Raw genomic sequence first — 261,983 nt, 5'->3', positions numbered from 1 at the left:
CCCATCCAAGAAGGCTCAAGGTCATTGGCCACAGATACATTTACAAAATCACGTTATATCTACCGTAGCTTTCATTTGACTGACCATGTCAACATCATACTCGCGTGTCTAGCTTGCTAAGATTTTGAAAGTATAATGTTGACATGGTCAGTCATTAAAGCTATGGTAGATATAACATGATTTTATGTCATTTTATCTGTGGCCAATGACCTTGAGCCTTCTTGGATGGGCACTTCTAATGTAAATCTATGGCAGAACCCAAGGGGCTTGAACTTTCTAGCTCTCCCTGTAGATTTTGCAGTGATGTGTTCTCATGGGTGACAGAACACTGAGCCAATCACGGTGCAACTACAGAACATTACCAACCCCTACGCTGTGTATTTTCTGCTGTCTGACCCTCCACCACAGAAAGCATGGAGCTAAGTTGAAACACCTGCATTTTGGAGCGGCCTTACTCAAGAAAGCAAAAAAGAGACCATGTTTGTATGCAGCTTTATTAACTAAATGTTTATTTTTTACATTGTTTGCAAACTGATGTTTGCAAACTGATGTGTGACAAGTATTAATGCCTAAATAACATGCAAAAACAGGCAACACATTTCTTTTGCTAAGTCCTGAATGACGGGTCGCCACTGGCTACCATAGAAAAAAGCCCCCCAAAATGTAATCCAATGGACATCTTGCCATTCACCATGTAGTGCCAAAGGTGACCAAATACGCACACATCTTTGGGCACCGCCAACGACCCTAATCTCATTTGATATATATATATATTTTTTTCTTCGAATTTTAGAATATTTCAACAAACGAGAAGAATACCAATATCAGCAGAAACATGGCCTACAGACCTGCAGCATAGCGAACAGAGGATGATGAGGACCTTTGGTGTTTTCATTTTTAATTGATGTTCAACAATACCTTTCTTAAAATCAATCACAAAACTAAATGGAATGCTGATGAGTGAAATTGGACTAGCACCATCTTGTGGACGAGTAGCTCAAGAGTAGGCCTACATTGCCAAGAGGACAGCGTGGAGCGTTGAACATTGTGGAGTGCCAATGCACATAGGCTCGTGGTGCATTTCAGCATCATGGAGAGCGCCTCTCATTGCAAAATAGGATCTTTCATTGCATTCACAATCAATCATGAGTCAGCTAGAATGATTCACATTGAATAAACTGTTGTAATCTTTGAAGTTCACTGATTGATTCTAAGAAAATTGGCATTACAATCAAAACGTTTGAACTTTGAACATAAAGTTCCCATAAACTTAAATTACATGGATCACGAAAGGGCAAATCAAACTCAACATTGAAGAATTATTCACGGTTGATGCCATCTGATTTAATTTGCTGTGCACTATGCACCCAAAACCAAGTGCAACGCACCTGTCGACCGTCACTGGCCAAAGATGAGTATCTGGATAACATGAAAACAAATGAAAATATACTGTGTCCGTAAAATGCATTTAGGTTCAGAACTTTTGTGAAACAGCAAAGTTGAAAAATATGCCAAATAGAAATCACAACTGGATGGTCTTCAGAGATAGATGGGAGGGGTTGAGGGTAGCTGAAGGATGGGACTAAAAATAAACAAAAGATAACTATTGTAAATTCTAAACGGGGTGGTTCGAGCACTGAATGCTGATTCGTTGACAGCCGTGGTATATCAGACCGTATACCACGGGTATGACAAAACATTTATTTTTACAGCTCAAAATTACAGTAAGGCACCTCGGGGGTTTGTGATATATGGCCAATATACGGCTAAGAGCTGTGCCTAGGCACTCCGCGTTTTGTCGTGGTTAAGAACAGCCCTTAGATGTGGTATATTGGCCATATACCACTCCTCCTCGGGCCTTATTGCTTAAATATACTGCGTCCGTAAAATGTATATAGTATGTCAGCTGGACATGTATCACCTGGAAGTTGAAGCCTAAGTGTTGTTGTCCATTAGTTTACTCCAATTAGTGGAGGTAGGGTTAGGGGAAAATAATAAAGGAATATCTGAAGAAGCAAAATAAACACTTCAGCACTCCCTACCGGCATGTTCTGATATCAAGGTGTGGGACTAGTGGCATATTAGAGACATGTCTGAAAACATGCATAGTAAACATTGGCTATTGTAACAGACCGATGCAGTACAATAACAGCTTTCAGAGCGTGTAACGAGCATGAGTAAGTTTAAATAGAAAAACATTGTGTAAAAACAGGGCCATATTTCAACATAAACTTAAGCTTACCTACAGTATTTCATTGCAGCACGACCAGACGGCGAGGTTTACCAGTCATGTAGCCTAGCTTGTGTGCTTTCCCATCAAGCCAGGGTCATGATCATGTGGACTCACTGTTCAAGGTTGCGTTTGATTTGCCCTTTCATGATCCATGTCATTGAAGTTAATGAGAAGACTGGTGAAATTCACAACTCAACGCCTTCTCTGGTCAGAAGAAATGTTACACAAAGCTATTAAAGGTATTGATTTCATGATGAATTGAACAACTGGTTCAGAAATAAAAAGAAATGCCAAATACTTAAAGTTTTCCAGTAATGGCTAGATTTAAGAATTTATACAATTAATTTACAGAGTACACTGACAAGTTCAACAAAACCACCAGTTTGTTCACTTTTCATTTGTTCAAAAATATGAACTATATAATAAAATGCATTGTAATATTCAACAAAAAGTTATATACAGTTATTAAATGTTGAAATGGAAAACCATTCTGATGTTGAAAGATGAGCACTGTAGAATTTACATTTTTAGCACAATGTAAAGAGATAATGTGAACATGGCACCCACACCCCAGTGAAAATGGACACCTGAGAAGAACTAAGAAAATGGCTTTTGAGCAGAGTCGGCATCTACTTGCATGGTTATAAAAATATACACTGTTTTGAATTCCAAACTCAATTCTGCTCAGACATTTTCACCTCTATACACACACACACACAGACACAGAGACACACACACAGACACACACACAGGTGCTTTGAGTAAAATGAGCAGTGCATGTAGTTATACATTTGAAGTAATCTTTACTGATATGGGTCCTTCATAGTTCAACACCACTAGACCTAGGCACTGGTTCCAGTACTTGCCCTCCAAACCAGTGAGGACAAACAGGGCCTCAAGTCCCTGACATGTTTTTAACACTATAGGAGGAGTACATCTCTCTAACTCTCCACCGTCTCCTTCGCCTCCTGCTCCTCAGTCTCTGGTGCCACACCCTCCTGCACATGAACTTCCACCCGTCTCCCCAACGCTGTGACCTCTGCCGCCGTGCTCTGCAGTGCGTTGTTACCCATAGGCACTGCCACCATGGTAGTGGTGCCCTGGGCCGTGCCCCCAGCCAGGCTCTGTAGCTGGGTGCTCAACGCGGCAGGCAGCGTGATCAGCTGGTAGCCTGGGCTGACCATCTTGACGAAGGCTGAGGTGGCGGATGCGCCCTCCTGAACGGCGGCGGCCGTGGAGAGTACCGTCAAATTGGAGGCATCTGGCCCCAGCTCGCCCGTGGGGGAGGTCAGCACCGTGTAGGTCTGCTGGCTGGCACCGGCTCCCCCCACCGAGAGCACTTTGCACCCAGCAGGCAGGCCTGCCAGCTGGGTGAGGGGCAGAGTGATCTGGGTGGGGGCACTGGACATAACGGCAGGGCCCGAGACAGCGCGGGTGAGGCGTGGGCGTTTGGGCGTGGACGGCACGGCCACGGGAGTTAGGGTCATGAGGACGTTGTTGAGGTGTTGGGATTTGCTCTTTAACTCCTTGGCACGTTTCCTGTGCTCGTCACACTGCTGCTCCAGAGCTACGGAAAAAGACGGGCCAAACTTCATACACAACGCAAAACAGTAACATTTCACATTATTTGCAAAAGGAGCTGCTTCTAAGCCAGCTGCAATGAAAATAGTGACACCTAGGAAATCCTCATAACACAAAGGGCTCAAAGACAAACTAACGAAGAATGTTATTGTGAGAATTTAACTCACCGACAAGACTGCGTGAATACTGCTCCCTATGTCGGTCCATCTGGCTCTTGTGACTGGCTAGCACCTTCTTAACCAAGTCGAGCATGCCGAAGTTCTGCACTATATTGTTCAGCAGCACAGCATCTGAGAAGACAGTCCAACACAGAGAGTAGGAGCATGAAAAGACAGGATTGAAGTGAGAATGGCATTAGGACAGCAGAGAAACAGATCCCACATGACTATATTCAACGAATGGGGGAAACATTTCTGAACAAAGTCCTTGTTTAAGTTTAAATTTTGTTTTAGGACATAACATACAAGCAGAACCATCTTTGTTTTTTTTGTCTTATTATAAGACCCTCCCAGGGGTTAAAACAAAAATCCCATGACTGAAACTTAAGGTCGATCGCAGATCAATTATCTGTGGGGCCAAGTTAACCCATCCTTTCATGTAAAAAAAAAAGTAATGACCATCAAATCATGCTTTAAGGGACTTGTTAGGGCTAGGGTCCTTTTTTCAGAATTTCTGCCTGACTGAAGTGCCCAAAGTAAATGGCCTGTTACTCATTGTCGTTGGCGGTGCCCAAAGATGTGTGGCTGGCTTCCGGGTTAAGTGAGCACTGTGTCAAGAAGCAGTACGGCTTGGCAGGGCTGTGTTTCGGATGACGCATGGCTCTCGACAAAATTTGAGAAAATTGGAGAAAATATTCCACCATAATTTGCAAATAAATTCATTAAAAATCCTACAATGTGATTTTCTGGATTTTTTTTTCTCATTTTGTCTGTCATAGTTGAAGTGATGAAAATTACAGGCCTCTCTCATCTTTTTAAGTGGGAGAACATGCACAATTGGTGGCTGACTAAATACTTTTTTGCCCCACTGTAGTAGTCATTTAGCCACTGCTAGCGGTCCTCAGCGTTAACTCGGATCAGCCAGCCAGCCTCAACCCAGTCAATTCCTGCCAGTCTGCACAGCGCGATATCAGCCCAGAGCATATCGGACTGCTTTTTCTCTACAACATTTCCGGATTCCTACCACCAGCTCTGAACCTTTACACCGGATCATCGCAGCTAGCTAGCTGCTATCCGAGTGGCTACTCCTGGCTAACGTCTCTGTCCCGAAGCAAGCACCAGTTAGCCTGGAGCTAGCCTGGAGCTAGGCCCATTTCCCGGCTAGCCAAAGAGGTCCACCAGCCAATTCTTGGGCTACAATACTTATTTTGCCAATTGGCCTGGACCCTTTACTGCCGACACAGAGCCCCGCTGATCGTAACCGTCTGAGGTAACCGTCAACAGGCTCTTCCATTGCGATGTCGCCGGATGCCCATCTGCTAACCCCGGCCCGCTAGCTGTCTGAATCGCCGTGTCTCCAGCTCGCCGAGCGTAACAGCAACTACGGAATTGGCTCCATGACTCATCTTGTGCTACTCATTGGACCCTATGATCACTCGGCTACACATGCCTCTCCCTAATGTCAATATGCCTTGTCTATTGCTGTTTTGGTTAGTGATTGTCTTATTTCACTGTAGAGCCCCAAGCACTTCCCAATATGCCTTAGATAGCCCTTTTGTTCCACCCACCACACATGCGGTGACCTCACCTGGCTTAACTGGTGCCGCCAGAGATGCAACCTCTCTCATCATCACTCAATGCCTATGTTTACCTCCACTGTACTCACATCCTACCATACCCTTGTCTGTACATTATGTCTTGAATCTATTCTACCGTGCCCAGAAATCTGCTCCTCCAGAAGTTATTGTCGGTCATAAGAGACGGTAGCAGCAACATTATGTACACAATAAGTACAAAATAGGTTATACAAAACAGAACATTTAAAAAAAAAAATAGCACAATTGTTTGGGAGAATGTAAAACGTCAGCCATGTTCTTCGGCGCCATCTTATATTATCCACACACACACATACAGAGAGAGATCATTTAATTGAGAGAAGCCCCACTGACCGTTGACCTGCAGGGGAGGCTCAGTGATGCGCTCCTGCATTCCCTTTAGCACCTTTTGAATCTCCTTCTGGAAGTCCTCCACCACTTCCTCCAGCAACCCAGCCTCCTTCAGACCCCTCCAGAAGGTCACAGAATCCTCTGGAACAAAGCAAGCACACACACACCAGAAAGTCGCTTCTAAACAACGTACTAAATACTCTGAAAGAGATATTCAGAGTTAAATAAAACACGGTTTATGCCGGATTGCCAGAGTTGTGACCTTCTAGTAAATCAGTGGTTTTCAAACCTCTCCCTGGGGACTCCCAGAAGTTTCACAATTTTGTTGTAGCCCTGAACGAGCTCACCTGATGTATCTATTCAAGGACTTGATGATACACTACATGACCAAAAGTATGTGGACACCTGCTGGTCGAACATCTTATTCCATAATCATGGGCATTAATATGGAGTTGGTCCCCCCATTTGCTGTTATAAAAGCCTCCGCTCTTCCACTAGATGTTGGAACATTGCTGCGGGGGACTTCCTTCCATTCAGTCACAAGAGCATTAGTGAGGTCGGGCACTGATGTTGGGCAATTATGCCTGGCTCGCAGTCGGCGTTCTAATTCATCCCAAAGGTGTTCGATGTGGTTGAGGTCAGGGCTCTCAAGTTCTTCCAAACCGATCTCAACAAACCATTTCTGTATGGACCTCATTTTGTGCACAGGGACATTGTGTTGCTGAAAAAGGAAAGGGCCTTACCCACACTGTTGCCACAAAATTGGAAGCAAAGAATAATCTATATCACTGTATGTTGTAGCGTTAAGATTTCCCTTCACTGTAACTAAGGGGCCTAGCCTGAACCATGAAAAACAGCACCAGACCATTATTCCTCCTTCACCAAATGTTACAGTTAGCACTATAAATTGGGGAAGGTAGTGTTCTCCAGGGATCCGCCAAACCCATTTTCGTCCGTCGGACTGCCAGGGAACGCGTTTCCACTGCTCCAGAGTCTAATGTCGGCGCGCTTTATACCACTGTGAGGCTGCTCGGCCATGGAAACCCATTTCATGAAGCTCCCGATGAACAGTTCTTGTGACAGGAAGTTTGGAACTCGGTAGTGAGTGTTGCAACCGAGGACAGCACTCTGCGGCCCCGTTCTGTGAGCCTGTGTGGCCTACCATTTCGCGGCTGAGCTGTTGTTGCTCCTGGACGTTTCCACTTCACAATAACAAAACGTACAATTGACCGGGCAGCTCTAGCAGGGCAGGAATTTGACGAACTGACTCGTTGGAAAGGTGGCATCCTATGACGGTGCCACGTTGAAAGTCACAGTTCTTCAGTAAGGCCATTCTACTGCCAATGTTTGTCTATGGAGATTGCATGGCTGTGTGCTCAATTTTATATACCCGTCAGCAACAACTGTAGCTGAACTAGCCAAATCCACTAATTTGAAGGGGTATCCACATACTTCTGTGTGTGTGTGTGTGTGTGTGTGTGTGTATGTATATATATATATATATATATATATATATATATATATATATATATATATATATATATGGGTGTGTGTGTGTAGGTTGACAAGTTGAATTACGTGGGCTAGCTGTGGAATAGTTCAAATACATGGAACGTCTGCGGGTGCCCAAAGAGCGATTTGAAAACCTCTACAGTAAAAAGAGATTGATTAAGAGAGTAAGTGTACATCATGATCACACTTATAACTGTCAGATCTAAGTGCTCTAAGTGCACTGTCATGTGATTGGAAAAGCAGTTACGGCCATTACGCGACTGAGTGTCTTAAGTATTGAACGTTGAACGTCTAAAGTAATCTAGCCTAATTTCTAAGCAAAGTGGCCAGGTAAAACTCACCTCCTATGGCCGTGACCCATTCCGTGGTGTCGTCTGATGATCCCTCTGTTGGAAACGTGGCCGGTGATCCGTTCACTAGAATGACATCATGGTAAGCGTTGAACACCTCAAATGTTACACAATTCTTTCCAAAGACTAGGATGTGAGTGGATCCCGGTGTGCGTCGGTGTGTTTACCGTCAGATAAGGAAGGAGTGACAGGAACATATTCGGTGGACTGCTGGCTGCTGAGTGACACTCTGGTCCCCACCAGGTCAATCTTAGTACTGCGGCAGGTGTTGGAGCACACCTTGGAGTGCTGGTAGAAATCCAACTCGCCTGAGTCCATGATTTTCCTATGGGAAATTATATCATACACCATTAATCAGCTGCCAGACAGCATCAGAGAAAGTCTTATCTCCCAACAAAGTGCAGCGTCGCGTTCATTAGGGGATGCAATGGAAAACTATTTAAAACATTTTGCAACCGAAAGCAAAAATAAGCATTTCTTATTCAGTCCAGGTAGACCCTTCCCTGTTTCAGCCCATTTGAAACATGTTTCTTTCATTTAGTGGCTATTGAACATGACCCAGGCCTTACTAAACTAGTGCCATGGAAGCACCCTTCATTTATTTTATGTTACAGTGCCATCGTGTGGCACATTTCAGAACTGCAAAATTATTGATAATCCATTTTGCAGACTGGCAGTGTAGAACTCTACTCAATTCTTTGCATGGAGAACCATACGGTTGACATTGTAAATTCTTTGTGCCAACCCAAGTGTGCATCCCTTCGAAGCCACTGACCTGATCATAGTGCCGTTCACACGAATGGCTCTCTTCCAGTCCTTCAATGTAGATTTCCCAGCCAGATAGACAAATTCCTTGGGACTGATGAGATGCTCATTGAACTGGAACAGAGATTGACCCTGATGATGTCGGTCTTATTCATGAGTGCACATCGTAGCAAAAGGGTGTGTAAAAGAAAACAAGCGTTTCTTATTGGACAAGTTCAGCCTGTTTTTTTTCTTTGTTTAGGGCCAAATGAACATGACCCGGTACCTCCATGGTTCCTTTCTTTGTGCGCATATCATGGGGATAATAAACCTCAAAATGATGATTTGATAGGACTGTGAAAGACTGAGTTGAACTTGGCTAAAATGGCTAAAAAGTGGGTTAAAAATCAGACATACTTGGACACATTTGACGTTGATGCCAGGGCAAACAAACTTCTTCCAGACCAGGGTGCCCTTCACGTCCCCACAAGTGATTGGGTACACCAAATCAGCTTCCACATCCATCTCCTCTGACAGCTTCACTGCTCAGACAGAGAGGCAGATTACAAGCCAGCATTTAATTAATTTGATCATTTAAGACATGCACACAGCCACTTTACAAAAACTAAGTGATGGTTTAGGGAAGTAGAATGGCGCCAGAGGGGATGGCTGATGTTTTACAACTGTGCTATTTTGTTAGTTTTTTTGCAACTTATTTTGTACATCATTTTGCTGCTACCATCTCTTATGACCGAAAATAACTTCTGAATATCAGAACAGTGATTACTCCCCTCGAACTGGAAGAAACTTTTTCAATTAACGAGTCCGACATGAAGGATATACTGCTTTCTCGGGAACAGGCCCAAATCCCCATCATTTGCATGAAAAAATGACGGAGAAAAAGGGGGCGGAGGTCAGGCTGCCTTCTGAGAATTCGTAGGCGAGCGAGTAAACCCTCACTGCCATCCGTTCTATTGGCCAACATGCAATCATTGGAAAATAAAATCAATGACCTACGATCAAGATTATCCTAAAAATGGGACATTATCTCTTGTGTTTCACAGAGTCGTGGCTGAACGATGACACTGACAATATAGAGCTGGCAGGATTTTCCATGCACCGGCAAGACAGAGAAGCTACGTTTGGTAAGACGAGGGGTGGGGGTGTGTGTCTTTTTGTCAATCACAGCTGTGTACGATGTCTAATATTAAAGAAGTCTCTAGGTATTGCTCACCTGAGGTAGAGTAACTTATGATAAGCTGTAGACCACACTATCCATATTATTCGTGGTTGTCTATTTACCACAGGAAAAAAGCGATGCTGGCACTAAGACAGCACTCAACCAACTGTATAAGGCCATAAGCAAACAAGAAAATGCACATCCAGAAGCGGCGCTCCTAGTGGCCGGGGACTTTAATGCAGGCAAACTTAAATCCATTTTACCTCATTTCCACCAGCATGTCACATTTGCAACCAGAGGATCACCTTTACTCCACACACAGAGATGCATACAAAGCTCTCCCCCGCCCTCCATTTGGCAAATCTGACCATAATTATATTCTCCTGATTCTTGCCTACAAGCAAAAACTAAAACAGGAAGTACCAGTGACTCGCTCAATAAGGAAGTGGTCAGATGACGTGGGTGCTAGGCTACAGGACTGTTTTGCTAGCACAGACTGGAATATGTTCCAGGATTCATCCAATGGCATTGAGGAGTATACCACCTCAGTCACCGGCTTCATCAAAGGGTAAATCAACGACTTCGTCCCCACAGTGACTGTACGTACATATCCCAACCAGAAGCCATGGATTACAGGCAACATCCGCATCGAGGTAAACGCTAGAGCTGCCGCTTTCAAGGAGCGGGAGACTAATCCGGACACTTATAAGAAATCCCGCTATGCCCTCAGATGAACCATCAAACAAGCAAAGCGGCAATACAGTATTAAGATTGAGACCTACTACAACAGCTCTGGCGCTCGTCGGATGCGGCAGGGCTTCAAAACTATTATGGACTACAAAGGGAAACCCAGACGCTTCCCTGACCGATTCTTCAATACCTACAGACCACCATAGTTCCTTTGCCCAAGAAAGCGAAGGCAACCTGCCTAAATGTTTACCGCACCGTAGCACTCACGTCGGTAGCCGGTGCTTTGAAAGGCTGGTCATGCCTCACATCAACAGCATCCTCCCGGACACCGTAGACCCACTCCAACTCGCATACCACCCCAACAGATGTCCCAATCTCAATCACACTCCACACTGCCCTTTCTCACCTGGACAAAAGGAACACCTATGTGAGAATGCTGGGGCGGCAGGTACCCTAGAGGTTAGAGCGTTGGACTAGTAACCGAAAGGTTGCAAGATCGAATCCCCGAGCTGACAAGGTAAACATCTGTCATTGAGACCACCTATAGGGAGGAGGTCAGAGACCAGGCAGTGAGTTAGAGGAATTTGTACAGCATAACTAGCTGTGCCCTTTGGTACAGGGGATATTATTTATTATGAATACCGCTAAACAGTCTGTCACAAACATCACAGAGTTATGTTTAGATTCATCATCAAGCGCATGGCAGTGACAATGTCCTGATCAGCATATAACTTTACCTTAGGCTCCTTCAGGCCATTATTAGGCAAACATTATTCCTTATAGTCCAAGGCCCTTACATGTTCTGTTTAGAGGCGAATTGGCTCTGGCAGCCAAAAACTACATGAATTGATTCGGTACGGTTCTAGAACAAAGCCATACGCTTTCATATCACATCAAAATGATTTCAAATGCGAAATATACCCTTACTGTACACTGTTTTAACACAGTTGCAGCCAACAGTGGTTCAGTGACAACACATTTGTGGTGTCAGTCTTCGGTTTACACACAGGTGTTCGGAGACACAGATAGCTAATTAGCACAGGTAGTCGACTGTCTTTCATTTGTTTTCCCGTAAACAAGCGCTGCAACATGGAACTATGGCAGTGTGGGAACCCGATAAAAAAGGTGTAGTAATAAAACCTTTTATTTATTGTTGCTGATATGAAGGATACGTTCCTTCGGTTTCCAAAACCGTACCGCAAGTGATGAGTGTTAATGTTTAGAGCAAGTGTCTGGGATCTTAAACCTCCCCGGCCAAGAGATCGTCAATAGGCGCTAAAGGTAGTTTGCGTGAATGGGTTAACTTTACCTAGGACTGCCTCCTTTGTCACAGTGATGGTGGCGTCGGTTTCTGACTCCACGCTTCCATCTGGAAGTTCCTCCCTGAATGGCATAGAGAAACTCCAATAAGTCAATAAGCCATAGAGAAAGCTCAGTGAGTGTTAAATCAAAGACAATATGCAGCACCCCAGATGAGAGGGGACAGATACTATCAAGCGTACCACTACCAAAGACTAGACTATGCCCTCGTAGGGTATAGGCTACCAAGACTCGACTATGCCCGTCTTTGGTAGTGGTATGCTTGATTACAAACCTACTACCACCACTAGGGTTGACCTTTTGAATATATGTAACCTGATGAGGAAAAACTCAAATAGTCTTATGTAACATAAGGTATAGGCCAGTGGCGGCTGCTAATGGGAGGACGGCTCATAATGGCTGGAACAGAGCGAACGGAGTATCAAACACATTAAAAAAAATATTTGATACAATTCCACTCATTCCGTTCCAGACATTACCATGAGCCCGTCCTCCCCAATTAAGGTGCCACCAACATCCTGTGGTATAGGGCTAAGGGGTATCACTGACTCAAAGTGACTGAGGTTTGTGTGTATGGTAAACACACAATTAACTCACTCTGTTTTAGGCTTTAATACTTCCCTGATTGGTCTGGAGAAGCTGTCACGGGACTTTAATCTCAGCGTGTGTGTACCACCACTCACCCTGCCTGGGTCAGCTCTGTAGCCACCAGCACAGTCTTCACCACCTCTGCAGCCGAGCCCTCCCCTGCTCCATCCGGCGTTGTCACGACTACCACCTCCTCCACATTAACATTGACCTCAGATGATGCCATGGGGGGGGGGGGGGGGGGGGGTCAGCAGGTCTCACTGAGTGATACAGACACAGTTCTGTGCCAATGATGAAATTTGACATTCCAAAGCACATCTCCCTTCAATGTCTTCTAGGCTGGTTTAGCTTGCATGATATATGGGGTGGGCTATTATTGGTAATTGACAGAAGTGTACTAGGTCACTTAACTATGGCTACCACCAACTGGCCTTTCAGGGGTGATTGATCATACTTTTGATTGGGCCGCCATTTGGCAATGTACGCTAGTTAGTAGGGACGTAATGAGTCACCAATATGCATCGGTCCCTGGTTCAAATGTTTGCTTGGGCCGCCATTTGGCAATGTACGCTACTTAGTAGGGACGTAACGATTCACCAATACGCATCGGTCCCTGGTTCAAATGTTTGCTTGGGCCGCCATTTGGCAATGTACGCTAGTTAGTAGGGACGTAACGAGTCACCAATACGCATCGGTCCCTGGTTCAAATGTTTAAGATATGAGTGCATCTGTCTGCAGTCTCCGAACAGATCTAAAATGTAGCATGCGTCAGTCAGAAAAATCACCAGTTCACAAAATAATGATCATATTAGGCATACTTTTAACCATCCAAAAATACCTAATCTTTTGTGCCATCTGATGCGTTCTCTCCTTCAGCGTCGAACTGAGCATGTAACTGTGCTGACAGTCGTTGATCAATAAGTCATCTTGCATTCCAAACAATCCCAGGCAATATCAGTAGCCTAGTCAAACTGTGCACTGTACGCTCCGCTGACCAACAAGAGGCTTCATTAGTTGAGTGACAACCAATGCAATTTGTTAGGCTATTATCAAATGCACTGTTAGTGTTTTACCAGAATAAAGTGTCCTAAGCAACCTTCTGATTGGGGCTTAGTTTAGTTTAGCTTTAAACCATAAAGATGGGCAACTTTGATGGGGTTGGGGGCACAAAAAAATCTGAACTCAATATGAGGGGCTGCAGTTGCTCACAAGTCTGATATCTGAGTGAGACCGACTAACAATTTTTTTTTATTTTTTATTTTTATTTTTTAAATGGGGCCCCCCCCCGGCCAGTATTCGGCCATGATAACAAGCTTATATAGCTGGCAACTAAACTAACTTAGCAATAAATACATTGTTGCTGACATGGGCTAATTGACTGATTGTCAGTGAATGACATAAGAGAGAAACTGCTAATGCACCACCCAATTTCGAATTTGCGTATTTTAATTTTCTAACTCGTAAGTTAAGACTCCGACTGAGTTCCTAAATAAATACATGTTTGTGGAAATTTATCCGAGGGCCTTCAAAATTGGGGGACCATTTGCCCGTCCCTGCTTTAAACAATCAGTGTATATGTTATTTTTTCTATATACAGGGTAAAGTTGATAATTTCATAGCGAGGACAGCAATCACTTTTGCTAGCATGGTGAAAGCAAGAGGAGAAAAGTTCACTCTGTAAAAACTTCCAAACGGTCTAAAGCAGGGGTGTCAAACTCATTCCATGGAGGGCCTAGTGTCTGCTGGTTTTATGTTCTTCCTTTCAACTAGACAACCAGGGGAGGGCAGTTTCTTACTTAACAGTGGCCTTAACTCATCAATCAAGTACAAGCGAGTGACAACCCGCAGGCACTCGGGCCCTCCGTGGAACGAGTTTGACACATGGTCTAAACCATTTGATTTTGAGACTGGATGAAATCGAAAGTTGTGCTACACACACACAAAAATGCAACATGCAACAATTTCAAAGATTTGACTGAGTTACAGTTCATATAAGGAAATCAGTTAATGGAAATAAATTCATTAGGCCCTAATCTACGGTTTTCACATGACTGGGAATACAGATACCTTAAAAAAAACATTTACATTTTTTTTTAAATATAAAGAAAAATGGGCCTCAGGAACTCGTCACGGTATATTTATGTGCATTCAAAATTACCATCAATAAAATACAATTGTGTTGATTGTCCGTAGCTTATGACTTCCCATACCATAACCCAACCGCCACAATGGAGCACTCTGTTTACAACGTTGACATCAGCAAACTGCTCGCTCACACGACGCCATACACGTGATCTGCGGTTGTGAGGCCAGTTGGACATACTGCCAAATTCTCTAAAACGACATTGGAGGCAGCTTATAGCAGAGAAATGAACAGTCAATTCTGGCAACAGCTCTGGACCTTCCTGCAGGAAGCATGCCAATTGCACACTTGCACAAAACTTGAGACATCTGCAGCACTGCTGTTTAAATCAGCTCTCAGGTGAAGAAATGCTGAAAATTATTCAAACAATCAGAATGGAGAAAGACCCATTGAAATCACCTAGAATGTATGTCTTGCCACCCTAGAGTCACACACTACTCAAAGCATAGTTAGAACTTGTATTATTCAAAAACATAAAATAACGTCAAATGGTGTAATTTATTTTAAGCCCTAGCCCACGACCCGATTTTGATATCGGAACATGCTCACGTCCCCAACCATTATTTAAGATCCAATATTGACTTTATTTGGGGCTATGGCAGTCAATTGAAAAACATTCTAACAGTATGTCTCTTAACTCACCATCACATACTTTTAAATGTGGGATTATGACAGTCAATTGCAAATTAGTCTGACATAATGCATAATATCTCACCACCACTAATGAGACGGCTGTGCTTGATGCATGTCGCGTCGGAGATTCTCAAAGTTAGGGGGCCTGGTTGACAGTGCGCAGCCCATCGCTGCTGTCACATCCAACCTGGATTGATATTTGGTTTTAACGCAGACGAGAGCACCGAGTGCTTTCAACACAACTGGGAACTCTGAAAAAAGTCGAGGTCAAATCATGACGTCTGATCTTCAGGTTGGAAAGTCAGAGCTCTAGAAAGAGGCCCGAGTTCCCGGGTTGGAATTACGAGTTGGATGACCATTCAAAACTTGTTTCCCACCCCAGTCGGAGCTCGATTTTCCCAGTTGAACGTGGCATTAATGATCAGAGGGAGACGGCAGGGTATTCCCTTTGTGGCAGGAACCAAAACTCCTCTGTAGTGACCCATGAATGCATTCGGTCACATGACAGCTCAATCAGCTGTTTGATTTCACTTACTGGTATGTCAACTGAGCCAGGATCACAGTCAAACAGAAATAAGTATTTATTCTGAATCCACATATTCAGTCACTCACCTGTAGAATGTTTTTGTATTTAACCTGCATGCCTGTTCAGTTTCCCAAATATGTACAGTACCAGCCAAAAGTTGACACACCTACTCATTTCAAGGGTTTCTTTAGTTTTTACTATTTTCTACATTGTACATTCTATTTGACCAAGAAGGAGAGTAATGAGTACTGCATCAGATGATCTGACCTACACAATCACCAGATCTCAACCCAATTGAGATGGTTTGAGCTGGAGTTGGACCACAGAGTGAAGGAAAAACAGCCAAGTGTTCAGCATGTGGGAACTCCTTCAAGACTGTTGGAAAAGCATTCCACTATCATTGTAGAAAAACAAACGATAGTGGGACTAAGCGCAAACCAGATGGGATGGCATATTGCTGCAGAATGCTGTGGTAGCCATGCTGGTTGTGCCTTGAATTTGAAATAAATCAATGACAGTGTCACCAGCAAAGTACCCCCACACCATCTCCTCCATGCTTCACGGTGACAACCACACATGCGGAGATCATCAGTTCACCTGCTCTGCATCTCTCAAAGAGACAGCTTTTGGAAGAAAAAAATACATCTCAAATTTGGACTCAGACCAAAAGGACACATTTCCACCGGTCTAATGTCCATTGCGTGTGTTTCTTGGCCCAAGCAAGTATCTTCTTCTTATTGGTGTCCTTTAGTAGTGGTTTCTTGCAGCAATTCGACCATGAAGGCCTGATTCACGCAGTCTCCTCTGAACAGTTGATGTTGAGATGTCTGTTACTTGAACTCTGAAAAATTTATTTGGAATGCAATCTAAGGTGCAGTTAATGGCCAATTTCTGAGGCTGGTAACAGTTATCATAGCGCTTGATGGTTTTTGTGACTGCTCTTGTAGAAACTTTCAAAGTTCTTGGAATTTTCCGGATTGACTGACCTTCATGTCTTAAAGTAATGATGGACTGTTGTTTCTCTTTGCTTATGTGAGCTGTTATTGCCCTAATATGGACTTTGTCTTTTACCAAATAGGTCAATCTTCTGTATACCACCCCTACCTTGTCACAACACAACTGATTGGCTCAAAACGCATTAAGGAAAGAAATTCCACAAATTAACAAGGCACACCTGTTCATTGAAATGCATTCCAGGTGACTACCTCATGAAGCTGGTTGAGAGAATGCCAAGAGTGTGCAAAGCAGTCAAGGCAAAGGGTGGCTACTTTGAAGAATCTCAAATATAAAAATACATTTTAATTTGTTTAACACTTTTTTGGTTACTACATGATTCCATGTGTTATTTCATAGTTGATGTGTTCACTATTATTCTACAATGTAGAAAATAGTAAAAATAAAGAAAAACCCTTGAATAAGTAGGTGTCCAAACTTGACTGGTATATTTATATATAGAAATATCACATTTACATAAGTATTCAGACCATTTACTCAGTACGTTGTTGAAGTACCTTTGGCAGTGATTACTGCCTTGAGTCTTCTTGGGTATGATGCAACACGCTTGGCACACCCGTATTTGGGGAGTTTCTCCCATTCCTCTCAAGCTCTGTCGCTGCACAGCTATTTTCAGGTCTCTCCATGTTCGAGCGGGTTCAAGTCCGGGCTCTGGCTGGGCCACTCAAGGACATTCAGGGACTTGTCCTAAAGCCACTCCTGCGTTGCCTTGGCTGTGTGCTTAAGGTTGTTGTCCTGTTGCAAGGTGAACCCTTGCCCCAGTCTGAGGTCCGGAGCACGTTTTCATCAAGGATCTCTGGGTACATTGCTACGTTCATCTTTCCCTTGATCCTGACTAGTCTCATGGTCCCTGCCACTGAAAAACATCCCCACAGCATGCTGCTGCCATCACCATGCTTCACTGAAGTAACGGTGGCAGGTTTCCTCCAGACTTGACATTCAGGCCAAAGAGTTCAATCTTGGTTTCATCAGACCAGAGAATCTTGTTTCTCATGGTCTGAGAGTCTTTAGGAGCCTTTTTGCAAACTCCAAGTGGGCTGTCATGTGCCTTTTACTGAAGAGTGGCTTCAGTCTGGCCACTCTACCATAAAGGCCTGATTGGTGGTGTGCTTCAAAGATGGTTGTCCTTCTGGAAGGTTCTCCCATCGCCACATAGGAACTCTGGAGCTCTGTCAGAGTGACCATCGGGTTCTTGGTCACCTCCCTGACCAAGGCCCTTCTCCCCCGATTTCTCAGTTTGGCCAGGCAGCCAGCTCTAGGAATAGTCTTGGTGGTTCCAAACTTCTGATGGAGGCCACTGTGTTCTTGAGGACCTTCAATGTTGCAGACATTTTTTGGTACCCTTCCCCAGATCTGTGCCTCGACACAATCCTGTCTCGGAGCTCTACGGGCAACTCCTTCAACCTCAAGGCTTGGTTTTTGCTCTGACATGCACTGTCAACTGTGGGACCTTATATAGACAGGTGTGACTTTCCAAATCATGTCCAATCAATTGAATTTACCACAGGTGGACTCCAAACAGGTTGTAGAAACATCTCAAGGACCATCAATGGAAACCGGATGCACGTGAGCTCAGGGTGTGAATACTTCTGTAAATAAGGTATTCGTTTTTTATCTTTAATACATTTGCAAAAATGTCCTAAATAACTTTTATTATGGGGTAGTGTGTGTAGATTGATAAAGCCATTTTATTTAAATCTGTTTTAGAATAACATTCTGACCAGACCGCACGCCAGACGTCTGCCATCATGCGCATGTTGATTTTGTCCCCCCCACACCAGACGCGATCAGGACAAGCAGTTTGAAATATCAAAACAAACTATGAACCAACTATTAACATTTTGGGACAGGTCAAAAAGCATTAAACATTTATGGCAATTTAGATAGCTAGCTTGCTGTTGCTAGCTAAGTTGTCCTGGGATATAAACATTGGGTTGTTATTTTACCTGAAATGCACAAGGTCCTCTACTCCGACATTTAATCCACAGATAAAAGGGTAAAAGTTTTTTCTAGTAATCTCTCCTCCTTCTTCTGACTTTATATGGCAGTTGGCAACCAACTTTAAGGTGCATTACCACCACCAACTGGAGTGTGGACCTCAGTTCATCTTTCATTCACCCACGTGGGTATATGCTCCTAAAAACCAATGAGAAGATGGTATATGCTCCTAAAAACCCACGTGTCAATGAGGAGATTGGAGAGGCAGGACTTGCCAAGTTCTATTTTAGCACCTGGCTATGCAGACGCTCGCACACAGTGTGGGTGCAATTATTGCATGACATGTTTGTGTACATTTATTTTACTACGCTCGCACACTCGACGTGTGCAGTCTGGTCAGCATGTACGGCTGTAACGTAAAAAAATGTGGGAAAAGGGAAGGGGTGTAAATACTATCGGAATGCACTGTAGACACACACACACAAAAGTATGTGGACACCGCTTCAAATTAGCGGATTTGGCTATTTCAGCCACACCCATTGCTGACAGGTGTACAAAAATATATATTTTTTTAAACACCCAGCCATGCAATCTCCATAGACAAGCATTGGCAGTAGAATGGCCCGTACTGAAGAGCTCAGTGACTATCAACGTGACACTGTCATAGGATGCCACTTAACACTACAGCATACAATGACATTCTAGACGATTCTGTGGTTCCAACTTTTTGGGGAAGGCCCTTTCCTGTTTCAGCAAGACAATGCCCTCGTGGACATAGCAAGGTCCATAGAGAAATGGTTGGTCGAGATCAGTGTGGAAGAACTTGACTGGCTTGCACAGAGCCCTGACCTCAACCACAATGCATCACCGGGGTAAACTACCTGCCCTCCATGACACCTACAGCACCCAACGTCACAGGAAGGCCAAAAAGATAATCAAGGATAACAACCACCCGAGCCACTGCCTGTTCACACCGCTACCATCCAGAAGGCAAGGTGCATCAAAGCTGGGACCGAGAGACTGAAAAACTGCTTCTATCTCAAAGCCATCATACTGCTAAACAGCAATCACTAACTCAGAGAGGCTGCTGCCTACATTGAGACCCAATCATTTGCCACTTTAATAAACGGGTCACTAGTCACTTGAAACAATGACACCTTAAATAATGTTTACATATCTTACATTACTCATATCATATGTATATACTGTATTTTATACAGCGATCACTCATCCATATATGTACATATTCTCATCCACCCCTTTATATTGTGTGTATAAGGTAGTTGTTGGGGAATTGTTAGATTACTTGTTAGATATTACTGCACTGTCGGAACTAGAAGCACAAGCATTTCGCTACACTCGCATTACCATCTGCTAACAATGTGTATGTGACCAATTACATTTGATGAAACACCTTTGGGATGAATTGGAACGTCGACTACGAGCCAGGCCTAATCAACCAACATCATTAGACTCCACTCTACTGTGAAGGCTTTCCACTAGATGTTGGAATATTGCTGAGGGGACTTGCTTCCATTCAGCCAACAAGAGCATTAGTGAGGTCGCAACTGATGTTGGGCGATTTAGGGCGTTCAAATTCATCCCAAATGTGGTCGATGGGGTTGAGGCATGATCTACACTACATATACACAAAAGTAACTAGAATCGTCTTGAAAGGGAAATATGCACATGCCTACTAAGTAGTTAGGGTTGAATATTATGTAGAGGGCCTGACTAACAAACTAAGACATTTGGAATCAACGCTATTGAACTAGATGTTACGTATAACGTTAGCTCTTCTCATTGCAGTTTTTGTGCTGTAGCTACAACATTATTCATGGTATAAGAAGCTAGTTGGGTGGCTAAGTTTAGCATGTCAAGCCAGGCCCAAACAAGGCAGAGATACTTGTTGTGCTATGACGCACTAGTTGGATAGTTCACTAAGTTAGCGGAACCATACACTGACATTTCATTTTAAACTGAGCTTCACTGTTAACGCACAGCGAGCCAACGCCAGCCATCTACGCCGTGGGGATGAAATAACGTAGCACGTTACGACGGCCCGACCGAAGCGTCCAGTGTTTACGTTATGCTGCGTCATGAAGAGCAGTTGCTTGCTAACAACAGGGGCACATATATGCCTGCTTTATAGTACTGTAAAACTTTCTCGTCTTACCTTTTTCAGAAATAGCTGCTGTTGTAGTGGTCAAGAATAACGCTAACGTTTCTCAAAGTTCACGAGCGTAGGTTATGCGCGGTCACTGGATGGTTACGTCACAAATAGAGCAAGATGTTTCACCGGATGTATAAAGCTGAAGCATCCGGTTGACGGTTCCACTCACCACCAAATATGGTAAGGAGAGGAAGCCCAGTGGCCGGCAGTGGGAGAAGATGGAGCGAGATTGAACTGGGCTGACATTCTGCTGATTTTCTCATCGAAGAAAAGTCCAATCTGAATAAATGTTTCTGTTCCCAAATCTAAAAGATGTTACGAACAGAGTGCAATATGTTCTGTATACGTGACCCTTTGCCAAAGTAAAAAAATTGCATTGTTTAAAAGAGGTGGAAGAGCGAATTGAGTTATTGCACACGTGCACTTCACGGTAGTGAAAAAAAAAGTTTTTTATTTTTTCAAGTCAAACAGTTTGCGATAGTTTGACTATGATTGGTGTTAAAACAATTATAATTAAATTATTAAATGAAATCATACTCTACCTTAACCACAATGTATTTAAATATGCATTGGTTTGTTATGAAAAATAATGCTATTAAGCATTTGCATTTAAAGTATAACTTTTTAATGTATAGAAACAAAGTGCATATAAATCTAACCATTCAAAATGAATACAATCTGAACAGCATAATTGATTATTGCACCATATCAAAGAAAAATAAATAACAATTTGCAAAACTGCAGCATCGCACAAATTGAAATAAATGTAAAAAAGAAGGATGCTATTACACTTTTTTATTTATTTTATTTCACCTTTATTTAACCAGGTAGGCTAGTTGAGAACAAGTTCTCATTTATAACTGCGACCTGGCCAAGATAGAGCAAAGCAGTGCGACACAAACAACACAGTTACACATGGGCTAAACAAATGTACAGTCAATAACACAATAGAAAAGGTTATATACAGTGTGTGCAAATGTAGTAAGATTAGGGAGGCAAGGCAATAAATAGGCCATAGTGGCGAAATAATTACAATTTAGCAATTAAACACTGGAGCGATAGATGTGCAGAAGATGAATGTGCAAGTAGAGATACTGGGGTGCAAAGGAGAAAAAAAATAAGTAACAATATGGGGATGAGGTAGTTGGATGGGCCCTTTACAGATGGGCTATGTATAGGTGCAATGATCGGTAAGTTGCTATGACAGCTGATGCTTAAAGTTAGTCAGGGAGATATCCATCTTCAGTGATTTTTGCAATTCGTTCCAGTGATTTTTGCAATTCGTACCAGTCATCATCAATACACAATACACATCAATACACAATATTCCTCGTTTGGAAAGAAACAAGCCTGAAACCTTGAACAAAGACTGTTGACATCTAGTGAAAGCAATAGGAATTGCAATCTGGGAGCTGGAATTGCATATTCCCAATAGCTTTCCACTGTAAGAGCATGGGATCTCAAAAAAATACAATTTCTGGTTGGTTTGTCTTTGGATTGTCTCCTACCATGTCAATTGTGTTATAGTCTCATACATTATTTTAACATTTCTACAAACTTCAAAGTGGTTTCTATCCAATGGTACCAATTCTATGAATATCCTGGCTTTTGGGCCTGAGTAACAGGCAGTTTACTTTTGGCACGTCAGTCAGAAAGGAAGTGGAGAAAATAGACCCTAGCCTGAAGAAGTTTTTTAAATGGAAGACATTTGGAACCACCAAGACTCTTCCTAGAGCAGGCCGCCCGGCCAAACTGAGAAATCGGGGGAGAAGGGCCTTGGTCAGGGAGGTGACCAACAACCCGATGGTCACTTTGATTGAGCACCAAAGTTTCTCTGTGGAGATGGAAGAACCTTCCAGAAGGACAACCATCTCTGCAGCACTCCACCAATCCAGCCTTTATGGTGAAGTAGCCAGACGGAAGCCATTCCTCAGTAAAATGCACATGACAGCCCGCTTGGAGTTTGCCAAAAGGCACCTAATGGACTCTCAGACCATGAGAAACAAGATTCTCTGGTCTGATGAAACCAAGATTGAACTCTACGGCCTGAATGCCAAGCGTCATGTCTGGGATGTTTTTCAGTGGCAGGGACTGGGAGACTAATCAGGATCGAGGGAAAGATGAACGGAGCAAAGTACAGAGAGATCCTTGATGAAAGCCTGCTCCAGAGCATTCAGGACCTCAGACTGGGGGCGAAGGTTCATCTTCCAACAGGACAACGACCCTTAGCACAGAGCCAAGACAAGGCAGGAGTGGCTTCCGGACAAGTCTCTGAATGTCCTTGAGTGGTCCAGCCAGAACCCGGACTTGAACCCGATCGAACATCCCTGGAGAGACCTGGAAATAGCTGTTTAGCAACGCTTCCCATACAACCTCACAGAGCTTGATAGGATATGCAGAGAAGAATGGGAGAAACTCCCCAAATACAGGTGTGCCAAGCTTGTAGCATCATACCCCTTAAGGCTATAATCGCTACCAAAGGTGCATCAACAAAGTAATGAGTAAAGGGTCTGAATACTTATGTAAATGTGATATTTCCATTTTTGCAAACATTTATAAAAAACTGTTTTTGTCATTATGGGGTATTCTGTGTAGATTGATGAGGGGGGGAATCTTTTTAATCCTTTTTAGAATAAGGCTGTAACGTAACAAAATGTGGATAAACTCTTGAACGGTAGTGTATGTCCCAGAGACATCCAACTGTCCCATAAATCTGGTTTTAATGCTCATTCTAGAATGCCCTTCTAGCCAATTAGAAAGAGTCTTCAACAATGCTGAGGTATAAATCCATCATATAATGCTGCTATATAGCAAGGTGCGGATTATGTCTATGGTGTATGGTGCTGTCTATGGTGCTGATTCTGTATGATGGAGAAAAAGGGTTTTGATTCTATGGTGTGGTACTGGTACTGTTCATGGTGCAGAATCTGCCTTGTGTACTTCCTTCTGGCCCTGAATTTGGATCTGTCTGATACTGATCCGTTGTGCTTCTGACTCCTGATTTGGTCTCTTTAACTAATTCCCTCTGTCAGTAAAGCTGTCCATGGCCCTGATTCGAAAAGTTCCATGAAGGGAAATTCAAGGGAAGCAATATAGTCTATTCTACTACCTGAGCCCCCCAAATACACACACAACGCACGCAGGCAGACACACACACTGCTTTTTTTGGTGAATTTTTGGTGAGGAAAAAGGTATTCCCATTCAAAATCCTATTTTTCCTAACCCCTAACACTAAACCTAACGCTAACCCTCAACCTTAACTCCAGACCCCAAACCCTAAACCTAACTCCTAAACCTAACCCTAAAATGAACCCTAACCCTTAACCCTAGCTTTAACCTCAAACCATAAACCTAACCCTTTAACCTAAAATAGCCTTTTAACAAATTCAGGGCATGACAAAAGTCCTTTTCAAAAAATGTCTTATTTTCCTACCTCGTCAGGACATTCTGTTGACTTGTACACACGCACACGCACAACACAACAAATCAAGTCTATGATCCAACGCAACCCCTATAAACGATTGGCTTCACTGTTAGCTAAGAGGAGAACAGTGGCACAGTTTCAGGAAAAGGAAAAACAATTACTTTAATCCTATCTATTTTACTGTATCCCCCAATCCCAAAAATGTGCAAAAAGCCCCCCTACTACAGTTCTGCAATATTATCTCCTCCAATAGCACTGCCTGGATAACTGGGTGCCGCTAGGAAATTACAGTAGGTTGAGGCCCTCCATATTTCATGTTAATGCTTCCAGATTAAATAGTAATATGATTTATCCTTTGGCTCACCAGCAGCCCCCTCTCAACCCTCTCTCTCCCTCCCTCAAGCTGTTATTATCAAATCAAATCAAATTGTATTGGTCACATACACATGGTTAGCAGATGTTAATGCGAGTGTAGCGAAATGCTTGTGCTTCTAGTTCCGACCGTGCAGTAATATCTAACAAGTAATAGAACAATTTCACAACAACTACCTTATACACACAAGTGTAAAGGAATGAATAAGAATATGTTGTGGTGGTTAATTTCTGTATTACCAAATGAGGAGAGAGACAAACTTCGCACACCACTCAGAGTTATACTTAAACTACATCTTTAATAATAAGAACTTTGCAATAGCATTTGACTTTCAACAATTCACTATTTCTAATGAACCGTTGAGAGTGTCAACATAATGGCTACTGAGATCTTTTATAGCAAAGATCCACCCCCCTAGTCGACATGACAAACCACAGATATTAGGAACTGTTCACAAAGAAAGACTTTTACTTAAGAGAGGAGTATCCCATAGCCAGATGGCATTCGTTATAAATTATCGTTCAGTTTGGTCCTTAAGACGAGGTTCTAATCTCGTTCCTGGTACTTCATAGTACAAGAACACCAACTCATCCAATGGCATATATCAATTGTCAACTCTAGATACTCCCATCTCAAGTAAACCCCCCCTTGACCCCACTCCTGGACAAGCTCACTGAGGGGAGTGAGCCTCTAGGTCATACACTATCCCAGGATAAGTGTAAGATTAGAGAGGACATACAATGTTTCCAGACACTGCCATACACCTCCCCCCAATGGGAAAAGGAGGGAGTGACTGGCGCACAGACATTGTGGAGACAAGTAATTGGTTCCCCATTAATCACGCCATCCCTTCACATGGTTTAAGAATAGGTAAAGACACATTCACATATGAAGACAATGTTCCATTCTGTCCTCTTCCCTTTCTGATATTCTGCATAGCACCAGGGACATGTGAAAGACAAGCCTGACCTCTCCCCTCTCTGGGCCCCAAGTGACTGAGCCCTAGCTGAGGGAAAAGTGCAACTGCCAACACTATAGTCCAAAGGGATATTTTCTAATGACAAGTATATCACATAAGCATATTATGCAAATAAACATCTTAATTATCTATGTTACCCAACTAATTCTGATTCATCTGCCACAATGTACATATAAATATATGGATGAGCGATGGCCATGCGGCATAGGCAAGATGCAGTAGATGGTATAGAGTACAATATATACATATGAGATGAGTAAGGTATGTAAACATTATATAAAGTGGCATTGTTTAAAGTGACTAGTGATACATTTATTACATCCAATTGTTGATTATTAAAGTGGCTAGAGATTTGAGTCAGTATGTAGGCAGCAGCCACTCAATGTTAGTGAACAGTCTGATGGCCTTGAGATAGAAGCTGTTTTTCAGTCTCTCGGTCCCAGCTTTGATGCACCTGCACTGACCTCGCCTTCTGGATGATAGCGGGGTGAACAGGCAGTTGCTCGGGTGGTTGTTGTCCTTGATGATCTTTTTGGCCTTCCTGTGACATCGGGTGGTGTAGGTGTCCTGGAGGGCAGTTAGTTTTCCCCCGGTGATGCGTTGTGCAGACCTCACTACCCTTTGGAGAGCCTTACGGTTGTGGGCAGAGCAGTTGCCGTACCAGGAGGTGATACAGCCCGACAGGATGCTCTCGATTGTGCATCTGTAAAGGTTTGTGAGTGTTTTCTGTGACAAGCCAAATTTCTTCAGCCTCATGAGGTTGAAGAGGCGCTGTTGCGCCTTCTTCAACACGCTGTCTGTGTGGGTGGACCATTTCAGTTTGCCCGTGATGTGTACGCCGAGGAATTTAAAACGTTCCACCTTCTCCACTACTGTCCCTTCGTTGTGGATAGGGGGGTGCTCCCTCTGCTGTTTCCTGAAGTCCACGATCATCTCCTTTGTTTTGTTGACGTTTAGTGTGAGGTTATTTTCCTGACACCACACTCCGAGGGCCCTCACCTCCTCCATGTAGGCCGTCTCGTCATTGTTGGTAATCAAGCCTACCACTGTAGTGTTGTCTGCAAACTTGACGATTGAGTTGGAGGCGTGCATGGCCACACAGTCATGGGTAAACAGGGAGTACAGAAGGGGGCTGAGAACGCACCCTTGTGGGGCCCCAGTGTTGAGGATCAGCGGGGTGGAGATGTTGTTTCCTACCCTCACCACCTGGGGGCGGCCCATCAGAAAGTCCAGTGTCTCGAGCTTAATGACGAGTTTGGAGGGTACTATGGTGATAAATGCTGAGCTGTAATCAATGAACAGCATTCTTACATAGGTATTCCTCTTGTCCAGATGGGTTAGGGCAGTGCGCAGTGTGATTGCGTCGTCTGTGGACCTATTGGGGCGGTAAGCAAATTTGAGTGGGTCTAGGGTGTCAGGTAGGGTGGAGGTGAAATGATCCTTGACTAGTCTCTCAAAGCACTTCATGATGACAGAAGTGAGTGCTATGGGGCGATAGTCGTTTATCTCAGTTACCTTAGCTTTCTTGGGAACAGGAACAATGGTGGCCCTCTTGAAGCGTGTGGGAACAGCAGACTGGGATAGGAATTGATTGAAAATGTCCGTAAACACACCAGCCAGCTGGTCTGCGCATGCTCTGAGGACGCGGCTATGGGTGCCGTCTGGGTCGGCTGCCTTGCGAGGGTTAACACGTTTAAATGTTTTACTCACGTTGGCTGCAGTGAAGGAGAGCCCGCAGGTTTTGGTAGCGGGCCGTGTCAGTGGCACTGTATTGTCCTCAAAGTGAGCAAAGAAGTTGTTTAGCTTGTCTGGGAGCAAGACGTTGGTGTCCGCGACGGGGCTGGTTTTCTTTTTGTAATCCGTGATTGACTGTAGACCCTGCCACATACGTCTCGTGTCTGAGCCGTTGAATTGCGACTCTACTTTGTCTCTAATAGCTACACTGTTTGTATTCGGTCATGTTTCCGGTCGCCTTGCCATGATTAAAAGCAGTGGTTTGCGCTTTCAGTTTTGCGCGAATGCTGCCATCAATCCACGGTTTCTGGTTGGGGAAGGCTTTAATAGTCACCGTGGGTACAACATCACCGATGCACTTGCTAATAAACTCACTCACCGAATCAGCGTATACATCAATGTTGTTGTCTGAGACTTTCCGGAACATTTCCTAGTCCACGTGATCGAAGCAATCTTGAAGCGTGGAATCAAATTGGTCGGACCAGCATTGAACAGACCTGAGCACGGGCGTTTCCTATTTTAGTTTCTGTCTATAGGCTGGGAGCAACAAAATGGAGTCGTGGTCAGATTTGCAGAAAGGAGGGTGAGGGAGGGCTTTGTATGCATCACATAGCAATGATCCAAAATTTTGACAGCCCGGGTCGGACATTCGATATGCTGATTAAATTTAGTGAGCCTTGTTTTCAGATTAGCCTTGTTAAAATTCCCAGCTACAATACATGCCGCCTCAGGATATGTGGTTTCCAATTTACATAGAGTCCAATGAAGTTCTTTCAGGGCCGTCGAGGTGTCTGCTTGGGGGGGATATACATGGCTGTGATTATAATCAAAGAGAATTCTCTTGGTAGATAATGCGGTCGGCATTTGATTGTAAGGAATTCTAGGTCAGGTGAACAAAAGGACTTGAGTTCCTGTATGTTGTTATGATCACACCACGACTCGTTAATCATAAGGCATACACCCCCGCCCTTGTTCTTACCAGAGAAATGTTTGTATCTGAAGGCGCGATGCATGAAGAAACCGGGTGGCTGTACCGACTCTGATAATGTATCCCGAGTGAGCCATGTTTCTGTGGAACAGAGAATGTTACAATCTCTGATTTCTCTCTGGAAGGCAACCCATGCTCGAATGTTGTCTACCCTGTTGTCAAGAGACTGGACATTGGCAAGTAGTATACTCGGGAACGGTGAGCGATGTGCCCGTCTACAGAGCCTGACCAGAAGACCGCAGCGTCTGCCTGTTCTGCGGCGCAGTTGTTTTGGGTCGCCTACTGGGATCCGATCCATTGTCCTGGGTGGTGGTCCAAACAGAGGATTCGCTTCGGGAAAGTCGTATTCCTGGTCGTAATGTTGGTAAGTTGACGTTGCTCTTATATCCAATAGTTCTTCCCGGCTGTATATGTAATAAGACTTAAGATTTCCTGGGGTAACAGTGTAAGAAATAATACCTAAGAAAACAAAATACAGTATAGTTTCCTAAGAACGCGAAGCGAGGCGACCATCTTTGTTGGCGCCACATCTTTTGCATTACCCTGGCAGCCTCTGCAGATCTGTTTATCACTCCACCCTAATCTCTTTCTCTCTCTTATTTGTGTGAGTGCTTGCCTTTATTGTCTCGATCTATTCAGTGCTACAGTGCTACAGTGTATTTCGTATTTCTTCTCCCCACCCCATCCACTCTCTAGAATCCACAGCTGAAACAATAACAAAAAGCCTGTTAAAAGCTGAAGAATGGGCCTGGAGAAATGTAACCGCTCTTAAATTCATAGACAGAGTCATGGATGTAAGGACGGATCATCCATGACCAAATTATAGTTTTAACCATGTTTTGAGGCTATACAGTGTTTGTTTACATTTACGTTGTTTACCAATATTGTTGTAAAAAAAGCTTATATTTTGGGTTCTGATGGGGTCCGACAGTTGAACTAAGCTCATGGGGCATTTTTAAGTTATATTGTTCAAGAATCGATGGGTATATATCTATAATTTATAAGTAAAAAAAATGGATGTAGCAACTAAGGATTCTAGCTTTTAGAAACAGGTAGGATACAAAACATTTTGGGGAGGGGTCCAATACACGCACACACCATCATGATATAGGCCACCTCTACCAGGAATTGGGGTGACAATTACTTTTTTTTTTTTACACATCACACTGGTGTCCAGGAGTCTTTCTTTGTGGCTGTTTATATTACTGTAGCTCACATTCTCTCTTTCTCTCTCCCTTTCTTCCAGTCTGTCAAACAGCTGTCTAGACTGCGTTGGCGGCAGCCCTGGTGGCTTCTCCCCCTCAGTGTTTTTCTCTCTCACTGTTTCTTTCTCTTTCTACCCACTGTCTAGCAGTGGTGGGAAAAGTACTCAATTGTCAAACTTGAGTAAAAGTAAAGATACCTTAAAAACTTATTTGGGCTAGGGGGCAGTATTCAGAGGTTTGGATGAATGAGGTGCCCAAAGTAAACTGCTTGTTACTCAGGCCCAGAAGCTAGGATATGCATATCATTGGTAGTATTGGATAGAAAACACTCTAAAGTTTCCAAAACTGTTAAAAGAATGTCTGTGAGTATAACATAACTGATATGGCAGGCGAAAACCCGAGGACAATCCATCCAGAATTTTTTTTTTTCAGCTCACCCTTGATTACTATGGCTGTCAAATCAAATCAAATCAAATTTTATTGTCACATACACATGGTTAGCAGATGTTAATGCGAGTGTAGCGAAATGCTTGTGCTTCTAGTTCCGACAATGCAGTAATAACCAACAAGTAATCTAACCTAACAATTACACAACTACTACCTTATACACACAAGTGTAAAGGGATAAAGAATATGTACATAAAGATATATGAATGAGTGATGGTACAGAACGGCATAGGCAAGATGCAGTAGATGGTATAGAGTACAGTATATACATATGAGATGAGTAATGTAGGGTATGTAAACATAAAGTGGCATAGTTTAAAGTGGCTAGTGATACATGTATTACATAAAGATGGCAAGACGGCGGTGATACAGCCCGACAGGATGCTCTCGATTGTGCATCTGTAGAAGTTTGTGAGTGCTTTTGGTGACAAGCCAAATTTCTTCAGCCTCCTGAGGTTGAAGAGGCGCTGCTGCGCCTTCTTCACAACGCTGTCTGTGTGGGTGGACCAATTCAGTTTGTCCGTGATGTGTACACCAAGGAACTTAAAACTTTCCACCTTCTCCACTACTGACCCGTCGATGTGGATAGGGGGGTGCTCCCTCTGCTGTTTCCTGAAGTCCACAATCATCTCCTTTGTTTTGTTGACATTGAGTGTGAGGTTATTTTCCTGACACCACACTCCGAGGGCCCTCACCTCCTCCCTGTAGGCCGTCTCGTCGTTGTTGGTAATCAAGCCTACCACTGTAGTGTCATCCGCAAACTTGATGATTGAGTTGGAGGCGTGCATGGCCACGCAGTCGTGGGTGAACAGGGAGTACAGGAGAGGGATCAGAACGCACCCTTGTGGGGCCCCAGTGTTGAGGATCAGCGGGGTGGAGATGTTGTTACCTACCCTCACCACCTGGGGGCGGCCCGTCAGGAAGTCCAGGACCCAGTTGCACAGGGCGGGGTCGAGACCCAGGGTCTCGAGCTTGATGACGAGTTTGGAGGGTACTATGGTGTTAAATGCTGAGCTGTAGTCGATGAACAGCATTCTCACATAGGTATTCCTCTTGTCCAGATGGGTTAGGGCAGTGTGCAGTGTGGTTGCGATTGCGTCGTCTGTGGACCTATTGGGTCGGTAAGCAAATTGGAGTGGGTCTAGGGTGTCCGGTAGGGTGGAGGTGATATGGTCCTTGACTAGTCTCTCAAAGCACTTCATGATGACGGAAGTGAGTGCTACGGGGCGGTAGTCGTTTAGCTCAGTTACCTTAGCTTTCTTGGGAACAGGAGCAATGGTGGCCCTCTTGAAGCATGTAGGAACAGCAGACTGGGATAAGGATTGATTGAATATGTCCGTAAACACACCAGCCAGCTGGTCTGCGCATGCTCTGAGGACGCGGCTGGGAATGCCGTCTGGGCCTGCAGCCTTGCGAGGGTTAACACGTTTAAATGTTTTACTCACCTCGGCTGCAGTGAAGGAGAGCCCGCAGGTTTTGGTAGCGGGCCGTGTCAGTGGCACTGTATTGTCCTCAAAGCGAGCAAAAAAGTTATTTAGCCTGTCTGGGAGCAAGACATCCTGGTCTGCGACGGGGCTGGTTTTCTTTTTGTAATCCGTGATTGACTGTAGACCCTGCCACATACCTCTTGTGTCTGAGCTGTTGAATTGCGACTCTATTTTGTCTCTGTACTGGGACATAGCTTGTTTGATTGCCTTGCGGAGAGAATAGCTACACTGTTTGTATTCGGTCATGTTTCCGGTCACCTTGCCCTGGTTAAAAGCAGTGGTTCACGCTTTCAGTTTCACGCGAATGCTGCCGTCAATCCACGGTTTCTGGTTTGGGAATGTTTTAATCGTTGCTGTGGGTACGACATCGTCAATGCACTTTCTAATGAACTCGCTCACCGAATCAGCATATTCGTCAATGTTGTTGTTGGACGCAATGCGGAACATATTCCAATCCGCGTGATCGAAGCAGTCTTGAAGCGTGGAATCAGATTGGTCGGACCAGCGTTGAACAGACCTGAGCGAGGGAGCTTGTTGTTTTAGTTTCTGTTTGTAGGCTGGGAGCAACAAAATGGAGTCGTGGTCAGCTTTTCCGAAAGGAGGGCGGGGGAGGGCCTTATATGCGTCGCGTAAGTTAGTATAACAATGATCCAAGGTTTTACCAGCCCTGGTAGCACAATCGATATACTGATAGAATTTAGGGAGTTTTGTTTTCAGATTAGCCTTGTTAAAGTCCCCAGCTACGATGAATGCAGCCTCAGGATGTGTGGTTTCCAGTTTACAAAGAGTCAGATAAAGTTCGTTCAGGGCCATCGATGTGTCTGCTTGGGGGGGAATATATACGGCTGTGATTATAATCGAAGAGAATTCCCTTGGTAGATAATGCGGTCGACATTTGATTGTGAGGAGTTCTAGATCAGGTGAACAGAATGACTTGAGTTCCTGTATGTTGTTATGATCACACCACGTCTCGTTAATCATAAGGCATACACCCCCGCCCCTCTTCTTACCAGAAAGATGTATGTTTCTGTCGGCGCGATGCGTGAAGAAACCAGCTGGCTGCACCGACTCCGTTAGCGTCTCTTGAGTTAGCCATGTTTCCGTGAAGCAGAGAACATTACAATCGCTGATGTCTCTCTGGAATGTCACCCGTGCTCGGATTTCATCAAGCTTATTGTCAAGAGACTGGACATTGGCGAGTAGTATGCTAGGGAGTGGAGCGCGATGTGCCCGTCTCCGAAGCCTGACCAGGAGACCACTACGTTTGCCCCTTTTACGGCGTCGCATAGGGTCGCCGGCTGGGATCAGATCCATTGTATTGGGTGGAAGGCAAAACCCTGGATCCGTTTCGGGAAAGTCATATTCCTGGTTGGAACGATGGTGAGTTGACGTTGCTCTTATATTCAGTAGTTCCTCCCGACTGTATGTAATGAAACCTAAGATTACCTGGGGTACCAATGTAAGGAATAACAAATAAAAAAAACAAAATACTGCATATTTTCCAAGGAACGCGAAGCGAGGCGGCCATCTTGGTCGGCGCCGGAAGTATGTAAAATGGGAATATGGGAATATAAAAGGAATACCTCCCAGATTGCAGTTCCTAGGGCTTACACTAGATGTCAACAGTCTTTAGAAAGAGTTTCAGGCTTGTTAATTGAAATTACCTAGAAGTTTTAGTTTTAGTAAGTGGCTCCCATTTTGGCTGTAGTGTTTGTTGCGCGTTCCGGTGAGGGTGCATACTTTGTTATTTATCTCCGGTAATGGTCTCCGGTATTCTCCGTCTTACATTTGGTTGGTTATTTACATATTAGGGTACCTGAGGATTGATTAGTAACGTTGTTTGATATGTTTGGAAGAAGTTTATTGGTAATTTACGGGATTAATTTGTATGCATTTTGAACGAAGGAAACCGCTGGATTACTGAGTCAAGCGCGCCAACGAAACAGACTTTTTTGGGATATAAAGAAGGACTTTATCAAACAAAAGGGCCATATGTTATGTAGCTGGGACCCTTGTGAGTGCAACCAGATGAAGATCTTCAAAGGTAAGTGATTTATTTATCGCTATTTCTGACTTTCGTGACGCCTCTGCTTGGTTGGAAATGTATGTAATGCTTTTGTGTGCGGGGCGCTGTCCTCAGATAATCGCATGGTGTGCTTTCGCCGTAAAGCCTTTTTGAAATCTAACAAAGCGGCTGGATTAACAAGAAGTTAAGCTTTTAAATGATGTATGACACTTGTATTTTCATGAATGTTTAATATTCCGATTTTTGTCATTTGAATTTCACGCTTTGCAATTTCACCGAATGTTGTCGAGGTGAGACACTAGCGTCCCAATGATCTGTAAGAAGTTAATAGCAAATGACTCAAGTAAAAGTGAAAGTCAGTAAAAGTTGGCAAAAATATAAATAGTAAAGTACAGATACCCCAAAAACTACTTAAGTAGTACTTTAAAGTAGTACTTTAAAGTATTTTTTACTTAAAGTACTTTACACCACTGATGTCTAGGGTGGAGGCCCTATGGGCGTCACACTCTCTTTCTCCTCTCTTTCTCACTCTGTCTACCAGCTGAGCTCTAGTGAAGAGGGTGGATGCCCTAGTGGTTTATGTCGGGTGTCTGTCTGCAGTCAGTGGACCTACAGTGGCAAGAAAAAGTATGTGAACCCTTTGGCATTATCTGGATTTCTGCATATATTGGTCATGAAATTTGATCTGATCTTCATCTAAGTCACAACAACAGACAAACATAGTGTGCTTAAACTAATAAAACACAAATTATTGTATTTTTCTTGTCTATATTGAATACATAATTTAAACATTCACAGTGTAGTTTGGAAAAAGTATGTTAACCCCTAGGCTAATGACTTCTCCAAAAGCTAATTGGAGTCAGGAGTCAGCTAACCTGGAGTACAATCATTGAGACGAGATTGGAGATGTTGGTTAGAGCTTCCCTGCCCTTTAAAAAAACACTCACAAAATTTGAGTTTGCTATTCACATGCCTCGAACAAAAGAGATCTCAGAAGACCCAAGATTAATAATTGTTGACTTGCATAAAGCTGGAACGGGTTACAAAAGTATCTCTAAAAGCCTTGATGTTCATCAGTCCATGGTAAGACAAATAGTCTATAAATGGAGAAAGTTCAGGACTGTTGCTACTCTCCCTAGGAGTGGCCGTCCTGCAAAGATGACTGCAAAAGCACAGTGCAGAATGCTCAATGAGGTTAAGAAGAATCCTAGAGTGTCAGCTAAAGACTTACAGAAATCTCTAGAACATGCTAACATCTCTGTTGACAAGTCTACAATACGTAACACACTAAACAAGAATGGTGTTCATGGGAGGACACCACGGAAGAAGCCCCAAAAAACATTGCTGCACGTCTGAAGTTTGCAAAAGTGCACCTGGATGTTCCACAGCGCTACTGGCAAAATATTCTTTGGACAAATTAAAGTTGAGTTGTTTGGAAGAAACACACAACACTATGTGTGGAGAAAAAAGGCACAGCACACCACCATCAAAACCTCATCCCAACTGTAAAGTATGTTGGAGGGAGCATCATTGTTTGGGGCTGCTTTGCTGCCTCATGGCCTGGACAGCTGGCTATCAACAACAGAAAAATGAATTCCCAAGTTTATCAAGACATTTTGCAGGAGAATGTTAGGCTGTCTGTCCGCCAATTGAAGCTCAACAGAAGTTGGGTGATGCAATAGGACAACGACCCAAAACACAGAAGTAAATCAACAACAGAATGGCTTCAACAGAAGAAAATACGTCTTCTGGAGTGGCCCAGTCAGAGTCCTGACCTCAACCTGATTGAGATGCTGTGGCATGACCTCAAGAGAGCAGTTCACACCAGACATCCCAAGAATATTGCTGAACTGAAACAGTTTTGTAAAGAGGAATGGTCCAAAATTCCTCCTGACCGTTGTGCAGGTCTGATACACAATTACAGAAAATGTTTGGTTGAGGTTATTGCTGCCAAAGGAGGGCCAACCTGTTATTAAATCTAAGGGTTCACATACTTTTTCCGCCCTGCACTGTGAATGTTTACACGGTGTGTTCAATAAAGACATGAAAACGTATAATTGTTTGTGTGTTATTAGTTTAACCTCTAGTTTAACCTCTTAAGCAGACTGTGTTTGTCTATTGTTGTGACCTAGATGAAGATTTATGCAGATATCGAGGTATTTCCGAAAAGGGTTCACATACTTTTTCTTGCCACTACAACATTTCATAAACAAGCTATAATGCTTGTTATACATGCACAACTTCTCTCCACATAAATGTTTTATTTGGAATAATGTTGATATTAGATATAGAAATAGAACCTTGTCTTTCATAAATGATTTGCCAATAACATCTTTGTGGTTAATCAACTTATAAATGATAATAGGTAGTCTTTATACTTACAGTTATTTATTACCCAAATTATAACTTTGTTATGTTTTATAAAGAATATATAATTTTAATGAAAGCTGTTCCCAATGGAAACCTTACTTTACTGAAGGATCGATTAAGCTTTTCATTACATGTACTAAGTTACAGTGATAGTGTAGAAATTAATGGCATCAATACATTAGATAAGAAATGTAACAACAATTTAGCCAGTTAAATTAACAGGAAGTTTACCTCTGCTTCAATTCTTCAATGGGCATCTTCATTTGATGTGAAATGACTAATCCACATAAATATTTGATAACTAATAAAGAGAAGTCTCTTCAATTGTGAGACTCTGCTGTAGAGCTCATCACTCCCCCTAATTGGGAGGGGGCCAGAGACAATTACTCGATGCCGACACGTTTTTCTAGCTAATTTACACACTGACGCTATGTTGCGCTTGGTGACCTCTGACTGTCTCATCCTAACATTGTTGGTTCCGATATGGATAACAAAATATCCCTATACCCTGTACACTCAACAGTTTTAGCCTTAGCCAGCACCATCTTCAGGTGAGCCTTTACGTCGGTAGCCCTAACCCCTGGTAAACAGTGTATGATCGCTGGATGATTTGGATGTCTTTACTATTATTCTACAATGTAGAAAATAGTCCAAATAATGAAAAACCCTTGAATGAGTAGGTGTGTCCAAACTTTTGACTGGTACTGTGTATAACCTATAAAATACTGCATGCTGTACTCTTTACCATTTCTGTAATGATGATAATGATGTTCTAAAATGCAATAAATCTATCCTAATTAAAATCCACAGTGTCTTGAGAAGAACTGTTACTAGAATGTAGCTTTTGTGAATAGAAAAATTAGACTATATTGCATTTATTTTGTGATTGTTTGCATGGTGAAATATTTTGGACAGATATGAAAATATATATTAGTGATTAGATGGGGAAACCTATAAAGCATTACCAAATGTGATATTATTTTTTATTTTACATACACTCACAGTGACTGCCAATACATTGTGAACTAAATGAAGTTCATGGGTAAAACACCCCTTTTCAAAATGTTTCTAATTCATTTCACAATATTATATAACATCCCTAAAATATATAAATACCAAATTATAAAATAATGTATACTGTATTTGTAAAAATGTAACTTGTCTATAGCATAATATACATGTTTTGTGTCTCTCTAGATTCATTTATTTAGGAAATTGTTGGTTATGTGTGATATCTGTATATTGTTTTTTACAATGTTCATATAATGCAATAAAAAAAATTAAAAACACGTGCATGCACACACGTAGATCAATGGAATGGAGCTTGTAGCTGCCGTAAACCCGTAAATGCATTATCACACTCCACTCCTCATCTGATTGGTCGAGTAGGAGGGCTTAGACTTTGTGGCTGTGGTAACTAGTGATGACCCAATTTTTGACAGACTGGACAAACAAAAGTTAACCAAATCATTGATGGATCACTAATATGTTCTGTGGAGAGAAAAAAGTGATTCCAATATTTGCATAATAGTTGGGATTGGAGGATAACTGTGAGGGTGATCGAATCAAGATCAAATTCTCTGTTCTCAAGCTCATTGATAGAACGCTAATATTTGAAGACGGCAGAAAGGCCAGTCTCTTTGGCACATTACAAGGACTACAGGAAGTGGATTAGCTAAAGAGACTGGGGGGGTATTCCAGAAAGATTGTTTAACAAATTCAGGATTCCCTGAACATATCCGGCTTCTCTTAACCAGATAAGGGAGTTCACAATTTCTTGGTTCCAGAACGGCTACTTTTCGTTTAAGTAATTAGGCTAAACGAAGCTCAGACTGGTTGATCAAACAACTGGCAAGCCCAATATTTCACATACAGTCTACTTGCGGTCTGTCTCGCCGACATTTGCAACTTTGCTTCAATATTCAAATTCGACCTCCAGCTGTCGCATAGTAATGGACGTGTCGGGATGAGACAGACAGGCAGGCAGTTTTTCTCAGCCAGTCGAAATTATGAATCAGCATTATTTATATTGATACTGTGAGGATCTGTGTTTATTGCGCTATAACCCAATACTATAACACATGTGATTGAATATTAGCAACTGTTGGTCTGGGTTCCTGTGTGTGTGCTGGAAGTAACATTTTGCCCCAGATAAGTGTGCTGAGAAGCTGTGGTTAACCTTGAGCGAGAACAGTATGCTTTCTATGCAGGTGCAAATAGCTCAAACAATGTTACAGAACTGTCTGACCTCAGTCTCTAGGGTGTGGGAGCGTAATCTACACAGCAACAGCGCCGGACACCAAGGAGCGCCAAGAGGCTGGGACCAGCCTGAGCGCCGGCGATAGGCTGAGCAAGTTTAAACCACGCTCAGCCTCTACTGTGATAGGCCAACAGACGGGTTGGAACTACGTCTATCACAGTATAAGAACAGCTGTTTACTTACATCCTGCTAGTTTTCTGTTCTACCCTGCGAGGTGTTACAGTGAACCCGTATATACGAAAATTGCATTTACCATTTATCGCTTGAGTTTAATAAAAATACTTAAAGTATATTCGGTGACTCTGAATCACATTTTGTCCTGATACCAGATTGAATTGATGCAATCCTTAATATGGTGACCCTGACGTGATCTGGTTGAAGGAATTCGCTGGAGATTGTCCGGCCGATTGACCATTGCTGTCGTCAGACGGGTGTGTCTCACAACTCCAGACCGGTCAACTAAAAAGGTAAGCAGAAACCTATTGTGAAAAACTAAAGTTCTGCACATTGGCATTATCCAAATGTAGTTTTGTGAAACACCTGTTTGATGTAAGTTACCAAATTCATATGACTACTATAATTGACAATGAACATTGGATTTGATATTGAATGATGTGGTAAATGCAATTTTGAACTTGATCGATCACTCTTATGATATAACTATGAATGTAATGCACTAAATGGATCGGTTGGTGTAACGCGTATCCCAGTTTGTATGAGGGTGGGTCGGCGAACCTGCCAGTGTGAGTGTGGGTAGGATCGCAGTGTAACAGTGAATGTGATGTACCTTTAGTTTGTATGTGGTAAAGTTGGCGAACTTACTGGTGTGAATGAAGATTTGAAAGACTCCAATCGTGTGAATGAGGTACATCTGATATTAGTCGGCGTACTGAATATAATTTTGAATGATCTACGGATAAAATAACAGGCCAATAGATTTAAGGGACCTGTGTTACATTGGATGGTTACCGAGTGAAGGTAGGGCATTGGATATCAGGTTGGTGTAACGCTGATACCAGGTTTGTCTGATAGGATTAAAGATCCGGGTTATATGGTTAAGAGTTGGGAAAGGACTATAGAGATATAATATTACATAAAAAATAAAAAAACGAAGCCCAAAAGTATAATATTATTGACTCCGATTTATACTACAATTGATAAAATTTCCCGGTGAAATGGCTAATCAGGAGGTTGATAAAGTACTGAAAACATTAAAATCAGCGTTGGAAATAAACGGAGGAAAAGACGGAAAGGAGTGGAGGAAGAGAGGAGAAAAAATGTATAGAGAGTGGATAGGGGAAGGCAGTATTAACGCGCCCAACGGTCTCCCAGTCGACGGGGAACCCGGTAGAATATTTGAGTAAATCTAATGCCCAAAATGGAGAAAGATGTACGAATTTGAGAGAAGTATAGATGTAGAAAGAGAGCGGACAGACAGGAATCGAATAAGTATTGCTACTCTAGGGAAAGTCAGGAAAGATTTAACCGAACTAGGACAGGATTTAGCAAACTTGTTGAGAGTGGAATACGGAGGGAGAGTTACGAAGGGGTAAACTTAAAGATGCCATGGAGAAGGCAAAACTAAAGAAGCGCATAGGGTTGGCTATGCTGGAGAAACTTTTTGCCTACAACGCGGGAGACTCGGGTTAGTATCTCAGCCTTGGCACCGAGAGACTAAAATTCATTCTGATTGTAATTCAAACACTGATATGTTTTGCCGGGAGAGATACTGTTAGTTAGTGTTTGTTTCGGATATAAACAGAACGTTTTAATAGCTTGTTTAGGTTAAATTGAAAGACTAATCCATTCTAAATGATAGTGAGGCGATTTCGATGTGATACGTTGTGTTGCCTAAATGATCTGCTGGTATAATGTATAGAGACTGGAGTCATATTTAAATTACTAAATCATAGAAGACAGTTAATAACGGAAAGATACGATAAAGTTGTGCCCATCGGAATGTTATTATTCTTATGGATTGACTGACATGCGATATAAATTTAGCGAGGTACATGGTGTTTTAAAAGCTTGCGATAGACTTACTTCTTTGGGCTGCAAGCCCGACGTCGGTACACTTATGACAAAAGCCAGGCCAAGTGCAGGGCGCGAAATTCAAAATATATTTTTTTGAAATATTTAACTTTCACACATGAACAAGTCCAATACAGCAAATGAAAGATACACATCTTGTGAATCCAGCCAACATGTCCAATTTTTAAAATGTTTTACAGCGAAAACACCACGTATATTTATGTTAGCTCACCACCAAATACAAAAAAGCACAGACATTTTTCACAGCACAGGTAGCTTGCACAAAACCAACCTAACTAACCAAGAACCAACCAAACTAACCAAGAAACAACTTCATCAGATGACAGTCTTATAACATGTTATACAATAAATCTATGTTTTGTTCGAAAAATTTGCATATTTCAGGTATAAATCATAGTTTTACATTGCACCTGCAATCACAAATAGCACCGAAGCAGCTAGAACAATTACAGAGACCAAATTGAAATACCTAAATACTCATCATAAAACATTTATGAAAAATACATGTTGTACAGCAAATGAAAGACAAACATCTTGTGAATCCAGCCAATATTTCCGATTCTTTAAGTGTTTTACAGCGAAAACACAATATAGCATTATATTAGCTTACTACAATAGCCAACCACACAGCTACATTGATTCAAGGCACGTTTGCGATAGCGAATAAACCAGCAAAATATATTAATTTTTTCACTAACCTTCTCAAACTTCATCAGATGACAGTCCTATAACATCATATTACACAATACATATATGGTTTGTTCGAAAATGTGCATATTTAGCGGCACAAATCGTGGTTATACAATGTGAATACGTAGGCAAAATGCAATAAAAATGTCCGGAGAAATCTTGGAGAGGCACCTAATCTAATCAAATAACTATTCATAAACTTTACTAAAAAATGCATGTTGGACAGCAAATTAAAGATAGCTTAGTTCTTAATGCAATCGCCGTGTTAGAATTCTAAAAATAACTTCAGTACAACATCCAGCTTACGTTATAGCGAGACAGCGCCCAAAATCAAAGCGGAAAACACAACGACACATTTTCGACAGAAATAGGAAATACCATCATAAATGGGTCCTACTTTTGTTGAGCTTCCATCAGAATCTTGTACAAGTGGTCCTTTGTCCAGAACAATCGTTGTTTGGATTTAGAATGTCCTTTTTCCCTCTCGAATGAGCAAGCAAAACTTGCCAAGTGGCGCGAAGCTCTCCATCGTCAACAAACTCAGAGAACGGAACACGCCAAAACTCCCGAAACAATTTCAATAATCTGATTAAACTATATTGAAAAAACATACTTTACGATGATATTGTCACATTTATCAAATAAAATCAAAGCCGGAGATATTAGGCGTCTATAACAAAAGCTTTTCAGAAGCCAATGCGGAAGTCCTTTCCGCGTCTTCCTGAGCAAAGGAAATTGGGGTCCTGTCATTCCAAGCTCTCTCTTTTGACCATAGAAAGAGCTAGAGACCCCATTTCACCTCTCACAGCCTATTGACATCTAGTGGAAGGCGTATGAAGTGCATGTATACTAATAGATTTCAAGAAAACGATTAGGGAGGCCCTGGAACAGAGCCTCGATTTCAGATTTTTTACTTTCTGACAGGAAGTTTGCTGCAAAATGAGTTCTGTTTTACTCACAGATATAATTCAAACGGTTTTAGAAACTTGAGTGTTTTCTATCCAATAGTAATAATAATATGCATATTGTACGAGCAAGAATTGAGTACGAGGCCGTTTGAAATGGGCACCTTTTATCCAAGCTACTCAATACTGCCCCTGCAGCCATAAGAAGTTAAAGGTTTGGTTGTTGCTAACTAACGTTGTGATATCATTGAGTTCTAACGTAAAACTGTTTCATAAAGTAGAATACACCATGAATGGGTTTTAGATATAACCATTAAGGAAATTTAAAACTAATATCGTCAGGGTAGTCTAAAAAGATGCTAAAACTAGCAACAAAAATTGCTAGGTGGCCATCACGGATTGTTGGCGCTCACTGGGCTATATTTGGCTATAAGAGAGGAAGGTCAGAATAGTTGAATCGTAAAAGTTTATGATAGCTCTTTATTGATTTTTAGTTCGAATGTCTAGGTAACACCAGTGAAATTTAACAGAAAGTTAAGGTGTATTAACATGCCGGTGGAGCTGATTTAATGTTAAAGGGACAGTTATAATTACTAGGTTTTGTTTGTAGTAAACGTTGGGTTTGAGGGGATTTCCATGTTTCCCAGAGACAAGATATCTTAAAGGGGTACACACACATATGGAATATTAGAAGTTTTGTTTTCTGCGTTTTCATAAATACGTACATTTTTTTGATAAAGGGTTCTTTATTTTGTCTAATATAGTAAGGAACACTTCTTTAAGGTGGTGGTATGGCTTATGACTTCTGAGGTGACTTTCCGTTGTGGTTTGATCAGCCACATTGGAAAGCCATTTGAATGGAGAATCTAAGGTCATTGGCGTCTGAGTTTAAGGTAATTTGATACAACAAGGCGGTAAAATTAATATTATGGATATTGGTGTAGGATGTATTTTCTTAGATGAAAGGTCACTTGAGGGCGCCATTGGTCAACTTATGGAGGTTTGAAGTGCCCACTTCTCTGTTCATTGTACTATGCTTGGCTGTGGAATGGGTATAATGGCTTCAGGGGGGTGATGGAGACCATGCCCGAGTTGGGTGCACCCTCTATGCGGCCCCCCACCCCCCCACCCGGGATTGTCCACAAGAGGGCGCCATTGGACATTTTAAGCTGATTTTAAGCATATGGGCCTGGGAACACAATGAAAATGATTTAGGATACGTTTAAAAAATAAATAAAAGGTAGACTCATGTTAAGTATTTAGAACATATTTTAAGCCAACAGGGCAGGAAAAAGATGAACATAGAAAAATAGTGATTTTATAAGGCTAACCCATGTTATTGTTAGATAAAATACAGTGGACTCCTGAAGGAGATATTTCATTAGTACAGAAAGCATATGATATGGTTAGCATTCGTTTTGGCCTCATTTGATCATAGTGTGAATAGTATAAAGTGGACGGGGATATATGACATCTGTGGTGATTCAGGATTATTGATAGGATCAAGATAACCTTATTTAACCTCTGTAAGGACTTTAGAAATTGCCACCATAGACATGTTTTTTTGTTTTTTTTGTTTTGTAATTCCATGGGTTCAGATAACAGTGAGACACTTAGTTAATGTTTGGGACCAAGCTACAGACAGATAGGGGAAAGGGCAGACAGAGGGGCCCTCCCCACACTGCTGAGACCTTGAAGGTTGGGAGCAGAGAGATAGGAGTGACACAGACTGGGTCACGGTTACTGAGGGGAGACAAAGAGGGAATGAAAACTTAGTTGGTTTCAGGAACTAAGGGGCAGCACTCATAACTTTTAAAGTAGATAAGATACTTGACAGAGAATTGTTAGATTTGCGCCAGTATTGATACAAGGGCGGAGCCATGTATCAAAAGGGGGATGGAATAGGGCACTTTGTGGTGTGGCCTATTAGTTAAATATCCCTAGAGTTGGTTTACTAGGATAATAATGGAGGACATTCTAGCTAATCAGATAGAACAAATAGAATTAGGGACCTGAACAAGTAGGCAAAGAAGAAGATATAATCAGATGGAATAAATGAGACATTGTTTGTTAACCAAACCTGTATGTCCAAGATTTTATGCATTACAGGTGAATTACAGGAGAAGGTGATTCATGCAATCCAGTCCATGAGGAGAATAGGTGGAATGCAGCCCCGTTGGGAGGGGCCATACCAAGTATTCCTGGTGACAGCCTTTGCGGTGAGAATAGCTGAAAGAGCTACCTGGGAGCATATCACACATTGTAGGAGGGTAAGACACACTGACACTGTCAAACAATCACAGGGGTAGGAGCAGAACCAGAACCAACAGGGTACTGGGGGCCAACTCTCTACTGAAGATTCCCTTATACCCGACCTTTCCCCGCTGTGAGCGTTCATAGAAGTGAAAGTGTGGCTTGGCCTCTGGCTGATGATGTGTTCTCTGGGAGAGGGTGGGGCTTTACAGGACTGCTGGTCGTCCTGAGCTGTCTGATTGGGATACGATGGGGATGGTTACCATCACAGTGCTGCCAAAACCACCACCAGTTCCAACAGGCCAAGGCCAGGTTCAGCCGAACTCCTCCACCACTTCAAGACCGGGTTCCACATCATCACCTAAGCTCTCCACTCCGGTACAGGTAATAAATGTAAAGGATATCTCAGATAGCGACCAATTGGGGACTGAAACTGGCTATGAGGGTAGGGATAATATGTGGTTAGCCTATATGAGGTATACAGCCAAAACACTTAACAGAAAAGATTGTGTGATCTGTGGACATGCTAGACCTGTTCTGGCTACTCACCCATTTGCCCTAAGCAGTGGGGAAGGTTGGATGTGCATATTGGAGGGTTTTTACCATAACAAGCCAAATTCGACCCTGTGTAAAGCTCTGAGTCTTGTGTTCCCAGACGTCCCTCCCCAGAAGGCCCCGTGGGGAGTTAAGGCATATGGGGGAGATTACAGCTGTATCACTGGTACAGGTAGGGGTATAAATTATGGGAGGCTCCCTATTGCTGACTGCATCACTAATGTCACTATTAATGCCACCTGGCCCGTTGAAGGGCTGAACCAAACTAGAGGTGTTGCTGATGTCTGTCTGATAACACCATTGACTATTATTGAGGTTACAGCTAACCAACTCCTGGGATCTGCACATGACACAGAGGCTTGGGACCAACCCAGGAGACGGCAGAAACGTGACGCTCCTTGGTCCGAGGTTACAGATAACATTCACACCAACCTGTTGGGGGTCCCAATAGGGGTCCCCCACGAATTCCAGGCATTAAACAGGAATGATGGCCTGTGGCATTTGTTGCCCATTATTGGCCCAGCTATTGTGGATGCTAAGCAAACTGCCTGGATCAATTATATCTACTATAATCAACAACGATTTGTTAACTACAACCACACCGCACTTACGGGGATGGCTGAACAATTGGATGCCACCTCTCGAACCGCTAGACAAAATAGGCTAGCACTAGACATGATTCTGGCCAACCAGGGAGGTGTTTGTAAAATGTTTGGGGAACAATGTTGTACATTTATCCCTAACAATACCAGTCCGGATGGGAGCATTTCAAAAGCTCTGAGCGGGTTGGAAAAGTTATCTGTGGAGATGAAGGGTTTTGCAGGTGTGGAGGAGTGGGGACTGTTCTCCTGGCTGGGTGGCTGGTTTGGTAAGTACACTGCATTGATGGTTACTGGATTTCTGACCCTAATAGTTGTATTTCTTATGTTAATGTGCTGTGCTGCATGTATTATCCCGTTTGAGGAAATCTTTTACAGATGTTGCGCACGCTGCAGTTATGATGCCATTGCCTGCTCCCGGGGGGGATGCTGAGACTGCCTTGGCAGAGGATGATCCATGGTTTGCTATAAAGAAATAAAAAATAATAAAATTGCTTATTTTTAGTTTAATTCATTGGTTTTTGTTTCACAATATATCCTTGTAATCTTTTACCCTGTATGTTGTCCTACCTTATGTCAAGGTTTAAATTTCCTGGGTGGGTGGTAGCCAACCTAGTACCTGTTAGGTGTAGCAGGGTGGACTAGATGGTTTTTATTCTTTATACAATAAAGGTGTATTTCTTTTAATCTTTGTATTCTGAGTGTGACACCCTTTGGGTGTCAAAAGGAGGAGTCGAAATGCAACTTAGCGTATATCATTTGTTGATTTTTTCTTTGTTGATTTTTAAAAATAAATAAAATGTAATAAATAAATTAATAATAAACGTTTTACTATTTTCATGAAATACTATTAACATATTACTATACTGTGACCGCTGAAGTAAAGGATAATGAGTGACACCCTAGGGGTGTCAAAAGGGGGACTCCTAAAAATCCCTATGTTATTTAATATGTTACTAGGGTAATGAGAACGTGTTCTGAATGGTCATTAAAGGTTTAAAGTTCCTGGGTTTATCAACAACCTGGTATGTATGTATCAATCATTGAACTTGATGGTTTCTGTTTTAATTTACACCCCTTAGGGGTGTAAAAAGGGGGAATTGTGAGGAACTGTGTGTATTGCGCTATAACCCAATACTATAACACATGTGATTGAATATTAGCAACTGTTGGTCTGGGTTCCTGTGTGTGTGCTGGAAGTAACATTTTGCCCCAGATAAGTGTGCTGAGAAGCTGTGGTTAACCTTGAGCGAGAACAGTAGGCTTTCTATGCAGGTGCAAATAGCTCAAACAATGTTACAGAACTGTCTGACCTCAGTCTCTAGGGTGTGGGAGCGTAATCTACACAGCAACAGCGCCGGACACCAAGGAGCGCCAAGAGGCTGGGACCAGCCTGAGCGCCGGCGATAGGCTGTGCAAGTTTAAACCACGCTCAGCCTCCACTGTGATAGGCCAACAGACGGGTTGGAACTACGTCTATCACAGTATAAGAACAGCTGTTTACTTACATCCTGCCAGTTTTCTGTTCTACCCTGCGAGGTGTTACAGTGAACCCGTATATGAAAATTGCATTTACCATTTATCGCTTGAGTTTAATAAAAATACTTAAAGTATATTCGGTGACTCTGAATCACATTTTGTCCTGATACCAGATTGAATTGACGCAATCCTTAATAATACAAATGCAGCTACTTTGTTGTTATTCTGGCTGCACTGTAAGTTAGCTGTAGTTGGCTAGCTGACAAGCGAGGGATAAGAATGTTGCCAGCCAAAATGGCAATAGAACATTTAGAACTAACGACTGGGTCGTGTCCATAGATACAGAACAAAAAGACAACAACCAGCCGGCTTGGGTAGCAACCCCAGATTTGTGTCGGGACTAAATCTTGTGGACGGATGAAATAGTATGAAGAAATTATTCAAAATAAAGTTTTTAAATTACAATATGTAAATCATTATTTCAATATGTTGGCCACCTGTTGTATAAAAGGGATAATTCCCTCGAAGCCAGTGTATGTCGGATATATTGGTACGGTTTGCCGGCCCGAGACGAAGTCCTAACACCCGTGCCAATATATTCTCAAAACACCGGCTTCTTGGGCGTTATCACTTTAGTAATGCACGGCGAACAATGCATGCTCCGATGTCAATTGGATTTTCTGTAAAGTGGCAGGCCATAGTGACGGACAAGAATCTGATTGGCGGAGAAGTACTATCTTTATTCACCAAGATAGACTAAGATCAAGTTAACCTACTAGGTAGCAGGTTTGCTTCAGAACATTCGTTGCTATGGTTTCAGATCAGGCTATACATCGAGCTCTCTTTCTTGAACAGGAAATTCAAAATTTGCTCAATTTCTGGTTTGACAGATCTTGCTAACTCAATAATCCCGCTTTCTGGAATACCCCTCTGGTTCCCAGGCTAATAATAATGCACTCAGGGGGGCGCTAGAGAGCCTGCTATAGAGTAGACGTGCTTTGCTAGAGCTCCGCTCTATTTTTAAACAAATTCATATTTATCTTAACCTCTCACAACCTAGAACTTCAAACATTGTCTGGCAATATGACAAATGGAAAAGCCACCAAAAAGGGGGCGCTAAACAAGATAATTTTAATGAGATAGACAACGAACCAATTTCAACATCGCCGACCCACGAGGAGTTAGGTGAAGATGCTAGCTCCCAAGAGTTCCCCACAGATCCTACTCAACGTGACATACTGGCTGCCATAAACTCACTAAGCAAGAAGGTGGACACAAGGTTGGCTGATATCTCAGAGTATTGGGACTTTGACTGAAACTGTGAAGGCAACTAAGGGAAGGGTGCATGAGGTTGAGCAGACGACAGTCGATCACGAGGCCAGGCTACAGGACATAGAGAAACAGTGCGCAACGTTCAAAAATGACAACAAAACCCTGAAAGCCCGACTGGAAATGCTCGAGTTGCATTCAAGACGCCAGAACATCCGAATATTTGGGATCCAAGAGGACACTGAGAAAGGGAAACCCACTGAATTTGTCTCGGAGCTGATACTGGCATTGCTGGGGAGTGAACACTTCAAAACCGCCATCCTGATTGACCGCGCACACAGATCACAGGTAACAAAGCCGGCCAAGGGCGCGCCACCAAGGCCATTCATTGTACGGCTGCACTATCCCCAGACCAGGGATCTTATCCTCAAGCTGGCTAGTCAAAAGTTCCCCCTTAATTACAACAGACCCAGGGTGTCTTTCTACCCAGATCTTACTTTGGAGGTGAGGAACCAACAGAAAGAGTATGATGAGTTACGCAACAAATGCAGGGCGGCCAACATCCGATATGGATTCCTCTTCCCAGCCCGGTTTAAGGTGACAGTCGAGGGATCAACATGTACGTTTGACAACCCAAAAGAGGCCTATCTGTTCTTGTCAAGCAAGTTCCCTGGCTGAGGATACAGAACGGCTGTGTCAACCGGCTAAATGGCCAAATACAGGCCAGGAATGTGTTTGAATTTCCTGCCTACGTCTTTTCGATCAGAAATTGGGACTTATATGATGGGTGAGATGTTGTGGCTTATATAGCATTGTTTAGCCTATCATGTTTTAGCGCCACTCACCCCCTAACGTGAGAGTTAGGTGTTATTTAATATTAGTTTATATGCGGAGCATCTATAGACGACGAGTTAGTTCAAGCTGTATGTCTAGACACCCTAAGGTTTGTGTGTTAGTCAAGGAGTGCTTCGTTTGGGGATGTCACTCAGTAAAGGGACGAGCGGGGGGATGGGGTCTGTGTTTTATGTTCACATTTATTAATACAGGTGCCATGACAAGCTCCCGCACGGCGGGATGTTTTTCTTTAGGGCTTTGTATGACAGCAGCAATTTGCTCTAAAATAAGAAATGCCACATAGTGACCGAGCACAGAGTAGACCTGGTGGAATAAAGATAGTCAGCTGGAACTGTAATGGCTTAGGGCATATCGTGAAACGAGCTAAGGTTTTTTCTCATCTTAAATCACTGGGGGCTGACATAGTGCTTCTTCAAGAAACTCATATTAAACGCTCCGCTCAGGCCAAGCTACGAGTCGACTGGATCGGTCAGATATACCAGTCTAACTTTGATGCAAAAGCGAGAGGAGTAGCAATCCTGATAAGGAAAAACATTCCTTTTGTTTACTCATCCTCGATTTCAGATCCTAATGGTCGATATATTATTGTTGCTGGTACACTGAATTCGAAACCAATAATCTTGGTCTCAGGAATCAGCTCTCATGAATATAAACAATATTGGAAATTGGAGACTGTACCTACCTTTGAAATGTGGTTACGGGATTTAGGGAATGTAATACATATGGAAAAGATACGATACAACACCTCCAATAGAAGTCCAGTGTTTTACAAAATATGGCAGCCGATACTGGATAAATGGTCTAGTCCCGCTTCATAACTGGGCTGACGATCTGCTGCTACTCTGTGCTGTACTCCACTCAATATTATTTTTGGCTTAACTACACTGCTTGTAATGACTATATGCTGTCTTCTTATACATGTACCACCTAATAGGATTTTGTTTTATTTTGTGTATGTGTGAGTTAAGTTTTGTTTTGTCCTCTAAATTGGCCATCCCATTCAACAGTACAATGAATGTCAATGTTTGTATTGCTGTCTTTTTTAATTTATTTTTTATTGGAAAATAATAAACAATATTATAAAAAAAATCAAATAATAATGCACTCAATCACAGATTCATTTGGCACATCATTGAGCACATGTTGTTATTACACATATTAAAATATATTGAGGCAAAAAGTACAGACAACCTACAAATACAACTTCATTGACTGAAGATTACATTTATTTCAATATGATTTACAGTAAATATATTGGCCATAAAACTATATGTAGCCTATATACTATGTAGCCTACTGTATTCATTTCTTAATTCAGTTTTCATTGCATCATTTTAGCCTTTGCTTGTTCAAATGCAAAGACATTGGCAACTTTGTATTTGTAAGTCAACTTCGTTCCCAAGTTATCAACAGTCACAGAGAGACAGATAAACAGCTTGATTATATGCTTAGCTGAGATTTTCTGTGTACAAAGTGGGCAAAAAAGCTTCTAACGACTCACTTCGCTGTTCTATGAGTGGTCTGAGGCAGTCGGTAAATAACGAGCGTTTTCAAGTGCAACTTTAACTATGGTTCTGGGAAACAGCTCAAAGATTTAACGATGCTCCTACAAAGGTTCTAGCGATGAACTTACTGTGTAGCCGTATGATGCCTTTGGGAAACCGGGCCCAGGTCTTCGCCTGCATACAATGAATGGATGGGCTTGACATGCACATATGCACACACACTCAGAGGGGACATTGAAGGAGTCATTCGCTTGAAATGTTGAATATAGGTTCCTGAATTGGGCAGGTTAATAACAATAGCAATAATGGAATAGTATACAGCTCTGTCACCTACTACCCTAACAGAACATGTCAAAACTCATGTAACAAAAATTACTTTTGGTCATCTTAGTACAGCAAATCTTCATACCCAAAGAAAATCCTCCTATATGAACAGAAAGGGATGTGGTCAGGGTAACATAGAAAATCTGGATCTTTGCTAGGGTGGTGTTCAGTTTCAATATCAATGGAGGGAAATGTCAGAAAAAAGCCATTTGTGGTTCATCATGAAGAATCACATCCCTAAGGCCTGATCATTATATTGATGTTTGTTCATCTGAAATGTTATCTGGCCTGATGACATATGCTCACGATCCTGAACAATTATCATGATCAGCAATAGGCATTCAAAGATAACTATGAAGTTCACAAATGTATTTTTCAACCTGATGAATCACCACTAAATCTTGATTTCTGGTTACCGGTGTTTGGGTGATGAGTGGAATTGATTCTCAATACGTTTCTGGGGCAGGATTTTAATGACCCCTATTTAAAGTCTCAGCTGTTCGATATTGATTTTGATGATGGAACAAAAGTAATTTATCAATGAAAAGAGAACTTTGTTATATCCAACGGCTCTTTTTTATTAACAGAAAATGAAACATGGACAAGAGTTTTACAATTAAAATCTTGGACGGGTGGCGCAGCGGTCTAAGGCACTGCATTGCAGTACTTGAATCGTCACTACAGACCTGGGGTCGATCCCAGGCTGTGTCGCAGCCGGCCGCGACCGGAAGACCATTGAGGCGGCGCACAATTGGCCCAGCATTGTCTCGGAGCTGTCATTATGGGGTATGGTATGTAGATTGCTGAGGATTTTATTTATTTATTTAATCCAGTTTAGAATAAGGCTGTAACGTAGCAAAATGAGGTAAAAGTCAAGGGATCTGAATACTTTCCGAAGGCACTGTATATACATCTCTATCGGTCTGCCTGCCTACAAAAGTGGGACTGCATCCCTTTTCTAGTTAGGTGGTGTTCACAGGGGATAGAAAAAGCATCGGTCTGTACTTCCTCAAAAGGGTGAAGTCACCTTATATTCCGAACCACGATTTCAACCTTTTAATAATGTATTTGAAAGAGCAAGGGAGATTGTAAAAAATGTCTATTTGGATCAGTAGATTCTATCACCGCTCGGGCACAGCCGCTTCAGACAATGGGCTTGTTCGACATTGCAATCAACATATAAACGCAATATGTAAAGTGTTGGTCCCATGTTTCATGAGCTGAAATTAAAGATCCCAGGAATTTTCCATATGCACAAAAAGCTTATTTCTCTCAAATGTTGTGCCCAAATGTTTACATCCCCATTTCTCCTTTGCCAAGACAACCCATCCACCTGACAGGTGTGGCATTTCAAGAAGCTGATTAAACAGCATGATCATTACACAGGTGCACCTTGTGCTGGGGACAATAAAAGGCCACTAAAATGTGCAGTTGTGTCACACAACATAATGCCACTGATGTCTCAAGTTCTAGAGTGTGCAATTGGCATGCTGACTGCAAGAATGTCCAACAGAGCTGTTGCCAGAGATTTTAATGTTAATTTCTCTACCATAGGCCCCCTCCAACGTCATTTTAGAGACTTTGGCAGTACTTTCAACTGGCCTCACAACCTTATGTATGGCGTCATGTGGGCGAGTGTTTTGCTGATGTCTACGTTGTCAGAGTGCCCCATGGTGGCGGTGGGGTTATGGTATGGGCAGGTATAAGCTACGGACAACAAACACAATTGCGCCATGTCAAATCAAATCAAATTTTATTAGTCACATACACATGGTTAGCAGATGTTAATGCGAGTGTAGCGAAATGCTTGTGCTTCTAGTTCCGACAATGCAGTAATAACCAACAAGTAATCTAACCTAACAATTCCACAACTACTACCTTATACACACACACAAGTGTAAAGGGATAAAGAATATGTACATAAAGATATATGAATGAGTGGTGGTACAGAACGGCATAGGCAAGATGCAGTAGATGGTATAGAGTACGGTATATACATATGAGATGAGTACTGTAGGGTATGTAAACATAAAGTGGCATAGTTTAAAGTGGCTAGTGGTACATGTATTACATAAAGATGGCAAGATGCAGTAGATGATATAGAGTACAGTATATACATATGAGATGGGTAATGTAGGGTATGTAAACATTATATTAAGTGGCATTGTTTAAAGTGGCTAGTGGTACATTTTTACATAATTTCCATCAATTCCCATTTTTAAAGTGGCTGGAGTTGAGTCAGTATGTTGGCAGCGGCCGCTAAATGTTAGTGGTGGCTGTTTAACAGTCTGATGGCCTTGAGATAGAAGCTGTTTTTCAGTCTCTCGGTCCCTGCTTTGATGCACCTGTACTGACCTCGCCTTCTGGATGATAGCGGGGTGAACAGGCAGTGGCTTGGGTGGTTGTTGTCCTTGATGATCTTTATGGCCTTCCTGTGACATCGGGTGGTGTAGGTGTCCTGGAGGGCAGGTAGTTTGCCCCCGGTGATGCGTTCTGCAGACCTCACTACCCTCTGGAGAGCCTTACGGTTGTGGGCGGAGCAGTTGCCGTACCAGGCGGTGATACAGCCCGACAGGATGCTCTCGATTGTGCATCTGTAGAAGTTTGTGAGTGCTTTTGGTGACAAGCCGAATTTCTTCAGCCTCCTGAGGTTGAAGAGGCGCTGCTGCGCCTTCTTCACGACGCTGTCTGTGTGGGTGGACCAATTCAGTTTGTCCGTGATGTGTACACCGAGGAACTTAAAACTTTCCACCTTCTCCACTACTGACCCGTCGATGTGGATAGGGGGGTGCTCCCTCTGCTGTTTCCTGAAGTCCACAATCATCTCCTTTGTTTTGTTGACGTTGAGTGTAAGGTTATTTTCCTGACACCACACTCCGAGGGCCCTCACCTCCTCCCTGTAGGCCGTCTCGTCGTTGTTGGTAATCAAGCCTACCACTGTAGTGTCATCCGCAAACTTGATGATTGAGTTGGAGGCGTGCATGGCCACGCAGTCGTGGGTGAACAGGGAGTACAGGAGAGGGCTCAGAACGCACCCTTGTGGGGCCCCAGTGTTGAGGATCAGCGGGGTGGAGATGTTGTTACCTACCCTCACCACCTGGGGGCGGCCCGTCAGGAAGTCCAGGACCCAGTTGCACAGGGCGGGGTCGAGACCCAGGGTCTCGAGCTTGATGACGAGTTTGGAGGGTACTATGGTGTTAAATGCTGAGCTGTAATCGATGAACAGCATTCTCACATGGGTATTCCTCTTGTCCAGATGGGTTAGGGCAGTGTGCAGTGTGGTTGCGATTGCGTCATCTGTGGACCTATTGGGTCGGTAAGCAAATTGGAGTGGGTCTAGGGTGTCCGGTAGGGTGGAGGTGATATGGTCCTTGACTAGTCTCTCAAAGCACTTCATGATGACGGAAGTGAGTGCTACGGGGCGGTAGTCGTTTAGCTCAGTTACCTTAGCTTTCTTGGGAACAGGAACAATGGTGGCCCTCTTGAAGCATGTGGGAACAGCAGACTGGGATAAGGATTGATTGAATATGTCCGTAAACACACCAGCCAGCTGGTCTGCGCATGCTCTGAGGACGCGGCTGGGAATGCCGTCTGGGCCTGCAGCCTTGCGAGGGTTAACACGTTTAAATGTTTTACTCACCTCGGCTGCAGTGAAGGAGAGCCCGCAGGTTTTGGTAGGGGGCCGTGTCAGTGGCACTGTATTGTCCTCAAAGCGGGCAAAAAAGTTGTTTAGCCTGTCTGGGAGCAAGACATCCTGGTCCGCGACGGGGCTGGTTTTCTTTTTGTAATCCGTGATTGACTGTAGACCCTGCCACATACCTCTTGTGTCTGAGCTGTTGAATTGCGACTCAATTTTGTCTCTGTACTGGGACTTAGCCTGTTTGATTGCCTTGCGGAGAGAATAGCTACACTGTTTGTATTCGGTCATGCTTCCGGTCACCTTGCCCTGGTTAAAAGCAGTGGTTCGCGCTTTCAGTTTCACGCGAATGCTGCCGTCAATCCACGGTTTCTGGTTTGGGAATGTTTTAATCGTTGCTGTGGGTACGACATCGTCAATGCACTTCCTAATGAACTCGCTCACCGAATCAGCATATTCGTCAATATTGTTGTTGGACGCAATGCGGAACATATTCCAATCCGCGTGATCGAAGCAGTCTTGAAGCGTGGAATCAGATTGGTCGGACCAGCGTTGAACAGACCTGAGCGCGGGAGCTTGTTGTTTTAGTTTCTGTTTGTAGGCTGGAATCAACAAAATGGAGTCGTGGTCAGCTTTTCCGAAATGGGGGCGGGGGAGGGCCTTATATGCGTCGCGGAAATTAGTATAACAATGATCTAGGGTTTTTCCAGCCCTGGTAGCACAATCGATATGCTGATAGAATTTAGGGAGTTTTGTTTTTAGATTAGCCTTGTTAAAATCCCCAGCTACGATGAATGCAGCCTCAGGGTGTGTGGTTTCCAGTTTACAAAGAGTCAGATAAAGTTCGTTCAGGGCCATCGATGTGTCTGCTTGGGGGGGAATATATACGGCTGTGATTATGATTGAAGAGAATTCCCTTGGTAGATAATGCGGTCGACATTTGATTGTGAGGAGTTCTAGATCAGGTGAACAGAATGACTTGAGTTCCTGTGTGTTGTTATGATGATCACACCACGTCTCGTTAATCATAAGGCATACCCCCCCGCCCCTCTTCTTACCAGAAAGATGTTTGTTTCTGTCGGCGCGATGCATGAAGAAACCAGCTGGCTGCACCGACTCCGTTAGCGTCTCTTGAGTTAGCCATGTTTCCGTGAAGCAGAGCACGTTGCAATCCCTGATGTCTCTCTGGAATGCTACCCGTGCTCGGATTTCATCAACCTTATTGTCAAGAGACTGGACATTGGCGAGTAGTATGCTAGGGAGTGGAGCGCGATGTGCCCGTCTCCGAAGCCTGGCCAGGAGACCGCCTCGTTTGCCCCTTTTACGGCGTCGCACAGGGTCGCCGGCTGGGATCAGATCCATTGTATTGGGTGGAAGGCAAAACACTGGATCCGTTTCGGGAAAGTCATATTCCTGGTAGGAACGATGATGAGTTGACGTTAATCGTATATTCAGTAGTTCCTCCCGACTGTATGTAATGAAACCTAAGATTACCTGGGGTACCGATGTAAGAAATAACACATAAAAAAACAAAATACTGCATATTTTCCAAGGAACGCGAAGCGAGGCGGCCATCTCGTTTCGGCGCCGGATGTGTATGCATTGCATTTAACTTCCGGCGCCGACAGAGATGGCCGCCTCGCTTCAGTTTGAATGAGATACCGTGACGAGGCCCATTGTCGAGCCATTCATCCTCTGCCATAACCTAATATTTCAGCATGATAATGCATGGTCCCAGGTCGTAATGATCTGTAAACAATTCCTGGAAGCTGAAAATATATGGCCTTCATACTCAAACATGTCACCCATTGACCATATTTGGGATGCTCTAGATTGTCGTGTACGATAGCGTGTTCCAGTTCCCGCCAATATGCAGCAACTTCACACAGCCATTGGAGTGGGAGAACATTCCACAGGCCACAATCAACAGCCTGATCAACTGTATGCAAAGGAGATGCGTCGCGCTGTCAAATGGTGGACACACCAGATACTGGCTGATTTTCTGATCCACACCCCTACTTTGTTTTTTTTAAGGTATCTGTATTCCCAGTCTTGTGAATTCAATAGAGTAGGGCCCAAAGAATTGATTTCAATTGCCTGGAAAGTAATACTCCAAATTCCTTATTTAATAAAGAGACAATGGCAGTAGCTAGAAGCTGAGTATGACAGAGGATGCGGGGGTGAAGGGATGGGCTTCACTTTAAAACACTCGAAAGGTCTGTGAACTCAAGATTTCAATCCCCAAGTCAGTCAAAAATCTGAGGTGGGCGAGAGATCAAAGCTGGCACCCGCATCTGTTCAAAATAATTCAAATTTCTTCTGACAAAACCTGTCAAAGGTTCCATAAGAATAACAAATATGAAAACACAAGCATTTCTTGGGATACATTTTTTTTTTTAATATCACGCTTAGGTTGTGCATGAGGTTTATATTTACAAAGAATGGAAAATGTACAGTGAGTTCTGAAAACATTGGCAAAATAATAAAAACATTTATTTAATGAAAGCTGTCCACTCCAAACTATATAACATAAGAAAATGGTTAATTACATTGGCGGAACTTTTTATTTAAACTTAAATTTAACTAGACGAGTCAGTTAAGAACAAATTCTTATTTACAATGACGGCCTAGGAACAGTGGGTTAACTGCCTTGTTCAGGGGCAGAACGAGAGATTTTTACCTTGCAGCTTGGGGATCCGATCCAGCAACCTTTCGATTACTGGCCCAACACTCTAACCACTAGGCTACCTGCCGCCCCAACATGAAAAACAACCTAAGAGAATTATGGACCTGAAACCAAAATCTGTCATATCCACCTATATGTAGCCGTCTCATCCATGATAAACAGTTAATCCAAGTGTGTCATGGCTCATCCTTTAAAAAACAAGAGGGTCATCAGCAACTGACCCACACTTAAAATCTCCACCACTGCAATCCATGTCGACATTTCATAAACAAAAACGGACCAATATTAACAGAAATAACTCATGCATGGAGCCAGTTGACTACTCCAAAAAAAGGCAAAGTCCAACAACCAGAGGCCTTAAAATAATCCAAAGTCTTTTGAGTCAAATGGATGAAATAAGCTCAAGGAGGCACCTCTCTCAGTTGACAAAAATTGTTTGTGGGTTCTAATCACTGGAGGACCGTGTGGTCAAAACTCTGTCATTTTCTTGTGAGTGTCAGCCTTCCTGTTCTCCCTCTGGGCTGAGAGCTCCTGGGCCTTCTGCTGGACCAGCAGGCTGCGGGCTGCAGACAGCTTCTCTTCCAGGTGAGTCACCATGGAAGAATCCCTGTGGGGACACAGAGGGGAACAGTGATTTAATAAGAACTACTTAGACATGGGGAGGAGTTGCTTTACAGACGTACACTATAGAAGTGCATCTACAGAAGCAAAGTTGCTACAGAGGAAGAAAACTAGAGAGTTCTGAGAGAGGGAGAGGCTGCATTGGGAGAATAGGGACCTACTATATTTGTGATTTGCTGCAAATCCTAAACCCATCTCTAGTCAGCAAAGATCAAACTATCATTGACATGTTGAGACAACATTGTTTAACAACTACAGTACTGCCATTCACATCTGATGGCCGGTGAAGTGCTCCTGTATGGCTGTTGGGCATCCATCTTATGATATGAGAGGTGAATTCCCAGGGTCCCTCCTTTCCTTACCTCCCAGTCCGTCGGCTCAAGGACTCTGTGAGTCTCTGGATCTCCCTCTCCGTCTGGGTCACTCTCTCTGCCGCCTGGAACAGCTTCACGTTCAGGTTTCTCTTGGTGCTCTTCCCCCCCTTGTAAGCCTCCACTCCGGCCCCTTGAGACGATGGAGTATGTGAGGGAGGGGGGCCACAAGTGCCTCCTGCCTCAGGGTTGGTGTCCCCGTTGCCCAGCTTGCGGTTCAGGAAGTCAAAGACGTTGTGGCACCCACCAGTGTTACGTGCACGAGCCTTTCTTGTTCTCTTATTGCGGCTCACCTGCTGCCCATCTTTGCCTTTGGCCACTTTGCTCTGCGTCTTCCTCGCAGTGAGCTCAGCACACTGGTCCAGAGATTTACCTTTGGGCATGACCACCGCCAGCACTGGCTCCACCCGACCCTCTGACGTTTTACCCAGACCTGTTGGGCACAGACGCATCTACTATGAGCTTGCTGGGAACGGCAAATTGTGGCTTGTATCTCGAAAAGCAATTAAACTGAAAGCCTAAAACAATGGCTATTTGTGTGATGCGTTAAAGTGGATTTTAGGGTGTCAACTTCAAATGACCACAGTAAAATTGCTTTAAACTTAGAGTACGAGTTGTAAGGGACATTGCTTTTACTAATCCACACATTTCACAAATCTAAGGGCAGACGTAAGAGGGGGAGGCCCAAAACAACATTGCAGAGAACAATCAAGACTGAGCTCCATCAACACCAGCAGAGCTGGAGCATAGTGAAGATGATCCGAGACTGACAGAAGTGGAGACTGTTGCTGCACCTATGTGCCAGAGTGTTTCACTAATCCTTGAATGTGAACTAACCTTTTAAATTGACAATTTCATTCACCAGAAAATATGTGCCACAAGGCAATATGCATTTGACTTTAGAGTAGGCCAACATTTTTCATTACATTGTGTTTTACAGTATTACTGCAAAGTATTACTTATCTGCATTGTCTCCATGTTTGTTGACTGATAATGACTTGTGTTTACCTTTCCCATATTCATATCCCATTTTGAGCATGAGCTTGGAGCCTATGCCTCTTGTGTGTGCCTCCCAGCCACCAAAGGCAGAAGAACTTCTCGACGACGCCCAATCCTCCTCTTGGGTTAAAACTGAAGGGTCAATGAGAAGACAAACTAAATAGTTTAGCTACATACAGGGCATCTGTACAAAGAAACATTCAGCCAAGTTACTGTGTAAGTAGGTTTCATGTTATCCACTAATGTTTGGGGTTAGAGCGAAAGGAAAAACATTGATTCAATTGGGAAGTAAATTACAAATCAATAACATCCTCTTTTCCTACATTAGGGTCGATTGCATTGCCAGCATGCCCCAAAATATTTTTGCCATCTCAGATTGTTTTCTCGAAACGTCATTGGAGTGAAGGATGTTTAACATGCTTTTGACATTTGTATCAAACCATTTTTTTTGAAAATCATGATGAAAGTGGCTATTTTAGGCCATTTCTTTGATCCGTGAACCGTACATGATACAAACACCACCTTGGAATACAATGAGGGGGGCGTGCACAGCTCTCAAAAGGGCCTAAAATTGACACTTTCATCATGACCCCCCCCCCCCCCCCCAAAAAAAAAATTACACAAATGTAAAAATCATTTTAAACATCCTTCCAACAAAGTTCTTATGTGAGAATTGCCAAAACAATCTGTTATAACCCAAATTATTTATGGCCATGCTGGGGTAGAATGACCCATAACAATGTCTTTAAGGTAGCTGCATACCATTACCTGGAAATCCTCAAGACAAAGCCTACAAACCTGACTCCGTTACACCAGACTCCGTTACACCAGCACTCACATACAATCATCATATACGCTGATGCTACTCTGTTTATCATATATCCTGATGCCTAGTCACCTTACCCCTATACACTTAACCTATTCAGTTAAAGTCGGAAGTTTACATACACTTAGGTTGGAGTCATTAAAACTTGTTTTTCAACCACTCCACAAATGTCTTGTTAACAAACTATAGTTTTGGCAAATCGGTTAGGACATCTACTTTGTGCATGACAAGTCATTTGTGGGCAGAACTGAAAAAGCGTGTGCGAGCAAGGAGGCCTACAAACCTGACTCAGTTACACCAGCTCTGTCAGGAGGAATGGGCCAAAATTAACCAAAATTATTGTGGGAAGCTTGTGGAAGGCTACCCGAAACGTTTGACCCAAGTTAAACAATTTAAAGGCAATGCTACCAAATACTAATTGAGTGTATGTAAACTTCTGACCCACTGGAAATGTGATAAAGCTAAAATAAAAATCACTCCACTATTATTCTGACATTTCACATTCTTAAAATAAAGTGGTGATCCTAACTGACCTAAGACAGGGAATTTTTACTAGGATTAAATGTCAAGAATTGCTTCCGACTTCAACTGTACGTACGGTCACCGCACTTATTGATAAAACAGGTGACTGATGTGGTATACTCCTCAATGCCATTGGATGAATCCCGGAACATATTCCAGTCTGTGCTAGCAAACCAGTACTGTAACTGAGCATCAGACCACTTCTGCATTGAGCGAGTTAATGGTACTTCCTGCTGGAGTTTTTGGTTGTAAGCAGGAGGATAGAATTATGATCAGATTTGCCAAACGGGTGGCGAGGGAAAGCTTTGTACGCGTCTCTGTGAGTGGAGTAAAGGGGGTATATATATATATTTTTTAGAACCCCCTTGTTTGCAAGTGACATGCTGGAAGAAATTAGGTAATTTCTAGAGAGGAAATTAGGTAGGATAAAGTTTTCAGGCATTAAAGTCCCCGGCCACTAGGAGCGCCGCTTCTGGGTGAGCATTCTCGTTTGCTTATGACCTTATAGGGCTCATTGAGTGAGGTCTTAGTGCCTGCATCAGTTTGTGGTGGCAAATAGACAGACACGAAAAATAGATGAAAATTCTCTTGGTGAATAGTGCGGTCTACAGCTTATCATGAGGTACTCTACCTCAGGCGAGCAAAACCGCGAGACTTCTTTAATATTAGAGCACACTAGCTGTTGTTGACAAATAGACACAGACCACCACCCCTCGTCTTACCAGAGGTTGCTGTTCCGTCTTTCCGATGCACGGAAAACCCAGCCAACTGTATATTATCCATTTCCTCATTTCAGCCACGACTCATTGAAACATAAGAGATTTGTTTTTAATGTCCCGTCAGTAGGACAGTCTCAAACGGAGCTCATCCAGTTTACTCTCCAGTGACTGAACATTCATCAGTAACACAGATGGTAAAGGCAGTTTATCCACTCACTGACAAATTCTCACCAAGCACCCAGATCAGCACCCCCCGTATCGGCACCTCTTCATGCAAATGACTGGGATTTGGGTCTGGTCCGGGAGTAGTGTTAAATCTTTTGCCTCCGATTCGTTAAAGTAAAAATATTTGACCAGTCCGAGGTGAGTAATCGCTCTTCTGATGTTCAGAACCTCTTTCCGGTCATAAGAGACCGTGGCAGAAACATTATGTATAAAAAAAACGAAACAATAAAAGTTACAAAGTGGTTAGAAGCCCATAAAACGGCAGCCACACCCTCCGGCTCCATTTGTAACCACGCCAGACATCCACATCTGGCTTCTTCGCTGGGGAAGTGTGTTCTTCACGGATGAATCCCGTTTTCAACTGTACCGGCCAGATGGCAGACTGCATGTATGGCGTCGTGTGGGGGAGCGGTTTGCTGATGTCAACGTTGTGAACAGAGTGCCCCATGGTGGCGGTTGGGTTATGGTATGGGCAGAGATAAGCTACGGACAATGAACGCAATTGCATTTTATCGATAGCAATTTGAATGATCAAAGATACCGTGACGAGATCCTGGGGCCCATTGTCGTGCCATTCATCTGCCGCCATCACCTCATGTTTCAGAATAATGCATGACCCGAGGTCGCAAGGATCTGTACACAATTCCTGGAGGCTGAAAATGCCCCAGTTCATCCATGGCCTGCATAATCACCAGACATATCACCCATTGAGCATGTTTGGGACGCTCTGGATTAACGTGTACGACAGTGCGTTCCAGTTCCATATCCAGCAACTTCACACAGACATTGAAGAGGAGTGGGACAACATTCCACAATCAACAGCCAGATCAACTCTATGCGAAGGAGATGTGTCGCGCTGCATGAGGCGAATGGTGGTCACACCAGATACTGATTGGTTTGCTGATCCACGCCCCTACATTTTTATTTATGTATCTGTGACCAACAAATGCATATCTGTATTCCCAGTCATGTGAAATCCATAGATTAGGGTCTAATTCATGTATTTAAACTGACTGATTTCCTTGTATGAACTTTTACTCAGTAAAAACTTTGAAATTGTTGCAAGTTGCGTATATATTTTTGTTCAGTGTATATGGTCTACACATTGTTGAAAGAGGTACCTACCTATGGGGAACGCTGCTTCGCCCTCTCCGTTGTCATCATCCTCCGAGTCAGAGCAGGAGGGCAGGTCATCTTCTCTCAACGGTGGGATGACCCCGTCAGCCTCCACCATGACGTTCTTCAGCAAGGCCGAGTCGAACTTCACCGTGTAGAAGTCATCGTCGATGTCTACTCAGACAGACGAGAGCATTTCAATCACCTTGGTTAGTGGAACACAGTAATCTGAGCTGATCAGACGTTAATCTTGTCTACTACCCAACATTGACATGACACCCAACATGATGTAACTAATTCGGAACTCAATAGGCTACATCTCTAGTAGTGGGTAAATTGGGTGAAATTGAATGGGTTTGAGAAAGGCAATGCTTGTTATGCTGTACGTCAGCCATACTCAAAAGGCGGGCCACAGTCCGGATCTGGACCCAGAACAGGGTCAAAATAGATCGCTGGGCATGACTTACAAAATAAGAAACAGTGCCTTCAGAAAGTACTCATATTCCTTGACTAATTCTAAGTTGTTGTATTACAACCTGAATTCAAAAAGGATCACCTATCTACACACACACACACACACACACACACACACAACCCCATAATGACAAAGTGAGTGTAAAAAAAAGAAAAAAGAAATGTTAGCAAATTCATTCAAAATGAAATAAAGAAATCTCATTTACCTAAGTATTCACACCCGAGTCAAAATGTTTTAGAAGCACCTTTGTCTGCCATTACAGCTTTTGGCATGTCTGTATCAGCTTTGAACAACTTGATTTGGGGATCTCCCATTCTTCTTTGCTGATTTTCTTAAGCTCTTAAATTGGACGGGGAGAGGCGGTAAACAGCATTCAAGTCTTTCCACACATTTTCAATGGGATTCAAGTCTGGGCTTTATCTGGGCCACTCAAGGACTTTCACATTCTTGTTCTGAAGCCATTACAGCATTGCTTTGGCTGTATGCTTGGGATCATTGTCCTGTTGGAATGTACATTTTCACCCCAGTCTAAGGTCGTTTGCACTCTGGATTAGGTTCTCATCAAGGATTTGCTTGTACTTGGATCCATTCATTGTTCCCTCTATCCTCACCAGTCTCGCAGTCCCTGCCACAAACTTATAGCATGATGCTACCGCGCCCATGCTTCACGGTAGGGATGGTGTTAGATGGGTGATGAGCTGTGCTTGGTTTTCTCCAGACATAGCGCTTTGCATTCAGGCCAAAGAATTACATTTTTGTCTCATCTATCCACAGAATCTTTTGCCTTGTGCTCTGTCTTTCACGTGCCTTTTTGCAAACTCCAGCCCTGCGTCTTTTTCTCAGGAGTTGCTTCCGTATGGCCACTTATCGAATCAAATGTATTTAGAAAGCCCTTTTTACCTGAGCAGGTCTCAAAGTGCTGTACAGAACCCAGCCTAAAACCCAAAAGAGCAAGCAACACAGCTGTAGAAGCACAGTGGCTAGGAAAAACTCCATAGAAAAGGCTGGAACCTAGGAAGAAACCTAGAGAGGAACCAGGCTCTGAGGGGTGGCCAGTCCTCTTTTGGCTGTGCTGGGGGAAGATAAGAGTACAGGACATTAAGGCCAGATCGTTCTTCAAGATGTTCAAACGTTTATTATTTTGACCCTGCTTGTCATTTATAATCACAGAGGCTGTAGAGGGTGCAACAGAGGTCAGCACCTCAGGAGGCCGACCAGGGTCTTGACCTGACTGCAGTTCAACGTCGTAACCAACTTCAGTGGACAAATGCTCACCTTCGATGGCCACTGGCACATTGGAGAAGTGTGCTCTTCATGGATGAATCCCGGTTTCAACTGTACGGGGCAGATAGCGTGTATGGCTTCGTGTGGGCGAGTGGTTTGCTGATGTCAACGTTGTGAACAGAGTTCCCCATGGTGGCGGTGGGGTTATGGTATGGGCAGGCATATGCTACGGACAATGAACCTAATTGCATTTTATCGATAGCAATTTCAATGCACAGAGATATAGTGATGAGATCCTGAGGCCCATTGTTGTGCCATTCATCCACCGCCATCACCATTATCATGTTAAAGCATGATAATGCATGGCCCCAGGTTGTAAGGATCTGTACACAATTCCTGAAAGAAGAAAATGGCCCAGTTCTTCCATGGTCACCCATTGAGCATGTTTGGGATTCTCTGGATCGACGTGTACGTCAGTGCGTTCCAGTTCCCGCCAATATCCAGCAACGTCACACAACCATGGAAGAGGAGTGGGACAACATTCCACAATCAACAGCCTGATCAACTCTATGAGAAGGAGATGTGTCACGCTGCACGAGGCAAATGGTGGTCACACTGTTTTCTGATCTCCGCCCCTACTTTTTTAAAGGTATCTTTGACCAACAGATGCATATCTGTATTCCCAGTCATGTGAAATCCATAGATTAGGGCCTAATTAATTTATGTAAATTGACTGATTTCCTTATATGAACTGTAACTCAGTAAAATTGTTGAAATTGTTGCATATTGCGTTAAAAAAAATGTGTTCAATGTAAATGTTGTAGTTATCATGGCCTGGAGCCTTGACCCCCCAGGGCGCCCCCATTGATTTTGTTTAGTCACTCTGTTATCATACCTTGTCGTGCTGCTGCTCCAGTTTCTGCTGTTCTGCCAGCTATGGAACCCTGACCTGTTCATCAAATGCTACCTTGTCCCAGACCTGTGGTTGTCCACTCCCCCGCTCTCTCTGCTATGAGAAGTTTTTCCTAGCCATCGTGTGACTACGTCTGCATTGCTTGCTCTTTGGGGTTTTAGGCTGGGTTCTGTATAAGGTACTTTGTGACATGTGGATGTAAAAAGGGCTTTATAATACATTTGATTGATTGATATGAACACACATAAGACATGGCAAAATGTGTAGAATTGCGGGAAATTATCTTTAAAAATTTGCAACACTCTCTCTCGGCCAACAAGAGGGGTGCGAACAGTTTGGGGTTGCAAGGTGGGTATTTGTTCCTACGCCGATAAATGACAATATCCATCCAGACATTTGTCACATAGAAAGTGTGTAACTGGACCTCCTCAAATAGTAGTTGAGTACCCCTGCTGTAGGTGATGTACAGTCAGTGACGCACCTGTTATTTTGCCCGAGTACCAGATGCCATCGTCTTGCCTGGCCAAGCAGGAGGAGCCCTCTTGAAGGTTAGTGAGGTCAGACTCCAGGAACTCTCTGAGCTCTGACACATACACCACCTCGCCATGGGAGAACCTACAGCACCAGGACAGGGGTCAGACGAGTGTCCTTACTGAGACGGCGTATCATAGCCAGGAATATAACATTGGTGAGAGTAGTCGAAAAGGGTTTCAATTGAACTGAAAATAAGGTACAAAAGATTGCATGAAAGCTCAACACTTCAAACATTTTATGGCAAGTAAAATCAAGTGTAAAACCAAGTGGGGGTTGAGGAAAAATAAGGGTGTAACGTTATAATTTGAATGACAAAAATGAAGATGTTAATACTTCATCAGTTACAAAGGAAATGTGTGTTCTGCTTTCCTTCCGACCCTGTAAAAAGACATCCGCGTAAGATCATAGATAGGTTTTCTGTTAAAACTATAAGAAAAATGTATACAATTTAATGTGAAGACCTAAACTGCCAGCAACAGTTTAGGTCTCACGGTGCATCCCTTTCAGATGGTTAAGCATTGCACCTGTATTGCCGTACCTCAATTCTACCGCTAAAAGTTAGCATTTCCTTCTCACTCTACTTCTTAATGTATTGCCATTCAGGACTTCGCTGCTGTCGCTTGCCTTTCTTGTTAATGATGACGACGTAGCGGTGGAGTGTAGACTCCAAAATAATTTCTGAGTGTCAAGATTCCTTAGATTGAGTATTTTTGGAACGGAGGAAACTGATTAGTTGCTGTACTTCCAAGAAGAAACACTCATATCTTTCATAGCGAGGGACGGTAGGAGGGGAGGGGCACAGTGTAGGCAGGTCGGCTACCAGGCAGACAGAACAGTGCACTACGCCCATCTATCTCAATTTCTGGGCTTGCAATGTCTTGCAACTTCAGTAAAACAGGGCTCGCCTGGGCCTTGTCAGTGAATAGAGTAGGATATTCTACACGCAGTAGAGCAAAAACTGAACACACTCGCATCATTAGTGAAGAGAAAGAGCACGGGTGTAATCATTAGTCCAAACAGTTGCAAAACGTAACGTTCCGGTTTGCAACTAAAACTAGAGTTTTAAGAAACATTTTGCAAAAGAATCGGCGTAATGAACAAGGCCCAGGCGAGCCAGCGCAAGGGAAAGAGAGGGGGCAGGCTGAAAAAAAATGTGATGCACATGTCGTGCACATCTCGCAAATTCACCGAAGTAGCATGAAGTTAGACTCTCCCCTCTGGTTTTATTTAAATTACATAACATTTCCCAGGCCTATCGTCTAGTTCGGCTATAACATGGAAAATAACATGTTTTGTGATAACTGCAATTCGATTTGAATTTGGTTTCAGATTTTTCTTAACGTTAAGGATCACAATTTAATTTAAATGTTCACCCCTTAATAAAACTCTATACCTGCAGTTGTCTGCGAAGCGACACTTGTCCTCCAGGAAGAAGGGGCAGGGCTTCATGGACTTCTGTGTGGGATGGACATACAGCACCCTCACCTGGGTCTCATTCCTGTCACAACTCTCTGTCCCCACAATCATTGCATTGTGGTACTCCAATGTCCCCCAAGAGGTGCGGTAGGGTGCTCGCACTTTGGTGCCACTTAGCGCATCTCCCTCTCCCTCCACCTCGCCATCATCCTCCTCCTCTCTCTCATCTTCCCTCTCTCTCATGTCTGAGCTACTTCCGGAAACCTCCCCCACTTCCGAGTAGAAGGCAGCAAACTCATTGTCCAAGCCACCGTTAGCTGGTGTGCCTGTGGCTAGCAACTGGAGCCCGTCGTCCTCTTCGAGAGTGGCTAGGAGCCGACTCTTCTTGACCGACACTAGGCTACCTTCTGTGAGTTCTATCAGCTGAGAGAGGTCTTCTTTCAGTTTTAGCAGGTCAGCCTGCTGCGACGGGTCCAGGCCGGCCAACAGGGCACTTTCCACCTGCTGCAGCTGGGCGCTGTAGGCCGTGATGGCTGCCTCCAGGGTTCCTTCGTCCATACTGGCCTGGGTGGGCAGCAACCACTGGTCAACATCTAGTTATTAAGGAGTCTGTGGCACAAGAAAAGCTCATGAATAGATGTGTGTCTGGGTCATGTGTCCATCATTAACATGTTGCATAACTAGGTCTGGATGTGCATCCATCAGCTAACTTACTTGCTAGGCTATGGCTAGAAAAGTTAGCTATCATGCTTAGCTATAAAAACACCATGACATGAGCTCAACTGTGATAATGACAACGATTAGCTGAAGAACACTGAACTCCGTTCTCTTATATCGAAAGCAGATATAGCTAGAAGAGTTGAACGTTCCTCAGTTAGCGTATCTGTCTACCTAGCTAACTAAATTAGCTAGTTAGCTAAATGAATCAAGAGGGGTACCTAGCTAAGGTTACCTAGCCATATAACATTCAAAGTAAATGGCAAATCGTCAATTAGGAAGATATCACAAATATTGCTGCTAGTTAGCAACACATTTAGCAAATGCAATGATAATCTAGCTAGCTAACAGTTTATGCTATCTAGCTGTTGAGTACCAGTAGCCAGCAGGCTAGCAATTCAATTAGAAACGTTATACTTACTTCGTGACATTCAACACCTTTTCTACAAAAAATGTCTATTGGGGTGAGAACTTTAAAGTCATGTTGCAAGAGAACACATAACAACAATAGGGGAAATACAAGCAGGCTACCGAAGGTGTTGGTCCGAATGAAACGTAACCCGGAAGTAATTAATTTCCCACTGCGTCTTCACGAAATAGAAGTATTTTGAAAGTATCATTATAGAATCATTAAACAGTGACGAATTGGCAGAAAATATCAATTTATATAGGTTGAGAATACGTTTTCTTCCATTTAGCAGATTTTTTTTCAAGATACATATATTAAACAATCTTGACCGTTTCAAAAAGTGCTGTAACATAATGGATAAGTGTAACTAATGTGTGTGTGTGATCAATCATGAGGACCCTATTTCCTGTAGCGCAGTAAATCAATAAATGGACAAAAGAAAGTAGTGTATCTCAGACTTAGTGATACTTTGGGTGCGTTAGTAAATTCACTCTGGCTATCTACACCGATTTCAGAGCGCTCTTGTCTGAGTGTGTCGTAAACGTCGCAAAAAAAGCGTAATTAAATTGTTGCCAGCAGCACAGTTACAGTCACCAACTCTCTGGATAACATGAAAAACCCAACCAGCTCTGCTCGGCGAGCAAAATTAGTGAGGTGTTCTATCATTTGTGTCTGGAAGTAGCTAGCAAGTTAGCTTGAGTGCTTGACTGCCACCGTGAGGTCAGAACGCTCGGATCAACCCTACTACTGGGCCAGAGTGCCCAGAGCGAAACGCTCTGAATTTACGAAGGACAATCTGACAACGCCCTGAATTTACAAACGCCTAGAGTAGACGCTTGCACTCCAGATTGAATTTCCAAACGCACCACAAGCTAGCCAACATTAGCCGGTTAGCTTCTTCTTCGATGAGGTTTACCGGCGGTTGGCTGCCACCTACTAGACTGGAGTACAACTCCCTTATACTTTGCTTGAAAAAAAAGAATGGGACACCACCACTTAACACAACCTGTAACTCTTCTAATATCAAGTCTCACACACCCAAATAGCTCGCTGCAGTAGCCACCACAACCTCAATTTTTGCGACTTACATTCCATCCCTGCAGTACAGTCGATAACCATTGCTATAAATGCAAAAAATCCAATCTTACTGAAACATATATCACTTGTTGGCATACCCCTCTGTGCTGGTACAGATCTACTACTCACACACCACTCCTCTCAGGATCCATCCCCCTTGACCCACCTTCCCCTACTTTCTTCACTGCCTCAGCATATGACAACTTCTGCACTACTCTAACCCTGGAAACCTCAACCTGCCTCTCTCGCACGGGACATTTCTGATCCCCAGCCCCATGGGCAACCCTACAATTAACACATACCACTACTTTCCCCAATACTACACATTCCTTTGTCTCATGCCCTTCTGCACACTTCTCAAACCTTCTTCCTACACACTGCTGCTACATGCCCATAAGCTTGACACCTGTAACAACGTAATGTATTCGGCACAAAAGCTTGTCATGGATAACTTATATATCCTAACATCACTTTGTTGGTCAAAGACTCAACATCAAAAGTCAAAAGAACCGACAATGACTCTTCTATTTCACCACTCATGCCACCCTGTCTGCGTCGCATCGAACAACGAGAATCACAAACACCGTGAATCTTTTTCTTCTGTTGGAGCACCTTCTCCCTCTGACCAGCAGAAACATAAACAATTATCACAAGACCACTTCTGGTTACCCTCACTGATTCCACAGCACCCAACTCTGTTTTCACCCACCCTGAAACCACAGATAGATCAGCCAAAAGGCAAGGGTCCACTTTTTCCAAAAACTTCACTCCTACTGTCACAGACTCATCTTTATCCTGACCCTCGATGCAAGTCTCGGGCTCCGAGAACTTTACCACACCTACCACATCCAATACTTCACCCTTATTCACTTCCATTTCTCCTCGTCTTCAGCTCACTCTGCTTACACTTTCTACCATTCTTCGTTAACAAACGTTAACAAACCCTTTTTTCTGCCATTTTTAACCGACTCAAGCTTACCCCCTTCCTCCCTCTCTCTCTTAGACCTCCTCTGTCTCTCTTTTTCACTCCATTCCTCCTCCATATTCCAATTATGTATCTCCTTATGATAAAAACACACTTCTCCTGACATATACCCTTCTCAAGGGATGCCATTTAACCGGCTGTCACAATCTCCGTAGAATCAAATCAAATTGTATTTGTCACATGCGCCGAATACAAAAGGTATAGACCTTACAGTGAAATGCTTACTTACAAGCCCTTAACCAACAATGCAGTTTTAAGAAAAATAAGTGTGAAGTAAAAAATAGATAAGTACAAAATAAAACATTTAAAATTAAAGTAACAAATAATTAATGAGCAGCAATAAAATATCAATAGCGAGGATGTATACAGAAGATGTATACAGGGGTACAGGTACAGAGTCAATGTGCGGGGGCACTGATTAGTTGAGGTAATTGAGGTAATATGTACATGTAGAGTTAAAGTGACTATGCATAGATAATAAACAGAGAGAAGCAGCAGCGTAAAATAGGCAGGGGGGGCAATGCAAATAGTCTGGGTAGCCATTCGATTAGCTGTTCAGGAGTCTTATGGCTTGGGGGTAGAACTTGTTAAAAAGTACAGGGGGTACCGGTACCGAATCAGTGCGCGGGGGTACAGGTTAGAGGTAATTTGTATATGTAGGTAGGGGTGAAGTGACTATGCATAGATAATAAACAGCAAGTAGCAGCATTGTACAAAACAAATGGAGGGGGGGGTCAATGTAATAGACCGGTGGCTATTTGATTAATTGTCAGCAGTCTTATGGCTTGGGAGTAAAAGCTGTTAAGGAGCCTTTTGGTCCTAGACTTGGCGCTCCAGTACCACTTGCCCTGTGCGGTAGCAGAGATAACAGTCTATGACCTGGGTGACTGGAGTCTCTGACAATTTTATGGGCTTTCCTCTGACACCGCCTATTATATAGGTCCTGGATTGCAGGAAGTTTGGCCCCAGTGATGTACTGGGCCGTATGCACTACCCTCTGTAGCGCCTTACGGTCAGATGCCGAGCAGTTGCCATACCACGCGGTGAAGCAACCGGTCACGATGCTCTCAATGGTGCAGCTGTAGAACTTTTGAGGATCTGGGGACCCATGCCAAATCTTTTCAGTCTCCTGAGGGGGAAAAGGTTTGTTGTGCCCTCTTCACGACTGTCTTGGTGTGTTTGGACAATGATAGATCATTGGTGATGTGGACACCAAGGAACTTGAAACTCTCGACCCGCTCCACTACAGCCCCGTTGATGTTAATGGGGGCCTGTTCGGCCCACCTTTTCCTGTAGTCCACAATCAGCTCCTTTGTCTTGCTCACATTGAGGGAGAGGTTGTTGTCCTGGCACCACACTGCCAGTTCTCTGACCTCCTCCATATAGGCTGTCTCATCGTTGTGTCGTCAGCCAACTTAATGATGGTGTTGGAGTCGTGTTTGGCCACGCAGTCGTGGTTGAACAGATTGTACAGTATGGGACTAAGTACACATCCCTGAGAGGCCCCAGTGTTGAGGATCAGCGTGGCAGGTGTAATTTTGCCTACCCTTACCACCTGGGGGCGGCCTGTCAGGAAGTCCAGGGTGCAGTTGCAGAGGGAGGTGTTTAGTCCCAGGGTCCTTAGCTTAGTGATGAGCTTCGTGGGCACTATGGTGTTGAACTCTGAGCTGTAGTCAATGAATAGCATTCTCACATAGGTGTTCCTTTTGTCCAGGTGGAAAAGGGCAGTGTGGAGTGCGATTAAGATTGCGTCATCTGTGGATCTGTTGGGGCGGTATGCAAATTGGAGTGGGTCTAGGATATCTGGGAGGATGATTTTGATGTGAGCCATGACCAGCCTTTCAAAGCACTTCATGGCTACCGACGTGAGTGCTACGGGGCGGTAATCATTTAGGCAAGTTACCTTCGCTTCCTTGGGCACAGGGACTATGGTGGTCTGCTTGAAACATGTACAGTAGGTATTACAGACTCAGTCAGGGAGAGGTTGAAAATGTCAGTGAAGACACTTGCCAGTTGGTCTGCGCATGCTTTGAGTACACGTCCTGGTAATCCATCTGGCCCCTCGGCTTTGTGAATGTCGACCTGTTAAAGGTCTTGCTCACATCGGCTACCGAGAGCGTTATCACACAGTCAACCAGAACAGCTGGTGCTTTCTTGCATGATTCACTGTTGCTTGCCTCGAAGCGAGCAAAAAAAGGCATTTAGCTCATCATGGTAGGCTTGCGTCACTGGGCAGCTCGTGTCTGGGTTTCTCTTTGTAGTCCGTAAAAGTTTTCAAGCCCTGCCACATCCGATGAGCGTCAGAGCCGGTGTAGTAGGATTCAATCTTAATCCTGTATTGAAGCTTTGCTTGTTTGATGGTTCGTCTGACGGCGTAGCGGGATTTCTTGTGAACGTCCGGATTAATGTCCCGCTCCTTGAAAGCGGCAGCTCTAGCCTTTAGCTCGATGCGGATGTTGCCTGTAATCCATGGTTTCTGGTTGGAATATGTACGTACTGTCACTGTGGGGACGATATTGTCGATGCACTTATTGATGAAGCCAATGACTGAGGTGGTATACTCCTCAATGCAATTTGATGAATCCCGGAACATATTCCAGTCTGTGCTAGCAAAACAGTCCTGTAGCGTAGCGTCCGTGTCATCTGACCACGTCCGTATTGAGCGAGTCACTAATACCTCCTGCTTTCGTTTTTGCTTGTGAGCAGGAATCAGGAGGATAGAATTATTGTCAGATTTGCCAAATGGAGGGCGGGGTAGAGCTTTGTATGCATCTCTGTGTGTGGAGTAAAGGTGGTCGAGAGTTTTTTTCCCTCTGGTTGCACATGTGACATGCTGGTAAAAATTTGGTATAACTGATTTAAGATTGCCTGCATTAAAGTCCCCTGCCACTAGGAGCGCCGCTTCTGGGTGAGCATTTTCTTGTTTGCATATGGCCTTATAGAGTTGCTTGAGTGTGGTCTTAGTGCCAGCATTGGCCTGTGGTGGTATATAGACGGCTACGAATAATACAGATGAGAACTCTCTTGGTAGATAGTATGGTCTACAGCTTATCATAAGGTACTCTACCTCAGGTGAGCAATACCATGAGACTTCTTTTAATATTATGCATTGCGCAACAACTGTTATTGACAAAAAGACACACCCTCACCCCTCGTCTTACCAGACGGTATTTCTCTGTTTTGCCGATGCATTGAAAATCCCTCCAGCTATATAGTATCCGTGTCGTCGTTCAGCCACGACTCGGTGAAACATAAGATATTACAGTTCTTAATGTACCGTTGGTAGGGTAATCGTAATCGTAGGTCATCAATTTTATTTTCCAATGATTGCATGTTAGGAAGTAGAATTTATGGCAGTGGGAGTTTACTCATTCGCCTACGGATTTTCAAAAGGCAGACCGATCTGCGTCCTCTTTTCCTCCGTCTTTTCTTCACGCAATGACAGGAATCTGGGCCTGTTCCCGGGAGAGCAGTATATCTTTCTTGTCGAACTCGTTACAGGAACAAGCTTCTTCCAGTTCGTGATGAGTAATCCCAGGTCTGATTTGGAGAACTTATTTTCGGTCATAAGAGACGGTAGCAGCAACATTATGTACAAAATAAGTTAAAAAACAAGTTACAAACAACGCAAAACAAAATTAAAAATAGCATAGTTGGTTACGGGCATGTGAAACGTCAGCCATGCTTTTCGGCGCCATCTTAACATCTTAAATTAAAGAGGTGATGAAGAATAGGCTAATTGCCAATGAGCATATCCCCAGATTCATTTATGAAAATAATGAAGATCTGTGCTCTTAGAATTTTTTAAAGACCAAATGGTATGGTCTGCTCTGTGTTTTCATTTATTCCATGTAAAAAATATTGCGATACTAGTTTCGTCCCGGGCCTAGTTTTCAATAGTAACTGGGGGTTTCCAGATTTTGTCAAAAATAATGTTCTTCCTACTTAGTAAAACAAATGTATATTTTACTACTGATGAACAAGGGGCAAACTAAAGAGAAGGCAACAAATATTAGATTTGAGAATAATTTATTGTTGGTTATTGACAAGTATGTATATTGTTATATACATGACCTTCAGTGAGTGGGTGAATCACTCTTGCATGTCTAGACACCCTCTTGAGAGAAAATGTTGCATATCAAGAGATTGTTCATGTCGTGAGGACTCTCGGGTGTATTTGAATAAAATCTGTGCTTCTGAAATAGTCCATTGAAAGAGCGTAGCTGTTTGTGTCACTGTGTGGGTTAAGACTTTTGTGTATTGTGAGGATAATGTGCATTATCAAGATTATCTTGTTTAATGATAGGCCTACCTGGTTTCATAACCACACATGCGTGCATGTGGCTGCTGTGGCTGCTGTCAGTGACGTAACAAAGTAAGTAAATTAATAGGTTTTGTGTGGGCAGACAAAGCATGGAGCCTGGTGATGTGTATGTAATTAGCAGGGTCGACTTCAAGTGATCCAAATTCCATTCCGTCTCATCCCTAGCCACAGTGTTGATCCTATCAATCCAACCCTGAATTACCTTTCAGTATCACTTTCAAAATAACTGTCATTACCTTCCAGTTTCTCCATAAACATTTTCTCCATTCCATTTCCATCCAAGCCCAAACTACAGTACACCTGTCAATACATAACTGAGTAAACTTACAGTATCACTTTCAAAATAACATCCAGTACCTTCAAGTTTCTCCATAAACGTAATAGACTAGAAAGTGAAAAAGAACGCACCGTAATATGCCAAGAAACATGCTGGATTTCTGGGAAAGAATACACACCATTAACCAGAATAGCAAGAATCTGCAACATCCTAGAGTAACACTTTCCATAATAAACCACTTATAAGGTACTTCTAAACCGTTTGCTAACCATTTATTAATCACTTCTCCCACATTTGTAAGCTAGTTATTCACAGATGTGTATATATTTCCTTAAACATCCTGTGTTCTGTGCTTGTTCTTTTGCCAGGTACAGCAGGAATGTCTACCAATTGCATGCTCATCTTTTTTGGTTGTTGAAATTACACTGGTCACTCAAAACCTTTATAAAGTATTCATAAAGTATAAATAGCACTCACTTTAGATTAGGGACTGCAAAAAGACTGGTTTATTCATGTGCTGAACACACAATTTATAAATGCCTTATGAATGGTTTATTACGGACGTTTAAATATTTTACTTCCTAGATGTGAATGAATAAACACATTTTTAGACAAAGAAGAAAATCACTGAGTAAATGCCTTATAGATGAGCATTGGCTTACAATAATACCTTATAGCCTAACTACATATTTCAAATTAGTGCATTTCAACTGTTCTTCTCTACACACTTTAGATACATGTTTAAATATTAGGCTACATGTAATTCAATTGAAGAAAACAGAGAGAGTGTGTAAGAACAGACGCTGGGAGACAAGAAACACGTACTGGGAGTGAAGATTTAATGGATAAACGGACATATAACAAAACAAGAACAGCGTCTGGACAGGGGAAACAAAACTACATTAATGCAGACACGGGGAATAAACTGAGGTTTTGTCATGCATGAAGCAAACAAATGCTTGTTGAGCTATCTAAGGTTACACACAATACACACTACCCACATGATGGAGGCAATACCGTATGACAGCGTTACATCAAATCAAATCAAACTTTATTTGTCACATGCGCCGAATACAACAAGGGTAAACCTTAACATGAAATGCTTACTTACAAGCTGTTAACCAACAGTGCAGTTCAAGAAGAGTTAAGAAAATATTTGTGACTATGCATAGATAATAAACAGCGAGTAGCAGCAGTGTACAAAACAAATGGAGGGGGGGGGGGTCAATGTAATAGTCCGGTGGCCATTTGATTAATTGTCAGCAGTCTTATGGCTTCGGGGTAAAAGCTGTTCAGGAGTCTTTTGATCTTAGACTTGGCGCTCCGGTACCACTTGCCCTGTGCGGTAGCAGAGATAACAGTCTATGACTTGGGTGACTGGAGTCTCTGACAATTTTATGGGCTTTCCTCTGATACCGCCTATTATATAGGTCCTGGATTGCAGGAAGCTTGGCCCCAGTGATGTACTGGGCCGTATACATAATACCTTATAATAGCCTAACTACATATGTCAAATTAGTGCATTTCAACTGTTCCCCCCCCCCCGCCCACTTTAGATAAGAGTTTAAATATTAGGCTACAAGTAATTCAATTGAAGAAAACAGCGAAAGATGAGGAGAGAGAAAGACTGCCAGTCTTCAGTGCATTGGCTATATGTAATGTAATCTGACATTAGAAGCGAATTAACATTGATAAAACAATGAAAATGCACAGACAGTCCCCTAATTCACCTTTATTGTTATACTTAAAGACTTAGTAAAATAATTGTACAAATGTCAAGTAGATGGATATTGCCTAACCTATGTAACAACTTGATAGGCTATATTGCAAGTAGCCTGGTGTCTAAATATTCCTCCGAATCCCCCTTACCTAATGAACCTACTATAGTAGGGATGAGTGCTGTGTCTTCCCTAATGAACCTACTATAGTAGGGATGAGTGCTGTGTCTTCCCTAATGAACCTACTATAGTAGGGATGAGTGCTGTGTTTTCCCTAATGAACCTACTATAGTAGGGATGAGTGCTGTGTCTTCCCTAAGGAACCTACTATAGTAGGGATGAGTGCTGTGTCTTCCCTAATTAACCTACTATAGTAGGGATGAGTGCTGTGTCTTCCCTAATTAACCTACAAATTAACTTTTAACAAGGCACACCTGTTATTTGAAATGCATTCTAGATGACTACCTCATAAAGCTGTTTGTGAGAATGCCAAGAGTGTGCAAAGCTGTCATCAAGGCAAAGGGTGGCTACTTTGAAGAATATCAAACATAAAATATATTTTGATTTGTTTAACACTTGTTTGGTTACTACATGATTCCACATGTGTTATTTCATCGTTTTGATGTCTTCACTATTATTCAACAATGTAGAAAATAGTTTAAAAAAATAAAGAAAAACCCTTGAATGAGTAGGTGTGTCCAAACTTTTGACTGGTACTGTACGTGTTCGTGAGAGTCGCTGCTTTCGATGGTGGGATCATATCCGTTTGGACGCTACAGACATTTTTGTGAGAAGACCGATTTTCAGGCTGTCCACCGCTGTAGCTCGGGCGTCACTAGTTAACACAGCCACAAAGTCATAATTATGGCTAAACCCTGCCCATTTCTACAATTTATTTTGTTATTATAAACCTAACCCTAACATTAACCCCAACCATACTGCTAACCTTATGCCTAACCGTAACCTTAAATTAAGACCCAAAAGTGAAATGTTTTTGCCAATTTTGTCTTTGTGGCTGTGTTATCAAATTTAAACAGACATATTTTGATGGGGATGTATTTATCAAGCTAATTAAATATATAGACTCTAGGGGTTAAAAAACACCATACTTGCCCAGAGGAACCAGGGTGACCACCTTTTGCAGGGTGAGTCAGTTTCAACATAGTTATATGTAAATACCAATAGTTCCTAGACAAGTCAGTGCATGCCACTGGGATAGGAAAGGACTAACTCTGGACTTTGACAGCCACATAAGTGGATTGAAATGTTTGAGAATTTGAGTTGTAGGCTGCAGTTGATTTGTCCTACTGCTGATTCTGAGCATTAGCAGTGTCTACCAGATGCCATTTAACAGCAGATTTCATGGATATGTGGTTTGAAATGTCTAAGAACTTTGTGTTGGAGGTGCCAGTGCATTTGACCTACTGCTTATAGGCTAGTGTTGATGTTTAGTAGCAGTGGCTAATGTAATGCATGGAGACCATTTTTTATTTAACTAGGCAAGTCAGTTAAGAACAAATTCTTATTTACATTGACAGCCTAGGACCAGTGGGTTAACTGACTTGTTCAGGGGCAGAACGACAGATTTTTACCTTGTCAGGTCAGGGATTCGATCTAGCAACCTTTCGGTTACTGGCCCAACACTCTAACCACTAGGCTACCTGCCGCACAACATGCTGATAAAACTACTGTTGTTTGTTAAATGTTTATTTCAATGCCAGGTGACCAGGTCATAGATGGAGAGTACATGGGGCCTCCTTTATAAAATGCTGTTTTTATATCAAATAAAGTTTAATTGTTCATCTAAAAATCACACAATTTCATGCAAAATCTATGTAAATTCCATTTTTTTTTTTACATCAAGTTCAAGATTCATAAATCACATTGTTGCTGTGGATTTCATTGTAGGCACAATTTATGGTCAAATCTCTGCTTACGATGGTTTTACAAATGAGGCCCTCCAGGTCTGTATGTTTTTATGAGGTGATGATGGGTCTTCGTCGGAGTAGGTAGCTTAGGACTGGAGGATTATTTTAGAAAGTACCAGTGACATGCAATGCCATTTGAAGTGCAGCATGACCTTTGATGGAACGCCAACACCGACACCTACAGAGTTCACCAACACCTACAGAGCTCAACGCACTTGACACACGTGTATGATGTTTTGAGTGTTTATTTATTTTAAAGGACAGTTTCACAATAGGTCGTTTTTAATCTTTAACACATTTCTGAAAAAGACAGACCTCACATCAACGGGAACTGAAAAAAATATACCTGTAAAAAAAAAAATATATATATATATATACAGTATACACACATATAGGCTTAAATAAAAAATACATTTTACAATATATTAGTCCTATAAAGTCGTATGAGGAAACCATGTGACGACTTTACGTCTTAAATGGAGCAGCCCGTCTGTATCCAGGATATCATGCATTCGAATAGCAAAATGTTTGTTGTTGCTAGGTTTGTTCTTAATAGTTGTGAGAAGGTCTAGGACAGTTGAATTTTTTGAGAAGTTTTTCCCCGCACTCCTCCTGAGCACAGTCATCAATCTTTTGTGCTTTCTTGGTGGTAAGATCTGCAGTCCCAGGAATTCCATCAACTCTCTATCACAGATAGCTTCATCTGAGTGGTTGAGAGAGAGTGATAGAGATAGTGTGAGTGAAGGAGTGAGAGAGAGAGAGAAAAGAGAGCAACCAAGACCATATAAATTGACTGTATTCCAATAAGTGAGTCCACCATTTGTGATAAACAAAAAGGCTTTTCAGAGTCAGTTTTAGTAAGTAAGAAGGTGACAACAACATACAACTATCAAACTAGTCATTCAATACATGCTTTTTAATGTGTATACAAAAGACTAAACAACTGCATGGACAAAATCTTCAAATGTTCCAACATTTATTGTGGATTATACTGTTCAAATTAACATCAATCTCTCACCTTCATGTGTTATCGAACCACTCTTACAGGCGGAGCAGTAAACATCATGCCTGTCGTCGCCAGGTATAGTGGTGCGATCTGGAGCACACACAGTGAACTTCTGACACGTTTTCCTGCTGGAGGAATCTGCAGAGAAGGAGCCCCCTCGGCAAGGTTCACATGTCACATCAGTGTATGCTGTTCCTGGAAAATAAGATTGTTGATCGTATAGCCTACATGGTGTATTTAATCCGCAAACCATAATAAAGGAAAACCCTGGTGGTGTGCAGAGCCAACTGGAAACATAGCAGTGGAAAATGCATCTTTATTATGAAAGCCTAACATTATATTATCACTTACCATTAGAGAGCACCCCTTCGCCGGGGAGACACCTGCTGTGCCTTGAACATGACCCATGTCTCATGTAAAACCCGTCCTTGCACTCGCACTTTCGGTTGTGAAATTGGGTGCACTCCACGCTTACAAACTGATCCCCCGTGCAAAAAATATTGCAGTATTGACACCGCTCGATGTAGTTCCAGATTTCTGTGTAGTGGGACTTTGGGCAAGGTCCGCATTCTGTCTTGCTGTCCTTCGTGCAACGCTTCCGCAAGTGTGTTCCGGGAGGACATTGGTCGCATGTAAAGGAAACTCCTGTCACGTCATCTCTCCAGATGTAGGTCGGTGTAAGTGCGCCTGGCTCTGGCTCGTTGCCGCCACAGAGCGTGAATACCAGGAGCGGCAGAAAACAATTGATCCGCTATTGGAAGAAAGAACAGTGTTATAATGTAGAATCAATCATAACTTTTATGTAGGCTAGGTTACGTCTCATAGTATGGCTGTCCAACACAATCAAATTAATATTTCATATGAGGCTATTCAGCTTAAAGAGTTATTGGCTACGGTATAATATACATTCCCATAGGCACTGAAGAGGCCGGTATATTTGAGTAGAGTAATAACTCACCAGATACATTTCCCTCTCTAGTCAGCTAGCAACTGGTTTGTTCACGGTCTTTCGAGTGTATACATAGGGATGATGACTCATTTCTCATGCTCAGTTCTCAAAAACATCCTGACGCCTGTTTGATAGTCTGGAACATATCACATGGTGTTGTCAGTGAGAGAAACGAAATCATGTGGCTTGATCAACTCAAGAGACCACATAGGTCATGTTTGCGTAACAATAACTTTCATCTTTCTTCCTCATGCACATGCACCCTATTCCCCACAAATATAAAACTGGTGTTGGCATGGCTTAGATGGAGTTTGAAGGGAAGTGAACAAGTGCATACTTTGGGAGAATGGAAAGATTGTTGGAACTTGTATTTTTATAGTTCAGTACTATGTAATATAAGCAACAAAAAAAAAGATTGGTGCGCCATAGCCAAATAAGAGTTACAGTTGGCCTATATGAAAATAAACGTTTTGCCACAAGGGCCTGTCATCATTCACTTTGAACTGGACTGTGTGTTTACAGGCAGTAGCAACAGCGCAACATTAGATCGTTAGAACGCATTCACCAAAAGCCAAAGAAGACACCTGAATGGATTTCTACAAATGTGTAAACACCACAGGAGTCATCTTATATCTGGGAACTTCACAGTCCTATTGATTAAACAACCATGAAAAGGTAGGCTCTCTCTCCCGCAGTTGCCTATGCACATCAACAAGATTAACAACTAGCGATTTACATTTCTTGCTAGTTAATCAAATAACACCTGCATCTCTAGCTGTAGCCACCGAAAAACGCTATGAGGGGGAAAAGTCACTCACCTACTCCTCCAATGACATGACATCCTCCTAGTAGGTAACGTAAACTCACCCCATTCCGTACAAATGTGCGTAACCGCGGCATTCAAACGAGGCTGCAATGAAAACGAATGGGACTGTAGTGACTGTGTTGGCATCAAAATCCGGGGTGTGAACTACGTTTTGATTCAGCGTTGATTGACATGGTAATGGGCTAACAGTATTGGAGAAAAGATGAAAAAACGAACCCCTCTGATGCTGTTCGTTACATCGTGACGTGTCACTACGTAACGTACAGCGCGCATTTGCAACTCATTTTGTGCCGTACAGCCTCTTTCCACCAGGGGTAGCCCTTCTCTCGCAGATTAAAATCATGCTTAACCATATACACTTGTAAGAAAATTTCATTATTTTTGTCTAAATTAATATAATTATTGCTAATATTAAACTAATGTTTCATGACTAGGGTGCAAATTGCATTTTTTACTGTGAGCCATCATGACACTAAAAAGCCGGAACAGCTGCAGTTCACTTGTGAGGCTAACGTTAGCGCAGCCCTAAACCCCTCTTCAAATTCAACACAAACCTTCAAACAGGTACGTGATGAGACATTACATAAACTCTTTACGTTTTATTTACATTTTAAAGTTGATTAGTTGGACAAATCGGGTGAAAAAAACTGTTTTCTTCACACAACATATTTCCCCCTTTCAAGATCACTTCGTAGCCTTCACTCCCCACCCGCCATTTTTAAAAAGACCCGACGGAGCTCATTGCCTTGTTGAATTATGCAGAGATGGGCATCATGAAGGTCTCGTCATTAATTTAGTTGGAAAGGGGAGAAATTGTGCTTTACATTGGTATTGATATTACAGTTGATCTGGAAGTATTACGTTTTTTGGGTGCAAAAATAAGGTCAATTGTACAGATCAAGGCGATGTACAAAAGTGAGTGAGTTTACATTAGCTAGCTAGCTAACGCTAGGCTCTGTGTTTTTAGCTTGCTAAATAAATAATTAATGTAGCATTGCTGTCAGGTGCACTCAAAATGTATTGTAGTTGAGTAGCCAGCCTAGGCTACTACTCAGTGGGTTGGCCTTGTGGTTAGAGCGTTGGGCCAGTAGCCGAAAGGTTTCAAGATCAAATCGCTGACCTGACAAGGTAAAAAAATCTGTCATTCTGCCCCTGAACACTGTTCATAGGCCATCATTGTAAAATAAGAATTTGTTCTTAATTTAACCTCTACCGACCCACCCTCCCGGATCCGGGATCCTCCTCATCAGAAACTCTGACTAGCATAGCCTAGCATAGCGCCACAAGTAAATAATAGCATATAAATATCATGAAATCACAAGTCCAATACAGCAAATGAAAGATAAACATCTTGTGAATCCAGCCAACATGTCCGATTTTTAAAATGTTTTACAGCGAAAACACAACATATATTTATGTTAGCTCACCACCATATCCAAAAAAACACAGACAGATTTTTTCACAGCAAAGATAGCTTTCACAAAACCCACAAATAGAGATAAAAATAATCACTAACCTTTGAACAACTTCATCAGATGACAGTCTTATAACATCATGTTATACAATACATTTATGTTTTGTTCGAAAATGTGCATATTTATAGCTACCAATCCTGGTTTTACATTGTGAACATGGCGCCAAAATGCTCCAAATTGTCCGGAGAACTTTTAGAGAGTCACGTAATCTAACAGAAAAATAATATAACATATATAACATAACATATAATTAAAGATACACTGGTTCTTAATGCAACCGCTGTGTTAGATTTAAAAAAATAACTTTCGTAAAAAGCACAGCATACAATAATCTGAGACAGCGCTCAGCCATTCTCCGCCATGTTGGAGTCAACATATTCAACAAAAATACGAAATAACATCATAAATATTCTCTTACCTTTGATGAACTTTCATCAGAATGCAGTGCCAGGAATCCTTGTTCCACAATAAATCGTTGTTTTGTTTTAGAATGTCCATTTCTTCTGTCGAATTAGCAACTTTGGCTAGCATGGTGTAGCTCACGTGTCCATGAAAGTTTGACGCATGGAACGAAAAATTCAAAAAGTGATAATAAAAGTCGAATAAACTGGTCAAACTCAGTTGAGAATCCATCTTTGGGATGTTTTTCTCATATGTATCCAATAACGTCCCAGACGGAGCATTTCTTCGTGTCTACCTAAGGCATTGCAGACAACGATATGGTGCACCCAGGTGCGCAGCAAAATACTGCCAATATGGCTGACCTGTCACTCCAAAAGCTCTCATTCGGTCCCACATCAGGCTAGACACCTCATTCAACGTTCTACTGCCTGTTGACATCTAGTGGAAGGCGTATGAAGTGCATACATATCCATAAATACAAGGCAATTGAATAGGCGAAGCCTTTCACAGAGACCCATTTCAGAATTTTCACTTCCTGTTTGGAAGTTTGCCTGCCAAATGAGTTCTGTTTTACTCACAGATATAATTCAAACAGTTTTAGAAACTTCAGAGTGTTTTCTATCCAATAGTAATAATAATATGCATATCATATGATCTAGAACAGAGTACGAAGCCGTTTCATTTGGGCACAATTTTTTCCCAAAGTGAAAATGACGCCCCCTATTAAGAACTAGGCCATCATTGTAAAATAAGAATTTGTTCTTAACTGACATGCCTAGTTAAATACATTTTTTTTTTTTTTTGCTGTAATAGGCCTACATGTTTCTTCTTTGCATGGTGTTTTGTTGCAGGTTTAGTTTTTTGGTTATTTAATTGTCAAGTTTTAAAAACCGATGCCAGACATTTTAGTAGCCTAGCTAGGTCTGTGGCATGTCTGTACACTTTCCCTTAGCTGTGTGCTGTGACCGGACACACGAAAGCAGCACAATTGAAAGCGCAATTGAAATTGAATTCACCTATGCAAGCGCATCAGGCTGTAATTGAATAAAGTAGATGACTCAACTGTTGATACATTTATACTCACTTGTGTGTCCTATTGTCCTTTAGTAGTAATTTATACCCGCGTGTGAAACCTTTAACTTTTGACAACCAAGATGAGTTTCTGTAGGCTACAGCAATGTTGAAACCGAAAATAGACTACATGTTTAAAGTTAGGTCAGGTAGAAGATTCGATCAGTGCCATTAGTGAATTTACGAACTGCCAGAGTGAATTTACAAACACACCCTGATAGAAATATTCTTTGTACTTCCAAGAAATGTATTGGTGATTTATGGGTGTGTTCTTAAATTCACTCTGGAGTGCCAGAGTGTTCTCAGAGTGCACTCTGGGCTTTCGTAAATCCAGAGTGTTGTCAGACTGTCTGTTGCACACTGGACACTCAGACCATGGAGTTGGGTTGAACCAAGCATTCTGACCTCACAACTGCAGTCAAGCACCCAAGCTAACTGGCTAACGTTGTCTCGCTTACTAGCTACTTCCAGACACAAATGAGAAAACACCTCACTCTGATCATTTTACTCACCCTAGCAGAGATTGTTAGGCTGTGGGCCCCACCTCACCACTTTGGGACCTGGCATCACAGGTCCACCACTTTGGGACCTGTGGTGCCACCTCTGAGTAATGATGACCTAAAATTACCAACATACAGCACTGACCTGTGATCACACAGGAAGATGGCCCCATAGTTCTCTCGGAGGCGAATGACTCTGCTGATAGTTTGGTTCACTGCCCTGGATGCCTGCTGTCTGTACCAGTTCTGACAAGTACTACACAGACACACACAAAGATGGAAAGGCAGGCAGAAAAACACACTCACTTATGCCATAGGCATTATGCGTTTGTGGGTAATTGTCTATGTTGAACGTTAGTAGCTTGTGTGTGCACTTTCGTTTGTAGCTTCACGGTCGTTTGTTGTTTTTGTATAGTTTGTATAAGTGTTTCGTTTCGTGTTCATCTTCGTCATTAAAAAAGAAGATGTATTCATATCACGCTGCGCCTTGGTCCATTCATTCACCAGAAGACGATCGTGACAACCTATCAATACATAACTGAGAAAACTTACAGTATCACTTTCAAAATAACATCCAGTACCTTTCAGTTTCTCCATAAACGTAATAGACTACAATGTGAAAAAGAACGCATAAAAATATAACAAGAAACATGCTGGATTTCTGGGAAAGAATACACACCATTAACCAGAATAGCAAGAATCTGCAACATCCTAGAGTAACACTTTCCATAATAAACCACTTATAAGGTACTTCTAAACCGTTTGCTAACCATTTATTAATCACTTCTCCCACATTTGTAAGCTAGTTATTCACACGTGTATATATTTCCTTAAACATCCTGTGTTCTGTGCTTGTTCTTTTGCCAGGTACAGCAGGAATGTCTACCAATGGCATGCTCATCTTTTTGTTGTTGAAATTACACTGGTCACTCAAAACCTTTATAAACTATTCATAAAGTATAAATAGCACTCACTTTAGATTAGGGACTGCAAAAAGACTGGTTTATTCATGTGCTGAACACACAATTTATAAATGCCTTATGAATGGTTTATTACGGACGTTTAAATGTTTTAATTCCTAGATGTGAATGAATAAACACATTTTTAGACAAAGAAGAAAATCACTGAGTAAATGCCTTATAGATGAGCATTGGCTTACAATAATACCTTATAGCCTAACTACATATTTCAAATTAGTGCATTTCAACTGTTCTTCTCTACACACTTTAGATACATGTTTAAATATTAGGCTACATGTAATTCAATTGAAGAAAACAGAGAGAGTGTGTAAGAACAGACGCTGGGAGACAAGAAACACGTACTGGGAGTGAAGATTTAATGGATAAACGGACATATAACAAAACAAGAACAGCGTCTGGACAGGGGAAACAAAACTACATTAATGCAGACACGGGGAATAAACTGAGGTTTTGTCATGCATGAAGCAAACAAATGCTTGTTGAGCTATCTAAGGTTACACACAATACACACTACCCACATGATGGAGGCAATACCGTATGACAGCGTTACATCAAATCAAATCAAACTTTATTTGTCACATGCGCCGAATACAACAAGGGTAAACCTTACCATGAAATGCTTACTTACAAGCCCTTAACCAACAGTGCAGTTCAAGAAGAGTTAAGAAAATATTTATCAAATAAACTAAAGTAATAACGAGGCTATACACAGGGGGTACCGGTACCGAATCAGTGTGAGGGGGTACAGGTTAGAGGTAATTTGTATATGTAGGTAGGGGTGAAGTGACTATGCATAGATAATAAACAGCGAGTAGCAGCAGTGTACAAAACAAATGGAGGGGGGGGGGGTCAATGTAATAGTCCGGTGGCCATTTGATTAATTGTCAGCAGTCTTATGGCTTCGGGGTAAAAGCTGTTCAGGAGTCTTTTGATCTTAGACTTGGCGCTCCGGTACCACTTGCCCTGTGCGGTAGCAGAGATAACAGTCTATGACTTGGGTGACTGGAGTCTCTGACAATTTTATGGGCTTTCCTCTGACACCGCCTATTATATAGGTCCTGGATTGCAGGAAGCTTGGCCCCAGTGATGTACTGGGCCGTATACATAATACCTTATAATAGCCTAACTACATATGTCAAATTAGTGCATTTCAACTGTTCCCCCCCCCCCGCCCACTTTAGATAAGAGTTTAAATATTAGGCTACATGTAATTCAATTGAAGAAAACAGCGAAAGATGAGGAGAGAGAAAGACTGCCAGTCTTCAGTGCATTGGCTATATGTAATGTAATCTGACATTAGAAGCGAATTAACATTGATAAAACAATGAAAATGCACAGACAGTCCCCTAATTCACCTTTATTGTTATACTTAAAGACTTAGTAAAATAATTGTACAAATGTCAAGTAGATGGATATTGCCTAACCTATGTAACAACTTGATAGGCTATATTGCAAGTAGCCTGGTGTCTAAATATTCCTCCGAATCCCCCTTACCTAATGAACCTACTATAGTAGGGATGAGTGCTGTGTCTTCCCTAATGAACCTACTATAGTAGGGATGAGTGCTGTGTCTTCCCTAATGAACCTACTATAGTAGGGATGAGTGCTGTGTCTTCCCTAATGAACCTACTATAGTAGGGATGAGTGCTGTGTCTTCCCTAAGGAACCTACTATAGTAGGGATGAGTGCTGTGTCTTCCCTAATTAACCTACTATAGTAGGGATGAGTGCTGTGTCTTCCCTAATTAACCTACAAATTAACTTTTAACAAGGCACACCTGTTATTTGAAATGCATTCTAGATGACTACCTCATAAAGCTGTTTGTGAGAATGCCAAGAGTGTGCAAAGCTGTCATCAAGGCAAAGGGTGGCTACTTTGAAGAATATCAAACATAAAATATATTTTGATTTGTTTAACACTTGTTTGGTTACTACATGATTCCACATGTGTTATTTCATCGTTTTGATGTCTTCACTATTATTCAACAATGTAGAAAATAGTTTTAAAAAATAAAGAAAAACCCTTGAATGAGTAGGTGTGTCCAAACTTTTGACTGGTACTGTACGTGTTCGTGAGAGTCGCTGCTTTCGATGGTGGGATCATATCCGTTTGGACGCTACAGACATTTTTGTGAGAAGACCGATTTTCAGGCTGTCCACCGCTGTAGCTCGGGCGTCACTAGTTAACACAGCCACAAAGTCATAATTATGGCTAAACCCTGCCCATTTCTACAATTTATTTTGTTATTATAAACCTAACCCTAACATTAACCCCAACCATACTGCTAACCTTATGCCTAACCGTAACCTTAAATTAAGACCCAAAAGTGAAATGTTTTTGCCAATTTTGTCTTTGTGGCTGTGTTATCAAATTTAAACAGACATATTTTGATGGGGATGTATTTATCAAGCTAATTAAATATATAGACTCTAGGGGTTAAAAAACACCATACTTGCCCAGAGGAACCAGGGTGACCACCTTTTGCAGGGTGAGTCAGTTTCAACATAGTTATATGTAAATACCAATAGTTCCTAGACAAGTCAGTGCATGCCACTGGGATAGGAAAGGACTAACTCTGGACTTTGACAGCCACATAAGTGGATTGAAATGTTTGAGAATTTGAGTTGTAGGCTGCAGTTGATTTGTCCTACTGCTGATTCTGAGCATTAGCAGTGTCTACCAGATGCCATTTAACAGCAGATTTCATGGATATGTGGATTGAAATGTCTAAGAACTTTGTGTTGGAGGTGCCAGTGCATTTGACCTACTGCTTATAGGCTAGTGTTGATGTTTAGTAGCAGTGGCTAATGTAATGCATGGAGACCATTTTTTATTTAACTAGGCAAGTCAGTTAAGAACAAATTCTTATTTACATTGACAGCCTAGGACCAGTGGGTTAACTGACTTGTTCAGGGGCAGAACGACAGATTTTTACCTTGTCAGGTCAGGGATTCGATCTAGCAACCTTTCGGTTACTGGCCCAACACTCTAACCACTAGGCTACCTGCCGCACAACATGCTGATAAAACTACTGTTGTTTGTTAAATGTTTATTTCAATGCCAGGTGACCAGGTCATAGATGGAGAGTACATGGGGCCTCCTTTATAAAATGCTGTTTTTATATCAAATAAAGTTTAATTGTTCATCTAAAAATCACACAATTTCATGCAAAATCTATGTAAATTCCATTTTTTTTTTTACATCAAGTTCAAGATTCATAAATCACATTGTTGCTGTGGATTTCATTGTAGGCACAATTTATGGTCAAATCTCTGCTTACGATGGTTTTACAAATGAGGCCCTCCAGGTCTGTATGTTTTTATGAGGTGATGATGGGTCTTCGTCGGAGTAGGTAGCTTAGGACTGGAGGATTATTTTAGAAAGTACCAGTGACATGCAATGCCATTTGAAGTGCAGCATGACCTTTGATGGAACGCCAACACCGACACCTACAGAGTTCACCAACACCTACAGAGCTCAACGCACTTGACACACGTGTATGATGTTTTGAGTGTTTATTTATTTTAAAGGACAGTTTCACAATAGGTCGTTTTTAATCTTTAACACATTTCTGAAAAAGACAGACCTCACATCAACGGGAACTGAAAAAAATATACCTGTAAAAAAATATATATATATATATATATACAGTATACACACATATAGGCTTAAATAAAAAATACATTTTACAATATATTAGTCCTATAAAGTCGTATGAGGAAACCATGTGACGACTTTACGTCTTAAATGGAGCAGCCCGTCTGTATCCAGGATATCATGCATTTGAATAGCAAAATGTTTGTTGTTGCTAGGTTTGTTCTTAATAGTTGTGAGAAGGTCTAGAACAGTTGAATTTTTTGAGAAGTCTTTCCCCGCACTCCTCCTGAGCACAGTCATCAGTCTTTTGTGCTTTCTTGGTGGTAAGATCTGCAGTCCCAGGAATTCCATCAACTCTCTATCACAGATAGCTTCATCTGAGTGGTTGAGAGAGAGTGATAGAGAGAGTGAGAGTGTGAGTGAAGGAGTGAGAGAGAGAGAGAGAGAGAGAGAGAGAGAGAGAGAGAGAGAGAGAAAAGAGAGCAACGAAGACCATATAAATTGACTGTATTCCAATAAGTGAGACCACCATTTGTGATAAACAAAAAGGCTTTTCAGAGTCAGTTTTAGTAAGTAAGAAGGTGACAACAACATACAATTATCAAACTAGTCATTCAATACATGCTTTTTAATGTGTATACAAAAGACTAAACAACTGCATGGACAAAATCTTCAAATGTTCCAACATTTATTGTGGATTATACTGTTCAAATTAACATCAATCTCTCACCTTCATGTGTTATCGAACCACTCTTACAGGCGGAGCAGTAAACATCATGCCTGTCGTCGCCAGGTATAGTGGTGCGATCTGGAGCACACACAGTGAACTTCTGACACGTTTTCCTGCTGGAGGAATCTGCAGAGAAGGAGCCCCCTCGGCAAGGTTCACATGTCACATCAGTGTATGCTGTTCCTGGAAAATAAGAATGTTGATCGTATAGCCTACATGGTGTATTTCATCCGCAAACCATAATAAAGGAAAACCCTGGTGGTGTGCAGAGCCAACTGGAAACATAGCAGTGGAAAATGCATCTTTATTATGAAAGCCTAACATTATATTATCACTTACCATTAGAGAGCACCCCTTCGCCGGGGAGACACCTGCTGTGCCTTGAACATGACCCATGTCTCATGTAAAACCCGTCCTTGCACTCGCACTTTCGGTTGTGAAATTGGGTGCACTCCACGCTTACAAACTGATCCCCCGTGCAAAAAATATTGCAGTATTGACACCGCTCGATGTAGTTCCAGATTTCTGTGTAGTGGGACTTTGGGCAAGGTCCGCATTCTGTCTTGCTGTCCTTCGTGCAACGCTTCCGCAAGTGTGTTCCGGGAGGACATTGGTCGCATGTAAAGGAAACTCCTGTCACGTCATCTCTCCAGATGTAGGTCGGTGTAAGTGCGCCTGGCTCTGGCTCGTTGCCGCCACAGAGCGTGAATACCAGGAGCGGCAGAAAACAATCGATCCGCTATTGGAAGAAAGAACAGTGTTATAATGTAGAATCAATCATAACTTTTATGTAGGCTAGGTTACGTCTCATAGTATGGCTGTCCAACACAATCAAATTAATATTTCATATGAGGCTATTCAGCTTAAAGAGTTATTGGCTACGGTATAATATACATTCCCATAGGCACTGAAGAGGCCGGTATATTTGAGTAGAGTAATAACTCACCAGATACATTTCCCTCTCTAGTCAGCTAGCAACTGGTTTGTTCACGGTCTTTCGAGTGTATACATAGGGATGATGACTCATTTCTCATGCTCAGTTCTCAAAAACATCCTGACGCCTGTTTGATAGTCTGGAACATATCACATGGTGTTGTCAGTGAGAGAAACGAAATCATGTGGCTTGATCAACTCAAGAGACCACATAGGTCATGTTTGCGTAACAATAACTTTCATCTTTCTTCCTCATCCACATGCACCCTATTCCCCACAAATATAAAACTGGTGTTGGCATGGCTTAGATGGAGTTTGAAGGGAAGTGAACAAGTGCATACTTTGGGAGAATGGAAAGATTGTTGGAACTTGTATTTTTATAGTTCAGTACTATGTAATATAAGCAACAAAAAAAAAGATTGGTGCGCCATAGCCAAATAAGAGTTACAGTTGGCCTATATGAAAATAAACGTTTTGCCACAAGGGCCTGCCATCATTCACTTTGAACTGGACTGTGTGTTTACAGGAAGTAGCAACAGCGCGACATTAGATCGTTAGAACGCATTCACCAAAAGCCAAAAAAGACACCTGAATGGATTTCTACAAATGTGTAAACACCACAGGAGTCCTCTTATATCTGGGAACTTCACAGTCCTATTGATTAAACGACCATGAAAAGGTAGGCTCTCTCTCCCGCAGTTGCCTATGCACATCAACAAGATTAACAACTAGCGATTTACATTTCTTGCTAGTTAATCAAATAACACCTGCATCTCTAGCTGTAGCCACCGAAAAACGCTATGAGGGGGAAAAGTCACTCACCTACTCCTCCAATGACATGACATCCTCCTAGTAGGTAACGTAAACTCACCCCATTTCGTACAAATGTGTGTAACCGCGGCATTCAAACGAGGCTGCAATGAAAACGAATGGGACTGTAGTGACTGTGTCGGCATCAAAATCCGGGGTGTGAACTACGTTTTGATTCAGCGTTGATTGACATGGTAATGGGCTAACAGTATTGGAGAAAAGATGACAAAACGAACCCCTCTGATGCTGTTCGTTACATCGTGACGTGTCACTACGTAACGTACAGCGCGCATTTGCAACTCATTTTGTGCCGTACAGCCTCTTTCCACCAGGGGTAGCCCTTCTCTCGCAGATTAAAATCATGCTTAACCATATACACTTGTAAGAAAATTTCATTATTTTTGTCTAAATTAATATAATTATTGCTAATATTAAACTAATGTTTCATGACTAGGGTGCAAATTGCATTTTTTACTGTGAGCCATCATGACACTAAAAAGCCGGAACAGCTGCAGTTCACTTGTGAGGCTAACGTTAGCGCAGCCCTAAACCCCTCTTCAAATTCAACACAAACCTTCAAACAGGTACGTGATGAGACATTACATAAACTCTTTACGTTTTATTTACATTTTAAAGTTGATTAGTTGGACAAATCGGGTGAAAAAAACTGTTTTCTTCACACAACATATTTCCCCCTTTCAAGATCACTTCGTAGCCTTCACTCCCCACCCGCCATTTTTAAAAAGACCCGACGGAGCTCATTGCCTTGTTGAATTATGCAGAGATGGGCATCATGAAGGTCTCGTCATTAATTTAGTTGGAAAGGGGAGAAATTGTGCTTTACATTGGTATTGATATTACAGTTGATCTGGAAGTATTACGTTTTTTGGGTGCAAAAATAAGGTCAATTGTACAGATCAAGGCGATGTACAAAAGTGAGTGAGTTTACATTAGCTAGCTAGCTAACGCTAGGCTCTGTGTTTTTAGCTTGCTAAATAAATAATTAATGTAGCATTGCTGTCAGGTGCACTCAAAATGTATTGTAGTTGAGTAGCCAGCCTAGGCTACTACTCAGTGGGTTGGCCTTGTGGTTAGAGCGTTGGGCCAGTAGCCGAAAGGTTTCAAGATCAAATCGCTGACCTGACAAGGTAAAAAAATCTGTCATTCTGCCCCTGAACACTGTTCATAGGCCATCATTGTAAAATAAGAATTTGTTCTTCAAACCTCTACCGACCCACCCTCCTGGATCCGGGATCCTCCTCATCAGAAACGCTGACTAGCATAGCCTAGCATAGCGCCACAAGTAAATAATAGCATATAAATATCATGAAATCACAAGTCCAATACAGCAAATGAAAGATAAACATCTTGTGAATCCAGCCAACATGTCCGATTTTTAAAATGTTTTACAGCGAAAACACAACATATATTTATGTTAGCTCACCACCATATCCAAAAAAACAGACAGATTTTTTCACAGCAAAGATAGCTTTCACAAAACCCACAAATAGAGATAAAAATAATCACTAACCTTTGAACAACTTCATCAGATGACAGTCTTATAACATCATGTTATACAATACATTTATGTTTTGTTCGAAAATGTGCATATTTATAGCTACCAATCCTGGTTTTACATTGTGAACATGGCGCCAAAATGCTCCAAATTGTCCGGAGAACTTTTAGAGAGTCACGTAATCTAACAGAAAAATAATATAACATATATAACATAACATATAATTAAAGATACACTGGTTCTTAATGCAACCGCTGTGTTAGATTTAAAAAAAATAACTTTAGTAAAAAGCACAGCATACAATAATCTGAGACAGCGCTCAGCCATTCTCCGCCATGTTGGAGTCAACATATTCAACAAAAATACGAAATAACATCATAAATATTCTCTTACCTTTGATGAACTTTCATCAGAATGCAGTGCCAGGAATCCTTGTTCCACAATAAATCGTTGTTTTGTTTTAGAATGTCCATTTCTTCTGTCGAATTAGCAACTTTGGCTAGCATGGTGTAGCTCACGTGTCCATGAAAGTTTGACGCATGGAACGAAAAATTCAAAAAGTGATCTGGATAAGAGCGTCTGCTAAATGACTTAAATGTAAATGTAAATAAAAGTCGAATAAACTGGTCAAACTCAGTTGAGAATCCATCTTTAGGATGTTTTTCTCGTATGTATCCAATAACGTCCCAGACAGAGCATTTCTTCGTGTCTACCTAAGGCATTGCAGACAACGATATGGTGCACCCAGGTGCGCAGCAAAATACTGCCAATATGGCTGACCTGTCACTCCAAAAGCTCTCATTCGGTCCCACATCAGGCTAGACACCTCATTCAACGTTCTACTGCCTGTTGACATCTAGTGGAAGGCGTATGAAGTGCATACATATCCATAAATACAAGGCAATTGAATAGGCGAAGCCTTTCACAGAGACCCATTTCAGAATTTTCACTTCCTGTTTGGAAGTTTGCCTGCCAAATGAGTTCTGTTTTACTCACAGATATAATTCAAACAGTTTTAGAAACTTCAGAGTGTTTTCTATCCAATAGTAATAATACTATGCATATCATATGATCTAGAACAGAGTACGAGGCCGTTTCATTTGGGCACAATTTTTTCCCAAAGTGAAAATGACGCCCCCTATTAAGAACTAGGCCATCATTGTAAAATAAGAATTTGTTCTTAACTGACATGCCTAGTTAAATACATTTTTTATTTTTTTTGCTGTAATAGGCCTACATGTTTCTTCTTTGCATGGTGTTTTGTTGCAGGTTTAGTTTTTTGGTTATTTAATTGTCAAGTTTTAAAAACCGATGCCAGACATTTTAGTAGCCTAGCTAGGTCTGTGGCATGTCTGTACACTTTCCCTTAGCTGTGTGCTGTGACCGGACACACGAAAGCAGCACAATTGAAAGCGCAATTGAAATTGAATTCACCTATGCAAGCGCATCAGGCTGTAATTGAATAAAGTAGATGACTCAACTGTTGATACATTTATACTCACTTGTGTGTCCTATTGTCCTTTAGTAGTAATTTATACCCGCGTGTGAAACCTTTAACTTTTGACAACCAAGATGAGTTTCTGTAGGCTACAGCAATGTTGAAACCGAAAATAGCCTACATGTTTAAAGTTAGGTCAGGTAGAAGATTCGATCAGTGCCATTAGTGAATTTACGAACTGCCAGAGTGAATTTTCAAACACACCCTGATAGAAATATTCTTTGTACTTCCAAGAAATGTATTGGTGATTTATGGGTGTGTTCTTAAATTCACTCTGGAGTGCCAGAGTGTTCTCAGAGTGCACTCTGGGCTTTCGTAAATCCAGAGTGTTGTCAGACTGTCTGTTGCACACTGGACACTCAGACCATGGAGTTGGGTTGAACCAAGCATTCTGACCTCACAACTGCAGTCAAGCACCCAAGCTAACTGGCTAACGTTGTCTAGCTTACTCGCTACTTCCAGACACAAATGAGAAAACACCGCACTCTGACCATTTTACTCACCCTAGCAGAGATTGTTAGGCTGTGGGCCCCACCTCACCACTTTGGGACCTGGCATCACAGGTCCACCACTTTGGGACCTGTGGTGCCACCTCTGAGTAATGATGACCTAAAATTACCAACATACAGCACTGACCTGTGATCACACAGGAAGATGGCCCCATAGTTCTCTCGGAGGCGAATGACTCTGCTGATAGTTTGGTTCACCGCCCTGGATGCCTGCTGTCTGTACCAGTTCTGACAAGTACTACACAGACACACACAAATATGGAAAGGCAGGCAGAAAAACACACTTATTAAAAAGGCCCGGTAAAGTCACAAATGTGATTTTCCTGTGTTTAATATACAGTGCATTCAGAACCTATTCTGACCTCTTGATTTTTTCCTCATTTTGTTACGTTACAGCATTATGCTAAAATCGATTAAATATTTTTTTCCCCTCATCAATCTACACACAATACCCTATAATAACAAAGCGAAAACAGGTTTTTAGACATTTTTGCAAATGTATTACAATAAAAAAACTGAAAACTAATTTACAAAGGTATTCAGACCCTATGCTATGAGACTCAAAATTGAGCTCAGGTGCATTCTGTTTCCATTGATCATCCTTGATGTTTCTACAACTTGATTGGTGTACATCTGTGGTAAATTCAATTGATTGGACATCATTTGGAAAGGCACACACCTGTCTACATAAGGTCCCACAGTTGACAGTGCATGTCAGAGCAAAAACCAAGCCATGAGGTCAAAGGAATTGTCCGTAGAGCTCCGAGACAGGATTGTGTTGAGGCACAGATCTGGGGAAGGGTACCAAAACATTTCTGTAGCATTGAAGTTCACCAAGAACACAGTGGCCTCCATCATTCTTAAACGGAAGAAGTTTTGAACCACCAAGATCTTACTAGAGCTGGACGGCCAAACTGAGCAATCGGGGGAGAAGGGCCTTAGTCAGGGAGGTGACTCAGAGAGCTCTAGGGTTCCTTTGTGGAGACGGGAGAACCTTCCAGAACGACAACCATCTCTGCAGCACTCCACCAATCAGGCCTTTATGGTAAAGTGGCGAGAAGGAAGCCACTTCTCAGTAAAAGGCACATGACAGCCCGCTTGGAGTTTGCAAAAGGCACCTAAAGGACTCTCAGACCATGAGAAACAAGATTCTCTGGTCTGATGAAACCAAGATTGAACTCTTTGGCCTGAATGCCAAGGATAACATCTGGAGGAAACCTGGTATCATCCCTACGGTGAAGCATGGTGGTGGCAGCATCATGCGGTGGGCATATTTTTCAGTGACAGGGACTGGGAGAATAGTCAGGATCAAGGGAAAGAGCTTACTACACAACATACACTTAGTATTACTTTCTTAGTTACAGTATACATATCTCCCTGGCATATTACATAATTTATGCAGCAGCATACAATACATTTTTGGATTCACCTTGTTGTGCTCACTTGAATTCCTGGCGCAGCAGTCCTTTTTTGTCATTAAACCTTGTCATCAAAGTCTGGCATTCTCTGGATTTATAGTGCTTTCAAGACAACTGGGAACTCTGAAAAAAACAAGGTCGAATCATGATGATATAAGTGATCTTCAGGTCGGAGCTCTAGAAAGAGGCCCGAGTTCCCAACTTGGAACTCCGAGTTGGATGACCGTTCAAAACTAATTTTCCCATTCTGAGCTCGTTTTTTCAGAGTTCCCAATTGTCTTGAACTCACTGTAGTCTGAAATTTCCCAGTTCCAAGTTTCCAGTTGTTTTGAGCGTGGCAGAAGTCATTCTGGATTGACAGCATGGCTGTCCAATGTTGAAAGTTCATCCTTTTAAGCTTGGAAAAGAGATCCTTAAACCCAGACTTGGACCACACACTCACTCCACTGAATAGCAGGTTAGTGATTGCTTTGCAATGCTTGCAGTTAGCCACTGATTCCTTCCAAACCACCCAATGTTGAATTTCAGACTTGTTTTTGTTCAATGGCCGATGAGCGCCGATACGTTTTATCTATAATTTATCTTCATTATTTCTTGTCATATGAGGATTGAAAAGGATTTGCCAGTAGATTGTCGACTGAATTCATGATGTTGACGGCTAGCTTGCTAGCTAAGATTTTGATAGTAAGATGTTGACATGATCAGTCCAATCAAAGCTACTGTAGATATGTGATTTGACGTCATTTTATCTTTGGCCAATGATCTTGAGCCTTTTTAGATAGGCACTTCTAATGCAACTCTATGGCAGCACCCAAGGGGCTTGAATTTTCAAACTCTACCCATAGATTTTGTGATGACGTAGTGTCCCCATGAGTGACAGAACACTTAGCCAATCACAGGGCAACTAGAGAACATTACCAACCCCTACACTTCGTATTTTCCACTGGCTGCCCCACCACAGAAAGCACTGTGGCTGAAACACCTGCATTTTGGAGCTGCCCTACTTAAAACCTCTAACGAGCCTCTACCCCGGGTCCGGGATCACCCCCCACCCCCCCACACACTGATTAGCATAGCTAGCATAGCTTCACAAGTAGATAGTAGCATCTAAATATCATTAAATCACAAGTCCAAGACACCAGATGAAAGATACAGATCTTGTGAATAAAGCCACCATTTCAGATTTTTTAAATGTTTTACAGGGAAGACAAAATATGTAAATCTATTAGCTAAACACGTTAGCAAAATACACCACTTTTCTAACTCCATCAGTTTCTTACTACTTCAGGTGCTATCACCAATTCGGCTAAACTAAGATATTGATAGCCACTAACCAAGAAAAAACCTCTTCAGATGACAGTCTGATAACATATTCATGGTATAGGATAGTTTTTGTTAGAAAAAAGTGCATATTTCAGGTAGAAATCACAGTTCTACATTGCAGCTGCAATCTGAAATAGCGTTGGAAGCAGCCGGAATAATTACAGAGACCGACGTCAATTACCAAAAGAATCATCCTAAAACACTTCAGAAAAATAGACAGCCTACAGCAATCGAAAGACACAGATCTTGTGAATCCAGAGAATATTTCAGATTTTCTAAGTGTTTTACAGCGAAAACACAATATAGCATTATATGAGCGTACCACAATAGCCAGAATCACAACCGCATTTACCAGCTGTAAATGTTAGCGATCGTAACAACCCAACAAAAGATATATAATTTGACTAACCTTGATATACTTCATCAGATGACAGACCTGTAACATCATATTACACAATGCATATAGCTTTTGTTCGAAAATGTGCATATTTAGCAGCACAAATCGTGGTTATACTATGTAATCACTACAAACATTGCATGTATTCTGGCCGGCGCCATTTTGGATTAGCGCCTATTCTTATAAAAATACTATTCATAAACTTGACTAAAAAATATAAGTTGGACAACAATCGAAAGATAAATTAGTTCTTAATGCAATCGCTATGTTAGATTTTTAAAATTAACGTTACTAGACATATAGTGTGCGTTGCAGCCAGACCAGTGCCTGCAAAAGTGGCGCGCAAACACTATGACATTTTTCCACATAAATACGTAATAACATCATAAATAGTTCCTACTTTTGGACGAGCTTCCATCAGTATCTTGGGCAATGTGTCTTTTCTTCAAAAGAATAGTTGCTTTGTTGTAAAACGTCCTCTTCACCTTTGGAACTAGCTGCTACCATTAGCTATGTCGCACACACATGTCCAAATCCTCAAACTAGATACAAAGGAAATTCAGAAAAATAGCACTATACTCGCATAAACTGATATAAATTGGTTTCAAATAACATCGTTATGATGTTTCTAACACCTATATTTAATTAAATTACAGACGGATACATCTCTGGTCGATAACTGAGCGTTCCAAAATTTCATCCTGATTTCTTGCCAGGCGCCATGACGAACGAGACAAAGAAAGGTACTCTCGTTCCATCCGGCTTTATAACCTCGGACAGCTACGCAGACAGACCATTCCACTTCTCATTGGTTACTGACATCCAGGGGAAGGCGGGTGCAGTTCAATTCCAGCCATAGGATATACACAGGCTTTAAAACTGAACCCAGATCAGAGGATAATTCTCAGACCTTCGCAAGTCATGTCAGGATTTTTGCTGTAGAGGGAGTTCTGGGTCACCCACAGACATAATTAAAACGGTTTTAGAAACTAGACAGTGTTTTCTATCCAATATTAGTAAGGATATGCATATTGTACGATCAAGAATTGAGCAATAGGCCGTTTAATTTGGAGACCAAAAAATGCTAATGCGGAACAGCACCCCCTATAGTTGCAAGAAGCAAAAAAGAGACCAAGTTTGTATGCGGCTTTATTAACATATTTTTTTTTACATTGTTTGCAAAGTGATATGCAACACATATTAATGCCAAAATAACATGCAAAACAGGCAAAAATTTATGACGGGTCGCCACTGAACCTGACAGAGCAGAATGGGAGAAACTCCCCAAATACAGGTGTGTCAATTGTCTAGCGTCATACCCATGAAGACTCGAGGCTGTAATTGCTGCCAAAGGTGCTTCAACAAAGTACTGAGTAAAGGATCTGAATACTTATGTAAATGTGATATTTACGTATTTTTTTATTTTATGTTCTAAATGTTCTAAAAACCTGTTTTTGCTTTGTCATTATGGGGTATTGTGTGTAGATTGATGAGTCAAAAAATATTTTATTCATTTTAGAATAAGGCTGTAATGTAAGAAAATGTGGAAAAGTGGTCTGAATACTTTCTGAATGCTCTGTATCTGGCCAAAAGTATGTGGACGCCCCTTCAAATTAGTGGGTTTGGCTATTTCAACCACACCCATTTGCTGACAGGTGTATAAAATCGAGCACACAGCCATGCAATCTCCATGGACAAACATTGGCAGTAGAATGACCCGTACTAAAGAGCTCAGTGACTTTCAATGTGGCACCATTCCAACAAGTCAGTTCGTCAAATTTCTGCCCTTCTAGTGGAAACGCCTAGGAGAACAACGGCTCAGCCGCAAACTGGTAGGCCACACGAGCTCACAGAACGGGACTGCCGTGTTGTCCTCACTACCGACTTCCAAACTGCCTCTGGAAGCAACGTCAGCACAATAACTGTTCGTTGGGAGCTTCATGAAATGGGTTTCAATAACCAAGCAGCAGCACACAAGTCTAAGATTACCATGCCCAATGCCAAGCGTCGCATGGAGTGGCGTAAAGCTCGCCGCCATTGGACTCTGGAGCAGTGGAAACTCGTTCTCTGGAGTGATGAATCACGCTTCACCATCTGGCAGTCCGACGGATGAATATGGGATTGGCGGATTCCAGGAGAATAATACCTGCCCGAATGTATAGTGCCAACTGTAAAGTTTGGTGGAGGAGGAATAATGGTCTGGGGCTGTTTTTCATGGTTCAGTCCCTTTAGTTCCAGTGAAGGGAAATCTTAACGTAACAGCATACAATGACACTCTAGACGGTTCTGTGCTTCTGTAACAGTACTCTGCTTGCGTTGTGTACAATCAATCCTCGACACGAACTCCAACGTGTAGCACCAGTCATGGGGATTTATTCTGATAGGAACAGCACAAAATTGCACGTCATGCAATGCACGGCTCACCATCCAACTCTGCACTCACGCACTGTACAAAATATATGAACCCCCCCCCCCACCAGACACAGTAAGTTGCTAGCTAGTACTGGCGGGAATTCTTTACAACAAAATGCACAACCAATATTCTCCAAAAAACACTGCATCTTATGTGTGATGTTCGAATAACATTTACAAACAGATTGATATAAATTGTACATTTAAATCATCACTTGGGAGTATAAAAATCACTTTTGACGTACAGTGCTTTGCAACCAACAACTTACTGCTGCTTTGGTGCTTGTTCACTGGGACGATTCTAACTGAAACATCCCCCCTCGTAAGCAAGCTACGCAAACCAGCCAATAAGATGCCATGTTGAGTAGGTGTAAATGTAAATGTAAATGTAGGTGAAGGCAAGACAAAACTAAAACCAAAAACCCATTGGCTTAACAATAAAGTGGCAAGGGGAATCACCAATATAACCCTGTTACACTTCCAACTTTGTGGCAACAGTTTGGTGAAGGCCCTTTCCTGTTTCAGCATGACAATGCACCCATTTACAAAGCGAGGCCCATACATAAATGGTTTGTCGAGATCGGTGTGGAAGAACTTGACTGGCCTGCACAGAGCTCTGACCTCAACCCCATCGAACACCTTTGGGATGACTTGGAATGCCGACAAGCCTAATCGACCTAATCACCCAACATCAGCAATGCTCTTGTGGCTGAATGGAAGCAATGTTCCAACATCTAGTGGAAAGCCTTCCCTGAAGAGTGGAGGCTGTTATAGCAGCAAAGGGGGGACCAACTCCATATTCATGCCCGTGATTTTGGAATGTATGTTCAAAGAGCAGGTGTCCACATATTGTTGGCCGTGTAGATTTAAAAATGGTCTGAAAATAACATTGGCAGGGAAATTCAAGCATAGCCCATATGCAGTGATAATGTATTGGGCCTCTAGCCTACTGCACAAATCTCATTGCTACAAAACTCTTTTTAAAAAGGTGAGTGAGCATAAATCTAAATCATTAGCTTTTTATTTTATTTTACTGGACCGACAGTGCCTGCATCTAATGATCAGTCTCAGCGGAGGGAGGGAGAGAGCAGCTCCCTCCCTCAACCGAAGCTGACTAAAATGGGGACATCATCTTCCAGCTGATGGCGAAACTCGAGTTGCATCGCATTATTTCTGCCTCATGCACAAATTCATGTTGTTACTCCTATGACCAGAGAAAGTGAAATATTCCTCGATATAAAAAAGCCACAAGCCGCTTATAAAAAAGCAATGGACGCCTATCGATACATTTTGCTTCTCATTCATTCATTTATGGCGTATAAGTGTTGAATAAAAAGTGTTGACAGTGCTGAATCAAACTTAAACATGAACTCTCTCATAAAAACAGCAGCTCTTTGCTGTATTCGTTGAGTCTTTCTCTACTCATGGTTTTAAAAGTTCTGAAATCTCACAGTATCAACTCAAGGAAGTTGCACATTGTCATCTGAGCAATCCGATTGGCCAGCGGTAGGCCTATAGGTGCACTTGATATGCTCTCTGAGCCTGGCGGGTAGGCATAGGTTATACTTTCAGACACATGAAATGCAGGGTTTGCGTTGTCAAGTTTTTTCCAGAAATTTTGGCGATCTACTAGGAATGCTTTAGTCGTTTGGCGATCGACAGGTTGGTGACCACTGGGCTAAGGTGTTGGGTTGACAGTCACTGAATACGGGTTTGAGTCCCAGTCGGAGCTACCCCCCAAATTTACTACATTGGTGTCAGAAGTTGAATGGCGCCCATAAGGCCATCAGAGGGGCATGTACACCTCAGGGATTTGGTATAGAGAAGCGTGGGGACACGCTTTCCCGAAGGAAGGGGTTAGTATAGCGACCTTAACCCAACACCTAGCGACCTCATCAAGCCATTAGAATCTCTTGGCGTAATAACTAAGGTGTTGGGTTGACAGTCACCGGACCCAGGTTTGAGTCCCAGTCGGAGCTACCCCCTGAATTTGCTACAATATAATTCATTTTAAAATGCTTAAACAATGATTTTATAGGGATGCTGTATACAAAAAGTAGATTACCTGATGAAATGATTAGGCTTGGAGGCACTTCAGGACAAAAATTCAGTATATTCTTTGTTTCCATCAAAACTCGTGATAACAGAAACAAGGACCCAATGGGAAAAACGGTTCAAAACTGGTTGAAATGACATCATAATTATGTCATATCAACCCGATTTCTGTTTCTAATGACCTATTTTCCCTGCTGGGTAATGTTGGCTCTCTCAGGTACGAGCAATGTCTGGATAAAGTCAGAGGCATGTGTGTTCGTGTGTCATAAAACATTAAAAAAATGTATATATTAATTTTTTTCTCAATGAGGGCTGGTGACATAATGCTTTGCCAAATCAGGAAATGGGGTTGCATGCCATGTTTCCAGGACCTGACGATGTTAGGTCATGGAGGGAAAAAGTAACCTTTTGGTGGACGTGATTTACAGTATGTTTTGAAGTACGGTGTATGAGAAACCAGTATATAAAGCCATCAGAGCAGATGAAGTACTTTAGGAAGGGCTGATATGGGATAGACAGATTGACCATGACCTTTCCTCGACAGACCGCAAAGAAGCTGCCCCCTTTAGATTGAGTCGTTGACATTGTCATAAAAACCTTTGATTATCTAGACGAAAGGGAAATGGTTGTGGGTCTAGTTAGGGTTGTCACCGCTTCGCTAAACAAAAGATAGTGCAGGAGAAATATTTCCATGGTGACTGTCATTAACTGCTACACAGTCACGCAACTGCAGGGTACATGCAACGTTTAGCGTGTGACTGTCTTGCTGCACTGCCCTCTGAGAATGTCCACTTTCCCCTGGGCTCCAAAAACATGGGCTTCATGTTCCCAATGCGGTCACGTGCCGTTTGCCTGTGGGCAAAGCAGGTAGAGCATGGTACTATATTAGGCAAGACCAGAGGTCTCTCATCACTGGTTCAGCATTACTGTAATGAAGCAGGAACCCCTACACCAATATCGTTATATAATGATTTATCACACCGCTTGCCTTCTGCCTTCTAGGCAGCATACACTGCCTCTGATCTACTCCCATGGCTGCTCTGCATTACTGGGACGTCATTGTCCAGACCTTCGTAATATAAGACCTTGCCATACAATAACCTATCCATGCAGTATGGGCTGAAGAAAACTAGACGTTTAGAGTTGGCTTCAGTATATTCTGTATGGATACAAGGCTACCACTTTATCAGGCCTGGGGTCAATTCAACGCAAACTCATTCGCTGCAGGAAATTGAGTGAGATTCAAATCCTAACCTGAAAATAATTATAATAGAAAATAATGGGCAATTGTCAACTTATGGTTGGAATTTCTAATACATTACTGAATTGAGGGTGTTCAAATGGTGACAACCTCTTCCTGTGGAATCCCTGAACTACACTCACCCTCCAGAACTCCAGGGTCTTTGTCCATCACGAGGTAAAAGAGGAAGAACACCGGCAAACCATGAGGGACCACACAGCCCAGACGCACAGCAGAAAGAAAAGGTGAAAGAATGAGAATTAGGGTAATTTAGAAGAATATGTTGTGTAGTCCACATTGAAATGAAACAGACTGGCCGATCTGAGGAGCATCAGCAGCCATTCAGTCTCTTGAATTACAGTTAAGAGCCAGAGAATTCAGGGGCTAGTACATGGGTTGTTTTGAATTGCGGTGGCATTTGGGCATGGCATTTTGGATTTAAAAAAAGCATTTTTGAAAAAATGATTCTAGGCTTTGTTGGGTACATCTTCCCATACTAAATCAACTAATATGACAGCTTAATGACTTGGAATAGTTGTTTAACCATTATAAAAAACATTGTGCCAACAGTAGGAGTAGTAACACCAATTCAACATTTTAGGTCATTGAGGATTTTCTGAAATGAAGGCGTCAGATGCTCAAATCTAAGGTCATTAAACCCTTTGAAAATGATTTACTAAAGTGATATGATTAATAATTTCTCACAATGTAATTTCCCTTCTGAGAGTAACACCAATGACACATTGAATTTAAACACACCAAATTATCAATGGAATCCTCAAATTTATGACATACTAAAAGGGTGGGATTAGCTAATAATTGTCTTTAATTTAGACCCCTACCCCGATAACAATTTGCCACTGGAAGGAATGCTCGAGGTCCTTGCATATCTTTGCAATGACTGATTTTCAAGGTGTTAACACCAATGACATAAAACTTAGGGACACACATGGTAGTAGAAATAACAATTTGGTGTTTTAATAGCATTCTTTGTTTTTATTAATTTATTTTTATTTCACCTTTATTTAACCAGGTAGGCTAGTTGAGAACGCCGCCTTGTCCGGGCGGCGGTCGGCATCGCCGGTCTTCTAGCCATCGCCGATCCACCTTTCATTTTCCATTTGTTTTGTCTTGTCTTCCCACACACCTGGTTTCAATTCCATAATTACATGTTGTGTATTTAACCCCCTGTTTCCCCCGTGTCCGTGTCCGTAATTGTTTATTGTAAGTGCTTGTGCACGTTATGTCTGGTGTGCTACGGGGTTTTGTCCCATTGTATATATTGTTCTTGTTCACGGTGATATTATTATTAAACTGCGCCGTTGTAACACGGTCTTTGCTCTCCTGCGCCTGACTTCTCTGCCGCCAGTACGCACTCATTACAACAAGTTCTCAATTGCAACTGCGACCTGGCCAAGATAAAGCAAAGCAGTTCGACACATAAAACAACACAGAGTTACACATGGAATAAACAAACATACAATCAATAATACAGTAGAAAAAGTATATATACAGCATGTGCAAATTAGGTAGGATAAGGGAGGTAAGGCAATAAATAGGCCATGGTGGCAAAGTATTTACAATATAGCAATTAAACATTGGAATGGTAGAATTTTCAGAAGATGAATGTGCAAGTAGAGATACTGGGGTGCAAAGGAGCAAGATAAATAAATAAATACAGTATGAGGATGAGGTAGTTGGATGGGCTATTTACAGATGGGCTATGTACAGGTGCAGTGATCTGTGAGCCGCTCTGACAGCTGGTGCTTAAAACTAGTGAGGGAGATAAGAGTCTCCAGCTTTAGTGGTTTTGCAGTTTGTTCCAGTCATTGGCAGCAGAGAACTGGAAGGAGAGGCGGCCAAAGGAAGAATTGGCTTTGGGGGTGACCAGTGAGATATACCTGCTGGAGCGTGTGCTACGGGTGGGTGCTGCTATGGTGACCAGTGAGCTGAGATAAGGCGGGGCTTTACCTAGCAGAGACTTGTAGATGACCTGGAGCCAGTGGGTTTGGCGACGAGTATGAAGCGAGGGCCAGCCACCGAGAGCGTACAGGTCGCAGTGGTGGGTAGTATATGAGGCTTTGGTGACAAAACGGATGACACTGTGATAGACTGCATCCAATTTGTTGAGTAGAGTGTTGGAGGCTATTTTGTAAATGACATCGCCGAAGTCGAGGATCGGTAGGATGGTCAGTTTTACGAGGGTATGTTTGGCAGCATGAGTGAAGGATGCTTTGTTGCAAAATAGGAAGCCGATTCTAGATTTAATTTTGGATTGGAGATGTTTAATGTGAATCTGGAAGGAGAGTTTACAGTTTAACCAGACACCTAGGTATTTGTAGTTGTCCACATATTCTAAGTCAGAACCGTCCAGAGTAGTGATGCTGGACGGGCGAGCAGGTGCGGGCAGCGATCGGTTGAAGAGCATGCATTTAGTTTTACTTGTATTTAAGAGCAGTTGGAGGCCACGGAAGGAGAGTTGTATGACATTGAAGCTCGTCTGGAGGTTAGTTAACACAGAGTCCAAAGAAGGGCCAGAAGTATACAGAATGATGTTGTCTGCATAGAGGTGGATCAGAGAATCACCAGCAGCAACAGCGACATCATTGATGTATACAGAGAAGAGAGTCGGCCCGAGATTTGAACCCTGTGGCACCCCCATAGAGACTGCCAGAGGTCCGGACAGCAATCCCTCCGATTTGACACACTGAACTCTATCAGAGAAGTAGTTGGTAAACCAGGCGAGGCAGTCATTTGAGAAACCAAGGCTGTTGAGTCTGCCAATAAGAATGTTGTGATTGACAGAGTCGAAAGCCTTAGCCAGGTCGATGAATACGGGTACACAGTAATGTCTCTTGTCGATGGCGGTTATGATATCGTTTAGGACCTTGAGCGTGGCTGAGGTGCACCCATGACCAGCTCTGAAACCAGATTGCATACCAGAGAAGATACGGTGGGATTCGAAATGGTCAGTAATCTGTTTGTTATCTTGGCTTTCGAAGTCACCTTAGAAAGGCAGGGTAGGATAGATATATGTCTGTAGCAGTTTGAGTCTTGAGTGTCTCAAGACTCAAGAATCAAACCGCGGCAGCTTTCCAATCTATGGGAATCTCAGACAATACGAAAGAGAGGTTGAACAGGCTAGAAATAGGGGTTGCAACAATTTCGGCAGATCATTTTAGAAAGAGGGTCCAGCTTGTCTAGCCCGGCTGATTTGTAGGGGACCAGATTTTGCAGCTTTTTCAGAACATCAGCTCTCTGGATTTGGTGAAGTAGAAATGGGGGAGGCTTGGGCGAGTTGCTGTGGGGGGTGGAGGGCTGTTGATCGGGGTAGAGGTAGCCAGGTGGAAAGCATGGCCAGCTGTAGAAAAATGCTTAATGAAATTCTCAATTATAGTGGATATATCGGTGGTGACAGTGTTTCATAGCCTCAGTGCAGTGGGCAGCTGGTGCTCTTATTCTCCATGGACTTTACAGTGTCCCAGAACTTTTTTGAGTTTGTGCTACAGGATGCAAATCTCTGCTTGAAAAAGCTAGCCTTAGCTTTCCTAACTGCCTGTATATATTTGTTCCTAACTTCCCTGAAAAGTTGCATATCACGGGGGCTGTTCGATGCTAATGCAGAACGCCAAAGGATGTTTTTATTGATATATACAATATATTAAATACTTTTGTTCACTTTTGAGCATTCAAAATAATATATAGATTTCTCTAAATCCCCAAAACATGTCACCACAACTCTACACATCGCTACTGGGACAATCCAATTTGCTTACCCTAAGTACTTTAAAACAATGCATAAAGATTAGTGATGCACCGATATGACATTTTTGGCACATACCGATATCCGATATTTTCCTTGGCAAAAGACCCCCGATACCGATACACAATATTTAACATTTTTGCGGCCTTTTAAGCATTCTAGTACAGTTACAGTGGGGCAAAAAAGTATTTAGTCAGCCACCAATTGTGCAAGTTCTCCCACTTAAAAAGATGAGAGAGGCCTGTAATTTTCATCATAGGTACACTTCAACTATGACAGACAAAATGAGAAAAGAAAATCCAGAAAATCACATTGTAGGATTTTTAATGAATTTATTTGCAAATTATGGTGGAAAATAAGTATTTGGTCACCTACAAACAAGCAAGATTTCTGGCTCTCACAGACCTGTAACTTCTTCTTTAAGAGGCTCCTCTGTCCTCCACTCGTTACCTGTATTAATGGCACCGGTTTGAACTTGTTATCAGTATAAAAGACACCTGTCCACAACCTCAAACAGTCACACTCCAAACTCCACTATGGCCAAGACCAAAGAGCTGTCAAAGGACACCAGAAACAAAATTGTAGACCTGCACCAGCCTGGGAAGACTGCATCTGCAATAGGTAAGCAGCTTGGTTTGAAGAAATCAACTGTGGGAGCAATTATTAGGAAATGGAAGACATACAAGACCATTGATAATCTCCCTCGATCTGGGGCTCCACGCAAGATCTCACCCCGTGGGGTCAAAATGATCACAAGAACGGTGAGCAAAAATCCCAGAACCACACGGGGGGACCTAGTGAATGACCTGCAGAGAGCTGGGACCAAAGTAACAAAGCCTACCATCAGCAAGGGCATTGAAGATGAAACGTGGCTGGGTCTTTCAGCATGACAATGATCCCAAACACACCGCCCGGGCAACGAAGGAGTGGCTTCGTAAGAAGCATTTCAAGGTCCTGGAGTGGCCTAGCCAGTCTCCAGATCTCAACCCCATAGAAAATCTTTGGAGGGAGTTGAAAGTCCGTGTTGCCCAGCAACAGCACCAAAACATCACTGCTCTAGAGGAGATCTGCATGGAGGAATGGGCCAAAATACCAGCAACAGTGGGTGAAAACCTTGTGAAGACTTACAGAAAACGTTTGACCTCTGTCATTGCCAACAAAGGGTATATAACAAAGTATTGAGATAAACTTTTGTTATTGACCAAATACTTATTTTCCACCATAATTTGCAAATAAATTCATAAAAAATCCTACAATGTGATTTTCTGGAATTTATTTTCCCATTTCGTCTGTCATAGTTGAAGTGTACCTATGATGAAAATTACAGGCCTCTCTCATCTTTTTAAGTGGGAGAACTTGCACAATTGGTGGCTGACTAAATACTTTTTTGCCCCACTGTAACTGAGCAATGTTCTTATGTAGCTCTGTCCCCACAGAAATAGAGGAAAATATTTACTAACCTTTTTACACCAGCACCTCAGGTGATAAACAAAGATGATGGTTTATTTCACGTTGTAGTTTTTTTCACTTAATAAAAAGATCAAGACTCACACAGGTGTGTGTGTGTTTTAGACAGACACCTCTCAGTCAGAGACGATGACACACTCACATTTGCATTTTGGAGGTGAAGGAGGACAGGGGGGGAGAGGTTCCAGCTGGTGAGGATAAGGCTGCACACACCCTGCCTCACCAGTTCCTGCATGCTGAATCCAGGTGAGAAGCACCAGTAACTCTGACCACTTCCTGGAATACATCACCAGAGAACTACACCACACAACCAATGGTTACCCAAAATCATAAACCACCATGGCCTTCCATTCAACTGAGGAACGAGAAGATATAAACAAAACCACAGCATGACACTACATTGTGATTATTATTATCTTGAGATCCAAAGAAGACGCACCACTAACTCAGAACAATTCCCGGGGGAAACCTTCGCAAGAAAAGACCACACACAATGGTTACCAGCACCACCGTAACAAAATAAGAATTTTTATTCAACCCATTCATTTCATTCAGCATGTATTATTTTAACCTTGCTGCACACTACGGGTCCGAACATGAGCGCATGAGCGCATGATACGCTCTGTCTAGCTCAGTTGCCTGCACACAACATCATATTTTGGTTGTAGTTTGGCCAAGCAGCCCTGCCTTTAGCTAGGTCTCATCGGGCAGGTTGATTCAGGTTGACTTCTGTAAGAAGCTCTATCTCCGTGCTTAAAGCTATATAATGTAGTCCTGGGCCCATATCCACAAAGCATCTCAGAAAAGAAGTGCTGATCTAGGATCAGGTCCCCCGTGTCCATTATGTTATCACAATGTTATTATGATATAAAATGCTAAACTGATCCTAGCCCTGCTAATCTGACACGCTTTGTGAATACAGGCGCTCGTCTTGCAAGTTGAGATTGAGATGGACAGCATACAGTACACACATGAAACATAATGTTTCCATGAAATATTATATTACATTACAGACATCATGACTGGATTATAAAATACAATGGAGACATCAAGAGAATATTTTACATGGATGCAGCTCTAATTCAGAGCTGTTTAGTGCTATATAATGTCCTGGGGAGTATTAACCCATTTGTCTTGATTGTATATATATATTTTTTAAACAGTGTCCTCAAGAGGAAAACTGACACTGACTGTTACCTTCTTTTTTGGAGGCATTTTGTTATTATTGCTGGTGTCTTTATGGATATGGACCTGTGAGAAAGAATATATGTGCCAACCGTATTAAAACCATGCTTCAAATATACAATTTCTCCAGATATGTGGTAGTGGCTGCCGTGCCTACTGCACACCTTAAATTGAGTGGTGCTGGATTACATGTTAGGCTGCATATCTGCACCTTTGCCGCCCTCTTGTGGATTAAGAATGAACACCAGCTAGTGAGAGAAAAGATTAAAACGAGATAAATAAGAAAATGTATGACATATTATTGCATGTATTGCAGATTGGACATACATTTTATTTGTATTTTTTTTTAAAGACATTGTTCCTGATATAATGCTGAGCATTTTACTTTACTTCAATAATGGTCTCCCTCCTCTTATCCTTCTCTTTCACCCCCCTCTTCTTTGTTTCTTAACCTGATCTGACAGATTTTTTGCAAATAAATTTTTAAGGAAGAAAAAAAAGGATTTAAAAGTGCACAAACCGGAATTATGTCCGCAATTTCTGTAATCCAGTTGTGTTCATGAATATGCCTGGTAGTATTATCACCATCATTAACTATGTTCAGAGTCTCACAGTCTGCAGTCAGCAGTCGAATTGACAATGTAAGGTACTAGAAAAGGCAGACATTTAAAAAAAATGGGAGGCGTAACTTGACTCTTAAGATAGCAATGAATCAGAACTTGAAACAAGTGGGCGTAACTCAATAATTTTTCAGAATTAGTCATCCTCTTCCTTCAACAAAATGTTATTAGAGATTTTAACTTGAATATCACATCAGATGGCCGAAAAAAGGGAGAGCCATACGAACAGGTGGTGGTAGCAGAGAGACTCACTTCCAACCAGGTATCCAGTGATCTGCTCCAGGGCTTCAAAGATGGAGGTCTTGATGTGGAACACCTCTGCAAAACCAGCGATGTATGAAGAGTTTAAGAGTTGTGCAGTTCAATCTCTGAGAGATTACACAGTGAAACCATTGGTCACATTCATTGGTGAAATCTCATGCTTCTTATGCTAGTGTGTGAGGGTCACATGACAAATATTAAAATAAAAAAACTAAACTTATGTTTTAACCTGAAATGAAAGAGTCGTTAAAATATACTTTCACTTTCAAATATAGAAAAAAACGGTTTCAATTTGAACAATGTAGTCTGTGTTTCCTCATAACAAAACTAATCATAGGCCTTCCCAACAATGGAACTGAGAGGAAAACTACTTCAAAGATGTGCTAATGAATACTAGAGGACCAGAAAATGGAGGGGGAAATCATGATATTTTTTGTCCTTGTCCGAGTTTTCAAATTGTGTGGCAGAGACAAGAGGATGCCACTGGAAGCGAACAACATGTGCCTGAAATGAAAATAGAGATATAAGACATAAATCAACAAGGCTGGCCAGGTTTTGTCTCAGACCTAGGACATGGATCGAAGCTGGGGCTTGGAGGACTATCAAACCTTGTGTTGGTGGGTGGGGGTGGCAGTGTAGACACGTAATGAATGCGTATGCAGATCTCAATCAGTTTGGCTTAGTCATGCTCGTGCTTCGCTGACATTTGTGAAGATTAGGAGTTTCTGTTTGTGTGACAATAATTTAATGGCTGCTATTTAGTGTCACAAAAACAGACTACTCTACTGTCGCTGATGCCTTAATACAAGAGCCTGAAATTGATAGCTCACTCTCTCCTCTATCCACAGTCACAAACAATAGTCGTAAAGGAAAGCCAACCGTGTGAAGAGGGCTAGGCCTCACTGCAATCCCCCGAGAGAAACAACTGTCGACTAATAATAATGATAAAACATTTTTAATACATATTCAAATAAGTGCTTAGGAGAAGCCAATTAGGGTCACTTTTTGTAAGCAAACATGGTGGATAAAAATATACTATTGAAAAATATGCCTCTCTTACATGTAGAATAAGGAATCACGTCAGCTCTACTCGTGGCATTTCTATCTGCAACCTTCCACAGCGTTGATAGAGCTGCGTGACATTTGTGACATTTGTTCTTGGCATTGCGGTTTTGGGGTCACAGTTCGGTTTTTGTACAGCGGAAAAATAGAATTCCAACACTTACTGTCATTAATTTTTGTTTATTTACATTTACATTTAAGTCATTTAGCAGACGCTCTTATCCAGAGCGACTTACAAATTAAAAAGCACCCTATTTGTGGTCCAAGTCCAGTTTCTGTGACATCATTCATTGTCTGTTGTGACAGGGTTTGTTATGTTGGGCCTTAGGTAGAGGTCTAAAAAGTTGGACCAGTTCCGAAATGGACTTGGGGCTTTCCCACCCGGACAAATATGAGAAGGCAACCAATTGAACAGTCAGAAGAATAGTTTGAAATCCACCAGTTAAGATTATAATTTTTATTACAACAGGCTGTGGTTGTTTTAACTGAATAGCCTACAATGTTTTTTCAGCTCAGACTTTTTTCAGATCAGATTTACTCACGAGGCAATGGCATTGACTATAGGCCAAGTATTTTTATATTTCTTTAAATATATTTTTTTATGTATTCATTCAGCTTCACAGTGCGGACCGAAACGGAGTCCGCGTACTGAATTGTGTAATTTACAGCCCTAAAAAAAGATACATTTTTCTTAACCGTTCCTTTCCATAGTCCTTCGACTACGGCCTGACCAATGACATACTACTTCCTTCCTTTTCCCTGACCCCCCTATTATGTAAAAAAGGCAGGGTTACACCTGTGTTCTGATAGCTAAGCTAGGTTGCCACGCACTGGTACTCTTTAGGGTTCTATAATGAACAACAGTAGGATGTGGTTCTACAAGGAATAGAAAAGGAACATATTATAGGACACAATAATATGTGATTATTAATATAAGATGCATACAATATTAAGGCTTAAATCAGATGAGCTTACTTACGTATGCAATGTAAACTTAATGAAATAGCACTTCACATAGATGTGAATACAATAGTGACTTAAAATGATATGCTGTATGTAAGAGGCTCATATTACATCTAAAAGATAATGCCTTATAGGAGAACAGACAGTTAGTGATTATCCACAGAAGTATTTGTGCGTGCATCTAAAACTAAGTAAGAATATGTCATGTTTATTATACTGTATGTATGCTCTAGGGGGATAAAGTAATTACATAAAGTTGTAATTTGTCATTGTTTATGCATCGGCATTGCTAGCAACTACGTTAGCTACTTAGCCAGGCTAACTATTTTCTATGCGTCGTGCGCACAGTGCATTGCAGTTATGTTTATGCTTGAGATATAAGAAGATTTAGGTCGATGTATTATTTTGGTCATCCTATGCAGAGTTGTTTGCATTGCTGGTAACTGCAGCAGCTTATTAGAGATATAGCAGGTTTAAGTTTGTTTAAAGGCTGCAGCTGTATTCTGCTGTGGTAATTCATGTTCTCTGTCTCCACTGAAATGGCTGGACTTACAATGAGGAGGCTAAAGATAATGTCTCTGATTGGATAGAAAGTTAGGGGTGATTGACTAATGAGCTGTCGGACATTCTAACCAAAAGGGACAAACTAGTTGCTGCATAGGGAAATACTAAATCTGACGGTCTGGTTCATTCACATTCATCAAACCAAAATACAGATTGGGTCTATTAAATAAGCAAATCAAATCTAATGTTATTGGTCACATACATTAGCACATGTAAATGTGAATGTAGCGAAATGCTTGTGCTTCAAGTTACTGCAGTGCAGTAATATCTAACAAGTAATCCAACAATTCCCCAACAACTACCTTATACACACAATATAAAGGGGTGAATGAGAATATATACATATATGGATGAGCGATGGCTGTATAAAATACAGTATATACATATGATATGAGTAATGTAAGATATGCAAACATTATATAAAGTGGCATTATATAAAGTGTCATTGTTTCAAGTGACTAGTGATCCATTTATTAAAGTGGCCAGTGATTGAGTCTCAATGTAGGCAGCAGCCTCACTGAGTTAGTGATTGCTGTTTAGCAGTCTGATGGCCTTGAGATAGAAGCTGTTTTTCAGTCTCTCTGCCCCAGCTTTGATGCACCTGTACTGACCTCGCCTTCTGGATGGTAGCAGTGTGAGCAGGCAGTGGCTCGGGTGGTTGTTGTCCTTGATGATCTTTTTGGCCTTCCTGTGACATCGGGTGCTGTAGGTGTCCTAGAGGGCAGTTTGCCCCCGGTGATGCGTTGTGCAGACCGCACCATCCTCTGGAAAGCCTTGCGGTTGAGGGCGGTGCAGTTGCTCTACCAGGCTGTGATACAGCCCGACAGGATGCTCTCGATTGTGCATCTGTAAAAGTTTGTCAGGGTTTTGGGTGACAAGCCAAATTTCTTCAGCCTCCTGAGGTTGAAGAGGCGCTGTTGCGCCTTCTTCACCACACTGTCTGTGTGGGTGGACCATTTCAGTTTGTCTGTGATGTGTACGCCGAGGAACTTAAAACTTTCCACCTTCTCCACTGCTGTCCCTTCAATGTGGATAGGGGGGTGCTCCCTCTGCTGTTTCCTGAAGTCCACGATCATTCTATGTTTTCTATTTCTGTGTGTTTGGCTGGGTGTGGTTCTCAATCAGAGGCAGCTGTCTATCGTTGTCTCTGATTGAGAACCATACTTAGGTAGCCTTTTCCCACCTGTGTTTTGTGGGTAGTTGTTTTCTGTTTTTGTGTCTGCACCAGACAGAACTGTTTCGGTTTCGTTCGTTCTCTTTGTTGTTTTGTTACTCAGTGTTCAGTTTTATTATTAAATCATAAACACTTACCACGCTGCGCTTTGGTCCACTTCTTCACGCAACGATGACCGTTACAATAACTGTATGCAAGTGCACAGCCCCCAATGAATTGCTGTTCGAAAAATCTAACTTCTCCATCCAAGAATCATTCCAATATCCCTATTTGCTATCACTCAAGTCTTGTTCCTCATTCCCCTCACACTATGACGAGGGAGAGCGTATCCTAAGGCTTTTATTATATGTTGCACAGTAATACAATATGTATAACATGAGTCCAGTTTTCCTTAATCAAGACAATGGACACTTAAACCTAATCACCTGTGTGTTTCTCCCCTATAATGGTCTCGGTTGGGAGATGAGAGTAAGGGATACATACTACAGCAATAAAGCTCCCTCAATCATTTACTAAGTTAAGGCTTGGAGGGCCCCTATATGGAAGGCCTCTAGAGATGGGACAGCAGCACTTACTAGACTTCCCTCCGATATTAAAAGGCTGCGATCCTGTAAAATCAATGTACAAAGCAACCCAACACAGCAGCAGTATTTCCAAGAGATAGAGGGCTGGGTATTTACCTGGTATCAAGACAAATGTGTGGGGACATCATACTTACGCCTTAGAATTCAACACAATGTTTTGTGAAGAGCATTTTATTTTACTAGCTTGTTAAAGTTCAATTAACAATACTACTTTTAAAAAGAAATATTCCACAAAAAAATGCAAATAAAGTATGTACAATGATGAGAAATTAGAACAAGTAAATGTTACCAGTGACATATTTTTCCCTCTACACCAACATACAGTACAGGATTCATTAGCTAATGACTGACATTGGAGCAACACAAGTTAGACACACTTATTACATGAATCTGACCAAGAGGCAGGATAGCTGTATACATTTCTATCAAGGGGCGAACTGGTAGGAGTGCAACATTTGATCAATTGATCACTAAGGGAGGTCTTCTAACTTCGAAAGATGCAATTTAATATTTCCTGTTAAATTACAGCTATGCCAACATCAGAGGCTGTAAAGAGAATTTAAATCTGGGGTGTGTCTTTTGCAACAGAAAACTGAAGTAAGCTTTTCCTAATTTCCCAAAAGTTCAGGTAGCCCCTTCATGTTTCATGCTGTTCTGTTCCATTTGGTGCCTCATGAACACGACCCTGCAGAATTGGGACCTGACAAGAACTTCTAAATAAATAGTCAATAACAACAACGTCAGTGTGGATATGCATGAACCAAAAATCTGTCCATTATAAAAAAAAAAAATACAATATGAATACAATTAATTGTGTTTTTTAGATACTATATATATATTACATTTAACCTTTATTTAACTAGGCAAGTCAGTTAAAGAACAAATTCTTATTTACAATGACGGCCTAGGAACAGTGAGTTAACTGCCTTGTTCAGGGGCAGAACGACAAATTTTTCCCTTGTCAGCTCGGGGATTCGATCTAGCAACATTTTGGTTACTGGCCCAACGCGTTAACCACTAGGCTACCTGCCGCCACATGTAGACTATAAAAATATTATAATTAAGCAATAAGGCCCACGGAGTTGTGGTATATGGCCAATATACCACTGCTAAGGGCTTTTCATAATCACATCGTATCACGGAGTGCCTGGATACAGCCCTTAGCTGTGGTATATTGGCCATATATCACAAACCCCTGAGGTGCCTTATTGCTATTATAAACTGGTTATCAGTTTAGAGCAGTAAAAATAAATGTTTTATCACACCTGTGGTTTACCGTCTGATATAACAATCAGCATTCAGGGCTCAAACCACCCAGTTTATAATTTAATTATAGCATTAACTCTGCTGCCAAAGGCATAGACCATATCCTATTGTCTCTGACAAAGACATTGGTTCCAGTAAGTATGTAAAAGAATAATAACATAACATAAAATCTTAATGAAAATAATGCTAACTTCAATGATCCCTTTGTTGTCCTCATCCTCGGGCGGTTTACTGTACGTTGTGCTGACACTGCAGAGTGATTGGATGAATCATTATGCCATTTAAATATTGAAACATTCAGATTTCAAAGCAGCTAGATAGCTAGAGCTAAATTAAATACAAAATTGCAACAAGGTCTCCGCAAAACATTGGTTTGGTGAGTTGGCTGTGTCAACAGGAGGCAGTCTCCCACTATTAACGATTATATATTAATAGTTTCAAAGGCTTCAAATATTCCAACCTTTTGACTAGGCGTGCGGATTGGCACACACAAACAGGTCTGAGATTAGATACGGTTACCTTGTTTCCCACACTCGGATTAAAAATTGTCTCCCTCCAGAGGAAATGACAGACAAAATCAAAACATGAGAAAAATAGAATAAGGAGGTTGCATGTAACGCTTATCAAGCCAATGTTCTAATACGATCTTTCAAGTTGAATAATAATGTTCGTCTCAATTTCGAAATAATCGGATCCATTCATAAAATTGACAAAAAGAAACTGAGTTTTACATTTTTTATTTACCTTGAGTCATTTGAAAAATGTAAGTCAATGGCTTAGACTTTTAGAGGTTAATGACATTATCCATGGTGCTTTACTAACAGTATTTACCCCTTATGGCAACTATCCTTCTAATGAGGCTAATTACTTTGGGATCCTGGAGACCAGGCGCTATGAGTGTGTATGTTTCCCATGTCGAGCTGCCCTCCAAATTCGCTACAACACTGCTATTTCGCAGCCCACTATAAACACAGACTAAACCTATAGCGGCTCACTAGATTGACTACCCATAACCTGTAGGCTAACAGTAGATAAGTGGGCAAGTGAAAGTAAATTAGACTATAGTGTAACGGAATTATAGGCCTAAACAATGGCTGCGGGATGAGTAAAGCAAGGATTTTACGCAAACGTCTCTGGGAGGAGAGGCAACTCAAGGACCACTCCTGCAAAGCAGCATATAGACGCTGTTTGAATATTTTTGGAAATAAGTCATTGGATCAATGATGATAGGCTGCAGAAATAGTTACTGATCTGACATGACTTGGTTGGTAGCCTAGAGTAAAATCTCCTTTCACACATCTATCGATGTCGTCTTCAAGGATGGGAGGAATGAAGGATAATGAGTGCAAGTCCATGTGAGAAAAGTGTCACAACGGTGGTCAAATGGGGCACAGAGGGCCTGCAGAATTACAGTCGCAGACCAAACGATCACGCAGGCTCCTAAAACGACTCAAGGGGGAGAGAGACATTCGAAAAGGGAAAATGTCATACAGGAAGAGGAAGAGTGTAGCGAGGATGTGTTTACTATTCACAACATGGACACTACCTTTACTAAGGTACCACCGCTTAGACAGTATTTAACTGTACATGGATGTAAAGTGAAGTATGAGATAGATACTGGCTGTAGTGTAACGTCACAGTCAGAGTATGCTAGGGAAGAAAGCAAAGGTTCCAGAGATAGGTACATGTTTTATCAGTCTGAAAACATATACCAGGACAGAAAGTGGACATTGTAGGATCAGCTAAGGTGAAAGTTGAATACAAAGGAATAGTCAAAGAGATACCAGTTGTAGTTGTAGCTGGGTCAGGAACAAACCTGCTGGGGCGAGGGTGGATCACCATGTTGGATGTGGACTGGTATACTGGGAATAAGATGCGTGACAGCAAATATGCTCTACAGGAAGTGTTAAAGAAACATGAGGAAGTGTTCAAGGATGAGTTGGGCACCGTTGAAAGGATTCACAGCAAAGATACATGTATCAAGTGATGCCACACCCCGTTTCTTCAAACCAAGGTAAGTACCGTCTGCAATGAAAACTAAGATAGAGGCTGAGTTAGATCATTTCCAGGACAACAAAATCATGGAACCAGTGAAGTTCTCAGACTGGGCAGCACCGTCAGTCCCAGTGTTAAAACCAGACGGTACAGTGAGATTGTGTGGTAACTATAAACAGAATGTCATCACTAGAATAGTACCCCGTTCCTAAAATGGAGGACATGTTCATGTCCTTAGCTGGAGGAGAACAATTCAGCCAACTAGACATGAGCCATGCTTATCAGCAGATTGTGCTAGATGAAGATTCAAAGAAATGTCACAGTGAACACGCACAAGGGACGATTCACCTAAGCCAGGTTCCCCTTCGGCGTCAGCTCCAGTCCCACTATCTTCCAGCACACTATGGAGGAGATTCCACAGGGGATTACCCAGTGTATCTCGATGATATTCTCCTGACAGGAAGAAATGATCAGGACCACATCCGAACACTGGACAGAGTGTTACAGCGACTGGAGGAGGCTGGGCTACGCTTGAAACGGAGTAAGTGCAGCTTCATGGAGAAGGAAGTGACATTCCTAGGACACATGGTGGACGCTACTGGACGGCATCCAGTGCCAGAGAAAGTAAAGGCGGTGCAGGACGCACCAATGCCTACCACAGTCACAGAACTGAAATCATATCTGGGCCTGTTAAACTATTATAATAGGTTTCCTACCGAATCTGTCGACACTATTGGCTCCTGTGCACAAGCTGCTGAGGAAGGACGAGCCATGGTGTTGGGGATCAGAACAACAAAAGGCTTTCAAACTGTCAAGAAATGTTGCAGTCGAGCAGATTGTTAGTGCATTATGAGGAAGGAAAATAACTGATACTTTCCTGTGATGCCTCGCCCTATTGTGGTATTATCATCGTATGCCAGGTGGGGGGGGGGGGGCAATAGGGTTTGTATCACGCACTCTCTTCTCTCCTACAGAGAATACCTTTTCACAACTTGATAAGGAGGGATTAGCTATCATATTCGGGTGCAGAAGTTTCATAAGTATCTATATGGGAGAGAAAATGTCATGGTAAGTTTTCTATATGGCATTGCTTTGGGGATATCTGGTGTATGTGTGTATCTATGTTTGACTTCGCCTCCAAGGACCACATTAATTTAACACTTCATTGTATCGTGTAGGCAAAGCTAATCTCCCCCACACTCAACTTTCATTTTTCAAATGAATAAAGGCACATTTGAAAATGTGAACAAAATATATACAAATCTAAATGTTAGTGTAAAAAAAAATGTAAATAGAAGAATTGAAAATAGATCTATTATTCAATTTCAACATTTATCAGATCATTAGACTGATAAGCATTACAATGACCAAGGAGAGTTCTTTAAAAAACATAGCATGCCATTGCTCCATTTAATACTGCATGATGTGTAGGCTGGAATGCTTTCAATTCTTGAATACCTGATATTATTGAGGAATACAAATGCTCCTTCCCAGTACGATAAATAACTAATGCCTTCATATTGCAGTAATAGCCTACAGTAATTGCACTTTTAAAAAAAGAGAGAAATGCCATGGCGGCTGACTCATATCCTCAATCTGTCAATCTCAAAAGGGGAGCTCCCATGTCAATGGAAAATGGCTTCTATACCACCAATCTACAAGTCAGTGGATAAATCGGATGTGGCCAACGACCATCCAGTGTCAATTCTATGTGCCATCTCCAAAGTGTTGGAAAGACTGGTGCACACACAAGTTGCTAACTATTTCTCACTCAACACCCTATTTACAGCCTATCAAAGAGGTTTTAGGAAGATACACAGCACATCTACAGCAGCGCAAAGGGTTGTGGAGGACATGCCATCGGCTTATAACAGCCAGGCGGTCACAGTAGCAATCTTCTTGGATTTGAAGAAAGCTTTTGACACTGGTCACCAACACAAGGTCCTGAGGAAGCTTGAGAAACTAGGCTTTGACAGCACTGCAATCAAGTGGTTCACATCATACTTACAGGGGAGAAGTCAGTACACCAAACTGCAAGCCACGCAATCAGCCCAGGTACTTGTGGTAAATGGAGTACCACAAGGGAGTGAGCTTGGACCCCTGCTGTTCTGCATTTACATAAATTACCCTCGCCCATCAGTGCTGGAGAAATGCCGTATACATATACAGTGCATTCGGAAAGTATTCAGACCCCTTGACTTTTTTCCACATTTTGTTACATTACAGCCTTATTCTAAAATGGATTAAATAGTTTTTTCCCCTCATCAATCTACACACAATACCCCATAATGACAAAGCAAAAACAGGTTTTTAGGAATTTTTGCAAATGTTTAAAAAAAACTTGAGACCCTTTACCCAGTTTATTGTTCTGAGTCTTCTTGGGTATGACACTACAAGCTTGGCACACCTATATTTGGGGAGGTACTCGCATTCTTCCATGCAGATCCTCTCAAGCTCTGTCAGGTTGGATGGGGAGTGTTGCAGCGCAGCTATTTTCAGGTCCCTCCAGAGATGTTTGATAGGGTTCAGGCTCTGGCTGGGCCACTCAAGGACATTCAAGGACATTCTGAAGCCACTCCTGTGTTGTATTGGCTGTGTGCTTAGTGCCGTTGTCCTGTTGGAAGGTGAAACTTCAACCCAGTCTGAGGTCCTGAGCACTCTGGAGCAGGTTTCCATCAAGGATCTCTCTGTACTTTGCTCTTTCATCTTTCCCTCGATCCTGACTAGTCTCCCAGTCCCTGCCGCTGAAAAACATCTCCACAGCATGATGCTGCCACCACCATGCTTCACTGTATGGATAGTGCCAGGTTTCCTCCAGATGTAAAGCTTGGCATTAAGGCCAAATAGTTCAATCTTCGTTTTATCAGACCAGAGAATCTGTGGCTTCCGTCTGGCCACCCTGCCATAAAGGCCTGATTGGTGGAGTCCTGCAGATATGGTTGTCCTACTAGAAGGTTCTCCCATCTCCATAGAGGAACTCTGGAGCTCTGTCAGAGTGACCATCGGGTTCTTGGTCACCTTCCTGACCAAGGCCCTTCTCCCCCTATTGCTCAGTTTGGCCGGGGGCTGCCAGCTCTAGGAAGAGTTGTGGTGGTTCCAAATGTATTCCTTTTAAGAATGATGGAGGCCACTGTGTTCCTGGGGAACTTCACTGCTGCAGACTATTTTTATTACCTTTCCCAGATCAAATCTAATTGGTCACATACACATTTTCAGCAGATAATGCGAGTGTAGCGAAATGCTTGTGCTTCTAGTCTGACAGTACAGTAATATCGAACAAATTCCCAATGACTACCTTATATACACAATGTAAGGGGATGGAATAAGAATATGTACATATACATATATAGATGCGCGATGCCCGTGCGGCATAGGGAAGATGGAATAGATGGTATAAAATACAGTATATACATATGAGATGAGTAACATAGGATATGTAAACATTATTAAAGTGCCATTATTTAAAAGTGACTAGAGTGATACCATTATTAAATCCATTTGTTATAGTGGACAGTGATTTGAGTCTGTATGTTGGCAGCAGCCTCTCTATGTTAATGATGGCTGTTAAACAGTCTGATGGCTTTGAGATAGAAGCTGTTTTTCAGTCTATCGGTCCCAGCTTTGATGCACCTGTACTGACCTCGTCTTCTGGATGATAGCGGGGTGAACAGGCAGTGGCTCGGGTGGTTGTTGTCCTTGATGATCTTTATGGCCTTCCTGTGACATCGGGTGCTGTAGGTGTCCTGGAGAGCAGGTAGTTTGCCCCCGGTGATGCATTGTGCAGACCACACTACCCTCTGGAGAGCCTTGCGGTTGAGGGCGGTGCAGATGCTGTACCAGGCGGTGATACAGCCCGACAAGATGCTCTCAATTGTGCATCTGTAAAAGTTTGTGAGGGTTTTAGGTGACAAGCCAAATTTCTTCAGCCTCCTGAGGTTGAAGAGGCGCTGTTGCACCACACTGTCTGTGTGGGTGGACCATTTCAGGTTTGTCCGTGATGTGTATGCCGAGGAACTTAAAAGAAACTTTCCACCTTCTCCACTACTGTCCCGTCGATGTGAATAGGTGGATGCTCCCTCTGCTGTTTCCTGAAGTCAACAATCATCTCCTTTTGTTTTGTTGATGTTGAGTGAGGTTATTCTCCTGACACCACACTCCGAGGGCCCTCACCTCCTCCCTGTAGGCTGTCTCATCATTGTTGGTAATCAAGCCTACCACTGTAGTGTCGTCTGTAAACTTGATGATTGAGTTGGAGGCGTGCATGGCCACGCAGTCATGGGTAAACAGGGAGTACAGGAGAGGGCTGAGAACGCACCCTTGTGGGGCCCCAGTGTTGAGGATCAGCGGGGCTGAGATGTTGTTTCCTACCTTCACTACCTGGGGGCGGCCCGTCAGAAAGTCCAGGACCCAGTCGCATAGGGCGGGGTCGAGACCCAGGGTCTCAAGCGTAATGACGAGTTTGGAGGGTACTATGGTGTTAAATGCTGAGCTGTAGTCAATGAACAGCATTCTTACATAGGTATTCCTCTTGTCCAGAAGGGATAGGGCCGTGTGCAGTGTGATGGCAATTACATCGTCTGTGGACCTATTGGGGCGGTAAGCAAATTGGAGTGGATCTAGGGTATCAGGTAGGGTGGAGGTGTTATGATCCTTGACTAGTCTCTCAAAGCACTTCATGATGACAGAAGTGAGTGCTATGGGGCGATAGTCATTTAGTTCAGTTACCTTAGCTTTCTTGGGAACAGGAACAATGGTGGCCATCTTGAAGCATGTGGGGACAGCAGACTGGGATAGGGATTGATTGAATATGTCTGCAAACACACCAGCCAGCTGGTCTGCGCATTACTGCATAGTTTCCTAAGGACGTGAAGCGAGGCGACCATATCTGTCGGCACCATCTTGCTCTTTCTCAGATCTGTGCCGACCCAACCCTGTCTCGGAGCTCTACGGACAATTCCTTCGACCTCATGGCTTGGTTTTTGCTCTGACATGCACCGTCAACTGTGGGACCTTCTATAGACAGGTGTGTTCCTTTCCAAAGCATGTCCAACTAATTGAACTTACCACAGGTGGACTCTAATCAAGTTGTAGAAAACATCTCAAGGATGGTCAATGGAAACAGGATGCACCTGAGCTCAATTTCAATAGCAAAGGGTCTGAATACTTATGTAAATAGTATTTATTTTTATTTTTTTATATACATTTTCAAACATGTCTAAAAAAACAGTTTTGCTTTGTCATTATTGGGTATGTAGATTGATGAGGAAAAAAACATTGCATCCATTTTATAATAAGGCTAACGTAGCAAAATGTGGTCAAGGGGTCTGAATACTTTCAGAATGTACTGTATATGCAGATTACACAGTCCTGTACTACTCAGCTAATACCACAAGGGAGAGTGAGGAGTCAGTGTCAAACGACATCAAGAGGGCAGCAGCTTGGTTTGCTGACGACAAGCTCTCCCTATACCCTCAGGAAACCAAGGCAATGCTGTTTGGCAACCCACAAAAACTGAGATACACAGGCAAAAGTATCACAATAACAGATGGACAAAACACGTATGAACAAGTAAACTCCATGAAGTACCTGGGGATGAAGTTGGACCCACACCTACACTGGACTGAACACGCCAGCCTGGTCACAGGGAAACTACTGTCTGGGCTAAAAAGAGCAAGGGACTTTGTCTCCAAGGACATCATCCTGACACTTTACCACACCATAACAACTCACCTGGACTACTGTGCCACCATATGGCTTCCCACCCTACATCAGGACAATAAGACAGGTCTTAACCGGCTACAGCGTATCATCAACATGACCGGGCATTCACGGAGGGAACACATAAAAACAGAGGTTCTTCTGTAAAAAGCTGGAATCGAACCACTGACGGTCATGATCCATTACAACACCCCAGTGATTGTTTTCAACGACACACAGCACAGACTGCCTGAATATATGTCAGACCTGTTCAGGTGGGAGTCTCCACCCATCATCCGGGGGCACACCAGAGCAGCAGTCAAAGCCTATAACCAATGGGACCCGTACCTACTGGCACAACCATTAGCGAAAAATATAGCCATACAAGGCAGTCTGCAGGTCTTTGGACCATTGGAGCAAGCTTGACTTATCCACACGACAGCTAGCTAGCATGTCCGCCTTCAAAAGAGCAGTACACATAGCTGTAATGTGAGCCTTGTTTTGTATGTATGCTACCGCGTATGATGTGTGTGCTTCTGTGCATGCTGTGATTTTAGATATGCTTTTGTATGTATGCCAATGGGTATGCTGTATATGTTTTTATTGATTCTATGGAACCGAGGACTCACTGGAAAACAGTGACAATTGTTACTGAGTGGACTATCTTGGCTAAATAAATGAGCGGAATAAAAACACAGCGATGCTTAGTCTCTTATAGATCTCCGTCTTCGGGTGGCAGACACAACTTGAAGAGCCTGTGGGAAGTAAAAATTGTTGAACGTTATTTTAAGATCTGATATTTGTGTAGCCTAGTTCCAGATCTGTTTGTGCCATCTTGCAGAATCCTACAGCATGAAAAGATTTGAAACCAAGCTAGTACTGTGTAACTAAAGCCTTGTTCACACTGCAGGGCTTAATGCTCAAATTAATTTTGTTTTTCAAATCCGTTTTGGAATACTGACTGTCCAAACAGCAAGTTACAAGTGACCAGCAGTCCTGACATGGCTACGCTAGTTGTCATAGTAATGACAGGTGTGTGTGTAATGGTATAGGTTGATTTGTGGTGGTGCTATTGCTTCCTATCACTCAGAAGTAATGTAGCAAGCTAAGGTGACAACAATGCCTGCCATGGTCGTTTCCCAGTTACTTTGAATGTTCAAAATCATAGTGTAAGAACACTTTCAAGGCCTCAAAGGATAAGATGATCCAACTTTCAAAACAAGTCATTTTTGCCTAATAACAGCAGTTTACTTCGCTAGCTAGGTAACTGTTTAGCTTTCTAAAACGTTCACTAATTTGTTTGTGAACAATTAACAACCTGGTTAGCTACCATATGTACTTGTCAAACTGTCAACAGAGTAGCAAGCTAGCTAAGATATGCAAAATAACAGTCTAAAAACCACTCGAGAGCAAACAAATCAGATTTGACCATTCACACCACCTACGACGGTGGTTTGAAATGTGGCTTGAAATATCCGATTCCATGTGCTTTTTGACTGTTCAGACTGCAGAAAAATTAACAGATTCGAATCGGACATGCAAAGAAATTGGATTCGAGTCACTTCAAACTGGCAATGTGAACAAGGCTAAAGATTGAACTCAGTCCTATTGTCTATACCTTGGGGCTGCGGGCGGCATCTGGTCCATCACTTTGAGGTTTTTAGCCGAGATCTCTACCCTGGTGCCCTATCAGAGAAGAGAGAGGGTTACACAATATTACATATTACATATTTAGACTGAGGACAAGTGCCCACAGGGTTGCAGCTACCGCTGCTCAGACAGTGTACCCAAAGTTATATTTCTACCTAATGTCTTTAGGTTGAGAGCGACCCACACCTATCGGGGGAAGACTACATTCAACCTTCATTTACCCATCCCACTGCATCGTTGTCCTGATGTACTGTACAGTATGTAGTGAATGTCTTAGAATTCAGCTCGAGGCCCACGTTCAAAGTCCAGTAGATTATTGTTTGTCAGTAAAGTACTTTTTAGTAACGCTATGTTATACAGTAGGTGGAAGTTGCTTCCTTTCATATTCAGTTTCCATTTTTGAGCCACTGGTCGTTAAAGATTAGCAAGGGGAGAGAGAGATGTGGGTTGTATTCATTAGGCACCGTTGCTACATGTTTTGCTACGGTGTACCCTAAATGAATATGACCCAGAACTTAAACCTGTTGCTAGGCGTGTAAAAAGGGTGTAGTTAGAGCACCTGTTTGCGCATGATGTCCATGGTCTGCATGATGCAGCGGGGCATGAGGCCGTGGTTCCGTGCCAGGATCATGGCCTGATCAAGGGTCACACTCAGGGTGCACCTGCTCAACACAAAGGTCAGAATTCAGCAGGTAAAAGGTGTTTTGACTGTGTTACGATTACCTCATGGAAAGGAGTTGAAAATACACTGTTTTAAAAGGGGCAAGGCATACTGTACGCAGTGCATGTCTAAGCACTACACCTGACATAGCAATACATAGACGTGCATGAGTGTTTGCTCCAGCTGACGCTAACTGGCAGTACTATTACGTCACTTTCAAGGTCATACGACGGACCTCTGCATGCCAGTAGCACACATGGTGATATGGCAGGCGCCCAGGCGGTTGCACAGCTCGGAGGACACACACAGGACGCCGACGCCAGAGGGGTGGCCTGCGGCATTGGGATGCACGTTGACATATGACTGCATCAGACGACACAGGTCGTCCAGAGTGTTGAGGGGTCTGAGGAGCTGGGTAGGAGAGGGGGGACAGAAGACAGGGGATTTAGGGGTTAAGACTATAAAAATAAGTACTCCAACTTTCCTTTCCGGGCAAAAGTACTGCCCCTGAGCTTGTTTGTAAACAAAGAGTAGGTCTGATTTCTGTTTACCTGGTCTATCTTCTTAGCTGTGGTGTTGGAGTCGGTGGGAAGATTTGACTTCTCCAGGTAAAAAGCCCTGTAAGAATAGAATAATTAATAATAATAACAATTGTCATTATATTTGTCCTATATCACACATGTTCAAGTGTTTGTTAATATGCATGTATGAATTAGAAATGTGTGTTTTGCATATCTCACTCTCCCTGAGACACCCTCGGAGAGTGTGGTCACGGCCAGGGTCTACCATTATCGATGGCGACCCTGGAGCAATTTGGGTTAAGAGCTTTGCTCAAGTTATCATTCAATATGACTGCTATTGAACAATTCATGAATACATTGATATTCTCTCTATTTCCTCTCTATTTCCTGTAAAAATGTCACATCAACAAACGTCATCCACCTTCTAAAGCTAATACAGCAGTCAAACTAATCAGCAAAAGAAAACCCCTTTATGCAAGTGGGAAGTACAACACAGTAAGTAGTACAACACAGTGGGTAGTACAACACAGTGGGTAGTACAATACAGTGGGTAGTACAATACAGTGGGTAGTACAGTACAGTGGGTAATACAACACAGTGGGTAGTACAATACAGTGGGTAGTACAACACAGTGGGTAGTATACCACAGTGGGTAGTATACCACAGTGTGTAGTACAGTACAGTGGGTAGTACAACACAGTGGGTAGTACAACACAGTGGGTAGTACAACACAGTGGGTAGTACAACACAGTAAGTAGTACAACACAGTGGGTAGTACAACACAGTGGGTAGTACAACACAGTGGGTAGTACAACACAGTGGGTAGTACAACACAGTAAGTAGTACAACACAGTGGGTAGTACAGTACAGTGGGAAGTACAACACAGTGGGTAGTACAACACAGTGGGTAGTACAACACAGTGGGTAGTATACCACAGTGGGTAGTACAACACAGTGGGTAGTACAACACAGTGGGTAGTACAGTACAGTGGGTAGTACAACACAGTGGGTAGTACAACACAGTAAGTAGTACAACACAGTGGGTAGTATACCACAGTAAGTAGTACAACACAGTGGGTAATACAATACAGTGGGTAGTACAACACAGTCGGTAGTACAACACAGTGGGTAGTACAACACAGTGGGTAGTACAACACAGTGGGTAGTACAACACAGTGGGTAGTACAACACAGTGGGTAGTACAACACAGTGGGTAGTACAACACAGTAAGTAGTACAACACAGTGGGTAGTATACCACAGTGGGTAGTACAACACAGTAAGTAGTACAACACAGTGGGTAGTACAACACAGTGGGTAGTACAACACAGTGGGTAGTACAACACAGTGGGTAGTACAACACAGTGGGTAGTACAACACAGTGGGTAGTACAGTACAGTGGGTAATACAACACAGTGGGTAGTACAATACAGTGGGTAGTACAGTACAGTGGGTAATACAACACAGTGGGTAGTACAATACAGTGGGTAGTACAACACAGTGGGTAGTACAGTACAGTGGGTAGTACAACACAGTGGGTAGTACAACACAGTGGGTAGTACAGTACAGTGGGTAATACAACACAGTGGGTAGTACAACACAGTGGGTAGTACAGTACAGTGGGTAGTACAATACAGTGGGTAGTACAGTACAGTGGGTAGTACAACACAGTGGGTAGTACAACACAGTGGGTAGTACAGTACAGTGGGTAATACAACACAGTGGGTAGTACAGTACAGTGGGTAGTACAACAGTGGGTAGTACAGTACAGTGGGTAGTACAACACAGTGGGTAGTACAACACAGTGGGTAGTACAACACAGTGGGTAGTACAGTACAGTGTGTAGTACAGTACAGTGGGTAGTACAATACAGTGGGTAGTACAACACAGTGGGTAGTACAGTACAGTGGGTAGTACAACACAGTGGGTAGTACAGTACAGCGGGTAGTACAACACAGCGGGTAGTACAACACAGCGGGTAGTACAACACAGTGGGTAGTACAACACAGTGGGTAATACAACACAGTGGGTAGTACAACACAGTGGGTAGTACAACACAGTGGGTAGTACAGTACAGTGGGTAGTACAACACAGTGGGTAGTACAGTACAGTGGGTAGTACAGTACAGTGGGTAGTACAGTACAGTGGGTAGTACAATACAGTGGGTAGTACAATACAGTGGGTAGTACAGTACAGTGGGTAGTACAGTACAGTGGGTAGTACAACACAGTGGGTAGTACAGTACAGCGGGTAGTACAACACAGTGGGTAGTACAACACAGTGGGTAGTACAACACAGTGGGTAATACAACACAGTGGGTAGTACAACACAGTGGGTAGTACAACACAGTGGGTAGTACAGTACAGTGGGTAATACAACACAGTGGGTAGTACAACACAGTGGGTAGTACAGTACAGTGGGTAGTACAACACAGTGGGTAGTACAACACAGTGGGTAATACAACACAGTGGGTAGTACAACACAGTGGGTAGTACAGTACAGTGGGTAGTACAACACAGTGGGTAGTACAACACAGTGGGTAATACAACACAGTGGGTAGTACAACACAGTGGGTAGTACAACACAGTGGGTAATACAACACAGTGGGTAATACAACACAGTGGGTAGTACAACACAGTGGGTAGTACAACACAGTATAACACAATATAAAGTGCGTGGGTTGCTACCTGAGTTTTCGGTAGTAGGCTTTGACCCTTTCCAGTGCGACGGCGTTGGTGCGTTGCTGAAACTCTTCTACGGACACGTAGTCCTGCTCAGACACTCCCTCTGGCCTCTCCAGGGCTGACCCAGGGACAGATGTAACACAGTCAAAATGCAGTACATGCAGGCAAGCACATAGGCATGCAGGCAGGCAAACACGGATACATACACAGAAAAGCGCACACACACACACACACACACACACACAGTATACATATACAGTACATACACGCACCTTGACAGACAGACACATTGATAATATTATTTTATAATGGATAAAATGTACAAGTTTATACTCTGACAGCTGAATAAGACCACTGAACACAAAACTGTATTCAATACGAGTGGCCTGTAGGTGGCGACGACACCCAATTTAGACCTAGTTCTCCAGGTCTTCAACTGCAGAATATTATTACATTACAAGCTTGTGCTTTGCAGCCACTGAACAATGTGAGCCTGCCTCCCTGTTGGGTTATTGTCCCAATTGGCACATGTGGATAGAAAATTAATGGTTCCCTAGCACAGAGAATCCAGCATAATTCCAGCCATTTATATGGACCCAACGAAGGTCGAAAGGACACTGCAGTGAAATAACAGTGAAGAGGAAGCAGATAGGTAGGCACAGAATACATTTCCCGGTTGTACGTCATAGTACGTTACTCAAATGGTAGTTATGACACCGTAAATGGCAATTACATAAGAAATACCCAAAAATGTGTATTTTGTTTGTGACTATAGGTACTTTCACGCTTGCATTGTAACTAGAACATTACATGTAAGCATCTAACCCCGCTTTTCTTAAAGTATGGGTCGCGACGTGTCAGTGTACATTTATAATTGTTTCATTAAATACTGGACTTGATTTGGCCAAGTGCATCCTCGCTCTCTGCTCAGTTCGGCAGCTGCGCGAGTGTGAGAGGGAGATGCCCCGTGTGCTTCATCAGATCTTTTTTTCAGCAGTTTTCTTGAAGATCACTCACGACGCGACACACACGATGCACCGCTGTCGCTCAGGCAACAGATGATCCGCTGTCAGCCACTGACTTGTCATTTCCACTCGCCGTCACTCACCGTTGTCATCAAATGAACTCATGCTACCCACCAGTTCTGACTGAGCTCAATTGTCGTGAAACGCATATACAACGATGAGTTTCTCTCTCTTAAATACAAACTTATAATGAGGAGCGCCCACAATGGTGTTTTGTGTGTGGAAGTGCTTAGTAATGGAACTCGCATAAAGAAGAAATTAATAAAACGACACGTCCTGACCGAACACCCAGGTAGTTCTTTCAGACAGGGCAGAATGAGTCAGGAAACAGGGCTTCGACAGTGGAAAAGTAAGTCAGCTAGCAAGGCATTGTTGTCATTTTTTAACCGGTGATGATAAGCAGTAATAAGGGAGTACTAACGATGTCAAGCAAAGAGCCACTGAGTTTGAAGGTAGGCCTTGAAATACAGCCACAGGTACACCTCCAATTGACTCAAATGATGTCAATTAGCCTATCAGAAGCTTCTAAAGCCATGACATCATTTTTCTGGAATTTTCCAAGCTGTTTAAAGGCACAGTCAACTTAGTGTATGTAAACTTCTGACCCACTGGAATTGTGATACAGTGAATTATAAGTGAAATAATCTGTCTGTAAACAATTGTTGGAAAAATTACTTGTGTCATGCACAAAGTAGATGTCCTAACCAACTTGCCAAAACTATATTTGTTAACAAGAAATTTGTGGAGTGGTTGAAAAACGAGTTTTAATGACTCCAACCTAAGTTTATGTAAACTTCCGACTTCAACTGTACCTAGTTTATATGGATATTTAATTGAATTGTTATTTGTTTTTGTCTATATTGCATTTGTTTTCGGCATAAGGGCAATGAAATGTACCGATATTTATGTATAGTTGCATATTTTCCTAAGCTTGTGTCCCAGGAAAAACATAATTTCTCATTTGGGTCACAGACTGAAAAAGTTTAAGAACCCCTGATCTAACCAGTAAGGAGAAAGGGATTTAGAGATACTGAGTAAAAGACCTCTGTTGAACTTGATTATTATAGACACCATGGCCTGCATCCCAAATGGCATCCTATTCCCTAAATAATACATTCCTTTTGGGCACTAAATTGGGAGCCATTTGGGACCCACTCATGGTCAGTGTAGGCAACCTATTCCCTATATAGTACATTCTTATTTAGTTCACAAAAGGAATGTATTATAGTATTAGGGAATAGGGTGCCTGGCATGACTTATCCAGGCTAATGTTATAGGTGAATGGATGAAGACATTGTTCTATACATCTAATTGCTCCTGTCTCTGTAAAAGTGAGTGCATATTTAAGATTATAGCAAATTGATAGGCATTATAAACTGTGTGGTTTGAGCCCTGAATGCTGATTGGCTGACAGCCGTGGGTATGACGGGTGTGACAAAACATGTATTTTTACTGTTCTAATTCGATGGTAAGCAGTTTATAATAGCAATAAGGCCCCTCGGGAGTTTGTGATATGGCCAATATATCATGGCTAAGGGCTGTATCCAGGCAATCCGTGTTGCGTCGTGGTATATTGGCCATATACCACACCCCCTCAGGCCTTATTACTTAATTATAGTTCTGCATTGTGAAGGTCTGTGTATCTATGGACCTGCAACATATTCCCTGAAGGTGCCTCTAGTGCATTTCATAAAATTCAACCCAATGCCATTTGATTTGACTCGACTCCATTCAATTCATTAAACTGTGATTCAATGAGGTTTTGATGACCACCGCCTGGTCTCTAATTCAGCCAACTTTATTTTGATGATAATTCGAATCAACTCAATTGAATTCAGCTCACTTCGATTTGATGATAATTCAAATTGACTCGACTCAACTGAGTTCAGCAAAATTTTGAACGAGCGGGCTGTTCTCTTCCTACTCACCGCTGGTGAAGAGCACAGTGTGCAGTTTGAGGCTGCCCCCGTTCTGCAGGCGCGTGGGGAGCTCACTGAAGTGGCAGCTGTCCAGGTACATGGTGACCCTCAGGGCCTGCCGGGTGCCCTCCACGTGGTAACACACCGGCGTGTCTAGGGGGAAAAAACACACGCGTCACAGCAATCGCAGAGCTTTCACATTTGACCCCAAGGGGAGGTTAGTTATGGGGCATTTTCCCTTCAATTACCCCATTGGCTTACTGATTGTCCTTATTGGCATTACATTTAGATTTGAGTCATTTAGCAGACGCTCTTACATAGCTATTACTATGTTGCAAACGACAATATCGGTATTCAGTGTAGTAAACTCTGCAACAGATAAATGTATTAGTTAATCATCCCGACCCCTGGGGAACCCTAGGAACAACACAACCCCTGTGAGGTTAGCAGACCTTCTGAAGACCATCCACCTGTAATCCTTTGGGATTGGGTGTGAGGTTTTAGACTTTCATGGAACCCTCCGCCTTCATAATGTTTACAAATGGCTCTACTAAACCGAGAGTTCAGGGGGGTTACTGAACAGGCTTTTATCAAATCAATACTGTCAGATGAGCTTATAGCCTCCACAAACTGTCTGCCTAAGCAACAGCCGCTACGATGTGCTGGTGCTAGTTAGCTAGACCGTGCCGTACTGCTAAACTGGGCCCATTTTCTAAAAAGCGATTTAAACAGGTTTTTAAAGGAAGGAGAGGAAGAGGTATTTTGTATTATGTGTGTGTGTTATGCTTACTGTTGAGCAGTAACCTAGAATAGTACATCCTCCCCATTTTATCCGTGGCTTTCTCCCCCTAAATGGGAAATGCATCTGTTGTGCTTTCTTAACACAGCAATCTCGGCTAACCATATTACAGTTAGTGAAAAGGGACATGTTGGGGATGTACAAGTCGTGTGTGTCTTCCTCCACCATGCGTAAACACAAGTCACAACTCAGTCTTTAAACTGACCACCATTGCTATGGGAAAGGGTCTACTTACTTGCGACCAGGCATTCATCCTCCAGCTGGCGGAAGAACACTGTCACTTGGTCCAGGTCCAACAGGGCTGCCTGGGTATCCTCCAGCATCGTCCTCTCCTCCTTCTACACAGCAGAGAGAAGACACAAAGCTCAGCTAACAGGCCAGGGGCCATATTCAGAAAGCGTCTCAGAGTAGGAGTGCGGATCTTGAATCAGTTTAGCCTTTTAGATCAACACGAATAAGATTATATGGACAGGAGGGACCTGATCCTAGATTAGCACTCATATTCCGAGACTAATACTGAATATGTGACTCGTTTCAGGAAACTAGGCATATGTCACACGTCACTACTTCACAGGAGAGGCATTTGAACATAAACATACATTTTATCAAAATGTGTTTTTTGACAGAAATGCCTTCTGGAACATGTGAATGTTCATGTGCGTTAATAACAAACTTCTATGCCATCTATAAATATAAATAAAATTGTTAAATTACGAGCCTAGTTGGTTTAGCTACAGAAAAAGGCAGGGCCTTCCTGCTAGCCATGATTGGCTGAGATAATGGATGGGATGGACATGCCGAGACATGAGTTTCGGATTGGTCTGCCATGTAGCACGCTTCTGTCTATAACATGAGCTGCTCAGTATGTGTAGGTAATCCTTTCTAACACTGCTTTAAAAAAAAGAAGAAATCACAAAGTACTGCAAAAGTGTTGCTAATGCTCTCCACTTTCTGGAGGACGATCGTGCCATGCTAACTCTGAAAATAAATCAGACAATGAGCAAATCCCTGATTTAGGTTAAAAAAAAACATTTTCATTGATCCAGACAATGAAAAAGGCGATCAACAGTGTTCTTGTCACGGAAGAAGTTGATGGAGTTTTGAAATCAGTGGAATGCCCGGTGGAAGCAGAGTATGATAGCTAGGGAGATGGAGAAAAATCTGGCGTTTGATTGCAAATATGTGGAGGGAATCAAAAAGGGAACACATAGAAGGCTGTTGTATAAAACACCTGTCTCCGCATCTCCCAACTAAGGGCAACCATTGCATCTGTGACAGAGAGGGAGAAGTGTCCATCCATGTATATGGGTAAGATAGTCTAGCTTGCTTCATTTTCATATATATTATACATTTTTAATTTTGACAGAAAGTTTTTTTCATTGCAAGTTAAAGCCTACTGTTAGCTAGCTAGCTAACGTTAGCTGGCTGGCTTGCCAGCTAACATTACGTGTATGATCTGTGTAGTAATATTATTAGCATCTCAGAAAGCCATTTGCATTGCTAGTGAGAGCCTAAAGTTAGCTAACTAGCTAACATTGAACCTAGTTGGTTAGCTTTAGCTACCTGCGGATTCATGCATGGTAGTAACGTTATGAGTTGGATTATGGTTCAATGTTTAGCTAGCTAGCTACATGTGTAAACAAAATACTTACTGGTCAAACTAAATCAAGCTCAAATTAAGTATTTGACTCCGGTCTGCTGAGTCGAAAGGGAAATAAATCATACAGCATTAATGTTTAACGTGTTCTCTTAATAATCAGCGTCTCTTCATTCTGATGCTTGTTCTTTTACAGTATTTGGTTATTTTCAACAGTATTTGGCTATTCTACAAAGTATCCAGATATTCTTCCACCACAGTACCGGCTCTTACCACGTGGGGCGCCAGCGTTGCCTGGAAGTTGAGCAGCACGCCGATGGTGGCCGCCTGCTCCAGCCACTTACGGCTCGTGTCCTTGCAGTCTTCCTCGTACTCGCCAGCGTTGTTGAAGTGCGCCCGCAGCGCCGCCAGGAGCTGCTCGGCCAGTGTGCACACAGCGCTCACCGTACTCTGGCAGAAGATCACGTCCCGCTGCAGCTGCAGAGCCGTGTCTGGGGCCGAGGGGAGTGGAAGAGAGGGGTAAATTATTGTCTGTTTATTGTCTGTTTTCACAGACATTTGCTTTGCTTCATATAAACTCTTCACGGGACGTTTTTCAAAAACAGCAACAAACCATATGGAAGGCAGGGGACTATGCAAGTCATTAGACAGGCGGAGGGGTGGGGTTGAGAGAGAGAGGAGTATAATGGAAAGAGGTGGGAGATAGGTTGGAGAAAGAGAGGTAAGGGAGGGGTAATTGCAAAAGAAAGAGGATATGATAGTGATAGACAATGAAAGAGAGAGGAGGGAAGGGTAAAAGAAAGAGTGAAAGAGGGCACATGAGACGGACGGTTGACAGGATTTTGACAACCGTTATTACTCTCAACCCAAAACACTGCCTCTGTCTGGTCCCTCAGAGAAGTAAGACAATCAATCATCTAAATCTGACATAAGGCTTACCTGTACATTTGAGCAGGGCCAGAAGCACCTGGTTCTTCCCATCTACAGAACAAGGAGGATTTTATTACCCGAGTGATCCACATGTGTTTCTGCTGTGTCTGCGTGTGTGTCTGTTTGTTTGCGTGATGGGTGTGTTACACGTGAGTTTCTGCGGTGTCTGCGTGTGTGTGTGTGTTTGTTTGATGGGTGTGTTACACGTGTTTTTCTGCTGTGTCTATGTGTGTGTGTTAGTTTGCGTGATGGGTGTGTTACGCGTGGGTTTCTGCAGTGTGTGCATTTGTTACACGTGTGTGTGTTTTACTGACCATCCACAAATCGTTGCAGGCTCTCCACCAGTGTCTTAATAGAGCTGGGCAGGTTCCAAGGGTCCTCCTGGCTGTTCTTGTGGATGATGTGACAGCGCACCGTCCAGTCTTCAGTGTGACGGAACTCTGCTCCATGATTGTTTCAATGATTTGGTTAATTACCAATATAAATGCTATGAGAATTCTTCAGTATAACACTTCACACATCTATACACACACACATTCTCAGTGAACCCTGACAACTCTAAACAAACAGGAGTCCCTGTAGCTCATGGTGTCTTGGCCCATGTCTTACACACACAAACACACAAAACGTAGCTGGTACCTGGCTTAGTGTGGTCAGTGTGAAAGTGCTTGGTCTCCTCGCAGGCCTTGGTCATGATGGGCCCTTTGAGCAGGCTGTTGATGGAGTCCACCTGCAGATGACAGTCACAACCAGTCAGACCTCAACACACAGAGACTGGCCTCAGTCTCTCAGGCCCAGGAAATCGACGGGAGCCAAAATGGTGGTGTCCCTCGGGGAGTATGGGAGAGGTCAAAGGGCATGTGATGTCGGTAAGAGTAGATGCAAGGAGGAACACACGTCTGTGTGTGTGTGTGTGGGTGTAGAGAGAAAGAGCGAGAAAGACAGGATGACAAAGAGGAGAATAGAGAGATGGCACAACAAGGCAATGCACTACAGATGTAGACCAGACTGATTACTATGAACATGATGTTTCTGAGGGCTAATGGAAAAGGTGTGTGGGTGTGCATGTGTACGTATACTATTAGTGCAGAACAGTGTCTTCACTACACACGTCAACACAGTTTATTACAAAACAGATTGAGAACAGCATGGCTACTGACTGATTACAGAGGTAATGGTAAAAGCAGTATTGTGCAAAAGATAGTGTAGTGGTAAAGATGGAGCACCTGGTTGAAAAGGTGCTCCAAACAGCCGTGCAGCTTGTCCTGCTTGTCAGAGGAAATACTCATGTCACAGGGCAGCTCATCACCTGAGAGAGAGAGATAGAAGGGACATTGTGTACATTTTTCCACATAAGTCAAACCAACTTGATATTTGTTATCCTACAGGGGTATGAATATCTTAGTCTAGTCGTTACTTTATTAACTGTTTCTTACCTGAACCCATCTCATCACTCCCCAGGTAAGAGCTGTTGCTACGTACACTTGTGTACGACAAGACGGAATCCCTGTTACTGTTACATTCACTGAAAACACACAGAGAGCGAGAGAGATGGTCAGAAAACAGTTGAAAAGTACATTCATTCCCTACAGAAAAAAACACAAGGTCAAATGTGGATGGAGTCTGTCTTGTAAATTATAAGCAGAGCGAGCAGTAGTCAAATGCTTCTCACAAACATCAACTTACTTGATTGGCATGACTAAAATGCATTCCACTATAATGTCGTAAGGTGTGGCTACACCAATGTCCCAAATAAGATTGTTAAAATAATCCATAACCAGAAAAGTTGAAGTCAAACGATACTCAAACATTAAAGAAGATCACAAGCCTCCACAACAGCAAAGTTTTTGCATAAAGGGAGAGTTCAGAAAAAAATTACATTTAGATACGTTTCCATTTGGCAGTGGCTAGTTTAACAAAACCAAAGTTCTGATTGCTGTCACTCCTTGTCCATAGACTGCTTTTAAGGTAAGGAAACAAATACGTAAATTTGCTGAACCATCCCTTTAACGCTCAATAGTTATTCTCCAATTATCCCTACATTTTCAATGCATTTTAATAGGCAGCCCTACTGTTGTGAACATTTCTGTGTGCGTCGTGGATTAAGGAGCCAGAAGTAGCATTATCATCGTGCTTCGCACTTAAACAATCACGTAGTTTTACTATAATCATCCAGCTTGGCTCAGCAACTAACTGGCCCACACTGTGAACTGGAGATCACAGGAAGACACTACAGCTTAGTGAGTTGTTTGTGAGTCGGGTCTCTATTATTGCCTGCCCTATAGACTGTGTGCGTCTTAATGTGTCTGCCAATGGGATGCTGGATCATTCCTGTCGAGCTGGGACTGAAGTGCCAACCCTTACGTAAAACACACGGGAGTTTGGCCTTGATTCTCTCCTCCGCACACACAGGCACTCTTGCGCACACACACATGCTCTCTGGGAGAGGGTTCCAAATTTAGTCCCACCTCATGGTAGGTTTTGGAGCAGCCCACCCTCTCCAGATGTGACGAGATTGAATGTCTGAGAGACAAACTAGACTGATGGCTCTGAGATACAAATAATATTCGACAAAGATCATACACGTAACGTTAGCTAGCGAGCCAGCCAGCTAACGTTAGCTATCTAGCTAATAGTACACTTTAACTTGAAATGAAAACAACTTTCTGACAAAATTACAAACATGTAATATGTGAAAATGTAGCTAGCTAGACAATCTTACCCGTATACATGGATGGACGCTTCTCCCTCTCTGTCACGGATGCCATGGTTACCCTTAGTTTAAAGACGTAATCCGGAGACAGGTGTTTTCTCCATCTCCGTAGCTATCATACTCAAATTCCCCTGATTTCAAAATTCGATCTCTCGGCATGTCAAGCCCATTCATTATCTCAGCCAATCATGGCTAGCGGGAAGGTTGCTGACTTTTTCTGTGGCTAAACCAACTAGGCTCGTAATGTAACAATGTTATTCGTATTTACAGACAGCATACACGTTTGATAATAAGGCACATGAAAGTTCACGTTCCAAAAGGCATTTCTGCTCAAAAACGCATTTTGATTTAAAAAAAAAGTTTACATTCAAATGGCTCTACTGTGAAGTATTGACGCGCAACATTCACCTAGTTTCCTGAAACGAGTCACCATTATATCTTGTCTTAAGTCTTTCTTATCTTACCTGTAGGAGTCCCTGTAGCTCATGGTGTCTTGGCCCGAGTCCTCTTGGTCCTTTTCCGTCACCTTGAAGCAGACCCTCTTGATGCCCCCGTGCTCCGCCTTTTCCTGGTCCCCCTCTTCGGGGGTCACGGAAGGGGGCTGAATGGCCTCGTAGGCTGGGGACTCGCTGCCCTGCGGCTGGGTGGGCTCCGTGATGGAAAAAAGGAGGCTGTGGTTCCCGCCCGCCACATTGGAGGAAACACACGAAAAATAAGAGAAAGGGAACTAATTAGAAATATTCTCATAATGTGTCTGTCTTTTATGGACACACACTCTGCTTTAATATGCGCACACTTAATTTACACACACAGTAAAGAAGGTTTTCCCTCCTCTCAATGGGGTTGTGGTTTCACAGCCTATTCCTGCTTGCCCAGTCCATGAACAGTTTTGGACTGAAGAATTCCCCCATTTATGAGAGAGAGCGAGAGAGAGAATGTGTATCAGAGCTATTCAAATCAAATCAAACTTTGTAACATAACAATAACGAGTCTATATACAGGGGGTACCGGTACCGAGTCAGTGTGCGGGGGTACAGGTTAGTTGAGGTAATTTGTCCATGTAGGTAGGGGTAAAGTGACTATACATAAATAATAAACAGCGAGTAGCAGCAGTGTACAAAACAAAATGGGGGGGAGGGTGTCAATATAAATAGTCCGGTGGTGATTTGAAGCTGTTAAGGAGCCTTTTGGTCCTAGACCTGGCGCTCCGGTACCGCTTGCCGTGCGGTAGCAGAGAAAAGTCTATGACTTGGGTGTCTGGAGTCCGACAATTTTATGGACTTTCCTCTGACACCGCCTATTATATAGGTCCTGGATGGCAGGAAGCTTGGTCCCAGTAATGTACTGGGCCGAACGCACTACTCTCTGTAGCGCCTTACGGTCAGATGCCGAGCAGTTGCCATATACCAGGCGGTGACGCAACCAGTCAGGATGCTCTCGATGGTGCAGCTGTAGAACTTTGAGGATCTGGGGACCCATGCCAAATCTTTTCGTTCTCCTGAGGGGGTAAAGGTGTTGTCGTGCCCTCATCACGACTGTCTTGGTGTGTTTGGACCATGATAGTTTGTTGGTGATGTGGACACCAAGGAACTTGTAACTCTCGACCCACTCCACTACAGCCCCGTCAATGTTAATGGGAGCCTGTTTGGCCCACCTTTTTTACTGTAGTCCACGATCAAGCTCCTTTGTCCTGCTCACATTATGGGAGAGGTTTTTGTCCGGGCACCACACTGTCAGTTCTCTGACCTCCCTATAGGCTGTCTCATCATTGTCGGTGATCAGGCCTAACACTGTTGTGTTGTCAGCAAACTTAATGATGGTGTTGGAGTCGTGTTTGGCCATGCAGTCGTGGGTGAACAGGGAGTACAGGAGGGGACCAAGTACACAGCCATAAGGTGCCCCAGTGTTGAGGATCAGCGTGGCAGACGTGTTGTTGCCTACCCTTACCATCTGGGGGTGGCCTGTCAGGAAGTCCAGGATCCAGTTGCAGAGGGAGGTGTTTAGACCCAGGGTCCTTAGCTTAGTGATGAGCTTCGTGGGCACTATGGTGTTGAACACTGAGCTGTAGTCAATGAACAGCATTCTCACATAGGTGTTCCTTTTGTCCAGGTGGGAAAAGGCAGTGTGGAGTGCGATTGAGATTCTGTGGATCTGTTGGGGCAGTATGCGAATTGGAGTGGGTCTAGAGTATCCGGGAGGATGTTGTTGATGTGAGCCATGACCAGACTTTTTTTCTCCTCTGGTTGCACATGTGACATGCTGGTAAAATTTTTGTAGAACCGATTTAAGTTTGCCTTCATTAAAGTCCCCGGCCACTAGGAGCGCCGCTTCTGGATGTGTATTTTCTTGTTTGCTTATGGCCTTATACAGTTGGTTGAGTGCTGTCTTCGTGCCAGCATCGGTCTGTGGTGATACGAATAAACGGCTACGAATAATACAGATGAGAATTCTCTTGGTAGATAGTGTGGTCTACAGCTTATCATAAGGTACTCTACCTCAGCAGAGCAATACCTCGAGACTTCTTTAATACTAGACATCGCACACCAGCTGTTATTGACAAAAAGACACACACCCCCACTCCTCGTCTTACCAGACGTAGCTTCTCTGTTCTGCCAGTGCATGGAAAATCCCGCCAGCTCTATATTATCCGTGTCGTCATTCAGCCACGACTAGGTGAAACATAAGATATTACAGTTTTGAATGTCCCATTGGTAGGATAGTCGTAGGTCATCAGTTTTATTTTCCAATAATTGCATGTTAGCGAGTAGAACGGATGGCAGTGGGAGTTTACTCGCTCGCCTATGGATTCTCAGAAGGCAGCCTGACCTGTGGCCTCTTTTTCTGCGTCTTTTATTCACGCAAATTACATTATTTGGGCCTGTTCCCGGGAAAGCAGTGTATCCTTCTCGTTGGACTCGTTAATGGAAACGATTCCCGTTCAAGAAGCCAGAAATACAGCGGGAATGACGCGTCATATGATGCAAAACCCGTCACACCGGCTGTATTTCTATCTGCTTGAACGGTGAATAGCTCATATACACATAAAATGACCCCAGGAATAAATAGAACAGACATGCACAAATACGATATAGCATTCAAAATGGGTGACTCTTTCCTTTAAACAAGAAAAACAGGAAGCTGGACAAACAGGGCCAGGCCTCAGGAGACTGCCTGGGGACAACAGTTCCATAATATCTTGGCCTTTCATTTTCACGCAGAATAATAACACACTTTATAAATACTGAGCTAAATTAAATTGTATGCTAAAAAAATATAGAAATTATATATAGACAATAACCCCAAGCACACATTAAAATCCACAAGAAATGATTAAATCGGGCAAAAAAATCAACATTTTGCAATGGCCATCTCAGTCTCCGGACTTGAAACACATTGGCAACCTGTGGTTTATAGAGTTATTTTTACTCATCTTTATCAAGGGTGTAAAAACTTTTGGAACCACACTGTATATTTGGCCACATTAAATGAGCTCGCGGAACGTGTCTGGCTCGAGGGCCACCGGATTGAGATCCCTGATGTACAGTAGGTACTTTGCAAGGATGTTCATATATGTGTACTTACGCGTCTATTTGGGTGACGTACTGCCTCATCTCTTGCACGGCGATGTTCAGGCGGCTGTAGAGGCGGATGTATGCATCCTGGATCTCCATGTCCTCCTGTTTGAGCCTGTCTGGGATGACCTCTCCATAGCCCTCGATGTCCCCCTCACCATCCTCCTCCTCCCCGAGACCGCTGCAGCTGTAAGACGGGGCACCCATGCTAGTCACACAGTGTTGGGTGTGAGACATGTGAGACAGGTTAGCTGTGGGGAGAGAGAAAATAAATAGATGAATAAATAGAGGTAAAGAAATGAAAAGGAAGTGAAAGAGTATTAAAATAAGTGTCTACGTCTTTGAAGTTAAGAATTTTTGAAAAGCTGCACTTCACATCGTGATGTCAGAAAAGCAGAGGTAAAAATAGAGGGGGAAAGAGGGAGAGACAATCAACGTTCACTTCCAGAGACCTATACCACATGTTGAGCTTTCATACACAATAACACTGTGGTGAATATACAACCTATCATTTTGACAAAAACAGTGTGCTTGTGTATAAAGGGCCCATTACACATTGGTGTTCTATGTACATTCTACTGCCTTGTGAGTCATGAAGAAATGCCCTAGAATATGATAAAAATAATTTGTCTAATTCACAATTCTACTTCCTGATCTAGAAGCCTGAGGGTGTAATGTTAGCACATAATAGCACAGGCTACGATTAAGTCGAGGAACTGAGGAGAGAGGAAGGTTGAAGCAATACTAACGATGCTAATCTTCCAGTCAGACGGCTGGCTGTCTGTTGCAGCTTCCTCTGTCTCTTCCCGTCTTAGTGTTTCTCTGAGCAGTGTCAGAGCGGCCCTTGTGACAGGCCGAAAGGCAGGCTACCGAAACCGCAGAGACCGACAAAACACAGACAGGAGGACAAGATGGGCCCATAGAGATACGTAATGTTCTATTTAATTCTGGGGATGGGCCAAGGGCTACTCCTGTAAATATCTCTCCCACCGACTCTCTCTCTCTCTCTCCTCTGTTTCTCTCCCTCTTCTCTGTCCTTCCCTCTCACCTTCTGAAGAATATTCCACCCTTGGTGTCTTGGAGGGACCGCTTTGATGACATTATTCACCAACACCCACAGAGGGGATGGCTAAACGTTTCGGAGTGGGGGGGGGGGTCGCCTGAGGCTAATGGTTGTTTAATGGGAAACCAATGGAGACGATTAGAGTGGTGGGATTACAACTACTTTACTGCAAATGTACTGCGGGAGTTGTCACTATATGCGGGCTAAAGGCTAATCTACTCAGTTTGTTTCATCACAAGAGCTTAAAGTAATTTGTACTGTGGGATGTAATTGATCAAAGATGGTATTTAGTGGAAATTATCTCTTTGTTTTAAGCTTTAAGGTGGGTTAAAGGCTAGCTCTGTGCAATGTTGTACAGGGGATCTTGGCTATTGTTGGCAAAACTCAACTGTGACTAGAATTCCACAAAGTAACTGAACTGAGGCATTGACATAACTCTACAAAGTTGCTAAAGAGCTGTGTAGTATGTGTGCTGCTGTACTGTTGTTCTTTTTGTAATCTAAAGGTATATGTGCATATGAGTGTGTACTGTATGTGTGTGCCAGTGCATGTACAGTACACACACACACGTCTGCATTGTCTTCTCACCCCACCTTGGTTGGGGTCCAGGCCGTAGAAGGAGTTCTTGCGTCCGAAGCGGAAGCTGAAGGCCCTGCCGGACACCATGGGGGTCTTGGGTTGGGACACCTGCATCAGGTTGACGTGGCAGTTGGTGGGCACAAAGTCCATGCAGCCCAGCGGGTGGGTCAGTACGCCTGCCTGCTTGAATGTGGGGCACGCCTTTTTCCTCAGCTCCTGGGCAAACTGAAAACAACAGCCAATGAAAAACGGTATATTTACCGCTATCACATAATGATGGATCAATAGTCGTTGCTGATCTGAGTGTCTGGCGGGGGTGAGGGAGAGACAAGGAGAGAAAGAAGAAAGAGAGTGCGAGAGAGAACTTGAAGACATTTGTAGCTGCTCTTGCACTACAAAGGGGGCTATGACAGAGGGATCCTGTAGATCCTGTACCTGCTGGTATCTCCTGATTCGCCGGCGGATGCTCTCCAGCTTGGTATCACAGATGTTCCTGAACTCAAATTGGGGCATGGACATCACGCGGTCACTCTGCGAGATCAGCTGGCTGCAGTTACGCACAAAATGACTGTCGTCGCTCGCAAAGGCCTCCAGGATCTGACAGGGCAGAGTGTATGTTTTAAATCCCTTTGGGTTCACGTCTTCAAGTTCAAGTGATTTGAAGTGATTTTTGCATGGAGAGAAGAGCACGAAGCAACCTGGGAACCATTCACTCCTATTGTTCTCATCATAAATGCTAAATGGTAGAAATCATGGCTGTGGCGATGCAATAAAGACAAACCCAAAGTGTTTATGCTAATGCTAGGAGACTACAACAACAATGGACATTTCCTGTTCCTTGACGGTATGGCCGAAGAAGCCTTCAGGCTACAGTGACTATCTGCATTGACCCTTCCATTTTATAGTCTCTATGCACATTCTACACACTCATCATTTCCTCACACACATACATTCAAACATACACTCACATACAGTCATCATATACGCTGCTGCTACTCTGTTTATCATATATCCTGATGCCTAGTCACCTTACCCCTATACAGTTAAAGTCGGAAGTTTACATACACTTACGTTGGAGTCATTAAAACTCGTTTTTCAACCACTCCACAAATGTCTTGTTAACAAACTATAGTTTTGGCAAATCGGTTAGGACATCTACTTTGTGCATGACAAGTCATTTGTGGGCAGAACTGAAAAAGTGTGTACGAGCAAGGAGGCCTAAAAACCTGACTCAGTTACACCAGCTCTGTCAGGAGGAATGGGCCAAAATTCACCCAACTTATTGTGGGGAGCTTGTGGAAGGCTAACCGAAACATTTGACCCAAGTTAAACAATTTAAAGGCAATGCTACCAAATGCTAATTGAGTGTATGTAAACTTCTGACCCACTGGGAATGTGATGAAAGAAAAGCTGAAATAAATCCTTCTCTCTACTCCAAGATGGCGTAGCAGTCAGACGTCTTTGTCTTCGTCTTATCGTGTATATATATTTTTTGCACTCACTGTATATAGACTTTTTCTATTGTGTTATTGACTGTATGTTTGTTTATTCCATGTGTAACTCTGTGTTGTTGTTTGTGTCGCACTGCTTTGCTTTATCTTGGCCAGGTCGCAGTAAATGAGAACTTGTTCTCAACTAGCCTACCTGGTTAAATAAAGTATAAATAAAAAATAAAAAAATTCTGACATTTAACATTCTTAAAATAAAGTGGTGTTCCTAACTGACCTCAGACAGGGAATTTTTACTTGGATTAAATGTCAGGAATTGTGAAGAACTGAGTTTAAATGTATTTGGCTCGGGGTATGTAAACTTCCGACTTCAACTGTACATATCTAACCCTGCCACTCCAGTATCCCTGCACATTATAAATATGGTATTTGACCCTGTAAATAGGTTTCTTACTGATTCCCGTTCTTCCTATTTCTAGTGTTTTTGTTCTACTTAAAAAAAATTATACTGCATTGTTGGGAAAGAGCAAGCAAGAAAAGCATGTCACTGTGCTAGCGTACGTCACAATAAAAACTTGAAACTGAACCACATACTGCTGCTAGCATGATAAGTGTAGCGTTAGCATGCTAATACTACAAAAACAGTGGACATGTGCTGTACCTTCGCAGTAAGGCTGAAGCAGCCCTTGGGCTCCACCATCTTCTCCAGGACGTGGCTCTTAATGCCGGCTGTACTGACATACTCGTACACCACGCCGTGCTCCAGGTGCACGTTGTCCACCGTCATGCTCACCAGGGGCACCGTGTCATCAGACAGAGACAGCCGGCTCAGGCCCCCCCTGCAGTCTGGATTGGACAAAGGGACGCTTTTGAGGACCTATTTTCAAGTACACACCTGTTAGCAGACAAACACAAACATGCACTTCTATGGTGAGGTGGTGTACAGTACCTGTTCCGTTCCTGCCGTTCTCCTCATCGATGTCTGAGCATTTCTCTGCTGTGCAGGCCTTGAACGAGCCCCCCTCCTCCTCCACATCCTCAAACACACGGTACACCCACTGACACTGACAGGACACAGGGAGAACACACCAGGGTCAAACACTGGTGTGTTTGTGTCACATTCAAGTGTGTGTCTAGGTTTCTGTGCAAGAGCGTGCTTGGAATCACATGTGCTTCTCTGGCAGTTAAAGAATTTGTGTGTGATTGAAGTAAAAGAGACATTAAGATGTACTTCAAACAGAGTTAAGCCTGGTTGAACATCAACAAAGCAGGGGATTGGACAGGAGGAGCCAGGTTAAACATCAACAAAGCAGGGGATTGGACAGGAGGAGCCAGGTTAAACATCAACAAAGCAGGGGATTGGACAGGAGGAGCCAGGTTAAACATCAACAAAGCAGGGGATTGGACAGGAGGAGCCAGGTTAAACATCAACAAAGCAGGGGATTGGACAGGAGGAGACAGGTTAAACATCAACAAAGCAGGGGATTGGACAAGAGGAGAGGAGCCAGAGTAAACATCAACAAAGGAGCTCCTAATGAAAGCCCTCCATAGCAGAGGTGTGGACTCGAGTCACATGACTTGGACTCGAGTCAGACTCGAGTCACAAATATGATGACTTGCAACTCGACTTTAACACCAATGACTCGTGACTTAACTTGGACTTGAGCCTTTTGACTTGACCTGACTTGATACCCTCCCCAAGCCCAAATATTTAAAATGATGCTATTTAAAAAAGTGTGCAGCGCATCAGCTCCTCATTTATCGGATTACAGTTTGAATCGGACAGCAGCCAATCAAATTGTGCCAGCTGAGAAAAAGTTGAGCGTGGCAGTGCAGAGGAACGTCGGCGGGGGAATTCAGATGGAGCCCTTGGAAAGATGATACCCCAAATTATTATTTTCGGATATAAAGATGACGATGTATCCACAAAAAACGGATTGCAACTTGCAAAACAATCGGGAAGAAAATTAGACGGCGGCGCAACAATTTCCAACTTTGTTCGACATTTGAAGCTGCACAAAGAACGGTAAGTCGTGGCTAATATAGCCGACAGCTATATATTTAATTACTTTGCTGGTGTATCATGTAGGCTAGCGTAATGTTAAATCAATTAGCCTCCACACAATACGTCAGTGCGCGAACGTGATCATTGCACCCAAGATTGAGCTACAACTGGCTAGGCAGTTGGTAGCCTAAATCCTACCTGATGTTCCTAAATCAAGGTTGGGCGATTGAGGTTATACGATTGTGTACAAGCCTATTTCGCCCCATAGCGATCCTCGATAGTCGATCACTTTTGGGGGGGGGGGTCTTTCTCATGGCTACCCATGTATTTCCATGGAAATATAATGTTTATTTGGTAGGTAATAAATATAGATCTTTTTTAAAGTATTCATGGTTTGCGTAAATGTAATAATATACTATTACTCTTGTTAAAAATATGAAATGGTATTACATTTGGTGAAAAGCACATTATGACTTGTTTAGGACTCGAAACTCAAAGTTTAGGACTTGAGACTTGACACTTATCGGTCTTGACTTGAGACTTGACATGGGACTTGCCTGTCTTGACTTGGGACTTGCGTGCTAAGACTTGAGACTTACTTGTGACTTGTAAAACAATGACTTGGTCCCACCTCTGCTCCATAGTATACCCTGCACTGTCCCAAGCTGACAAAGCCAAAATATTTGTCACAGTAGGAAAATAACAACAAGGGGAAAAGTAGGTATATTGGCAGTTCACTGTAAACCATAAAAGAGTGAAATTGAGGTTGCAGAAGAACCCTGGTTGTGACGCATTAAACCAGTCAAACCCTTGCATGTGACACTGTAGAAGGGAACACACTACAGTAGTGTGATTGAAACACGTCTCGACACTGGTAGAAAAGTCGCAATGGTCCATTAGGCTAATGCCATCATGGTTGAATCTCTGATCATGTACGTTTCCCTAATATTGTGCGTACAGTATTAAAACATTGTTTGTCGTCAAATGTCTCTTTCTTTAAAAAAAAATGAGATTCTCCCTATGTATTTGAATGCTTTATTGACAGACAGTAAGAATCAGAGGGGGATGAGACAGGGATTGAACCCTGTTTTCCAGTAGGGAGTCCCATGTGTGTATGGATCCGGTAGTGTCACCGCTGGACCACAGCTCTGCACGCAAACTACGTCTCACCATGTCGGGCTGATCCTGCTGGTCGTGGTGGGAGGTGAAGTGCTCCAGGACCTCCTGGTAGTCGCTATGGTTCATGTTGTTGCCATTCACCTTCAGGATGCACTGACCTGGCTGGAGGCCTGCCACCGCCGCCTCCGACCCTATAATCACACAGGGGTCAAAGTGGGCGGGGACACAGCTTCTCATGTGTCATCCTGTAACCACTGATGTCACAGAATGTATGCATGTTGAATGAATGTTTTTCTATAATAACAGCATGTGTACAATGTATCCTCATCTATCTGGTCCATTCTGTAAATATTTAGTTCATTCTATTTTATTCGGAGATCCCATTGAGATGAAGAATCTGTTTTTAACGTGATCAGAGAATAAGGCATATCCAAGACCATCTGCTCATCTAAGACGTAGATAGGTGTGTGGCTCAGGTGGTAAAGCATGGCATTAGCAATACCAGGGTTTTGGGTTTGATTCCCAGGACCACCGATGCATAAAATGTAAGCACACATGACTGTATGTCGCTTTGAATAAAAGCATCTGCTATATGGCATATATAATTATTATTATAAAGCTATGTGTATACTATTAATTAAAGTTCCTATATTGTTTTGGTCCTCAAATAAGTTGTCTGGTAACACTTTAGCTGTGCCCTAAAATAAGAACAGATCTCCTGTCCCGTTTAAAAATACCAGCCCTAGCATAATTTCCCCAGTGATCCACCTCACACAAAGCACACGACTCCATATCTTCAGTTTAGCAGCCAACCCAAGCCAACCAAATCCCAGCCGTCAACCAGGATCCTGGTTTAGGAGACGAGAGAGGGAGCTGGGGAGTATGATATCATTCAGAAACTCCTATGGGGCCAGTAGCTGAAAGGAGCCTGTGCGTGTGTGTTTGTGTGTGTGCAGCCAGAGCAGAGTGTATGAGACCCCGGGTCGTGACTCCTTCTCCCTCAATGCAGAAGAAAATAAATCGCCGGCCATGTTTCCTCCTTCCTTATCCAACTGTTTTACACATTTGGACTCATCCCTTGCTCGTGACTCAACAGTTGTAAATACAATTAAAAATGTACTTTGACCCTAGCCTGGCGAACATGTGGTCCTTTGACCCTAGCCTGGCGACCATGTGGTCCTTTGACCCTAGCCTGGCGACCATGTGGTCCTTTGACCCTAGCCTGGCGACCATGTGGTCCTTTGACCCTAGCCTGGCGAACATGTTGTCCTTTGACCCTAGCCTGGCGAACATGTGGTCCTAAAAAGCAGAGCCTCAAGAAACTGGACCTGAAGTTAACAGGTGCATGGCTGGCAGGTAACGCCTCATCCTATAACGTAATGTTGATTAAGGCAGCCCCCCGCTCCTCTCTGAATCAGAGGGGTTGGGTTAAATGCGGAAGACACATTTCAGTTAAATGCATTCAGTTTTACAACTGACTAGGTATCCCCCTTTCCCAATCAGAGAGGTTGTTACTCACCTTTCCTTACTGCGTGTACATGAGGTGGGGCAGAGCCACTGAGTTTGAAGGACAGGGCACCGGGAGTGTCTGGAATCTTCACAATCCTATAACAACAAGAGTGTGTATGTGTGCACACGTGTGTGTAGGTCAGTAGAGGCTCCTCAGAGGACGAAGGGGAGGACCAGCATCAGTGAATTTAAAACAATAGTGAAACATAAAAAAATGTATCCCTTTTTAGATAAAACTATACTTAATATATTCAACTCACCAAATATTTGATTAAAACACACACTTTTGCAATGAAGGTCTACAGTAGCCTCAACAGCACTCTATAAGGTAGCACCATGTTGTAGCCGGAGGACAGCTAGTTTCCATCCTCCTCTGAGTACATTGACTTCAATACAAAACCTAGAAGGCTCGTCTTTCTCACCCCCCTTTTCCATAAACTTACACAGTAATTAAGATAACTTCCGGAGGATGTCCTCCAACCTATCAAAGCTCTTGCAGCATGAACTGACATGTTGTCCATCCAATCAAAGGATCAGATAATGAATCTAGTCCTGAAAGCATAAGCTACAGCTAACTAGCACTGCAGCGCATAAAATGTGGTGAGTAGTTGACTCAAAGAGAGCGGGCAGAACTGAAAAAGCGTGTGCGAGCAAGGAGGCCTACACACCTGACTCAGTTACACCAGCTCTGTCAGGAGGAATGGGCCAAAAATCACCCAACTTATTGTGGGAAGCTTGTGGAAGGCTACCCGAAACATTTGACCCAAGTTAAACAATTTAAAGGCAATGCTAACAAATACTAATTGAGTGTATGTAAACTTCTGACCCACTGGGAATGTGAAAGAAATAAAATCTGAAATAAATCATTCTCTCTACTATTATTCTGTCATTTCACATTCTTAAAATAAAGTGGTGATCCTAACTGACCTAAGACAGGGAATTTTACTAGGATTAAATGTCAGGAATTGTGGAAAAACTGAGTTTAAATGTATTTGGCTAAGGTGTATGTAAACTTCCGACTTCAAATGTACTTCGTACCCTTGCACATTGACTCGATAATGGCACCCAGTGTATATATAGGCAAGTTGTGCGGTCCCTCATCTACACCACTGCAAGTCAGATCTGTGGTAGGTCTGTAGCCGGTGGTGTCTGTGTGCTGCATGTGTTCCCCGCTCGCTTCAGCCATCTGAGCAGAAGCCAAAATGCAACCTTCCTGTGCTCATTACGAACAGGGTAAATAAAGAATATTGAATAACAGCACCATGGACAACTCCTCCGTTCACCCGGAGACTTGGTGCTGCCATTTTGATCTGCCGCTGACCACGTTTTAGCCTTCTCCCATTTACATTGTGTCATAGTTTACACACGGATTAGCCTACACTGTAATTCATTCAAATCCATGCACCATTTATGCAGTAAACGGAACTATATTTAGGTGCTATACATTTTTTTGGGGGTGCAATTCAGAAGGCTATATGGGTCTGCTAATGGAGGACTAGTAAAGGCCTAGTGCACTGCTTTTGTGAAAAAGCATTATTTTTCCCGATACTAATCTGTAATCTGATCCAGAAAATTGCCCATATCTGTTACAATACTCGTTTTCTCTGATTACTCGACACACCCTTGCATGTGATCAGGTGTGTATTCATTCCGCCGATTCTGTTGAAAAACGTTTCTTAAACAGAAGCAAGCGGAACAAAAACAGGGATAAACATACCTGTCCAATAGAAAATCGTTTGCAACTGTTGGACTAATGACTACACACTAGATCAGCTAGATGCAGGTAAGATTGTGCAAGGCGGTATTGAATGTGTCAATGTCTGTCACCTTGATGACTCAAATTTCTCTCTACCTGTTCACCTACATTGTAGACTTTCATTCATAGGCTAGGTTGGAGCAACCACATGATGTGTACAGGAACATTTGAGTATCATGAAGTAGCCTAAACCTATCGGTGTTACATTAAGCTGGATGAATGCAATACGACAGTCTTCCAATATGCTGTAATAGAAATAAGGCCAAGCTCATAAAAAAAGAATCGTCCTCCCTCATCTTAAACAGCACCGACCGCCACTAGTGTAGGTGTGTAGAGGATACCTGTGTGTGTGTGTGTGTGTGTGTGTGTGTGTGTGTGTATACACACATGCCTGTGTACTCACTCTTTGGTCTTGGTGTTGACCAGCATGCGTAAGGAGCGACGGATGCAGAAGGCCTGGTTGATCATGGTCTCCACCTCCTGGAAGGGCCTGAGGAACACCAGGTCCTCGTTGATGGTGAAGATCTTCCTGCCCTCCTGCAGCCCCGCCATCTGGAGGGGAGGATGGAGAGAGAGACAACAATGGTGGAGCATCAGGGTAGGTTGTCTCTTCATTTCTGGTACGTCAGTGTCCATTTTGTTTTTCAGATGTAAAAAATAGTGTGAACAATTTTCGGCCAGATTTCACTTTAAAAAACCTGGATAAGTGATGGCAATAGCCTAAAAAATAACATCTAAATGATAAAAAAACAGCGATTCTCACGGCAGCCTTTATATATCCTCTCTGGCTAGCCCAGGACACAGGGACCAGATTCACTAGTATGACGCTTGGCTTTGGTTGTCTGGGGGGCTGGCTCTGGAGGACAGCCCAGAACAGGAAGGCACAGTGGCCCACTGAGTGAGTGAGTGTGCTTGCGTGCGTTTTCACATTTGTGTGTTATGTATTCTCCCTGCAACCCTCCCGGAGTCCCTGGCTCTCCCAGGTATTTTCCCCCACTGGGCCCCTGGAATCAGCTGGGCCTCATTCACAAAGCACACACACAGACGGACTCAGTGTTTGGGCAGTCTCGGATACACACGCTCTGTGTCAGCCAGGGCCCAACTACACTGGCACTGTCTGGAGCAGAGGAGGGGAGGAATAGCAGGGGGATGAGGAGGAGTGAGATGGAGTGGAAACGAGAGGGAGGAAAAATAGGGTAGGGGACACAGAAGGAGTGTGAGAGGTTCATTTTAGGAACTGTAAGGATGATGCTACAACTGTAGGCCTGAGGGCGGGAGGAGTGAGTTGGAGCGAGGGAGGAGAGTAGGATATTAAGGAACACTGAGGGACAGTCAGGGAAGGAGTGCTGTAAGACTGTGTTTACCAATCCCTTCCTCAGGGATCCCCAGTCGTTGCACATATGCTCCGATCCAACTAGTCAACAAGACCTTGAGGAGTTGATTCAAAAAGAAAGAAAGAGAGTAGATAAGGCTGTCCTCCAGCTGCAGACAGAAAGACAGATAAACACGTTTGCACAGAACCCCCCCCCCCCCCCCCACACACACACACACACAGAGAGAGAGAGAGCTGAGATGGCAGTGAGGAGAATGTGAGCAGGCATGTCTAATAGTTCTGATCCCCACACTGAGAATAAAGTCCCCATGAGGAGAGGGACAGGTAGAGTGACAGCACCACCACTGTCTCACACACTGGGACTAACGGGCTCTGTCAGTAAGGAGGAGGAAGCATAGGAGGTGTGTGTGTGTCGTCATCCATGTGTGTGTCTGTGTGTATTTTACGTGTCTGTGTGTGTGTGTGTTTATAGACTCCTCACCTCAGCGTGAGAGCCCCTGGTGACAGACCTCACCACGATGGCCTTGTTCTTCTCCTCAATCTCAAAGCCATAGTCTTCCTCCTCTGGGTGAATCTATGGGGAGACAAAAAAACATCAACAAAGGCATTGACCGATTCATTCATTCATTTATGCATTAGATCAACGAACCAACAAAATCAGAACATTTTATCTGGCACTCTCTGTGCCGTCAATAACAAACGAATGACACGATGGCAATGACAGACCTGCGTAAAATACGTACATCACATTTGGGGTTATTTGGGACTATTCCATTACAGAGCAATAACAGGACCGTCGCCAATCGCAAGGTGGGGGTTATTTCCCTTCTGCTATCGCTAACGGCCGTCTGAGGAGACGGGTAACAGGAGAACGGCTAAACAATGGGCTTTGCAGCGTAAAAGAGCTGTGTGTGTGTGTTGGGGTCCATCACTTCAATCATGGCTGGAAGGACTGGGAAGGATTAGCATTTGAGCTAATTATTGGGGATGGGGCATCATGTCTACTTCCTCCTTTGTTCTTCTGAAGAAACGCTAGGGAAAGCTAATGCGTTAATGTTTGTCTGGCAATGTAACTTCCAGTTTCCAGACCTTTTCTTAAGGGGTTAAGGGGATTCGAAATTCCTCTCATTCTTCCAGCACCTGTTGGTAAATGTGACAATTCTGATATATATATATTTTTTTACACTTATCTACATAATGTCTCCGCCATCATTACCTATTATCGAAAACAGCTTCTGGACATCAGAATGCGATCACTAACCTCGATTAGGGACGAACATTTCTACTTAAACGAGTCGGCAGCTCTGGACGTTCGGCTTACTCCATACCAGTCCCTAATGCCCCGGACTCGAAAGAGGAAGCGACGGTGCAAAAGAGGAAGACGAGCCAGTATCCTGACGAGACAACGTTGGTGATGAACCGCTTCTACCTTCCGTTCTATTGGCGAACATATAGTCACTAGAGAAGGAACCGGAGGAGCTCCGTTTGAGACTATCCTATCAGTGGGACCTGAAGAACTGTAATATTCTAAGTTTCTCGTAGTCATGGCTGAACAAGGACAATACACATCTCGTTGATTTATCCATACATCTTTAAGACCGAACGGCAGCCTCGGGTTAGACGAACGGAGGAGGGTTATGTCTATTTCTTAACAACAAAAAACGATTTCTAATGTTAAGGAAGTCTCAAGTTTTTGCTCGCTTGAGTTCGAATAGCTCATGATAAGCTGCAGACCATACTATTAAGCAATATAGCTTTCATAGCTGACTATTTACCACGACACTAACCGATTCTGGCACTAAGACCGCACTCAACAAGCTGTATAGGCAAACAAGAAAATACATGTCTCGTGGCCAGTCATTTTAATGCAGGGAAACTGAAATCAGTTTGACCTCATACTTACCAGAAGGTCACCTGTGCAACAAGAGGAAATAAAACTCTAGACTAACTTTACTCCACATACAGAAACACATAGAACGCTTGCCCTCCATTTGGCAAATCTGACCATAACGCTATACTTTTGAGTAATGCATACAAGCAAAAACTCAAAACAGGAAGTACCAGTGACGCTCAATATGGAAAAGCTACAGGACTGCTTCACTAGCACAGACTGTAATATGTTCCAGGATTCATCCGCTAACATTGAGGAGTTCACCACATCAGTCCCGGCTTCATTAATAAGTGCATCAATGATGTCATCCCCACAATGACCGTACGTACATATCCCAACCAGAAGACATGAATTAGAGTCAACATCCGCAATGAGCTAAAGGCTAGAGCTGCAGCTTTCAAGGAGCAGGATACCAATCCGGAAGCTTATAAGAAATCCACTATGACCTCCGACGAGCCATCAAACAGGCTACGCATCAAAATAGGGCTAAGATCCTTGCAAACCATCACAGTAAAACGAGTCCTATATCGACATAACCTGTAAGGCCACTCAGCAAGGAAGAAGCCACTGCTCCAAAACCGCCATAAAAAAGCCAGACTACGGTTTGCAAGTGCACATGGGGACAAAGATCGTACTTTTTGGAGAAATGTCCTCTGGTCTGATGAAACAAAAATAGAACTGTTTGGCCCTAATGACCATTGTTATGTTTGGAGGAAAAAGGGGGAGGCTTGCAAGCCAAAGAACACCATCCTAACCGTGAAGCACGGGGGTGGCAACATCATGTTGTGGGGGTGCTTTGCTGCAGGAGGGACAAGTGCACTACACAAAATAGAAGGCATGAGGATGGACAATTATGTGGATATATTGAAGCAACATCTCAAGACATCAGTCAGGAAGTTAAAGCTTGGTCGCAAAGCTTGGTCGCAAATGGGTCTTCCAAATGGACAATGACACCAAGCATACTTCCAAAGTTGTGGCAAAATGGCTTAAGGACAACAAAGTCAAGGTATTCGAGTGGCCATCACAAAGCCCTGACCTCAATCCTATATAACATTTGTGGGCAGAACTGAAAAAGCGTGTGCGAGCAAGGAGGCCTACAAACCTGACTCAGTTACACCAGCTCTGTCAGGAGGAATGGGCTAAAATTCACCCAACTTATTGTGGGAAGCTTGTGGAAGGCTACCCGAAACGTTTGAGCCAAGTTAAATAATTTAAAGGCAATGCTACCAAATACTAATTGAGTGTATGTAAACTTCTGACCCACTGGGAATACGATGAAAGAAATAAAAGCTGAAATAAATCATTCTCTCTACTATTACTCTGACATTTCATATTCTTAAAATAAAGTGGTGATCCTAACTGACCTAAGACAGGGAATTCTTACTTGGATTAAATGTCAGGAATTGTAAAGAACTGAGTTTAAATGTATTTGGCTAACGTGTACGTAAACTTCCGACTTCAACTGTACTTCGTACCCATGCACATTGAATCGATACTGGTACCCCGTTTATATATAGGCAAGTTGTCGTTACTCATTGTGTATATTATTATTTGAAATTTTCTCTCTGCATTTTTGGGAAGGCCCCGTAAGTAAGCATTTCACTGTTAGTGACAACATTTTATTTGAATCAGATTTGATTGGATATGAGAGCCATTCGTAATTACCATCTTCACACACAGTTGGGGGGTTAATTAAATTCTAACTGCGGCTCACGCATGGAAGCACATAACGTTACGGCTCCTCTCTTGGAACATCTTTTTGAAATTACCCCCGTGGAGAAAAAAATCTATCCATTTCAACTGAACTCATGACCGTTTGTGGGTGTTGATACTTGATATTCCGTATATATTGTAGAATATATTTATATCTTAACCGTTTTATCGGAACTAATGTTATCAAATGTTCGGTTTGAATATGAGCAAACTGTGAAGTGTATGTCTTCACCAAAGCGACTGAACTCATTAGTTTGAATTGTTCTTCCTGATGCTCGCATGCTATGAGACTTCCTTACACACACACATCTGATTTCCTAAAGATATCTGCCATTAATGGATCCGTTGGACTTCAAAGCCCGGTCTCATCTTCAAAGGCGTAAGGAGATGTTTTGAGCTGCATCAGACACTGAGGGGATGAGATGTCTCCATGTGCTCTCTGATACCCACAGCCAGATGTGGTTAAAGTCATCACACAAACACTTGGGCCTTGCGGAGTGAAGGACATGGCTGTTTCTGATCATGCCCAGACTTCTGGGGAAGTCAAAAACCTGCTCCTCTAAATACTACTGTGTGGCAGCTTATTGTTACAGCAGCGGACAAGCCATTGAATGAATAACTGACTGGTAACAATGTACAGTGCTGTTACGTTCACACAAGTGTATGTGCTCATTTATGTGTGTGTGTACATGCGTGTGTGTGTTCATGTGTGTGTGTGTGTGTGTGTTCATGTGTGTGTGTTCGCTCATTTATGTGTGTGTGTACATTCGTGTGTGTGTGTGCGTTCATGTGTGTGTGTGTGTGTGTGTGTGTGTGTACGTTCATGTGCGTGTACAGTGGTTCCTCCTTTAAAAGTAGCGTCATACTGCAGCACACCTTGTGGGCTGCTGCAGCATTCTATGGCACGTTATTTAATTGTCAGACATTTTTACGTTAATGCAAGTTAGTGCTAGTTTGACCACCAGAGGGCAACTTTGAAAAGCATTTGATATTCTCCCACATTGGCATTACTAGAGAATTTAAAACCTTTTTTGGAAAAACAGTGTACATGGGACTGATTTTAAGAAATTTGGCTTAATTAATTGAATCAACAAATGGAAAATATTGCGCTGTACAACGTGCCGGTCGGTAGCAGGCTACAGCATAAGAGGATTGGAGGATCCTAAATTAATATCTAAGGGGCATAACATGTCCACAGCCTAATTGTAGTGTAACCAATACTCATTTTGTCTATGGTAGGCCTACAGTATATCTCAAAATATTTTTTTCAATGACGTGACTCTCCACCAATAATTACATTTAGAGGATTGGAGGATTCTACATTAATATGTAAGGGGCATTTCCCGTTAGATATTCTCACAGATCCTAAGGGGCTTTAATATAATTCTAAATGAATTAATAATAATAAATCGCTTTGTTAAAAAAAGTAACAATATTTTGGAGATAATTTTGTTTAAAAAAAAAACGACAGTGAGCGATTGTAATCTGAATAAAGGCCCAAATAATATTTATAAAGGCCAAAATATAGCCCTGCTAATAGCCATAATGACGCTGTACGTGACCATGTGTGTTTGAAAGAGTACTTTCCAGTAAGCAGCAATTTGTTTGCCTTCATTAGACAACTTTGTTCCAATAATTCTGTAATTTAGTGATATCTATTCCCATAATAATTCATTATGATCCATAACTAAATCAACATCTGCATTTTGAAAGAGTATTTATATCATTCTTTTATTAATGAAGGCATAAAGATGCTGGTGAAGAAATACAGTACTGTACAGTATATGCTTTTACATTTGGATAATAAAGAATTTTGAAGATATAAGCCACCGGCATTTGTTTATTAGGCTACTGTGCAGTCTGACAAGTAAACATAGCCTACAATACATACTGTAGTAAACATGGAAATGCAGGCACGCGGGACAGGCTGTCCCGCGTGCCTGCAAATAAGGCTGTCCCGCTGTCCTTGTAAATAAGAATTTGTTCTTAACTGATTCCATATGTGTTAATTCATAGTTGTGATGTCTTCACTATTATTCTACAATGTAGAAATTAGTAAAGATAAAGACAAATCCTGGAATGAGTAGGTGTGTCCAAAATTTTAATTTGATTAATATTATGGTGTTTCTATTCCAATAAAAAACGAAAAACACTCTGGGTTTCTGTTAGGATGGAATGAGAAATATAGTGCTGTACAACGTGACGGTCGGCAGTACAGTACTGGGCTATTTAGCTTAAGAATCCCGATGTCGTGCGGGCATGTGGGAGACTGGGGTTCAATTCCCCGACGGGGAATGGATCCATAACTAAATAAACATCGGCATTTTGAAAGAGTATTTTTATCATTATTTTATTAATGAAAGCATAAAGATGCTATTATTGGTTACATTGTTTTCGTTTGAATGTACAGACTGGCAATAAGAACAGAACACCGGGAACATTTCCCTAGTCAGTGCCATTATTAGTGCAATTTCGTTTTCAAATAATTCTTGCCATTCTTGAACATGGGGTGAGCCATTGTTACTAATGTGTAAATTAAGCCAGTTTGTTATGTAGAATGATTCATTTCTGTTTTTAGTGCGAGAAAAACCAAAAACCTACAGTCATCTCATGGGTCTCCCAGTCGAGGCCAGCACGGGTATTGAACCAGCATCCGTAGCAACACAGCTTGCACTGTTATGCAGTGTCTTAGACCGTTGTGCCACTCAGGTGCTGTACAACGTGAACGGTCAGGAGTGGCCTACAGTACTACAGTAAGAGCAAAATAATCCTAACATAAAATAAAATAAAAACCTTAGCGTAACAGTTTTAGTAAGTAATACTGAAGTCGTGCACAATTATCAGTTTCTAATTAGGTTTATGTCGCCCATTCATTGTCAGTTAGAGACACAGTAGGACCCAAAAGCATAATCAGTACTCTAACTCCCCCTTGTGGTGGTCTGGAGCAATGAAGTGGTGATGAGGGATACCATACTAAACCACAAATGACCTCTAAATCCCACGGCGTAAACTCACAACTTTTAAAGGAGGAACCACTGTAATTGCACTCACCACTAGGGACTTGACCAGGATGTTCTCGATGAGCTTGAAGTCGTTGCGCTGCAGCTGCTTGGTCTTGGAGCTGGTACCCTCCATCTCCTCGTCGGCGTAGAAACGAAAGAACTGTGACTCGTCTTTGAAATCGGTCTTCTCCAGAACTGTGACAAAGAAAGGGAAAGAGAGAAAGGGTTGAACTGAAGATAAATGTGGGTCACTTGAATAAATCTTTAAGCTGAGTCTCCGTCTGAAAAGGAACGTCACCCTATTCCCTATGTTGTATTTGTATTTATTATGGATCCCCAAGGCAGCAGCTACTCTTCCTGGGGTCCGGCAAAATGAAGGTAGTTATAAAGTTTAAAAAACATTACAATACATTCATTACAAAATTCACAACACACTAGGTGTGTGCCCTCAGGCCCATACTCCACTACCACATATCTACAACACACAATCCATGTGCACGTGTGTGTATAGTGCGCATGTTATCATGTGTGGGTATGCATGTGTCTGTGCCTATGCTTGTGTTGCTTCACAGTCCCTGCTGTTCTATAAGGTGTATTTTTATCTGTTTAAAAAAAATCTGATTCTACTGCTTGCATCAGTTACCTGATGTGGAATAGAGTTCCATGTAGTCATGGCTCTATGTAGTACTGTGCACCTCCCAGTCTGTTCTGGACTTGGGGACTGTGAAGAGACCTCTTGTGGCATGTCTTGTGGGGTATGCATGGGTGTCTGAGCTGTGTGCCAGTAATTTAGACAGACAGCTCGGTGCTTTCAACATGTCAATACCTCTCACAAATACAAGTAGTGATTAAGTTAATCTCTCCTCCACTTTCAGCCAGGAGAGATTGACATGCATATTATTAATGTTGGCTCTCTGTGTACATCCAAGCTGCCCTGTTCTGAGCCAATTGCAATTTTCCTCAGTCCGTCTTTGTGGCACCTGACCACATGACTGAACAGTAGTCCAGGTATGACAAAACTAGGGCCTGTAGGACCTGCCTTGTTGATAGTGTTGTTAAGAATGCAGAGCAACACTTTATTATGGGCAGACTTCTCCCCATCCTAGCTACTGTTGTATCAATATGTTTTCACCATGACAGTTTACAATCCAGGGTTACTTCCAAGCAGTTTAGTCTCCTCAACTTGCTCCATTACCACATTATTCATTACAATATTTAGTTGAGGTTTAGGGTTTAGTGAATGATCTGTCCCAAATGCTTTTAGTTTTTGAAATATTTAGGACTAACTTATTCCTTGCCACCCATTCTGAAACTAACTGGAGCTCTTTAAGTGTTACAGTCGTCACTGTGGTAGCTTACGTGTATAGTAGTGAGTCATCCGAATTCAAAGACACTCTGGCTGTACTCAAAGCCAGTGGCATGTCGTTGGTAAAGATTGAAAAAAGCAAAGGGCCTAGACAGCTGCCCTGGAGAATTCCTGATTCTACCTGGATTACGTTGGAGGCTTCCATTAAAGAAAACCCTCTGTGTTCTGTTAGACAGGTAACTCTTTATCCAGAATATAGCAGCGGGTGTAAAGCTATAATACATACGTTTTTCCAGCAGCAGACTATGATCGATGTCAAAAGCCGCACAGATGTCTGACAAATCAGCCCCCACAATAATCAGTAATTTGTGTAAGTGCTGTGCTTGTTGAATGTCCTTCCCTATATGCGTGCTGAATGACTGTTTGTGTATTGTAAAATAGCATTCCATCACAATTTTTCCAAAAACTTTACTAAGGGTTGCAACAGGATGATTGGTCAGCTATTTGAGTTAGTAAAAAGGGCTTTACTAGACTTTTGCTTCCCTCCGGGCCTGAGGGCACACACTTTCTAGTTGGCTTAAATTTAAGATATGGCAAATATGAGTGGCAACATTGTCCGCCATTGTCCTCAGTAATTTTCCATCCAAGTTGTCAGACCCTGGTGGCTTGTCATTGTTGATAGACAACAAATTCAAAAATGACAATTCTTGTCTTTCAAAATTTGGTCAGATTTACTTGGATGTGTAGTGTAAGCGTTTGTTGCTGGCATGTCATGCCTAATCTTGCCAATGAAAAAATAATTTAAGTTGTAGCAATATCAGTTGGTTTTGTAAAGAATGAGCTACCTGGTTCAATGAATGATGGGGCTGAGTTGACATATTTTCCCCAAATGTCATTGAAGGAGCTCCAAAGCTTTTTACTATCATTCCTTATGTCATTTATCTGTATTTCATAGTGTAGTTTCTGCTTTTTATTCAGTTTAGTCACATGATTTCTCAATTTGCAGTACGTTTTCCAATCGTTTGTGCAGCCAGACTTACTTGCCATTCCTTTTGCCTCATCCCTTTCAACCATACCATTTTTCAATTCCTCATCAATCCACGGGGATTTAACAGTTTTTACAGTCATTTTCTTAATGGGTGCATGCTTATTAGTAACTAAGCAATTTCATAAATGTGTCAAGGGCAGCGTCTGGTTGCTCCTCATTACACACCACGGACCAACAAATATTCTTTACATCATCAACATATGAATCACTACAAAACTTATTGTATGACCTCTTATACACTATGTTAGGCCCAGCCTTTGGAATTTTGGTTTTCCTACATATTACTACACTGCTCAAAAAAATAAAGGGAACACTTAAACAACACAATGTAACTCCAAGTCAATCACACTTCTATGAAATCAAACTGTCCACTTAGGAAGCAACACTGATTGACAATAAATTTCACATGCTGTTGTGCAAATGGAATAGACAAAAGGTGGAAATTATAGGCAATTAGCAAGACACCCCCAAAAAAGGAGTGATGCACATTTGTGGCCTGCTGGAGGTCATTTTGCAGGGCTCTGGCAGTGCACCTCCTTGCACAAAGGCGGAGGTAGCGGTCCTGCTGCTGGGTTGTTGCCCTCCTACGGCCTCCTCCACGTCTCCTGATGTACTGGCCTGTCTCCTGGTAGCGCCTCCATGCTCTGGACACTACGCTGACAGACACAGCAAACCTTTTTGCCACAGCTCGCATTGATGTGCCATCCTGGATGAACTGCACTACCTGAGCCACTTGTGTGGGTTGTAGACTCCGTCTCATGCTACCATTAGAGTGAGAGCACCGCCAGCATTCAAAAGTGACCAAAACATCAGCCAGGAAGCATAGGAACTGAGAAGTGGTCTGTGGTCACCACCTGCAGAATCACTCCTTTTTTGGGGGTGTCTTGCTAATTGCCTATAATTTCCACCTTTTGTCTATTCCATTTGCACAACAGCATGTGAAATTTATTGTCAATCAGTGTTGCTTCCTAAGTGGACAGTTTGATTTCACAGAAGTGTGATTGACTTGGAGTTACATTGTGTTGTTTAAGTGTTCCCTTTATTTTTTTGAGCAGTGTATATTGTGATCACTACATCCGATTAATCTGGATACTGCTTTTAAGCACATTTCTGCAGCATTAGTAAAGATGTTTTCAATATATGTTGATGATTTCAATCCTGTGCTGTTTGTATCCTGGTAGGATGAATGTGCGACCCGGGCTGGCAAAATTCTGAATCATTGCTACTCGAATTTCAGCGACGCTTACAAAATCCTCCCTCGCCCTCCTTTCAGCAAATCTGACCACGACTCCATTTTGTTGCTCCCAGCCTATAGACAGAAACTAAAACAGGAAACGCCCATGCTCAGGTCCGTTCAACGCTGGTCCGACCAATCTGATTCCACACTTCAAAATTGCTTCGATCACGTGGACTGAGATATGTTCCTGATAGCATCGAACAACAATATTGATTTATACACTGATTCGGTGAGTGAGTTTATTAGCAAGTGCATCGGTGATGTTGTACCCACGGTGACTTAAAACCTTCCCCAACCAGAAACCGTGGATTGATGGCAGCATTCGTGCAAGGTGGCAAGGTGACCTGAAACATGACCGTATACAAACAGTGTAGCTATTCCCTCTGCAAGGCAATCAAACAAGCTAAGCGTCAGTATAGAGACAAAGTAGTCGCAATTCAACGGCTCAGACACGAGACATATGTGGCAGGGTCTACAGTCAATCACGGATTACAAAAAGAAAACCAGCCCCTTCGCGGACACCGATGTCTTGCTCCCAAACAAATTCTTTGCTCGCTTTGAGGACAATACAGTGCCACTGACACGGCTGCTATCAAAACCTGTGGCCTCTTCTTCACTGCAGCCAACGTGAGGAAAACATTTAAACGTGTTAACCCTCGCAAGGCTGCCGGCTCAGACGGCATCCCTAGCCACGTCCTCAGAGCATGCGCAGACCGTGTGTTTACGGACATAATCAATCCCTATCCCAGTCTGCTTTTCCCACATGCTTCAAGAGGGCCACCATTGTTCCTGTTCCCAAGAAAGCTAAGGTAACTGAGCGTAACGACTATCACCCCATAGCACTCACTTCCGTCATCATGAAGTGCTTTGAGAGATTAGTCAAGGATCACCTCCACCCTACATGACACCCTAGACCCATTCCAATTTGCTTACCGCCCCAATAGGTCCACAGACGACGCAATCACAATCACACTGCCCTAACCCATCTGGACAAGAGGAATACCTATATAAGAATGCTGTTCATCGATTACAGCTCAGCATTCAACACCATAGTACCCTCCAAACTCATCATTAAGCTCGAGACCCTGGGTCTCGACCCCGCCCTCTGCAACTGGGTCCTGGACTTTTTGATGGGCCGCTCCCAGGTGGTGAGGGTAGGAAACAACATCTCCACAACGCTGATCCTCAACACCGGGGCCCCACAAGGGTGCGTTCTCAGCCCCCTCCTGTACTCCCTTGTTCACCCACGACTGCGTGGCCATGCACGCCTCCAACTCAATCATCAAGCTTGCAGATGACACTACAGTGGTAGGCTTGATTACCAACAACGACGAGACGGCCTACACGGAGGAGGTGAGGGCCCTCGGAGTGTGGTGTCAGGAAAATAACCTCACACTCAATGTCAACAAAACAAAGGAGATGATCGTGGACTTCAGGAAACAGCAGAGGGAGCAACCCCCTTTCCACATTGACGGGACAGTAGTGGAGAAGGTGGAAAGTTAAGTTCCTCGGCGTACACATCACGGACCAACTGAAATGGTCCACCCACCCACACAGACAGCGTGGTGAAGAAGGTGCAACAGCGCCTCTTCAACTTCAGGAGGCTGAAGAAATTTGGCTTGTCACCAAAAACACAAACTTTTACAGATGCACAATCGAGAGCATCCTGTCAGACTGTATCACCGCCTGGTACTGCGACTGCTCCGCCCACAACCGTAAGGCTCTCCAGAGGGTAGTGAGGTCTGCACAACGCATCACCGGGGGCAAACTACCTGCCCTCCAGGACACCTACACCACCCGATGTCACAGGAAGGCCAAAAAGATCATCAAGGACAACAACCACCCGAGCCACTGCCTGTTCACCCCGCTATCATCCAGAAGGTGAGGTCAGTACAGGTGCATCAAAGCTGGGACCGAGAGACTGAAAAACAGCTTCTATCTCAAGGCCATCAGACTGTTAAACAGCCACCACTAACATTGAGTGGCTGCTGCCAACATACAGACTCAATCTCTCTCCCAATTTGCACTTAGCTCCAATTTAAGGGGAAGTCTCCCGTTGACATCCATGCATGATTAAGTGAAAATTTGCCTGAAGTGGAAGTATGGATTCATTCCAATGTGAATAGGAAACCTTTCTAGTGCCAGTTACAGTACGAAACAGAAATATGACAATGCAATACCAGGTGTTAATTGTTTATAAGAAAACAACCGAACGTGTATAGACAAAACCGACACCTATGAGGAAGAAATTGTGAATGTCAAACGTTATGTTTTGATTATAACATCATTGATAACCGAATCGTATAACAAGAGGTATATTATGTTCTCTGGGGAAAAATCCTGCTCGGAGAAACACTTGATCCCAAGCAGTAGAAGCTTCCTACAAAAGTGGTTTTGCAGACACAACATGCCCTTATTATGGTAGTAAATGCATTGTAGCATGGTGTGTGTGTGTGTGTGTGTACAGTATATTCCCCAGTGAAGTGCAACGTATGTTGTCATAAATTAATTTATGAAATGATGGCCCTCTGACTATCTGCCCTGGGGAACACGAGCCTGATGAAAAATGTACTGCAATATCCCTGGTGTATATCCTCCAGTCAGTTATAACACATGACGTTGGTGTGTGTTGTACTGACCGTGGTGCATGAAGCCGTTGTTGCACAGTCCGACCCCCATTGTCACCGCGTCCTCACGTGTGGAACAATCACCCTTGGAAACAGAACGAAGCAGTCACAATTAAGAGTGTCACCTGTTTACTTGTTGTTTTCACCTCATTGACACAGTGGGGAGCGTGTGTGTGTGTGTGCACTGTACCTGTGACAAGAGCCAGTCCACCAGTTTGCTGGCAGGCAACACAGACTTGAAGGTTTTTAAATGGTAGTCTCTATCCCTGTAAGTGAGAAGGAGATGGGCGAGTAAGGATATGATTACATAGAAACACACAATCAAGCCAATCAGGTGCACACAAGCAATCACACTTCAAAGACAGGGGCGGTTCTAGGATTTTTTTTTTTTAAGGGAAGACCAAGGGGGGACAACCAGCAAATTGTATCCTACGATGAATTGTACTGAATAACGGTTTCAACTGTTTGTATATGCCCCTAATCTATTCAAATACAGTTGAAGTCGGAAGTTTACATACACTTAGGTTGGAGTCATTAAAACTAGTTTTTCAACCACTCCACAAATGTCTTGTTAACAAACTATAGTTTTGGCAAGTCAGTTAGGACAACTACTTTGTGCATGACACAAGTAATTTCTCCAACAATTGTTTACAGACTGATTATTTCACTGTCTCACAATTCCAGTGGGTCAGAAGTTTACATATACTAAGTTGACTGTGCATTTAAACAGCTTGGAAAATTCCAGAAAATTATGTCATGGCTTTAGAAGCTTCTGGTAGGCTAATTGACATAATTTGAGTCAATTGGAGGTGTACTTGTGGATGTATTTCAAGGCCTACCTTCAAACTCGGTGCCTCTTTGCTTGACATCATGGGAAAATCAAAAGAAATCAGCCAAGACCTCAGAAAATAATGGTAGACCTCCACAAGTCTGGTTCATCCTTGGGAGCAATTTCCAAATGCCTGAAGGTACCACGTTCATTTGTACAAACAATAGTACGCAAGTATAAACACCATGGGACCACGCAGCCGTCATACCGCTCAGGAAGGAGACGCGTTCTGTCTCCTAGAGATGAACGTACTTTGGTGCGAAAAGTGCAAATCAATCCCAGAACAACAGTAAAGGACCTTGTGAAGATGCTGGAGGAAACGGGTACAAAAGGATCTATATCCACAGTAAAACGAGTCCTATATCGACATAACCTGAAAGGCCGCTCAGCAAGGAAGAAGCCACTGCTCCAAAACCACCATAAAAAAGCCAGACTACGGTTTGCAACTGCACATGGGGACAAAGTTCGTACATTTTGGAAAAATTTCGTCTGATGAAACAAAAATAGAACTGTTTGGCCATAATGACCATTGTTATGTTTGGAGAAAAAAGGGGGAGGCTTGCAAGCCGAAGAAGACCATCCCAACCGTGAAGCACAGGGGTGGCAGCATCATGTTGTGGGGGTGCTTTGCTGCAGGAGAGACTGGTGCACTTCACAAAATAGATGGCATAATGAAGAAGGGAAATGATGTGGATATATTGAAGCAACATCTCAAGACATCAGTCAGGAAGTTAAAGCTTGGTAGAAAATGAGTCTTCCAAATGAACAATGACCCAAAGCATACTTCCAAAGTTGTGGCAAAATGGCTTAAGGACAACAAAGTCAAGGTATTGGAGTGGCCATCACAAAGACCTGACCTCAATCCTATAGAAAATGTGTGGGCAAAACTGAAAAAGCGTGTGCGAGCAAGGAGGCCAACAAACCTGACTCAGTTACACCAGCTCTGTCAGGAGGAATGGGCCAAAATTCACCCAACTTATTGTGAGAAGCTTGTGGAAGGCTACCCATAACATTTGAACCAAGTTAAACAATTTAAAGGCAATGCTACCAAATACTAATTGAGTGTATGTAAACTGCTGACCCACTGGGAATGTGATGAAAGAAATAAAAGCCGAAATAAATCACTCTACTATTATTTTGACATTTCACATTCTTAAAATAAAGTGGTGATCCTAACTGACCTAAGACAGGGAATTCTTACTAGGACTAAACGTTAGGAATTGTGGGAAAACCGAGTTTAAATGTATTTGGCTAAGGTGTATGTAAACTTCTGACTTCAACTGTAAATCCATTTGAAAATGAACATAAGGAAAATATTCAAGTTCCATTGTAACGGCTTTCTTCCAGGGGTGAAGGAGAGGACCAAAGTGCAGCGCGGTTAGTGTTCAACATGTTTAATTTGACGACAAGTGAACACTACAAACAACAAACAAAACAACAAACCGTGAAAACAGATACAGACCTATCTGGTGCAGAACACAAACACAGAGACAGGTAACATACAGACACTGACACAGGAGACAACCACCCACCACAAACAATGTGAAACAACCTCCCTATGTATGTCTCTCAATCAGAGGAAAACGAAAACACCTGCCTCTGATTGAGAGCCATACAAGGTCAATTAAACCTGACACTTAACATAGAACAAACACAGACTGCCCACCCATCTCACGTCCTGACCCACTAAACACAACAATACAAAAGGAAAACAAGGTCAGGAACGTGACAGAACCCCCCCCTTAAGGTGCGAACTCCGGACGCACCATAAAAAAAAGTCTAGGGGAGGGTCTGGGTGGGCATCTGTCCGCGGCGGCGGCTCTGGCGCAGGACGTGGATCCCATCCCACCATAATAAATCCCCGCTTCTGTGGCCTCCTCAAGGTGGCGACCCTCGCCACCGACCTTGGACTGGGAACCCTAGACATGGATCCCGCTGGATTTAGGGGCAGCCCCGGACTGAGGGACGGCAGCTCCGGACTGAGGGACAACACCGGACTGGCTGGCGGATCCTGGCTGGCTGGCTCTGGCGGATCCTGGCTAGCTGGCTCTGGCTGGTCCTGGCTGGACGGCTCTGGCTGGTCCTGGCTGGACGGCTCTGGCTGGTCCTGGCTGGACGGCTCTGGCTGGTCCTGGCTGGCGGAAAGCTCTGGCTGGTCCTGGCTGGCGGAAAGCTCTGGCTGGTCCTGGCTGGCGGAAAGCTCTGGCTGGTCCTGGCTGGCGGAAGGCTCTGGCTGGTCCGGTCTGGCGGAAGGCTCTGGCTGATCCGGTCTGGCGGAAGGCTCTGGCTGATCCGGTCTGGCGGAAGGCTCTGGCTGATCCGGTCTGGCGGAAGGCTCTGGCTGATCCGGTCTGGCGGAAGGCTCTGGCTGATCCGGTCTGGCGGAAGGCTCTGGCTGATCCGGTCTGGCGGAAGGCTCTGGCTGATCCGGTCTGGCGGAAGGCTCTGGCTGATCCGGTCTGGCGGAAGGCTCTGGCTGATCCGGTCTGGCGGAAGGCTCTAGCGGCTCCTGTCTGGCGGACGGCTCTGTAGGCTCTTGGCAGACGGGCGGCTTTGCAGGCTCATGGCAGACGGGCGGCTTTGCAGGCTCATGACAGACGGGCAGCTTTGCAGGCTCATGACAGACGGGCAGTTCAGGCGCCGCTGGGCAGACGGACAGTTCAGGCGCCGCTGGGCAGACGGGCAGTTCAGGCGCCGCTGGGCAGACGGGCAGTTCAGGCGCCGCTGGGCAGATGGGCAGTTCAGGCGCCGCTGGGCAGACGGGCAGTTCAGGCGCCGCTGGGCAGACTGGCAGTTCAGGCGCCGCTGGGCAGACGGGCAGTTCAGGCGCCGCTGGGCCGATGGGCACACCTGTAGGGAGGAGACGGAGAGACAGCCTGGTGCGTGGGGCTGCCACAGGACCCACCAGGCTGGAGAGACCTACAGGAGGCTTGATGTTACGAGGCACCTGAAGGACCGGGCTGTGGGGGAGTACTGGAGCTCTGGTGCGCAGCCTTGGCACCACTCCCCCAGGCTGGAATACTACACCAGCCCGTACCCTCCAGAGTGCAGGCACAGGTTGAACCGGGCTGTGGATGAGCACTGGAGATCCCAGCGCTCCGGAGACACAGCACGCAGAGCCGGCGCAGGATACCCTGGACCGAAACTGCGTACCGGAGACCAGACGCGCTGAGCAGGCACAATACGCCCCGGCTGGATGCCCACACTCACATGACACTTTCGGGGGGCTGCTCTATAGCGCACCGGGCTATGGGCACGCACTGGCGACACCGTGCGCTTAACCGCATAACACGGTGCCTGACCAGTGACGCGATGCTTATAATAAGCACGAGGAGTGCGCTCAGGTCTGCTACCTGGCTTAGCCACACTCCTCTCTAGCCCCCCCCCCCAAAAAAAATTCTGGGGTTGCCTCTCGTACCTGTCCCGCTGCCGTGCTGCCTCCTCATATCGCCGCCGCTCAGCTTTCGCTTCCTCCAGCTCAGCTTTGGGGCGGCGATACTCCCCAGCCTGTGCCCAGGGTCCTTCTCCGTTCAACTCGTCCTCCCAAGTCCACAAGTCCTGGTTGCTCTGTTGAGCTCTCCCTTTTCCCCGCTGCTTGGTTCTGGTAATTTGGTGGGTGGTTCTGTAACGGCTTTCTTCCAGGGGTGAAGGAGAGGACCAAAGTGCAGCGCGGTTAGTGTTCAACATGTTTAATTTGACGACAAGTGAACACTACAAACAACAAACAAAACAACAAACCGTGAAAACCGATACAGACCTATCTGGTGCAGAACACAAACACAGAGACAGGTAACATACAGACACTGACACAGGAGACAACCACCCACCACAAACAATGTGAAACAACCTCCCTATGTATGTCTCTCAATCAGAGGAAAACGAAAACACCTGCCTCTGATTGAGAGCCATACAAGGTCAATTAAACCTGACACTTAACATAGAACAAACACAGACTGCCCACCCATCTCACGTCCTGACCCACTAAACACAACAATACGAAAGGAAAACAAGGTCAGGAACGTGACATCCATACATGTCCAGCTCACTGGCATGTAATAATGATCAACCATTGAAAGCAGCATAAATTATGCAATGGAATGATAGTCATGTGGTTGGAACCTGGAAACCCCACAGGATAACACCTTTATAATAAAGCATTGCATGTATTATAATTTGCTGGACAAGGAAATAATTGCCTTTTATAAAAATAATTTAATGCAATTCTACGTTATTTTACATGACTGGAGACATTAGTAAAAACAAATTATAATACCACACAAATGACCGAAATGACGAGCCACTCTGACACTGACAAATAATAGTGGTCTCCATGTCTAAGGGCCTGAGTGTCTCCGTGTCTGTCTGTCTGTCTAAGGGTCTCCGTGTCTGTCTGCCTGAGTGTCTCCGCGTCTGTCTGTCTGTCAGTGTCTCCGCGTCTGTCTGTCTGTCAGTGTCTCCGCGTCTGTCTGTCTGTCAGTGTCTCCGCGTCTGTCTGTCTGTCAGTGTCTCCGCGTCTGTCTGTCTGTCAGTGTCTCCGCGTCTGTCTGTCTGTCAGTGTCTCCGCGTCTGTCTGTCTGTCAGTGTCTCCGCGTCTGTCTGTCTGTCAGTGTCTCCGCGTCTGTCTGTCTGTCAGTGTCTCCGCGTCTGTCTGTCTGTCTGTGTCTCCGCGTCTGTCTGTCTGTCTGTCAGTGTCTCCGCGTCTGTCTGTCTGTCTGTCAGTGTCTCCGCGTCTGTCTGTCTGTCTGTCAGTGTCTCCGCGTCTGTCTGTCTGTCTGTCAGTGTCTCCGCGTCTGTCTGTCTGTCTGTCAGTGTCTCCGCGTCTGTCTGTCTGTCTGTCAGTGTCTCCGCGTCTGTCTGTCTGTCTGTCAGTGTCTCCGCGTCTGTCTGTCTGTCTGTCAGTGTCTCCGCGTCTGTCTGTCTGTCTGTCAGTGTCTCCGCGTCTGTCTGTCTGTCTGTCAGTGTCTCCGCGTCTGTCTGTCTGTATGTCAGTGTCTCCGCGTCTGTCTGTCTGTCTGTCAGTGTCTCCGCGTCTGTCTGTCTGTCTGTCAGTGTCTCCGCGTCTGTCTGCCTGAGTGTCTCCGTGTCTGTCTGTCTGTCTAAGGGTCTCCGTGTCTGTCTGCCTGAGTGTCTCCGCGTCTGTCTGTCTGTCAGTGTCTCCGCGTCTGTCTGTCTGTCAGTGTCTCCGCGTCTGTCTGTCTGTCAGTGTCTCCGCGTCTGTCTGTCTGTCAGTGTCTCCGCGTCTGTCTGTCTGTCAGTGTCTCCGCGTCTGTCTGTCTGTCAGTGTCTCCGCGTCTGTCTGTCTGTCAGTGTCTCCGCGTCTGTCTGTCTGTCAGTGTCTCCGCGTCTGTCTGTCTGTCAGTGTCTCCGCGTCTGTCTGTCTGTCAGTGTCTCCGCGTCTGTCTGTCTGTCAGTGTCTCCGCGTCTGTCTGCCTGAGTGTCTCCGCGTCTGTCTGCCTGAGTGTCTCCGCGTCTGTCTGCCTGAGTGTCTCCGCGTCTGTCTGCCTGAGTGTCTCCGCGTCTGTCTGCCTGAGTGTCTCCGCGTCTGTCTGCCTGAGTGTCTCCGCGTCTGTCTGCCTGAGTGTCTCCGCGTCTGTCTGTCTGTCAGTGTCTCCGCGTCTGTCTGTCTGTCAGTGTCTCCGCGTCTGTCTGTCTGTCAGTGTCTCCGCGTCTGTCTGTCTGTCAGTGTCTCCGCGTCTGTCTGTCTGTCAGTGTCTCCGCGTCTGTCTGTCTGTCAGTGTCTCCGCGTCTGTCTGTCTGTCAGTGTCTCCGCGTCTGTCTGTCAGTGTCTCCGCGTCTGTCTGTCTGTCTGTCAGTGTCTCCGCGTCTGTCTGTCTGTCTGTCAGTGTCTCCGCGTCTGTCTGTCTGTCTGTCAGTGTCTCCGCGTCTGTCTGTCTGTCTGTCAGTGTCTCCGCGTCTGTCTGTCTGTCTGTCAGTGTCTCCGCGTCTGTCTGTCTGTCAGTGTCTCCGCGTCTGTCTGTCTGTCTGTCAGTGTCTCCGCGTCTGTCTGTCTGTCTGTCAGTGTCACCGCGTCTGTCTGTCTGTCAGTGTCTCCGCGTCTGTCTGTCTGTCAGTGTCTCCGCGTCTGTCTGTCTGTCTGTCAGTGTCTCCGCGTCTGTCTGTCTGTCTGTCAGTGTCTCCGCGTCTGTCTGTCTGTCAGTGTCTCCGCGTCTGTCTGTCTGTCTGTCAGTTTCTCCGCGTCTGTCTGTCTGTCTGTGCAGTGTCTCCGCGTCTGTCTGTCTGTCTGTGCAGTGTCTCCGCGTCTGTCTGTCTGTCTGTGCAGTGTCTCCGCGTCTGTCTGTCTGTCTGTCAGTGTCTCCGCGTCTGTCTGTCTGTCTGTGCAGTGTCTCCGCGTCTGTCTGTCTGTCAGTGTCTCCGCGTCTGTGTGTCTGTCTGTGCAGTTTCTCGCGCGTCTGTCTGTCTGTCTGTGCAGTGTCTCCGCGTCTGTGTGTGTGTGTGTGCAGTGTCTCCGCGTCTGTGTGTGTGTCTGTGCAGTGTCTCCGCGTCTGTCTGTGTGTCTGTCAGTGTCTCCGCGTGTGTGTGTCTGTCTGTCAGTGTCTCCGCGTCTGTCTGTCTGTCTGTCTGTCAGTGTCTCCGCGTGCTGTCTGTCTGTCTGTGCAGTGTCTCCGCGTCTGTCTGTCTGTCTGTGCAGTGTCTCCGCGTCTGTCTGTCTGTCTGTCAGTGTCTCCGCGTCTGTCTGTCTGTCTGTCAGTGTCTCCGCGTCTGTCTGTCTGTCTGTGCAGTGTCTCCGCGTCTGTCTGTCTGTCAGTGTCTCCGCGTCTGTCTGTCTGTCAGTGTCTCCGCGTCTGTCTGTCTGTCAGTGTCTCCGCGTCTGTCTGTCTGTCAGTGTCTCCGCGTCTGTCTGTCTGTCAGTGTCTCCGCGTCTGTCTGTCTGTCTGTCAGTGTCTCCGCGTCTGTCTGTCTGTCTGTCAGTGTCTCCGCGTCTGTCTGTCTGTCAGTGTCTCCGCGTCTGTCTGTCTGTCAGTGTCTCCGCGTCTGTCTGTCAGTGTCTCCGCGTCTGTCTGTCTGTCTGTCAGTGTCTCCGCGTCTGTCTGTCTTTCTGTCAGTGTCTCCGCGTCTGTCTGTCTGTCTGTCAGTGTCTCCGCGTCTGTCTGTCTGTCTGTCAGTGTCTCCGCGTCTGTCTGTCTGTCAGTGTCTCCGCGTCTGTCTGTCTGTCTGTCTGTCAGTGTCTCCGCGTCTGTCTGTCTGTCTGTCAGTGTCTCCGCGTCTGTCTGTCTGTGCAGTGTCTCCTCGTCTGTCTGTCTGTCTGTCAGTGTCTCCGCGTCTGTCTGTCTGTCTGTGCAGTGTCTCCGCGTCTGTCTGTCTGTCTGTCAGTGTCTCCGCGTCTGTCTGTCTGTCTGTCAGTGTCTCCGCGTGCTGTCTGTCTGTCTGTCTGTCAGTGTCTCCGCGTCGTGTCTGTCTGTCTGTCTGTCAGTGTCTCCGCGTCTGTCTGTCTGTCTGTCTGTGTCTCCGCGTCTGTCTGTCTGTCTGTCTGTGTCTCCGCGTCTGTCTGTCTGTCTGTCAGTGTCTCCGCGTCTGTCTGTCTGTCTGTCAGTGTCTCCGCGTCTGTCTGTCTGTCTGTCAGTGTCTCCGCATCTGTCTGTCTGTCTGTCAGTGTCTCCGCGTCTGTCTGTCTGTCTGTCAGTGTCTCCGCGTCTGTCTGTCTGTCTGTCAGTGTCTCCGCGTCTGTCTGTCAGTGTCTCCGCGTCTGTCTGTCAGTGTCTCCGCGTCTGTCTGTCAGTGTCTCCGCGTCTGTCTGTCTGTCTGTCAGTGTCTCCGCGTCTGTCTGTCTGTCTGTGCAGTGTCTCCGCGTCTGTCTGTCTGTCTGTCAGTGTCTCCGCGTCTGTCTGTCTGTCAGTGTCTCCGCGTCTGTCTGTCTGTCAGTGTCTCCGCGTCTGTCTGTCTGTCTGTCAGTGTCTCCGCGTCTGTCTGTCTGTCTGTGCAGTGTCTCCGCGTCTGTCTGTCTGTCTGTCAGTGTCTCCGCGTGCTGTCTGTCTGTCTGTGCAGTGTCTCCGCGTCTGTCTGTCTGTCTGTGCAGTGTCTCCGCGTCTGTCTGTCTGTCTGTCAGTGTCTCCGCGTCTGTCTGTCTGTCTGTCAGTGTCTCCGCGTCTGTCTGTCTGTCTGTCAGTGTCTCCGCGTCTGTCTGTCTGTCTGTCAGTGTCTCCGCGTCTGTCTGTCTGTCTGTCAGTGTCTCCGCGTCTGTCTGTCTGTCTGTCAGTGTCTCCGCGTCTGTCTGTCTGTCAGTGTCTCCGCGTCTGTCTGTCTGTCAGTGTCTCCGCGTCTGTCTGTCAGTGTCTCCGCGTCTGTCTGTCTGTCTGTCAGTGTCTCCGCGTCTGTCTGTCTTTCTGTCAGTGTCTCCGCGTCTGTCTGTCTGTCTGTCAGTGTCTCCGCGTCTGTCTGTCTGTCTGTCAGTGTCTCCGCGTCTGTCTGTCTGTCAGTGTCTCCGCGTCTGTCTGTCTGTCTGTCTGTGCAGTGTCTCCGCGTCTGTCTGTCTGTCTGTCAGTGTCTCCGCGTCTGTCTGTCTGTCAGTGTCTCCGCGTCTGTCTGTCTGTCTGTGCAGTGTCTCCGCGTCTGTCTGTCTGTCTGTGCAGTGTCTCCGTGTCTGTCTGTCTGTCTGTCAGTGTCTCCGCGTCTGTCTGTCTGTCTGTCAGTGTCTCCGTGTCTGTCTGTCTGTCTGTCTGTCAGTGTCTCCGCGTCTGTCTGTCTGTCTGTCAGTGTCTCCGCGTCTGTCTGTCTGTCTGTCTGTGTCTCCGCGTCTGTCTGTCTGTCTGTCTGTGTCTCCGCGTCTGTCTGTCTGTCAGTGTCTCCGCGTCTGTCTGTCTGTCTGTCAGTGTCTCCGCATCTGTCTGTCTGTCTGTCAGTGTCTCCGCGTCTGTCTGTCTGTCTGTCAGTGTCTCCGCGTCTGTCTGTCTGTCTGTCAGTGTCTCCGCGTCTGTCTGTCTGTCTGTCAGTGTCTCCGCGTCTGTCTGTCAGTGTCTCCGCGTCTGTCTGTCTGTCTGTCAGTGTCTCCGCGTCTGTCTGTCTGTCTGTGTCTCCGCGTCTGTCTGTCTGTCAGTGTCTCCGCGTGTGTGTCTGTCTGTCTGTCAGTGTCTCCGCGTCTGTCTGTCTGTCTGTCAGTGTCTCCGCGTCTGTCTGTCTGTCAGTGTCTCCGCGTCTGTCTGTCTGTCAGTGTCTCCGCGTCTGTCTGTCTGTCTGTGCAGTGTCTCCGCGTCTGTCTGTCTGTCTGTGCAGTGTCTCCGCGTCTGTCTGTCTGTCTGTCAGTGTCTCCGCGTCTGTCTGTCTGTCTGTCAGTGTCTCCGCGTCTGTCTGTCTGTCTGTGCAGTGTCTCCGCGTCTGTCTGTCTGTCTGTCTGTCAGTGTCTCCGCGTCTGTCTGTCTGTCTGTGCAGTGTCTCCGCGTCTGTCTGTCTGTCTGTCAGTTTCTCCGCGTCTGTCTGTCTGTCTGTCAGTGTCTCCGCGTCTGTCTGTCTGTCTGTGCAGTGTCTCCGCGTCTGTCTGTCTGTCTGTCTGTCAGTGTCTCCGCGTCTGTCTGTCTTTCTGTCAGTGTCTCCGCGTCTGTCTGTCTGTCTGTGCAGTGTCTCCGCGTCTGTCTGTCTGTCTGTCAGTGTCTCCGCGTCTGTCTGTCTGTCTGTCAGTGTCTCCGCGTCTGTCTGTCTGTCAGTGTCTCCGCGTCTGTCTGTCTGTCTGTCTGTCAGTGTCTCCGCGTCTGTCTGTCTGTCTGTGCAGTGTCTCCGCGTCTGTCTGTCTGTCTGTGCAGTGTCTCCGCGTCTGTCTGTCTGTCTGTCAGTGTCTCCGCGTCTGTCTGTCTGTCTGTCTGTGTCTCCGCGTCTGTCTGTCTGTCTGTCTGTGTCTCCGCGTCTGTCTGTCTGTCTGTCTGTGTCTCCGCGTCTGTCTGTCTGTCAGTGTCTCCGCGTCTGTCTGTCTGTCTGTCAGTGTCTCCGCATCTGTCTGTCTGTCTGTCAGTGTCTCCGCGTCTGTCTGTCTGTCTGTCTGTCAGTGTCTCCGCGTCTGTCTGTCTGTCTGTCAGTGTCTCCGCGTCTGTCTGTCTGTCTGTCAGTGTCTCCGCGTCTGTCTGTCTGTCTGTCAGTGTCTCCGTGTCTGTCTGTCTGTCAGTCTGTCAGTCTGTCAGTGTCTCCGTGTCTGTCTAAGTGTCTCCGTGTCTGTCTAAGTGTCTCCGTGTCTGTCTAAGTGTCTCCGTGTCTGTCTAAGTGTCTCCGTGTCTGTCTAAGTGTCTCCGTGTCTGTCTAAGTGTCTCCGTGTCTGTCTAAGTGTCTCCGTGTCTGTCTAAGTGTCTCCGTGTCTGTCTAAGTGTCTCCGTGTCTGTCTAAGTGTCTCCGTGTCTGTCTAAGTGTCTCCGTGTCTGTCTAAGTGTCTCCGTGTCTGTCTAAGTGTCTCCGTGTCTGTCTAAGTGTCTCCGTGTCTGTCTAAGTGTCTCCGTGTCTGTCTAAATGTCTCCGTGTCTGTCTAAATGTCTCCGTGTCTGTCTAAATGTCTACGTGTCTGTCTAAATGTCTCCGTGTCTGTCTAAATGTCTCTGTGTCTGTCTAAGTGTCTCTGTGTCTCCATGTCTGTCTGTCTGTCGCTACAGACACCCTGGTTCGAATCCAGGCTGTATCACAGCCGGCCGTGATTGGGAGTCCCATAGGGCGGCGCACAATTGGCCCAGCGTCGCCCGGGTTTGGCCGGTGTAGGCCGTCATTGTAAATAAGAATTTGTTCTTAACTGACTTATCTAGTTAAATAAAGATAATATATTTTTTAAATATATTTTATATACTGTATATATATTTTTTTTACTCTTTATGCGATGCGGAATGCAGAGAAAGCCGGAAGATGAATGATCGTTTAATTACCACAGTGAATTATTGTAATGTTTGTTTATGTGTCAATTAATCCCATAAGGGATGGGTTGCCAATTGGCGATTTGACACAAAAATAAAATGTCTGTCATTCATTCATTGCAAATAGCACTTTTCGGTAGTGCTCAAAGCATGCCATTCCATGAGAGAAGCATTTATTTTTCAACTCGAAGGTCGGTTTTGGTAGTTAGGGGTGTAAGTCCTACCATCTAAACTAGACCATTATTGTAAGAAAAATAAATAAGCGATTCAGGAAGCACTGAAAGGATGTGGTCGGTTGTCACGTGACGGGCGGGAAACGTCGACATTGTGTTTGCTCATAAATCTCACTGTGGTGACTAAGTACAGGGTGTTTCTGCAAAGCCCTACTATGTGAACGATGACAAATTGACCCAAATGTAATGTTAAACCAGTGTAGCACCCTCTACACGACCATACAACCTCGGGGCCGTGGTCAGTCATCACACTAAACCTTTTGGAAAAACAAAATCTGTGTTCTTAAAACCTTGTACCTTCACTAAACCTTTTGGAAAACCAAAATATGTGTTCTTAAAACCTTGTACCCATTCTGTTAAGTATGAGACAGACGCCCTGGCGACACCAATCAATGCCCCAGAGCAAGATGGGGCGGTAGGACCGAAGCAGTGTGTGTGTGTGTGTGTGTGTGTGTGTGTGTGTGTGTGTGTGTGTGTGTGTGTGTGTGGAAGAAGGAAAAGATGGACAGGCGGAAGAAGAGAGATGAGAAGGAAGAAACAAAGAGTAGGCAGAGGAAGAGGGGGAGGCGGAGGTGGAAAGGGGAAGAGGAAGAAATGGGGGAAGAGTAGGAGGGGAGGAGGAGAGAGGGGGAGGCGGGATACCTACTTGACGACAGGGTTATACAGGCTATGCAGACGACAGTAAAGCCTCACGCCCTACGAGAAGTAGAGAGAGAACAAGTTGAGTCACTGTATCCTCAACAGGCAACCCTCAAAATCAGGGGCAATTCTAACTTCTACTTAAGTCAAATGTGACCATGTCTCCTATTGACATCACTGCATGACTTAGTGAACATTTGACTTAAGAAGAAGAAGTCAGGATTCCCCCTGAGAGTCCAAAAGCAGAAGCAGTGGTGTAGGATGTTGGCTAGACACCTGGTGGAAGTTGACTTCTCAGTGATAGTTCGCGCAACAAAACATGAGTCAGTCAGATGTGCTCAGACATCACTTTAAGCTCTGATCTCGTAACAGCTCTTGCCCTCCCCAAGTCCTACATCCCACAACTACTTTTCAGATGCCTATTTATTTATGGCTTTGGTGCAAACAAGCACTCTTGCTGTTTTTCATCTTGATATATGAACAGGGTTGGGGTCAATTCCATTTAAATTCAGACAATTCAGGAAGTAAACTGGAAGTACAAATGCAAAGGTAAATTTTTTTTTTTTTGAATAAAATGTGAATTTAAGCTTCCTTCCTGATTTGACTGAATTGAAATGGAATTGACACCAACACAGATAGATACCTTTGACATGATGTCCTCCATCTCGCTCCTGGCCTTGTAGGTGCCGTCATCGTAGCGGAAACGGTAAAACACCGGCTCGTTCTTGAACTGGTGCTTGTCTGACACTTAAATGTCAAGAGAGAGAAGAGAGAGAGAGAGAGGGAGAGTGAGCGAGACAGGGAGAGAGAGCGAGGAGACGGGGAGCGAAAGCGAGCGAGAGCGCGTGCGAGGCGGGGGAGAGAGAGCGAGCGAGACGGGGGGGAGAGAGCGAGCGAGACGGGGGGGAGAGAGAGAGCGAGCGAGAGAGCGAGCGAGACAGGGAGAGCGAGCGAGAGAGCGAGCGAGACGGGGAGAGAGAGCGAGAGAGCGAGCGAGACGGGGAGAGAGAGCGAGAGAGCGAGCGAGACGGGGAGAGAGAGCGAGAGAGCGAGCGAGACGGGGAGAGAGAGCGAGAGAGCGAGACGGGGAGAGAGAGCGAGAGAGCGAGCGAGACGGGGAGAGAGAGCGAGAGAGCGAGCGAGACGGGGAGAGAGAGCGAGAGAGCGAGCGAGACGGGGAGAGAGAGCGAGAGAGACGGGGAGAGAGAGCGAGAGAGCGAGCGAGACGGGGAGAGAGAGCGAGCGAGACGGGGAGAGAGAGCGAGAGAGCGAGCGAGACGGGGAGAGAGAGCGAGACGGGGAGAGAGAGCAAGCGAGCGAGACGGGGAGGGAGAGCGTGAGAGCGAGACGGGGAGAGAGAGCGAGAGAGCGAGCGAGACGGGGAGAGAGAGCGAGACGGGGAGAGAGAGCAAGCGAGCGAGACGGGGAGAGAGAGCGAGACGGGGAGAGAGAGCGAGAGAGCGAGACGGGGAGAGAGAGCGAGAGAGCGAGCGAGACGGGGAGAGAGCGAGACGGGGAGCGAGACGGGGAGAGAGCGAGCGAGAGCGCGAGCGAGACGGGGAGAGCGAGCGAGACGGGGAGAGAGAGCGAGCGAGCGAGACGGGGAGAGAGCGAGCGAGACGGGGAGAGAGCGAGCGAGACGGGGAGAGAGCGAGCGAGACGGGGAGAGAGCGAGCGAGACGGGGAGAGAGCGCGAGAGAGCGAGCGAGACGGGGAGAGAGCGCGAGAGAGCGAGCGAGACGGGGAGAGAGCGAGACGGGGAGCGAGAGCGAGAGAGCGAGCGAGACGGGGAGAGAGCGAGCGAGACGGGGAGAGAGAGCGAGCGAGCGAGACGGGGAGAGAGAGCGAGCGAGCGAGACGGGGAGAGAGAGCGAGCGAGCGAGACGGGGAGAGAGAGCGAGCGAGCGAGACGGGGAGAGAGAGCGAGCGAGACGGGGAGAGAGAGCGAGCGAGCGAGACGGGGAGAGAGAGAGAGAGCGAGCGAGACGGGGAGAGAGAGAGAGAGCGAGCGAGACGGGGAGAGAGAGAAAGCGAGCGAGACGGGGAGAGAGCGAGCGAGACGGGGAGAGAGCGAGCGAGACGGGGAGAGAGCGAGCGAGACGGGGAGAGAGCGAGCGAGACGGGGAGAGAGCGAGCGAGACGGGGAGAGAGCGCGAGAGACGGTGGGGAGAGCGAGCGAGACGGGGAGAGCGAGCGAGACGGGGAGAGAGCGCGAGAGACGGTGGGGAGAGCGAGCGAGACGGGGAGAGCGAGCGAGACGGGGAGAGCAAGCGAGCGAGCGAGACGGGGAGAGCGAGCGAGCGAGCGAGACGGGGAGAGCGAGCGAGCGAGACGGGGAGAGAGAGCGAGCGAGCGAGACGGGGAGAGAGAGCGAGCGAGCGAGACGGGGAGAGAGAGCGAGCGAGCGAGACGGGGAGAGAGAGCGAGCGAGCGAGACGGGGAGAGAGAGAGCGAGCGAGACGGGGAGAGAGCGAGCGAGACGGGGAGAGAGCGAGCGAGACGGGGAGAGAGCGAGCGAGACGGGGAGAGTGCGAGCGAGACGGGGAGAGAGCGCGAGAGACGGTGGGGAGAGAGCGAGCGAGACGGGGGGGGGGGAGAGAGCGAGCGAGACGGGGAGAGAGAGAGCGAGCGAGACGGGGAGAGAGAGAGCGAGCGAGCGACAGGGAGAGAGAGCGCGCGAGACGGGGGGGAGAGAGAGCGCGCGAGAAAAGAGAGCGCACGAGACGGGGGGGGGGGTGCCAGAGAGCGCGAGACGGAAAGAGCGCGAGATGGAAAGAGAGCGAGATGAGAGAGAGGGTTCAACAACTGATTGGTTAATTAGTTAAACATTCATCACTAATCATTGAACCAGTAGGGTTGCTGCTGAGAATAGACTAACGCTTTCAGAACATCCATTGTGCCAGTGCAAGGGGAGACCCATTGACGGCATCAAGTCATAAGTGAAAAGTCCAAAGGGGAAAACACAGGGATGACTCGACACACAAATTGAGCTTCCCATAACAAAATAGGTCTCTCTCCCCTGCCTTCTTTCCCTGCCACTCTCTGCCGTCAACCTGAATCTCATTCACCATCACCTGTTCTCCACCAACTCCCCCTTGAGATCAGTGCCTCATGAGTGTCAGCCCTATACCCCGGAGGCCAAAGCCATCACTGTCCCCGTGTCCTATCCCACAACACCCCCCCAATCCAGTCAGTGTTGTCTTTGAGCCTACTGGGCCACTGTAGGCAGTGTCAAGAAATATGCAGGTTTCTCTCTGTTTTGGCATGAGACGGCTTTCATAGCTCAGGTCTGTTATTGCGTTAGATGCAGGCAGGCCCCAAGCGATTCACTGTCAGCACCAAATACATTATGTGTGTGTGTGTGTGTCTGTGTGTGCCGTTTTCAATGCCTCTTTTCGATTGGTAAACCTGAAACTAAGTTACTAAGTCTGCTGGTAGAAACCTGGGGAAATGGTTTTGTAACTATTTATGAAAAATATTTCTTATTTCTTCCTTTTTCCTCATTGGATAGACACTGGAACCTCCATCAGAAGTTAGCCAGCTAACTAGCTACTAGCTAGTAGTCATTGTTAGCCACTGCTAGCGGTCTTGACCTTGAGTTCGGACACCATCCAGCTTTAGCTAGGTCAATACCTGCCAGTCTGCAAAGCGCGATATCAACCCAGAGCATATCGGACTGCTTCTCTCTACCACAACACCGGATTCCTGCCGCAAGCTCTGGACCATTACACCGGATCATTGCAGCTAGCTAACTGCAACCGAGTGGCTATTGTTGGCTAACACCTCTGTCCCAAAGCAAGCACCAGTTAGCCTTGAGCTAGCCTCGAGCTCATCTCCCGGCTAGCCGACAAAGTATACCAGCTAACTCTTGGGCTACAATACAATAGTTGTGACTACCGAACGGCTCCGACTCACCTATTGCTGCTCATTGGACCCTGTGATCACTGGGCTACACAGCTGATGCCTGCTGGACTGTTCACTAACACGGTACATACATTTGTTTATCTGTCGGCCCCAGCCTCGAACTCAGTGTACCTGACTGACCCTCTCTGCCCATTCATCACCATTTACCCGTTGTTGTTGTCTTAGCTGTTTACCCGTTGTTGTCTTAGCTCTCCCGATCAACACCTGTGATTGCTTTATGCCTCTCTCTAATGTCAATATGCCTTGTCTACTGCGGTCTTGGCTAGTTCTTATTGTTTTATTTCACTGTAGAGCCCTCAGTCCCGCTCAACATGCCTTAGATAGCTCCTTTGTCCCACCCCCACACATGCGGAGACCTCCCCTAGCTTAACTGGTGCCTCCAGAGATGCAACCTCTCTCATCGTCACTCAATGCCTAGGTTTACCTCTACTGTACTCGCACCCTACCATACCCTTGTCTGTACATAATGCCCTGAATCTATTCTACCACGCCCAGAAATCTGCTCTTTTAACTCTCTGTTCCGAACGTGCTAGACGACCAGTTCTTATAGCCTTTAGCCGTACCCTTATCCTACCCTTCCTCTGTTCCTCTGGTGATGTAGAGGTTAACCCAGGCCCTGTAGCCCACAGTACTACACCTTTTCCCCAGGCGCTCTCATTTGTTGACTTCTGTAACCGTAAAAGCCTCCTCCCTAAGTTTGTTTTATTCACTGCTTTAGCACACACCGCCAACCCTGATGTCTTAGCCGTGTCTGAATCATGGCTTATGAAGGCCACCAAAAATTCTGAAATTTCCATCCCCAACTACAACATTTTCCGTCAAGATAGAGCTGCCAAAGGGGGCGGAGTTGCAATCTACAGCAGAGATAGCCTGCAGAGTTCTGTCTTACTATCCAGGTCTGTGCCCAAACAGTTCGAGCTTCTACTTTTAAAAATCCACCTTTCCAGAAATAAGACTCTCACTGTTGCCGCTTGTTATAGACCCCCCTCAGCCCCCAGCTGTGCCCTGTACACCATATGTGAATTGATTACCCCCCCATCTGTCTTCAGAGTTCGTACTGTTAGGTGACCTAAACTGGGATATGTTTAACACCCCGGCTGTCCTACAATCTAAGCTTGATGCCCTCGATCTCACACAAATTATCAAGGAACCTACCAGGTACAACCCTAAATCCGTAAACATGGGCACCCTCTTAGATATTATCCTGACCAACCTGCCCTCTAAATACACTTCTGCTGTCTTCAACCAGGATCTCAGCAATCACTGCCTCATTGCCTGCGTCCGTAATGGGTCCGCGGTCAAACGACCACCCCTCATTACTGTCAAACGCTCCCTAAAACACTTCAGCGAGCAGGCCTTTCTAATCGACCTGGCACGGGTATCCTGGAAGGATATTGACCTCATCCCTTCAGTAGAGGATGCCTGGTTGATCTTTAAAAGTGCTTTCCTCACCATCTTAAATAAGCATGCCCCATTCAAAAAATGTAGAACTAATAACAGATTTAGCCCTTGGTTCACTCCAGACTGCCCTTGACCAGCACAAAAACATCCTGTGGCGTACTGCATTAGCATTGAATAGCCCCCGCGATATGCAACTTCTCAGGGGAAAAAAAATAATCTAGAATCGGCTTCCTATTTCGCAACAAAGCCTCCTTCACTCATGCTGCCAAACATACCCTCGTAAAATTGACTATCATACCGATCCTTGACTTCGGAGATGTCATTTACAAAATAGCCTCCAACACTATCACAGCACCATCCGTTTTGTCACCAAAGCCCCATATACTACCCACCACTGCAACCTGTATGCTCTCGTTGGCTGGCCCTCACTTCATACTCGTCGCCAAACCCACTGGCTCCAGGTCATCTATAAGTCTTTGCTAGGTAAAGCCCCGCCTTATCTCAGCTCACTGGTCACCATAGCAACACCCACCCGTAGCACTAACTTTAAGCATCAGCTGTCAGAGCAGCTTACCGATCGATGCACCTGTACACAGCCCATCTGTAAATAGCCCACCCAACTACCTCATTCCCATATTGTTATTTATTTTTTTGCACCCCAGTATCTCTACTTGCATATCATCATCTGCACATCTGCACATTAACACACCAGTGTTAGTGGCAAAATAATTACAATTTAGCATTATGGCCTATTTATTGCCTTACCTTCCTAATCTTACTACATCTGCACACACTGTACATAGATTTTTCTATTGACTGTATGTTTGTTTATGTGTAACTCTGTGTTGTTGTTTTTGGTCGCACTGCTTTGCTTTATCTTGGCCAGGTCGCAGTTGTAAATGAGAACTTGTCTCAACTGGCCTACCTAGTTAAATACATTTTAAAAAATGGAGACAATAAGAAAGGAGGGGAGTAAAAGCTGAGAATAACAGAAATGAGTAAAACAGAGTGTGAATAATATCAAATGAGACTGACAATACAATACAAACAAATACACCCATGAAGTGCAAATAATGAGGCATATGGAAAGAGAGAAGAAGAGAATAAAAGAGAGTGGGAGGATTAGAGAGAAACATATATAGAATAAGAGAAGAGAGCAAGAGAGAGACAGACAGAGAGCGAGGAGGAGGGAGAAAAAGAGAACCAGAGAGAAAAAAAGGGAGAGGGGGGAAAAGAATGACAGAATGGTATGAAGGCCAGAGTCAATCCTCTCACCATGGTGGATGATGCCGTTCTCCAGCAGAGCTTGACCCAAGTTGACCCCCTCGTCTGGCTTGCTGATCTCTCCACTCTCTATCAGCCACGACACAAACTCACTGTGGTTACAAGGACACAACACTTTAGTATAATAATGTGTAACATAAATACAACAAGGTGTTAAGAGTTTAAAAAGACAGACCAAATGCCATTTAGAAGATGTGTTCATCCAAAGTGAGTGCATACATTATCTGTATAATCTGGCCCCAGCAGGAATCGAAAACCCTGAGCCACACAGATCCAATATCATGGGATACAGTCAGACTGGACCCCAGGAAGACTAGCAGTCATCGTGGCATCAGCAAATGGGGAACCCAATAATGAAATGAATGAATTATTCATGATTGAGATCCCCATTTCCTGATGCCATGATGACTGCTAGTCTTCCTGGTGTCCAGTCTGACTTGTTTTTTCTCTGCCCGGAGTACCCCTTATAAGTACCTTCTCATGTGCATTTCAGTCTTTTCAAGTACCCCCTGTGGATAAGCCAAGTACCCCTAGGGATCCTAGTACCCCTTGTTGGGTAGTATAGAATACAGATATAGCTTTAGGCAAGGATAGTTCAAAATGAGAAGGGCAACTACAGTTCTGGGAGAGGCAAAGTTTGTGCAGACTTTTTGTTTCAGCCTGGTATTGACACTACTGATTCTGGATATTAGTGCTATTCACCTTAGACCGTATGCAGTCACCTGAATTATATAATGGCACACACACACCTTTTAAAACCCATTGTAACAGATGAGCGCTCCCAAAAGGTACGGAGGTGCCTTCTCTCTTCCCTTTCATTCGTCTCTCCCGCTTCCCTTCTTTATCCCCTATTCCACATCTCCTAACCCTTTCGATCCCTCTGCCCCTTCTCCCTCGCTCCCGTTGTCCTCCCTCCCACCAGCCTTAAAACACCCTCTTTCTCGCTCTCTTTTTTCACTCCCTCCAAAATGTGCCAATTTGTATTCATGGCTTTTGTGGCACCATTCATATACAAGCCTCCTCATATTTAAATATAGCATTTTCTCTCCTCAGACTGTATTGTAGACAATATTGTTTTTATTTACTTTTCTGCACTTTTGAACACCAGAATCTCTACTTGCACATCACCATCTGCTCATTATCACTCCAGTGTTAATCTGCTAAATTGTAATTACTTTGCTACTATGGCCTATTTATTGCCATACCTCCTCACGCCATTTGCACACACTGTATATAGACTTTCTTTTTTTTTCTTTCTACTGTGTCATTGACTTGTTTATTGTGTTATTGGCTTGTTTATTGTTTATTCCATGTGTAACTGTGTTGTTGTCTGTGTCCCACTGCTTTACTTTATCTTGGCCAGGTCGCAGTTGTAAATGAGAACTACCTGGTTAAATAAAGGTGAAATAAATCAATTGTCCCTCGAGACACTGAGCAAACCAGATGTCTGGAGCAGATAAAATGAAATGTCCCTCTGCTCAATGTTCCACGCCACTGAGCAAACTCAATTTCCCATTGAACGACGAACAGTGAATGTGAGCGAGTGTCTGAATGTGTATGTGTGAGTGAGCATTGCTGAGAACACAGGCTAAACGTGTGATTCCTGTGTGTGTGTGTTCATGCAAAACGTGTGAGTGCGCTTGTGTACCCTGCTGCGAAAGCAGGGTAAATGTATGATTCCTCTGCATGCATGTTCAAGCCAAATGTGTATGTATGAACGAACGAGCGAGCGTTCATGAGCAGTCCTGCCAAAGCAGACTAAATGTGTAATTTGTGTGTGTGTGTGTGGGGGTGTACAATACAGTTAAGGGATTATCTCAGTGTGTGTGTACTGTATGTGTGCGTGCATGCATGCATATGAACACGTGTCTGTATCGGACATTCTGCACAGCATGCTACAATGTCATCTAAGTTAGCTATTGGATATACTATATCAGAGTCAACATGAGGCCTGCTTCGTCTTGAACACGGAACTTGATATTGCAAATGTTTCTATTTTGCAAGACACTAATCTGTCAAATGAATTAATCTTGTGAAAATCACATCAGTTTGCACATCCAGCACACGCAAGATCTGGGTCGTATTCATTAGTGCACAACATAGCAAAACATAGAAAAAAATGTTGTAACATAAAACGATAAACAAGTGTCTCTTATTGGACAATAACATAAGCATTAAGGTAATCCTTCCATGTTTGGGCCTGTTTTCTTCCATTTCGTGCCAATGAATACTGTCCTGGTGCATTGCCAAACCCAAGATGCAATACAGGCACCAATGTGAGCAAAGAAACCTGCATTAGGAAATTGGCTCAGAAAGAGGAAGGCTAAAAGAAGAACCAAATACGACCAACTGCCTAAATACGATGTTGAAAAATTGTGGAATACGAAGTTAAATGGCAGCGTCAAATTGGCATTCTGTACCAGGTTCATTTAATCCAATAACAATAGCAGTGCCATCTCCTGAAGTGAGCCATGGTCATTTATAATAACATCAGTAATACAGAGAGGTTGCGTTCGTTACAAACAGGAAGGGAAGGATGCAGGGAGGGAGACTCTTGCTCACAGTGCTGACAGGAGGAAAGAGTCCTGAAAAAGCCCCTCGCGTTTATATGGATGGCTTTTCCAAAACAGCCACGGAGATGGACGAGAAGGCCCACCCACCGGCAGACACACACACCTACAGTCGTTAACACACACACAGACTATTTGTCTGCATTAAGGAGGTAGGGTGCTTTTCTTGGAAGAGGAGAAATTAGGAGCATGAACAAGCTGTCTAGATGAGTTAACCCCCCCCAAAAAAGGAATAAAAGAAAACAAGTAAAAATATCAGAGGGGATGGACGGCTTGAGGTACGGATGGAGGGAAGCGGTGAGCTTGTACGGGACAGTCAGGACAGTGTGAAGTGTTGTTTCTTCGTCATTAGGAGTTCTCTTATCAGTAGTACTTGGGACGGCACTGATAGGCATTGTAGGATTCTGTTCAAATTCAATCTTATCAGACAGAATGACAACTGCCCCACCCATAACGCCCATAGAATCTTACCTCCTTGATATTTCATTGCAGGTTACATTACATTTTACAGTTCTAAAGAAACTCATTGAATCCTTGTTAGGATGCTGACTGACTCCATAATGAATGGCTGGGTGATCAACATCAACGTTTTCCTCCCTTTTATCCCTTCACCCGAAAGGAATCTCGCAAACACTTTGTTATGGAGCTGTGGGGCATAATGGAAAATGCATTACTGCAGGCAAATCAGCCCTCGTTGTTAATTCGTGGCAATCAACGACTGGTGGGAAAGAAAACAAGGAGAGCGCTGCTCAGTCCAGAGGCTCGCTGTGTGCATGTGTGGGTGAGCATTGCTGAGAAAGCAGGCTAAATGTGTGATTCCTGTGTGTGTGTTCACGCCAAATGTGTACGTGTTCATGAGCATTTCTGCAAAAGCAGGCTAAATGTGTCATTTCTGTGTGTGTGTGTGTGTGTGTGTTATTAATGTCAAAATACAGTGGCAAGAAAAAGTATGTGAATAAATTGGTCATCAAATTTGATCTGATCTTCCTCTAAGTCACAACAACACTCAAACATAGTGTGCTTTAAACTAATAACACACAAATTATTGTATTTTTCTTGTCTATTTTGAATACATCATTTAAACATGCACAGTGTAGGTTGGAAAAAGTATGTGAACCCCTGAAGGCTAATGACTTCTCCAAAAGCTAATTGGAGTCAGGAGTCAGCTAACCTGGAGTACAATCAATGAGACGAGATTGGAGATGTTGGTTAGAGCTGCCTTGCCCTTTAAAAAAACACTCAAAATTATTTGAGTTTGCTATTCACAAGAAACATTGACTGAAGTGAGCCATGTCTTGAACAAAAGAGATCTCAGAAGATCTAAGATTAAGAATTGTTGACTTTGTAACGATCGTCTTGAGGAGAGAGATTGGACCAAGACGCAACGGGTAATGAAGACATGATGAATTTATTAAACAAGACGAAAACGAACTACACTTGATAATAAACAAAATAACAAAACGACGTAGACAGACCTGAACTGGAAAAACTTACATAAACACGCAGAACAGGAATAGACTACACAAACCGAAACCGTCCCGTGTGGCGCGACAAACACAGACACGGAAGACAATCACCCACAAACAAACAGTGAGAACATCCTACCTTAATATGGTTCTCAATCAGAGGAGACGTAAAGCACCTGCCTCTAATTGAGAACCATATCAGGCAACCCATTAACCAACATAGAAACACATAACATAGAATGCCCACCCCAACTCACGCCCTGACCAACTAAACACATACAAAAACAACTGAAAACAGGTCAGGAACGTGACAGACTTGCATAAAGCTGGAAAGGGTTACAAACGTATCTCTAAAAGCCTTGATGTTCATCAGTCCACGGTAAGACAAATTGCATATTAAATGGAGAAAGTTCAGCACTGTTGCTACTCTCCCTAGGAGTGGCCATCCTGCAAAGATGACTGCAAAAGCACAGAGCAGATTGCTCAATGAGGTTGAGAAGAATCCTAGAATGTCAGCTAAAGACTTACAGAAATCTCTGGAACATCAACAGAGATGTTACCATGAGTCTACGATTCGTGAAACACTAAACAAGAATGGTATTCATGGGAGGACGCCACGGAAAAAGCCACTGCTGTCAACAACAAAAAACATTGCTGTACGTCTGAAGTTCTCAAAAGAGTATCTGGATGTTCCACAGCGCTACTGGCAAAATATTATGTGGACAGATGAAACTAAAGTTGTGTCGTTTGGAAGGAACACACTATGTGTGGAGAAAAACAGGCACAGCACACCAACATCAAAACCTCATCCCAACTGTAAAGTATGGTGGAGGGAGCATCATGGTTTGGGGGCTGCTTTGCTGCCTCATGGCCTGGACAGCTTGCTATCATCAATGGAAAAATGAATTCCCAAGTTTATCAAGACATTTTCCAGGAGAATGTAAGGCTACCTGTCCGCCAATTGAAGCTCAACAGAAGTTGGGTGATGCAACAGGACAACGACCCAAAACACAGAAGTAAATCAACAACAGAATGGCTTCAACAGAAGAAAATACACCTTCTGAAGTGGCCCAGTCAGAGTCCTGACCTCAACCTGATTGAGATGCAGTGACATGACCTCAAGAGAGCGGCTCACACCAAACATCCCAAGAATATTGCTGAACTGAAACAGTTTGTAAAGAGGAATGGTCCAAAATTCCTCCTGACCGTTGTGCAGGTCTGATTCGCAACTACAGAAAACGTTTGGTTGATGTTATTGCTGCCAAAGGAGGGTCAACCAGTTATTAAATCCAAGGGTTCACATAATTGTTCCACCCTACACAGTGAATGTTTACACAGTGTGTTCAATAAAGACATGAAAACATATTCTTGTTTGTGTGCTATTCGTTTAAGCAGACTGTGTTTGTCTATTGTTGTGACTTCGATGAAGACCAGATCAAATTTTATGACCAATTTATGCAGAAATCCAGGTAATTCCAAAGTGTTCAGATACTTTTTCTTGCCACTGTATATGTGTGTTCATGCAATGTTTGTATGTGTGTATGTGTGCGTGTTCCCTGCTGTGGAAGCAGATTAAAAGTGTGCTCCCCACGTGTGTTCATGCCAAAGTGTGTGTGTGTGTGGGTTTGTGCGTATAACTGTGAAAGCAGGGTAAATGTATGATTCCTGTAGCGTGTGTGTTCATGCAAATTCACAGACACACCTTGAGGGGAGGGTGTTCCAAATGATACTCTAGCAGTTAAAGGGAAGGTCTCTTCTCTAATGAAGCTCTCTCTGTATTTGTTGGGAACAGTCGCCTCCGACGACAAAGTGCTTGGCTCCCAACACAGGGAGGAAAACAATTCCCAGACACCTCCCTCATCAGTTAATTATTCGGTGGGAAATAACTCACTTTCCCATGAAGCACTTGGTCACGGTAGTCAGCTTTCGGCGCCGGTCCTTGATCAGGTGGCGGCTCTTGGTCATCATCATATGGTAGAGCTTCTCGCCTTTCTTGGCAATCATAACGTAGGCATCCCGCTCCATCCCTAGCTTCAGACCTGTTACCAACAGGGAAAAACTCAAGGGGTCAGACACCAAAGCATTTTGCATATGAAGTTCATGAGACGGGTTAATATCGAAAGCCTAAGGTGTTAGAAACTGCTGTCAATATTTGTCTAACCCAACTGTGAAATTCGTTTTCAGAAGCAGGAAAGGGGAGAAAATATAGGGGTAAAGATAAATCCCTGTGTGGTGAGAGAGTGAACGAGAGAAAGACTGCATCCCTCCTCTCACTGCATAACAAGCCATGCTGATTCCCATGACTTGCACAGGGGGGCTGCAGCAGTCACAGCAGCTTTTGTCTCACATTGCCAAAAAAACAAGGCGGCCCAACACCTAACCCTGAGGGACACCACCATTTCTTCCAGTCAGCCCTCTGACGTCTACACGTTTCAGCCCCCAAGGGGGAGAGGCTGTCACGGGGCTGTCAGAAGACGCAATGCCCCTGCCTGGAGGGCCTCGTTGGGGAGTCTGGCACGGTACAGGGGCGTTGCCACCTACTTCGGATGGAAATCCAGATGTTAATCTGTCCAGGTCTCGAACAATGTACTGCGTCGACACTCGCCTGCCAATGTACTGCGTCGACACTCGCCTGCCAATGTACTGCGTCGACACTCGCCTGCCAATGTACTGCGTCGACACTCGCCTGCCAATGTACTGCGTCGACACTCGCCTGCCAATGTACTGCGTCGACACTCGCCTGCCAATGTACTGCGTCGACACTCGCCTGCCAATGTACTGCGTCGACACTCGCCTGCTAATGTACTGTATCGACACTGAGTGTTTATATCTTTGGTGTAGAGCAGCAGTTATGTTTACCAAGCTGCAACACAACTGAGATGAGAAATAATGTTAAATTATGAAAAATATGTGGAGACAATTCAAAACAACAGTTGAGCCTTTGAAGGTCGACCATGCTCACAGAGCTACTAAACCATATACTGTAGATATGACTAGCTCTGTTCTAAACTCTACCGTGGGGCTCTCTGGGCTGCTAAACTACACGGTTGGGCTCTCTGAACTTTGGAGCTCCATCATCAGGCTCTCTGATTGGCTAAACTCCACTGTCCTGCTAAACCATGGGACTCTGACAATTCCAACTCAATTTGCGGGTGTGCCAGAGCTTGGTGCTGCTGATGGAGGTGGGGTTGGATTACACTTGACAGCAGCTGGAGTAGACTCAAACAAAGAGTGCCATTGGACAGACTGGGGTCTGGTCCTGGTGCAGGGGGCCACAACCCTGGGCTGCTGCCCCAGCTGTCAGTGCCTGACGAGAGACCCCCTCTTCCCACTCTCACAGGCACAGACTAACAGACTAACATGCTAGCCCACTCATTTTCCCTCAGTCGCCACAAAAACTTTGATAAGACGATCTCAGACCCATCCAGCTGCCAGGGCCAAAACAAATGAATCTGTCTTGGGAGTATTTAAAGGGGCCACAACCAAAACCTCCAACTGAAGTCAGTGCCCTTTTAAAGAGGTGGGGGAACTGTAATCCAACAATGGGTCAGGTATCAATAGTAAAACAGGGATGAAAGGGATGTGCCGTGGATCTAAAGGCCATGGTCAAACCTTCCAGATGTGGGCTAGGCCGGGGGTTCAGGGAGGGGGGTTGGGGTTAGGGTTGGCTGCACTGTGACTGATCTGGTGTCTATTAGCCTCAGGTCAATTTCCGCCTAACATAACTGGCTACCCAGAATGTCCCATGGTACTCTGGAAAGCTCCTCTTCGCGACTTTAGCCACAGGATCAGGTGCTGATACCATGACTTCTGCTGTGACCGCTCACTCAAGTCCATGCGTTAGGCTCATTCGCTACATTTGAAATATTCAAAGCTTTGTTGTACACAGCTCGAACCAGGTGTGGTTATTTGTTCAAAACCCTTGGCTGTTTAAGTGGAGTCATTGCCATATGCATGCAGTTTGGGGAAAGCTGTTATGATTTCTGTCTCCAATGCTATCAGGTATCACCAGGTATGCCTACAGCCACAGAAGCCTTTCAAGCTTTGTTGGCACGCTTGGTGCGTTACATTTTCTGGCAAAGCTGCTGCTGCTGCTCTTTTTCGGGCTCTGGCTTGGATCGAATAGTCCGTTTTTTTTGTTGCACATCTCGAGCTTGTTTGTGAATGAACTGCTCTATAAAGTGCTCTCTCTCTCGGGGGTGTTGATTAGAAAACATGGTCTCGTACTGCATCGCATGAGGCGACTGGCTCTTTTCTTTGAATGTTAAAACTCCAGGCTGTGTTCACCTGCATACATTTGGCAACGCAGTTCTAGGTCATCACGTCATGATCTTAAGACTTTATTTATGAAACAAAAGCTAGCTAGCTGGAGAGACTCTGGGTAGTAAGACATACTGTATCATAATCCACATACCATAAGCATACCACAACAGTCCCAGTGATGCACCAATTCATTTGCATGTCTCCCGTGCTACAATTGGAGCTCTCGCAACAAACAGGAGGAATTATTTTGTTCCCCTCTTGCAACGCTAACCATTTGTTTATCTGAACCATTATTGTGTTAGCAACCCGTAGCGTAGCGTTGCTGAGATACCGTATCAGTCGAGGAGGTCAGCCAGCACAACCAGAAAACACGAGAGCATCCTTTCACACACTCCACGGAGGTGGGAGAGAAGGAGTGTGAGTGGACATCCCTCTTTTCACTCTCTACTCACTCTCTCTCTGCTCCCGTTCCCTCAAGATGGCGTCGAGCCACTTCTGCTTATCCTCCGGGTTCTTGGCCATGCAGACGAACCACTTGTTCTTGGCCGTGTTGTGGATCTTCCAGCCGTTGGTCACTGTGTAGTTGTTGCTGTGGTAGTCAGCTGAGGAAAGAGGTACATAACAAGTAAGGGACCATGGTACAGTACACACCCCACATGACTCCTCTACTTGAAATAACCTTTATTCCATTTTTTTTAACCGCAATTCTGTTGATTGACATCGATATCAATACTGTACTATCTTTTTTTACTTGGCGATAAAAGACGCAGTGTTGATGAACTTGTGTTGACCTCAGTTGTAACAAACTCGGAGGGTAATACGGCCCGCCTGGCCACACCACTCTCAAGCGTCACCTATCTTTGAAACACCTTGGAAAGTTGAAATATCCGTCATTCCGTAAGTACTGCCAAGAAAAAAAATAACCGAGCATTAAAATACATATTTCTGCTGACCCGACAGAAAGTCTCTGTCTCTCAATTTTACCAGCTATTTGGCTCCAGGTCACGAATGCATAATGAATGGGTTGGGGTAATGGAGTTGCATTAGTGTAATGTTTAAAAGGTCACATAAATAGATGTGAAACCCCCTGGCCCGGAGGGAGGCATAGGGAGAAATAATCCTGTTTGGGTCTGCATGGGGAATGGTATCAAACAATAGTAGATGTAAGAGGATGATGTTATTGCATTCATCCAACGAAAGAGGTGTGACTGTGTATACAGACACACTCACGCTAAAAATGTCTCCTTGCGCAAACGAGGGACTGGCCTTCGCTTTTGTTGTTTGTTTACATGCTGTCTAGCTGCAGTTGTCGGTGCATGTCAATGTTGTAATATTTAGTTGAAGAACAAATCTTCACTCGGTCTCGTCCTTATTACTGTAAAACGAATCAATGGAATGTTGTAAAAGTGCAGTAATTTCAAGGGTGATTCATTGGGCTTCTACAATGCTACAAAATCAACACATTATCAACCTTAGACAAGCTAAGCTGGCAGTGTAAAGAGGACACGTGACCTTGGTCTCACTATCAGGTCATACGGTCTCTCTGAGAAACGTGCAGAGAGAGAACATGTTTTCCTTTGTGATTTCCTCTGAAAGTACGAAGCGACAGGCAGCAAATGGCCCGTGTGGCATAGAGAAGAGGCATGTGAATCCAAGAAGAAGTGCATTCTAACCCCGAAGGCCTACAGCTACAACTATAAACCCACTCACAGGAAACAACCAGACCTGGGTTCAAAGAGTCATTGAAATCTTTCGGATACTTTGAACATTTCCTTGAGCCTGTCTGGAGTGCAAGAACGGTGGGATTGGCATTTTAGGGGCTACTTCATTGGTTATATTGCCCCAGGCAAGCTCGATTAAGCACAACTAAAGTATTTGAACGATTTTAACTACTATTTGAACACAAGACGTGAAAAAAAAACAGGCTGGTGTGCAATAAACCACGAGCAAAACAGTGCTGTAAGTTGGTAAGTGCCAGTTCTTGCAACAGCATGCATCCCAGTAGTTCAAAGGTGTGAAATGTAGGTCGGTGATTCCGCTCTGAACCAATGTGCAGACCGCAGATTCATATAGTCACCTGACCGTTTGTAAGCAGTTCAAACATGAAAAACCTACACAAGATTTTATTGCCTCACCCAAATTGTAAACACTCATTAGCTTTGTATAATCTACTCTGCCAGCTAATCTAGAAAGAAAGAAAATGGCTGAATGGATGAATGAAAAGAGGGATGGATGGATGCTCCTTTATGAACTGATGACTGGTGGGGCTGGCACGAACCTGTTCCATCCTCAACGTTTTCCACTTCCATCACCTCTGTGTTGATTCTTCCTCTGAACATGTACAGTGGGCCATTGATGGACTTGGTCCTCTTTGTGGATTTCTTCCCAGTTGCCCTACGAAATTGAACATAAAATTGTGAAAATGTGTTATTCCTGCTCAGAAAAAATGTGCTGGCAACTTTGAAAAAACAACAATTATACAGTGCTCAAGCACACACAGGCGTAAGTACGCACACACACACACACACACACACACACACGCGTTAGGTTGACTTGTTTTGTTTGCATACACACTACACAAACAGGATTTGGCGATTTACTCAGTTTTTCCACATCTGGCTTCTTTCTATGGCGACTTCTCGTCAATGAATGAAAACACATTCCAGCCACTTTCCTGAGGTGCATGACTCCGTCACTCCTTCCCTTCCTACCCAATCTCACCTGGACTTTCTCTTGCAGTAGACCAGGAGGTTGTCAAACAGGAAGAAGACTCGCTCCTGGATGTTGCCGGCGGAGATCTTGAGCAGGTTGCCGTGGAGCAGCAGCTCGGTGCAGATGTCAGTCAGATTGGTGCCCTGGGGACAGACAGTCAAGAGAGGGTGGCAATTAGATCACTGGTGCCTGTCAATCTCTCAAATCAAATCGTATTTGTCACATGCTTCGTAAACAACAGGTGTAGACTAGAAGTGAAATGCTTACTTATGGGCCCTTCCCCAACAATGCAGAGGAACATTTTAAAATAATAAACACAAGGAATAAATACACAATGTGAGTAAGGTTAACTTGGCTATATACACGGGTTACCAGTACTGAGACGATGTGCAGTGGTACAAAGTAATTGAGGTAGATATGTACATGTAAGGTAGGGGTAAAGTGACGAGGCAACAAGATAGATGATAAACAGTAGCAGCAGCGTATGTGATTAATCAAAAGAGTTAGTGCAAAAATGGTCAATACAGATAGGCTAGCTATTTAGTTAACTATTTAACAGTCTTACAGTATGGCTTGGGTGTAGAAGCTGTCGTGTAGGTTCCAGATTTGGTGCATTAAAACCGCTAGACGTGCGGTAGCAGATGTAACAGTCGGACTTGGGTGACTGGAGTTTTTGAACATCGTCTGACACCGCCTGGTATAGAGGTCCTGGATGGCAGGGAGCTCGGCCCCAGTGATGTACTGGGCCGTAGGAACTACCCTCTGTAGTGCCTTGTGGTAACATGCCAAGCAGTTGCCATACCAAACGCTGATGCAGCCAGTCAAGATGCTCTCAACGATGCAGCAACAGGAGTCACTAGTGCACGATGGGACAAGAACATCCCTTCCGGCCAAACCCTCCCCTAACCCGGACGGCGCTGGGCCAATTGTGAGCCTTCCCATGGGTCTCCCGGTCGCGGCCGGCTACGACAGAGCCTGGACTCGCCTCTTCCATGCTTCACTGTGGAAAGCACACATGCAGAGATCATCCGTTCACCTACTCTGCGTCTCACAAAGACGTGGTGGTTGGTCAAATTTGGACTCATCAGACCAAAGGACAGATTTCCAAATGTCTAATGTCCATTGCTCGTGTTTCTTGGCGCACGCAAGTCTCTTCTTATTATCAGTGTCCTTTAGTAGTGGTTTCTTTGCAGCAATTCAACCATGAAGGCCTGATTCACACAGTCTCCTCAGAACAGTTGATGTTGAGATGTGTCGGTTACTTTAACTCTGTGACACATTTATTTGGGCTGCATTCTGAGGTGCAGATAACTAATGAACGTATCCTCTGCAGCAGAGGTAACTCTGGGTCTTCCTTTCCTGTGGTGGTCCTCATGAGAGCCAGCTTCATAGCGCTTGATAGTTTGAGAGACTGCACTTGAAGAAACTATCAAAGTTCTTGATTGACTGACCCTCATGTCTTAAAGTAATGATGGATTGTCATTTCTCTTTGCTTATTTGAGCTGTTCTTGCCATAAAATGGACTTGGTCTTTCACCAAATAGGGCTATCTTCTGAATACCAACCCTACCTTGTCACAACACAATTGATTGGCTCAAACGCATTAAGGAATAAATTCAACAAATTAACTGAACAAGGCGCACCTGTTAATTGAAATGCATTGCAGGTGACTGCCAACAGTGTGCAAAGCTGTCATCAAGGCAATGGGTGGCTACTTTGAAGAATCTCAAATATAAATATTTTTGGTTACTACATGACTCCATGTGTGTAATTTCATAGTTTTGATGTAGAAAACAGTCAAAATATAGAAAAACCCTGGAATGAGTAGGTGTGTCAAACTTTTGACTGGTACTGTATGTATGTATGTATGTATGTATGTATGTATGTATGTATGTATGTATGTATGTATGTATGTATGTATGTATGTACAGTTGAAGTCGGAAGTTTACATACACTGTTTTTCAACCACTCCACACATTTCTTGTTAACAAACTGTAGTTTTGGCAAGTCGGTTAGGACATCTACTTTGTGCATGACACAAGTCATTTTTCCAACAATTGTTTACAGACAGATTATTTCACTTATAATTCACTGTATCACAATTCCAGTGGATCAGAAGTTTACACACACTAAGCTGACTGTGCCTTTAAAAAGCCTGGACATTTAAAAATGTTTTTTGATGTCATGGCTTTAGAAGCTTCTGAAAGGCTAATTGACATCATTTGAGTCAATTGGAGGCGTACCTGTGGATGTATTTCAAGGCCTACCTTCAAACTCAGTGCATCTTTCCGTGACATCATGTGAAAATCAAAAGAATTCAGCCAAGACCTCCTCCAAGACCTCCAAAAATTGTAGACCTCCACAAGTCTGGTTCATCCTTGGGAACAATTTCCAAACGCTTGAAGGTACCACGTTCATCTGTACAAACAATAGTACGCAAGTATAAACACCATGGGACCACGTAGCCGTCATACCGCTCAGGAAGGAGACACGTTCTGTCTCCTAGAGATGAACGTACTTTGGTACGAAAAGTGCAAATCAATCCCAGAACAACAGTAAAGGACCTTGTGAAGATGCTGGAGGACACAGGTACAAGAGTGTCTATATCCACAGTAAAACGAGTCCTATATGGACATAACCTGAAAGGCCGCTCAGCAAGGAAGAAGCCACTGCTCCAAAACCGCCATACAAACAGCCAGACTACGGTTTGCAACTGAACATGGGGACAAAAATCATACTTTTTGGAGAAATGTCCTCTGGTCTGATGAAACAAAAATATAACTGTTTGGCTGTTTGGAGGAAAAAGGGGGAGGCTTGCAAGCTGAAGAACACAATCCCAACCGTGAAGCACGGGGGTGGCAGCATCATGTTGTGGGGGTGCTTTTCTGCAGGAGGGACTGGTGCACTTCACAAAATAGATGGCATCATGAAGATGGAACATTATGTGGATATATTGAAGCTACATCTCAAGACATCAGTCAGGAAGTTAAAGCTTGGTCGCAAATGGGTCTTCCAAATGGACAATGACCCCAGGCATACTTCCAAAGTTGTTGCAAAATGGCTTAAGGACAACAAAGTCAAGGTATTCGAGTGGCCATCACAAAGCCCTGACCTCAATCCTATAGAAAATTTGTGGGCAGAACTGAAAAAGCATGTGCGAGCAAGGAGGCCTACAAACCTGACTCAGTTACACCAGCTCTGTCAAGAGGAATGGGCCAAAATTCACCAAACTTATTGTCGGAAGCTTGTGGAAGGCTACCCGAAATGTTTGACCCAGGTTAAACAATTTAAAGGCAATGCTACCAAATACTAATTGAGTGTATGTAAACTTCTGACCCACTGGGAATGTGATGAAAGAAATAAAAGCTGAAATAAATCACTCTCTCTACTATTATTCTGACATTTCACATTCTTAAAATAAAGTGGTGATCCTAACTGACCTAAAACAGGGAATATTCACTAGGATTAAATGTCAGGAATTGTGAAAAACTGAGTTTAAATGTATTTGGCTGAGGTGTATGTAAACTTCCGACTTCAACTGAATGTATACATGCATGTGGCATAATGTATTTACAGTTTCATTCATGTTTAAGTTCTGCTGACAAATAATGGCTTCTGATTCTTGCATATATTGTATTGGACACCTATGGTGTGTGTAAAATACTTTTCTGAAAGTTGTACTGTTTATAATGAGCTAATGCTAAGCTATTTGTCAGCAATGTGTGGCGCCATGTTTGTTGACATTATATAATGCATTCTTGGTATCACCTAAACGTCTGTTTGACCAAAGACAATTTTATGAGGTGAAGGATTGGTTCACTCATCTTTCGTGTAAACTTCCGGAAGTGAATGACGGGAAGTGAAGGGAATGATCGTAGGTGACACACCTCCTTCAACATGCACACCGCAAACAGACCAAACTCATCAAGTCTCCTCTAATTATCTTTGGTTGACACAAAAAACAAACAGAGGCAAACTACCCCATCGTCGGATTACTTTTGTTTTCTACAAAGTTTTTTACTCGATTATTTCGATCAATGGTGAGCTCACCCGTAATGTGACGAATCATAAATAGTAAATGCTATTAGCTAATTCATATTGTGGTTTCTGTCAGCCGAGAGTTAACTAAATATGACGGCTTGTGTTACGTCAATCTTTCATCAGTCAGCACTAGGACTAATGTAGCCTACATTTTCCGGTTCTGACGATTGTGTTATGCTGTCGTTACTTCTGTGAATGTCTGAACATTGCATCCAAAAATAGACGGGTCACATTCAGGACATAACTTTGTTAGGACTGTGCTTGTGCAAAGTGTTTCTGTGAAGAAACAGTGTTCCTGACTGTTGCAGCAATCAAAACTGGACGTTCTAAATAAGCGTTCTAATCAAACCGGTTTGAGCGCACGCTGCAGGGATAACAGTAGAATGATCACACTTGTTTGTTGGTATGTATGAAAACGTTAAGTGTGAAAAACACTTCTGTTTGTGTTGCTTCTTATGGAAAACATAAACCACAGTCTCACTTTTTCACAGGAAACAAAACCTTGGTGGCCTTTCGATGTCAAAGTTGAACGGCCGAAAATGGACCAACAAGGAGTCTTGTCAAACTAAACGTGAAAAACTGTTCGTGTCTCAAACCGCATTTCAGGCGTGTCTGAATACCAGGCTATTTCACTAGTCCTTCTTCAAGTCACCCACAAGTTCTCAATTGAGAGATTCAACTTGTTTCATAACTCATTATCATTCAGGCTACATATTAAAAGTCTCTCTGATTAGCTTTGTAGCTTTAGATGCTGGATAACGTCACCCAGTATGTGCTAAAAGCATTAATATGACTCGGTATGTGGCCAATTAACCTTTTTCACAACGTGGTTGAACTTTAGGTCAATTCATCACAATTTAGTCATTAGATGTGACATTTGTAAGGCAGTATTTTTAGGGTTGTACACTACCACAAAATGTAAACAAGAAAGCTAAAGGGATTTTCAAAGGCTGACCTATGGGATTTTAGCTGTGACGTTAATTATGTATGGGGGTGCGTCCGAAATTGGACCCTAAGGGCCCTGGTCGAAAGTAGTGCACTATATAGGGCCCCCGTACTCAACTGGCGGACCGGAACCCAGAATGAGGTCAATATGGACAGCAGGGTCCAAAATGTATTTATTAATTTTTTATTTGATTGGGCTTCGACCCCTGGTATCATATAAACAAACATAAGACATGGAAGAATGCGTAGAACTGCAGGAAATGAGCTTTAAAAAAGCAAAAACAATCTCTTCCCAAAGCAAAATGTGCAGAATTGTGGGAAATTAGCTTTAGGACCTTCTCAAATAGTAATAGATAGTAATAGTGCACAAAAAAGGGAAAAGGGTGCCGTTTCAGGTCAGATGGATTCCAACCAGCCTAGCAGACAAATAAGGGTTCGCCCGATCATAACAATTCCATGTTTAACTGTGCAGAAAGCCAGGTGGTGGATGGAGGGATAGTCGGGGCTGTCCGTCTATCAGGGTAACGGTAATGCGCCTGGGCCTTGATTCCGCACTACTACATTCCAATTTTGGGTGGAGAGGTAGTTAAACTTGAACGTGGGGGATTGGAGAAAGTAGGACTAATGGGCTAAAGATGGAGTGCTTAAAGGGAGCAGGGAAGGGCAGTGCCTTTCATGAGAATGGACTGTGATACGGAAGAGTGTAGATGGCAACTCTGCCATTACTCGTTCATCCTAATACTGCTAGTGCTAGGGGTCAATGCAAAGTGATATGAGAGAACCAATCCCAAACACAGATGTCCAACTGCCCCCACGTCAGTAGGTAGAATTGAATTAGAGACATTGGAGAAAAAAAAAAAAATCACATTCCTATAGCAACACAACACATTGAACTGTGGAAGGGACCGCAATGACATCGTGACATTGGGCAGGCTGCCTGTTGGCCTTCCCTTGGCTCTTGAGCGAGTGGATTGTCCTCTCGGGGGCCAAGGGGAGTCAGGAGACAAAGGCTTTGTTGTGGAGGGTGAGGGATGTGTGAAAAATGCACTGGGCACTCCACTCCCAAGCCCTATCCATGCACGCTGGTGATTTGGGAGGCTTGCAGGAGTGTTTTACTGTCACAGAAAATGAAATGGTGCTCAGTGGACTCTCGAAAACTGGCCAAAGCTTTTTAGCCACAGCCGTGACAGAGTGGGGATGTGGTCAATCGGCTCCGGGCAGCCGAGCGGAAATGGAGGAAAACTCGCCTCCCTGCGGACCTGGCATCCTTTCACTCCCTCCTCTCTACATTCTCCTCTTCTGTCTCTGCTGCTAAAGCCACTTTCTACCACTCTAAATTCCAAGCATCTGCCTCTAACCCTAGGAAGCTCTTTGCCACCTTCTCCTCCCTCCTGAATCCTCCCCCCCCCCCCCCCCTCCCTCCCTCCCTCCCTCTCTGCGGATGACTTCGTCAACCATTTTGAAAAGAAGGTCGACGACATCCGATCATCGTTTGCTAAGTCAAACGACACCGCTGGTTCTGCTCACACTGCCCTACCCTGTGCTTTGACCTCTTTCTCCCCTCTCTCTCCAGATGAAATCTCGCGTCTTGTGACGGCCGGCCGCCCAACAACCTGCCCGCTTGACCCTATCCCCTCCTCTCTTCTCCAGACCATTTCCGGAGACCTTCTCCCCTACCTCACCTCGCTCATCAACTCATCCTTGACCGCTGGCTACGTCCCTTCCGCCTTCAAGAGAGCGAGAGTTGCACCCCTTCTGAAAAAACCTACACTCGATCCCTCTGATGTCAACAACTACAGACCAGTATCCCTTCTTTCTTTTCTCTCCAAAACTCTTGAACGTGCCGTCCTTGGCCAGCTCTCCTGCTATCTCTCTCAGAATGACCTTCTTGATCCAAATCAGTCAGGTTTCAAGACTAGTCATTCAACTGAGACTGCTCTTCTCTGTGTCACGGAGGCGCTCCGCACTGCTAAAGCTAACTCTCTCTCCTCTGCTCTCATCCTTCTAGACCTATCGGCTGCCTTTGATACTGTGAACCATCAGATCCTCCTCTCCACCCTCTCCGAGTTGGGCATCTCCGGCGCGGCCCACGCTTGGATTGCGTCCTACCTGACAGGTCGCTCCTACCAGGTGGCGTGGCGAGAATCTGTCTCCGCACCACGTGCTCTCACCACTGGTGTCCCCCAGGGCTCTGTTCTAGGCCCTCTCCTATTCTCGCTATACACCAAGTCACTTGGCTCTGTCATATCCTCACATGGTCTCTCCTATCATTGCTATGCAGACGACACACAATTAATCTTCTCCTTTCCCCCTTCTGATAACCAGGTGGCGAATCGCATCTCTGCATGTCTGGCAGACATATCAGTGTGGATGACGGATCACCACCTCAAGCTGAACCTCGGCAAGACGGAGCTGCTCTTCCTCCCGGGGAAGGACTGCCCGTTCCATGATCTTGCCATCACGGTTGACAACTCCATTGTGTCCTCCTCCCAGAGCGCTAAGAACCTTGGCGTGATCCTGGACAACACCCTGTCGTTCTCAACCAACATCAAGGCGGTGACCCGTTCCTGTAGGTTCATGCTCTACAACATTCGCAGAGTACGACCCTGCCTCACACAGGAAGCGGCGCAGGTCCTAATCCAGGCACTTGTCATCTCCCATCTGGATTACTGCAACTCGCTGTTGGCTGGGCTCCCTGCCTGTGCGATTAAACCCCTACAACTCATCCAGAACGCCGCAGCCCGTCTGGTGTTCAACCTTCCCAAGTTCTCTCACGTCACCCCGCTCCTCCGCTCTCTCCACTGGCTTCCAGTTGAAGCTCGCATCCGCTACAAGACCATGGTGCTTGCCTACGGAGCTGTGAGGGGAACGGCACCTCCGTACCTTCAGGCTCTGATCAGGCCCTACACCCAAACAAGGGCACTGCGTTCATCCACCTCTGGCCTGCTCGCCTCCCTACCTCTGAGGAAGTACAGCTCCCGCTCAGCCCAGTCAAAACTGTTCGCTGCTCTGGCACCCCAATGGTGGAACAAACTCCCCCACGACGCCAGGTCAGCAGAATCAATCACCACCTTCCGGAGACACCTGAAACCCCACCTCTTTAAGGAATACCTAGGATAGGATAAAGTAATCCTTCTCCCCCCCCCCCCCCCTTAGAGTTAGATGCACTATTGTAAAGTGGTTGTTCCACTGGACATCATAAGGTGAATGCACCAACTTGTAAGTCGCTCTGGATAAGAGCGTCTGCTAAATGACTTAAATGTAAATGTAAATGTCAATGAGGTGGACAGTGTGTGTGTGTGTGTGTGTGTGTGTGTGTGTGTGTGTGTGTGTGTGTGTACAGTATACATGTGCGAGAGATCAATTTAGAAAGAGAGTGGGAAAATCCAATGACAAATCTCCAAACTCAGAGCTTCCCTTTTCCATCCCTTTCAGGTCACATGTCCCATTTCTATATAAAAAGGAGAACCTTCCCCTTTTCTCTCTCTCAATCCATCTTCATCTGACTCTCATCCATCTTTATCTCAGACCTCTCAATCTTTCTCCTCACCTCCCACCCCTCTCTATCTCTCATCCTTCTCATTTTTCTATTACACCTCCTTCCCCCTTTCTCTCTTTTCACCTTCCATGTCCCTCTCACCCTTCCACCGCCCCTCATCTTTATGGTACACTTCTCCCCCCCCCCCATTTCTCACCTTTCGAGCACTGTTCTCTGCCCTCACTCCCATCCCCATCCGCTCTACCTCCCTCCATCAACGGTGATCTTTAGGGTGCATCCTAGCGCCGTGGTCTAAAAATAGGATAGTGTCCCTCACCTCCCAGCCCTCGATGTGCGACTGCAGCTGCTCCAGGGCCTCCAATTTCTCCATCTGCCTCTTGGTCTCGTTGATGTTGGAGCACACTGCCTTCATGGCCTGCAGGGCCTCCTCCACCGCACGGTAGTCTGTGTGCTTCTTGGGCGTCCGCTTCAGCAGCTCCTAGTGGGGGGAGAGAGAGTAGGGAATAAAGACCATAAGGGGATGATGGCAAAGAGTCATAATGTCTTCAGTAGTACTACAGTACATAAACAGCATTTGAAAATGTTTCAGATATCATCCAGCGCAACAGGGTTGTTAAACACCATGCTCATTATTAGGAATCATCTTATCAATAAGGGTTGATGGTTAAAAACCAAAAGGGTTGATGGTGGATGTGGGGATGCAAAGGTAAGGTAAGATTATGGGATGCAGTAAGGACAGCGTTTTGGGGAAATGTTGGAGGATGGAGTGCGGAAGTTGAATGTAGAAGTTCGGAAAAGAGAGAAGTTGGACATGGGGTGGAAAATGGAGATCATAAATAGTCCTCAACTGGCAGCTTCGTGAAATAGTACCGGCAAAACACCAGTCTCAACGTCAACAGTGAAGAGGCGACTCTGGGATGCTGGCCTCTAGACAGAGTTCCTCTGTCCGGTGTCTGTTCTTTTGCCCACCTTAATCTTTTCTTTTTATTGGCCAGTCTGAGATGGCTTCTTCTCTGCAACTCTGCCTAGAAGGCCAGAATCCCGAAGTCGCCTCTTCACTGTTGACATTGAGACTGGTGTTTTGTGGGTACTATTTAATGGGGTGGCAGGTAGCCTAGTGGTTAGAGTGTTGGGCCAGTAACTGAAAGGTTGCTAGATCGAATCCCCGAGCTGACAAGCTAAAAATCTGTTCAGGGGCAGAACTGTTCTTAGGCTGTCATTCATTGTAAATAAGAATGTGCTCTTAACTGAGGCGTCTGTTTCTCAAACTAGACACTCTAATGTACTTGTCCTGTTGTGCACCAGGGCCTCCCACTCTTTCTATTCTGGTTAGAGCCAGTTTGCGCTGTTCTGTGAAGGGAGTAGTACACAGCGTTGTATGAGATCTTCAGTTTCTTGGCAATTTCTCGCATGGAATAGCCTTCATTTCTCAGAACAAGAATAGACTGACGAGTTTCAGAAGAAAGTTATTTGTTTCTGGCCATTTTGAGCCTGTAATCAAACCAACAAATGCTGATGCTCCAGATACTCAACTAGTCTAAAGAAGGCCAGTTTTATTGCTTCTTTAATCATAACAGTTTTCAGCTGTGCTAACATAATTGCAAAAAGGATTTTCTAATGATCAATTAGCCTTTTAAATGATACACTTGGATTAGCTAACACAACGTGCCATTGGAACACAGAAGTGATGGTTGCTGATAATGGGCCTCTGTACGCCTATGTAGATATTCCTTCTTTTTTTTAATCTTCCTTTTCCAGCTACAATAGTCATTTACAACGTCTACACTGTATTTCTGATCAATTTAATGTTATTTTAATGGACAACAAAAATGTGCTTTTCTTTCAAAAACAAGGACATTTATAAGTGACCCCAAACTTTTGAATGGTAGTGCATATATAAATGGAGGCAGGCAAATACCTTTCACTGAGCTGTGTAAAGACAGTTTGACAGGTGTGAGACAATTAATTGTAATTTATCTTAATGTTATTTTGTTGTTTACAGGTGTACTCTCCTTCTGACCCTATGCAGCCAGGTCCCATGTACTTTTTAACTCCTCACTAGTGTGGCTTGTTTGGTGTCTGCTGTGAAGGAATAGCACAACAAGTCAACTACTTGATTAAGGCATGTCATCCAACAAAAGGTAGCAGCGCAGTCATCAACTACATGCACCATTTCTTCACCAACTACGGAGTTGGGAAACACGTGTGGACCCGAGTTGTGATAACTGCAGTGGCCAAAACAAGAACAAGTTTGCGCAAAGCTGACATCCTTCCTTCCAAAGATGGTCTGCCTGTACAAGCACCACCTGGACTGGACACAGCTAGACAAACTTATCTTTTTGACAAGATCAGGGAGTTTTGAAATAAAGAGGCTATAGACATCACATGCCCTGCACCAAAGTCAAGGGCAGGACAGAAACAGGCTATTTAAACAGGCTATTTAAAACCAAATACTTTTAGACTTTTACTCTAGTAGTATTTTACTGGGTGACTTTTACTTCAGTCGTTTTCTATAAAAGGTATCTTTACATTTACTCAATTATGACAATTTAGTACTTTTCCACCAGTGGATGTGGCTGGGGTTTATAGCATTTCTTTCACATGACCCATCAATTTAGACAAGTGTGTCTAGGTAAGCGTTGTCATGACGTGGCCGTTTCTGGGTGTGGATCGTGGCTTCCCCCTCTCTCTCACTCTCTCCTACACCCAGGTTCTGTTATCTCAGGCCATAAATTTATTGCGGAGACTCTCTCCCCCTGGTCATGCAGAGAAAGAGACCACAGAGAACAAAGGATTTCACTTGGCCAAACTCCTAAATGGGAGTTTTAAACAATATGTCCACTTGTGAGAATGTGGGAAGGGACCGTGGACACTTAAGGGACAGTTATGTTGAGTGTGTTTCATTTGGTGACCTCATGAAGGACAGGAAACACACATAACTATATCTCTGAATGTGTACATTTCTCAATTATGGGGTTTGCATCCAATTCTTGTATAAAATGATTGAGTAAAGATGAAACTATTTGTGAAGTGATGTAATGTTAACCTTTAATTTTGAGAGAATTTTATTCCCTGTAAAGTTGAACTAGTCAGCAGCCACACCCCCGTGAGCACAAACATGATCTGGCGTCATGGAACCGCCCTTTTCTATTGTTACGAATAAAACCCCTCCTGAGGAAATCCTCTTCAGACCACGCATACCTCGGTGTAAGCTGAGGTGGTACAGGTTTGAGTACCAAAACTAGAAAACTATACCACGTGGAGCATTGGCTCAGCTGGAAATGGTTCAACTCTGAGACTATCGATCACTACAGAATAATAGCAAATCTTAGATACTAATTACTAGTCTGCAGCTAGAAATTATGTAAATCTGGGATGCGAATACAGACAAAACATCTACTCTAAGAACAATGGACGCCTGACGTATCCATTACAACAGACACTATCAGGAGCCGCCGATAGAGCAACCACCATGAGTAACCAGAGACTCTCTGATGAACTGACTCTCCCGCAGACGGACCAATGATTCTAACAGAGAAGACAACAACGACATATGGGCGTAATTATATTGATTGCAATTATTCCCGAATGAGCGAGCGTTCATGTGCAAAGGATTAGCATTTCAATTAATATAATTATCCACTGTGTGTAGTGATCCATTTTGTCTTTCCCGCTTCTTTCTCAGTCCACACCCCCTTCCCTTTGTCCACCAAGCCGTTATATCGGTTTAGCCCACTAGGGAATCTTACCTATCATCGTTAGTAACCAATATCTACTATTTGTTTATGCATTTCTGTGATTATTTAGTTAGTTAGTAAATAAATAATTAAGCCAATTGGTGTATGGATGATTCATAGTTTAGGCTGGGTTCGTGGAGATAACCAACGATTTACGATGTTTGGAATGAGACTGACGTGAGGTAAAGAATCATTAATTAATAGAAGACTAATTGATCAGATATTAAAATATCTGAAGAGTTATATTCGGAAAATTCTAACTTTGTAATCTGTAGATTTTCCGTGGTGCCCTGACTTCCTAGTTAATTCAATTTACATGATTAGTTTAATCATGTAATAATAATTACAGAGAACTGATTTGATAAAATAAGTCTTCACCTTTAATGATGCCAAAGACATGACAGCGTCATCTAAAATGTATAAAATATTTTTTATCTGGACACTTTGTTTACCTAGAATATTTCCTTATTGTCGGCTACTACCACTTTTAGTCAATCTTTACTACACTACTCACTGTTTAGCACATGACCTCACATGTGAATCCTTAAAGAGATGGGTGGGACTGGCTTAAGAGGGTGTGAACAATGCTGAATGGGTGTTGACAAAATGAGAGCTCTCCAGTAGGTACAAAAACATTCAAAGGCCCTTTTCTCAAAAGTGAGTTTACAAGTTTAATCAACATTCAAAGCAGAATTACTTTCCCATTGCTCCTCAAAAATGCAGTGTATGATATACCATGTTGTAGCTCTGATTCTCTACTTTTTACCAATGTAAGAGCCCAATTTTTAATTTTGCTACATAAGACCGAATCCAGGTGGTGAGTCACTTATATACTAGATAATGTGTGAAATTTGTTTTGATTTAGAATGGACCAATATCATGCACCTGTCTCGAAAACAGAATAGCTTTATTTATTTATACTCTTGTTGTAAAGAGAAGCAATGTGCTCAATATTAGGAAAGTTGAGAAATAAATATAGTAGGCCTAGCCTATAGAAAGCTGATTCGATCCTCGTCTTTTTAATAGAGGCCATCACTCTGTTTCTCACACAATTGCATAGATTATAGAAATGTTGTGCAACATGAGCTCATGGGCTCTCATGAAGTGTTTGATTCGATTTTTGATCACATTTGCATTGATGTCAGAGTGATTAGAGGGACAATAGAGTGCTGAGTACTAGGCAGTTAGCAAGTTTGGTAGGCTACTAATGACCATCAGCATCAGAGCTTGGAGAAACCTAATTATTGTGCCTAAACGGTCATGTGAAAATTGACTGCCTTCATGACTTTTGACCACCGGTGTGGCGGTTGCGGTGACTTTATTACAGTCACCGCAACAGCCCTAGTAATGCTTCAATAGGCCTATTGACAACTGTGCATCTGGCCCGCTTGAGGCTGGACTCTGTGATTTAGGGCCTATGCCTTCCGCAAAAAGGTAACATAGGCCTATAGGCTAAATATATGACATCATTGGATGGGCTAAATAAAGTAAAGCTATTTTGTGACAATACATTTTTGTTGCCAATTGCCTATATAAGTTTATAAATCCAACGATTTACTGTCCGTAAGTATTAGGACCGGGTGCCGCTATATGTCGCTTTAAGCATTACGATGGCCAAATGTGTCGTTATTTACGATCCAACTTTAAGTGTGTCCCAAACATGTAGAGTGAACCTGTAAGAGCCACAGCTAATAGTGTCGGGGGGGGGGGGGGGGGGGGCATGTTCAGTTTTTCACATGATTCCATTGGGGGGGAGCAGTCCAGTTCCCTGGTGCTGAAATCGAGGAAACTCCCCACTAAGTAAAAGCACTCAGCGCAAAGTTGCAGCGGATTGGTTGGCTGACTGAGAGGGAAACAAGGACGAGCAGTCTGAGTATCTCCTCTACTGTATTACTGCCCTATCATTGTGAGTCTGCAACAGGCTCAGGTTGTTGAGAATATGCACATTTATATACAGATTTATATACACAGGGCCCCGTTTGCCAAAAGCATCTTAAGGCGAAGTTCAGCATTAGAACCATAGGTTCTAACGATGAACCAAGACGATTTTAGGAAACCCGGCTCTGGTCTTTACGCACGGTTGCGCATCAGAGTTTCAAAAGGACGTGTCATATGCTATAGGTCCGTGGACAGAGCTCTTTGTTTATATAATACCTTATTATTGATTTAGCTTATAGGCTTCATCACAAATGGCCAGATCCTGAAATAGACAAAACTGAAAAATGTTCTCCATTGGTCATGACCACTGTATAGATCATTAGTCATGATGTGCAAATTTCACAGGACCGCGACTGATTGCCCATGTGGTCATGTTGTCTAAGCTCGTAAGCACTGAAGCTTGTGGTGATTGGTGGCATGTTATAGAGCAGGGTTATTCAACTCTTAACCTACGAGGTTCAGAGCCTGCTGGTTTTCTGTTTTACCTGATAATTAATTGCACTCGCCTGGTGTCCCAGGTCTAAATCAGGCCCTGATTAACCAGGACAAATGTGCATGTGATATTTAAAACTACAAAAATAAACCGTTTGGGTTGTTTGATTTCAGATTCAAATCAAGTAATCAAAGAATTACCCTTTTTTATATCTTGACATCTAATAGGAAATATTAATTGCCCATAAAGTACACTGCCCCTCTGACTTGGAGGCAGGACTGAGTTGCATTCTCCTTGGCGTCAGCAGGACCTTACCTTCAGTAAGAGGGGGTACTTGCAGATTCTCTGAATGGGTGATAGCAGGAGCCCCTCCAGGGGAATGTCTGTGCTTTTCTTCCCTCCCAACAGCATACAGTGCTGGAACACAGAAAGATTTGAACAAAAACACATTTATTAATGTGGGCCATCTATGGCCCTGTAAAATTACACATTTCCTTTTTGTGATTTTTTACTATTCTTCTCAAACTAACTTGGTTACTCCACTAAAATGATTATGTAAAATGGTTAAGGGCAAGAAGCAAAATCCTAAACACCATAGAAAGTCTTCTCAGCCGCATTAATGACCTCCATGGGGGTCGGGTGGCGTACTGGAACTAAAGTCATGCTTCAAAAATTAAACCAAGAAATCAGTTTGGTGGTGAAACTCTTCTGAGGAGAATTATTCAGATGCATGAGAGAGAGAGAGAGAGAGAGAAGGCGGTAAAGCTGGTGGGTTTATTCTTCTCTAGGAATCATGTATTTCAGAAGCCAAGGGTAAGCAAGGGCAGCATTCACCAGATGAAAGTAGATATGCCACACCAGAATACTACAGTGGAGAAAACAGAAAGCACATCATTGGTCGGTATGGGGCACGCATTTCCTTTTAATCACAATCCACTGCATCCGCCTATGTCGCACTTCTGCATCCGCGGTGAAAGGTGACAGAGCTAGAGCGGTGTTTGTCAGACCATGAGACATCTCGGTATTCTCAAACAAAATCGTCTGTAGCATCCGAACAGTTTGGCCTACAAAAACTATTATGACCCATCTATGAGACTCTCACAACCACGATGGTGTTCTCCATTTTGCTCAACGACCTCCACAAGTGTCAGGAGACTCGTCTGAAGTCGGTATAGCCGATCTGTCAACTTCTGTCTGGGATACACACTAATATGACCCATCTGTGCAAAGGTGAGACTCTAGGATGCCAACAGGCCTCACAAGACGCGTCTGAAGAAACCCCGGTACCAGTTGAAAAAAGGAATGGGTCGTGACCCGATTTAGGAAACTAGGCGTATGTCGCAAGTCACAACTTCACAGGAGAGCCATTTGAATGTAAAAAAGAAAATTATATCAAAATGCATTTTTTGGTGGAAATGCCTTCTTGAACATGTGAACTTCATGTGCCTTAATATCAAACTTGTATGCCATCTGTAAATACAAATAAAATTGTTAAATTACAAGCCTTGTTGGTAAAGCTACAGAAAAAGGCTGCAACCTTCCCACTAGCCATGATTGGCTGAGATAATGAGTCTGCCATATAGAAGGCTTTGGTCTACTGGAACTCGTCAGTCTGTTTTGGTCATCATGTCGAACGCGGCTTTAAAAAAAATGTTTTGTGTAGTGGAGCTGCGTACGTGTTGATCTTCACTTTCTGTAGGATCAGGTTTTGAAATCAGTGGAATTAGAGTATGATAGTTAACTTCTTGGAACTATAGGGGGTGCTGTTCCGCATTAGCATATTTGGGTCTCCAAATTAAACTGCCTCGTGCTAAATTCTTGATCGTACAATATGCATATTATTGTTATTATTGGATAGAAAACACCTTCTAGTTTCTATAGAAGTTGGAATTTTGTCTCTGAGTGGTACAGAACAATATATACAGCACTTTTCATGACAGGGGTCAGATTCCAGAAATTTTTACCCCTGATCTGGAGTCTGTTTTTAAGGTGACTGTGAATGCTATGAAGAAACCGACACTGCCTACGTCTTCCTCTGGGTGTCTGTACGTCATCACGTTTTGAATGGAGTCGATTGCACAATCACAGCCCATATAAAACCACAAAACGTGGGATGACCCCTCTCTCTCTCCGCGCGCCACAGGCAAGATGGACTTCGGACCTGCCTCATTCCAAATCGTTATGTAACTAGTTCTAGTTCTCCGGTCATGTTTTCAGTCGTTATAGTTGTTAAAAACATCATAATGTAGTTAATTTGAAGCGTTTTATAGCAATTTATATCCGTTTAGTGCGATTCTGAGGAATTTATTTGTCGTGCACTTTTTAGCTTTGGAAACGTTTCGGGGTGTCGGTCGTTGGTGGTGGACATTTCGAAGGACAGAGGACATCTATCGACCAAAAGACGTTTATAACATAGAAAGGATACATTGCCCAAGATTCTGATGGAAGATCAGCTCAAAGTAAGCAATATTTAATATGATAAATCGCTGTTCTGTCGAAATATTTTAAACGCATATTTCGCCATTTTGTTTGGTATAGCTTCACTTGGCGAACCCTGTATTGAAAAGTAAGGATAATTTTAAAAATGTAAATCAGCGGTTGCATTAAGAACTAATTTGTCTTTCGATTCCTGTCAACCCTGTATTTTTTAGTCAAGTATATGATTAGCTTTCGATTAAACTAGATCACTCTGAAAGCTGACGTTCCTCATTTTGAGGCTTGAGTTGTGACTATTTCCATTGTATAACCACGGTTTTGTATGGCTAAATATGCACCTTTTCGAACAAACTGTATATGTATGTTGTAAAATGATGTTACAGGAGTGTCATCGGAAGAATTCTGAGAAGGTTAGTGAAAAAATTAATATATTTTGGCGGTGATTACGTTATAGCGCTCTTTGGCTGGAATCGATGCTCTGGTAACGTTTGCACATGTGGTATGCTAACTTATCGATTTATTGTGTTTTCGCTGAAAAACGCTTAGAAAATCTGAAATATGGTCTGAAATCACAAGAACTGGGTCTTTCCATTGCTATGCTTTGTCTATTTTTATGAAATGTTTTATGATGAGTAAATTGGTCATACACGTTGCTCTATCTAGTAATTCTAGTCGATTTGTGATGGTCGGTGCAATTGTAAACTGTGATTTCTACCTGAAATATGCACTTTTTTCTAACAAAAACTATCCTATACCATGAATATGTTATCAGACTGTCATCTGATGGGTTTTTTTATAGGTTATTGGCTATCAATATCTTAGTTGAGCCGAATTGGTGATAGCACCTGAAGGAGTAAGAAACTGATGGAGTTAGAATAGTGGTGTATTTTGCTAACGTGTTTAGCTAATAGATTTACATATTTTGTCTTCCCTGTAAAACATTTTAAAAATCTGAAATGGTGGCTTTATTCACAAGATCTGTATCTTTCATCTGGTGTCTTGGACTTGTGATTTAATGATATTTAGATGCTACTATCTACTTGTGAAGCTATGCTAGCTATGCTAATCAGTGTGTGGGGGGGGTGGGGGGTGATCCCGGACCCGGGGTAGAGGCTCGTGAAAGGTTAAAGAGATGGAGAAAACACCTGTCTCCGGATTACATCTTCAAACTAAGGGCAACCGTGGTATGGAATTCCTGACAGGTAGACGCGTCCATCATGCATGATGATGTTTACCGGTAAGATAGTCTAGCGTTAGCTAGTCAGACAAAAATGTGACCTAAGTATAAGTACCCCATGTAATTTTCCACTAGCAGCCTGGGAGAAAATGTACAGAGCACAACTAGAGCAAGATCAGGTCAGTCAATAACCAGACGGAGGAAGCACATCGGGGTCAACAAGGCTCAGATCTTCCATCCAGCTGTGCCAATGCACTGCAGCTGGCCAGCTTGCACTGAGCATGACATCACCATTGGAAGCACAGTCAAAGGCAGTCCCCGTGTTCATTGTTCATAAACGGAGGAAGAGTTGACATGATGAGAGAGAGATAATGACAATAGACAGAGAAAGAGATAAAAGGAGATGCGTGAAAAGGAGACAACTTGCGTGAGCGGTGGGATCCTCACCAGGAGGAAGGTCCTGATTTCGGGGATCTTGTTGAGCTCCATCAGCAGCCGCAGGGCCTTCTCGTGGTTACTGCAGTACTCCCCGTACACAGAGAACCGCCCCTTCTGAAAGTTGGAGGAAGAAACAAAAAGTCATTCCGTGCCCGATCTGATCTAGCTAGTGGATATACTGTACGGTCAAATAGGTTTGGCCACTGAAGGCTTTCCTCGTGAACACTTAGTAATACGATAGTTGTGATAAACATAGGATAGATGCATTATTCATCTACCATTAGAAACAATGTAGAGGCTTAGGCAATCACTCGCTCAGCATTCAATTTAGGCTACAGCCCAAAACTCCAGATAGACCCTTGTGTTGTACACTAGCATTTAGGAAGTGAAACCAGATTCAGTGCTGGGCCTCTGCACTCTACGGTTGTTTCCCGAAACGCTGCTGCTGTCACCCAAAACAGCGCAGGAAATTAACCTGTTTGGGCTGCAGGGGCAGTATTGAGTAGCTCTGATAAAAGGTGCCCATTTCAAACGGCCTCGTACTCAATTCTTGCTCGTACTATATGCATATTATTATTACTATTGGATAGAAAACACTCTCTAGTTTCTAAAACCATTTGAATTATATCTGTGAGTAAAACAGAACTCATTTGGCAGCAAACTTCCTGACCAGGAAGTGGAAAGTCTGAAAACGATGCTCTGTTCTAGGGCCTGCCTATAAATGGGCATGATACGTATTAGTATACATGCACGTCATACACCTTCCACTAGATGTCAAGAGGCAGTGAGAGAAGAAATGGAGTGATTATCTTGGTCTGAGGTGGAATAAATCCTCTTGGAATGACGTGTCACCCATTTCCTGTTTTCTGGAAAGCGCGAGGATGGACCTGGAATTGCCTTCTGAAAAGCTTTCGTTATAGACGGCTAATATCTCCGGCTTTGATTTTATTTGATACATGTGATAATATCATTGTAAAGTATGTTTTTTCAATATAGTTTTATCAGATTATTGAACGTTTATCGGGAGTTTTGGCGTTTTCCGTTCTCTGCGTTTGGTGAAGATGGACAACTTCGCGCCACTTGGCTAGCTTTGGTTGCTAATTCGACAGGCGAAGAGGACATTCTCAAACCAAACAACGATTTATTCTGGACAAAGGACTCCTTGTACAACATTCTGATGGAAGCTCAGTAAAAGTAGGAACCATTTATGATGTTATTTCGTATTTCTGTGGAAAATGTTTAGTACTATTTTCCGCCCTCATTGCAGGCGCTGTCTCGCTATAACGTAAGCTGTATGTCGTACTAAAGTTATTTTTAGAATTCTAACACGGCGATTGCATTAAGAACTAGTGTATCTTTCATTTGCTGTACAACATGTATTTTTTAGTAAAGTTTATGATGAGTTATTTGGTCAGATTAGGTGAGTGTCAGAAATATTCAAAGATTCTGGGAAAAAGTTGCTACGTTTTCACAATGTATAACCACGGATTTCAGCTCTAAATATGCACATTTTCGAACAAAATATAAGTGTATTGTATTACCTGATGTTATAGGACTGTCATCTGATGAAGTTTGTCAAGGTTAGTGAAAAAGTATATATCTTTTGGTGTTTTTTTGCGATCGCTAACTTTTTCTGCTGATAAATGGGTTGTGTTTTTGGCTATTGTGGTAAGCTAATATAATGCTATATTGTGTTTTCGCTGTAAAACACTTAAAAAATCTGAAATATTGGCTGGATTCACAAGATGTTTATCTTTCATTTGCTGTACACCATGTATTTTTCATAAATGTTTTATGATGAGTATTTAGGTATTTCACGTTGCTCTCTGTAGTTATTCTAGGTGCTTTGGTGATATTTGTGATTGTAGCTGCAATGTAAAACTATGATTTATACCTGAAATATGCAAATTTTTCGAACAAAACATAGATTTATTGTATAACATGTTATAAGACTGTCATCTGATGAAGTTGTTTCTTGGTTAGTGACTAATTCTATCTCTATTTGGGGGTTTTGTGCAAGCTACCTGTGCTGTGAAAGAAATGTCTGTGCTTTTTTGTATTTGGTGGTGAGCTAACATAAATATACGTGGTGTTTTCGCTGTAAAACATTTTTTTTTAAATCGGACATGTTGGCTGGATTCACAAGATGTTTATCTTTCATTTGCTGTATTGGACTTGTTAACGTGTGAAAGTTAAATATTTCAAAAAAATATTTTTTGAATTTCAGTGGAATGTGTGGGGGGGGGGTTCCGCTAGCGGAACCCGGGGGCTAGACAGGTTAACAAACTATAGTTTTGGCAAGTCGGTTAGGACATCTACTTTGTGCATGACATGTACTTCCGGCGCCGACAGAGATGGCCGCCTCGCTTCGCGTTCATAGGAAACTATGCAGTATTTTGTTTTTTTATGTGTTACTTCTTACATTGTTTCCCCAGGAAATCTTAGGTTTTATTACATACAGTCGGGAGAAACTATTGGATATAAGAGCAACGTCAACTCACCAACATTACGACCAGGAATACGTTTTTCCCTAAGCGGATCCTCTGTTTGGTCCACCACCCAGGGCAATGGATCAGATCCCAGCCGGCGACCCAAAACAACGGCGCCGCAGAAGGGGCAGACAGAGCGGTCTTCTGGTCAGGCTACGTAGACGGGCACACTCGCCAATGTCCAGTCTCTTGACAACAAGGTAGATGAAATCCGAGCAAGGGTTGCCTTCCCGAGAGACAGAGATTGTAACGTTCTTTGTTTCACTGAAACATGGCTCACTCGGGATACGTCAGAGTCAGTACAGCCACCTGGCTTCTTCACGCATCGCGCCAACAGAAACAAACATCTCTCTGTTAAGAAGAAGGGCGGGGTGTATGCCTTATGATTAACGAGACGTGGTGTGATCATAACAACATACAGGAACTCAAGCCCTTTTGTTCACCTGACCTAGAACTCCTTACAATCAAATGCCGACCGCATTATCTACCAAGAGAATTCTCTTCGATCATAATCACAGTCGTGTATATTCCCCCCCAAGCAGACACATCGACGGCCCTGAAAGAACTTCATTTGACTCTATGTAAACTGGAAGCCACATATCCTGAGGCTGCATATATTGTAGCTGAGGATTTTAACAAGGCTAATCTGAAAACAAGGCTCCCTAAATTTTATCAGCATATCGAATGCGCGACTCGGGCTGGCAAAACCCTGGATTATTGTTATTCCAACTTCAGCGACGCATATAAAGTAATCCCCCGCCCTCCTTTCGGAGAATCTGACCACGACTCCATTTTGTTGCTCCCAGCCTATAGATAGAAACTAAAACAGGAAGCGCCCGTGCTCAGGTCTGTTCAACGCTGGTCCGACCAATCGGATTCCACGCTTCAAGATTACTATGATCACGTGGACTGGGATATGTTCCGCATAGCGTCGGACAATAACATTGATGAATACGCTGATTCGGTGAGCGAGTTTATTAGCAAGTGCATCAGTGATGTTGTACCCACAGAGTCTATTAAAACATTCCCCAACCAGAAACTGTGGATTGATGGCAGCATTTGCGCAAAACTGAAAGCGCGAACCACTGCTTTTAATTTGTCACCAAAAACACTCAAACTTTTACAGATGCACAATCGAGAGCATCCTGTCGGGCTGTCGCCCACAACCGCAGGGCTCTCCAGAGGGTAGTGAGGTCTGCACAACTCATCACCGGGGGCAAACTACCTGCCCTCCAGGACACCTACACCACCTGATGTCACAGGAAGGCCAAAAAGATAATCAAGGACAACAACCACCCGAGCCACTGCCTGTTCTCCCCGCTATCATCCAGAAGGCGAGGTCAGTACAGATGCATCAAAGCGGGGACCGAGAGACTGAAAAACAGCTTCTATCTCAAGGCCATCAGACTGTTAAACAGCCATCACTAACTTGAGTGGCTGCTGCCAACATACTGACTCATCTCTAGCCACTTTAATAATGAAAAAATGGATGTAATAAATGTATTACTAGCCACTTTAACTTCTTTGATATAGGGGGCAGCATTTTCACTTTTGGATGAATTGCGTGCCCATAGTGAACTGGCTCCTACTCTGTCCCAGATGCTAATATACGCATATTATTATTACTATTGGATAGAAAACACTCTGAAGTTTCTAAAACTGTTTGAATGATGTCTGTGAGTATAACAGAACTCATATGGCAGGCAAAAACCAGAGAAAAAATCCAAACAGGAAGTAAAAATTCTGAGAGTGGTCGTTGTTAAAGTCATCGCCTATTCAATTCCCTGTAATATATGGATCGGTTTGCACTTCCTACGCCTTCCACTAGATGTCAACAGTCAGTAGAACGTGGAATGAAGCTTATGCTGTGTTGTGGGACCGGATGGGAGGTGTGTGAGTCAGTGGTCTGGCAGATTGCCAGTTCTTGGTCACGTGCTTTCCTCATGATATGGCCATGCGTTCCATTACTTATAGAGACTGAAAAGAATGCTCCGGTTGGAAAGTTATTGGACATATATGATAACAACATCCTGAAGATTGATTCTCTACTAAGTTTGACCAGTTTATTCGACTTGTAATATAACTTTTTGAAGTTTTCGTCTGACGTTTGCCTGCATCTGCGCGAGCGTTTGGACATGTGTACTACACATGCTGGCAAAATTAGCTAATTGGACATAAGTAATGGACATTATCGAACAAAACAACGATTTATTGTGGAACTAGGATTCCTGGCACTGCATTCTAATGAAGTTAATCAAAAGGTAAGGGAATATTTATGATGTCATTTCGTATTTCTGTTGACTCCAACATGGCGGAGAAATGTTGTTAAATCTGAGCGCCGTCTCGTAAAGTTTTTATTATATCTGACACAGCGGTTGCATTAAGAACAAGTGTATCTTTAATTATATAAAAAACATGTATCTTTCATCAAAGTTTATGATGAGTATTTCTATTTGACGTGGCTCTCTGTAATTACTCCGGATATTTTGTAGGCATTTCTGAACATGGCGACAATGTAAACCGAGATTTGTGGATATAAATATGCACATTATCCAACAAAACATAAATGTATTGTGTAACAGGATGTCATATGAGTGTCATCTGATGAAGATGTTCAAAGGTTAGTGATTCATTTTATCTCTATTTCTGCTTTTTGTTGCTACTATTTTTTGCTGGGAAAATGGCTGTTTTTCTGTGGCTATGTACTGAGCTAACATAATTGTTTGGTGTGCTTTCCCCGTAAATCCTTTTTGAAATCAGACATGTTGGCTGGATTCACAACAGGTGTAGCTTTAATTTGGTGTCTTTCTTGTGTGATTTCATGAAAGATTGATTTTTATAGTAATATATTTGAATTTGGCGTGCTACATTTTTTCTGGATTTTGGCCAAGTGGGACGTTAGCGTCCCACATATCCTAGAGAGGTTAAACAATGCCACTTTATATAATGTTTACATACCCTATGTTACTCATCTCATATGTATACACTGTACTCTATACCATCTACTGCATCTTGCCTATGCCGTTCGGCCATCGCTCATTCATATATTTTTATGTACATATTCTTATTAATACCTTTTCACTTGTGTGTATAAGGTAGTTGTTGTGAAATTGTTAGGTTAGATTACTTGTTAGATATTACTGCATGGTCGGAACAAGAAGCACAAGCATTTTGCTACACTCGCATTAACATCTGCTAACCATGTGTATGTGACAAATACATTTTGATTTGACAAGTAATTTTTCCAACAATTGTTTACAGACAGATTATTTCACTGTATCACAATTGCAGTGGGTCAGAAGTTTACTTACACTAAGTTCACTATGCCTTTAAACAGCTTGGAAAATTCCAGAAAATGATGTCATGACTTTAGAAGCTTCTGGTAGGCTAATTGACATCATTTGAGTCAATTGGAGGTGTACCTGTATGTATTTCAAGGCATACCATCAAACTCAGTGCCTCCTTGCTTGACATCATGGGAAAATCAAAAGAAATCAACCAAGACCTCAGAAAAAAAATTGTAAAAGTTTGATTCATCCTTGGGAGCAATTTCCAAACGCCTGAAGGTACCACGTTCATCTGTACAAACAATAGTACGCAAGTATAAACACCATGGGACCACGCAGCCGTCATACCGCTCAGGAAGGAGACACGTTCAGTCTCCTAGAGATGAACGTACTTTAGTGCGAAAAGTGCAAATCAATCCCAGAACAACAGCAAAGGACCTTGTGAAGATGCTGGAGGAAACGCGTACAAAAGTATCTATATCCACAGCAAAACGAGTCCTATATCAACATAATCTGAAAGGCCGCTCAGCAAGGAAGAAGCCACTGCTCCAAAACCACCATAAAAAAAGCCAGACTACGGTTTGCAACTGCACATGGGGACAAAGATCGTACTTTTTGGGGAAATGTCCTCTGGTCTGATAAAACAAAAATAGAACTGTTTGGCCATAATGACCATCGTTATGTTTGGAGGAAAAGGTGGGAGGCTTGCAAACCGAAGAACACCATCCCAAACGTGAAGCACGGGGGTGGCAGCATCATGTTGTGGGGGTGCTTTGCTGCAGGAGGGACTAGTGCACTTCACAAAATAGATGGCATCATGAGGAACAAAATTATGTGGATAAATTGAAGCAACATCTCAAGACATCAGTCAGGAAGTTAAAGCTTGGTCGCAAATGGGTCTTCCAAATGGACAATGACCCCAAGCATACTTCCAAAGTTGTGGCAAAATGGCTTAAGGACATCAAAGTCAAGGCATTGGAGTGGACATCACAAAGCCCTGACCTCAATCCTATAAAATTTGTGGGCAGAACTGAAGAAGTGTGTGCGAGCAAGGAGGCCTACAAACCTGACTCCATTACACCAGCTCTGTCAAGAGGAATGGGACAAAATTCACCAAACTTATTGTGGGAAGCTTGTGGAAGGCTACCCGAAATGTTTGACCCAAGATTAAATTGTTTAAGGCAATGCTACCAAATATTGAGCGCATGTAAACTTCTGACCCACTGGGAATGTGATGAAAGAAATAAAAGCTGAAATAAATCACTCTCTCTACTATTTTTCTGACATGTCACATTCTTAAAATAAAGTGGTGATCCTAACTGACCTAAGACAGGGAATTTTTACTAGGATTAAATGTCAGGAATTGTGAAAAACTGAGTTTAAATGTATTTGGCTAAGGTATATGTAAACTTCCGACTTCAATTGTATGTTGAGCACCTGTTTTTTGCTGCAAATTCTGAGGCTGGTAACTAATGAACTTGTCCTCTGCTTTTTGTGACTGCACTTGAAGAAACTTTCAAAGTTCTTGACATTTTCCGGATTGACCTTCCGGTCGTAAAGTAATGACGGACTGTCGTTTCTCTTTGCTTATTTGAGCTGTTCTTGCCATAATATGGACTTGGTCTTTTACCAAATAGGGCTATCTTCTGTATACCACCCCTACCTTGTCACAACACAACTGATTAGCTCAAACGCATTAAGGAAAGAAATTCCACAAATGTACTTTTAACAAGGCACACCTGTTAATTGAAATATATTCCAAGTGACTACCTCATGAAGCTGGTTGAGAGAATGCCAAGAGTGTGCAGAGCTGTCATCAAGGCAAAGGGTGGCTACTTTGAAATCTAAAAATGTCAAATATATTTGTATTTGTTTAACACTTTTTTTAGTTACTGCATGATTCCATATGTGTTATTTCATAGTTTTGATGTCTTCACTATTATTCTGCAATGTAGAAAATAGTAAAAATAAAGAAAGCCAGTCACATTCTGTTAAAAGTCCCCAAAGCACACACATCCCTGGGTCAATCTTCTTTTCAGTTCACTGCAGCTAGCGACTGGAACGAGCTGCAACAAACACTCAAACTGGACAGTTATATCTCAATCTCTTCATTCAAAGACTCAATCATGGACACTCTTACTGACAGTTGTGGCTGCTTTGCGTGATGTATTGTTGTCTCTACCTTCTTGCCCTTTGTGCTGTTGTCTGTACCCAATAATGTTTGTACCATGTTTTGTGTTGCTACCATGTTGTGTTGTTGTCATGTGTTGCTACCATGCTGAGTTGTCATGTGTTTCTGCCTTGCTGTGTTGTTGTCTTAACACTACCCTTTATGTAGTGTTTTTGTCTCTCTTGTCGTGATGTGTGTTTTGTCCTATATTTATATATTTTTTAATCCCAGCCTTTTGCCTTTTGGTAGGCCATCATTGTAAAAAAGAATTTGTTCTTAACTGACTTGCCTAGTTAAATAAAGGTTAAATAAATAAAATAAAAATACCTAATTTACCTTGTACCCCTGCACATCGACAGTGTATATAGCCAAGTTATCGTTACTCATTGTTGGGAAGGATCGTAAGTAAGCATTTACTGTTAGTCTACACCTGTTTTTACAAAGCATGTGACTAATGAACTGGTATCAGGACACATTAAAAAAGTAACACATTGTTACAGTTATGTCTTTACTAAAAAGCCCATAAACATTTATTTATTTTGATTCCCTACTTGCAAATACCCTTATATAAAAGCCTCACCTTGAATGCAAACACTAACAATACTTTTTGAACAGGGAAATGTACTGTAACAAACCTGAAGCATTTAATGCGTTGAACCATCGTATTGAAAAATCCACCTTGCATCGATTAAGGTTCAAAATGTTATGGCCACCCTAAACTGGGTCTGTGCTCCACCTTGGTCACCCAATGTAACATTTTCCGGACAAGACACTGCTGTGTGTGGAATACTTGGGATGCCTCTCACTTTCTCACAGCCCAATTTACTATAACTACTGAAAAACCTTATTAGAGAAGATTTTAGTTGGGTTAAAAAAAAATGACAGGCGAGTCTCTCATTCATTGAAATTCTGAAGTTGAAAGATGTTAATTGAGAAGTTTAAGGCATTTCGAAATCCGTTCAATTGATACAACGAACGATGATAATACCTGACCAATTCCTGTTCGGACTACAGGAGCTTTCCCTTTGAACAAACTCCGTTTACAGCAAACGTTCCATCAACTGAATGAATGTTCCATTCATTGTCTCTAATTCTACAAAGTCCCCTCAGAGTGTGTGTGTCCATGTGTGTGTGGGGGGGACCGTGACTTGTCCCATTGATGACTGACACTCTCTCTTCCCCCAACAAAGGCAGTTATTGGTTGTCCCCAAGGGCCAAATTAGTTCAAAAAGGGTGGGATGAGGAGGAGGGAGGAGGAAGAGATGGCGGGAGGAGGAAATCAATTTGCTGAAGGGTAAGTAAGTAAGCATTTCACTGTAAGGTGATACAGCTGTTGTATTCGGCCCATGTGACAAATACAATTTTATTTGATGCCAGTGACAGGGGCCTTGCTGCCAGTGACAGGGGCCTTGCAACAGATATTTTATCTTATTTAACTAGGCAAGTCAGATAAGAACAAATTCTTATTTTCAATGATGGTCTAGGAACAGTGGGTTAACTGGGGCAGAACGACAGATTTTTACCTCAGCTAGGGGATTCGACCTTGCAACCTTCGTTACTAGTCTAACCACTAGGCTACCTGCCGCCCCAGAAAGAGGGGTCTTTCTGGCTAACAGGATACAGTCTTTTTGAGTGGCTGGGGGGAGTGAAATGGGGGTGGGGGGGGGGTGCAAATTGGTGAGAGGGAGTGGATTGTGTATATTATTATGTGAAAGAGAGTTGTGGAGGGCTTTTACATTCTCAGACGTTTTGAAGGTTAATCCTCAACTGTGGTTCATGGGAACAGTGAAACGGGTGAAACAAGTAGAGCTGACCGTGTGTGTGTGTGTGTGTGTGTGACTGTGTTTATGAACATGCGGTCTCTCTGTGTGTGTATGTGAATTGGAAGTGTGTGTCACTCACAAACTGGAGGAAGACGTGTCCAAGAGCGTGCCCAGGCTGCGGCTCCGGCTGCAGGCTGGCCTCCACTGCAGACAGAACCTCTTTGTGAACGTCCAGGATGGACTCGATGTTGGAAAACAGGGTCTGTGGTAGCAGAGACATACACTCCCAGTACTTCTGTCATTTCAACGCTTCACTTTTGTATTCAAAATTGTGACACACATACTCACCCAAGGTCAGCATCTTATAAAACATGTCGATGTTTACTATTATCAAAGCGTTACAGTGCCACAATACACTTTTCTCTCTGCAGAAGAGATTACAAGGCTATTATGGCCCAAACATCCTTAGGATAATCCTAACGGTTTAAAAAGGCAAAGGTCATATTTACCTTGACATGCTCAGGTGACAGACACTGTTGCTCCTCTGCAGTTTGTCGGATTCTGTGCAAAAAGGCCTGCATGGGTAGTAGAGAAAATACAAAGATGCTGGTTCAAGTCCGGTCTTACTGAAGTATCATAGGTTTGTGTACAGCAATATGCTGTAAATGTACTTTAGTTTTAAGGTTAAGGGTGAATATCCTGGTCTCACGCAGACGCACACACACACACAGTGCAAGAATGAAGGCTGTGCTACACCCTTGTTTACCTTTAACTTTGCCTCAGTACCTTACAGGTATCGGGGATTCTGTATGAATGTAACTACTGTATACCGTAGGTCCTGGCTACAGAAGCCATTCAAACCAATGTATGTGGGAAACCGTCACTCAAATCCTGACAAGAGGAAAGAAAAAGAGATGTGGGAAAGGGTGCCTCCTCAGTCTCGCTCTCTTTCCCTATCCCGTCTCCTCTCGGTTTGTCTGTCTGACTCTAAATGTCTCTAAACTTCTACGCATAGCCTGACAACGTAGCGGTGTATGGATTTTTTTTTTTTAAGCGGCACTTACAATAATTGAGAGATGTTAATGACTACTAATGAAACCTAAAGAGAAAGTCTGAAGATAGGAAATAACACCAACGCGGAAATAGATTTCTCAACTGCCTTTTGCAATGTTGGTGGCACTGTTTTACACCTTCCCATTCCTAGCCACAGTGACAGAGCAGGGTCGTTCCACCTCAAACAGAACAAGAAAGAGGTTTGACACCCACCAGCAAAGATTTGTCTGAAATCGTTTGTTGTTAGAAACAGATATTATCATTCCTGACAACGAGTATTTACTATCAGTTCTCAGTGTCTGACAAGTAGTATGGAGCTGCGGCTCGGTGTGTTGTTTCTTCATCCTACGTTCCCAGTGAACGTTTTTTTCCCCTGTTCAGAGGAATTAGTCATTGAAGTTCATGTTCTATCCTACATCCTGATATTACCAGATTCTGACCACTAGATGGTACCGTTTCTGCTATTATGTGATAATTTTTTTTTTTTTAAATACCCCACCAGCTCAATGTTAAAAGGGAGAGTTCACCCAAATTACAAAATGATATATTGGTTTCCTTACCCTGTAAGCAGGCTATTGACTAGGTTCGACAGCAGTCACTGTTTCAAATTAACATTTGTGGCACAAATCCAATGCAAGTCAATGGTGCCTATATTAACATTTTCACACTTCATTTAAAAATCATCCTACAGTATTTAAACATGTATTGTGTAACTCAATGGTGCTACTTATAGATAATCTGGCTATGAAGCGTGAAAATGCTAATATAGGTACCATTGACTTACATTAAAATTTGTGCAACAAATGCTAAAAAGTTAGCATTTGAAACAGTTTACCATCTAGTGGTAAACAAAACCAAAGCATGGGTTGCTGTCATAACTTGCTTACAGCTTAAGGAAACCAATGTAATTTAGAAATCTGGGTGAACTACCCCTTTAACATGATAAAAATCTACTATTTTGTACAAACAGCACCATCTAGTGGTCTGAACCTGGTAATATCAGGATGGAAGATGGGACATAAACCTAACAACTTCAATTACAAATCGCTCTGATTAGCGGAAAAATAATTATCACCATACGTTACATAGGATGAAGAAACAATCTGAGCCGTAGCTCCATAGTACTCATCAGACATAGAGAACGGATGCTGTATACTCGTTGGGATTGGTGTGGGGAGTCCGTGGGTGGCTTTTGACAGTTTTTGGACTCCGCATGTCATTGTTAGAAAAAAGGTTGGTCCAAATCGGATGCAAGGTACTACACGACATATACACTAAAGTATGTGGACACCCCTTCAAATCAGTGACTTTCAACGTGGCACTGTCACAGGATGCCACCTTTCCAACAAGTCAGTTCATCAAGTTTCTGCCCTGATGGAGCTGCCCCGGTCAACTGTAAGTGCTGTTACTGTGAAGTGGAAATATCTAGGAGCAGCAACGTCTCAGCTGCGAAGTGGTAGGCCACACAAGCTCACAGCACAGGACTACCGAGTGCTGAAGCACGTAAAAATGGTCTGTCCTCGGTTGCAACACTCACTTATTTTTTTACTAATTTTGTACATAATGTTTTGCTGTTGCTGTCTCTTATGACCGAAAACAACTTCTAGACATCAGGACTGCGACCAGCAGAATCCTTTTTCTTCCTTCACGACTCTGACAAGCCCGAGGTGGAGGATATACGGCTCCCTCGGGAACAGGCCCCGACCCCCGTGATCTGCGTGAAGAGGAGGTGGAGAAAGAGGCCGGAAAGCTGGCTGCCTTCTGAGAATTCGAAGGCGATCGAATAAACCCCCACCTCCCTCAATTCTGCTAGCAAACATGGAATCTTTGGACAATAAAATCGACGAGTTACGGGGAAGATTAAACAACTAACGGGACATTAAAAACTAACATCTTATGCTTCACGGAGTCGTGGCTGAATGACGACAATATCAACATACACCTGGCTGGTTATACGATGTACCGGCAGGATAGAACAGCGGCATCTGGTAAGACAAGGGGCGGCGGATTATGTATTTTTGTAAATAACAGCTGGTGCATGAAATCTAAGGAAGTCTCGAGCTATTGCTCACCTGAGGTTGAGTATATCATGATAAGCTGTAGACCACACTACCTACCGAGAGAGTTCTCATCTGTATTATTCATAGCTGTTTACATTTACATTTTAGTCATTTAGCAGACGCTCTTATCCAGAGCGACTTACATACCACCTCAGTCAGGAGGTTGGTACTAAGATAGCATTGAATGAACTGTATCCACCATAAGCAAACAAGAAAACGCTCAACCAGGGGGGCGCTCCTAGTTTCCGGGGACTTTAATGCAGGGAAACTTAAATCTGTTTGACCAAATTTCTATCAGCATGTTAAATGTGCAACCAGAGGGAAAATAACTCTGGACCACCTATACTCCACACACAGAGATGCATACAAACCTCTCCCTCACCCTCCATTTGACAAATCTGACCATACTTCAATCCTCCTGATTCTTGCTTACAAGCTCAAATTAAAGCAGGAAGCACCCGTGACTAGATCAATAAAAAAAGTGGTCAGGTGAAGCAGATGCTAAGCTACAGGCCTGTTTTGCTAGCACAGACTGTAATATGTTCCGAGATTCCTCCAATGCCATTGAGGAGTACACCACATCTGTCATTGGCTTCATCAATAAGTGCATCGATGACATCATCCCCACAGTGACCGTATGTACATACCCCAACCAGAAGCCATGGATTACAGGCAGCATTCGCACTGAGCTAAAGGATAGAGCTGCCGCTTTCAAGGAGCGGGACTCTAACCCGGAAGCTTATAAGAAATCCCCCTATGCCCTCCGACAAAACATCAACAGGCAAAGCGTCAATACAGGACGAAGATCGAGTTGTACTACACCGGCTCTGACGCTCGTCGGATGTGGCAAGGCTTGCAAACCATTAGACTACAAAGGGAAGCACAACCGAGAGCTGCCCAGTGGCACGAGCCTACCAAACGAACTAACTACTTCATGCTCGCTTCGAGGCAAATAACACTAACACATACATGAGAGCACCAGCTGTACCAGAAGACTGTGCGATCACGCTCTCCGCAGCCGACGTGAGTAAGACCTTTAAACAAGTCAACATTCACAAGGCCGCAGGGCCAGACGGATTACCAGGACGTGTACTGTGAGCATGCACTGAACAACTGCCAAGTTTCTTCACTGATATTTTCAACCTCTCCCTGTCCGAGTCTGTAATCCCTACATGTTTTAAGCAGACCACCAGAGTGCCTGTGCCCAAGAATATTAAGGTAACCTGCCTAAATGACTACCGACCCGTAGCACTCACGTCTGTAGCCATGAAGTGCTTTGAAAGGCTGGTCATGGTTCACATCAACCCCATTATCCCAGAAACACTAGACCCACTCCAATTTGCATACCGCTCCAACAGATCCACGGATGATGCAACCTCTATCCCACTCCACACTGTCCTTTCCCACCTGGAAAAAAGGAACACCTATGTAAGAATGCTATTCACTGACTACAGCTCAGCGTTCAACACCATAGTGCCCTCAAAGCTCATCAATAAGCTAAGGACCCTGGGACTGAACACCTCCCTCTGCAACTGGATCCTGGACTTCCTGCCGGGCCACCCCCAGGTGGTAAGGGTAGGTAACAACACATCCCCCACGCTGATCCTCAACACAGGGGCCTCTCAGGGGTGTGTGCTCAGCCCCCTCCTGTACTCCCTGTTCACTCATGATTGCACGGCCAGGTATGACTCCAACACCATCATTAAATATGCCGATGACACAACAGTGGTAGGCCTGATCACCGACAACGAGACTATAGGGAGGTGGTCAGAGAACTGGCCGTGTGGTGCCAGGTCAACAACCTCTCCCTCAAAGTAATCAAGACAAAGGAGATGATTGTGGACTTCAGGAAAAAGAGGACCGAGCACGCCCCCATTCACATCGACGGGGCTGCAGTGGAGCATGTTGAGAGCTTCAAGTTCCTTGGTGTCCACATCACCAACAAACTAACATGGTCCAAGCACACCAAGACAGTCGTGAAGAGGGCACGACAACACCCTTTCCCTCTCAGGAGACTGAAAAGATTTGGCAGGGGTCCCCAGATCGTCAAAAGCTTCTACAGCTGCACCATCGAGAGCATCCTGACTGGTTGCATCACTGCCTGGTATGGCAACTGCTCGGCCTCCAACCGCAAGGCACTACAGAAGGTAGTGTGAATGGCCCAGTACAACCCTGGGGCCAAGCTTCCTGCCATCCAGGACCTCTATACCAGGCGGTGTCAGAGGAAGGCCCTAAAAATTATCAAAGACTCCAGCCACCCTCGTCATAAACTGTTCTCTCTGCTACCGCACAGCAAGCAGTACCGGAGCGCCAAGTCTAGGTCCAAGAGGCTTCTAAACAGCTTCTACCCCCAAGCCATAAGACTCCTGAACATCTAGTTAAATGACTACCCAGACTATTTGCATTGCCCGCCTCTCCACACCACTGCCACTCTCGGTTGTCATCCATGCATAGTCACTTTAATAACTCTACCTACATGTACATTCTACCTAAACTAACCAGTGCCCCCGCACATTGAGTCTGTATTGTCACCCCCCTGTATTTATTGTAATTTTTTACTGCTGCTCTTTAATTACTTATTACTTTAATCTCTTATTCTTATCCATATTTTGGGTGGGAAACTGCACTGTTGGTTAGGGGCTCATAAGTAAGTATTTCACTGTAAGGTCTACACCTGTTGTATTCGGCGCATGTGACTAATATAATTTGATTTGACAATGACATTCTGTGCTTCCAACTTTGTGACAACAGTTTGGAGAAGGCCCTTTCCTGTTTCAGCATAACAATGCCTCCTTGCGCAAAGCGAGGTCTATACATAAATTATTTGTCGAGATCTGTGTGGAAGAACTTGACTGGCCTGCACAGAGCCCTGACAACTCCATTGAACATGTTTGGGAGGAATTGGAACGCCGACTACGAGCAAGGCCTAATCAGTGCCCGACCTCATTAATGCTCTTGTGGCTGAATGGAAGCAAGTCCCCACAGCAATGTTCCAACATCTAGTGGAAAGCCTTGCCAGGAGAGTGGAGGCTGTTATAGCAGCAAAGGAGGACCAACTCCATATTAATGCCCATGATTTTGGAATGAGATGTTTGATGAGAAGGTGTCCACATACTTTATTTTTTTAATTTTTTTATACAATGGAATGGGAGAGCAGGGGAGGTGAAAACATGAGTGTCTTGGGTCACACCTTATTTGTGACTTCATAGTTCGTACAACTGCACTGTGGATAGTCTCGCTCCTAAACTTCTAAACGTGCCACACAGATGTGGAAGAAAGGGGGAGGTGGTACAAATGTGCGAGGCCACAAGCAACAAAGAGGTCCTTTCAGTGTCTGCATTATGCCCCGGCACCAGCGATGCTCACCCGGGCTGTATTGGCTATCGGCAGTGTTGTGTTACTAAAACGACTAGACTTGTTTATTGGAAGAGAAGAGGGGAAGTTTCTCTCCAAGCGCTGCCACCAGCATCACTGAGCGGGGGGGGGGGGGGGGGGGGGGTAAAGGGCAGATCAGATAACGCACTGGCTGGTCAGAATTAAAAGAAAACAATCTGTGGGGGGCAAACGGGACAGTAGCACACAGAGATGTGAGTATTGAGGAGAGTCAGCGTCCACAACAACAACAAAAACTGGTGGGAAAAAACCTGGCTTGGAGTGGGGGGAAAAAGCTGACAAAACAACGTGGATAGAGTAGGCAACCCAGATTCATGCTGACAGAAATCCTCCATTGGAAACATTTCTTAAAAGTTACAAATAGTAAGCAGGGTTGGTGTCAAATACATTTTCTCCCCCTCAATCAGTCAACTGAATTGAAATAAATTGAGTGTAAAATTCATGAATTGTACAAGTCTCCAATTTCTTCTTAAATTTTCCACAATTTCATCATCCTGAATTGAACTGACCCCAACCATGATCGCAAGAGACCTGCCACTGCATACAGTACGTCATCCCCTGTGCTCTTATAGATTGCTCAAAATAGGGGGGATCACGTGACCCCTGAACGAGATGGCCGCATGAACTAGGAGCTCCGCACAAGTAGTTTCCAATTCCTAATCTTACCTCCACTTCAAGTTTAAACTCATTTAGCTTTAGTCAAAAAGTCATGGCGGCTACAAAAGGCGACACTACAGGTGACATTTTTACCCGGACTCGAGCACTAGCGACGGAAAAAGCCTCCAAGAAGCAGCTAGCTTCAGAAAAAGCTAGCGCCATTAGCCAGGAGCAAGAGGACCCGTTCCCCCCCGAGGCCCAACGAAGGCCAACCTCGCACTCTGTCGAAGACATCCTTTCTGAGCTGAGATCCCAACGTACAGAACTCAACACTAAACTAGATGCCATTAACGCTCAGCTCAGTGCGATAGGGGGCAAGGTGACAATCCTGGAAAATGCTTTGCCTGACATAAACAACAAGATAACCATAAACGCGGGGCGCCTGGACGAGGCAGAGGGGCGAATCCTATCCACGGAAAAACTTATTGACAGACGCCATGGAAACAATAGCATATGCTAAAAAAAAAATTGAGCAGCTGGAAGAGAAAACAGAGGACCTGGAAAACAGGGGGCGAAGGAATAATTGTGTTCTATTAAATCTGGGCGAAAAAGAAGAGGGAAACATGCCACTGATCCGCTACCTGCAAGACAAACTTCCCGAGTGGCTCCACCTGTCCACCGACAGACCCATAGAACTCGAGAGAGCTCACCGAGCACTGAGGCCCCCACCAGCAGCCAGACAACCACCGCGCCCAATCACCATACGTTTCTTGAGATTCACCGACAAGGAACGAGTCCTACAGGCGGCGAAAACCAACACCATTACAGTGGGAAACGCCAAACTCACCTTACTCCAGGACCTGTCAGCTGGAATACGCCGAAAGCGCCGAGAGTTTGACGAGGTGAAGAAATGCTCCATTGACCGAGGCATCTTTAGGGGATTCAAATACCCAAACGAGCTCAGGATTCTTCACCAAGGAGCCCTGCGACACTTCAAAACTCCCGAAGAGGCAAAACGTTTTTTGAAAGACAACCCCGGTCAATGAGAAATGGACCAATGACTAAATGCGATTACTATTATTACTAAAGGAGGTAAGACAACATATAGCCGATATCCAAAGACCCACCCGCCCTGCTAAATGTCATTATAGCCGTCTAATCTATATTTATGTTCCTTTAGCTGAGAGGGATAGGCTCCATATTATAACCTAGGCCTACTATATGTAGGCTGGGCTATTGATTTTATTTTCTCCCATTTTTAATGTGGTCTGGACGGGGGCTACGTTGTCATTTACCCAATGCGGGGCGGAGAGGATGAGGCATTTCTTTGGTGGGGAGGGGGAGACGTTGTGCGTTGCTAACTGTTCCCGTTTTTTTTGTTGTTGTTGGAACACAGAATTGTGACTGAGCGGGGAGGTAATAGATCCAACGGGATATGTCGAGTTGTTTGGGAACTCGGCTGGGGTGTTCAGAGACTGTTATTTTATGTAAACCATTTATTTTCCTTTTATGTGAACGCAGCTGTAACTACTATCCACCTTTACCCAGAGATGACTTGCACTAAAGTTCGATTACTGTTCGATGACGATGACTAGTACCTTAAATCTATTGACATGGAACTGCCATGGTCTAGGTCATGCAATAAAACGGAAAAAGATACTATGTGCTCTAAAAAAGGAAAAAGCAGACATCGCGCTATTGCAAGAGACACACCTCTGTGATGCTGAACATGCCAAACTCCGCAGAGCTTGGGTGGGACAGGTGTATTTCTCATCTTTCAAATCCAACAGTAGAGGCACAGCCATACTTATCCATAAGAATGTTCCATTCATAATTGACAAAAACATATCTGATCCGGAGGGGAGATTTATTTTGATAACTGGGTCACTGTATGGGCAACCAATTACTCTCTTAAACATATACGCCCCTAACACAGATACTCCTGCTTTTATGTCGAAAATGATAACCCTGTTCAATGAGCATTGTGTTTCCTTTGGAGTGTTGGCCGGAGATTTTAATTGTACCCTGAACCCAACCCTAGACAAATCATCTCAAGTCCCCACCACAAATCCTAGATCTGCAAAGATGTTGAACTCTCTTACTAAAGAGATGGGACTGATAGATATCTGGAGAGAGACTAATAGCTCATCTATGGACTATACATACTACTCTAATGTCCATAACACCTACTCCCGTATAGATTACATTTTTATCCCAAAGAGTTTCATAAATTCAGCCACGTGTAGAATCGGACCCATAGCGCTTTCGGATCACGCCTTTGTCCACCTCCGCTTTGACCTCTGCAAAAACATCCCGAGGTCAAAGAGCTGGAAATTCAACACCTCCATGCTATCAAACGAAGCATTCCATACATTGGTAACTACATGGATAGACAACTACACACAAGACAACAAAGATTCTCCTGTTTCTCCGGCCACAATGTGGGACGCTGCTAAAGCCACACTAAGAGGTCATCTAATTGCATATGCTTCCTCTAAGAAAAAAGCAATGGAAGCACACAGGCTAGATCTGGAGAGGGAGCTGGAACGCTGTGAAAAAGTACATAAACAATCCACAGACAGCACCTCCTGGAGTCAACTTAAAGCAGCCAAAGCCAAACTGAATTTGGACTATACTCGGGAGATTAAAAAAAAAGTTTTCTTTACTAAACAGAAATACCATGAGTATAGCAATAGGCCTAGTAGATTGCTTGCTTATCAATTTAAAAAAGAGCAGTCAGAGCGTACAATTATGGCTATCCGAACAGCAGAGGACGAGGTCACATATGACCCAAAAAAGATCAATTTAACTTTTCATGATTTTTACTGCAAACTATATACCTCTGAGAGAAAACACACGGAAGCAGAACTCCACTCCTTCCTAGAGGGAATCTCGCTACCTAAACTATCAGAGACTGACCAAGAAGATCTCAACTCCCCCTTCACTCCTGAGGAGATCCTGGAGGCAATTACCTCCATGCCACCTAACAAGTCCCCAGGCCCAGATGGATTCCCCAGAGAGTTCTACAAAGCTTTTTGGCCCCAGCTTAGCCCTATTTTCATGCCAATGCTGGAGGATTTTTGCAAAAACGGAGTTCTCCCAGACTCAATGCGCACAGCTCGCATTACAGTGTTGCTCAAAAAAGACAAGGACCCCCTATCCTGCTCCTCCTTCCGGCCCATAAGCTTGTTGGATTTTGACTACAAAATAATTACCAAATTGCTGGCCAAAAGACTAAACACTCTTCTTCCCAAAATAATAAAAGCGGACCAAACTGGATTTATTAGAGACAGATACTCTTCTGATAACATTCGCCGTCTTTTTGATATTATTGATCAAGTAAACGCACAGAAGACCCCTGTCCTGCTGGCTTCACTGGATGCTGAGAAGGCGTTCGACAGGATGGAGTGGAGCTTTTTGTTCTCAGTCTTAGAAAAGTTCAATATGGGCCCAAACTTTATTAAATGGATCAAATCACTATACTCTCATCCAAATGCCATGGTGACTACTAACGGACTGAACTCTGACAGATTCCCTTTGGGACGGGGCACAAGACAAGGGTGCTCGCTATCCCCCCTGCTCTACTTGTTGGGGGCGGAGCCTCTGGCAGAGTTGATAAGGAGCAATCCAAGTATTACAGGTGTTCCTGCAGGCGGCCTGCAGCACAAGATTTCGCTTTACGCGGATGATGTCTTGCTCTACATATCCAACCCTGAGAAATCCCTTCCTCCCATTTTAGACACAATTGCTCAGTATGGCACGTTTTCAGGTTATAAGATCAATTTTAACAAATCCACTGTCTGCCCTCTCAATATTACACTCACCAGTTCTATGAAGACACTATGCCCATTCCAATGGAAGACACAGGGGTTTCAATACCTTGGGATATTCATAACACCAGATCTGAATAGGCTTTTCAAGGAGAATTATCTTCCACTCCTGGATCGAATCAAAAACAACCTCCAAACCTGGATCTCCCTCCCAATTAGCTTAGTAGGAAGAATTAATGTAATCCGTATGAACATCCTCCCTAGACTGAACTATTTATTTCAGATGCTCCCATGCTATCTCCCAGCTTCCTTTTTCAAAACAATTAACCAAAGCATCACCAAATTTATATGGGGCAATAAAAAACCTAGGATCAAGCTCTCCACTCTATCGAAACCTGAATCTAAGGGCGGTCTTGCCCTTCCCTCCCTTCAATTGTACTACTGGTCTGCCCAAATCCGCAACATGCTAACATGGATCACAAACAGACAAGAGTCAACGTGGATCCAGATAGAAGCCCAATCCTGTGGTTCATTGCCACTAAGCTCAACTATATTCATTAATAACTTTAGTGAAGTGGGCAACATAGCCAAAACATTTGTGATTTACAGCACCCTACTAGCGTGGAGGGACTGTAAGAAATACCTGGGCATCTCCTCCCAAATATGCTCTCACTCGCCTATAGTAGGCAACCCAGACTTGCCAAAAGCCCTGAGGGATGCCAACTTTAATCTTTGGCATACTCTAGGAATCAGGACCTTTTCAGACCTATTTCATCAGAAGACCACTATACTGAAATCCTTTCAAGAGCTCTGCAGTGAATTCAATGTGCCAAGATCCCATTTTTTAAAATATCTTCAAATTAGACATGTCATCTCCTCATTTACTTCCAAGAGGAGGTTTAGAACTCAGTTGAACGAAGTTGAAACCCTTCTTGTCACAGCACAATCCATTAAAGGCAAAATATCCTATATCTATAGACTCCTTTCTGAGAAAGGAGGCTCCTCCTTTACTCCTTTGAAAATAATCTGGGAAAAGGACCTTGGTCTGACTATCAGTGATGAGTTATGGGCGGAGGTTTGCGACAGGGTATACTGCTCCTCTACTAATGTAAAAATGAAAGAATCGAATTACAAATTTTTGTACAAATTTTATTACACTCCCTTGAGACTCCATAAAATGAAAACAGACATTTCTCCTAACTGTAAAAGATGTACCTCTGAAAGTGGAACCTATATGCATGTATTTTGGAGCTGTAGAGAGATTGCCAGATTTTGGCAATCTATACATACTGCTGCACAGAAAATACTAGATGTACAGTTTGATATGACCCCGTGTCTCTATCTTCTTAATGCCCAGCAGGACTTTGTTCTTGATCCTGACAGAGAAAATTTGCTCATGACCATTACATACTTTGCTAAGAAATGTATCCTTCTATTGTGGGCCTCTAGTACCTCTCCTACATTTAAAATGTGGATTGACCAGATTGTTGACTTTCTCCCTCTTGAAAAGCTCACTTATGACCTCCACAAGAGACAGCCCAAGTTTGATAGACTCTGGTCTCCACTACTCCACTATATCTCAAATTGGACAGAGTGAATGGGGGGATCGGGGAGGTGAGCAGATGCGTGTTGTGTAAGGTGCTGTAAAATCTAAAAACTAATCATTGGCTCGTCATCTCAGCTAAGGCTGGAAATAGCAAATAAGAACCTTGATAGTGCTGCTGCAAGTTCTACATTTTAAATTTTGTTATAATTATTATTTGCGTGTATGTGTGTATGTATGTATATGTAGGTATGTATATACAGTGGGGAGAACAAGTATTTGATACACTGACAATTTTGCAGGTTTTCCTACTTACAAAGCATGTAGAGGTCTGTAATTTTTATCATAGGTACACTTCAACTGTGAGAGAAGGAATCTAAAACAAAAATCCAGAAAATCACATTGTATGATTTTTAAGTAATTAATTTGCATTTTATTGCATGACATAAGTATTTGATACATCAGAAAAGCAGAACTGAATATTTGGTACAGAAACCTTAGTTTGCAATTACAGAGATCATACGTTTCCTGTAGTTCTTGACCAGGTTTGCACACACTGCAGCAGGGATTTTGGCCCACTCCTCCATACAGACCTTCTCCAGATCCTTCAGGTTTCGGGGCTGTCGCTGGGCAATACGGACTTTCGGCTCCCTCCAAAGATTTTCTATTGGGATCAGGTCTGGAGACTGGCTAGGCCACTCCAGGACCTTGAGATGCTTCTTACGGAGCCACTCCTTAGTTGCCCTGGCTGTGTGTTTCGGGTCGTTGTCATGCTGGAAGACCCAGCCACGACCCATCTTCAATGCTCTTACTGAGGGAAGGAGGTTGTTGGTCAAGATCTCGCGATACATGGCCCCATCCATCCTCCCCTCAATACGGTGCAGTCGTCCTGTCCCCTTTGCAGAAAAGCATCCCCAAAGAATGATGTTTCCACCTCCATGCTTCACGGTTGGGATGGTGTTCTTGGGGTTGTACTCATCCTTCTATTCCTCCAAACACGGCGAGTGGAGTTTAGAGCAAAAAGCTCTATTTTTGTCTCATCAGACCACATGACCTTCTCCCATTCCTCCTCTGGATCATCCAGATGGTCATTGGCAAACTTCAGACGGGCCTGGACATGCGCTGGCTTGAGCAGGGGGACCTTGCGTGCGCTGCAGGATTTTAATCCATGACGGCGTAGTGTGTTACTAATGGTTTTCTTTGAGACTGTGGTCCCAGCTCTCTTCAGGTCATTGACCAGGTCCTGCCGTGTAGTTCTGGGCTGATCCCTCACATTCCTCATGATCATTGATGCCCCACGAGGTGAGATCTTGCATGGAGCCCCAGACCGAGGGTGATTGACCGTCATCTTGAACTTCTTCCATTTTCTAATAATTGTGCCAACAGTTGTTGCCTTCTCACCAAGCTGCTTGGCTATTGTCCTGTAGCCCATCCCAGCCTTGTACAGGTCTACAATTTATCCCTGATGTCCTTACACAGCTCTCTGGTCTTGGCCATTGTGGAGAGGTTGGAGTCTGTTTGATTGAGTGTGTGGACAGGTGTCTTTTATACAGGTAACGAGTTCAAACAGGTGCAGTTAATACAGGTAATGAGTGGAGAACAGGAGGGCTTCTTAAAGAAAAACTAACAGGTCTGTGAGAGCCGGAATTCTTACTGGTTGGTAGGTGATCAAATACTTATGTCATGCAATAAAATGCAAATTAATTACTTAAAAATCATACAATGTGATTTTCTGGATTTTTGTTTTAGATTCCGTCTCTCACAGTTGAAGTGTACCTATGATAAAAATGACAGACCTCTACATGCTTTGTAAGTAGGAAAACCTGCAAAATCGGCAGTGTATCAAATACTTGTTCTCCCCACTGTATGTATATATATATATATAACATTTTTTTTTATTTTTATTATTATTATTATTTATTTTTTTAAGTCTGTCACATCTGTGAATGTGGAATGTGTTTGGTTGGTTGTTTGAAAACTTAATAAAACTTTAAATTGAAAAAAAAAAAAGATTGCTCAAAATAGCATGCAGACTAAATTTAGTTTGGTCATCAATACATCATGTGCTAATAACAGCACGTCAAATAGTACTCTGACAGGGCCACAAACTTCCTTCTGGGAATCCTCATTCAGGTGATTAATGGTCTGCTACTGTACGGTGGAAGAGCAAGCAGAGCTGTTGAATGGAGCAGAGCAGCAATATTGCACACCAGTGTCTGTAGCCAGAAGGGTTATGGGTTGTAAGGTTGAATTTGCTCATACCGAGCTCCCAAAGGAGATCCGCTCCAACCTGCTTATTCTCTAGCCTCGCTTGCCAGACAAATGACCGCCAGACATTCAAGTACTAATGTACAAACTTGGTGTCAGGAAGATAAATACTGTGAATCATAGCCACAACACTGAATGCCTGACAAGATCAAGATCAGATGTCCTATCTTGGTCATTCTCATGAGACCATTAAAATACCATGGCAGTAATGATTTTAAATATAAAACATTTAGTAAAATAACAAAATATCATAATAAAGATAGTGTTCTCTACCTTGCACAAAGAGTCATTTTAAATCAAATCTAAGTTTATTTGTCACGTGCGCCGAATACAACAGGTGCAGACCTTACAGTGAAATGCTTACTTACCAATAGTGCAAAAAAGGTATTAGGTGAACAATAGGTAAGTAAAGAAATAAAACAACAGTAAAAAGACAGGCTAAATACAGTAGCAAGGCTACATACAGACACTGGTTAGTCAGGCTGATTGAGGTAACACAGGAATGAATTATTTTGGCATTTTATTGCATTTTCTGCAGAAATTCTCATTACCGTAACAGATCCAGCTCTGTCTGAATGTATGTTGTAATTTAAACAGACTCAAATGAAAATATTCTGGAAAAAAGGTATGGATTTTCTACTGGATGTTTTCAAAATGACAGAAGAATTATTAACTGAATATTCATGTATAATAATAAGGAGAAAATATTGGAAAAATGAAGTGTACATGACTGATGTTCTCATCCACCACAACATTTTTGTAGGACTGTTTACACACACATAGAATTTTAAATAAAGTTTGATTTTAAATGAAGCAACACATCTGCCACTACCTTCAAGATGGCTACCAGGTAAGCAGATGTATTTATAATTCTCCAGTTAAAAGTTAAACATTCTCTTGTCAGACTGCGTACACGACAGTATTGATTATCATTACCGATACAGGCAATTTTCCACATTTAGATGTTTTTTTAAAATTAAAATATACTTCATTGTCTAATTATGTACATTGAGTAAAAATTTGCTTAGTCATCATGTCTTCTCTATTGTTAGCAAAACAAGCGAAGGATGAGGAAACTTAGCAACACCATTCTCACTTACCGTCTCACTTACCGCTGCAATTTAAGGCCAGTTGCGGTAGAGAGAACTTCTGTTTCGGTAGTGAGAATTTAAATCATACAGACTATATTGTTAAATATAATGAACTATTAAAGTTAAATATTATTTACTAACTGTTGATATTTTGCTTTATGTCCTGTTTCATGGCAGACAGTCAGCAAGTGACAAAAAGAAAGCTTTAGCGAAGGCTGACAAAATTCAGAGAAAAAGTTTACACCAACCCAGAACTGCTGGAAGAATACAGAAGGAAGGAGAGAGAGAGGTCAGGGGTTGGAGAGGTCAGGGGTTGGAGAGGTTACAGCAAGCGCAATTAGCATATATAGTCTATAGGAAGCCTATGCCCTCATACAGTGTCTATAGTAAGTCAATACCCTACAGTGTTATGGAGTCTACACATGCGCGCTAACACATCCACCACACACACATAGTAAGTCATTTAGTTTATACTATAGGATGTCCACATACAGTTTAAGTGTAAGCCATTCAGACCCTACTGTAGGATAAAAATAAATAAATAATAATAATTATTTTACCAGGTAAGTTGACTGAGAACACATTCTCATTTACAGCAACGACCTGGGGAACAGTTACAGGGGAGAGGAGGGGGATGAATGAGCTAATTATAAGATGAGGATGATTAGGTGACTGTGATGTATGAGGGAGGGACTGTATGAGGGACAGATTGGGAATTTAGCCAGGACACCGGGGTTAACACCCCTACTCTTACAATAAGTGCCATGGGATCTTTAGTGACCTCAGAGAGTCAGGACACCCGTTTAACGTCCCATCCGAAAGACGGCACCCTACACAGGGCAGTGCCCTGGGGCATTGGGATATTTTTTTTTAGACCTGAGGAAAGAGTAAGGATGCACACAGTATGTAAGCCATTCAGTCTCTGCTATAGGATGACGTGTCCATAACAGTAAGATTTGTCCCATGTTTTGAGACATGCTCATTTCATGGCATGCCTCCTTTCCATTTCCGGATATCAAAAACGAAAGCAAAATTGCAAAATCAAGAAAACTCAAGATCTGACAAAGAAGCAACATGAAAAGAAAAAACAGTGGTGGGAAAACGCAGTTATTACAGAGGAAAGACACAGCTAAAATCTGTTTTGGACATGACACCATCAAGCCAGGAAGACGATACACTTCAACATGTTCAAGAAGCAAAATGAAGGCGTTTTTTTTCTCCAAAAATCTTCAAGAAGACAGCCTCCAAGAGAACAGCCGTTCTCACCTCAGCAGAGGTAAATGTCCCTGCCGTCAACTCAACTCCTAAAAGAAGAGAGACATCTCTACAGACACCAGGACCAATGAAGACATCTGCCCTAAAGGAACCACCCAAGAAGAGGAACAGAAGAAAGAAAACACTGTCAAAATTGTGGTCAAAGTTGTGCTACACAGAAGAGAAGCTGCTGGAGAGGACCAAAGAGATAGTCAACCGAAAGAAAAGACTTGAGATGATGGCCAAGAGGAAGCAGGTAATTGTCAACATGGAAGGCAGAGGTCCAGAAGAAAACTACAAAGAGGTCATCAGAGAACATTACCTAATAACAGGCAGAGAAGACTAATGCGCAAACGTGTTAGCCGCTTCCTTCAACAAGATGAAGTGTCCACTGTAATAAATGGGAAATCTGGAGAAATTCGGAAAAAAGGGCCAGATATTCCGTCAGAGAGAGCCTTAACGGACACTATGGCACATCTTCATATAAGATTTCTGTCTGAGAATCCAAGGTACAACCTTTCCAAGGCTCAATTCTTTCAATTTAAGCCATTTTGGATTGGCCAGCAAAGAGTCAGACAGAAACATGTGCTTGCGAAACGCATGAAAACTGGTTTGAAGATAAAGAAGCCGCACCAGCTTGGGGTCATAGAAACTTCACCCCCAAGGGACATTGTACAGGCCAGTGTGTGTCGTGACAATGACATGTGCTGTTCTAATGTGTTTGTAAGTGTTGTTTTTATGTGTTCTCAGCCTATGTTATGTACTTTTGAAGCACTGCAAAATGAAATTGATTGAACTTGAATCCATGATTGTGCCAATATTACAATATTTATTTTCTACATTAAATGTGATGGTTAAAAACATACCTCAGTCTTAGTATACTTATTATCATTATCGAAATCAACCTCATTTCTGAAACCTATGTATCATTACGGCAACAGTGGTTCATTTTATGTTAATTTAATGAAAGGAAAAATAGTAGTTCTCTTTTAAATGCAGGCTTGCCACACATTTTTCAAAATGATGTCAGGTTTCAATGAAATATCAAAAATATTAGGTTGTAGATTGCGGAAGTGTTGCGGGATTGAGAAAGTCAAAATCAAATAAAAATGTTAATTTAAAAACATAGATTATTTTAGAGTTTCAAGTAACTGTGCATGACTGTTAATAATCCCCAAAATATATAATAATTTAAAATGTATTAGCCTTCCTAATGGTCTTGACGTTTTCAGACCCTTGCGGTAATGAGCTTTTTAAGGACATGTTTTGGAAAATATGTTCAAAAAAAAAGGTGTTAAAATTGTCAGTAAATGTTTTTTAATTAATGCTCAAACACTTCAGACCTTGTTATTAATGCCTAAAAAGGACATTTCTTGATGCAATTTTTTTAAAGATTTCATGTTTGAAATCTTTGAAACCAAAATTTCATGAGAATCACCCATCTGCTAGCAACAGGTTATACAGTACAGATGAGCATCGCTTGTGGTAATTGAGTCTTCAACCATGTGTGCATTGCCTCAGTTGGAGCTTGGTTTCCAGTGTGCGTTCTGGACAAGGACAATACTTGATTGATTGTTTGAGACCCAAAAGAGACTTGCACTCTCTGTCACTGTTGTGTCTATAACACACTCAGCCCAGTCGCAAAGGATTTACTGCGGTTTTTCTTTTCTTTGTTGGTACTTCTGTGATGCGCAAAAAGGAAGTGAAAACAGAGCAGTCAGATTTTACAAAAAAACCACAGATATTTTCTTCTGTATAAGTCTGAAAAAAAGTGTATTATTTTCAGGGTTAGATACGCAGTGACTGGCTTGCGACACAAAAGTAGCGAGGAGGATGTCCCGTGACAGGAAGTGAAGCTTTGTGAAGAGGAAGTGTGCGAGTCCAATCATGCCATACATGAACAGAATCTGTGGTTTTGCACAAACTCACTGCAAGGAGCCAAGATAGAGCTGCAGAGTGTACAGTATTGTGCTGTAGTAAAAAATGATAGAGTTCTTATACCACAGCATTGTTGAATACTCGTTTCTGATTGACAAGAAAGGCATTCTAGAATAGATATTAAAACCAGATAACCAGACAGTTGGAAAATATATGTATTTTTTAAATCGGAACAACTTGCAATCAAGACGCAAAAACTACCTACACATGCAGACCATACTTGCTCCAAAGTTACAGAAAGCTAAACCATCAACCACACAAACTAAAATTGTGTACATTGTAAACGCAGGTCCAATGAGGAAAAAAACCTAGCTAGCTAGCATTGATTGGATTTTGCAGGTATCTTTTGGGAGCATCTGATGACTTAACGTGGTGAGTGATGAACATGAATTTCTCCCGTCCCCTCCGACTTTAAGCTGTCAAATCCTCCCACGTTTGTAATTTGACCAGCTGTTTTTTATATTTTATTTAACCTTCATTTAACTAGGCAAGTCAGTTAAGAACAAATTCTTATTTACAATGACGGCCTACCAAAAGGCCTCCTGTGGGGACGGTGGCTGGAATACAAATAAATTCTATAAAAATATAGGACAAAATACACGTCACAACAAGAGAGACAACACTACGTAAAGAGAGACCTAAGACAACTACATAGCATGACACCAACATGGTAGCAACACAACATGGTAGCAACACAACATGGTAGCAACACAGGGTACAAACATTATTGCACACAGACGGCAAGAAGGTAGAGACAACAATACATCACACAAAGCAGCCACAACTGTCAGTAAGTGTCCATGACAGTTTTTGAATATTTGTTTTTATTTGGTTGGCAGGTTTGCTAGCAACAAACTACTTAGCTAGCTTCTAGCCTAGTGTTTGAAATGCAATCTCCTCTTAATTAACAGTCAGTGTTGACGAGAAGGCACATTTTTCTAGCTATGCCAGGCAATATCGGGCATTATCAGCTCATTGATATGGATGAATCCATATGAAATGTTGATAGAAAAACAGCTACATTGCAGTTATTCTGGCTGCAGAGGTAGTGACTTTGTAGCCGTAGCTTGTTGGCTAGCTAGCAGCAAGCAAGGGATAAGACCGTTCCCAGCGAATGGAAAATAAAGCACGAACGACTGTGTCACGTCCATAAATATTGAACGTCTGGGTCGCAACTCTAGCAACCAAAAGATGGGAGAATTAGCTTGTAAAAATAACAATGAGAAAACGTTTTTTTTTTTACGAGTAAATGTGTGCTTTCATATGGTTTTCTTTGCAACTGTGGTATAGTGGGATAAACGCCTGTGTTCTGTACATTACCTTGGAAAATTGCACTCCTCAAAAAGGGACTTGGCGGCGGTGTCGTCCAAGGTTATGTACAGAACGTTACCGTTTATCCCGTACATGTTGGAGACTTGAAAGATGGGAAATGATCATAGCATCAGAACAATAGAATTGCAGTATTGTGACATTTACACATATTCCCAAAAGTCGTAGGCCAACAGATAAGATGAATGCAGTTGAATTCTCAACACAGGCCAAAATGCAACTCGATTGGTTAGGGAGTGCCACAAATCCTCAGATGCAACCATAAGAGCCATAACGCTTATTTATCATACTACTCATAAAATGGGTTTGTTACATTTCATACAGATGACTGTGCCCTTATTTCCACTTCCCGATGCTTTCATGTCATAGATAAAGATCAAGATCATTGGAAGCTAGTAGCAACACAAACTAGCCAACCATCACCACAGCTGGAGAGATAGCATTTCTCTGCCACAAACTGCTGGTGGCGCACTAGTCATACCCAGGGAGGGCATGGTCCAGTCTCATATGACTTGCAGCCAAAAGGGTCATATGTGGGTTGGTCACCGAGTTTGCCATTTGTTGTGATTTAGCAAAGCGAGGAAGGGCCAGACATACAGGTGTCCACGAGCAGACGCACATATGTGGGTGTCGGGTTCCGCGTTCACTCATCTGGACAGTGACAGGAGGGTGAAAAGGCCTGCTGCCTCCAACATCGGCCCTGGGTCGGGTTCACTGGCCTGGACTGGGTTCATTTTGAAACTGAGCAATGAAAAATGACATTTCTTATTGGAAGTCTAGGTAGTTGGCTACCTGTTCGGTTTCGAAACGTTCTCTACTGTTTTGTTCCTCCTGAACACGACCCCTGGTTCTAAAGACACTTTTCCGTGCCCAAAGCGAGAAGCCAGTCTGACTACAAGTGATCCCTCTGAGCCAAGCTTAACATGGTTGTGTTAAACTCCTAACTTAACGGTAATCACATTAACTTTGATGCAGAACGACGGCAACTTTCAATCAGCTCAAATTTGCATAGCTTTCAAAGCCGCATTTTAGACCTAATTACGGAGAGTGGTAATGGTAAGAAGACTACATTAATTGAAGCACTTCTTCCATTGTGTGGACCCAGTCATCCCCATAGGCCTTGTGATGCAGTTGTGTCCGTAGGGACATGGGGAGAGAGCGCTACAGCTACATCGCCTCTTAACATTATGAAATAACATGCTAAATCAAACTTACAGGGAAATCTAAATTGGCACATTCTGTAAGAAACAAAAGAGCGGTGCATTCAGCTCAGGATTAACTGATAGAGAAGTGACGAATGTTGCCCTTAACTGCCCGGCAGGACTGTTCCAAGTTGCGAAATGGGGCCAAGGTCCGCCAAGTCAGCTGTAGTAGCGAAGCTGGAAGAGCCATAACGCTGCTTGCGGCAGGGACTTCACGTGGGGTACAACATTACAGAACGTTCAGATATAAAATGTTTTGAGTAGAACACATCTGATCGTCTATCATCGGGGACTGTCAGCTCTCGTCATGATATTGTAATCTGCAATGTTCCGAACATTTAACTTCACCGAATATCCTCGAATAGAGGAAAAGGGGGGGATTCCGGTATGGCGCAGAGCTTATCAGTCGCGTGTTTTTTAGCTCCGCTACAAATTTGAAATAAATCCTGAAATAAGTTCACCCTTAAGCTTAAAATGTACCAGGAAAGGCAGTAAGTGTATTAGCTTCTGAAACCCACAATGCCGACAAAAAAAGTCACACCAAAAAGCCAGACTTAACGAGAGAAAGTTTAGAGTCTGAGGATGAAGGCGCCGTGCTAGCTTCATGTGGTAGTGGTGGAAGCAGGACTGACGCGATAAACACGTGCAATGCCGATAGCTCCGAAGATATCCTCAAGGTCATCAAAGATATGAATGCAGAATTCTCTATCAAATTCGAAAATGTACTGTCTGCAGTGGACAGCATCAAAAAGGATGTCCAAGAATGTGCTGGGCAAAATCTCTCAGGTTGAGGTACGCATCTCTGGAACTAAAAACAACATTATAGCCCTGCAGGCAACGACCACCGCTCTTGAGGAAAAGGTTGAATCGCTAACCTCTAAACTAGTTGATTTGGAGGGCCGCAGCAGGAGATCGAACTTGAGACTAGTGGTTGATTGTTAGGCATGTGCTTTTGTACAACAACGTGCTTTAAAGCGTCCTTTGTTTATTGTGGTAACAGAGGTCTATTAGTATATTAGGCTGATCCAATGTGCCCTTATGGGGCAATGTTTTAGTTCAAGTGTCCATGGTAAATTCGATGACTCATAGTGTTAAGGTCACATTTACATCCTGGAACAGTAGGGGATTAAATAAAATAGCCAGAATAAAACAGGTAATAAGTAGATTAAAACAACTTCAGGCGAAGATCATATTTTTGTAAGAATCACATCTATTATCTGGCGACATTCCTAAGATACACAAGACAGTCCCTCCAGGATTCCACGATTGCATAATTCAATGTAATTTTTTTTTTTTTAATAAAACAATTATGCGAGAGCTCGCAATTTTGACCAAACCCTGCACTTTTAGCGCATAAAAGGGTCCAATCGAAAGCGGGTTCGTAATTTTGACCAATTACTGCACTGTTACCGTGGAGAATGGCCCAATCCAACCACACATTAAAAGTTTTCCACCTGGCCTGTCAGCATACTTACGTGCAAAGATGATAGGTGATTGTTGATGGCTGACATGCAGTACAATGATTTCTGTTCATTCTCATTTGCCAACAAAAATAACAGCTAACGAATAAGTCGACAATCAACAGTCACTTCGAATCAGCAAAGCATATGAGAATGTCAGAACAGTTCCCACAGCAGCGGCAGATCACCATGACTGAAGTGGTAGCAGGGAAGACTGTGGCAAGCACTGAAAGAATCAAGGTGAGTGGCGTTTTACTCAAACTTTTACTCCGCTAACCTTGGCTTTAGTAGGGTGGTCGGCACTCTGCTCTCCCCAGACAGTCTATGGAGAGCGCTGCTCAAAGCACGGAGTGCAATTTGTCAGCATTGCCATTTTAAACTCTCTAAGACTTAATACGGACCACGAAAGCACAATCTTTCTGTATTTTTTAAAAAGGAATAATGAAAATCAACCACAACTCTATTTTTACATGTTCTGTATCTCCCTTATGACCCTTTCAAGAAAAAAAACAAGACAATTTATTAGAAAGAAATATCGATCCTCAAATTGAAAGTGATTGATCAGCGAGAGAGAGCGAGATGCATCTCGTGTTGATAGCAAGCCCAAAGCCTGATGGAGAAGTGTGAGTGAATTATGACAGAGCGGTTTGTTCAGGAAAATAAACAGAATTGAGCACTTTAGATGTTTAATTGTTTTTGTATTATGTATTCTGCTTAAAATCATCTTAAAACTGAGCACATATGACTTTCATTGCTTTATAGGAAATTAACGTGAACAAAAAAAACATTGCAAAATGTAATCAAAGATTTTTTTTGGCCGCAAAAATCACAAAACAAATTTGCGAAATCCTGGATGGACTGGCAAGAGGTGGCCTGGGCAGGTCATTGCAGCCTCATTTAGTTCCCATGCAAGGGGAGTTATTATTCTTATCGATAAGTCCATTCCATAATCAGATATTGCAAACAATGTGATCCCACCGGCAGATATATTATTACCTTGCTGTCCGAGCAGTTGAATTTAATTAATGTGTATGGTCCCAACGAAGATGATTCTAAATTCTTTAACGATTTGTTTTTAAACCTTTCCACACTTCCAGGTAATTATATTGTTGCAGGAGACTTTAATTGCACTTTAGATCCTGTTAAAGATCGCACCTCGGGTTCGAACTAGTCCCACACCCAATCTAGGAAAACCATGCAGCATTTTATGAAGGATTTAAATTTAGAGATTGAGACAAATGAAACCAGATAATGTGGAATACTCCTGTTACTCTAGCACTCACCAGACCTATTCCCGAATCAATTTTTTTTGTTGATCTCAGCAGCATTACACTCAAACTGAAGATTGCTTTTATGATAGCATTGTCATCTCTGACCATGCTTCAGCAACGCTTATATATTCCGATTCCAATTTAGTAGGTGTCCCACCTAAATGGCTCTTCCAACCTAAATGGCTGCAAGATACAAGTTTTACAGAATACATTGGACAGAAAGCAAATTGACCTATACTTTTCAATTAATACAACACAGACCTCAGCTTGTACTCGACGGGAAGCCTTTAAAGCTTTCATAAGGGGTAAAATTATACATTTCACCAGCTCCAGGTCAAAAAATACTAATCAAAAAATGAAATTACTTAAAACCAAAATTTAAAAATTCTGGAGAGAGAAATTTCCCACACTAATTTCACAGGTGCACACAAGGAGTTGCACTTGCTCAATATAATATAATTTCTGCGGGTAGAGCTGCAGCAAGCTTATTGAGACTAAACCAATCATATTATGACCAGGGTGAAAAAGCTGGGAAGCTGTTGGCCTGGCGAATCAAACAGCAGCAAGCAGAGAGAGCAATCAATTAAACTCAGGATGCAGGGGGAGCTGTGACGGTAGACCCTCGGGAGATGAACAATACCTTTAAATCCTTTTATCAAAAATTATATGCATCGGAGTATCCTCCTGAAACTGATACCCAGGCTAGATTTTTAGATAGATTCATCTGAAAGATTGGAGTTTCCCAATATAAGGATATTCTTAATGCCGAGCTGACTGTTGCGGAAATTTCCAATGCAATTGATAGTATGAGGGCATCTGGCCCAGATGGGCTGCCCATTGACATCTACAAGAGATTTAAGAACAAACTGTGCACTCCTCTCCAGGAGATGATTTTGGAATCTTACGAAAATGGTCTCCTGAACCCCTTCTTTGATAGCTCTGATCACTCCGCTCCTAAAACCCGAAAAGCTGCATGCCAAACGGGATCCCTATCGTGCCATTTCACTTTTGAATTCTGACACTGAGGTTCTTTGTAAAGCATTTGTGAGGAGGTTGGAGGATTTTCGTCCGGATGTGGTGGGTTGAGACCAAAATGGCTTTATTCAAGGTCGTCAAGGATTTAATAATGTTAGGAGAATGCGAAATGTTCTGCTTCCAGTCTAAATTGGGTCGTCAGACACTGCGATCCTGTCGTTGGACGCAGAGAAGGCCTACGACAGGGTTGAGTAGCCCTACCTCTTTGAAATGTTAATTCGTTTTGGTTGTGGTGAGAGCTTTTGTAAATGGATAATGATACTAAATACAAAATCACAATGCAGAGATCCTTACTACTAATACGGTATCTAAAACTTTCGACATCTGCGGGGGTTCTAGGAAGGGCTGCCCTCTTTCTCCTCTCCTGTTTATCCTAGCCATTGAGCCTCCAGCCATAGCTGTTAGGTGCCACCCCAATATTTCAGGTATCAGAATAGATCAGATGGAACATCGAATTTCCCTTTATGCAGGCGATGTAATTTTGTTTCTTACAGACTTGTGCAATTCAATATCCGCACTTCTGGACCTTATCAAAGAGTTTGGGGTGTTCTCGGGATACAAAATAAATACAAAATCCTCAATTATGATGCTAAAGGAGGAGGAAAGACACAGACCTACACCTCTGACTTCTTTTCTTAATGCTACGGAATGCTTCACATATCTCGGCATTCATATTGTGCCAGAGATTGACTGCATAGTCTCAACTAACTATGCACCTGTAGGAGATTCAATAACTCAATCGATAGATGGTCATCTTAACCTGCTGTATATCTTGAATTGGCCGGATTAACATTGTGAAAATGAATGTCCTCCAAAACTGTTGTATCTATTTCAGAATGTTCTCTTGCCACCTCCACCATCCCTCTTCACAAGGCTTCAAAAGATGTTCACTATATTTATCTGGAATAACAGACGTCCCAGAGTTCGCTTATGCTTATTGTACCTACCGTATGACAGAGGGGGGCTCCATTTGCATTAATATCCAGTGGTACTACTGGGCAGCTCAGCTTCGCATTGCAATGTACTATTTTACCTCAGAGTCTCTCCCTTCGTGGATGGAGATTGAAATGTCTTCAGTTGTACCCAAATGACCCCTTAACCTCTACATTTACTCAGCTGATATCAAGACACTAAAAAAATTATACGATCAACGTTTGGTATGAGGTGCGGAAGTTCTTTGGTGAAATGCATTCTTTGTCATGTTTTAGTCCTATCTGTGGAAACCACAGTTTCACTTCTGGGAGAGCTGATCCGGGTTGGGCCAGCAAGGCTTTAAGGAAAGTTCAAGACCTGTATAAAGAAGGTATTTTTATGTCATTTGAAGAAATATGACATTCCTAGAAAACTTTTTTATTTTTTATGTACAGCTAAGGAGCATCCTCACGGCTGCCCAAAACCAAAACCTAACAGAACCCCTTCTATCCACTTTAGAAAATACGATCTCAGCCCATTGTAAATGGTAAGGTTAGAATTTCAGCTCTATACAATATGCTAGAGTCTGGCTCAAACGAATCCTCTGCACACAAACTGAACTCTTGGAAGGAAGATATTCGGGAGGACATAGTCTTGGAGTGTGGAGTAGTATATGTACTAAGGCTCAGAATGTGAATACTCGGCAAAACTATTGCAACACAATTGGTTTATGCAAACATATGTAACCCCTGCTAAGTTAAGTAAATTTAATAGTACAATTCCAGATATATGCTACAAGCACAATCATTCTAAAAAGGGACTATGTTTCATTGTCTGTGGGACTGTGAGAAAATTCAAGATTTTTGGAAGGAGGAGAATATATTATATCCCAAATAGTATCAGTAAAATTACCTCTCTATGCCAACGTGTTCATCCTGGGGTTGTACCCAATCAATCCTCATCTAAAGAACCAAGTGCAAACACTTATAGATATGGGGTGGCAGGTAGCCTAGTGGTTAGAGCGTTGGACTAGTAACCAAAAGGTTGCAAGATTGAATCCCCAAGCTGACAAGGTAAAAATCTGTCGTTCTGCCCCTGAACAAGGAAGTTAACCCACTGTTCCTAGGCCGAAATTGAAAATAAGAATTTGTTCTTAACTGACTTGCCTAGTTAAATAGAAGATTATTTTTTTATTTTTTTTAATTGCTTGTTGTAAGCAAAACGCTTGATAGCTCTTGCCTGTGAAAGTGTGAACACTTCTAGTATTGCCCAATGGCTTAGGGAAATGTCGTCTTGCCTAACAATAAGAGTAAACAAGACACTTTTAAAAAGGTTTGGGGACCATTTTGGGATATGATGTGGTGATGTGGGTGAAATATTGGCTAATGAAGGGAACTCTGGGTAGCGTACTACGCCTTGTGTGCATGTGGGGTGGTTGTGAGAGATATCCGATTGGCTTGTGGCACTGTTTCATCTGAAATTTATCCCAAATATGTTCTATCCTATTGGATCAGACCATTGTAAAATGTTATTTTGGTGGTGTTATGCTTCTGTAACACTTGTCTTAGGATGTTTCACCATTCATTTATTGTTGCTGTTCATTTGTGTTTTTTCATAACCGAAAATATAATATTTATTTTCAGCGGTTTGAAGCAGTGTACAAAACCAAAAGTAAGATGCAAAAACAAACTTAAGAACGAGAAGCCTATACATAGAGCACATAGAACCAATCTACCTCTCCTTAGACTTGCTTTCAATGACAGATCTATAACTAACAGCTCTATAACTAACATTTCCAATGTGAATTTTGTCAGATCGAAAAGTGCAAAAATTATAAAATGTTTTACTATTGCAACATTACGTACAATCCCGTTCACAGAGGTTGTCTGGAGCGTGCTAAAGTTCACATCTCATCGTAAATGGTTATTCCCAATCGTTTGCAACCATGTCAATGAGCATCATCCCTTTCCTTTGCAGTACCTCACCTAGTCGGCACGGGGATTTGAAACAGCGACCTTTCGGTTACTGGCTAGGCTACCTGCCGCCCCTACCTGTGCATTTCCATACAGGATTTATTCCAGTGTTTTACCAAAGAGGCTTAGACTTTTCAGTTTCCATCTAAACTTTTTTTGGTCTTGACCTTTTCTGAGATACATTGTGGATACAGGCCCAGGCCCGAAGGGGAAGAGAAAAAGCAGAAGTCACAAAAGGGGCCAGCTCAGCCATTGTGAGGAGGGTAAAAAATAAATTTAAAAAAAGAGAGCCTAACAGAGCAAAAGAGGGGATGGATGAGGGCAGGGGAAATGGGTGGTAGGTACTTTTGCAGTGAATTGTATCGACACTGCAGTGCTGCATGGTCTCGATCATTCCTCCATTATTAAGCAAAGGAAATGGCAGTCCTTTTGTGACTGTAGTAGAAGTGCACCAGTGCTTATATTAGAGCTATGATGAAAAAGCAAAATCGACCATTGGTTTCCTGGCATTACATCTGGGTATGAAGTACGAACATGGGCAAAGTGAAACAACTATGGGCATCATATGGTTCTCTCTTCGCTATGAGTGAAAGAGAGTGTGTGTGTGTGTTCACATCAAACTGCTCTGCATGTTCTCAACTACACCCCAATCGGAACAGTAATTTGGGTGCAACAAGCACCAGCTCAAGAGGTCAAAGGTCAGTCAGTTGTGCAACTAAGACCCCCATTTCACCCTCTGGTAGGTTGATTGTAAGCTAGTGTGGCAGAAGAGAGCCAGTGAGTAATCTGACTCCACAAGGACATGGAGATACTGTAGATTTGGCCATGGGTGCATGGCCAAACTGGTTTTAACATTAAATCAATGGTTCTGCATAACAATACATGTTTATCTCCTAAGTTGGTCACCACACCCATCTCGAGTGTTGAAATGGTGTTTTATTTAGTTATCTTGGCAAGTCAGTTAACCACATCATCGCCACCCCTGAACCAGTATTCTAAAAGAGCACAGACACAAGGGACAACAGACACACCGGTCTGTACATTGCAGATGAGCTGAAGGCAGTCATCAAGGACCTTGGACCACAGAAGGTATTTGCACTGGTGACAGACAATGCTGCGAACATGAAGACTGCTTGGTCTAAAGTGGTGGCGTCCTACCCTCACATCACAACCATTGGCTGTGCTGCTCATGCATTGAATCTGCTCCTAAAGGACATCATGGCACTGAAAACAATGGGTGCACACTACAAGAGAGCCAAGGAAATGGTTAGGTATGTGCCATCAAGTCATAGCAGAAATCTACCTCACCAAGCAAAGTGAGAAGAATAAGAGCACCACCCATTTGGGGTGGTGTTGTCATCATGTTTGACAGTCTCATGGAGGGGAAGGAGTCTCTCAAAGAAATGGCCATATGACAGTCTGGTGATATGGACAGCCCCATCAAGAGGATCCTCCTGGATGATGCATTTTGGGAGAGAGTGGTAAGCAGCCTGAAACCTATAGCAGTAGCCAATGCACGGATTGAAGGAGACAATGCCATCCTGTCTGATGTTTAGACTCTGCTTGCAGATGTAAGAGAAGAAATCCGTACTGCCCTGCCCACTTCACTGTTGCTCGAAGCAGAGGACACTGCAGTTCTGAAATACATCAAAAAGCGTGAAGACTTCTGCCTGAAGACCATACACGCCGCAGCGTACATGTTGGACCCCAAGAATGCTGGCAAAAGAATCTGGTGCAGAGATCAACAAGGCCTATGATGTCATCACTGGTACCGAGTCAGTGTGCGGGGATACAGATTAGTTGAGGTAATTTGTACATGTAGGTGGGGGTGAAGTGACTATGCATTGATAATAAACAGCAAGTAGCTGCAATGTAAATTGTCAGGTGGCAAATTTATAAATTGTTCAGCAAGCTTATGGCTTGGGGGTAGAAGCTGTTGAGGAGCCTTTTGGTCCTAGACTTGGCGCTCCGGTACCGCTTGCCGTGCGGTAGCAGAGAAAACAGTCTATGACTTGGGTGTCTGGAGTCTGACAATTTTATGGGCTTTCGTCAGATACCGCCTATTATATAGGTCCTGGATGGCAGGAAGCTTGGCCCCAGTGATGTACTGGGCCATTCGCACTACCCTCTGTAGCACCTTACGGTCAGATGCCGAGCAGTTGCCATACCAGGCGGTGATGCAACCGGTCAGGATGCTCTCAATGGTGCAGCTGTAGAACCTTTTGAGGATCTGGGGACCCATGCCAAATCTTTTCAGTCTCCTGAGAGGGAAAGGGTGTTGTCGTGCCCTCTTCACGACTGTCTTGGTATGTTTGGACCATGATAGTTTGTTGGTGATGTGAACACCAAGGTACTTGAAACTCTCGACCCGCTCCACTACAGCCCTGTCAATGGGGGCCTGTTCGGCCCACCTTTTCCTGTAGTCCACGATCAGCTCCTTTGTCTTGCTCACATTGAGAGATTGTTGTCCTGGCACCATACTGCCAGTTCTCTGACCTCCTCCCTATAGGCCGGCTCATTGTTGTCGGTGATCAGGCCTACCACTGTCGTATCGTCAGCAAACTTAATGATGGTGTTGGAGTCATGTTTGGCTACGCAGTTGTTGGTGAACTGTGAATACAGGAGGGGACTAATTACACACCCCTGAGGGGCCCCAGTGTTAAGGTTCAGAGTGGCAGACATGCTGTTGCCTACTCTTACCACCTGGGGGCAGCCCATCAGGAAGTCCAGGATCCAGTTGCAGAGAGAGGTGTTTAGCCCCAGAGTCCTTAGCTTAATGATGAGCTTCGTGGGCACGTGTTGAACACTGAGCTGTAGTCAAATAACAGCATTCTCACATAGGTGTTCCTTTTGTCCAGGTGAGGAAGGCAGTGTGGAGTACGATTGAGATTGCGTCATCTGTGGATCTGTTGGGGCAGGATAAGAATTGGAGTGGGTCTAGGGTGTCTGGGAGGATGCTGTTGATGTGAGCCATGAACAGCCTTTCAACGCACTTCATGGCTACCAACATAAGTGCCACGGGGCAGTAATCATTTAGGCAGGTTACCTTCGCTTCCTTGGGCACAGGGACTATGGTGGTCTGCTTGAAACATGTAGGTATTACAGACTCGGTCAGGGAGAGGTTGAAAATGTCAGTGAAGACACCTGACAGTTGGTCTGCGCATGCTTTGTGTAAGCGTCCTGGTAATCCGTCTCGTTCCCCTGTTGCCTCCATCATCCTCCAAATCCCACAAACATCAGCCACCTCAGAGCGCAACTGGTCCTTCTTTGGGAACACCAAAGAACGCAACAGGCTGACCAATACAAGGGTTGAAACATTAGTGGCCATCCAGGAAAATTTGAAGCTTTTTGAGCCTAACAACAAGCCATCCTCAACAAGGTTGGAAAGTGACAGTGAAGATGAGGCCTCAGAGTCTGATGTTCAAGAGGTGGACATTGAGGAGGTCCAGGGAGAAGACATGGAAGCCTGAGAGGAAGACAACCAAAGCTTTAGTTTCTAGACCATCATTTTACAGATGTATGTTGAAAACGTTTTTGGGAGATGCGATGGATCATTCAATATTCCCTTTATTTATTTTGTTGTTCAGTGAAATCATCCCATGTGAAGAGTCAAGTCATATACTACATTTTTTTTCCTATTAGAAGGATTTAATAATTTGAAAGTATGTATACTTATGATAAGGTAAAAGGTTTCTGTTTCTGTCTCAATATGCTATGGTAAATATATCCAATGCAAAAACATCTACATTTAAATGGTATTAATTTGCATATTTTTCAGTTAATTCCCCTATATTCCCATTGAAAGTTTCCACCTCTGAATATTCCCCAAAATATGCAACCCTAGGCACAAGCACTTCACTACACCCGCTAAACATGTGTATGCGACCAATAACATTTGATTTGTATCAATAACACGGCCAATCACTACACTTGTCAGGTTCTCTACACAACCTTTTCAATTCGCTCCACTTCCCCCACCAGTAGAGATGAAACACTTGAGTGTATCGCAGATACAAGTGACATGGCATGAAATTGAATAAATAAATTAAGAAATCCCCTTTTTGTAGCCGGTCCACAGCGGGGCGTAAAATGATCCTTATAATCTTACCCTCTTCCCCCACAATCCTCCTCTCTCGGCCGTGCGCATCTCCAACAAAGTCATATTTTGGTCTCGTGCCTTTCCTCTCGCTCACTTCTGCTTTAAGGGCTGTGAAGTTCACAGCTCATTGAGAGGCTCACATAGGCAGAAGTTGGCTTGCTACGGGGAGGCTAGTCGGTCTTTCCTCAGCTCCGTCAAAATGGAGCCGCAGACAGGAAGACTGGACCAGAGACGTCCTCTCAAAGACAAGAGAGACCAGACACTCTGTTGTCTTGTCTGTAGGTCTGACGAGCTTGGTTCCATTTAAAACTTCTGACAGAAGTCTCTCGATACATGACACTTTGTCTTGGGGTTGTTGGAAATCTTGTACGATGCTGTGCTTTCTAACATGATTGAAAAACCAAATGAAAATATTACTCAATGGGTTCTACAACCATGTCAAGACGTAAAACATTTTACTAATTGCAGCCATGCTGATTGGACCCCTAATGTATCAAGATTCAGTGAAAAACGGAGGGTTCCATCATGACAGGGTATAGTGACCAATGCATCTCATATTGCTACTAGTCTGTATGTGAGAACCCTGAACATTCAACTAGATCTGGGTTAGTTGAATGTACAGCTTTTTTAGTACATCTTGTCCTCTGAATCAGGACCTTTTAATTGGCCCAGTAGTAAAGAAGCATGTCCAATTGGAGGGGAGGGTCTTTGTAATCATCTCATTTGGGTGTACCCGACCTAGGTCGCTGAACGCGTATTGAAATCGGTTTTAAATATCCTTTTATGAGCACTTAGCTCTTTCAAGTCAGTCCGCTGTTGCTGCCACAATTATGTTCACCCCCACTCTTTAATGTGCGTTTGCATTTGCACGAGTGGGGTTTTTGAGTGGAGCTTTTCTGAAGTGGATATGGGGACTCGGTGGTTGGTGTCATGTTGAGAGGTGACGTGCTGGAGATAACATCTTGGGACAGATTGTAGAGGCCATCTGGAAGTCTTGATGTGTGTCCACTGTGACAGATATCAGTTGGACAGGGAAGAGAGCTGTAAGATCTGGAACGTTCCAATATGATACGGGCCTCAGATCTGTCGGTGATGTACAAGTTACCCAATGTCTTACATCTCCACTCCATACTATGGCTGTTCACTAGATACGATTACATGCAAACATTTAGATGTATGTAGAGGAATCGGGAGTTATCTACACAGTACAGGAAGTATAGCTTCAGAATATAGTGTATAAGGGATAAAAAGGTACAAACAATAAGTGATACAACAGGAGATGTTTGTGTGTATTATGTGTGTGTGTGCGTCAAGCCATAGGATGCCACACTTTGAAATTACTCAGCCCGACATAAGCCATTAGCAGCGTCACTGAGACCTGCTAAGAAGATGGCTTGTGGGAAGTGAAATAGCGCCCTGGCATGCCATCATGGTCAGAATAGGATCAAAGCAGACACCCACCCACTGGTTCTGAATCAGACAAGAGGAGCAGACCAGTCATAGACAGTATCGTAGCCAATAAACAGACCAGAATCAGCTGAACAACGTCTCTAAATTGATGGGATACAATTACGCATCTTCTGATCAGATGGTATCTTGTAGGGCTGAGTGATTAACCAAATGTTGGTTATTTTTCACACAACTGATGTCAGTTGAATTATTCGAATTCCATTTTGTTCTGCTTTTTTTTCTTCCTGTGAGCTCAATGCACGCTGCAGTTTCTCTTGAAATAAAATCATATCATGCCTGAACTGTGCGATGTAGTAGGGAGTTGTAGTTTCCAACTGGCAAATGTTCTACATAGTTTAGCGCAGAAAAAGTGCTACCTGACTATAATGAACATAATCACGGCTACTTGTCCAGTTTGTGTTTCTTTTATGGCTGCTATGTAAGATACAGAAGAATGCGTGATCAAGAGAGGATACGGAGACCAGTTGCTTAGCGGGGTATTGATATTCACAAAAATAGTGATTCTGTCAGACAACATAGGGAGCAGATCTATGGATATGAGATTGCGTAATGAATTAATGTTAATAAAACAAATGTAATATGCACAACCAACATATGTTATTAAAGTAAAGTAGAGTGAATAACTGGTGGCTAATAAATGACAAGCACTCATGGGCAACCATTACTTTCATGGGACTTGCACAGGACAAACATACAGGTATGCATACAGGTGAGCGTTTTCAGAATTGACAAGTATCGGCTGATGATGATGATTCAACGTTGTTGCTAGCAAATGGTGCGACCTGTTACCAATACTTAACTCTGCTTCGCTATATTGAGAACAGAGTTGAGCGTTCCTCAGCTAGCCCAAATTGTCATGCGGGTGAAGTGACCGTTCCCTCAAATGAAAACCTCATTAAATGCAGAAAAGCGCCGCTCTAACAGGCTACCATAAACAGAAAGGTGAAGCTACAAGTTTAAAACCAAAGAGAGGATGTTGGATTGTGTTCTCGGTGCAACCAGCAGCTGTAGAAAGCCAGCCTTACCTTCACTTTCTCGTAAGGTGTTTGTTGCCATCACTTTGTGATATGTGACAGCTGAACAATACAAATACCATGTTTGGCAAGCAGACTAACACAAGTTCAGTTAATGCCAAAAGCGTGAACAAAAACTTACCGACTGAAGGAAAAGCAATACCCGAACGTAATCCCTCTCGGTGTTCAAGATTTCATGTAAAACACAGAGCCTCAAGCGTTGCTGGAGGTCTGACTCTTTGGTGCTGTGGAGGACGCCGTTCTGTTTCCCCTCTTCTTCCATGATTGATCTTTATCCAAAAAAGTAGGGGAAAAAACAAGTCTTTCGATTATTCTTGATACTTGGGTCACTGCAAAAGTATCCCGAGTTAGTTGCAGTTTAAGTCCATTTTGCATCACCGTATTTTCAAACCCTCAATTCCACTGATGCGCAATCGGCTTTACATGAACTTAACCAAAAGTATTAAAACAAAAACACGCGTCTTGAACTTTTTTGTTGTTTCTTGAAAAGACTGAAGCCACAATAAATGACGAACGACTCCAGATCGACTTGATTGATCCGATTCCCGGACAAGAAAAGACAACTTCAGATAAGAATATTACAGCTCATAAACTCAGAAGAGAGCTAAAACACAAGCTCTCAGGTTGGTTAGTTGTGTGTCAAAAATAAGTTGAGGAGACGACACATGATGTAGACAGTACTAGTTCCGCAGAAGGCAGTCTGAAAAGTGCCTGTTGTCCTCTTCTCGGCTTTTGTTGGGACTAAGCTCAGTGCCAACGCTGGTGCAAGTGGTGGCTTTCAGAAGTGCCGCAGTGTAGTGACCGACCACCTGTAGGTTAAGTTAGCATAACGAATGTATGTTCAATATCAAATAATAAATTCTGCACCTACAACATATGCTATACCCAATTCTTCTTTCAATAAGGCAGCCTAAACAATAAGTTACTTTACGCATAAAGTGCCATGGTTTGTCCAGGCCTGTTAAGCAATTGAACAAGTCGAGGCTGCAAATGAAGTCGACATTTTTAGGAATACAATGTCATATTTTAGATGATTGTTGTTATTTAATTTATGAAGAGGGTCTGAGAGAACCAACAGTACCACCAACTGGCTCAAATATTAAAGCGCTGCATGGTCAATCCAAGGTCTCCATTGGCCGTGCAGCGTTTAGGGAGATATGGCCTCTGCAGAAGTCAGGCATTCATAAGTCTTGCAAAGCTGTTGTCAGCACAGAGCGGTTGAAGTCAAGGAAACGAGTTTGTGTTTATAACGGACATCTCGCCCCCACCTACAGTCAACCAATCATGTCAATGTGGAGAGATACTGAGCACTCCGCTGTTGCAACATTTTGGAGGCGCATGGAGATGCTGGCCAGAGTTCTGTTTGGCCTCTGCGTGTCCCCCGAGGCTCCGCGATTGCGTCACACAGAGCCTCCGACTACATTTTCGGATCAAGCATAAGCATGAGTTGAGCACCAAGCAGCAGCCGTGTTGAATTTAGAAATATGAGAGTGGACTCATTCATATGAGAGTGGACTCACTTTAATTTGGGTCAAATTAAAGTGTCAAACGAGTAAAATTCCAATGATTGAGAGAACGTTAAGTGTGTTTTTACTTTATTCCTCAAATGTTGGGGGTCAAAAATTTAAGAAATGAAAATATAATGACTGCAGGTTACATTCATTATCCACTGTGATTCTAGTTGCATACAATTTTTTTTGCCTTTTCAAATGAGGAACGCAACAGACAACTGATATGGCCCTGTCCGGGGGTATCATCGGATGGGGCCACAGTGTCTCCTGACCCCTCCTGTTTCAGCCTCCAGTATTTATGCTGCAGTAGTTTATGTGTCGGGGGGCTAGGGTCAGTCTGTTATATCTGGAGTATTTCTCCTGTCTTATCCAGTGTCCTGGGTGAATTTAAGTATGCTCTCTCTAATTCTCTCTTTCTTTCTCTCTCTCTCGGAGGACCTGAGCCATAGGACCATGCCTCAGGACTACCTGGCATGATGACTCCTTGCTGTCCCCAGTCCACCTGGCCGTGCTGCTGCTCCAGTTTCAACTGTTCTGCCTGCGGCTATGGAACCCTGACCTGTTCACCGGACGTGCTGCCTGTCCCAGACCTGCTGTTTTCAACTCTCTAGAGACAGCAGGAGCGGTAGAGATACTCTCAATGATCGGCTATGAAAAGCCAACTGACATTCACTCCTGAGGTGCTGACCTGTTACCTCAACAACTACTGTGATTATTATTATTTGACCATGCTGGTCATTTATGAACATTTGAACATCTTGGCCATGGTCTGTTATAATCTGCACCCGGCACAGCCAGAAGAGGACTGGCCACCCCTCATAGCCTGGTTCCTCTCTAGGTTTCTTCCTAGGTTTTGGCCTTTCTAGGGATTTTTTCCTAGCCACCGTGCTTCTGCATCTGCATTGCTTGCTGTTTGGGGTTTTAGGCTGGGTTTCTGTACAGCACTTTGATATATCAGCTGATGTAAGAAGGGCTATATAAATAAATTGATATATTTTTTTGATATGCCTCACTTTATTTACATATAATTCT

General features: G+C 43.4%; 5 protein-coding genes and 1 long non-coding RNA gene across 13 annotated transcripts; 1 reads left to right on the top strand and 5 right to left on the bottom strand.

Annotated features, from left to right (window-relative positions):
- Positions 1-480: 480 nt before the first annotated feature.
- On the bottom strand, positions 481-20,962 carry LOC139542062 (glucocorticoid modulatory element-binding protein 2-like). 8 transcript variants are annotated; one of them, XM_071347060.1, is made up of 10 exons: positions 20,733-20,962; positions 12,398-12,513; positions 11,704-11,777; positions 8,942-9,066; positions 8,556-8,677; positions 7,948-8,105; positions 7,772-7,846; positions 5,922-6,059; positions 3,982-4,104; positions 481-3,800 (listed from the first exon to the last, which is right to left on the bottom strand). In XM_071347060.1, exons 4-10 carry the CDS (start codon positions 9,047-9,049, stop codon positions 3,175-3,177), a joined length of 1,350 nt encoding a protein of 449 aa, XP_071203161.1. In that variant the 5' UTR covers positions 9,050-9,066; positions 11,704-11,777; positions 12,398-12,513; positions 20,733-20,962; the 3' UTR covers positions 481-3,174. The 8 variants fall into 8 exon arrangements, with proteins under 8 accessions (XP_071203161.1, XP_071203163.1, XP_071203164.1 ...); XM_071347062.1 differs by having other exon boundaries at positions 12,398-12,495; XM_071347063.1 differs by having other exon boundaries at positions 12,398-12,492.
- Positions 20,963-39,234: 18,272 nt separating this feature from the next.
- On the top strand, positions 39,235-46,691 carry LOC139542061 (uncharacterized). The gene is made up of 2 exons (XR_011668463.1): positions 39,235-44,306; positions 44,578-46,691. It is a non-coding gene; the product is annotated as an uncharacterized lncRNA (long non-coding RNA).
- A 9,827-nt stretch (positions 46,692-56,518) lies between these two features.
- Positions 56,519-68,088, bottom strand: zgpat (zinc finger, CCCH-type with G patch domain). Its single transcript, XM_071347110.1, has 7 exons — positions 67,931-68,088; positions 66,770-67,401; positions 65,324-65,457; positions 62,240-62,404; positions 58,832-58,954; positions 57,815-58,256; positions 56,519-57,438 (listed from the first exon to the last, which is right to left on the bottom strand). The coding sequence occupies exons 2-7, from the start codon at positions 67,348-67,350 to the stop codon at positions 57,300-57,302; spliced, it is 1,584 nt and encodes a 527-aa protein (XP_071203211.1). The 5' UTR covers positions 67,351-67,401; positions 67,931-68,088; the 3' UTR covers positions 56,519-57,299.
- Positions 68,089-78,456: 10,368 nt separating this feature from the next.
- LOC139542060 (tumor necrosis factor receptor superfamily member 6B-like) lies at positions 78,457-80,332 on the bottom strand. Its single transcript, XM_071347057.1, has 4 exons — positions 80,192-80,332; positions 79,585-79,984; positions 79,246-79,428; positions 78,457-78,930 (listed from the first exon to the last, which is right to left on the bottom strand). The coding sequence occupies exons 1-4, from the start codon at positions 80,198-80,200 to the stop codon at positions 78,659-78,661; spliced, it is 864 nt and encodes a 287-aa protein (XP_071203158.1). The 5' UTR covers positions 80,201-80,332; the 3' UTR covers positions 78,457-78,658.
- Positions 80,333-88,936: 8,604 nt separating this feature from the next.
- On the bottom strand, positions 88,937-90,801 carry LOC139542059 (tumor necrosis factor receptor superfamily member 6B-like). Its single transcript, XM_071347055.1, has 4 exons — positions 90,710-90,801; positions 90,103-90,502; positions 89,764-89,946; positions 88,937-89,410 (listed from the first exon to the last, which is right to left on the bottom strand). Exons 1-4 carry the CDS (start codon positions 90,716-90,718, stop codon positions 89,139-89,141), a joined length of 864 nt encoding a protein of 287 aa, XP_071203156.1. The 5' UTR covers positions 90,719-90,801; the 3' UTR covers positions 88,937-89,138.
- Positions 90,802-115,672: 24,871 nt separating this feature from the next.
- On the bottom strand, positions 115,673-260,625 carry LOC139542083 (phosphatidylinositol 3,4,5-trisphosphate-dependent Rac exchanger 1 protein-like). Its single transcript, XM_071347109.1, has 40 exons — positions 259,562-260,625; positions 225,198-225,263; positions 224,828-224,950; positions 214,989-215,093; positions 211,244-211,345; positions 205,137-205,298; positions 196,346-196,479; positions 195,903-196,018; positions 194,077-194,226; positions 191,253-191,400; positions 185,317-185,417; positions 179,360-179,463; positions 178,724-178,773; positions 166,371-166,446; positions 166,193-166,265; positions 160,012-160,157; positions 153,838-153,930; positions 152,427-152,575; positions 150,278-150,363; positions 148,810-148,949; positions 146,584-146,698; positions 146,296-146,480; positions 144,622-144,783; positions 144,201-144,411; positions 142,555-142,795; positions 139,437-139,643; positions 137,696-137,784; positions 137,486-137,568; positions 136,899-136,989; positions 136,574-136,699; positions 136,269-136,310; positions 135,603-135,820; positions 133,968-134,070; positions 132,943-133,086; positions 129,993-130,107; positions 127,338-127,404; positions 127,022-127,197; positions 126,685-126,787; positions 126,094-126,161; positions 115,673-125,230 (listed from the first exon to the last, which is right to left on the bottom strand). The coding sequence occupies exons 1-40, from the start codon at positions 259,700-259,702 to the stop codon at positions 125,188-125,190; spliced, it is 4,854 nt and encodes a 1,617-aa protein (XP_071203210.1). The 5' UTR covers positions 259,703-260,625; the 3' UTR covers positions 115,673-125,187.
- Between the last annotated feature and the right edge of the window lie 1,358 nt (positions 260,626-261,983).

This window comes from Salvelinus alpinus, chromosome 17 (genome assembly GCF_045679555.1).
Source record: "Salvelinus alpinus chromosome 17, SLU_Salpinus.1, whole genome shotgun sequence".
Classification (NCBI taxonomy): Eukaryota; Metazoa; Chordata; class Actinopteri; order Salmoniformes; family Salmonidae; genus Salvelinus; species Salvelinus alpinus.
This window is presented reverse-complemented; position numbering and strand designations above follow the sequence as displayed.

Coding starts and splice junctions, on each gene's coding strand:
- LOC139542062 (XM_071347058.1), bottom strand. CDS start 12,528: ATGGCATCATCTGAGGTCAATGTTAATGTGGAGGAGGTGGTAGTCGTG. Junction 8,678..8,941: donor TCAACGTCAAATGTGTCCAA/GTATGTCTGATT, acceptor CGACATCATCAG/GGTCAATCTCTGTTCCAGTT. Junction 8,106..8,555: donor GTGAACGGCACTATGATCAG/GTCAGTGGCTTC, acceptor AATTTCCCATAG/GAAAATCATGGACTCAGGCG.
- zgpat (XM_071347110.1), bottom strand. CDS start 67,350: ATGGACGAAGGAACCCTGGAGGCAGCCATCACGGCCTACAGCGCCCAG. Junction 65,458..66,769: donor CGCTTCGCAGACAACTGCAG/GTATAGAGTTTT, acceptor CTGGTGCTGTAG/GTTCTCCCATGGCGAGGTGG. Junction 62,405..65,323: donor GTACTCGGGCAAAATAACAG/GTGCGTCACTGA, acceptor CTGTCTGAGTAG/ACATCGACGATGACTTCTAC.
- LOC139542060 (XM_071347057.1), bottom strand. Junction 79,429..79,584: donor CGAAGGGGTGCTCTCTAATG/GTAAGTGATAAT, acceptor CTTATTTTCCAG/GAACAGCATACACTGATGTG. Junction 78,931..79,245: donor TGGTTCGATAACACATGAAG/GTGAGAGATTGA, acceptor TCAACCACTCAG/ATGAAGCTATCTGTGATAGA.
- LOC139542059 (XM_071347055.1), bottom strand. Junction 89,947..90,102: donor CGAAGGGGTGCTCTCTAATG/GTAAGTGATAAT, acceptor CTTATTTTCCAG/GAACAGCATACACTGATGTG. Junction 89,411..89,763: donor TGGTTCGATAACACATGAAG/GTGAGAGATTGA, acceptor TCAACCACTCAG/ATGAAGCTATCTGTGATAGA.
- LOC139542083 (XM_071347109.1), bottom strand. CDS start 259,702: ATGGAAGAAGAGGGGAAACAGAACGGCGTCCTCCACAGCACCAAAGAG. Junction 152,576..153,837: donor CCAGGGGCTCTCACGCTGAG/GTGAGGAGTCTA, acceptor CCTCCCCTCCAG/ATGGCGGGGCTGCAGGAGGG. Junction 127,198..127,337: donor CAGCTAAGAAGATAGACCAG/GTAAACAGAAAT, acceptor TCTCCTACCCAG/CTCCTCAGACCCCTCAACAC.